Raw genomic sequence first — 288,358 nt, forward strand, 5'->3', positions numbered from 1 at the left:
ACAGGTGTTTAAAGCAGCAGTTTGAGCTAAATAAGCAAATGAAATTTTGTACCTTTGAGGTCTTATTCCTTATTTACAGCAAAGACTACAAAAGCTGCAGATATTAAAGTTCAAAGACTATGGGTTTCCCATTTCCCTTTGGAAAAGGTTGTTTATTCATTTCTATGTACTTGTATAATTTAGCCAGGCTGCATCAATGAAAATTGGGCATAAATAATGTATTACACTTATCTGTCAATTAATGATTAATTTCCATTCAAAATAAAGAAATAAGTTATGTTTCATCAGTCTCAAACTAATGTTTCAATTTAATTATAAATAATTCAATACTTATGTAAATCACACACTTTTTTTGGAAAGCTTCCAGCAAGAAAAGTCAGAAGGCAAAGCAACTGCATTTTCTGATTTCAAAAACCTAAATATGATACATGTGCTTCCAGTGGACACACCTGTAAACTCTATTCTGCTCCTTTGCTCCTCAGTTCATTGGCAGTGCAGAGCTTGGTCGGATTGAGACAAAGGCATAACCCACTGTGATATACAATTTATGTGTACATCAGCTGAGTGCTCCCCACAAAAGCCAAGAAAATGAACAAGCTACACAAGCAAAGCAGATAATGTGATCTTCCCTTACAGCTGGAGAACTGAATCAGTGAGCAAAATTAAAAGATTGTGCAAAAACCTATGACAGAATTAGAAACTGAATCCATATTTCTTGAATCCTACAACACTATTCATAATCCTCCAAAACTGACAACTTTCTGTGCAACTGGGGGCAAACATATACAGTATTTTTCTTTAAAATAGAAGTTTTAATAAATTATACACATACATACATATATACAAATGCAAACAGCAGCTTATTTATTCATGTTAGCATCCCTTTTTATTATTTACATAAGAAATCAGACAAAAAAGGTAAAAACAGAAAATGGATCTATGCCAAGTATACGTAATTATGATGCTCTACTTCTGGGCATGAAGGCATTTTGGCAAACATGAGCAAATGGTTCTAAAGGCTATGCTTATAGTGTTCAAATTAATTTTCAATAATAGAATAAAATCAATTAAAAAGGCATCTTGGGAGGTAGGATATGGCAGCCAAAACCACACAAGAACAACTCCAGCAACAGCTGAGTGGCTGCCAAGCCGTATGCCAGTGTGAAGTACAACAGAAATGTGTGAACAACAGATTTGGGAAAAAGGTAGAAAAAAAAAGACACCTGTGATTATCATTCTAGCAAAAAGGTAACAGCTTAAGATATATGAAAATACATTGTTTGGCCTATTTCACTAAGTATAGAACACAGTTTTAATGATAATCAGAGACTGTATAAAACTATGAAAGATTTCCTCTCTGTTCAGAAAAAAAAAATAGCAAGTTTTAGAACTGAGAAATAAACAGGTATACTTTTACTGTCTTGTATTGGCAGAAAATGCTCTCTCCTTCACAGTGAACCAGCATGGATCTCTTTATATCCCCATTGCAGCTGGGACTAATAAAACACCCAAACCACATGAGAAATAATCTTTATTTAGAAATCCAGGAGCAACTACCATGGAGGGGGTTTGCTTTTCTCAGATCCTGTGGGTTCAGCAGACTCCCAGCACATATCCCAATTTTAGAAGCTGTTGACTACAAGAGGCTTGAATCCCTCCAGAATCAACTTGGTTGGGAGATCTTACTCTTTTTCCTGCTCTTATCTGTGAAGATCATATACTTTGAATGCTTAACAAATAATTATTCCTCCCTTAGACCTGTTACTGGCTAGCACCAAGTGGGAAATGCATTTGAGTTATTGCTCATGGGAGCAGTCTTGCAGTGGGTGGCATTAAGCCACAGACTGGCCTCAGGAGAGCATCTAGTGGAGTTAAAATCGATACTGGTGTTTTAAGAGAATCCCTCTTGAGGATTCCACTGCCATCTGCCAAGGCATGGCAACACAGCAACAACCCCACTTGCTTTTGGGACTGCAGACCATTTTCTCAGCGCTGGTGATGGCTCAGGTACAAGCAGTAGTGTAGCTCAGCACTCACCTGACTCACTGGGTGGTATCTGAGCGAGCTGGGCTGAAGCAGAGCACTAGCCATAGATACAGAGAGCTGGCCTGAAACTTCTGATGACACCAAACTGAGGGGTGGAACTGACACACCTGAAGGACAGGATGCCATCCAGGAGGACCTGAAAAGCTCAAGAAATGGGCACATGGGGATCTCAGAGGCTTAACAAGGCCAAGTACAAGGTGCTGAACCTAGTGTGGAGCAGCCTTCAGTACCAGCATAGACTGGGGAATGAGCAGATCCAGAGCAGCCCTCCTGGGAAGGACTAAAGGGGTGCTGTGGGTGAGAGGCTGGACATGACCCAGCCATGTGCCCTTGCAGCCCAGAAAGCCAAGTGTGTCCTGGGCTGCATCCAAAGCACTGAGGGAAGGGATTCTGCTCATGTGCTCTGCTCTGATCTGGTGAGACCCCACCTGCAGTGCTGCACCCAGCCCTGGGGTTCCCAGAACAGGAAGGACATGGTCCTGTTGGAGCCAGGCCAGAGGAAGCCACCAAGATGATCAGAGGGATGGAGCATCTCTTCTGTGAGGAAAGGCAGGGAGAATTGCTCAGCCTGGAAAGAAGAAGGCTTAAGGGTGACCTAAATGTGGCCCTCCAGCACTTGAAGGATGCCTACAAGAAACATGAAGAGTGACTTAATGCAAGAACATGTAGTGACAGGATAAGAAGAAATGGCTTTAAACTGAAATAAGGCAAGTTTAGATTAGATATTAGGAAGAAATTTTTTACTCTGGAGGTGGTGAGACAGTTTACTCAGAGAAGGTGTGGTTGCTTCATCCCTGCAAGCGTTCAAGACCAGGTTGCATAAGGACTTGAGCAAGCAGATCTAATGAAAGGTGTTCCTCTCCATGGCAGGGAGCTGGAACAGGATGATCTTTAAAATCCCTTCCAGCCCAAGACATTATATGATTTTATTGCAAGTGATAACAACCACCACACAAGCATTTGTCCAGCTCAACCCCAGATGGTTGTTCATTTGTACTAATTATGGGTAACATGTAGAAGAGGTGTGGTTATGACCATGAAAGAGCTGGAATTCTTTCCTGTTACTTTGGTAGTACAGGCACAGAGCCTGCAACAAGCAAAAATGACAAATGTGTATTTATGGCTCTTTAACAATTGAAAGACACTATAAACCATATCTAGGAACTGAAAAGGGGGAAGGCACCAATACAATGTATGACAATTCTTCTGAAAAATTTTATTATTTTTTATAGAAGTGTGAGTTTAATTAAATACTTAAGTGACCTTTTTTTCATAATTTTACAACTTCTTACTGAGTGTCTCTTGGCTCAAACATGAGAATTATCTAAGATCCCCAAATGAGAATGTGAAATGAAAACAGGGAAGAACTGAAGCAGTTCCTGGGCTGCCTAAGGTTAAATAATGTCTCTGGAAAAGTTTCTTGCCATGTAAATTCCACCCATTTTTGTCTACTTACAATCTCCCATTCAAAGCTCTGCAAAAGCCATGGAATTCTTTTGCAAACTTCACATATTGCCTTTGTAGTTAATATCTCATATTTCAAGCAGATCTGTTCAGAAAACAAGTTTTGCCATTCTACTAAAAATTTTGCCCATATTGAATGAGTATGCTTTTATAGTCAGGAAATTGTTTTCCAGTATCTTGGTACTATTGATCTTCTTTCTGAATTAGTTGTTTAAATTACCCTTGATTTCTACTGAGTTTTGAGTACACACAGTCTTACTTCTCTTTGATCCTTTGTCCCCAAGCACTTCATCTTCCATCTAGATCACATTAGCAGGTCCCACTATCCTTCCATAACTAAAACTCTCTGCTCTTTTTTCCAAATGTCTGTGAACTCAGATAACTTCCCACTGTGCTCTCTGTGCATCCTCCCAGCCCTTCAGTGTAAAGGCCCAGATTCAACAGGACAAATAGTGAACATTCATATTTCAGCTTAGCTTATAGCCCTGCAGCTTGGACCATTTATGACACTGGTTTTGTTTTCCTGAATAAAAATACATGAGTTTGAGTCCTGTGAATCGAAGACCTAAAACTCAGTTTCTGTATTTTTTGGCTACTGCTTTATCCCCTATGAACTGCAAGAGAGAATGGCTTTCAGAAACACTTCTCCCCTTTTTTACGTACAATTTGTAGGCTAAATATCCTCGCTCTGCAGTTCCTCACTCAGGGAAGCTAGATAAGTTTAGTTTCCATGCATGGATTTTAGGCATTTAACATGAATGTTTGAATTTCCTGTTTTCTTTCTATAACATTTGTTTAATCATGATGCTCCACTTAGCTGAACCTTTTTCAAGAACTGCTCCTAACTGTAACTATGTTTTGTACTATATAATGTTGAGGACATATGACAAATATAATTTTCCTATGAAATTTCACAACAAGAATAATTGCTTTCCTTTTTGTTTTTCAGTACAGCAGATCAAGAGTTATTATAAGGAACAAATCTCATAGTAATTGTATATCTGGATACTAGCTGTGAATCTAAAATTCAGTATTGGAGAACATTGATCTTTTAGAGATTTTAATTTTTTACAAATTCCCCATTAAAAATATCTTCAGGGGCTATTTCATATACCTTTTATCCTGTCTTGAATGTTCTGGTTCAGATCACAGCTCCCAGTATCAGTAAATTATCCATCCATACAAATATTTATCTTTGCTTCAAAGACAAAGGATTGATGTCTAATGTGAATAAGTAAGGGTAATTAATAGCAACAGAAGTGCCACTAATTCACAGCAGGTCTATAAAAGAAAAAATAATCAGAAGCAGGTAAAAATCCCTGCTGGAATCTGCACCTTATTATAAAAGCTTCCTGCCAGTACAGGGTCAGAAGTATGTATTCACTGTGACCCTGGGGAGATGCAGGAACCCAGCAGCTGTAAGGACATCTCAGAAGAATGAAGATGCAGCTGATGCAGGGACTGTTTCTGCCCACCCTGAAGCTGCACTGTGGCTGCTGCTGCCACACCATGGATGTGTTTGGGGTGCTGGGGATACTGCAGGTGTGATCCATCTGCAGCTGTTGGTGAACTCCTCAAAAACTTGCAGAAAAGCAGGCATCTTGAGAGATATCCCATGGTTCAGAACCACTGGCATGTGGCTGAGAAAGAAGGCTACTGCACAGCACTGAACCCCCTAGCTGGAGGGCTTTTATGAAAGGATCTCTCTCTTTCCTTACTAGGTTGTATATCCTCAAAAACTTGCAGAAAAGCAGTCATGAGAGATATCCCATGGTTCAGAACCGCTGGCATGTGGCTGAGAAAGAAGGCTACTGCACAGCACTGAACCCCCAAGCTGGAGGACTTTTATGAAAGGATCTCTCTCTTTCCTTACTAGGTTGTATGATCTGTGCCCAGTATCACCCACTACTGCTAATTACACCAATTTTTAGCAAACAGAAAAAAATATAGGAGGAATACTATATTTGAACCTACATGTAAAGAAATGGGTTTAAATTTCCCTTTAGAGTGAGCAGAAATCTTTTCCACCCCTTTTTTACCAGCTTTAGGAAGATTCTGTGGTTGATTTTATAGACAATTTCTTCCCCAGTATTGTACAGCTCTGGTAACATTCACTGTCCTGTAAATATAAAGCCATTTAAGCAGATTGCCTGTTCTCAGCCCTTTTCCTCCAGCATCTTCATTTCCCCGCCTTTCTGCCCACAAGCTGCAGGCTACCAGACCCTGTTTATTTCCACATGTACTCAGTCCTGGCCCTTAGTTTCTTCCTTAAGTGTTTACATTTATACCAAATTTATCATGTTTGACATCTCAAATCTTTGTTTTCAACTGCTGCCATTGGCAGTGGGTCCTGGAAGAGAGAGCAAGAAAGAATATCAAGGGTTGATCAGCTCTTTAAAACAGTAGTAGGAAGCCTCTGGTTGCTATAGGGCTGAAGGACAATAAAAGACCCCATAGAGACTAAGCAAAGCATAGACACCTTTTCAGCAGGAGCAGCAGTGGTGTGAATTTCATTCTCCACATTCCAGGCCAAGGAACTCAGCTTACTCTACACCAGCCACAGAGTGCTCATTACTGGTGGTAATGGGGTGGCACACAAGAGTTTCTCAGAGAAGATCTGTGTTTTACTGAAACTACCTTAAATATTTCAGAGCTGGTTAAATCTTTGGGGCAAACAGTGCATACTAAAAAGCACTAATTCCTTAATATAATCTTAAATACATTGTAATTTTAAAACAGTCCAGTATTAGCATATTTAAATTATGTACTTTTATGAACTCTAGTGATAATATGAATTTTAATTAGGAAGGGGTTTTTTTCTGTAATGAAATACAAAAGGATGTAACTTTTTACTAATTTGTTTTCTTCATTCTGATTTCTCAGCTAAATAATGAGCTATATTAGAAAAATACTTTATTACACATTTGCCCAAGAGACCTGAATGGTTCAATAGGAACTGCTTGTTCTTTCAGAGAATAGCCAAGCCAAGCTAATTAAATTCCAGGTTAAACTAGCTCATTCAGTTCAACTCCATCTGAATCTCTTTTCAGAATTTCATTAATTCTACTGATTCATCAATAATTTCCCATAAATATAATTACTTAACACAATGACATGAGGCTGTTCCATAAAATGCTGTGAAGAACATGAGTGCAGGTCCATCTGACAGGTCCCACTACTAGACCTGGTCTAACCCAATTGTGAGATTGTGAGAAAAACCCTAGATGTGCTTGTGAGAAAAACCTAGATGGCACCTCATCAGTTGTCTCCATGATACAAGTGGGCAGAGCAGAGAGAAGCCTCTGGGAGTCTGACAGGAAACAAGCAGTGATTCAAAGTCTGCTCTCACCCTAGCTGAAAGAAACACCATTTAGCAAGGAATGCTCTTCCACTGCTTTTGATTCCCTCCTGGGAAATAATGATTATTTGAATTCCTCAATGCCCTGTTCCCAAAAGATAATGTTTCAGAATTAAGTTAAAAACACAGAATAAAATAGTTTAAGGAATTGTACACCAGAATGCAAACAACTCCAAAATAGCTATGCCTAAACTCTGAAATATTTCCAATCATGTCTGTGCTGGGTAAGTCCTGTTTTCCAGCTCCTGTAACATCCTTTCCTTTCTCCTCCTCACATCAAAAATATGTCCAGAATATAATTACTCTGATGTTTGTTCCTCATATAAACTCTTGATCTGTTGTACTGAAAAACAAAAAGGAAAGCAACTATCATTCTTGTTGTGAAATTTCATAGGAAAATTATATTTGTCATATGTCCTCAACATTATACAGTGCAAAACATAGCCACAGTTAGGAGCAGTTCTTGAAAAAGGTTCAGCTAAGTGGAGCATCATGATTAGGAGCACTGACAGCGTTAGCCAGAGGGAGTTCATCCAGGAGGGATCCAGTTGGCTGAGAGGAAGTCTGGGACTCCCAAGAATACCATAACACAACCTCTTAGCACAGTGTAGCCAATTCTGTTTAAGCCAATGTTTAAAGCTGCTCTGAACAAGGCTTCTTAAATTTATTAGGAAGTATTGCTAAAGGGCAAAATCCTTCTCTGCCTTCAAACTAACTTACTAAAAAGCAAATTCACAAAAGCACAACTGAGCTGAGGTAATGAAGCATCCATTCCTGCAAGCTCTCACTTCATACAGCAATACTCAAAATGGCGATGAACTTTAAAAATATAAAAATAGTAAACTTAATGATCAGGATGGCATCAGGGATGGCATCAGAGGTTTTGAGGAACGAGTATTATGAAAGGAACTTCAAGAACACTGTCCCTTGCTTTATGGCTTCTGATTTCTGAGCAATATAGTTGCATACTTCTGCATCATTAGTGTGATATAAATATCTCTTCAGCTGACCTGTGAAATTATCTGCTGTGAGGATATATGTCATTTTGTAAAGCAGCTGCAAGTGGGAATGTTTTGACCAGGCTTAAGCAGAAACCAAACAAGAAAACCTCAAAATGGCACTTTGGATTTTGCCTCTAATATTTAAATTAAGCATCTGGCACAATATTCTACATCAATGACAAAGCCCCATTTATCTTCTATCATGAAACATCAAAGTGCTAAACTGTAGAAATTATGTTAAGGATAGGGTAGAAGTATCTCAGTGTATTAAGGCATGGGTTATACAGGGCAAGACATTTCTCTAAGTCTGATGCTGAAGACCATTTATTTTTTTCAAAGTGTAAAATTCATGGTAACCAAGTTAAGCAATTTCTGGTTTAAAACATTAATTCTGTAGATGATTCATTGTGCTCTGAAAAGTCCTTCAGGAGACAAGTACACCCCTCTGAGCAGGACAACACTAAAGATCTGTGTATGAAGACCAAATTTTTAGACCATATTTTTCTGTCACCTGTCTAATGTGGCATCACTACATGAAGTAACGCGGATTCCTCATTAGCTAGTTTTTATAGATGTCACATTTTTATCACCACTGTTTTTTGTTTTGGCTTACGTCCTGTTTTTTGTTCTCTCAAAACAGAAAGTAAGCCAGACAGTTCTTGCAGCCCGATAAATATAGGTCATAATTACATCATTAGGGGAAGAGTGCTGACCATAATTACATTTTCTAGTCTGAGTATCTAAATATTTCTAGAGAAAATCTTTATTTATTCCTATAATGTTTAGAAACCAGTTAATAACCTTCTTTTTTTGTAACTGAAGTGAGATGAGATGTGAATGAATTAATCATTGATTGACAGGCAGAAGGGATAAATGAAACTGGATGAAGTTTCAGTTCAACATATAACATTACTTTTTAACTATTTTTTTTCCTAAAAGATTTGTCCTCAAACGTCTCCTAATGCATCCAGCTCTCAGAGAGTGAACAGATATTGACATATGTGGTGGGTTGACCCTGGTTGGATGGCACCAAAAACATTCTGTCACTGCCCACTCGTTTGGGCAGGGGAGAGAAAATAACAACAAAAGGCTCAGGGGTCAAGGTGAGGGCAGGGAGAGATCACTCCCCAGTGGCTGCCATGGCAAACTGGACTCAACATCACAAAATTAGTTTAATTTATAACCAATCAAATCAGACTTTGAATAAAGAGAAATAATAGACCAAATCTTAAAACAGCTTCCCCTCACCCCTCCCCTTTTCCCAGGTTCAGCTTCACTCCAGTTCCTCTTCCTCCTCTCCCCTTGTCCCCCCAGCAGCACAGGGGACAGCCAAAGGGGCTGTGGTCAGTTCATTGTATGTCTCTGCCACTCCCTCCTCAGGTGAGGACTCCTCACACTCTTCCACTGCATTGCCAAGGGCTGCAGTCCCTCAGGAACAGGCTGTTCCAGCATGAGTCCCCCATGGGGTCACAAGTGCTGCCAGCAAACCTCCTCCAGTGTGGGCTCCTCTCTCCATAGGCTGCAGGTCCTGCCAGGAGCCTGTTCCAGGGTGGGCTTCCCACAGGGTCACAGCCTCCTTCAGGCACCCCCAGCTCCACTGTGGGCTCCTCCATGGGCTGCAGGTGGATCTCTGCTCCCCCATGGTCCTTCATGGGCTCTAGGAGCACAGCTGCCTCTCCATGGGCTGCACCAGGGGCTTGCAGGACAATCTGCTCCAGCACCTGGAGCACCTCCTGCCTCTCCTTCTGCACTGACCCTGGGATCTGCAAGGTCTCTTATTTTGCAATTGCACAGGAGCTTTTTTCCTCCTTTTTTACTCTTTTATCCCAGAGCTGTTACCACCATCACTGATGGGCTTGGCCTTGGAAGGTCCATCTTGGAGCCATCTGGCATTGGCTTTATTGGACACGGGGAGCTTCTGACAGATTCTCACAGAAGTTGCTGCCCCCACTACCAAACACTTTCCATGCAAACCCAATATATTAAAATATAACATAAGAAATTTAATAAAGAGTCTAGACAAGTTGCATGGCCAGTTTGAACAATTCTTTTCCCTTAGCCATGCAGTCAAATTTGGATTGCAAACTGCTAGAAAACATCAGTGGTGATACCACTTTTAATTTAATAAATTACCAGATGCATTCTTAGCAAAACTTGCCATCCATCTTCTAATTCACTTGTATTGGTAAGCATTCATTTCATACATCCTCCTCCTGAGCACTGTTTTATTCTTGGCTTGTTCCAAGGTCCCGTGGATTTCTGGCTGAAATTCTCACAGCAAAATTCAGCAAGAAAGATTGCAGAGCCAGAATCCAGCCACAGAAAGAATAAGAGTAAAATTAGCAAAACTATGGATAAAAGCAACTCTTTAGAAATTAAAATATTAGAGCTGTGGTCTCAGTCTGTAACGTCTCTACAGATAGTTGTAAAAAATTCTTTCTACAACTTGGTAACGTGATATGTTATGGAAGAGGATGTGTGTTCACCATGTTCCTTGAAGGTACTTTTTTTAGAACCTGATGGCACATGTTGTACAAGGACCACCCTGAGCAGCAAGAAATAGCTGGCAGCAGGTGAGACTCGTGCTTGAAAAAGCCATCTGTTCCTGTAACCTGCCTCAGCACTCCCCAAGCAGCATCCTCCCAACTCTGCAGGCAAAGGCATGTGTGGTCTAATCCTTCACCACAACACCTCCCCATGGAGAAGCTGTAAATGCCCTACCCCCCACCTGCTTAATGATATCAGGTTGGTCTTCCCAGGTCACCAATGATTCGTTGTTCATTTAGTTCTCTGAAGGAAGAAAATAGACTAAAATTGTTTTAGTTCAGGAAGGGAGAATCTGTTGGTAAAACCCCATTTCAACTTTGCTGAAATATATTCAGATATTAATAATTATATAAATTCTTTAAAAGAAACTTTTACTGAGGGTTCTTTTCAAAAAGAAATGCATAGGTTATAAATGAGGTGGTGAGAAAGGATAATGAACACTTGTACCATCTCTGATATCAAAATGATGCAAGAGATCATGCCTAGATGTCATACTTTGGAAAATGCAATCTGCTGACTTGATTTCATCTATTATTCACCAGTAACAAAGATTGTATATGACAGTCACAAGCAACTTAATTGAAACTAATTACTGAAACTCAGGAATGTTTGAAGAATCCATGTTAGTCAATTATCAAGATTGCTAAAGATAAAGGGAAGCCTGTACATGATTAATTTTTTAAAAGGTATTTTAAATTAAATTTTATTCATGGACTAATTAGCAAACACACTTATATAATCTCTTAAATTCTATTCTGTTCAAACAATAAGAGTTGTAATTTGGAGGATGCTACTACACTCTTCTTATCTTGTGGATAGCAAAGACATTGAATGCTGTTCTTGCTTTAAAAAAATCAGAGCAACCCTGTGTACAGAAAAGGAAAAATCACCATAACAGTAAACATCACAGACATTGCATAACATTTGATCAGATGAATAGATGTGTGTTACAATCTGACAGCATTACAATTACTGGAACACAGCAAACTTGTCACTTCATATTGCTCGATCATTTTGAAGCCCTGGAGCTGGTGTTGTTTTATCTATTTTTTGTCCTTACCTTTTTTTTTTCCCTGAGAAAACCACATGAAATCCCTATGGTTGCATTGTATTCCTGTTTCTGTGCTGTATTACAAATGCCAAGAAGGAAATCTGAAGTTTATTAAGGACACCAGTCAAAACCAAGATGTAAAAACTGAGTTGTCATATAGACATGAACCACAGAAAGCCATGTCATGTAGCTTTAGGGAATGCAACATCCACAACTGAGGAAGAGAGATCTTAGAGCCACCAGTGTCAGGCCTCTGAGTCTGTGAGCAGCAATAGCTGAAGTGGGACAACAGAGCAGTGAGCAGTGTAAGGCAGGTTATTCAGATGGAAACAGATATTGAATAAAACTTTGGGACGCCCAAAGTTGGTTTTTTTAATTATGGTGTGAAGTTCTGATTCTTTCATTTTTTTTTCCCTCAGGAAAGACAAAGTGGAATTATAGAATCTACAGAGAAGGTCCTCTAAAATGTTCAAGCAACTGCCTTAGAAAGAGAGACAAAATATCTGGAAATTTCAGTTTGCCAAGGGGAAGACAGGAGCGTCATATGGTTGGGATTTACAAAAAACATGAAGAGTACAATAAGTTAAGATGGAAGATTAACTATATGGAGACCTCAGGAGATCATATTCTGAACTTAGAAAGTCATCTGGTCATACTTTCTGCTCAGAAAAGGGCAACTTCAAATATGAAAGTTTTGTAGATTTAGTATGGAACAGGCATTCACCAAGTCCAGCAATATTACTAATAAGGAGCACTGAAACTGATTGGCAATAAGTTAAAACAGATAAAAGAAAGTCCTTTTTTATGCAGAGAGTAATTAGAATTTCTGTTATGATGGGGTTTGCAGACTGATAATTAAAGCATGTTCAAAAAGCTGTTAGGCAAGTTCACAGACAACAGATGCACAGCCAGATTACAAGGGTGTATGCAGGGATGGACCTGTAACATCCTTAAACTAATTTTGGGAAACAGCAAGGGTGATGACCTGTAGAGAGTGGGGTTGTTCGTGCTCTCTTCCCAAAAAGCATCTTCAACAGTCATTCTTGGGAGCAGGATAGATGGAGCACTGAACATTATAGGTAATTCCTTATGGTCCTATTCTGTCCTGAACAGCTCTGTTGAAAAGCTTATGTGCAAAACAGAAACTGTTTTTTGGTTTTGTTGATTTAGCTTGTTTCTTTTTTTTCTGCCATGTCCTATATATGTCTGAATAAATACTTAGCCTGGAGCTTTAGAAACAGAACAGGCTTGCACGAGACTGTAGCATCACAGGTCTGTGTCCTTTCCCTGCATTGTTCAGGGCACCAAAAGCCATGAGGCTGGATGATGTAATGCTGTGTTCTCAGCTGCAGGATGTGCAATGTCTCCCTGCCTTATGTAAGGTAGAAAGGACAGCAGATTCATCCCAGCTTTGCTATTTCTGTAAAATGCTCAAGTACCTGATAGATTCTAATCCTAAATGAAAAGTGAATGGCTCTCCTGCAAAGATTGCCATTTCCTGTTATTTCAAATATAATATCTTCAAAATTACTTTCCTGGAGGATTCACTGAATATTTCTATAGTATGAGATTTGTTCATTCCAATTTATATACCTAAACCAGATCTGCTAATCCAGACTTGGACTGTCTTTCAGATATGCATTGACTTGCATCTTGATCAATAAGATTAAAGAGCCTGTTTCTTACCTTCTTGCAGAATAATACTTAAAAAGCTGTGATAAATGTTCTGTGTCTCAGACTAAAAATGATATCTCTCCTACATGCAGATAAACAATTTCCTAGGCAACTCACAAAAAAATTACATACAGAGATATTACTGAAGACTTTTAATCTCCTTAAGATTTTCATGCTTTCTTTTAAGTAGTCAAAACTAATCCTAATTACATATGGGGTAAGGAACCAATTAAAGGACAAACCTTGCAGAAATTCTCAATCCTGCCATACAATTTTAAATGTAGTTTTTTTCCCAAATTTCTATGATGATGAGTTAAAGTCCATAGTATTTTGTGGGAATCAGAGTACTGCTTAATATTATATTAATAGAATATTTAAAATAATTATCTAATTACTAACAACTAAGATAAGAAGCTAAGCTCAGTTATTGACTAATGAAACACACTTCTATGCTGGCCAGGGGAATTTTACAATGACTGTTTAGTGATCTCCTGATACATATCTTCAAAGGACACATATACTCAGAATACAGAATACTTGGGCATTCCCGTTATTGACTAATGAAACATGCTGGCCAGGGGAATTTACAATGACTGTTTAGTGATCTCCTGATACATATCTTCAAAGGACACATATACTCAGAATACAGAATACTTGGGCATTCCCTGAACATTGGGATCACTCCTTTCACTTTTCTCTCCTATCCTTGTTCCAGAGGAGAGGAGCCCTCCAGTGCTTACAGGAGTTTGCATTTGGGTTGCTGGTGACCTACTTCAAACAGATGGAGAGAGAACAGCCTATTCTTATCCTCATGGTTAGTGTGCTCCTCTCTGTAACAGGCACTTTGAATTCAAATCCTGCAAGCTCTCTGCCTCAGACAGACCTCAGAAGTGGTCTCACATTCCAGTAAGTGCTTTCAATAGCAGGCTGCACAACCTCCTCTTGGCTGTCACCACCTTACAGGTACCTGTGGGAGTTCAGGCTGTGAGTCCCACGTTCTCCCAAGCCCCCTCTGCCAGGCAGTGTCTGAGCCCAGCAGACAGCAGGGTGCCCAGCCACAGACCTCAGTCCCGCAATGCCTGTCAGCTCCTTCAGCTCCAGCAGTACAAATTCTGCTCCCAGAGCTCTTGGCTGTCAAGTCTGCAGACTTTGCTACAACAATGCCTACATCTCTGTTTGAATATAGCCCATGGGCTTTGTTGGCTTAAATTTCCCTCCGGAACATCAGGAGAACATCAGGTTCCTATCACTGAGGTCAACTTGAGGTCAACTACATTAAAGTCAGTCAGAAATACAGTGGTGCACATCCTCAAGACAGCTGGACTGCTGGTCCATTTGGGTTTTTGTGCAAAAGCTAACCTACCAAAAAAGCCCTCAGTCCAGCTAAGTGAGGCATCATCAGGCACCTCAGTGAAAGAATAAGAAGGCCATTTTCTGCAGGAAAGCTTGTCACAGATTCAGCAAGAGGATGTGCTTTCCTCAGTCCTAAGCCAGCCAGCTCCCATAGGTTTTTAACAAGCCCTGTGCTGCTGAAAGTGCCCTCTGGAGTTATGTCATGACTGAAATCATATCTCACATGTTGCTCAGTGCTCATTTTTTGGGTCAACATAATGCTGTGGGGTTGAGGATTTTTTTCACTCTGAGTTATCTGTATTTTGAGTTCTCCTTTTATTCTTTTTGGCTCAGCCTTACAAAGCCACACTGTGCACTTTTATAGCTCTGCAGATGTTACATGATCCAATCTCCTCTTCTGCCTCCTACACTGCAGTTTCTGCTCTGACCAACTGTTCTTGCTCAGTAATGTGTGTCCTACAGCCCTATGAACAAAATCAAAGCAGTGACTCCGAGGTGGTGTGGCTGTTCAGTGAGTGATGCATCTGTGGTGGTGGTCTCCTGACCCTCTTTTCCATCTACCTAGGACTGGGGGAAGAATGATAAAGCTTCTCGTAACTTGATAAATCAGTGATCTGGGAACTGGTTGTTACTTTGTATTTTTAATGTTCCATTGGGAAAAGGGGACATATAGTGGCCAGTTCTGCTTGTGTTCCCCTTTGATTTTTGTTCTCCTTGATCTCTGTTCCAAAACAAAAGGCCACACATAAAATGTCAGAACTAGTGAAGCTTTTTCTTCTCTCAAGATAAGAAGAAATATATATATACATATTTGGGAAGCCTGCAGCTTTTTATCCTATCACAGATGGCTTTTCGCCTAGAAGCTCTGCTTGGGCACCTGATATTTCTAATCAGTAACTACTTCTTTTGCAAAAATTTATTTGAATTAAAGAGGAAAAAATTCTGGAGCTTGGTACCATCTAATGCAAGGATAGAGAACACTGATCTCTGTTTTTAAGACAAGTTTTCAGGGAAGTCTTGAGATGGCTTCCTGGACTGCCTGAAAAGAGCCAAGGAAGCTGTGCAGCAGAACTATTACCTCTGGTAGTTTTTCAGTTCATGTAACCAAAGAAGCACCAACCCAGCCCACATAAACCCTGCTGTGCAGCCCGAGGTACCTGCTCCTCCCACTGACCAGAGAGGCAGAGAAGATGACAGACTAGAACCTGAAGGCCTTAGACTCAAGAGAAGGGGACCCATGCCTTAAATTTCAGAAATATATTTTAAAATATTTCTCAAATTAATTTGCGATTTCAGGCTCCATTCTTTTGCAAGTGCATGACTGAAATTTACTTGGCACTAATTCTACTTGAATAGCCAACATTTCATAACAGAGCCAAGGAAAAGAAAATGTTTCTTCTATTTCTCTAGAAAAAAAATATATTTTTAAGAGTTTTATAGAAAACTCTTGGAAATATTAGTATTTTGAAGAATGTTTGAATGTTTTTTGCAATAGCCACAAAAAAGTGGTACTAGAAATCACTCTCAAAAGTTAGCAACAGAACAGAAAATGAAAAGAAACATGAGAAAAGAGCTAAGCAAGCCCAGTTGCTACTTGTATATTGCTTCCTTAAGGCCTAGGCATTAATTAATTCAAGATATAAAATAGTCTGTGCAAATATATTTCTGCAGAATTTTAAAATTAACAATAGCTTCTCCATTGGGGCAGACTACAAATTCTGCCCATGGAAACTCCAGCTGATTTTAAGGTCTTCCTGATTAACCTCTCTCATGAGCAATACCATATGTTGAAGAGGTTGAAAACTGGCTTTACTGGTCTTTGCCACACTGAGCTCCTGCTGGTCTGGCCGGGTGGATTGTCCCAAGGATGTCAATGCCCTCCAGCAGCACTTAAAACACAACAGCAGCCTGAACTGAATGGCTGAACTGAATTTCTGCAGGGCTCAAAGGATGCATAGAAACACTACCACTCACAAAGATTCAATTTTCTGCAGGAGACAGAGACCCCTGCTTCTGCCTACTAAAAACTGAGGCAGGGGTAGGCAAGGAGAGGAAAGAAGACAGGAAGGTGTTCCCTCAAACTTTTGCTGCAAAAGATTGCAGGAAAATTCATTGCTGTACAGCAACTGGATAATCAGAGTCTTATTCTTTGTTCACTTGAGTGAAAATGAGGAGCCCAGAGGCAAATGAGAAAGATATAATCTGTCTTCTTCAAAAGCTTCAATTTCTGTAACCAGGGCAGAGCTCTCCACACCTCTCTAGCACAGGGAGCCAGGACATTCAAACCAGCCAGGGCTCTGAAGAGTTTTGTTGTTCTCTTCAACTGAACATGGAGAATACAAAGAGAGTTATGAATTGCTAGTTCACAACTTATGACTTTCTATAGAAAGAAAAAACAAAGTAGGAGAGAATAAAATTAAAAATAAAAAAGTTTAAAAATAAATCTCTTCATCTCTGCATCCTTGGAAGTTGTTTCTCCAGTATTATTTTAAGAACAGCAAATTTTGGAGGCTTCCTGACCTGCAAAGAATTTGACACAGCCCATTCAATATCCTTCAGAAAATCCCCGTGATCTACCTATAGTCACTCCCCAATCTTCTCAGAAATTCCCTGGTCTCTGTGTCTCAGTCTATTTTTTCCTGTGGCCATTCCCCCCCGCCCCTTCCACCACAGGCTGAACATCAAAAACGTATTTGTTCTCTCTGCAGAACAGAGATCCAAACCTTTGTTCAGCCTGACATTATAAAAGCTGGCAATCTGTTCCCAGTTTTATTCACGATATCTGTCTCCTCACCTCATGCTTTACAAGCTTTTCCATGCAGATGTCTAGGTATGTTTCACCTCATCAAAACACGCATGCTTCAAGGAGATTTCCAAAGCACCAGATCTTACATGGTGGGAAATGCCATCTTGAAGTGACTTTTCCTTTCCACTGACTATAGAGGGAGACACAGAAAACCACACTTCAGGCCCAAGTAGTACATTGCTTTGTCTAACATTCAAGGAGATTAACCTGTGCCATTTTATTTAAATATTTCATAAAGACACCTCAGCATGAAAATTAGTTGCATTTTCTGCCATATCAGCTACCCATCCCTTAACCAGTCATTTTCAAATCTGGAGAGATCCTTCCAGATACATTTATTGTCTCAGAGGTTTAAGTACAGGCCTGGCATAACATAGCTAGGAGGATTTTTTTGCAGCATATGGCTTTGATTTGCACATGTTGCACATATCCTGGAGAAATTCTGCCTAAGCTTGAACACTGCGGTGTGAGGAATGTGATAATTTGAGGGTACACATACAAGCATAACAAACTGTGGTGGCACCTGTCACTTCTCCTTTTGACCATGCTACAAGGATTGGTCCTCAGTGTCACCGTTGTATTTTCTAGAAAAATCCCTTTGCCAGGATTTCTGCTCCTGGGAAGCTGAGAAGCCTCAGAGAAAAAGGAAGACACTATTGTCTCATTTGCTTCTCCTGTGTTTTGCTGCTTTGGAATGTGGTTTGGAGACTGTTTATCCAGCAGATGATTGTTACATTGGTTTCATGTGAATTGTTTTTACTTATTGGCCAATCAGGGGCCAAGCTGTGTTGGACTCTGAAGAGAGAGTCATGAGTTTTTCCTTAGTATCTTTTAGCCTTCTGTCTGTATCCTTTCTGTATTCTTTAGTATAGTTCAGTATGGCATTCTTTAATATAATATAATATCATAAAATAATAAATTTGCCTTCTAAGAACTTGGAGTCAGATTCATCATTTCCTCACTTTTGTCAGGGAACCCAGAAAATACAAGACTTCAGAACATACAGAATGTGGACTGAAGGTTCACTACAGAGGTAACCCTATGGCACCATCAGCAGCACAGGTGCTTAATTTTGTCTGGGGGGCCCTCCCAGGGATAGAAATTGCACCTAATTCCTCACCAAGTAAATTCACATTTTCTCAGGAACAAGGTATCCTTTAAACTTGAGTCTGATGTCATCAGAAGTGGCAGATTATGCCCAATTCTGAATTCTTTACAAATCCATTTCCCATACAAAAAATTGTCAGGTAAGGCCAACTTTTTAAAGTCAGCAGAATACATCTATAGGATAACCAGGATTAGTCTTTAAAGATTAAGTTCAACAGGAGCTTTAGTTTCTGGTATGGAAAAGAATGTACTTCAAAATTTTCACCTCAGTGTAATCTTCCACTTGCAGCTTCCCCAAGTGTTGCTGCTGCCTATGTCTATGCTATAATCAGACATAATTAATCCTCATTCTATTCTGCTGAGAGACCATATCAATTGGATTAAACTCCAATTGAAGTCCTCAAATTAAACTTGTTGCAAAAAGTCATGATGATTGACCTTCCATGACCACAGCTGTGTCCATTTTACCCAGGTGCAAGATCCCACCTGACAGGTAGGTTTTCATCCCTTTTCTTCCTGGTGTTTCAAAAGAGGAATTTGGGCACACACATCAAAACAGATTTCTGATTCTCCAAATTCTTTCCTTTCTGTGAAAATTAGCCTGCATCTTCCATTTTTACATTATTTCAGTTAATTTCTTTACTTTCTAACAGACCCAGAGAGCAAAGTTGATTTTTAGGGCTCTTAGTCTAAGTACTGTAAGAACTGAGAAAAAAAAATAAAATTCAAGTTACTGTTCCAGGGTTTAATGAAATATCCAAAGTAGAGCAATTTCCATGGATTGAGTGAGTGCTGTGCATCTCTGCACTTACAGTACTTCCCTACATATCCTCTTTTAGCTCTTCAGAAAGTCTATCCTTAATGTGCAGAGATTTCTTCCCATCCCCCTTGAACTCCCTCACACTAGCTGTGTACAGATTCTGCTCGAGGGAAGATTGGTTTTGTGATTTTTATTGTTTTTGTTTTCCCTGCTTTAAACACTGAACTCCAGAAGAATCTTAAACAGCAGCACTAAGCAATTCTGAAAATTTTCACTCATTTTGCCGCTTTTATTTTGCCTAGAATTTTCTATGAGGTATCAGGCATCAGAAGCTCATCAAGGCTTGCAGAGAGCAGAACACTCAAGGGTTAAGCATTTCAGCACAGAGCTCTGTAGTGCAGACGATTTTGTAGATTTATCTTCAGGCAGAGTGAACTCGAGTTCCCTATAGCCTTTTCTAAAAGGCTGTAAAGGACATGCAGTTTGCGAGATTCTGATAAACAAGAAAAGCTATGTACTAAAACCTGAGCAATGAGGAAATATGAATGGAATGGGAATACATTTAAAAATAAATCTAAGACAAAAATCAAACAGTTCTACAATGCTAAGATATATGTTCTTTCAACACAAATAAAACACCATTTTCAAAACTCTGTATATGTTTTTTCTTGGTCGTGGTCTTCTGTAATAAACACCTGAGAAAGAAACACCAAAAAAATGAGGTACTCTCCAATGAGCTAAAATACAGAGATATTGGTCCCCAGTTCTAGACAGTCACGTTTTTAAATACACCTGCCCAAATAATTCCTTAGAAATACCAGTACAAACAATTTCCAGCAAGCTGTGTGATCAGCTAGAGCAGATGGGGCTGCACAGTGACTTTAGCTGATGTACACAAAAGCACTGCTCCTGCTTCTCCTGAGCACAGAGCCCAGGCTGCTGCACAGCTTTGCTGATTTGGCTTCCAGGTGGAAGCAAGGAAATGTTTCTTCCTCAGAAGAAACCCAGCCACTCTCATTTCAAAACAAAACGCTCATTAATAAGCAGATGCAGAAAATATCTTTGTACTGTGTTTTGGTGACTTTCCAAAAGAAATTCCCAAAACTTTGATCATTGCTATTTTTTGCCTACTCTGAACAAACAAACCATACATTTTATTTTCAGGCAGCACTGGACAGACAAACAATGCACAGGTCAAAGATAAAATAACTTTTGAAAGCCTTTAGCTTCTGTGGTGCTACAGCTTGACACAGAGAACCCTCTGACCCCACTCAATTTTATCAGCTCATAGGAACGCAAAGAGAAGAGGTAAAAAGAGGTGTCATGTCCTGGATGCTTCCCTCTACCCTGCCTGTGTACCTGATTCATCCCTCTGCAGAACTTTATTCTATCAATAATTTTTTCTATAAAAGAGGTGAATCCAACTAAAATCCTTCCAACTTGCCTCCTTCCTTCCCTTTTTGTATCCCAGACTTTTTATGTTTTTAAAGGACATCAAGAGCAATCTTTCATTCAAACTATACTTTAATTTTTAATGCTTAAAACCTATGCTTCAGTACTTGAAAGAAAATATTTTTAATTCAAATGGAGGACTCAAAGTGAGTATTCCAGTACTTGCTTCTCCTCCCATTTCTTTTGATGTGATCCAGGAATACCTCAAGGGGAATGGAGCTGCATTTTATTAAAGTTAGCATAAAAAAGGTCAGAGTCAGAAGGTCTGAAACAAATGTATTGGTGCCTAATCTATCTGGGAGAGACTGTCCAGTGGATTCAGGTTATTACAGCAGAAAGCCTTGTGATGACTGTAGATTGTTTGTAATAGAGAACTCTCAGAATTCTGTGCCATGGTTTCAAAGTGTCAGTCCCCTCTTTAGCCTCTACTTGTGTTCCAGCTGCCTCTCCAATCACACAAGTGTCCTCCTCATCACAACACACTTGGTAGTCAAATAGATACCATTATGTACTACAAATTCTGGGGCCAAACTCTGTGCTGGAAGTGGGATGTTTTTGTAATAACATAGAAAACACAGCACAGCCACAAGGCCAGAAGGACCCTTGAAGGTTTCAAATCCTTCAGAACAAAACAAACTATTTAATTTCCCTGAGCTGAACTTGTAAAACAACTCTTAATGGAGGACTTATTTCCACACGTCTCCAATTTGTAAGTTGACAATATATTTTCTATGACAAAAGCCTATTTTTTCAGGTTTTTACTGTCGTGCATATGTGAAATCAAAGGCAGAAGCTGACCTTTAGATGTTGATTGAGGTAACTATAGTAATAGGCTGTGAAGAGATATTAATGAGTATCTTCATTATTTCTTCTGCTACAAAGGGTAGGGCAGGCATGCTGAAATTTTTCTACAAAATGTTGATTACTGATGACACTGAACAAGCTAATACACATCCAAGATAATTCTCATATCCCAGGTGAAGTTTTTATTCACGGTTTTATTTAGGCCTTGAGGGTTTCTGGGTGGGGGGTTTTGTCCTTTGCCGGGTATCTGGTCTTGAGACAGAATAAATCTGAACTCAGAAGAGCCAGCTATCTATCCAGGATTGAATTCTTAGTTACTTTTCATCTTGATTGCAAGAAGTTTGAGATATCATATCTGCCTCAGATCCACTTAATACAGACAGGGATATTAAAGGCACCATAGAGTGAATATGAATCTAGTCTTTATTTTTTAATCAGTGCGTTGCTTCTTACAGAAAAGACATATTTAAAGTAACTCAGACACATTTTGCTATGCCTGCCTCTCCAAATGTTCTCCTTTTCCCTTTCCCCTCCAAAGTTCCTAAATGCACTATGAATACCTGCTATCTTTTTCTTTCTATTTCATCCCAGTGTGTCTCCAATCCATCTTATTCCAAGAACATTTAAATCAAATTATTGTTGTCAATAGAATCTACCTAAATATCTGTTTCTCAGGGGTGGTATGAGATAGGTGTCTAAGTTCCCATTACACACAATGAATTAAATTGGTACAGTCAGTGGAGCCTAGAGAGAGCCTAGAGAGAAATTCAGCTGACAGGAAGCTTAATTCAGTAGACTAAAACATAGGTACTGAGTGCTTTTTTAGGTGCCCTAAGGAACCTGAGACACATTGTCATTAGGCTGACAGATATGACAAAGTACCTACAAGATACCCCTTTTATCCTTGAGCAGGAGATGGGAAGCAGGTGAGACTCCCCAGAGCATCTCAGATAGCCCTACATTCCAACATATAGGCAGCTGTATCCTCCCCTCAGCGTCTGCTTCACAGAGAAATATGTTTTTAAGCCCTGTGTACAATTGCAGTTCAGCTTTTCTGTTTTCCTTCAGGAAAAAAAAAATAATTCAGGTATTGTAATTGAATTTGTATCATATAATTTTGTAAGGAGGAATGCCTTTACATTAGTGAAGAGCTGACTGAAGAAGGTGGGGGAAAAAATGTTTTGCCAGGATAAAAACTGCAGAAATCAGTCTCATCTCATTTAGTCAGAAGAAGGAGAAAAATTTAATATTGGATCTTAAATGCAAACTCTGGGCAGATTTATTCCAACACAGGACAGTGAGCACAGAACCATTTATACCTCTTCTGAAAAACAAAGCTGTGTCCTGGTCCTTTAGCTTACTGGTCCAGCATATCATCCCCATACAGCATCTTACCATTTATTGCAGGGTAACTGCTCTCTAAAATATGGAGAATAGTTACTGTGCTACTTTCCAAATGGTTCCTGAAACTGTGGGAAGTGCTCTCTGACTGTCAAAACCAATCAGACACTAAATGGCTTAAATGTGATCAAGTTCCTGTGTTTATTTGTCTAGTGCTGATGTCAAAGGGATAAAAGGAGCACTCAGAGATAACAAAAACATTTCAAAGGATCCCATACATTTTTGCCACTGAAGGAATTAGGTAGATCCCACCTGGGAAACCTTGTGGGGAATGGAAGGACTCAGCAGTGAATTTCTGTGAGATTGAAGGAACAGAGGAAGTGAATGTGGTATAAGTAGACCAAATGAACTAAAATAATTCATCAAAACCACAGAGAATTCATTAAAGTATTTTAAAAGATCTGAAGGATGGAACAGCTGAACTATTGAGATCTGTGTATAAACTCTCACCTAAAACTGAAAATGGAGGTGAGCAAAGAAGTGGCCAATCTTTAGAACTTTTGGAGTAGGCTGGGAAAACTATGGGCCTGTTAAATGAGAACTGAACAACACAGAGAAGGAGAAGCAGTAGTAGTAGCAGCAGTAATAGTAGTAATAACTAACTAATTAATTAATTAATTAGTACAGATGTGAAAAATCCCTTGCTGCTCTTTGAATGAGTCAGCTGAGCTGGAACATGGATAAAGATGAATTATCTGGATTTCTTCAATCTTATTGATAAAATCTCTCATTCAAAGCTCTTAGAGAAATTAAGTAGTCACAACAGAAATGAACAGTTGGCAGTGGAAGAAAAAATGTACCAGCTATTTGGAATGGTTATATATTTATCTGCTAAAACATAATAAACAACTAAGGTTTCTCAATAGTGAAGAGAGTCAACAGGAATAGAAGGATGTGCTGTCCACTAGTTTTATTTTGAAGAATGGAAAAACAAGTGAGCAGAGCCATGAACAAGTTTTGTGAAGTTGCATAGTTATTTATGCTTGGAAGAACAGGATCTAATTGTGAAGAGTTACATAGGCCTTAAAAAATTTTCAAATGAAATTCAGTGTACACATACATAAAACTCTGAACACAGAGAAATACAATCCTGGATTCCAAGAAAAAGATAACAGGCTTTGAGCTAAGCATTATTGCTGAGGAGTGAGACTTGGAATTATGACAGATAGTTCCATTAAAACATCATAATTTAATTCCATTAAAACATCATCTCAGGACTTAGTGGCAGTCAAAAAAAAAAACAACAACCCAGACAAAAAAAAAAAAAAATCCCTCCTCTGTCTAAAAACAACAACCCAGACCAAAAAAAAATCCCTCCTCTGTCTGTTGAGAATTATTACTAGAACAATGAATAGCAAGAGAACAAATACAACTTTGCCACTCTACAAATCCATTAATCATTCACTATGTGCATTTCTGCCTTGTTAGTCCAAGGAAGGACATATTTAAAATCAAAAATTTTCAGAAAAGCTTGAAAAGGATGACCAGCAGTGTGAGAGAGTATCCATGTGTGGAATAATGGAGTAGTCTGGGGATCTTCAAACCTGGAAAAGAGATTACCTAGAAGTATATGACACCGATATACAAACCATACTTGGCACAGAAATAGAGGAGCTGAAATGGCTGTTTAATATAGCTTCATATAATGTTTAATTACAAAAGAAACTCCGTCTTTTGGACTGCAAAATTATAAAGTTTAGATCAGACAAAAGGGTTAATCACTGTAAAAAGAGCTGCCTAATATTCTTGACTTATTTCATCTTTTTAGTTCTCAATTTTGCAATACAAGAGATGTCCATTTTATTTTTGTGGAGAGATAAAATTAAAATATAATCCTTTGCATATTTCTTTTATACAAAGTCAAATATTGGGCACTAGGGATCATAAAATATGCTACATCAAGCTTATATTGTGTGGTTTCCTTTTTTATGATGGAGTACCACTGATTTATACAGGGAAATGGGAATGATGAAGCATTATTGCTAAGAGATAATAATAATTCTTCAATACTTTTCATATTTCTGAAATAATTCTAAGTGTAGAGATAAACCACAAAGAAACTTTATATTTGAGAAAGAAAAATACTGAAAATATATGCAGTGTAAGAAATGAGGAAATGTTGTGAGTGTGCACATCTGCCTTTGTGGGTAGCTGTAGCTCTGGTGCAGCTGAGCTGTGCCACAGAGGGGCTCTTGACAAAGGCATGCAGTGACAGGACAAGGGGAAAAGGCTTTAAACAGAAAGAGGTGAGATTGAAATTAATTACTGGGGAGAGATTATTTGCTGTGAGGGTGGTGAGGCACTGGCATCAGTTGCCCAGAGAAGCTGTGGATGCCCCATTCCTGGAAGTGTTCAAGGCAAGGCTGGATGCGGCTTTGAGTAACCTGACCAGAGGAAGGTGTCCCTGCCCATGGCAGGGTGTGCAACCAGCTGATCTTTAAGATCCCTTCCAACCCAAACCATTCTCTGATTCTGCTGCTGTATCAGCAGGATCCAGAATAAAATAATTATAGACAGACCTAATAGTTTTTATTAGACCAACAAGTATGCTCAGGAAAAGGCAGAAAGGCTTTCAGGCACACAAGAACTATGGAGGCAAGAGAAGCAGACAGAAGTTGGCTTCCAATGCTTTAATAAAGCTTTGACTTCCTACAAGCTCTGCCTGCTAAAACCCAGACTGCAGCCAGACTTCTGGAACTCAACAGATGTACACAAATGCTCTAGGGGACGGATGCTCAGTGTGGTTATTTCCAAAGCCATGAGAAAATATGAAGGTAAAAAGAATGATGATTTTATGGAAGGAGAATCAGACAAAAACATTTCCTCAAGATTTTCCATCCTAAATTGATCCCTTCCATATTCTTTTTTTCTAGCAGAAGGTATCTTTCATTTTCCCATTAATCTCTGCAAGACTGTCCTCAAGACTAGGGACATTCACTCTCTGCTCTTTCAAATATGACTGTGCTGGAGAGGACATAAGAAAGCTGAATGCTCATTAAACAAATTGCAGGGTGCTGTGGTTTAACTCCAGCCAGCAACCAAGTACCATGCAGCCACTTCTCACTCCCTCAGAAACAGGACTGAGGAAAAATCAGAAGAGTAAGAGCTGGAAAACTTGTGGAATGAGATAAAAAAAAAAAAATTAATAGGGAAAGCAAAAGCCACATATGCAAGTAAAGCAAAACAAGGGGTTCTTTCATCAATTCTCATGGTCAGGCAGGCGTTCAGCCAGGACAGCAGGGACCCATCACACATTACAGGGACTTGGGAAGACAAACACCATCAATTCAGATGTCCCTTCCTTCCTTCTTTACCCCCTCTCCCCACCATTTTACATACTGAGCATGATCTGGAATGTCCCTTTGGTCAGTTTGGGTCACCTGTCCTGGCTGTGTCTCCTCCCAGCCTCCCATGTACCCCCAGCTTCCTCCCCAGCACAGCAGCATGAAAAGCAGAAAAGGTCTCAGCTCTGTGTAAGCCCTCAGCAATAACAAAAACATCTCTGTGTTATCAGCCCTGTGTTCAGTACAAATCCAAAACACAGCCCCATACCAGCCACTGTGAAGAAAATTAACTCTATTCCAGACAAAACCAACACACAAGGGGAAAAAAACCAAAATAGAGACAGGGGAAAAAAGGCAAAATAAAATGTATTTATACTCAAGATGAACTATACAACAGCTTGGGTTTTGTTACAAGGACACTTGTACATGAGGATTTAAAACTCCTCTTGAACAAATAGTTAATGAAATCTTTTCAGAAACAAGTATCATTTGGTGCTTTTGACGCTCAATTTTATATATTTCTGTCACAGAATTAACTTTTTTACTACTACAAGTAGTCATAATTTTCCCATTTCCAAAGCTAATCCTTTGATTGAACGTCAAATGTATGAATTGCATATTGCATAAGGCATGGAAGCTTATACAAAAAAAATGCTTGTCAAATACCCTGAGAAATAAACAAGAACATTGTCATTTTAATACTGATTTTTAGCACAATTCTTTCTCATAAGGTTATCAGGTGGGATGATGGTTATGTCACACTGATGGAAAGGGAAAAGCATCACCCCTGATCTGAGGAACTCACTGTAGGCACCACATTTTCACGGCAGATAACTTGTTTCACTTTTCACAGCATTAAACTGTTTAAATTAACCTTTGAAGTTTCTTTGCACATATTTGTTCATAAGCTCTTTCATCTGCTACAGCTCAATGCTACAATGAAAGGCAGAGCTGTAAACAACATATTTACTGTCAGCATTTCCACTTCATCTAATCCTGTAAGTTTTTGTTACCTTCCATCCATGTGAATAACAAAGATTTAGACCTTTCAGAGTGGCATTATTATGTATAATAAAAGCCATGTAATAACACCCAGACAGCAATACTTATTGATTTTTACGACTTTGATGCTTTCTTTCAAAGTACAAAATCTACATCATTCCAGATCAAGAAATTCTGGTGCCAAATTGCAAGCCTGAGCAAACTCATTCTCCATGTTGTGTGCCAGCTTTCCTGACTCTGGCTCTTCAGCCAGATGGTGGAACAGGCTCCCCAGGAAAGTGGTCACAGCACCAAGCCTGCCAGAGCTCAAAAATGCTTGGACAAGGCTCTCAGGCTCATTGTGTGACTCCTGGGGTGTCCTGTGCAGGGCTGGGAGTTGGACCTGGTGATCCTTGTGGGCTCCTTCCAACTCAGGATGTTCTGTGATCCTATGGCTCTGTGACTCATGCAGACAGGACCTTCCCATGAGCATCACATGTATGCTGCAAATGAAAATGGACTTCAAAAGGAAGTCTGGAAAAGTAAGACTCCACACACCACTTTTGATAAGATTAAGCTCAACAGCTTTAAATAACTTGTCTGAGGTCAGAATGAGCTGAATTTGGAAATAAGGCTAGTGAAATGTCAACCCTAATTAGGGGCTGTCATCAAAATAACAGCACCACAGATGAAAATTCATATTGAAAGAGTTCAGTGATAAATGTTAACCCAGCAAAACATATATGGATACCATGATATGTTGACGATACTATTTAGAGATAAATCTTGGAGCTCTTTTCAGAATAATTGTCTTGAATATTAAGATTGCTTTATGTAAGTATTACTAATGCCACAACAAAAGATAACACAGAAGATAAAGGGGCTTCTTGCTATGAACAATTTGCATACTAAGTGCTAAAATTAATTTCTAAGTTTCCATTTTCTGATTATGAGTAAAACAAATAGAGAAATAGTGAGCAAGGGCACTTCCATATTTGTTTAAATGCGTTTTATTTTAACTTGCTTTTCAGAGCAGGCCAAGTAATTAAATCAACAAAACATTTTAAAAAAAATTCAAGTAGCATTTTGTATTGTTCTGTAAATATATCCTTTCAGAGTTTATTTTATTTAATGGTTATTTCAAAGAAGAGTCATTGCTTAAATGATTGAATTACATGCTCTTGAATTCTATGACATATTCTTATCCTGGATTTGTAATTGTTGATTTCTGCATATAGCTCAGGAATACTTTTCTGAAAACTGAACCTGAGATATCTAATTTGGTGTCCTGGATTAGCTGATAATCAAACTGTTTCCTCAAGCATCACATCTTCCTGAAAGCTTGTCATGCACTGACAGGTTCTTCCATTCATTTCAACATTAATCTTCTTTCTCAAGCAGATGAGTAGAGAGATGAACTGAGATGGTCTTGGCAGTTCTTTGCGTGCTGACAGTCTTGCTCCTTTCTTACAAGTACAGGTAAGCCCTTGTTAACCAATGTCAGTAAGACAGACACATCAACCCAGAGGCTTCCCTGGTTAAAATTATAATTTATTTATTTATATGCATTATTGCAGGATAAAGGTGTTAAGTATAAATAAGTTTTGCCTCTGGAATGCATCAATATAATGTGTGAGATTAAAGTCAGAGCAGACATATGATGAGTCCAACTGAAATTTCGTAGGACAATTGCATGAGGGTTGAACCTTATACAAAAAAAATCAATTCATCTGGTATTTAAGGATTTTATATTCAAGACTATCACTTTTACCTCTAAATTAAATTAAAGGCATTCAAATCATATTTAGATGATTTTTAATTGAATTTTCTTATTTCCATTTGAAAGGTGGAAATATGCCTTTAGCTTTAGCTTATTTATTTATTTATTATTTACATATTGAGCGGCACTTATGACTATTAGTGTAAAAGCCAGTGCTTACTTTTCATATTGATTCCAAAATTGTTCCTCTAGAAATAGGAATTGCATCATTTCAGCAGCATAATCTATGATATATTTCTAAATTAGTAGTATTGAAAAGGAGAGGAGAAAGAGCAAGACAAGAACAGGTATAAAGTGAAATGTCTGAAGGAATTTCATATTATTTCCCTCACAACCCAACCAGAGCCAGGTGTGCACACCTTTCCAATTAGCTACAACAAACTAAATCTGGAAGAAATTGTCACCCAGGCATCCTCAACCACATATTTTGGGACACAGGTACAAACTGTGAGTGCAATTGGGTGTGAAAAGGCAGTCGCTTCTCGTTGGAGCCTGGGTCACTTTGGGATGTCACTCTCTAGCCCAGAGCTGGAGCATTGGATTAGTGAACACTGACAGTTGTTACTTAACAATGAGGATTTTATAATCTGGGGATGGACACGAACAAATCAGCCACATGTTGGTGTTAGATTATGAAAAGGAAACTCTTTAACCTCCAGGTGCTGTAACACATTCCACTTCCACTTAATGCAATGGCTTTGCTAAAATGGTTTTAATTGATAAAAGCATTATCATTAAAAAATAATAAAATGATTTAATAGTGCAGCCATGGGCTATCCTATGCTGTCCTCAATTGTTTAAATTCCTAATTAACTAATGACATAGCCACAAGATAGCTTTTCTCCCTCTCCTCTACACCTTGCTGGTTGGATGGTTATTTTGCTTGAAATTTAATTGCCTCCCTCTCATTCAAAATCTCTTCTGAAAGTTGTCAAAATGTATCTTACCAGGTTAAAACAGTCTTGAGACCTGAACTTATCACACTGTAATGAGTTTTAAGAAAGCAGCAAAATGAGTGTGAACCAGAATGCAAGGAAATGAGCTCAATTGCCACTATGATGAATGGTGTTATTTGAGGCACTGAGCAAATTAATCAGATTATGGTAAACCTTGTGTGGGACAAGATAAATCTGATAATAGGTTATATTCTTTGTATATTTCATTTGAATAAAATACACTATCACATCAATATGCATTGACATCATTAATAATACATGTGCTATTAATAAGAGATGAGATTTTCATTAACATATTAAGCAATCCCTAATACTTTTAATGATTTTTTTCTTATTCATTGTTTTATGGACTTAGAAAATACAGCATATGGATAAATCAGCTACAAAAAATATTTCAATATTCTGGAACCATTTACAAGGCTGTACTAGGGAGTTTCATGGAACAAATATTTCAATGATCTACGAAAGAGAAGAAGTGGGATTTCATCAATTTAAACTCTATTATGCTGTTAAATTATTTAGAAAAAGACTTACATTGCTGGTGAAAGATAATCTAATACTTAGCAGATGGTTCTAGCTGTGATTTACAGATAATCTCTCTTAAAATGCATTTACTTTTCCAAGTATGAATTTATCCACCTAAAATTTCAGTGACAAGAGTTTGTTTTGCTTATTTTGTGTATATTCCATGCAATAAATTTCAAATATTTAAATAATTAACACAAAACAGGCTTATGCCTGTTTTGGTGCCTGAGGTATAAATCCAGATACTAAAAATCCAGCCGTGTCAATTCCTCTTGACACTAAAAAAAGCTGCCCCTGCAACTGGGAGAGTTGAGCTGAACCTTTATGATAAGAGGAGCAACTGTATTCATATCTATATGAACTCACAGAATTATGGACTGGTTTGGGTTTGAGTTGGAAGAGACCTTAAAGATCACCTTGTTCCAACACCCCTGCCATGGGCAGGGACATATTCCCACTGATCAGGCTGCTCAGAGTCACATCCAACCCGGCCTTAACCATTTCCACAGATGGGGAATCCACAATTTCCCTGGGCAACCCATGCCAGTACCTCACCATTACCCAAACAAAGAATACCTAATCTAAATCTCTCCTCTTGAAGTCTAAAACCATTCCCCCTTGTCCTATCCCTGTCTACCCATGTAAAAATGCCCTGGCATGCAGCCTCCCTTCAATGGAGAAGCAGAGGTTTTCATTTTCTAGTGCCTGTCAAAATTCTACAGACATGGAAAATGCCTTTAAGGATAAAAACACTGAATTATTTAAATCTCAGAAACTGGTTACCAGTTATGCACATTAATAGCCCATCAGTAATAGTTTCACTTATTTACATTTTTTTTACAGTGGATATCTGGCAGCTGCCTCCCCCACTGCCAGCATCTCCATTAATTCTTGGTGAAGTTTGTTCTACAGTTACTGATTTTCCAGATGAGCTGGAAAGCAGCTACAAGCTCAACAGTTACTTTGCCATTTCTAATGCATTCTCTGCTGTTAATAATAGCAGAAAAAAAATCACAAGATTAAAAAGTTCTTACAGTCAACCGTGGGGTTTTGCACCATCTTTTACTACAAAATAAAAAACTGAATTTTAGGATGTAAAGACTGGAATTAGGGCATTGCTATTGATTGCATTATCTAAAATAATATATCATATATAGGAAAAATTTTTGATAGTCAGGTGTAGTAATTACATATTCTCTGAACAGAGAGACATGGTTCTCCCAGGAAAATCCTGGGAAGCTGCGTAGAAGCAATAGGAAATTTAGAGGAAAGAATTCAAACAATTATTATCTCTCTTTCTGTAACCATTGTTTATGGATTATGGTTCTCCAGAATGTGCTATTCGTAGTTCACCCATAGTTTGAGAGAAGATTCCTAAAGGCCAATCAGGTCTTAGGTCCACCATTATTTCTATAAGAAGAGTAGATTTCTAATAATAAAGTGTCTTTTCATGCCTTCTGATGATGGAGTCTCTGTATTACCTTTGGCTGTCCCAAATACTAATTTGGTAATAGCCAGGTACAAATTTTCTCTAGTTTTTTTTTCTCTAAAAGTTTGAAAATCTAAAAAGTACTAGGTAAATAGCTTTTCACTATGATCTATTTTAATTAAAATTTGCAAAAACTCATGGATGACTTATGACTTGACTTGGACTTTCAAGCACATATTTTCTTGAAAAAGGAAATCTGTAGTTTCTCTTGCATTTCTATGCCACTCTTGCTTGGTAATATTTTTTGCAATTTCCATGGAGAGAAAAAAAAAGAAAAAAAAGATCAGAAAAAGCTGAGAGCTTTATGTCATAGTAGCTTAGGGCAAACCAATTTCCATGAAAAAATTGGAACTTGTGATAAAGCTCATGGGTTAACCTAGTTCACATTTTCCTGTGCTACAGGGCAGGGGAAAGGAGAAGGGGCATGGGGGATGAGAGGGAATAGAAAGGAATGTTTCAAAAGCCAGGCAAAGCGTTGTACATGCTCAGCACCTGGATCTCAGACCTGTATGCAAATAGACAATGCTGTAGCCTCTTACAGCCTTCCTGAGAACTAGTTAACAAAATTTAAAAGAAAACCAAAAAGAGTTTTATCATTCCTAAGGATTCCCTGATGTTAAACTGGAAGAGTTCTTTGCAGTGCTGTATTTGAAGAGGCAGGACCAGAATTATCATCTTTTGGATTCACACCATGGATAAGGAATGAACATGTATCTTTGTTTTCTGCTTTTTAACATGCAATTATCAACACATCATTTCTGCTTTAATACAAGTGCAAATACATTATCAGAATAAACTGAGGTTTCAGAGCAGGAAACTGATACTTACAGCAAAGCTGAAGTGAGGGCATAAGGTAATTCAAAATCTTCAAATGATATCTCTACAGAAGTTAAGAGTGGGTATAAAACACAGCCTATATAAAATCTGTCTGGGTTCACATCTTTTCATGATGTTTAAGAAGCAGTAAATATTTACCCATATCTTCATCAAGCTGGATCCCAATAGATAATTAACCAGAAAATATCACCAGAATTTATTTATCTGAGTCAGTCTTTCCTCTCAAATCACTCTTACCAGATCTCAGATCCCTGAGGTGACAGGCTGTGGTTCCAGATCCTCATTTACTTCTGCAAGAATGTAAGATAAGATAGACCACACAGAAATTCTACTATATTTCCCTTCTATTTTGTCTTTTTAGAGGACCACCAAGGTTTTCTTTTCCACTTGTGCTGGCTGTGCATTACTCTTAGTTCCCTGGAATTTTCTGAGTTCTGGGTTGCAGTGGAGTTAGCCAAAAGCCAGGCTCATTAATTCCAATAAATTCTTCGAGGGAATAATTTCTCATATACTAAGACAGTTCCTTCCATTGTTTGAAGACATTTTAAATGTCTCATGTAACTTTTTATTTTGTGCAAAATAGGAAATTTCAGCAGATATACAGGATCTAATTAAAACTTGCTCTAATTTAACTTAATTCACAAAAAACTCACTAGAAGTTAATTCACTTTTGATCTTCAAGTGCTAGAACAGTTTCATTACATGAACTCACACCATAGAGAAAAATAGGTGTCAAATTATATAACTAAATTACATGCTTATTCTTTATTTAGCATACTTTGAATCAAAAATCAGTTTTTAAAAGTTTGGTCTTGTTTTCCAGAAATTCTAATTTATTGGAAATTAAACAGTTTTTTGTTAGGTTTTATTCCGCCCTTTCTTTGGAATAATTTTCACAAACAAAAAAAATGCATTACACAAATCATTACATAAAAATATATGCAACACTTAATTTTTTATTTATTTGAACACTTTTTGTAAACATTAGAAAATCCACCTCCATTTTCTTAAACCAACTGATGTTACAACTACATGAAAGAGGATTTTGGCATGATGTCTTTTTTTTCCTTTAACACAGAATGAAAATAACCTTGATTTAATCACAGGAACAGGTCTCTTTTTTGAAACACCAATATATTGCCAGAAGATTTTCCAATGAGACCAATAAACAGCATAAAACGTTTTAAAGAGTAAATTAATGGCACTACAAAACCACACATATCAATGTGTGTAATCTGTTTATTGGGGGAGGATAAGTTTCTCAGTCTCTTCACACACGTAATGTGTTTCTTGTCCATGGAAGATAGAAAGCTGATTGGGAACTCACCACTTTTACTGACTAGAGATTTTTCCCTTTTAGTGAAAGTTTAAAGTGTATCATGGGAACAAAAGCCTTAGAATTGGGAGTCTACATTTTACATGTATTCACAGTAAAATGGAGAGCACTGTATATTATAGCTGAGACAGGGAAATACTGATCAGGTTTTTCTTGTATCTTTGAGTCAGAAAACATTTCCACCTGTAAAACATGGAAGCTGCTTGCACTAGGAATGTAACTTCAGAATTTCAGTACCCATGACACTGGTATAAATGTTTGCAGGAATTCAACCAAAATATTTTATTTTCCATTTTCAGGTTCCTAAAATTCAAGTGATCATAGTACAGAAAACTGAATAATTATTTGACCAGCTTTTTGTGCACCTGTGCTGCTTCACTATAGAAGTTAAATGTACAGCTAAATCAAATGGGAAAATGCAAGTTTAGTTTAGGCTGTTTTCATCCTAACAAAATCAGTATATATATATGTATATATTCTGTACATTTTATTTACTGAACTGGGCAAAGAATTACCATGTAATGGTTGCTGGGCCACACAGCCCCATACACACAGACCCATACACACCCTCCCAACACCAGACCTGGGTCACTGCTTGATTTGTTTGCACAGATGTAACTTCTGTGTCCCAGTCATTCTCAGAATCTCTGTTAGTGGTGAAAATAAAACCCCAGTGGAAAATAAAACCCACAGTTCCATGCCAACGGGTGGTCTTTAACAATCAGCACTGCTTTTGTTTAGAAATATTCTACTCCAAAACTCTGTAGGGAAACAGGAGAGAAACCATTTTGAGCAGAAGCCAGGAGAGGGAATGGACTTCTGCCACCTACACACACATGAACCTTGTTTCAACTCTCTCCTGACTCACTGATAACTGGCATGTCTCATCTTATACTCCAGAATTCCTCTATTACATGGAAATGCATGTCAGAGAAGTTCTTGGAAACAGAGGTTCAGCAGAAGTGCTGCTTTTATGGGTCTGTCCCTCCAGGACCTCACTCAATGCCCCCCTGATTACATTACACAGCACATGGCAGGTACTTTCAGGTGAATTGGGATTTTTGCTGTCTACAAATAATTGCATAAAAGCAAGTTGTGCTTAATTTCAAAAGGAAAAGAAAATCCTCTATCTAGCTACAATATTTACTACTACTTTGAAGCCTTTTTAGAAATTACCTGATTAAAACCAAGGGTATGATAGATATGCCTTTCACCTTTTCATCAAAGTAATGTTCATTCATTCCTTCACAATCTTCCAGCAGTCCCAAGAGTAAAGTACTAGAAAATGAAGGATAGCAGCATAAATCACAGTGAATGTAATCTGAAAAAGACAGGGCAGTGTGCTTAGGAATTTTCCTTTTGTTGCAGCATTCAAACTTCATTTCTCCAAAACATAAGGTGGAGTTGCTGCTTTCTTTCAAGGTCTTTTCCAAAGACAAAGGCAAAAATAAGGGCTTCTGCCTTTAGAAAGGTGTTTGTAGTGATACCCCCACCTACTTCTGGTGACCTTTTCAGGAAATTTAATTTTTAATCCTGCCCAGCTGGGATCTGCTGTGCTGGACATTTGCTGCCTGGACTTTCTACTTCTTTTTTGCACTGGAGGTATCTAGGAAGAGTGAGTTACCACATTATCATTTCTTTGGTGATCATATGGATGCCTTTCCTTTTCAATATTAAATTACCCTTCCAGAATATTATTTTTAAAATAAAAGCAGGTTTGTGTGCCTGAAACGAGGGCAATCAGAACTTAGAACCTAATAATTTCTCAGAAGGAAAATTTATTATTTAAAAAAATGATCTAGTCAACATTCTGGGTCTGAAGTAATTCTTTTAATAGCCATGATATCTTTTTTGGTGCCAAATTCACAATAGAAGTGTATGTTTAGATATCAAGGGCATCATGCAAAATGAGAGGGCTTAATTGTTGCTGCTGTATGTGAAAGTGCATAATGTGAAAACACAAATTTCATTATTTGAGAGTGAATCACTTTCCATCTCAGACATTTCCCAACCCTATAAATAATCCTTTGACCTATTTGCTGTAATGCTCATCTCTAATAACTTCATTTAGCATCCAGTTCTCTCCATTGCCTTTCTCTAGAGAACCTCTATGTCTCTTTTCTATTGAAGCCATTTTGCTCTCTATCCAATGAGAAGATAAATAAATAGCAAATAAAAATGGTAGGTTTTATTTTCTTGTTGCCTCTTCTGCCCCTTACTTCCATGCTGTGCTCTGTTCTTGGGAGCCATGGTCAATGGTAGTGAGACAAGCTCTCCTTTCAAACCCTGGTAATAAGGTTTGGTTTATAACAAAGCTTGCCAAACCCTAATTCATATAAATACCACTTCATCAATTACAAAGTTTTCAACGAATCCCTATAACTCTTCTCCAAGAGCTTTTCTACTTCTTTATATAGGCAATGAATCTATATGTGTGCTCATGGCATTATGCAGCTCGCTGCCACTGCCTAAAAAATCCAAGTAATTGATAGCATGGATGAGTTAAACATTATTTCCATCTCAGCTAGCTGTAGGCACTTGCAGTGGTTTAGTCAGGAGTTTGGATGCCTTACATATCTCCTGAAGTCAGCTAGGAAATTTAGACATCACTGGAAGCAAATCAAATCAACTCCAGTTTGAACTGTCCTCTGGAAACGCATTTCTGGTTCAATGTGTAAATAAGTAGGATGAATCTGGTTTTGTGAGAATGTTTGTTATCTTAATTGGCAACTTTATTGGAAGAATAAATAAATTAAAGACTAGAGTCCCTCTATCTCAGTTCTTGAATCAAATAGCTTTTTCTGAACTGGATGAACAAACCCTCCATGTCAGTCCTTGAGACTCAACAGAAACCTTCCTGACTGACTAAGAGACACAATTTTTAAAAAAAGAAACAAAGACTAGTTAGCTGCTAATTCTTGTGACAACCTGCAAGGACATGAAAATCACTGAACTATTTACATGAATAATAGAGATTCATGCTTTCACTATTGGATTGATGATTTCAAATACTGAAATAGTTTTTATGCCTAGGAAATTCATTGGGGGAATAATATGTTGAACATATTTTGCATTCAAAATAAAATGCATTGAATTGAAATATTTCACCTGATTTTGTCAGCTCCAGCTTATCCCAAACTAGACACAAAATAGACTAGATATCCTCATTTTGTTATTTACACTTTTGCATGTAACCAGAACCACAGCAGTCTAAGCAAGTCCTGTTTCCCACCCAGGGTTGATTCAGAATTAGATTTTGTCGGGGTCGGCTGTTACTCGTCTCTGCCCCAGCACGGGAAAAGGTGGTTCTGTTTGGTTCTGCTCTGCTGCAGTGCATAGACATGACTATGTCTTGTTTAGAGCACATTTAACACATCTGCTCAATATTTAGGGTCTCAAAAATGGATGTCTGTCCACTTAGCAAACAAAATCCAAAGAAAAAGCTGGAGTCTGATGTTTTTTATAAGTACTTCTATTATTGTATTTGGAGCACACATGTAAGATAATCTCAGTTGCCATCTTATCCTAGGAATCTGAACCTTTCATGCAACTCAGGCTCTGCTCATTTCTCAGGAATCAAGAATGTGGCACTATGAAGATGACCCTGGACCAAAAAAAAAGTGCTAGTAAAAGCAGCAATATCCCAGCACTCAACACAGAGTGTCATTTGGCTCTGAGACCAAGTCAGGATACATTTCTCAAGTGAGCTCCTAATTTCACAGCTGGCAGAACTTTGTTTTTATTCCTACTCTGTTAAAGTGCAACTAGTTCTAGTTTAATTTAAAATCACAGTGGTTTCAGCAGACAAGCAACACCAGTACCTGTCATTCCCAACAGAGCTTGTTCTGAAAATATGTATTAGTTCTCGTAGTGGAAGTCAAATGTGTTTCAGCTATAGAAAAGTGAAAAAGGAGAAACCCAGCTAGCAGGTCTCTCCTGAGAGTCAGGAGCACTCATCTGTGCTGCCACTGCCAAGCCAAAAGTAATGTGGGGCAGCAGGAACACTTTTCTTCCTCAGCTGCCTTTCAAGTTAAACAGATTAATATAAACCAGCTATACAAACCATAATGACATAACACAACAATGAAATACAACACTGACTTCATCTCTACCCAGTTATGGCTTCAACACCCCAACTATAAAGGGACACCATTTTATAAGCTTAGAATGATATCTGTGAAAGGGTATGAAAAGTTGTATCATCCTACTTGGACCCAGGGTATGGTGTAAATGTCCCTGGGGTTGGTTGGCTGACTGAAAAGAGCTAGAAGATTGTGCTGTGTGCTCAAAAAATAGAAATATGGTTTATACATTCATCAAGAGAAAGACAAATCATCCTGATGCCACAAAACTCTGTGTTGATTCTATCCCAAGCACCACTGAGTGCTTATAAAATCCAGTGAGAGTGATGACTGAGTTGAATTCAGATTCAAGAGTTTAATGAATGAAGTTGTGGTTTGGAACTGAAGGTTCCCTTATGTCACTGAGCTGAGGACACCTGAGAGCAATTAACTCTTCTAAGCCAACTTCAATGTCAGAATGAACACATAGCTTGGTATTTACTATGCCAGCACCTAAGTGTGCCCCTGGTGATGAGACAGCATTTACAGGAATCATAAAATGAAATTCAATGATTCTCAACACTTTCAAGTTGACTGGATCAGCTGAAAAAGAAAAAAAAATCTATTCACAATACATATAACAATGAGATTTTTAAAATTGGCCTTGTGTTTTTATAAGTCACTTATAATAAAGTAGGGGAGAGTGGAGGAATTCACGGTCTTTCCTTGATCTCACAGCAAGGAACAGAATGACCAGTAGGTTCTTTGCTCTCCTCACAAACTCATTAATCCTCATTTTTAACTTCCTGTAGAGAAGGAAGATACGTTGTTTGGGTGATGGGAAGCTGCTGCCTTTACCACCTTCTTGAATATGAAGTATTGTGCTGCAGCCCAAAGAACAAGCTCAGTTTAAAGATTCTCTGTTGGAACTGGTCCAGAGGAAGCCACAAAGTTGATCCAGAGGTGATCCAGAGGCTGGAACACCTCTCCTGGGAAGACAGGCTGAGAGAGCTGGGTGGTTCAGCATGAAAAGATGGCTGCAGTGAGACTTTATTGCAGCCTCCCACTATTCAAAGGAGCTTATGAGAAAGACAGAGAGAGACTTTACTTTTTACCAGAGCCTGTAGTGACAGGAGAAGGGGCAACATTTTTAAACTGAAAGAAGTTAGGTTTAGGTTGCACACAAGGAATACATTTTTTTATTATGAGGTTGTTGTAGCACTAGAACAAGTTGCCCAGAGCTGTGGATGAGCCATCCACAGAGGTGTTCGAGTCCAGGTTGGATGGGGCCCTGAGCAATTGTATCTGATAAAAGATGTCCCATGGCAGGGATGTTGAACTGGATGATGTTTAAAGGTCTTTTTTTACCCAGCCCATTCTGTGACTCTGAGAAAGATCATTGATGCTTATGCAAGTTATACTTCTGGCTTCAGTAGTACTCTTGGAGCTAAGCCTGTATTTCCACTCTGCATGACCCGGAAAACTGCCCTCCTACAGGGCCAAGGATTTGCAACACCCCCTTACACACTGTCCTCTGTACCCCCTACAGGGAGAGCATCTCAGCTAACAGGGAAAAGATGCACTTTAGTGGATAGAGCTTGTTCTCTGCTCCTTGTGCTTAAACCACAGCTTGGAGAGGAAAGATACTGAAGAAAGATAACAAACACTTCCATCAGTTCCATGGACTTGCTGCTTCTCTTCTGTGCTGGAGAAACTTCTTCTAAGGCTATGAGCAGCATCCATTGAAATATTTTTGATATTTGCAAAGGGACAAAGCCACTGTGAAGTGCCAAACAAGACAGTGAGTTTGGGTCCTTTTGCTATGAGCATCTTCCTTCTTCTGTTCAATTTATTTCTCTAATGAATTCCTACCTGTAGTTGCTCAAACCTTTTTCTGATGACTTACGCCTGGTTGGAATTTGACCTGTGCTAACAGCTTCTTTTTGAACCAGCCAGCGAAATGTGAAACCCTCTTGGCAACTGGGTACAAAACCCTGCATGCACAGCCTGGCCCCTAACAGGGGTGCAATGAGCCCCTCCCAGACCCAGCATCCTGCCACTAAGTGAGAAGTGCAACAAGTGAGAGCAAGTGGGAAGGTTCAGAGGGCTTCTTTCACATTTGCCTGGATAAATACTCAAAGTACAGAAGCAGAAGTCACTATCTATACAATTGTTTTTCCATTCACAAAGGTATTTTGTTTACATTAACTACATTAAAAAGGTTTCCAGCAGTCAGCTGAGGAAAGTGAGGCACTCCTGCTCTGATTCACTTTTCAGACCAGTAAAAAAAAGGAGTAATGTAATTCCACTTATCTTTTTGGCACCAGAAGAGTGGTGATACAATGGCTGAGCCCAATGAAGCCAGTAGTGATCCTAGAAACCATTTGGTCTATTGATTTTAAATGGGCTTAAAATATCTTTTTTAAAAGGCCTTCTGGATCGTTTACTCAGCAGACCCAAATTGGAGTGGCCTGTCTCTGCTATTACTTGCAGCAATTTTGAAGTCTAGTGCCAGGCATTTCAAGTCTAACAGTTAAATAACATAATATGTGCCTGAAGAATGTCACTGAACTTTTATAGGATGCCAAACAATTTGTGATCTTAAGCATTGCCACATTACTACACTAGTAGTTACTGCACTACTCTTGCTTTGGTACATGGCTGTGCTTTCCATAAATGTAGCTGAAAGCCAGCTCTCCAAAGTATTTAGCTCAATAAGAATAAAAATGACAAATCAATCTCAAGTGTTGCTGGGTAGACTTCCTGAATCTCTGAATTTGTGGAAACAATTGCTTAGTAAAATAGGAATAGTTTCCTTTCTGAATTTCAACATTTAATTAACACATAGGCAGAGGGATTTTCGTATACTTGTGGATGCTCATTAAATAGATAGATCTTAATTGTCCTGTATTTCATAGAGGCTTTTGCATTTGTTCATGACTTGAATTTGAAGTCAGAATCAAGTTCCATCTAAATATCCTAACTCCTGGAAAGTTTAGAAATATTCAGTTGAACTTTTTGAACTAACAATTTTTTCTGCTGCACATTGGTCTTTTTTTCTTATTATCTTTGGGGATTATCACAATCTGTAAGAATGGCAATAATTTAAGAGAACAAAATCCAAATAATTCATGTGCAATCCTATAATCTAAATAAATAAGAGAGATTCCAGCAAATGTGCAGTGAAAACACACAGTGACCAGGAATCTGTGGCTTATGTGTTTTAACATATACAAAGATGTTGTTTGCCTGGACTGAAGAGTGAGGTTTCTGACTACTTTTGACGCAATGAAAAAAAACAACTATATACTTTAATCATTCCAGAAATAAGGTTAGATTTCTGAAGAATTTTTCTGAATCTAAGTATCTTCTAGCTTAATCTGTAGTTCTCCAGCTCATAAGTGCTCAACAGAAATCCCCAAAATAAGAACATAAAAGTTTCTCTCAGAAGAGGTAGGAGTGATCACTCACAGCTCACAACTGAGTCCACAGTGGTGTGGGCCAAAAAGTCAGACCAAGATATTTTATTTTTATTTATTTTTCTCAAAACTTGCCAGTAGTAGCATCATCTGAATGATGATGAATAAGATTGTTTTATCTGAGTTCTATCACCTGTGGGCAGCCCTGCCACTCCAGTGCAGCCTATGTCTGATTTTCTTACCATGGTGTAAACTGGAACATACCTTGGACCATGGCTCCAGTTCTGTGGCAGAGCTGGGAATTTAAAACTTGTGGATTTCTAGACATGAATTGGACACTTAATGAGAAGATTAATAAGTGTTATGTGAAAAGTACCTTAGTTCATCCCCTCTTCTTTCATGTCAGGAATAAAATGTTATAGCAAATCTGCAGATTCCATAAAGAAAGCATAACTTAAATTCCATATGTCATAAAATTCATTTATGTTGTCCAAATATGTTTAGGATGATTTAAGTAGTAACTACTTTGCAAACTTAAAATACTCAAAGGTTTCACTTTGAATTCTGAGATCAATGAAAATTAACATGTTTGGTGCCACTATAGCCCAGAAGCTTTTGAGACATAATGATCATTAAAAAAGGAAGTCAGAAGTTTACTGAAGGAAGTTTATTGAAACTGTCATATCTTACTAACACAATTTGCTTATCAGCTTCTCACCACACTTTTAATTTTCTAGAACAAACAAATATATCAATTGCACAATTAATTTCATTTTGGTTATTTTAAATAGCAAGATTAAAACCCAGGCACAAAGAGAAATCATTTACAACTTTAAATACAGAGAGTGAGTGTATCATTTGAGTGTATCATTAGAGTGTCCTTTAGGCAAAAGAGTCTGCCTTAAATCAACATGATGTATGATGCTAAATTATTGTATTTCAGTTAACAGAAGGTATTCCTCACTGCCATGATGGGCCCTAAGACAAACAGGAGTTTAGTACGTGTTTCGTTTTTAATTCTCCCTAATAAGAATGTGAAACAGATAAAATAAAACTCAATTATAACTGGTAGAGTGGGATCTTCCTTTTAAATTACCCTTTACACATTAACTGGAGGAAAAACAAGATAACATGATGACTTCATTTAGAAGTACTTGTTGCTATCCAAAGCTTGTCTAATAGCTGCTAATTCTTATGTCACTGCTGTTCCTGACACTTGGTCACTGCTATCTGCTACATGCTGAGAATGCCTAGGCTCTGAGGACAGCTTTGGCCTATGTGGGTTTTATGTTTGGGTTTTTTTTTCCTTTTGAAATCTGTATCCAGGCTTCAGTGTATAATTTTCTTTATCCCCAGCTGCTTTTAAATGCACATCCCTTGTATCCTCTGCATTGCAGATAATTGCTGTAGATCTTATTGATTTTAGCTGATGCTGGTGGATTGCAGAGGTTTTCCTTAGTTTCCAGTAAAAATTAGAGAAATGTCACCCATGCCCTACAAAATATTTGTCATAACATCTCTACACACATAAATACAAGAACAACTTTTATATCAGCAGTAATACCAGAAAACACATTATTCATCTTCTTTTTTGTATTTTTGTTGTTGCATCAGTTTTTGTTATCCTTATTAGCCAGTTTCACATGAAACAGTTTCTTAATATGATAAGCCATGCCTAGCATTGAAGAAGTCTGCATTTCAATTAGTCTGCTGTTTAAAATGTTAATGCTTTCAGTCTTTTGATCAGATTGGCTTTAGCAATTTTCTTGTGGGTCTACCGCAACTGCTCATATCTTCAATTAGGAAAACCACTGATAACAGCTCTAGCAAAGTATCTTTTAAAACTCAGCCAAATTATTCTCAAGGTAGAGGTACTATATATACTTGTACTGGACATCTGCCTTACCTTGAATTATACTCAAAAGAACAGTTTCATTTATTCACAGTCTTCATTTTAGATGCTGTTTATCCGTGAAAGAATGAGCAATGTGAGAAGTATGATATCTCTCAGCATGTGAGACCGAATCAGACTGATCAGCCTATTTCATTCCGTAAGAACAGACACATACATTTTAATTTTCTTTCCTAGCAGACCGTGCAAAATACTTTTTTTTCAGATACATCTAACTCCTAAGTGACCACAAAAATCTCTTCCACACTCAAAATAACTATTACCTGAGTCATGTCAAATATATGGGGCAGAATGGACTTTTCAAAATCCACTTTAACCAGCTGGCTAAATCTAATCATCTAATCTATTTTCTTTTTTTTTCCTTTATATTTTTTCTTTTTCATTTCTCTCTAAGAGCTACAAAAAGTAGCTCTGTGCATGCCAAGCCACCCTACTGTGATTAAGTATCAGCTTAGGCTGATAGGTATCAGCACATCTCTCTGAGGGGCCTCTGGGATTCTCAGACTGTATCAGATGCTGACAGAAGCAAACACCCTGCAGGACACACTTGTTGCAGTACTATCTACCTTTCACTCTGCCATTTCTGTTTGAAGTGGGATGAATTCTCTTTTCAGACTTAAGAGGTAAAATCTCCATCTCCCAACCAGCTATTCCTGAAGGTAGAATGAGGATGGAGGATGATATCCTAGTCTTCCTCACTGAACAAATCTCACTGTGAGAAACCCACTCAAATTTCTCTAGACCACATTGTTAATAACATTAAGTAAATTATCTTTAGGGGGATTCAGTTGAAAGAAGAGACTTTTGTCTTGGTTTACTATCTGGAAACTACGTGTGTATTTTTAATTAAATAGAAATAATTTCTAGGAATAAAAACTACGCCCAAAAGCAATGGGTCCCTTTGAGTTGAGTGTCTACTAGTCAAATTATTTTTAAAATAAGAGTAACCATTATAAACATTTTCTTTCTGGATGAGTGAGCTCTGAGAGGAGATGCCTCTCCTTTATGTGTAGGAAACTGTCTTCCTACATGTAAAAAGGAGCTCCTCAAGGCTGGAAACCCCTCACTGTTACAGTATTTTCAAGTGAGGTGAGAAAAGCTGGTTTAAATCTGAGGCAAAAAAACCAAATGGGAATGTTCTCAATATCTCAGTTCTGTATTTATGGAGGTGTATATTTGGCAAAGTTATGTGGCACCACATTCCAACATGCACTTTTTGAGCTGGGAGGAAGGTAAGAGTTGGTCTGTGAGATCCTGTCAGTACACCATGACAGTGGCCATGAGCTGCACCTTTCCTCCTTCAGCCCTGCTGCTTACTTTGTGTAGATAAAATATTTGCTGCATCCAGAAAAAAAATTGTGAACACTTCTTCCCAGGCATGGAACAAAATTACAAGGGTGGTCTGTAAACCCATGTGAGACATCTGAAACCAAAAAAGAGGACCAAGACCTAAGACGTGTCCTTGTTGTCAGCTTTCTCTCTCCAGCTCTAGGAGGTTTTGGTTGGCATCAAAATAGTTCTGGGTTTGTTCTGATGTAACATTTGACAAGAAACTGTATTTTCTCTGAAAAAAAGATTAGCTAATTCTCTTTTGGAAGGAGCTTTAACATTTGACCAGGGTGTTTGCAAGCCCAGATAAAATTGTTTTGAAAAAAGAATGTAATGATTCTGTATAGCTGCAAAGTTGCAAAACCTTTTATCTACCTGCCTTAAATTTCTTTAATTATGAGAGAGAACTGGTTCAGTGGCACCCTGTGTTCCTGTGGCACAGTGACCTTTCAGGAATCATTGCCACTTCAGCTGGAAGCTCCTGGCATTTGACTAGCTTGGTTAGAAATTCCACAGCACTTACAGAAAAAGGGTAAGTCTGAATAAGCTGATTTGTGAGCTTCAAGTCAGCCACCAAAGATAACAAGAAGCTCTGAATCTCAGACACTGTTTGAGTAGAATGAAAATTATCACAAAATCACTTTTTATATGCAGGACACAAGTCTGCTTGGTGAGAGTGATTAAAATAATAGCAAATTTTTCTCCCGTCTTTCCTATCTTTGTTTTCAGTGTATTTGGCATGAAAAAGCCCTGTGCAGTCTTAGGAAAGTGTCCCTGCCAGCATCTTGAAGCCTGATCATGTGCCTGCTCTGCTAAGGAACCTCCCATCTTCTCCTGTGCCCGAATTGCTCCCAGTGTGGTCTCTGCTCCTTCCTCCCTCACCTCCAGAAGTTTTTCCCATCCATGAGCTCACACTATCTTCCCAGGAAAGAGCAATCTCACCTGTCTACAGAGCTCCTCTTGAGGGTGAGAGCCGCACAAAGGGGAGCTGGGGTCTCCCATTGCTGACCAGACACTGCCATGATACCAGAGCAGATTATAAATTATGCCTAAGAAAAAACTTCAACAAAAAGTAAAATACTATCCATTGCTCTTGGGTTGAAATAGTAATGATACACAAGCTTGAGTTAGCAATCCATAATTGTCCCCTAGGGTTCAACTTGAACTTTTAAGATGAGCTTAAAAGCAGCTAGTTGTTTACAATAAATAACAATTTATTCTTAGTTTGAGCCCGAGTTGAAGCCATTCCTCATAATATAAATGCTTCTGTGCCCTTTATGTGCAGAGGTTTCACTTTTTGGCTGAAATGTGAAGTCTGCACAACTTTCTTCCCAATGCTCTTCAATTCCTTGGTTCATTCTTCAATTCCTTAATGCTCAAGTGCTACTCCTTTAAAAGTCAGGGGTTTGCTGCAGTCTCCTGGCCAAGCACCAGTCTGGCACTTGGAAAACTGTGCCCAGCTCCACTGGGGTTTCTCGGTGACACAGTGGGATTCCACTTGGAAAACTGTGCCCAGCTCCACTGGGGTTTCTTGGTGACACAGTGGGATTCCTTGCTGCTCCAGCTGCTGCGTGCTGCTCTCCACTGCAGGCTGCTCCCCAGGGGTGCTGGCAACTCCTCACAGCAATGTAAATTTACAACACTCTGGTGGGAATGAGTGTGTGTGTGCAGAAGATACAGCTCCTGAAAGGTTGTCTTGAAGTTAGAGAGATCTGAGAGAGACGGTAAAGTCTACTGCAAATTAGTTTTGCAGAAGCAGAGGGGAAAAAAATGGCTTTAATATGTACAGAAAGTTCCAAGGAAAGGTATTCAGTCCTGACACAATTACCTTTTGGCTGACCTTTGCTAGATTTTGGAGAATGAATATTAATGAATCTCCAGCACAAAAGTAATTTAATGAGAAGAACTTACTTAACATAGTACTTTAGCAGCTGGAAAGCTACTTCCTAGTTGCCTAATAAATCTATTTCCTACATTTTAGAGTAAGAGCACAAATGCAGATTTAATGTTAACATTATAGTGGGGTCTTTGTTTCAGATCATGATAAATTGGGAGCTTCAAATTGAAATAGACTTAAGAGAGATTAAAAATATTTCATTCAAACTGCAATATAGATTTGCATTAGGTTTATTTATAAATATTGTACCCTGTGATCTTTATACTTTCTAATATTAGTTTCATTTTCTCACTCAAAAAACCAAAATCATAGTATGCCCAAATAATTTTCCTCTCAAGGTATAATTAGGTGATTTTTTTTTAAGTAGGAATTATCATTCATCATTTATACCATGTTTTCATTGTATATTTTTTTATGTTTTAATTACAAGAAGGACTAAGAATTTATAGTTTAATTGCAGCTAATGCTGATTTCACTTTGTTAGTAAATCAGTGACAGTGAAGAGCAAGATGTCTAGAAAGAGGCATCAATTATTCTGATTAAACGTCAGGACTGATCCAAAGCACACAGATTAAATTAGTGGTGTCCTACTGACTTCAAGAGGCCTTGAGAAGCCAATCAATAACATGAAGCAGAATTGGGAAGGAATAGCCAAATCAGTTGCTGAATCAAGAAATAGCACTTAAAACATGCTTAAATAGCTACAGGAAAATTCAGAAAATGCCAAAAAATTTGCTAGATTAATATTTTTATGAGTTGTGTTCCTGTGCTAGCAAAACACCTTTGTGGTTGTTTTATTTTGCTGATTAAAAAAAAAAAAAAAAAAAAAAAAAAAAAAAAAAAAAAACTGGTTGTTTTATTTTGCTGATCAAAAGAAAAAAAAACAAAACAAAAAAAACCCAAACCCTAACAACTTTAAAATTGGAATAAATTTGCCTACACTACAGGGAAAAAGTGTAGGATTAAAAAAACATTTTACAAGAAACATGTTGGAACTGCTGTGGGTTTAAAAACAGTGGATACATTATAGCACTGCAGACAAAATTATGATTGATACTGACTGTACTGATAACATCCTTTTTCATGGCATTTGCTTGTGTATCCTCATATACTCTCAGAACAATTTCAGGTTCTCAGCCTCCATATTACTTTGCAGGATCAAAACCGAATTTATTCTTATCAAGTAGATTGCATTAGAGTATTATAGCTGAAAACAAAAACAACCTTTTTAATCCACTGTAAAATAACATGTAAGCCACTCATAAATCTATATGAAATTGGAAAAAAAAAAAGATATTTTCATCTTAAATTCAAGAACACTTTATGCAAGATTAGGTGAAAATTTTGGTAAAATAACCTGCTGGATCACACCAGCTACCTTCATCTGCTCCATACTATTATTTTCTTACTTTAAACATGTGGTTTCATGCGGCTGACATCTGCAGATTGCAGATCTGTGAAGGGATGAACAGATGAACAATTGCAGAATATTCCTCTGTTTTGCTGGGTTTCAGTGTTATGCAAAAAATATTCCTAGCAGTGTAAGCAGCTTCACATCTGCTCTCAGTCGGGAAGCACAGCCTGATGCTCAGGCAGCACAGCACACTGCTCTCTTTAGCCAAACAGTACACTCACAGAAAGCACATATTTTTTGGAAGTTTGTGCAAAGATGTTCAGTCTTACTCTTCAGGAAAGATTAATAATATCCTGTATTTTGAAATCTTATTTGCCTGATACTTATTTTGCCTTCTTTTTTCAGACTGCTTGCATGATTCCCAGATCTATATTGAATAATTGTATCATCTGGTTACTCATAATTTTCATACAATGTCATTATTGATGGCAGCAACCCTCTAACTGATACGAGGAAACAGACAATAAATAATACAGCACCCTAAGAAATACAAGTGTGCATTTTCTGAAAGTTTGCCTTGGTGTGGGTTCCCAAGATAATGTTATGTAGATGGTTCCCAAGATAATGTTATGTAGATGTTACCACTATCATACTGTGTTTATCCCCAAGGAAGGATGATTTTTATTCAGAACAGGGCCTTGGAGGGTGCCAGTAATGCTGGGGCAAAGTCCAGAATTATCCACCACAGCCTGCTTTAATGAGAGACTGAGGACTTCAGTACACATAACCTCTGTCTGTGACTGGGTGATGGTTAAATGGACATCATGAATTCTTGCCTTTACAGAACAGAATACTTTCTATCAGAGCGTCTTAGATTCTTAGATTCAGGAAAGTAGCACACACATATGCTCTACATGACAAATAAATGAGAGGGTGAATAAACTGCTCCACCTCTCTCAGTTTCCAAGGGTCCAGACTATGAAAGTGCTTATCAAGATGTTCCAGCACAGCTCAGAAGTGCTGCAGGAACTTCAATTGCTGCCCCTTTTACCTGAGTCATAGCCTGGCAGCTCTCTTAAAACTGTTTTACTAAACTGAGAAAATGACAGAGAAGTTTACAATGACAGTAGTGATCTTGAATATCAGATCACTTTAATCCCAGCCTTCATAACAAAAAGAATGGTCTGAGACATGACAATCGGATAATAAACAAATTATAATTTCAGCAGTTTCCAAAAGACTAGTTTAAATTCAGCACAGCTTTTAACTGTGGATACAAAAGCATTTGATACAGGTAAAAGAATAAAAAATAGTTTGAAAATGTTTCGGTAAAGTGAAATGAAAAGATAACATCCTTCTGGACAAAAGTAATAATGTGGAGTAAGAAATACGAAGAAAGAAGTTGAAGCAAATTTTCTAAATTAATTAAATATGAAGGCAGTGTGAAGGAGAAAGCTTCTAAAAGACTCAGTTATTATGATTTCATAGAGAGATATAATCTCAAATGCTGTGGTTTATCATCTGATATTGCTGAACTAAATATAAAAAAGTGGAGCTTTACTCCTTTAGACAGCTCAGTTCATGAGAGGAGCAGCTTAAAGGAAAGCTGCACTTCTGCTTTAAAATACTCATGACTAGAAGATTTACCTTTCAACATTAAATTTTTTTCCTGTCACTGAAAGGAAAAATGATGCTTCATAATGGGATTTGTTCAACTTCATCACCTTAGTCTCACCATTTGAATGAGTGAGGTGGTGCTGGAAGAAAACTGTGGTTTGAGCAGAGAAAAAGTGTTGCCTGTGAAAATGGGTCAGACCCAGATTTATCCCACAGCTTGGGTTTTCAAAAGAATAGTTTGAGAAAATAACCTTAAGCAACAAATATCAGGGCATCATGACAGTGAACAGAAATAGCACGGCTTGGAATAACATCCACAGTTTAGTTATAGCTAAGCATAAGAGTTTTTATTCATTTTTTGAATTATCAGACTGAAACAGGGAGAAAGTTTTGGAGACTCTCATTAGTTCAGAACATATTGCAAGCTTTTCTAAAGGTTCTATACCATTATGACACCCAAACCATAACTTTTCTAAGCAGATATACTTGTATTTGACTTCTCTGCAGAGTGCATTCCAGTGAAACTGAGACTGAATACTTAGTTTCACATACTTCAACTTACAGTTGTCTAAAAACTGAAGTGATCAAACAATGAGTAAGGAGTCATTTTTTTATTCAAGAGTCACAATTCATTACTAATATCATCGTCTCAGAAACTAATCCTCCTTCAAGAACTGATGATAACTGCTGAAATGAAGATGGAGAACAATTTCTCTTGGTACATGCACAGCTCCTGCTCCAGGGGTCACTGTGCTCTGCACAGTTTAGAACTCAGTGACACAGAAATAGAAAAACTTTTTTATTACGAACAAAACCACTTGGAATTATGTTCAATAAGGTCACAAGGAGATAACAGCAGTTTCACAGTGTGCACTTAAGAACAGGGATCTCAGAAACAGTATCTCAGAACACAGTATGGGACCACTGCAGCAGCTGTAGTGCTTTGTTGAATAAGTGGTGCCAGTTTCTTCTTCTGAAGCTCTTTCATCTTGTACAAATATTCAGGAGGGAGGAAAATTCATAAGTTGAGAATGATGTAACAGATTACACACACACTTCTTGAGAAGGTAGAACAAGCAGCTGTCAGTTCCTATTAAAATAATTACACAAAGTAGAAGGTCTGCAGTAGAAGGACTGAGTAAAGTTACACCCACACAGTGTGACATCTAGAACATGCATCAGGCAGAAGAAGGTGAAGAAGTGATGTTTCTTGAACATTTAAATGCAAGCCCCCCACATTTTGTGCAAATGTCCTGACTACTCACTGAGGGCAATATTCCTGGCCAGTTTTGCAATCGGTGCTTAACTTTTAGTGCTGTAATTATATTGTGTACTTTTAGCACAATTTCCACTGGAAACAAAATGTTATGTTTGATGTTGAATTAACTGTTTCCTTGATCCACAATGACTGTTTTCCAGTCCTCCATTGCTATGACAAAAATTCTAAAAATGAACACATCTACTACAAAAAGAAAATCTTAAAAATAACCAAACCAAACAAAACAACAACAACAACAACCAAACAAACAAACAAAAAAAACCACAACAACAAAACCCTCTCCAGTTCAGGCAATACTTCTCAAGTTTGGCTCAGCCACCAATCAAAGAAGAGTTTTAAGAGAGATCACTTTTCCTATAAGGGAACAGTATGACATAAACTGTCAGTAATTCACAGAACCACTGTGAGAGCAGTACAGAGAGGGACAAGTGCGGAAGCAACAGATCCAGCATCCTGCCATGGGTCCAAAGTCGGTGCCACAACAGAGAGCCTGGCAGAGGACACAGGCAATGGCAGGCTCAGCTTGACCAGCAGCAGCCCAGCAGCAGCAAGGAGCACAGCAAGGAGAGATGAGTGAGCAGGAAACAGAACAAAATAGTAGTTTAAACTTTTAAAAGCCCACTGTTTTTTCCAAAGTAAAGCCAGAAGACAGTCAGTTGCTTACTAACATGGCAACCAAGAGGAATCATCTCACTGAAATTCAGATGTCTTAGTGCCAGTGAAACAATATCAATTGTTTTTAAATTGGGAAGCCCAGTATCACCTTCTTTGATAGTCCAGAATAATTGATGATGATAGGAAACCTCTGATACCACAATTTCCCTAAAGAAGTTTTAATATTTATGACAGATTTTTACATCCATATTGTCCAAAAGTATGCATCTGCTGTTACAGAGACATTCCTGAGCTCTTTGGAAGAGACTGCCAAGGCTAAGCCACTACGGACTCTGTACAAATTCTAGTGCAAACACTGACAGACTTCTCCTACTCCTGTGTGTGATTGCCCCAGAAGCATCACATACCTCCCTGTTAACAAGTATCTCCACGAATCCATAAGGACCTAAGAATCTCTAAGAAGTCTCCTAAGGATCTTTAAGAATCAGGCGGATTTAGGTTTTCTCCCAATATTTTCTTTGCTAGAGAAAAGCAGCTTGATACAAAAAAAAAGTACAAAATTTGGCCCTAAAATCTCTCAATAGCCAAACAACCTCATATTTAACTTCACAATTAAAAAAATCGTATCAAAGAGGGACTATTTTCTCTCTCCTTACCCCTCCTCTCCTTCTCTTCTTTCCTTGGAAGCTTCAGAAAAATGGGAGCTTTAATAAAATAAGTTGGACTGCATGAAATATTGCTGCACTTGGGATTACTTTGTGCCCTTAATAACATAGTTCATGCAGGTAAAGATTCATCCTAGAGATAAAAGCAATTAAAATACAATTCCATGTTCAATATTATTAGTTCAACATTTTAGTAAATGTTAAGATTCCCATAATGAGTCCTAACATTGAACTATTTTTATTCCCTGCATAATCTAATTTCATTAACTTATCTGGAAAATGCAGGAAACACATTATGCTGTTGTTATTGAATGTGAAAATACATTCAGCAATGTGCAGATGGAAACTTGTTTGTATGTATTTCTGGGGCAAGATGAAGGGTAGGTGGAGAATGAATATAATGAAAGACCTGATACAAGCTTGGACTGCTGATTTCTTTAATGGAAATTTTTTTAATAGAAGAGCACAAACATGTATTTTTAAAAGCTGGATGAACAAATAGGAATAGCTCTGGGCAGATCTAATCTGCATGGCTTGCACTTACAGTATGCATTAAAGAATTCAAGCTGACATTGACCTTGGCAGCACTTAAAAAGGAAGAATTTTCACAAGGATGAACATGTCGTGCGCTGTATCTTCAGTTTTGGGAACAGTCTTGAAATTTTTTTCAAATGTTCATTTCTCATGGCTCCAATCATTGTACCCTATAATTATTTTCAAGCAATAGCATACTAAATCTATGGGATAAAAGAAGAGCAGTGTAGTGTGGCGTGCAAGCATAATTCAAGCTTTCCTTATCTTTAAAAAAAATCCTCTTCTGAAAAATATCAATAGTGATCCTCTTCTGAAAATATGTCAAAACATATTTTTCTACAACTTTCCCTTTTCACAAAAGTTTTTTTAATGTATATATTGATAATAACAGGCATTTTAAAAAACAAATAATAAAATATACATGTAAAACAGGAATATGCATGCCTAAAAGGAAATAACCACAGAAATAGCCACAAACACTTTATAGGAAGCAAAAGCAGAGTTACATTTTAATTCTCACAGCACTCTCCTTGGACTATGGCTCCCAAATCAATGTCTTGTTCAAGTTCTCTTGGCCATCACACTCCACAGGTCCCTGGGAAATGGAGATTTCTAATACCACTGTTTTTTAGAACAATTCCTGCTCACCATCTCAAAGTTGGGTGAGTCAGCACTCCCCATGATAGCACAGGCTTACAGAAATGCGGTGAGGGAAGAACAGTGAGATCATTCCCCACCCACCCAGGGCCAAAGAGCCTCTGTCACAATGAAAATACTGGACAACACAGTAGTTCGTGACAGCTGCTCAGTTCCAGTGCACGTCTGTGGCACAAGAAAGGTAAGTTCACAACTTTGGCAAGCACAGGCAGATAAGTTTTGCTGGAACTAGGCTGAGTGTGGGAAAGTCTCACGCTATTTGCTTTCTACCATAGTGGCAGAACTTCATAAAATTCCAGAATAAAAGTTAAGAAGAGGGAAGAAAGTGAGGCATGAAGAAGAAGAAGTTGATATGTAGGATAAGTCACACAAAAACTGGCCCAAATGGCACATAAACACTATTCATTTTCTCAAGGAAAGGTTTTCTCCAAAAAGTGTGAGAATGTTTGGAATGGATGAGAAGAATTAAACTCAAAATCCACCTCCAGACTATCTTTAGGACAGTGCCTTTGCCAGGGACAGTTCTCTGCCTGTTGCATACATGTAATCCATCCCTTCACTCACGATTCCATCAGCATCTTTCTCCAAATAAGTAGAGATATTTTAAAATGGAAAGATTTCTTTATCAACCATGTAGAAATAAACCAAAGATTGCTTTCTTTAAAAACTTTTTTTTTTCATTTGGCCACCTTTAAATATCATAGTAACAAGCAATAAGTAAATTTGCAGACTGAAAAAAATCACTTGCAAAACCTCTGGGACAGAAATCAAATTTTTGTTGCAGGATTGTGCAGTAAACAGTGAGTTGTGAGAGGAGATCCTGGATGCTGTTTGAATACAGACCTAAGAATAACAGAATTTCAATGCTAGACAGCACTTTTTAAAGCTAATTCTTCCACCCTTAGGTCCAAGTAACAGATAAAATAGATTTTTCAACTTTCTTTCTCTGTTGAGAACACTGACTGTGGCAAAGTTTCCCCTAAGTCTCCCCACTGATCAATGGAGGAAGACAGTTCTGTCCCAAAGGCAATTCAGGTCACCTTAGGGCTTAACTTACTTTATTGGCTAGGGTTTCCCAAGTCAATTCAATCTGCTTCTCATCTCTCCACACACAGCCATAACATCTGTTACAATTTCTGAAATCTATCATTGCCAGTGTGTTGAGTAACAGGCTTCAAAATGTCATTGGTAATAGGAATATATATTTTGATAATAATTTAAACATGGTAGGTTATACATGTGCACATATATATATACATGCTGATGCACTTATTTCTCACTTTTTTTGTGAAGTTTTGCATATTTCTGCATATTTCAGCTTTGACTGAAAGTGCTTTAACAGCAGATTATTCTATGCATCTTAGTGCATACACTGAATGTAATTTATATTGAATTTTCACTACAAGTCCCAGCTAAAAATATTTTCATAATTGAAGGGGCTCTGTAGTTGGAAAATTTCAAATAATGGAGGGCACATTTCTACGGTAGCATTGACTCAGACCAAATACCAAATGGTAGCATATATTTTATAAAATAATCATCTCTTAACTTTTATTATTTTTAGTAATCAGATTTATCAGATCATGATAAATTTTTTTCTCATGAAATTAAACATAACTTGTTAAATTGCTTCATAAAAACAACTATCAACCGTTCATCTACCACAAAGACTGTCAATGGACAAATGTTGAAATGAGTGCCCTTATTTACATTTTTACTTGAACCATTATTGACAGAAATAATTTTGAACAAAATTAACCTTTCATTTCCCCAGATATTTTTAAAATTTACTTCTAATTTACCTGACACTCTGTTTAGAAATTCTCTACCTCTGGCTCAGCAGGAACACAGCAGGTGAAGTGACCTCAATGTCTTGGCTAGGGGAAGACAGCAAGTACGTTCTGCAGTGGTGTGTGGGAATAACATGATGGGATGCCCATGCAGGGAGCAGAAAATTAAAATCCAAACTGAATGTGAATTGTAAGACCAAAAGTGGGACTCCTCCCTAACCACACAAAACTTGGTAAAGTGAATTCACAAAATGTCTTGACATTTATGCACAACCTTTTGATACAGTCATTTGAACTGTTTCTCCAAAGCCTTCCCTGAAATTGTCATCTGTTTTGGGTTGGCAACTGTCTTCCAACTGTAAAAGGAGTAACAGGACTTCGTTACCTGTTACTTCATTACCTTCATTACTTCATTCAATTGCCTGATAGAGAAAACAGTCATACTTCTATATACAGGTGTTGTTATTAATCTGGATTTTAATAATCTTCTTTATAATTCACTCATTAATCACACACATTTTTTCAAAATACACTGAGAAGAGCAGTTTTAGCTTTGCATCCAGTCATTCGAAAGGCAGACGAAAAAAATGCATTCAATTACTATTTATTCAAAAATCACATGTATTGGTAGATATAATGGAATTCAAGGTTTTCAGTGGGCTATAATTGAATCCTTTTGTGTTAAACAAGCCCAAGCTATATCTATTGTTCTAGCAGCTGATATAAAATGATTCAGAAATTATATTTAAGATTTCCTGCATAATTATTAAAGTACAATGACACTTAACAACTGCATTTCTGTTACAACCAGCATTAGCAAGCTTAGAGAACTCAAAAAAATCACCAGATATGGTGTCTGCGATGGAAAAATTCAATATCTTACATATTGCTTCAATCATATGCAAAGACATATGGTGGGATCTTGGCTTGGCATTTTCCCGTGCAACTCCCCAAGTCCCTGGAATGGTGCCAGCCTCCATCGCTGCTCTGCACAGCTGAGTGCTCTTGTGCTGCTCCCCAGCAGAACGCGGTACCTGAGCTGATGGTGGCTGGGGAAGCTGAAGCTGGCAGAAGGCCAGGCAGCATTCCCAGTGCCAACCCTTCCTCTGTTATTTAAGATGAGGGCATGTTGTTAGCAGCTCTCTCCAGCTGAATGAGCAGTCAGACATAAAGTTTACATAATATCTCAGCTGGACTATTCTACTTCTCTGCATGGTTCGATTTTTGTTGTTTTGTTTGACTTATTGTCTGGGTTTTTTTGTTTGGATATTTTCCAGACTGTTTTCCAGAATATCTGGGGACATTCTTGCACAAGCTGCGCCATTAAACACAAGGGAGTTTGCTACTGAGTATAAATTCCATGAATTAAGACTTTATCTCTTGTCCTGAAAAAGTAGCCTGTGTACCTCTGTCTTCTGCAGACAAGAGCATTGTAGTATTTCCTTATACAAGCATCAGATAAACTACGTATTTTAAAGACAGGTGAGTTGGTTGATTTAAAAATAGGCAAAAGTGGTCTTCAGTGGAAGGATGATTAGCTGTATAAATAATGGCGAAGTCATTTCATGGTATTGTCCCATTATACTAATTTCTGCAGTTTTTAGATTAATCTGAGTTTCCAGGCATCCCAAATTTTACTCTAAGGCAGAATAAAATTGCATAAGCTTTCAAGGAACAGTTTATCCTTCAGTTTCAGAGTTGTCTATGTGAATGTTCATTACAAGTATGCTTTGGTGGGGTCACATCATCTCCATACATGATTTTGTATTGAAGTGACTGATTTCAGAATGACAAAGGCCATTTTCTTGGGTCTGTTGGACACTATTAACTAGAAATCATAGCTATGAAGCCTCCATACTAGGTATTTAAGGTCTTGAGCCCTGGACATTACAAACTTGTACCAGTCTGTGGTTTGGAAGCTGCTGGTAGACACACATGGTCTGGTTGCCATCCTTGCTCTGATCTGTGAAGTTCTGTAGTTATTGGCTTTTTAAGGCAGCTGAAACCTGATATTGCCATGCTCTGAACAGTGGGAGCACAGATGTGCTAGGACAGAAATTATATACCTATTTCCAAGCCATGACCATCAGAGCTGCCCCACAATTATTAAAAATGCAATGTTTTAATTGTATTCCCTGTGCTGTTAATGATCACAGGCCAACGGCACAAGAGGGTGTAGGAAAATGACTCTATGGGATAAAGATATAGCTCTGTGGGAGATGACACACAGAAAGGCTTTCCCAAAGAATTCCTAGAATGGGTTGTAAATACTGAAGTATCTCTCCGAAATGTTAAGAAATCCTCCTACTTTAAACATCAGCCTTTAGAAATATGACCTAAGAAAGCTATGGATAAGACATCATGCCTTAAAGCCAGTTCATATGTGGCAGCATCGAAAACTGTTTGCCCAGCTGCGAGGACAAAACTCCAGGGGGACATTCCAATGCCTATAGACCAGCTTTGTGCCAGCACACAACAACACTCAGCTAAATGTTTGTGATCAGCTTCTTCTTCCTGGAATACAAAGAAATTTAAATTGATACTTCTTGCAAAGCACTGAGAAACCAGAATTCCTCTACTGAGCCTCAGCTGACATTTAGAGGTTGCTGCCATCCACAGGCCCTCAAGCTGCTCCACAGTGTCACCCTCTGATGCCAAGTTACCCTCTCTGAGACAGAGATGTCTGCTGCTGATGGTGAAGGTTCAAAAGCCAGCCATCCATCCATCCATCCATCCATCCATCCATCCATCCATCCATCCATCCATCCCTCCAGCCATCCACCCCTCCATCCATCTATCCATTCCTGTCCAGCTGCTGCCTTACAGCCAAGGGAGCTGTCTAATGGCCCTGCCCTTCCAGGACCTGCTTCTGAACATGTCCCAGTTGCTCATTGGTTTAGCCCTTTCAAACTTTTTCATAAATTAGTTATACTGATGTCTTGTCCAGAACTATGCTTTCAATTAGCATGTACAGTCTTATTACATTTGCATCACCAAATTTTTAGTGGGAAAGTTAGCAACTTTTGTTGTTTAAAATTACATTAAAATTTAAATTGAAATTGAAATTGAAACTAGGTGCACACCATTTACTGTACCTTTTCGACAATCTGTCAACAGATCAGTTTAGAAACTCTTATTTTAGAACCAGCTGTTCCTAGAAACAAATTTTCATCTGAGATTCTTACTATTTCATATAAAAGGAACTATGAACCAAATTATAACTAATTTTCTAGATTTTATTTTTAATTGATTTCTCTTAATAATGTGGACTGAATTTTTTTTTTCGTATTGAGATCTTTATAACATAAACATACTGATATGCTACTATTACATATTATATATTCTGAATGTCACTGTTAAAGAAATTAAACTTTGAAGTTACTTAGTCTTTGCACTGGTGTTAGAGATTCTATAAAATATTTTATCTGCAGATAAATTCCCTATCAAATCAGCTTGCTCAGTTTCCTTGTGTCAGCTGCAACCACATATTATTATTTTTACAGGGGTTTATCATCATTCCATCACTGTTCTGTAACACTTTTTATACTGGAATACTCTCTTATCCACTGTAGGGTGAAATATTCTCTGTCTAAAAAACTCTGTGCAATCACAGAGGAATTAAAGCTTTCTTCTGAATACCTGTTATTAGATTACTCTTGTTCTGACACTTCAGGAAATTTTTTCAGGCTTCACTCAGGTTTGTTTCTTGCTGTGCTTTTATTTAGTTGAAACTGTCTCTATTCTTTATAACAAAAATATCAGTATAGTAACAATTAGAAGATGTCCCTAACCGAGATCTGCATGCTTCAGAGCATTCCAAGTGTCCTCATTTTTCAAGATACATAACCTCTAGAATTTATGCACTGTTATTTTGCCTCCATGATGTATGCAATGGAATTAGTACCCTCAGAATGAGACAACCTGTCTGTAGCATTTATAGCTTTATTCCTTTCCAACTCTTTGTCTAATGGGACAAGTACATGGAACTGGAAGTACCTCAGAGGAAACTGCCACTGAAGCCTTAAACATAATCTTCCTTTCAGCAATCTAAACTTAACTTCCTGAAATTCTCTTCACTCTAAACATTTGTAACAAATCTCTTTAAAAATACGGAGTTTTTAAAACTGCATAAACACACAAAAGATTCTAAGAATGTGTGGATGTGACAGAAAATTTCAACTGTATATTTTAATAGATGAAAAATACATGACAGATTTTATTAATATTACATAAACTTTAAAAGGAATTCACCCTTCCATTAAAACTTCTACTAGTAAACATTCATTATAAATCCCTTTGCTATCTAGTATTCACAGGAGTATTCCTAAATAAATCACTAGCAAATACTGAAATATTAATATCTAGAACTCCCTTAAACCACAAAGATCAAAGTATCTAAAAAAATTAACGTTAAAACATTTCAACAGTTTTCAAGCAGAGTGATCCCAGATGTGAAGGCTGGTAAAATAACCCAGGAAGTCATTTCAGATAAGGATGAAGCTTCTTTGGCCGAGCCTTTCTTGACAGCCCAATCCTGATGGGGCCCTTGCATGTTTTAAGAGGTTGTACTCTTATGACGTCACGAGACAAAAAGTATCCTATATTTAAAAGAAATAATAAAAAATGAAAGCAGATCCAGAATTCTGTATGATATAGATAAGAATTACATCCTGATAAGATAGATAAATTAGACCAATATTAATTAAGCAATCCTTTGGTATATCCTATACCACCTCCACTCTGTTGCAGAGCACACAACAGATTCTTTTGGGCTGAGAAGGAAGTGCTTGTGTCTGGGTCATATGCAAATTCCTTCTGATTAGGATAATCCTCAACCCAACATTACATAACCTTCCTAACAGACTGCAAAGACACACAATTTGATACAAGTTAACATTTCAGGACAGAGAGCGCATGCTGAGGTGGGTGCACTTTAATACTCACAATTAGTCTGATGTCTTGCCCTGTGCCACTCATTTTACATCAAGCAGGGTAGGAGGATGTCTGTTTTCTGTTCCACAATCTATTAGGTAAGGTATGCACCATGTAGTGATCTCTAGCACTGATCAGTGTAGAATCAGTCATCCTTTAGAAGTTGTTCTGTTTTGCATGAAATAATACTCACTGGGGCAGAATAGAAGACCACGACATTGTTAACTAGAGATGAGGACAATGATTCCTCTGGAAGAAGAAGGGGTTAAATTTTTCAAGATCTTTTCCAGTTCTATTTTGCATTATTCTATAAAATGATGAAGCACTGAGCAGTTAGCCAGAACATAAAATCATGTGTGTATAAGAGCCTTAGGTATTCACCTGGTATCCCAGTAACAGGAGAGAGAAAAATTTCTCTAACCCTTGTACAAGAATTTTGAATGAAGGGATGAGAAAAAAAAATCCCAAAGTTCCATTTGTAAGTCAATGATGAGACAGCAGTGCTGCTATGTCTTTTCTAACACTTGTAAGAGCCAGCTGGAAGAGGAAAGGCATGCACTGAAAGTCAGTCAAGAGTTGTAGGTTTACAGGTAGCCAGGAAAGCATGGTTGTTAGTCACAGTAAACTGTAAAGCTACTGGAATATAAATCTTCTTGTCCCATCTAGGTATCTCCTTTCCAAAGCAGTCACAGGTTCTGTGACAAGATGTGATGGCTCAGAATTCTACTGAAAAATAGAGGGAGACAGTCACATGTGAGCATAGCTGCTGACATTAACTCCTATCAGTGCAGTAAGTGTAGTATTTCCCCTGACAAAACCTGGTTTCAGAATAACCTCCAAGGCAACTTGCAGTGTAAATGGAAGAGAACTGTCTCTGCCAATGTACCTCCTCATGGAAAGACAATACTCAACAGTTTCCTATTTGCCATCAACTGAGAAGGATGATAAGGCAAACATTCAATTGTTTCAGGTTCTTCTACTAGTACGTTCTACTACTAGAATACTAGGTTCCTGTTGATTCTGACAAAACACTGGGAAAAAAGGTATAAAATGCCCTAGAAATATGCCACTGCCCTAACCACCTGCACAAATCCTCAGCAATCATGGAGGAAAAAAGGAGACACTCATTGCTAAGGTCTCTTCCTGACACGAAAAGTCTCTTCTTTCTGGAGAAGCTCAGATGGAAATTTAGAGAACACCAGGAAGCAATGTAAAGGAAATAGACATAACAGCAATGCAGAAAACATCTAGTTTTCTTTTGCCCTTGGCCCTGCAGCCCAAAACAGCAGGGAAAGAAGAAAAGGAAAAACATCCAGGTTCAGTCATGGAAAGAACAACGTTTCACTTAGCAAGTTTCAACCTCATCTGAACAAGACTTCCAAGAAGATGTTAATATCAACCCCCTTGGAGTGTTATGTGCAATACAGCATTCTGGAATCTGAATTTGCCTAAGAAATAGCAATACTAATATAAAATCTTAGAGAGTAATGACAAAGAGCAAAGAAGTAAAGCAGAACTTTCTGTAACATTTTGCATTTCGTATATGAAATATTTTCACAAGATTACATGACTTCAATAAAATATAGGTGAAAAGAACACCAGAGGTTATCTGTAACTGTTTTTCAGTCTCTGTACTTCCCAGAATGTCCTGAGTGAAGGAAACAGTTTCTGAATTCTCAAACCAGAAAGTTGTGCAACAGTTTTAAGAGATGCAATGGGGAATAAAAGTCAAAATAGCAGCAGATGATTTCACTAAGTAAAACAGAAGTTTATCTATAGCCTTTCCTTGACAAAGTTTTAGAATTTCATTTCAGAATAAACCAAATGCCTTATTTTACTGTTTCCATATGTTGGATAAACTGCCAGAACATGCTTTTTGAAATCCTAAAAGACTACTTCACAATATCCTTCTGAATTTCCTTCCACGATGGGTACAAAACTGCAGATCTTAAAAAAAAGTATAAGGAATCATGTTCTCCCTGTAGTATATGTTGACTCTATCACAATGATTGAAAGCCCAAAGATGTTTGTTCCAAATGGCTCCAAAATAAGCAACAAAGGAAACCCCATGTTGTTAAAGTTCTTTTCTTCTCTCCAAAGAACAAAAATACTCATCAGCATGGCTTGCTCTGTGAACCAAGCTGAAGACAGGACACTTCTAGTAACCTACAATTAAACTAAATGTGATTTCTAACTAAATGTGATTTCTACAGAGATAGAAATAAAAAAGGAAGAAAAAAAATAAAAATATCTGAGAAGTAAATCTATTAGCACTGGGCTTTGTGGTATAAATTGCAGAATAATGTAACAATTACCTCCTTCTTTCTGTAAATTATGGCTTTGTTCCTTAAAAAGTGTGCCGGGTAAAAAAGCTGGATCCCACGTGTATGGATTTCTATAGGCTGCACCTAAGTAGCGTTAAAACAAAAAATAAATACATTTAAGTTTTTTATTTGATTACTAGAAACAAATAATTACATTTGTTTCATCTATTAATAAATTTGTGGTTCTTATTGATGTGATGGTTAAAACATGTACGTGCACACTATAGGTAATGTTAAAAACTACAAAGTCTCATCCTCAGAGGATTGCAAAAAGTTGCTTCTACACCTCATGAAGTTCTCCTTTGTACAAATGCAATAATGCAGTTTTTAATCCTCTGGTGACATATCAGTTGCTCCACGTGGATTTTCTTATTCCAGGCTTAGGCAGAAAAGTGATCACCTGCTGAGCCATTTCCCCAGTATCTGTCAGGTTTTCATGCTCTGCAAGGCATTCAGGTGTAACTTGCAGCACATTATATTGTTAAAGCTCTACTGAACAAAATTTCTTCTGGGATTTTTCTGTAACACTTTAACAATTTCTTTCCAGATAATACTTACTTTCATAACCTCTCTGAAATGTTCACTTTATACATTTAGAGCCAAATCACTGAGAAATTTAGCTCTGATGACAATTTTGAGATAGCTGCATTTTCATCAAGTAATTTACCAAATGTGACCAAACTTATACTATATTACCAAAGTATAAACCACACCAATTTTGTGTGCAGCTGGGAGAACTCATCACTTCTTCAAACTGAATTTCAGGTCCAAAATCTGAGAAATACACTGTTTGAAGAGGTTTTTTAAAAATAATTTACTTATCACTTTTGAGTTATTTATACAAGAAGGTAGAGCATTTACTGGGTTTTCTTCCCGGTGTCCTTCCTCTACTCATTAAATACCTCTTGATTATCTAGCAAAAGGTGTAAGCAGTCTTACGACTCTAAGAAATCTTATGAATCAGATTTCCCCATATCCTGTTTGTAAAGGGGATTGAGCTTCTTTAGGAAAAAAAAAATTTGAAAGTGTTTAGACCAGCAGCATCTAAATTTTGAAGAAACATAACTATATTTATATAAGTTGTATGAGTTATATAGTTATATTCAAGAACAGGTTGGACAGGGCTCTGAGCTATCTGATCTACTTGCAGATGACCCTGTTCATTGCAGGGGGTTGAGTTTGATGACCTATAAATATCTCTTCCAACCCAAATATTCCATGACTGAGTCCATGACACCAGTGAAATGAAACAATTGTCTCCTCTGTAAACATTGTATCATGTTTTAGTTGAGACTTTTTCTCTTTTTGAATGTGCATTTCAATGTGCTTTTGACCCTTTAAGGGAATTGGGGCTCATTGTGATGAAATCAGACAAAATGAATAAAAGGAAGCAGAATGTGCATTAACACAGGTTTGAGCAAGCCTGGAGCCGACCAGCTGAATTCTGAGCTACACCTGCTACAGCACAGTCTGCAGGTAGCTGCAGTAGCATGGGATTTTTTGGTTTTGGCTAATCATAGGCAAGTACATTTGCCCACCAAACTCTGAATTCCATGAAAACATGAAATTATTTGAGAAATATACCTTTAAAGCAAATCAAATATTTGCCTAAAATTTAAATTTTCTTAATTACATAAGACAGTAATTCCATGTGTTTACCTTCTGCAGGAGAGTGCAGCAATTCTTTGCTTGACATTCTTGAAATAGAATATTCCTCAGATACTTTCTGGTCTTCATTTTCAACTAATATATTTTCATGAAATGAACTTTCATGAGTATCAGTTATGTGTTTGTCTTTTGTGGTACCACAGATTGGAGAAGAAATACGTATTTTCCTTTGAGAATCCCTTGCTGTGTTTTCATCTATTCCCTCAGCATTATTTAATTGGCTGTAAGTGTTAGGCAAGTTTGTTTCCAAACCAGATAAATTGTTTACATTTTCTTTGCTAATTTCATGAAACATACGTAGCTCTTCTAGCACTAAATCAAATTTTCTCTTCAGTTCAAATTCATATGTGAATTTATTTTCTAAGGGTAAATACTTATCTTTTACATCTTCAAGATGTCCATTGTTCATTATGGATAAAGGCATTTTTAATTCCTCTTCTGCAGCAATGAATGTTTTAGGTTTATCCTCTGAATATGACATAATCAAGTAATTCATTACAGTCTCACATTGACTTTCATTAGTTATATGCATTTGTTCATAATTTCTCTCTTCCTGTTCTTTTACATATTCAAGATGTTGTTTCAAAGTTGCTGGCTCTGAACTGCCTGTCTTAATCGTGTGTTCCTGGCCTTGTAAAGAAAACTGTGCAGTTTCTTTGGCCTGTAATTGCAAGTATGTATCTGTCCTGGCAGGACTGCCCGGGGATAGATACTGTACCATGGCAGGAATTGTTTCACTTGCCTTTTGTTTGTCTGCACTTGAGGAATTCCTGCAGTGCCCATCTTCACTTATTTCTCTGTTGACAAAAGAGCTGCTATCCTGTGGCAAAGTGACAGGCTGATAAATATTTGAGGAACTAGGAAATAAATTTTCAGGAAATAAATAAGTATTTTGGTTGTCTACTTTTTCATTTGCTAGATTTGGGCTACAACTCTCTAAGTCTTTGCAATTCTCATGTTTGTTTATTTGTCTATGTAGCAACAGGAGAGAATTATATTCTTCTGTGGTTTCTTTTGGCTGCTCAGATAGAATTAAGACATCATTTGATTTAACAGGCAAACACTGAATTTCTTTTGAACCAGTGACTTCACTTTCTTCACACAACTTTTTTTGGACAGAATTGTCTTGCTTTACAAGTGGGATCTGGTCAAAGTCTTCAGAATCAGTGGCTAGGGGAATTTTTTCATATGTGTCAAAAATAGAAAGAGATTTTTTATAAAGACAATCATGACAATTCATTTGCAACTCTTTTGGATTAACACATTCTTTTTCATCAGCATTTCTATAACTAGAGTTACCCAAATATTTTTTCATCGTAGATGTTATTTCATTAGTGACTTCATTTGTAAAAGTTATGCCATTTCTATATCCAGTTGTTTTGTGTTTCTTATTTTCATATAAAACAAAAGGGATAGCTTTAAATAATTTTACATGAAAAGAACTGTTAAGCCTTATGCTTGGTTTGTTCTTCTCCTGCTTCAGAGTACTTACTGATATTTCCTGATTTGTACTTTTCTTATGTACCTTTTCAAATTTTGGTTGTGAATCAGCAGGAAAGTAACTCTGGTATCCAAGACTGGCTCCTATCAGATACTGTACTTTTGTGATATTGCAGCAATAGATCTTGTGTAGTGAAGAACTATCAGAAGAGCCTTGCAGCAAGATAACATATTTAGCAGGTAAAATTTGCTTTTTCATACTGTTTTTGTGACTGACTGACCTCAAATCAGTGCTAAACCCTTCACTCACTCTGGATAAGAGGTGGTGTTTCCTGACATGTCTTCCCTTACATAATCTGCTTTTTTGGTTACGAAAGGGAGCTCTTCTTTGAAGGAAAGTGTACTCTTCTTCACCTAAAGTTCTATAAAAGCATCTTCTCTGGTATGCATTATGCAACTGAAAATCAATGCTTTCCAGAAACTGAGAACTTACAGATCCTGGATAAGTTTCATTTTCTTTAAGAAATCCTGTGCTTTGCCTCAAAGAATCATCTGTGCATGAGTTTAACTGATTTTGCTTTCTGCCACACAAAGACTGTTTCTCTCCTCGCACAGACTTCCCCTCAGCTGTCAATAAAGTATTTGTGCTACTGAAAAAGGAAGCAAGCATTTTCTTTAGTACCTCCACCTTCAGATGCTTTGAAACAACAGCCAGCAAACACATGAATATTTTATCATTGTGGTTCCTATTTATAGTGCTCTTTACCAACTCTTGAGCATCACACTGCTCTTTTAATGTGCCACGGCAATGAGACCAAGGTGTAACACTGTCATCCTGACACGTGGGCATGTCTTCATGGAAAGACTCAGTCCACACCCTGACCCATCCACACAACATGCTTTGAAATGAAAACTTTAACTTGAGCATTTCCTTCCCCATAAATAGGTTGCAACTTGCTCTCTTATGTGGAAAATCCTGCACAATAATGCAAGGACAATTACTTTTAAATGTAATATTTTTTGTTACATAACTTTGGAAATCAAGTATTTTCTTTGTGGAGAGTTTTGATTCTGCTTCATACAAACAAATATCCCTGTTGGAATTATGCACACCACAGTGTACGTTTAACTTATTTTTCTCTAATGCTTCTGTTGTTACTGGAATACTCATCTGCATATGAAACATTCCCACATTCTCATTAGTGCTCTTCCTCCCCCTTGTTTGCAAAAGATCATTAGAGTTGACACATTTCTCATTCTGAACATTCTTAGCACTAATGTAAATGCGAATCTTTGACTTCTGGTCATCATCACTCTCTGAATTCTCCATTATTTTATCTTTGAAGTCATTTTCAGCAAATATATTATTACATTCAGTGTCAGTGCTGTTGCATCTGAAATAAGTTCCAGATACTTCTCCTTCTGCCAAAGTGCTGTGTTCCTGTTTGTTAACTGAGGGGGAATTTTTTCCTTTAAATTCAGAACCAACAATTGGAGCTCTTACACTGCTTTTATCATTTTGCATTCTTTGTTTCCCTATCTCAGATACTTTTTGCACACCATGTATCTGTTTAGATTGCATTAAAGATGGTTCACCTTCAAAATTCTTCCAGTCTGTTTCCCTAAAGTTAGCTGATGATTGTTGAATATTTATTTTATTTGAAATCCTAGGAAATTGAAAATTAGGGATTTCCAATGGTTGTATACTCTTAAGAGGTTTTAATGTTTGAATTATAGACATTGAATTATTTTTCTCTTTATTATCTTTTTCTGCAGTAGTTTCCTTAGTGCTAAGATAATTTTCATCTTCTGCAAAACATATATTTTTCAGAAATTTACTTTTTTTATTTTCTATGCATGAAAACACAGAACTTGTTCCACTCAAAAATGGAATTTGAAAAAGCTGGTAGCGCTGCCACTTTTTATTGGAGGCAGACTTCTGACTTAACAATTCTGCCTGCAACATGTGTCTGTTTAATGATGTAACTGAAGAATTTTGTTTGAGCTCATTATCCTCGTTTCTTTTATTATTTTGTTCTATGCTGTTGTTCTGCTGCACTTGGGATGGGTTTTGTACCAGTAGATTTTGACATGTGTCAGCAGTGCTCGACACATTGAGCAGCTCTGTTGCCAGGGGCTGTCCACCTACATTCAGGGATATGTCGTCTTCTGTAGGACTTTGGTCTTCATTTTCAGGACTCCGTTTTCTGGTGAATGCTTCATTTTCTGATACTCTACGTGCTAATCCTTCATTACTACAAGTTTTAGAACTGAAAAACTCCATCATACAAGTTTTTCTTGCTGTATCACAACTCTGTTCTTCTAATGCCCAGTTGTTTTGTCTTTCTGACAAACAGAGGAGTTCACGTGGTGATGTTTGGTCCTTGCTCCCAGAGTGTATGCTTTGTTCTAGCTTTTGCTGCTCCTCTTTCTCTCTGATTTTTGGATCACTTTCTACTTTATTTCTCTTTGCATAAAGGTAACATTCAGTTTCATCTGGTGATGCAGATAAAAATCTTTTGGAATATGCACTTTTCATGCTCACAAAAATAAGTACTATATTTGCAGAGACAGTCCTGAAAGCTAAAAATATTAAAGTTTTAGACACAAATTGTATCTTAATGATTTCCAAACTCTGTAAGAAAAAAAAAAATCAGTAATTCTATCATCTATAGAATCTATTGGCACATTTATATGTGCTATATTTATAAATACATTACAGATGTGAGATAAAGGCAGGATTATTGAAAAACATTTAAAGCCAAGGTCAAGAACTTAAGAAAAAAAGTTTTTACTAAAGTTACAGATTTTTGCAAAAATAAAATGGATATTTTTGATATGTTGACAAGTTAAGGAGATTAATTGCATTTTCTAGTGTATTTGTTACACAGTATTTTTGCCAAAAAAAACCAAACAAAAACAAACTGAATACTGAGAACAAATATCAAGAAAGCAATAACTGATGAAATCCTCTAAATCTGAGAGTGGATCCTTTCAAACTCTTAAAATTTTAATTGTTAAAAGAAATTTCCACTCTTGGGTTCACTGTGTGCCAAGTTGTAAAGTGCAACTGTAGGAAAGTTTATCAAAAGTTTCTCGGGTATGCCAAACACTGTATCAGGTTCTATCCTCACATGGAAAGAGGCAGTGCTGTTGCAGTTATAAATCTGGGTTGTAAAATGTCCTGGCGCTGGTGATGTTTACTGCATGTTTCTTCAAGGTAAATGTACTCATCAACTTAATTTAAAAAGTGATCTGCCTCGTGTGAAGAACATAATTTGAATTAAATTCTGTATAGTGATTGAGAGGATTTATCACACTTGTATCAGCCTGCCTCGTCGCTATCTCTGAGCAGCCCAGTCACAGCACAGAGCTGACACCTCAGAGACGACGGGAACATGTTCAAAACCTTTCATTAACTACATAATTAAGACAATTAGTTTTCTTAACAGTACGTGATTCAGTAATCACGTACTGTTCCTAACTTGACAAATTTACTTTTTTAATGGCATAGGAAAATCTATTTTGGCAAGGAACACAGTGACTGAGGGATATACCTGTAAAGAATCCTCACGTTCGGGGCTTTCCCGCCGCCCTTAAGGCTGTTCTGACCCTCCCTGAGGGGTTCCCCCTCGCTGCAGGTGACAGGACTCCCCTGTCCTGTCGCCGAGGTGATTTCCCTCTTGGAAGACACCCACTCTCTTCCCTGCTCTGGGAATTACGTGTGAAGGCAGCCGTGTCTCCCTCTCGGTTTGTATAACCTCTCGTAAGCTTTCCCTTTCAGCCTTCCGCAGTTTATTCGAGAGCCCCGGTCCCGCCCTGCGGCACTCGCCGGCCGAGCATCCCTCAGGGGCGAGGGGTTCCCCCGCAGCCAAGCTGCCTCTCCCCGCCCCCTCCGCCCTCTCCGGGCGTTGTCTCCTCCCGGGGCTCGGAGCGCCCAGCGTTCCGCTGCCCTCAGAGCTCGGGGCAAGGGACTGCCCAGCTGGAAACCGGGAGCCGCGGGCCAGATCCTCCCGCCACCCTCAGGGGGCTCCCGCCGCTGCCACTGCCCCGGGGCGGGAGCAGCCTCCGAGGCGGGAAAATCCCTCCCGCCGTGAGGGGGCCCTGCCCCGGTGTCCCGGCACCCGGGGACGAGGCCGGCGGCTTCTCCTCAGCCCCGGGCACCCAGCGCCCGGTTGGGATTCATGCGCCCGAGGCTGCGGGTCGAGGCCCCCGGGGCAGAGAGGCTGCGGCCGGGGTGGAAAATCCTTTATTTGTTGCCTAAGCACGGCGTGCCACGGAGCAGAGCGAAGCATCCCGACGCCGATTATCTCCGCAAGCGGGATGGGTTTTGCCAAATTCCCTGATTCCAGAAGTATGAGGTCCTACGTGAGCAAAAGGTTATGCCCGCGTTCCTTTCCAGAGTAGACATTGCATCCCTGATCTTTGTTTTCACCGTATAAAGCACCGATCCACCAAGGACTTTATTCCTAAAATAATCAGTATCCATATAGTTCCAGGCTTCTGAAACAGACATTTCCTCTCCAAACACTGGAATGCCCAAAGGGTTATTTTCCAAAATTGGCTCTAAACTAGCAGGTCACTGTAATACCATTACAGATGGGCAATAAAAACAGATATATTCAGAGGGCCTGTTGCTGCAAATATATGGGTTTTTTAAGGTTTATCATCCATACTACAGTGAACAAATCCACTGAAGCCCAACAGATCCATTGTTCCTGGTAGTGAATGTTAAACACAGGAATTGTATAGAACTGAGACTTAAAATAGCTTTCTCTATAACAGTTCTGCTTTTATAAGCAAAGCCGGTCGAACAGCTGCTTCTAATACTCAAAAATATAATTAATTAATCAATCCTTAGTTAACAAGATATAGATCCTATGAAATCAAGATTACATACGAATCTTAAAACACTTACAACACCATATGGAATGAAGGCCATCATGCAAACCACAAACAGGACTTTAAGGTGTGTAGGAGAGATTCACCATGCTGCTTATGTTTTCTACTCCTGTGTGTTGGAATAGCATCTACTTTCCTGAAGCAAAGTATTGTATTTCTCTGAACAGAAATGCTGGAGGTTTCACCACTCTATCTAACATATTCTGAACAGAATATTAATTACCCTCCACTCCCACCTGCCTACAGTCCCTTAGTGTGTTTGGTGAGTTGCAAGTAAATACTAGCCAGTTAAAAATTATTCAGATGTTTGGCCAGTTAAATCAACCAGAATTACATGAAAAATAAAGAAACCTGCTTTTTCTTGCATCTACTCAGCTATAAATAAAAATTGTTTATGAAACTCTATCCAGCTGTTCCACATCCATGGCTTACTTTGCTGCATTTAACTTAGATATCCAGCATAAACTGACAGACTTACAGTGGAGCATATCGTGCATGCTCTGCACTTTCCAATTTGCAACTCATGAAGAAGATTTATTTGTAACGCTTGTTTACTTCTAGTACAAATTGGATATAGCATATTTTTTGTAATGGAGTAGAAAAAAACCCACAATTGCTTTCCCCACTACTTGGTTCAATAGTATTTTAATAGGATGCAAACACCATGCTTTCATTGTAGAATTTTGCTATTTCCAATTGTTACTTCCTTTCAACTCTCATACTGTGCTTGCAAGCTGATGAAGTGGGTTGTAGAGCAGTCTCTTAACAAAGTCATCAAAGAAGTTTTGGGTACCGATGCAGCAGCCAATTCCTTCCCTTCAAACCATTATTTAAAACTCTTACAAAAGGTTTTGCAGCTCTCATAATCTTTTTTTTTTCCTTCTTTTTATTGAAAACTAGCAAAGAAAAGCATTGCAAAATATTTAAAAGAAAGGTCAGGAATAATTTTTTTTTTTTTAAATTAAGTTAAATATCCACAAAGACAGCACAAAAACCAATTATGCTATTCAATGTGATCTGTAAGACACTAAATTCTGACAATCTTGATTTGTCAAGTGAAACAGTGCAATTTGGCTCAAGTCCTTTGTCTCAATTTAGCTACGCTGGCTTAATGGCTGCAGCCTTGTGCTTAGAATTCATTGTGAGTAAACTGCCTTTTCAGAACCTGAAATTTCAAGGCTGAAGGACTGCTGTAATCCATCATGTTTGTATCATGCACTGTAATGCTAATGTTTCCACTCTGGAAGTAGCTCACCTTGTAACATTGATTCATCAAAGGTCATAATTAATATTCCAAAGGGATTTTCCTGTTTGACTAGGAAAAGGTTCAATTTGATACTAGTTTTATGAACAGGATATTGGTCATCCACTGTATGAAGCTGCATTTTATAAATTACCTTTTTAGTCATCTTACTGACACTTCACACAACCACCATTATTATTAAGTAATTATTTAAAATATTCATTAAAAATTGGGATGTGAAAATACTTTCAAACTTTTCTATCACAACTGCTCTATCTGCAGCCTTAATGCACATGATTCCTATGTATCCATGTAATTCTGAAATAGCTTAAACAAAAACTTTAGTCCTTACTTTCGTTCAAGAGTATTTCATATTGTCCCCAATAACTAATACTGACACACTTCTTTATTGGTAATAAACCTTTTATTTTCTATAATAGAGGTAGAATCTCATCTTTACCCAAGGTACATTAAATCATAAGGAAGCTAATTTTTTTTCTCTGTGCATTGCAGGTATTAATTCCATAGTCCCAACAGAGTATCCATATTGATTAAGAAAGAAAAAACATAATTTGGAAGATACTTGGTGGTATGATCAGCTTCCATGTATATGCAAGAAACACTCCTGCAGTGATTCAGTGATATGTTAGTCCTGCCAAGCTGGGTCTGGAATAAAACTGTGCTGAAAATCACAGACTCTCTGAAAAGTTACCTAATACAAGTTTACTAACAGATCAGTAACATTTCTTGAGATGCTATTATTTTAATATTTCCTCCCATTTTAATTTTTTCTGTCTTTATAAACCCTTTTATGACCAACATAAAAGTAGCTTTCATAAAAGAAGGAATCTGTTCCTTTTTTTTTCTTGTAGTTCCATACAAAGCTAAATTGAAAGAAAAATATGCTGTCAAGAAAAGGAGTCTTAAAATTATGTAAACTATGAGCTTAAAGGTGAAGATAGATTTCCCCCTATGCAGCATTTTACATTATTTCAATTAATTTTCAACTCCCAGTTTATTGTCCCATCTCACAAGGTCTTTCTACAATTCTTCACATGTAGTTCTCATTTTTACTCCTCTGAGTTCATATCATTAGGAAACTTTGTTACCTTGAAATGCATTCCCCTTTCCAAATAATTTGTGGCTGTGTTGAATTCCTTTCAGGACTAGAACTAGGATATATTGTGTAAAAGCACTGTTCCAGAAGCTTGGCACAACCCAAGTACAGCACTTTTGCTACACATATAACTGGATTATGGAGCAAAGGGTGTGAAGAGATTCAGAAGGCACGGAGTCTAAAGCCGAGAGTAACAGGGAAGTACAGGACAAAGCCCCCTCTTTTAACTTTTGGGAAAAGAGCCCACACCATCTTCTCCCTGCACTGGTCTTCACTGTTGCCTGACTAGCACAATGACCAGCTCTGATTTCCAGTGAGAACAGGCTCTAGCGTTGCTTTCAAAGGGAGTTCTTGTACATCTTGAGGGATATAAAATGAACACGCTTAAAAGGTGTTTAGGAACTTGAACCAGTTCTATTGAACTGGAGGGTGAATCATACCCCTCCATGACCCCTTCATTTTGTCCACTGCAATGAAGTTGCTGCTTGGCTGCCTCGTCCTACTCATTTGACAGCTGTCAAGTTGAATAAAAACTGCTGTTTATTGGACTTGATATTTTGGACACATTATCTTTCACCTGATACGCTGCTTGATCATACTGCTCCATTGCTGTCACCATATCATTCTCTGTTATATGAGTCCCTGTACATCTCAAAGATGTTTTCATTTTCCAGCTGAAACAGCTTGTTTGTAGTTTAATTTCAAAACAGAAGCAGTAAAAAAAAAGGCCCTTTGTATACAGAGCACTAAACATAGAGATACAAGTGTTCTGCATCAAATTTTATTTGTTACTATCCATCTTCTTCATAAAGGGCAGTGAAAATAGTGCTGCCTATCAGACAGTTCAAAACCTGTTTGTTGAAAGTCTGCAGTGCTGCTGAATTCAGGTCACACACATCTAGAGGCATTCAGATGTGGTGTTCTTTCTTTCATACTAGCAGGACAATTAACTCAGTCTATATGATCCCTAATCCTATTTTACTTCTGCTTTAGATACTGCATAGAGTTGTTCACAGAAAATTTCTTTTGGAAGGGGTCTCTGGAGATCATGTGGACCACTCTGCTCAGAGCTTAGCCAGCTTTCAAGTTGCATATAACTTCAATCCTTCATCATCAGGCTGCTTGGGGCTTTTCTAGTCAAGATCTGAATATCTCTAGGGTTAGAGATTCCCCAATGCCTCTGTGCAGTCCCGGTCCCAGCCCTGCAGTGATTTCAACTCTTTCAGCTCTTGAGCCACAAGCTTTATTTCACAGCCAGCTCTGTTCTTCCAGCTCCAGCTCTGCGCTTAGCTCTGCTTTTAGCTTGCTACTAAAAGTTGGTTACAGTGCTAAATTTTAAGTCATCCATATTTCCTTTTCTACTGTTGTTCTCTTCTTTTCCTCTATGATGATCACATAAGGATTAACTAAACCATGTGTAATACATAATACACGTAGCTCTTTTCTTAGTCTTAGAATTAAATAGCTCTGATCAAAAGTTTTTAAGCAACTATTTTTCTTTAAACGCATCATGAAGATGTAAAATATCTGGACTTCTTATTTTGTTCTTGAATACTCTTTACAGCTAATAAGAGATGTTTCGAAGTCAAATAGTAAAGCTTACTATTAGCCATATCTGCTTTTCAGTAGTTCTTTATCCCCTTGGAAATAAGCCTGCTTGCAAACATGGTGCCACTTCTGACTTTACTAGCCAGGTATATTGTAGAAGTTGCAGGGCTTAGCTGCTCAAGCAGCTTCTCAGACAAGTGGAGCCATTCAAAAGGCGATAAAGTAATGCAGAAACTCTTGGGAAGTACAGTTTATGTTGGGGGGTCTGCAGTGTAAAAGCTAAGTTTGTGCACCCACAAAATGCTCCTCCAAGGCATATAATCACAGTGCAAAATATTCATGGGACAGCGGAGGAGTTTCACAAGGTACTTTCCCTACATCCATTGCACCTCAGCTCCTGTATAAAAAATGGACAGCTAGCATAGATACTCTACTGCCTTAAGGCAACAAAAACATTACAGGTTAATTACTTGGGTCCCTGAACTTTCACACAAAGGTATTTGGCAAAAGTGTATTATGCATAATTTCGTGATAGTTTGGGGCTGTATCAGAAACAGGAAAATAATAAACTCTCCCAGTTCTCTTATCAGGGGAATTCTGAAGTCTTGTTCTGCCACTTGCCGTCTAGCTTCTTAAAATTATCCGGATTATAATACCTGCTTTGTTGGCAAGAACCGATGAAAATTAAGTGTGCAAGATAAAAGTGCCTTTTGAAGGAGAGTATGAAAAAGTGAAGTGCACTTTTGAGGAGTGCGTATTTAGTTTACCTTTGAGCATCAAACTTCATATGAAAACAAACTGATGGGCCTGACAAAGCCTTTATTTGTTCTCTTTTTATTTCTGAAAAACCTGTGCTGAGAACTATGCTGTTTGACATACTCATAAATTACTTACTATGTAAGAAAGATCACAGGTATTGGAGGTACTGAAAGATATAGCTGGTTGGAAAGAATCCCAGAATCATCTTCCAACACTAAACAACAGCAAAATAATAAAATAGATCAATTTCATTATTGATAAATGAGAGTTAATATATAAAAGAAATATAACCCTGTCTTTACAGGTAAATTTAGTATATATTTATTAGCTACTTACTAGTCCAAAAAAAATATGGAGCATTCTACAGAAAATTTCTGAAAACAGTAGTTCAACATTCACAAGCAGTCAAAAAAAAGTAAGAAGTTATTGGGAAAATTATATTTCTAAAATCCACAGTATGTTCAAATCTTTAACAGCGAGTTGCACTCCAGTCATCCCACCTTTAAAAAAACCCAAATGATTAGAATTAGAAAATGTAGAAAAAGCAACAGTGATGATTCGTGTAAAAGAAGTTTCCTATGGAAAAAAGAATATATGCTTTAAGTGAATGTATATATTTTAACTAGAGATATCATTAGTAGTGAAGAAGATATGGGTCCATAAAATCTTTGATAGTATACAATAAAGAACAAGAAAAGGAGTATTCCTAGAGATGAAGAGAAGCCAAATTGGTCAATAGTCAGGTCAGTCCAGCCCAGCATCCTGACAGCAACAAAAAACTCAGGCCCATGTAGAGAGGGTAAGACTGGGGTCAGCATGTATATCTTCTAGGATGCCTCAACCTGCAACCACTTCTAGTTTGGTTACTGCTTACATCATCAGGATTTCCATGGATTTCTTTTCTATATTGAATAGAGAGGTATCGAGACAGAGAGTTGTGATTATTCAGCCTGGAGGAAAGAAAGCCATTGGCTGACCATATTGTGGCATTTCAGTACCTGAAGGGAGCCTAGAAGAGAGCTGGAGAGGGACTGTTCACAAGGGCGTGTAGTGATAGGACAAGGGGCAATGGCTTTAAGCTAGAAGAAGGTAGGTTTAAGTTTGATATTAGGAAGAAAATTTTTCTGTGAGGATGGTGAGGCACAGGAGCAGGCTGTCCACACAAATTGTGGATGCCCCGTTCCTGAAAGTGTTGAAGGTCCAGGTTGGATGGGGCTTTGAGCAACCTGGTCTAGTGGAAGGTGTCCCTGTCTATGGCAGGTTGGGTGGATCTAGATGATCTTTAGTCCCTTCTTATCCAAACCATTCTATGATTCTATGATTTCTTTCCAATCACCCTTTAATTCCACATAAACTTTTAGCACCCACAGGATTTAGGGTCAAAGAACTGCACTTCCAGCTTCCACCCAACAATTTTACTAGAAGTTCCTTTTCTATTCATGTAGAACTAGTGCTCTGCTTTACCACCTTGCTGTCTTGCATTAGAAATACACAGTGAACACCCAATCCCTATAAAACCCTGACATACTATTCATGTTTCTTAGACCTCCATCACATCATGATGAGGAATCTATTTACAGGTTGAAGTACAGCCTTATTTGGTTGATGCCACTACAAGAAAAATTCCACACTTTTGATAATCCTTGGCACCCTTCTCTGAGCCCTTTTAAATTCTACCATATTGTCTGTAAGATGAGGGATCAGAAGTATATATAATGGTAAAATTGCAGGTGCTTCACATATTTAAATATGTGCATATTAATACTATTTTATTTTAAGGTTTATTCTTTTCCCAATAATTTTAACTTTTAGCTTGATTTCTTGACTGCTGATGATCACTGACATTTTAGCTGAACCATCCATCATAGCTTGAAGAGCTGGCTCCTCTGCAGTAAGGGTCATTTCAGATCCCATCATTTTAAATGTGAAACTAGGACTATTTTTATCTCTCTATTGCATTTTACATTACTTCAAACAAACTTTCAATTCCCAATTTATTGCCCCACCTCACAAGATTTTTCTTCAGTTCATCACTTGTGATTCTCTTTTTTGCAACTCTAAATTGTCAATATCATCAGCAAATTTAATCACCTTTCTATGCATTCCCCTTTCCAGAGCATTTCTGGATGAATCAAATAAGGTATTCCATATTCCTTACAGGACAAGGACTGGGACATATCACAAGAATTACTGCTTCAGAAGCTTGGTACAAACAAAATATAATACTTTTCATATATAATTAAATTTTGGAACTCATGGTTGCATGTAGTTATGAGGATCTAATATATGAAAGGTTTAACAAACAATTAAAACAAATTCGGGAAAGAGACCTCCATAATATATTAAGCACAATGACTTGACTGCAAAATGAGATTTAAAAAATTGCAAAATGTTGATCATCAGAAGCTACAAGGTACTAAGTGAAGGATTACTTTATATTTGGATCATTTATTTTAGATTTCCTCTAAACATCAGCTATTGTCAGTGTTGGAGACAATATAGTGTCCCATCTGTACCCAGGGCAAACACAAGCAACTGATCCATTATGGACATTTTTACTTTTTTTTTTTTTAATTAGGTACACATTTCAGATTGTTATCTATATTTCAAAATTGTGCTGTATTTTTACACATTCAGAAGATACCGTATGATTAAATGTCTTACTAATGAAAGGTAATAAAGCCTATTTATTTATGAAATAAGAAGTCACTAGCCTTTAAAACCCAATGCCCATTATACAGGTTGAATATCCATCCCTCTTTAAATCTGTTAAATATTTTTGAATGAGTTCTTCCTTGCTTTTTTGATCATTCCTGTTTGAAATTTCCTGAAAAAATGTACCTCTTTAGTGACAAAAGAAGATAGGTTGATCTTTCAGCAGACAGAACAGCGTAATGGTACATTTTGTTCTCATGACAGACAGTTTTGACTTTGAGAACAATTGACTGGAATTTGAAGAGCACGCTACTCCACGGCAAATGTTTCAGAGGGAGCTTTCATTACATATTAACATCTCATAAGTTCTTCAAAATTAAAATCTCTTATTTGGACTTCAGAAACTGTTTCCTATAATGGGATTACAATTGAATAAATCGTATTTCTCACCAAAATCTCTACTCCCAATTATTCACATATGCAATCCATGGCTAAAGCTCTCCTCCAAACACATGTTCCTCTGTTCCTATATATTAGCAATGATAAATATTTTCTGTATTCTTTAATTCATTGCTTACACTGTATGGGAACAGGCACATTTTAACCAGTAGATGCATTATTTTTCTTTTTATTCTCCCTCAACTTCCTAAGCTAACACAGAGTATTAGTTGTGGGTATAAAATGTGAGTATAAAACACATTCAGTAACATACACCTTTTCATTAATTTAATATGAAACCACTGGAAGGATATTGTGGCTTTCTGTGAATAAATTATCTTCTATATTTAAATTTTTGACTAAAAGAAGAATGATGTAAATGAGATTGGCAAAGTTGAAATTCCCCTAACTTCCTAAGCAGGAACATTGTTGATAGTACTTGAGAAAACTCTAGGATATAATGAAATACTCTAAATGGCTTATAATTAAAATCCAAATATTTTTCCCTGTAAAAGCACAATTCAAAACAATCTGTCAATAATAAGACTTTGACCTCTTGTGCAGTAAGGTGAAACCAAAGGAGTTTAAAATTTTTCATCCAGATCAATTTTAAACCATAAATATGATGATCCATATTTTAAACCATAAATATCAGGACTAAAACCATGATCATTCACAGATTTAATAGTGGATGTCTCTTACTGTCTTTTAAAGCTATCTTGATATGAATAAGATAGTTTAATTTTAAGAATACATATAAAACACTTCAGATCAAAGTGCATATTTTAATTTGTTAGTGTGCAAGACTGAAAAGACTGAAAGACTGAAAAGTCTAAAAAAACTAGTAACATGGTACATTAAGGAATGAGAATGATGATGAAAATTGCTGTGTCCATTCATATGAACAATCCTTCATCTGTTAAAAACAAATCCAAAAGAAATAAAAAGAAATAAAATCTATATTCATTTTTAGGATGTGAACAGTGTAAAATACCAGTTATACAACATTAAAAAATACATGATTCTGTGGTCGTATTTCTTTATTTCTATATTCAGACAATAGGTTATTATATAAAAAAACACTGCCTTTTTCTCATTATCTTAAAAAAATAGCAGCTCTTTGTTCATGTGTTTTCATGTAGAAGATGCTCCCTGATATATACCACGAAATCAGTGTAGTGTTAATTTATACACATTTATTTATTTACAAAAATCTTCTCCACAGACACAGAAAAACACTGGAAGACAGGAAAAAGTTGCTGAAGGAGACAAACACAGAGGTAAAATGTCCAATCATTTCCGTGCATCAGTTGAGTGGGCTGGCTGGGAGTGCAGTTTCCAATGGCAGTACATTTTCCTGTGATCCCAGGCATCCCTGGCACTGCTGTAAAGTGCCAGAACGCTGTGCCTGTGCTCAGCAAGCCCCAGGAATGGGGCAGAGCCCACAGGGAGGCTGGCTGCTCCTCTCCTCTCTTTCACAGCAGGCAGTGATTTGATACAGCTGAAGGTCGACACTAGAAATGAGACATCCTAGCAACTGGTAAATGGTTTCCACACTGCCTGCTAAAACAACTCGTAGACTACTTTGATTTAATAAGCAGTTCACTTTTAAATTCAGCAATTCTTCTTTCTAATCTATTTAAATCTATTCAGGTGCTGCTAGTTTGAAAGAGACACAGAATTTCATTAATACTCATGGTATGAATAGGGATCAGTTAATTATTTAAAACAGAATCTCCCTTTTAAATGTTTTTCACATTTAGGGCTTAGGAAAAAAAATATTGGTGGAGGAAATACAGGAAGAATTTGATGTCCATTCAATGTCCTTTTTTTGAGAATATGAATCAGAAATTTGTGTTGAATTAAAACCTTAGGGGGTAAAATTCCTTAAGAGGATGGAACTTTTTCTGAGCATTCATGATGAACAACTGCAAAATAAGATATTTTCTGGCTCCTGCTTGGCTGTCTTAAACATGGTCAACTACCAACACAAGAAAGTCTGCAGGCATTTATTCTAAAACATCTTGTAAAATGATAATCTTGTCTCACATAAAAGATTGACTAATTACATATATGCTGGCTTTATACCTGTATGAAATTATCATAGATATTTTTGTATATCACAGTTATGTACATTTATACAATTTTATATGAGGCATTCTTATGTGTAAACACATGTATAAATTAAAAATGACACTCCAGTAAGTCTTTACAAAACTCCTACATTCAACTCCCATTTCAACTGTGGATAGAAATTAATAGACCCAACTTGAAGAAAGAAAGTTGATTAAATATCTGTTAAACAGCTCAGATGTCCTGTAAAACATCTATGAAATATCTCAGATACTTTGTTAAACATCAACAAATTGGTAAAAGAGATCAATCCATAGGAAAGATAATTCCTATAGGAAGGCCTATTTCAAATCACTCAGCTGCCTAAAGAGCAACTAAGAGGGAGGTAAGTAGTTAATTAAAAAATTCTAAACAAATTTTGTAAAGAAGACAATAATCATTTAACACATGAAATTTGGCAGTAAATAATACAGCTTTAACAATATATGTGTGTGTGTTTGTGTGTACTTGCATACACACACCCAAATTATGTATATACACTAACCCACATTTAAACAGCCTGGCACATTTTGTGATTTGGTGATTCTCTGAACTTGTGTAGACCATGAGATAAATTTCTCAAGAAAAGCAACAGAACCCCAGTAACACTACTGCTCATATTTAATTAAATGGGACAAAACACTTATTAGGACTTTAGTAGTTTGAAATGGCATCACAGTTAAGAATCATGAATGCATCTGTTTTGTAAAGACATAATCTAGAACACCATATGACATTAAAACTTAACCACTGCTTTCTTATAACACTGCCTCTGAAAGGGATCATTCTGGTAATAATGATCTAGATTAAAATTAAAATTCATCCAACTCAATATTGCTTTCAATTCTTTGCTGTTCCTGCTGTGATAGTGTTGTGCTACAATGTACTGCCCAGTTAGTAGCAGCCTGCAGTCATATAATAAAAAACTAGGGGAAATTTTATTTTCACAGTGAGTTGATTTTAAACCAATGCAACTAACCACATGATTTTTGATTTTCCTCCTAAATTACAGACACTGATGGCTTTATTGTTGAACTAAACAACACCTGAGAATTACTTGAAATATGCTGACCAGAATGTTACACATCACACAGATAATAATTATGGGGACAAAAATCATGATCATAAAGAGTCTGAAAATTGGAGGAAAATTATTAATACAGTGCACAGTGATGTAAAACATGAAATAAACTACCAAATTTAAAAAAAGAATAAGTAAATAGCCAGTTGAAAATTTAAAAAATATATTCACAGAGCAAACATTTATTATTGCTATATTATTCCTAATTTGGATAAGCTAGCAAGTATGTGAATATTTTTCAATTCTCCAGAGACATTTGAGATATCTTAGGCAGCCACAGACCAATAAATATAACTAGGCAAGTTTAGAATGCTTATTTGAGACAACAGTTCTGCAAAGTATCTGCTGCATTTAAGTGTTCTGGCTTGCTACATATTTATTTGTTTATGACAGCCACACCTGACTGTTCTCCCTTCAGCTTTGATTTTCCATCAATGTTGAAAAAGTCACAAGAGCAAGTGAAAATATTAAAATTCTCCTTCTCTTCCATAACAAGATACATGCACAAGATAATAAGCTAAACCTTAAATTTAAAATGGAGTATGTACACAGTCACCCTTTCTCAATTTTGATAGGACTCCTCTGAGAGGAAGCAGCTTCTGGAAGAAGGAATGGAAAGGGGCTGCTCAGTGCAGCAGAGAGCACAAGAGGTTCCAGGGATGGAGTAAACAGTGATGCAGGACGGTCAGACAGGGACTTGAGACAAAAGTCCCAATTAATGGAAATTCAACAACAAGAGCTACCCACAGGGCTTCAAAAGGGAGTGGAAGGTATTCAGGGAGGCCCAGGGAAGAAGAAACACTTCAAAACAGAGTCTGAGGTTTGGCTAAATTACCTAGGATGGTTCTCACAGATAAATGATTTTCAAGTTCATAATGTTTTAGGAGGTGGGTTCAGAGAACACTAACCCTCCTCATCTTCCCCTCTTCACCATCCCACATCAAACAAATAAACCAGTACCCAGGAGCTTCTTGAGGTCTGACTGGGGAAAGGCCCATGAATTCTGCAGCAAGCATACATGGTGACAGGCTATGCTACAGAACACTTGTTTTGAAGCTTAACTTTTTTTAAAAATTGGAATCAGTACAGTTAGTTCAGTATTAATATATTATCTTTTTATATTATGTATTTGAATAAATATTTATGAATTAGCATTTTCAACATTACTTCAAATTAATGTGCTGATATTGCATAGCTGGTTTTCAATGTGGCAGTATATTTTTTACCACTGAATGTGAAAAATGGGTTCTAGATTAATGGTATGGGTAAATATCTTTGTCACACATCTAAAATTTAGTTAAATGTAAAACTCATTGCAACAGGAAGTTACAGAAATCACAGATAAATTCCTTAATAACGACAAACTCATTACTAAGCAGTTTGTAGTTACCTGTTAAGGCTCCTGATCCAAAGGTGTACTCCAGCTCTGCATGTCCCTAAAGTTGAAACTAGTACAGAGAGGAGTTCTTGTAAAAGAAACATTGTGTAACTGCTTGCTTTGGATAAGATTTTCTTAAGCTATCTCTCTGATACCAGATACAAGACCAGATACTGTGTGATGTATTCTGGGGAGAGAAGCAGTAGCAGGATTTTGACAAATAGAGATGTTGGCAACTAGAAAGATGTGGGCAGAAGACTGCACTTATGTTAGGGGTTAACAGATGCAGGGAAAGATGACCTAGCATTAGAAATTAAGAGATTTCATTGAAAATGGAATTATGAAATAAGTTTTTAATGTTTTCTTTAACATCTCTTTTCTCTGATAGTTCTTTTCTGTCTGTTGGTTCTGAACTGATTTTATGTCCAGTAGCCCACTTTCTGAGATGCATCTCTGCTCTTAGCAGTACATTCTGCTCTTGTGATTATGGTCCAAGAGTGCTGATTCACTGCTGTTCTCTCAAACCAAATCATATTAAAAAGTATTACCTCTGAAATAAAGACTATTATACGAAGTCATCATGTCTCACAGTGCAGTTTAATTACACAAAGGTAACTACCTATGTATCCACCAAGTTGTGAATACATTTTGTCCATAAGCAAGTAAACAGTCTGCTTATTCTTCATCTATCCTTCCCACCATTTTTTAGGAGAAAATACACTCATATCACAGTATTGAAGTGTATTATGACTCATACATATCTGTATGACAAACATTAATAACAAAAATAATGACACAAATGAAAAGCTGAGTAAGATAATTTGGTGTCAGAAAAGGTTAGGTAAACTCTTGTTTGCTTTGATGTGTGCTGGTTAAAGTAAGAATTCCATTAGTAATAAATCTGCTAATCTAGTTGCAATTTGTGGCCTTTTCCTCTATTTTTAATTTTATTATTTGCTATTGCTTCTACAGCTGTGTTCCAATTTTTCCATGTCATCATTATAATATTTTAGCTAAGAACAATCACTCACAGATCAAATAAGCAAACAAAGTCCAAACAAAGTTGGGACATCTCAAGGCCATGTGACCAGCGTGACTCCACAGGAATTATTCTGTGTATGTAAAAGTTCTGCCTTGAGCTAAATGGCAGAGGAAAGCTATGTTTAGGACATTTGTAGAAAATGAAATGCTTCTAAGTTTTGTCATTCCTATCTTTCTAAACACCCATTATTTACTTGAAGCTTATATTTCTCAGGTCCAGAATGTCAACCTTTTATTTCTGCTTGAGCAAATGCCTCACTTAAGAAGAACAACTGGAACAGCTTCTGTGGGAAGCAGCCTACTGGAGTGAAACCTGGGCTCGTGCCATTTAGCTTCAGACATTTCATTTAGGTGCCTGAAGTTAAATATTTATTTTCTTGACTCTTGCTAGCCAGGTTCCCAGCCTGAATCTCACCTTATTACAGTTTCTTTGTATTTTCATTGACATGAAAGAAAATACAAGCAAACAAACAACTATTTAGCTATCAAATGTAGGCTGTAAAGTCAGGCATTGCACACACTCCCCAGTTGTGACTGTATTATACAACATCAGAACGATGTTACATAAATGGTATTTTCTTTGCATTTCATTCCATAAGCCTAGGAAATTGAAGACTAATAAATGGTCTCATTAATAAAACGACTGAATTATAATTTATTTTGTTTGACACAAACAAAGGTGATCTGCATACAAGAAATCTACATTTCACAAAGAAGAAAAATTGCATTTATTAGTAAAATAAGTTCATTCTGCTTTATCTATATCCTTAGGGGCATTAGTTGAAAATGTATTTAAAAATGAGAGATGAAAATGAAAGACAATACATATATAAAAATGCCATTTTTCATGTAATTATATATAGCGCATTAAGTAGCAAGACAATCTAGTCACTTTGAAAGTGAAAAAATCAGCCATGCTCATTGTTTGCTGTTGAGCATCAAGAATCTCACCCTTTTCCAACTGCAGTGTGTTGCAGCAGCTTCGTTTAATCACAGAGCCTTGAAGCAGCTCCCTTCTGCCAATCCTTGCAGCCGCATTGCTGCTTTCAGCTCCCCATCTAACAGACAAATACATCTCGGTGTGCTAAAACTGCACCAAGGGAACACAGAAAGAAGAAAAAAATCATTCCTTCAAAAGGCCTGGCAGAACATAAAGCATATAGCTAGAGATGTAGATATAGATTCAAACTCCTTCTAATTATATTTTTCCTGCTGTTGATTCTCGTAAATATATATATGCAAATATATTCTTAGCAAGTATTGAGTATAAAAGAGAGAGGGGAAAATGCAAACCCCCAAATAATATTCTGCAATTAAACTGATGTCTGCAAAACAGGAGATCATGCTAAATTTAAAAAAAAATAAATCTCATTAACCAGTAAGCCACCTGCTGAGATAGCGAGTCCTCTCAGAGACTACTGTGTCTTTTAATATTGAATTGTCTACTCTGGAGTGCAAAGGAGGGAGAGAAAAAAGGAGAGGAGGATCCTCGATTTCATTAGATTTTGAATGTCCCTCTGGAGATGCCTATCTATCTCCCTTGACAAGATCAGAGTCTTGGGGCCTCACTTGGCTTCTTTCAAAGGTACAAGCAGCACGTCCAGGAGACTGAAAGGCTAAAGAAGACCCATGTAAGGCATGGAAGACTGTAAAAGAGCAGGCACCCATGTTGTTGTGCTATTCATTCATAAGCTAAGAATTCTTATATTTATATTGTTCATACTGAAGGTAAAAGAAAAAATACACACTTTCAATAGAAAACTTTGGGTCAGAACCTGACTTCTTTTAAATTGCTGTAGGCCCATTATGAGCATCATGTTATTTAGGTTAAAAAATCATCTGAAGTTGCAACAGTTATTTGGCAACAATAAATTGCATTTGCAACATCCAAAGAACTGTATAGCAAGAAAATGGAAAGTTCTACCATTATCTATCTGGAGAAGCAAGTGTAGCGAATGCAATTCTCCACAGTCTAAAATACAACATTATTTGCACAGGAAAAAAAAAAAAGAATGCTAAGTGGCTGAAAATGCCAACAATCTGAACTGGTAAACTTTTACAACCAACTTACAAAAGCCTCCAGGAGCTGCATGCAGTATAAGACATGCCATAATAGCTCACACTGGTAATGTCATTATTACCTTTCCAGTGATACACCGTGAATACAATAGAGGTAACTTATTAAATTGTTGATCTACTCCAAAATGAAGCTTTTTCATGGGAATTTTTGACTAAGCATTAGTAATTCAAGTGGAGAGGTTTTATATGTATATACACTTTTCAAATGGGATTTTGTATTGCATTGTTTCTATGATGTAGTACATATAAAAATAAGCCATTTCTCCCAGAATAATACTGTCAAGTACCTCCTTTTTTGGATGAGCATCTTGTTTTCAAATGCTTTTGAAAATGCAGTCTAAGTAAACTGATTTTATATGGAATTACCTAAATGTAGACTGGGGAAGTTTTACATGAAAAAGCCCTACATAGTATCTTCTGCTTAATCAACACCTTTTTTGTAGCTGATGGGAATTCTGCAATTGAATTAGATTTTTAAAAATACTATGATGTAGAAAAAGTCCTATTTAAATATGTTTTAGCCACTTTTTTTTTTAATTCAACCTATTTCTGCTTTTTGAGGGTAAGCAATGTTCAGGTTTTTGCAAAGGATGGCCCCAAATGATGGGGAAAGGGGCATCATCTCTAAGTCCCAGTCACACAGTAGACAATGAAGCCTAAGGTAGCTTTCTACCAGCTGCCTGAAATACTGCTGCCTTGGCAGTTGTGGAAGAACACACAAAACCCAGCTAAAACACCAAGTACCTGAATTTAGAGCCACCCCAGAGCTCTGCACTTCCATAGCTACGCTGCTGCCACTAGAAAAGTTATGAAGATGAGATGAAGTCATGCAGTAACTGCAATATGGACAAGATCAAAATAGGTCACACAGAATGAATGTTGCACTGTGGTGGTGAAAGACAGACTTATAAAGAACTGAGCAAGAGACAGAAAATATGAGGGAACAATGTGGTTAAAACTTAGAAGCAGATGTTACAGCGTTCTAACTTTCATTATGCTAGAGATGATTATTAATGATCTGCCAGGCCAAGAAAGCAATGAGGTAGCACAATATGAAGATGACAGAAAATAATTTAAATTAATCTGAACAAATAAACATGAATTTCAGAGATACCCAGTGAAGTGTATCAAATCTTGTTTCTTTCTGCTAAACCTGGAATAGAACTAAATTTTTAGCATTTTCAGGTGGTATTTTTACACGTCTAAAAAATCAAAACATGAACTGGAGCAAGGGATGCACTGGGAAATTAAAAAAAAAAAAAGGCATAAAATCATAAAATTGCTACCTTAAACAAAAAGAAAGTAATTCTGGGAGCAAAATTGGTGACTTTCGCCAATCACAAAACGATAACCTATGAAATCAATTGTCTACATTAGCATACTGAAAATACTGTCACTTCCTGTACATTTGTACACATCCGCTCATGTTATAATGTAATTCTTTGGGCATTTCAACAGTAAATGAAAAATTATTTCCATTTATCACTTACTACACAATCTTCATGCTTTTATCCTTCTGAAATAATGAGCAGATAGTTGAAAACAGGCATGGTGTAATTCACTCTTTTTTATATATGCCATTATTTCGCATCCCTTTCACCTCCTTGCTATATCCATCTGCTTTCTGCAGCGTTGTGCTTAGGACATGCTAAATATGCTTAATTTATGTAAACAGTCAGTGACAGAGCTTGTCATGCATGAAAGTAAACACTGATGTGTGTCTCTGCCTTAAAAAGGACCCACAGTTAGTGACACGCTGCGCAGGGTCTTGTGAAGGAGCCCGGATCTTTTATTGCTACCACAAAAGCGACTGCTACAGTGAGCAGTGACCAAAGCGAGGGCAGGGCAGCCTCAGGTGGGCTTTACACCGAAGGGCAAGACCAGCTCAATTTCACATTTCAGGGGCTGAATGATGTTTTAAAGCTAAACTACGCAACATCAACTTCCACGATAGCATAAGAATCTTGTGGACAAGAGCCAGGGTGTAAGTGTGGCTTGCCATGGGACGTGACGCCTGCCCACACAGACGTGTGGGACAGCTACAGGCGGCTCAGGAAAGGGGATCGGCCTCTTCTCCCAGGCAACATGTATGAGGACACAGTGTAGAGCTGTGCCAGGGCATGTTTAGGTTGGACATTGGAAGAAAATCTTCACAGAAAGGCGGATTGGATAACAGAGTGCACTGCCCAGGGAGGCGGTGGAGTCGCCATCCCTGAGGTGTTAAAGGACTGGACGTGCCACTCGGTGCCACGGTCTGGTTGACATGGCGATGTTTGGTCACAGGTTGGACTCGATGATCTCAGAGGTCATTTTCCGACCTCACTGATTCTGTGATTCTGTGATCACCCCGCGCCGCCGGCGCTGTCCCCGCACGCCGGGCGCATCGCGGTTCCACGCGTGGAGCGAAGGAGCCGCCGAGCGAAGCGCAGCCCTCGGGGCACGGCACGGACGACGCCGGGCACAGGGAGCCTGCGCTCGGCCGCGAACGGCTCCGAGGCCACGGGGCCGAGCCGGCGGCGCCAGGCCCGACCCGCCGGGCTGCGCCCCTCTGCCCGCGCCCCTGTCCCTCCGGCCCCAGCAGCGCGCGGGACCCCGGGCCCTGCGCCCTCCTCCGCACCGCGGACAGACCCCCGCCCGCAGTAAGTGCGGGGAGGGACCGCAGGGGGAAACGGGGGGGGGGATCCGGGCTCCGCACCCGCGAGGTGCGGGCGAGAGCCGGCTGCCGGGCTGCCCCGCGCGGGGCTTTTCCTCCCGGGATGGAGGCGCGGCGGGGCTGAGGCGGGGGCTGCGCGGCCTCAGCGGTCGGAGATCATCCTCACCGGGAAAGTTGGTGCGCGCGGTCGGTGTGCGGGAGTTGTTCCGCTGGCGAGGCGGAGGGAAACCGTGCCCGCGGCGGTTTGCCGTTAACTGTGGAGAGATGGGACCGCATCCCCCACCGATCCGGGTACGAGCACCGACAGCATCCAAAGGAAGAGCTGAGCTGTCGCCTAACAATTTGCGCTTGGAAACGCTTTGGTGGAACAGGGAGTCTGGCGTTCGTGTTCGTTTGAAAAGGGATAGCGAAAAGGGCGTGATTTTTTTTTCCAGTAGGGAAAAGGGGAAAAAAAAAAGGGGGGGAAAAACACCGTGCGAAACCAAGCGCCAGAGCAGCCCTCACAAGGTCATCCCACCACGAGGGAGGCAAAAGTGCTCCCGATCCATGCGATCGCTCTATCGCTTGTCATACTGCCTGTAAGGGATGGTTTTATTTTATCATTTAATTTATTCAACTGGCGAGGTGTTTGCAGGTGGTGGCGGGGTAGGTGCGGGGCGGAGGTGCCGCGCTCCTGCTATTTACTAGGGCATCAATCGGAGTGAAGATGGAGGTGGGAGGAGATAACAAAAGCTGGTGTGCGATCCTGGGCATCTCCCACACGAAGGCGTGAGAAGGAGGAGGGAAAGGAGACGGCAGGAGGGAGAATTTCATTTCCAAAGATCAAAACAAAAGGTGGAGCAGGTTGAGGCAGATCGTGAGCGGCCGGGGCGGAACGCGAGGGAGGCGATTTCCGCGCCGCCCCGAGCGGAGCGGAGCGCGGGGGCTCTGCGGGGGCCGGGATGTGCGCGGCTGCGGAGGGAGGGAGGGGGCGCGGGCAGGGGCTGCCCGACCGCCGCAACTTTGCGCGCCAGCATCGCTTGGAAATAAGCTGCTCTCCCCCGGAGAGAAGCGCTGCGTGTGTGGGGCGAGGGGAGGACCGCCTGCCGCTACCCCGAGGGCTTCTTCGCCCTGCTCTTCCATCTCCCGCCGGGAAGGAGCGGGTCCTGGCCGCGGGAAGCGGGGGCAGCGCGGTGCTCAGCGCTGCGGCGGGGACGCCTCCCCGGCGCCCGTGGTGCCGCGCCGGGACGCGGGGGCTCAGCGCTGCCAGAAGGGACCCCAGCCCTGCCGGGCACCGCGGGCTGCTCGGTGCCCGCCGCTCGGTGCCCTCTGCGGCGCTGCCCGTGCCGCCGGCCCCCCCGGTGCCAGGCTTTTCCCGCCGCCCAGAGGTGTCCCCACCCCCCGGAGTCCCCCGCTCTCCCCACTGCCCCCACAAGGGAACGCCTCCCTCCTCCCGCCCCAGCCAGGCGGTCCCCTGCCTGCATGAAGCCACTCGCAAGGTTCCCCCACCCCAGCTTCGCATCCCGTCCGCAATGCCAAGAGCCTTTCCTCTGCTGGGTGTTCCCCCCGGCCCCTCCCGGGCTTGCCCCATCCCGGGCTGGCTGCTCCGGCCTCTGGCGTGCGGAGGAACCGTCGGGGATTGGGAGAGAAAGGCGAAGGCGAAGGGGGGGTTGATGTTATGCAACTGCAGACCCTCCGTTTCCCCGGCCCTGGAGGAGCCTGTTCAGGAGCTTTTCGGAGGTGGGACGGGGCTCTCCGCCTTGGCGGCTGGAGCCGGAGCGGGCGGAGCTCCCGCTGCCGCGCAGGTACCGCGCTCCCGAATCCCGCACGACCCGGAGCAGGGCGGCGAGGCGGGGAGGGGGCTTACCTGCACCGCCAGGCTTTTCGGCTGACAAGCAAACGTGCGGATAACACGGTGATGAAAACACCTGCCCTTTTCATTAAAATTGAAGGGTGATTGCTTGGGCATTTAACCCATGGCCAATTATCAAAAGGCCAAATATATGAATAAATTCCGTGTTCTTGTACAGAAGATGTTAATGTAACAGATGGGTTTAAGCAATACAGGTACTTCTCCCAACAATTCTGCTGGCGATATATTTTTAGCAATGTTTTGTTATTGGTGTGCCTTTGGATAGGCATTCTCATCCTTCATATATTGGAAAGTTTAGATCTCAGAGGTATCATTATCTCTTTAAGAAGAATAAAAAGATGGACATATTTTATAACCAGAATAAGATATGCAACAGATGAAGCACACAGAAAAATAAGTGTATGTGGAAGCTGTCTCTGTAGAATACATACTCACTGTCCCTTTCAGAACACGTACTTCCTTGTAGTTGTTTCTGTCACGCATTTTCAGAGTCATTAGTTTTCACTACTACCCTATTACTTGACAGAATGCCTTTCCTTTTTAAAGAATATAGTTCATTTAAGAACATCAGTTTGCTTGAAAGATCTTCTAGTACAGTGTTCATACAGCACAATCCATTTCAGGTTTGTGGACTGCGATCAATTCTAATTAAAACTTTAATTATGTTTTTCTCCATTCAAGCAAAGCTTGAAGTAGTCTGGGCTGATGTTGCTGTCAAGGAAAAGTAAGGAAACATGTTCTTCATATTGGTTGTGTGTTATCCCTACCTTTTAATTAAGGACTGAATCCTTAATCTTGTTATTTATCCACAAAGTTTTATGACATAGGGCTGCAATATTTAACCAGTTTTCTAGGTTGCCCTGTCTTCTTGACTGATACAAAGGTATACCTGCACACCAGTGATTTTTCAACGTGCTTCTTGTTCTGGAACGTCCAGCTGTTGCCAGCAGATCAGTTGTGTCATCAAGCGGCATCTACTCCGGAGTATCACAGCGTTATGTAACTCACAACACAGAGCAAACGCCAGAGATGTCTCTGCCGCCGCCGCTCCCGTTGCGCGGTTCCCTGCGTGCCTTCCCCTGCTGTATTGTACCAGAAGAGTCAGAGCTGATACCACCCCACAGCAGCAGCTGAAGGGAAGCTCTGCTCTGGCCAGAATGATGAGGCCAAGTGTAATTAGCTGGGATGTGATGGGGCAGAGCAGAGGAGATGAGGCTGGCTGTGCAGGATGGCAGCGGTGCAATGCCGCTGGCTTTGGTGCTGTTTGGAAAAGGCGCCACGTGTCCCAGGCTGCGACATCCTGCTGACTGCAGCATGTCTGGGGTCTGGAGGGATCCCGACGTTCCTTCCAGCAGGGTCTTCCTAGAGAGCTGCAGCACCATTGGGCTGCTACAGGCCTCTTGACTTTTTCTGTCCATACACTCAGTATAGCTGCAGGAAGGATCTAAATCTAAGGATACAGGTTCCCGTAACAAACACATGAACGTGGTGAACTTTGTTGTGGGTGATTCCGTAATTGTTTACATTTCAGGCTGTTGTCCTGGTTCTGTTTTTCAGTTTTGGAATTGTAATGTTATGTCTGTCTGCGCAATGGATTCCTAAGCTTTTTTGTATTGTATCTGTGCCTCACGCTCCCATTTTAGGTATTCAGTTCTGTCAACCTTTGCAGTTTCCCAAAGATTTCCAGAATTTTATGTCCCTTGGCCAAAAAGTGCTGGCTCATGCTCTAATTGTGAAACAAACAGCAATGTAAACTAATTGAAGATTGAGTTAGAAAATTTAAAGTATGGTAGACAGATTTGGTTTTAAAGTCCTAGGAATTGAAACACGCAGCACTTACCCTGAGCAACTGTGCTCCTCGTCTGTGATGTTAAACATTGTCAGCACGGGTCTTCGTCCTTCTGTTTTTAATAGGTATTGTTTTAGCAGCGTGCACTGGGGCTAAATACCCTTTGACTTTTGAGTGGTCTGTAAAGAAGCTTGTTTCCAGGTGGGTTTGATTGCCCATGGATTCTTTGCTTTCTTAAATTTTGTTTTACATGAACAGAGACAAGCACTGTGTGATCTTCCTTCATTATTTCTCATGCCTAATTTTGATTCAGACTACTCTATAATGAGCCTAGACCATTTAATCTGTCCCCATTTTCTTTTGGGTTACTATTACCTGCATTTGCACACCTTTTGCCATTCTGCATGCTTGGGCTTTTTCTTCCTTCAGAGTGTAATTTTGTTCCTTCTTTTTGTGCATGTTCATTGCATCTTTGGATCACTTTCCACCTTACCAGTTATTTTCTTTTCTGTTTATTTCTTTCTTGGGAAAGACCATGGTTTACCCCATAGCTTGTCTCCATGGCAGTGCTGAAAGCTCTGTGTGGTACAGGAATACAGCACCAACAGGGAAGGCTGAGAGCGTTTGCTGTGCTGGAAGATGTAAGGATCCAGATGGGCTCCCATCACAGGGCGGCGCTTTCTTACCTCAGCTCCAACTACTTGTCTTTATTCATAGATAGACAGTCTTATATTTTTACTTCTATGCTATTGGTCTGAGGGTAATAGCTATAAACCCTTTTAAGGAAAATTAAACAGATGATAAAAAGGATATTTGTTCACAGAATGCATAATCTTGGAGTAGTGCAGTAATAGCTATAAACCCTTTCAAGGAAAATTAAACATGATAAAAAGGATATTTGTTCACAGAATGCATAATCTTGGAGTAGTGCTACAAATTGTTACTACTTTTTAAGTTATAAAGTGCTAAAATATGTATGTGTTTTTTATTTTTTTAACTATGTCAGTGTTATCCACAGGGTCTGTGCTTTCAAGAGCTTTTCCACATTTGGATGTGAATGTGACTGAAAGGACAATAATATACTTGTAGGAAATTAAGGCAGATTATCAGAGATGGTCTCATAGATGAAAGTTGAAAAAAGCAAGCAGTTTCAAGGAGACAGTTGAAGGAGAAAAAGATAAAAGCCACTTGATAGTCAAATTCACTGATTTGTTTATAAAATATCAAGCTGTTTTTCTTTGTGATTATTCCCCTGAGGAAAGTAAGGAATAGAATATGTTTAGTAAAATAACTTGTAAAACCACAGCTAATTGAAATAAATTGTGCTCCTTGGAAGGAAAGGACAGCTGCATCTTTTTTTGAACTAAGCATGATGTGTTCTGAAATTATGATATGAAGGACAAAGGAATACACATTACAGATATTTTTGAAGATTTTCTCCCTGAAATAAACCCTATGAAGTCATATATATAATCCCAGACTGTAAAAATTAGTGGAATGTATTACAACTTTCTCAGTTTCACTGTTTTGAAAAATCAGGAGTTTGCTGCATTCTTGAGTTTGTCACGAACCTACAAGCTTTGTCAAGAACCTACAAGCTTTAAAATAATGAGAAGTGATAACTTGAGATTACCAAGTGGGTCTTTTAAGATAATTATAATGAAATAATTTCTTAATAGGAAGATAAAGAATTTTAAAATCACTTTACCATCACAAAGCCTTTTGACGAAGATTATCTACACAATCTGTATTAAAAAAGTCTGAGTTGATGTGCAGGAAAAAAGATGTAATGGTGATTCCTTTAGCTTTTACACTAATATAAATATGAGATACTAAACTTTTTGGTTAAAATGACCTTTTATCACTTTTGGCTTAAAGCAGATTTAATCTTAAATAATTGATGATTTCAGAGAAGCATCATGCAGCGCTATTAAATAACAGAAAAAAACCATTTTAGTTACTTCTTGTTCACTAACTTAGACTTTTTCAAAGTTTATTTATGAAAAGATCTAAAAACAGAGATCCCATAATAATAAGACTTAAAAGTGTTGTTAAAAATAAAAATTTTGGTCCTGTCAAGGTATTTTCATACAATAGTTAGGCATAAAAATTAGAATATTTTGTTTTAACTTCTAATGAGTTGAATCAACCAATATAATATCAACCAATGGGATTGCTTTGGTTGCTTAAACTTCGTACAAGTCAAACTGTATACTCAAAACCAAAACACATTGTGACAGTAATTTACAGAGGTTTTAGACTAATAAACATAAGGCTCTAAAACTTTTGATGAAAATTACTTTTATTAGTTTTAACTTCTACCTAAGTAGAAAGTTGCATGTTAGAGAAGAAAGCTCTTAGGTTCATAAATGTTTAAATCTACAAGGGAAATTAATGACCATTTTAACCAGGTCTGGCAGAGGCCATAGCATTTGACTCAGTGATGCCTTTACTCTCCTTTTGGGGGAGGGGGGAAAAGAAATCAGTCTTGATTTAAAGACCATGGAGAATGGAAAATGTATCTCTGTTCTTGCTAAGCTTTTTTAGTAATTAATTATCCTTAGTGTTAAAATGTGATGGTTCCAGATTTAATTATGATTTCTTGAACAATCAATCCCCAAAACAGTTTAAAAAAAATTAAATAGATCAGCTGTTAACCTGATGTGTGTAGAGTACCTATGACTTGATTTTAAAAACTGAAAATAATTTCACAAAGGTAATATGTTACTGAAATTTTATTTTTTTAATTAAAGTTTAGTGTTCCACTCTATAGAAAACATTTTTACTCAAAAGTAGATATTAAGTCGTTCACTGTAAGATGGAATCAAATATAGTGAGGAGACATGAATATTATCCTTCTTGTGAACTGCATTTGAGAATATATGTGGTTTAATTAGACTTTATTCAGAATGGAGTAGTCTAAAATTAGAAACTGTTGTTTAGAAAAGCTCTTACAATACAGCATATTTCTCTGTACTCTTATCTGCTATATTTAGAAATACAAAGTAACTGAAGACTCTTAGAGAATGAAATATGAGATATTAGTTAGTAGTTAGAATTAAAATGCTTTTGTTTTTTAGTAGAAGCTGGTATATGTGGAGGAAAAAGTTAAGATTTTCTAAAGTTGATGAAAGTGAACATTTTAAGAAGTTTTTAACTGAAAATAAAATCAGTTTATATAATGGATAATCCTGCAAAAAGTTACTTGTGTGGTTATGGTTAACATCCAGCACATATCCAGTCAATTTCATTACAGTCAATGATCTTTCATTACAGCATAATATATGCTATTTCTTAAGCAGCAATTTTTCCTTTTAAATATACATTTTTAAAACCATACAAATGGGTAACATAATTTGTGAATGTTCTTAAAGTTCATGTTTTTAACGTCATGAAAGTCTTTCAGTTTGGAAGATTGATAGCCTGAAAAGTGATTTTAATTTGATGCATGAAACCTCTGATGATACTGATGATTTTTGCAAACCAGACTGGCTTGTACAAAAGGACTGCATCTTCAAATGTCTAACAAAGTTTGCTCTGGGTTTTTGGGGCTTTTTTGTTTTTGTTTTTGTTTTTTTTAGGCGAGGATGGGAATTTGTTGTTGTTGGGGGATTACTTGGGTCTTTTTTTTTTTTTTAATTTGACTTGGATATGTCACATCAACCACATTGTAAGGTTGAACAATGCTCAACAAAGAACTCCAGGTGGTTTGGAATCTGGTCCCTGCCATCCATGCAGAATAACATTTAGAAGAATAGTATGAAATCAGTGTTACATGTTTAACCTTGTTAAAACTTTACATCATGCATCCTTAAATAAAGAGAGTCAGATAATCACAAACTGGTTTTTCCATATGTGTAAATATTCTTGCCTCCTGTCGGTGAAATCCTAACAATACACCACTATTATTAAAATGCCAAAGTGCTTAACAGAAGTAGCTTCCAAGACTCCTTTTCCTCCTCAAGTATGGTAAGAAGACTACAAAGTAGCCTTGATCATTCTTCATAAATAGATTTTGTTTGCAAGAGTTGTCCCCACACTGGGTGAGTTCTTAGCTACTTAGTTCAATGGCTATTGTTTAATAATTTTAATTTCTGTTTGGGAAAATAGGACGGTTGGAAGGGACTGTGATGTTTTTACATTTTTCTCACGTGTCTGCCACAAAGAGGTGCTACTGGAACACAGATCAGTAAGTAACACTTGCTTCCACATGGTTTAAGAGGTGAACATTACTCAATCAGGCTTCCCACTCTGTTGTATGAGAATGTAATCCTGAAGTGTCAACAGGTACTAACTGCCTCATGTCTTATCTCATCCTTAGCTTTTACTGATGCCTTTTTTCCTCCCTGTCTGGCTCTGCTCCCTGTCTTTGATTCTGCTCCAAAGTCTCCTGTTGCCTAAGAGCCTCCCTCTCCCTGGCGATACTGGCTTTGTGTGTTTAACCGTGGTGGATGCCTCCTTCATCTTGCATTTTAGCTGTGGTTTTGTGTTTTTTAAACTGTGAGCTTTGTAAAACAAGGATCTGGCCTTTGCATGTGTTCTAGAAAGTGCAGCTGTATGTACAGTGTTATAAGGGTAAATTTATTAAAATTCTAACAACATACAAGACATGTACTGTGCAGAAATACAACCTGTGCAGAAATACAGCCTGTGCAGAAAGATAGGGTGCATGTACAGGGATGGAATGGAGTGACTTTGGGCCAATCCATGCCTGGTAGCAGGGACTGGGTTTACCTCCTGCAGACCTAATTAGGATGCATTCATACATGTTCTGCTTCCCCCCATGGGACTGTTCACAGTGGAAAAGCCAGAGAGTGGAGAGCTGGCTGAGGCACACGTTGTTCTGCAGCCCTTGGGCTGTAGTGTAGTTATACTCTAGAATTAATGTCATAAACAGCTGGGTTTGTATATAGATAGTTCTAGATATGTACAAGGTATCTGGTACTTTCAAAGAGAAGTCTGTAAGAAGTCACAGTACCATGTAAACAGATGTTGAGTACAGCTGTGTTCTTTCTGTGTGTCTGTCTGCTTTTTCTGTTGAATCACTCTCTTCAGTGCCTTAACTCTTAATCACAGTGCAAGACCCAAGATGTTCTTGGAAATCTGCAGAGTAGAAATGCAGCCTATGTAGTTCTTTTCCTTTTTTATTTTTTTCCCTGGGATGTGGAATTTAGGGTAAGACGATTCAGTAGAGACTGAAAATGTTACAGTAATTTATCATAACATTCTCTGGTTTTTATTCCTGCATAGTGCTATAAATAGTTCTGTTGTATGTACCTATCTTAACGCCATTGTCAATTTGCTTAACAAAACCTATCACTGCAAGTCCTTCAGTTACAAAGCAGTTTGCTTTCTTTAGATGAGAATGAGCTAGAGAACTGTTGGCTAGTTACTTCTGTTGTTTTAGATTATTACTTTCTTCAAATATTTGTAACCAAACTGTAGATTTTTTCATAATATGCAACTATAAATAAATGAAAACAGTGTGACAAAGATCTGTATTGTTGCTTGAGAAATCCATGGTATATATAAAATACAAGAGTAATTTTTATTTCAGTATCAAATGGTCCTGTCATTATTTTGTATTGCTTTTTTAATGTTGGTGAATTAAAGCTGGTCAATTTAAAACAAACAAAAAAAAAAACCACTAAAATTTCATGTGCTTCAAATACATGGAAAACAACTGTCTGACTATGACTTGAGTTTTGGTGGGTGTCTTGCATTGCACAGCTGAGGAGGAGACAGATATTTTTTAAATTGTACTTTCTTTCCATATAAATTGCAAGGTCTTGCAGTATGTGACTCATTTCAGCTGCTAGCATCTCCCTGTTGCCAACAGGAGTATATTAGTGAAGACCAATAACAATATATCAATGTCAGCTCATCTCCAGATAAAAGAAAGTTCATGAAATGTTCAAGGTTGTTCTGGTGTTGTATGTAACAGAGATATCTGGAGATTGTAGTTCTTGTATTGCCCAGTAAATCCATCCATTTACTGTTGACAGTATTGATATATTCAGAAGGTCTTCCACATCTGAAGCTGTGTGAGAAAACTAACACATTCCCTTATTTTTCCAACTCTGCATTTTGTCACTCTAACTTACGAGATTCTCCAGTCTACGAAGACCTACAAGCAGCTTACAGCCATTTCAGTCTTTACTTCTGTTTTCCTTTGAAAGTACCTTCAAGAAGTTTGCAGAAATTAGCATTTTTTGTTTGTTCTGAATGGGCAAAGTTAGTGGTATCACTCTGGGCACTTGACTAATGAGGTACTCTGGCATAAACGTTGAGTCTGGGAGAAACAAACAAACTAAAAAGGTACCAAATTCATACAAGTTACAAAAGCAAAGTCACCCTCTGACAACTGTGCTATGCTACTTTGCCATGCTTTAAAAATTCAAATTCTAGTAGAAGTGAATTATATGTGGTTCTTCAATGAAAAAAAACGTGCCATCAGTGGGCAGTGGCGTTAGCAGCACTATTGACAAGTACTGAGATCAGGAAATCTTTAGAAACACATTAAAAGATGGCTTGATGGTCATTATAAAAAATTACCATAGAGTTAAATGTGAAATGGAGATTTCTGGGTTAATCCCTTCCTGAAGTATATGCTTTAAAAATTCAAGTAGTAGTTATAGTAGAAGTGAGTTATATATGGTTCTACAGTGAAAAGAAACATGTGCCATCAGTGGGCAGTGGCATTAGCAGCACTATTGACAAATATTGACATCAGGAAATATTTAGAAACACATTAAAAGATAGCTTGCTGATCATTATAAAAAATTACCATAGAGTTAAATGTGAAATGGAGATTTCTGGGTTAATCCCTTCCTGAAGTAACTGGACCAAAGTCCAAGGCCATACAAATGTAAGGACTCATTCTCTGAGCTGATCTGTCTGATCCCTACTGGAAAAAAATTATCAAGGAATGAATTTGAATACCGCAGAGTAAATGCTAAACATGTCTGTGAGTGACTGGATTTAAATACATGGGGAAGTCTGTTGCTTTGAACACACAGAGTTGACTGGAAATGTAGGTGTAAGTGTTCAGCAAGCTCTTAGCCTAAAGGAGATGAGACTCGCGGAAAAGGAGAAGGTGTGATCATGAATCATGTCAGAGAGGTAGGCAGGATCAGATCTGTCAGGATTTCAGTGCTAGGGAGATTCATTTTAAATGAATCAAAAGGAAGGGGGGAGCAAGGAAAAGGAGTAGCATAACATTTGAAGATAGCAGAAGGCAAAGGTGTCAACATCAAGGAAACACTGAGTGGAGTCTCTCACCAAAAGGGTGATTAATATGAAAAGTACTAACAGATGCACTACTTTGTGTGATTTTTTTTTTAGGTGTTGTGAGAAAACTCCTCTGGGAAAATTTGAATTTGCAGGAAACATTGAATTTAATGATAAATCCATCTGATTCTTGCCACTTTTCTCTGAACTGCTCCTTCTGATGCCATAACAGAAAAGCTGTATCAGAGCTGTGCTAGGGCAGAAGCAGCTGAGTTAGGTGCTCAGAGAAAGCTCCTACTGAACTGCCAATGACTGCCTGAGCTGTGATAACTTCTCTTATACTATGTGTCAGATGAGTGATAGATGTAGCTCTTGGAGAAAAGCAAGGAGAATTGAGATGGTTTTAAGTCACATACAAGTCCTAAAAATGACCACAGAAACACCCCCAGTGCAAGCTCTCTCTGGCAGTGAGCTCTGTGTGGGTGCAGGGGAATTTGCTCATCCAAAGGCATTTGGGACATGAAACTAAGTGGGGAGAAGGATTGGAAAACAAAATGTGAAGTATTTGCATAATACTTTATATGTTCTCTCATCATATGATTCATTGATCTTATGACTGAACAGCTGTTCTTAAAAATTCTTCTTTTCTGAAGTAAAAACCTGTTTGGAGAGCTGATTTTGAAGAATTTATGTGACAAGTTGCTCATTGTTTTGCATTTGTATTTATGTGCCATGTATTTTTTCACTGCTGATGTCAGTTTTGAATGGGATATGGCAACTACAATATTGGCATATTTATAGAATTTAACATGATTTCATTCACTTAGTATTACATGATGATGATGCAGAAGGCAGAAACGTACCTTGTCCAACAGCTTTTAGAGAATTGATGGCAAAGCAGAGGATGGAATTGCAAACCCTTATTCTTAGAGAAGTGCAGAACCTGTTTTATACATCTGCTTGACCACAGTGCTAAAACTGAAGTTCCTGTCATGGGAGGAGTTCAGTTAGCACTGATAAATGTAAAGAGGCTGTACAAAACCTCAAACATTTTCTAGTTGTTATGAGTCAAGATGGAAAAACATTTGGCAACTTGTGTAAATTTTTCAATTCTAAGTATTTCAGTGCCATACATCAGTAAAGGGCAATCTCTGCCTCCAAAGAGTTTTCACACTGTTCTGATATCATTCCCATATCGATGATTGTTGTCCATCAGAGACAGGTAGCACAAGATTTGCTGGTGGTGTGGCCACATCAGGGGTTTTAAAAGAATGAGATGCAGGACTAGAAATTTGGATAAAAGCAGTGTCCCATTGGACTTCTGGTGTGACACTGGTGTGCCCCAGTCTGTCTGGGCTATGTCTGGTTGCCCCAACACCAGGTGATCTCTGCTGCTGGAAGCAGGGAGGGGAACATGGTACCAGCTCGAGCTGAGCTCACCCTCCAGCCCAACCCAGCCTTTCCTGGCAGGGCTTTATAGCCTATTTTTTGTGGTTTATCTCACCCAAATGACCCTTTTTTCCTTTGCTGAGTAAAAAAGCATGACCAGTTTTTTCTTATCTACCCTGCACATGACCACCCCTCCAGCCCAGCCCAGCCTTTCCTGGCAGGGCTTTATGGCCTGTTTTTTTGTGGTTTATCTCACCCATATGACCCTTTTTTCCTTTGCTGAGTAAAAAAGCATGACCAGTTTTTTCTTATCTACCCTGCACATGACCACACAAATCCTGGGATATACACAAGACATTAGGTAAGGAGTTTTTTCAGAAGTGAATATGGCTCTTTGCAGAGTAGAACCCTTTTTGGCAGGAGAACTGGATTATGTGAGAGTAGAATCAGTGTGCAATGATCCCATGGTGCCATGGGAGCAATATAGAGCTGTGATCAGCCTGTGACCAGTTCCTGAGGCTTGTCTTTCCTCTTGGCTCTCTGAGGTATTTGTTAGGAAGTTAAACATTGCAGTTCAGTAATATTGGCAAACCTTATGAATTGTAATGGGAGCAAGTGCTTGTGTGTACTTGATGAACTGAAGATTTAATAAAATTATTGAATAATAATAGTAAGTAACAAGTAATAAAAATAATAAATATTGTATAGCTTACATTTAAACCATTAGTACTAGCAGCAGTCTAATTTTGGAATGTTTATGGAATGGAAACAAGCAGATATTTACACATCTCCCAGTTTCTTGTGCCTTTGCTGGTGAGATCTGTTGGATAGTGTTGTGATAATGATGATTCACTTGGACTAAATCTGATGAGGGGTGAAATGCAGAGCATGGACTGGGCTCTTTAAGTAGATAGGGAGGAGGTGCACCTCTCTGTTATCTCTGGGTTTTAATTACATTGGATTAATTTCATCATTATATTGCATTTGCATACAATTCTTATGTCAGTTTCAATTATTAGTTAAGCCATAGTCCTTGACATATTTTTCCTTTTTAGGCTTTTGCATAAAAAAATACAGGTGTCAACATGCTCATTGCATATGCATGCAATGTTGTCAAAAGTACTACGAAAAAATAAGTTCAGACCAGCTTCTCATTTGCATTTGAAGTTGTCCTTCAGAAAGAAGCATGAGATTGACTCCTGTGCTTTGTACCATACAGCTTAATGGTAAAGCTCTATAAAGTACAGACAAATTCCATTTTAGACAGGCTTTGTAGCTTTTCCCCTTGGACATTAGCATTACCTGGAACTCAGTTTGACTGTGAATGAAGAGAAATGTGAGGATTTCTCAGTACAGTGCAGAGAACAGGCATAACCAGTGGCATTCTGCTAATCCATGGGTTGTACCTGAGATTTGTCACTGCAGTAAGCCTTGGCAGGAGTGGCTGTTATCCACTCTTCCTTGTTTCAGAGGGGCATGGGTGTGACAATGTAAAGCCCAATACCTGGTAAAAATTGTGTTTTTTAAAGTACTGCAGCAGAAGCAAATGAAAGGTATGTCTTTTATGTGGAATGGTCCATAAGTTGCGTGCTTCCTGTTTTTCCTTTGAAAAATCCCTTAAATCTTTGGCCAGCTTTGGGTGATCATTACTTCCCATTTATTATTATGGCAAATTATTTTAAAAATTGAGTCATTTGAGCACCAGTCATGCTGGATAGAAGCCAATTCAACTCCATCAGGCTCCATCAAGTGCTGTCCAAGTCCACATTATGGAAGACAAAAGAAGATTTGCCATACGTAAGAGTTGGTTATACAATTTTTTTCAGCACAGCAAGACACAGGAACTCATACAGAAAACTTTCCAGCTTTGGTGTGTATTCTGAAAGTAGAAATGCAAAGTCTGGTTGTTTCTTAACAAACAAACTTGCCAGTTTTATTCTGCTCCTGTAGCAGACTATTCAGTGGGACTTTTTATCATTCTAAATGAAAAATTTAAATGTGTGCTTCAGCTGTAGTGGGACCTTGCTTTGGCTGGAGCAGCCCTGCATCCCATGGCTAGCTGGAAGGACTCAGTCACTTGATACTTCACTTATTTTTTCTGCCAGAAGTATTTTGACAGCACATGCCCTAATGTGTCACTGCAGTATAACTTGTTCCCAGGGGAATAAATGAACAAGCAGGGAGGAAATGATCAGCCTGCCTCTCTTCCTGGGCAGCTTGCATCCATTAGTAGGCAAGGTTGCTCCCTGCACTCTGGCATTCCTGCAAGGATTTTCCATATCTATCTTCCACTCAGCCAAAATCAAAACAAGCTGCAAGTAGTGGAAAAGCAGAATGTAGCTGGTGGGAAGTGGCAAGCAGCTCTTCCTGTGGTGAGCAGATGAAGTAGCTTTTAAAAGATTATGATAGGAATATAGTCAGCAGCTTACTCAAACTGTCTCAATTTTTTCTCCTGAGTTTATCAGATGATTTCTTTGAGTTTTGTGTCAGGTATAATCTCCTGTGCATCTGTGTGGCATATATTACCTTATGTCTAGACTGCTTTTGACTGGAATACATATTTTCTTGGCTGGGAAGTAGGTGGTGTGCAGTGAAGCACAGAGGATGCTGCTGAGGTCCTGTTTCTGCATCTGGTGTGGGCACAGCCAGCCAGCATCAGGTGTCTGCCTTGGGCAGGCTGGGCAAGCCCAGGAGCTGGGGCAGTTCTGAAATCCAGTGCAACTCACCTCAGCACGCAGCCCTTAGTGACAGCTGGCACCTGCCATGAAGATCCTCCAAGAGAATGCAAACCTGAAGACTGCACAGACAGCTGGAATGATGTCTCATTTTTCCCTAAGACATAAACATCCCACATCAGTTATGCCCAGGTCACAAGTTTAACCTTGCATTTTCCTGAGGTCTGTGTGAATCTTCTAGAAAAATTTTCATGCTTGTCTGGGTCACACACAGACTCAGGATATTTTGCCATTACTTTTCTGTAAGTTTTCTCTGAGACACCTTAAATTACATTTACCTACACTATGCATGAAGGAATTTGCAGATCTACCTCCAACATTTGTGCAGAAACTCCATATGATATAGTATGTAGTATATAAATTTATAAAATATTCAGCACCACTGTGCATAGCTTGTGTGGGGATTTAGGGATCTGTGGGGATTCTTCTAAAGTAGATTTAATTTAATTTAATTTAAATATTAAAAAATAATTCTATAGCTCACTGCAGCATCTTTAAATCTTTTGGTTATTTTTATGTGATAATTCTCCTTCCAGTGTGGAATGGTTTGGAGTGGAACAGACCTTTCCACTAGACCGGGTTGCTTGAAGCCCCATGCAGCCTGGTCTTGAACTCTTCTAGGGATTGGACATCCACACCTTCTCCGAGCAGCCTGTTTCAATGCTGCACCACCTCACAGTAAAGAATCCTACTACTGATAATCCATTTTAACAATTAATGAATAATATGAAATTTATTACTGTTGGAATCTAGGTGTGTGTATCTTAAACCTTCTGTAAGGGAGATTTTGTAGCAGCCTTCCAGTACCAAAAGGGGTAAAGCTGCAGATGGAGTTTTTACAAGGGCAGGGGGTCATAGGACAAGGGGTACTGGCTTTAAACTGAAAGAGGATAGGTTTAGATTAGATGTTAGCTGGAAATTTTTCACTAATTTTTCACATCTCATGCTGGCTGTCTGTGTCCACACCAGATTTTTCACTATGAGCATGGTGAGACAATGTAATAAGTTGCCCAGAGAAGTTGTAGGTGCCACAGCCCAGGAAATGTTCAGGGGGACTGGATGGGGCTTGAGCAACCTGATCTAGTGAAGGGTGTCCCTGGTCATTGCAGGGGTGTTGGAATTGGATGATCTTTAAGGTCTCTTCCAAGCCAAATTACATGATTCTATGAAAAATGAGAGCCCACATTTTTGTAGTAAAGTGAATAGCAAAGAGAAGTTCTCCTGTTCCTGATATTCTTTGGGATATGCTATTCCATGTGTAAGTACTTTGAGTCTAGTGAATTATTATTCATTGGAAACATAACTGTATTAACAAGATACTTTTCTGAAGATAAGGAAGGAATGAGAATATTGTCATGTTGAATTTCTCAGAAATGCCTTGTGTATTTCATATCCACTACCGATTTTAATTTGAACTATTGCTCAAGTATAGGCATGTTCATAGTCATTAAATCATTAGAAGCATTTGAAGGAATTACAGAAACTTGAAAAATACCAGTTACCAAGGAAGTAAAATTATTTCTCTATATGTAAGAATAGAAAGCTTAGCCTGAGAGTGAAGCCACAGCTCCATAAATGGTCTTGCTTCACATCTTGTTCCTACCCACAAAATCCAGGATGCAATTACCTGGCTTTATTAGGCACAAAAGAAGGGCTGTCCCAGGAAGAAATTACCTCATCTTGAGGTTGGAACTAGGACAAAACTCCCTGATCCTGAGAAAGGTGTATTTACCTTTCTCAGGCTTTCCTTGCTGCTCCTGAGGCAATTGGTGGTGAATGGGTGGTTAACATCTTCCATTTTGTCTCAGTGGCACAGTCAGCTCCTGTTCTTTTCCCAAAAGCTCAGCTTTGTCTAAAATGCCACCATGTGACCCGTGGAGCTTGCTGCTGGTAAGCAAAGCTTGACAGACAGCCTACGCTGTTTCCAGGGTGTAGGAAACATTAGGAAATACTGACAAGATCAGTGTGATGAAATAAATAGTATTCTCCAGCTGCTCTTTGTCTTCCTTTGAAAACATTACTTTTTATGGCCACAGATTTTCCAATGGGAAACACTGAATACAGTTCAGGATCAGCTTATCTAGGCTTCCACTGGTCCTAACTCCAAGAAACTATTGGCTGTTGTGCTGTAACAGTGTTAGAATTAATTCTGGTTTCTGACGGAAGATCACCCTGGAGTTAGTGCCTAAGGCTGCTAATGTTAGTGCTGCATTAGAGATCTGCATCAACATTTTTGATGCATAAATAACTGTTGCATTACGTCTCTATCTAATATCCTATCTCAAGTATTGCATTTGGGGCACATTTAATGGTATTTGGTTATCTAAAAAGTGCTCTGTCAGAGCATACCGCAGGTATCTAGGTGGTGGATGTAGTGTTGCTATTTATATCATAGTGCTCTACAAATATTAATAACACTCTGCTTCAGAGTGAGCTATAGCCGTAAACCTGTAAAATAACTCCCCACGGTTCATCTTGATAGTCTGTTGAAATTGGACTGCTCTGACTATACCCCCTTCAGGCTCACTGCCAATCTCATATTTTATCCTGAAATTCCGCAAGGAGACACTCAAAATAAACACTACACTAGCAATTGCTTGAATGATACTTAAGGCAGTAGCAAGCATTGGTTTCACTTTAGCCTCTCTGTGGCTTTCTTGAAAATCCATGAAGTTTGACCTTCTGAATACATTTTGCTTCCCTGTTGACTGCAGTAGGAGCTGAGTGAGCGTAGCTGAGGAGGGAATGGGTATATCATAGATGCTAACCTGTTATGACTAAATTATCCCTGTTAGTCCCACGTTGTCCATCCCCAGGAACTTTATACAGTGCATATCTCCTCACTAGCTTGCTTTCAGCAAAAATACACCTATTAGATTTGCTTTTGAGTTTTCATAGGAAGAAAAAAAAAAAGCGAGCTAGAAATTGCAGTATTATTCCAGGCACCATTTCAGAGATGTTCAGCTTTTTGTTCTGCAAGTGCTTTTTCTTTGCTTCTTTTGAAAACAGCTGATCTTTTAATTCACTATTAAAGGCCTAAAGGTGATCAAAATAGCCCATCATCAAGGTCAGTATACCCTTGAATCAGACAGGTTTGCTAATTTTAAACTTCAGTGTTTTACAGAAAGTAGTGTGTTTAGCAAGAATAAAGAGGTAGAATGTGGGATTGGGACAATATGAATGTTCACACATCGCTGCCAATGAAAGCAAAGCTTGCAGGTCTAATTTTAGGCTTTTCAGCCTTGGTATTGTTCCTTACAGCACAGTTATTTTCCATATGATACAAAGCACTCCTTTTCTTTTCAAGTTTTATAAACTGCTTTAGAGAACAAAAGCAAGGACAAAGTGAGTATATGTCATGGTTGAAAGCAAATCAAAGAAGCTTAAGTAAGGCTGAAGTTAGCAATGGTTGCCTCTATATTCAGAGGACAATTCTTTAAGAAAAACAGGAATCTTGAGACACATGTCACAAGACCTGGAAGTAGAGTTACATGGAACTGGAATCTGAACTGGAATCCTTGGCTGTGACTGGATGTGCTTCAACACATTTAGTTAATTTACACTGTACTCAGATGCCTAGTAAGTTAGTCCTCTTTAAAAATGTCAAAATGACCTGTGCTGTTTGGAGAAGTTGGATTTTTTACCTATCTCTTGATGCTCCAAACTAAACACTGTAGATGCAGTGAGGATGTCACAACTAATTCTTTATGTAACACCAGACAGACGGGGTTTTCTAAAGTTAACTTTTACTGATACATTAATTTAAAAAATATTTTATAGAATTATAGAAACATAATATTGTAGAAATGGTTATATTCTTCCCTGTAGGTTAATTACCAAGGACTGGAACCAGTTGATATTAAGTCATTACCCATGGAAGTGTCAGCAATGGTATTAACCTGCCAAAAACATCTTTAAAAATCATTAAGTTAACATAGTCCCCATTTGTCATCTAAGAGAAGCTTATTATCTGCATGAATATATGACATGGTTCAGAGAAATTAATCTGGGTGATTTTTAGTACATCTGCTCTTTGAAGCTGGTTGGTCACTGGCTGTATTGGCAGAAAGAGTTTCTTGGGAAGAGTGTGTGCAGGGGCTGCTGTAATGTTCAGCTGGTATTTTGTCCCACAAACTCAGCAAAGGACCACTGCCTTCGCTGGGCTTCACCAAGCAGGCAGTGCCAAGGTTTGGGTCACAAGGTGTGAAGCACACTTTGGCTGAAGGCTCTGCAGTTGTCCCCAAACTGGGAAAGTCATCTCAGTCTGAGCTCAGGGGGTAGGATATTTTTTCATGCCTTTCTGGCTGTCTAGGAGTTAAATGTTTAGTCTAAACTAATTGTGTAGACTTTTTTTGTTAGTCAGACAAGAGTAAGTATTTCCAGAGAGCAATTAATGCCAGTCACCTTTTATATATACTTTTAGCATGGAATGAATTGCTTCTTGCTGAAATGGATGCCTGTTTCTCTCCATTGCACATTGGAGCCTTGATGACTAGTTTAGATTAGATATCCAACTTCTAATGGCTACCACCCAGGTAGAAATAACCTGGATTAATCAAGTTCTCTGCTACTGACTATAATGACTTCCCTGTTATTATTCTGTATATGATTTATGGATGCTGTGTTAGAGGAGTAGAGTCTTGTCTTGTTTTTCTTTGCAGTAATTTCAAATGGTTTGTCCTTAATAGTACAGTTGCTCAGTTTTCTGTTGTTTCTGATCATACAAAAGTTTTAAAAACTGTGTCATTTTTGTTATTGACTGTTATCATTAAGAATATTGTAAAAAGCACTAAATCATTTTCATGATGGAACAGATTAAGTTAAAGGCTGGTTGGCTGCTTTTCTGCATTCTGACCAGCTTCTTGGAGTCATAAATCAATGTGACTCTTTTCAAGTTAAAGGAAAAATGTTTATAATAAAGTTTTGAGTACAGATAGTGAAATAGGGTGGGAGCATGACATTACATTAGTGAAGAATAAGCCAACTGTCAAATGGCTTTATTTGGAGGCTGTCACTAATTTCATGGAAACTTCCATATAGTAATTTTTTGGAATTCTGGAGATTGCAGCTCCTCAGGGCTTTCCCATGCATGTCAGATCTAAGATTTTTAAAAATTTTTTTAAACAGATCTATAATGCAAGCAGAGCAGGGGAGTAAATAGAATGCAGCTCTTAATCCTAAAAAAGGTCTTTCCTAGATGTTCTGAAAAGTTTGGTTTTTTTTGTTTTTTTTTGAGAAGTATAGTTTTTTAAGTTTTTAAGTTGGTTTTTAAAACGAGAAGAACAAATGCTAATGACATGACATCTCTGGTCTCATTGCCATTTCCATTTTCATTGTATCCTTTGATCAGGACACGACTGGCATCAGCAACTGCAAGTCAGGTTCATTTCTGCATTTGTTCTGGGGAAAACAAACACGGCCACTTCCAGCCTCTACTGAGAAACCTCAGCTCTCTTCTTCAGTCCGTGTTTTCTCCTCTGACCAGTCTGTGGTGGTTTAGGGTTCTTGGAGATTGCCCAGGTGTGAGGGAAGCATTTGCTGTCAGTGTCATCCTCCTTCATGTGCACCCACCCCCAGCTGTAAACCATGGTGTTTCTTTCATGGCTGGCTTGGGTTTCTTAGCCTTTCCACAAAATAAATCACTAAGCTATCTATTTTTTGACATAAAATTCTCTCCAATATGTTAGAGTTTTCAGCATCCTTTAAACATTCTGCACCCTGCTGCTGTGCCTTCCATTCAGCCTCTGCCTCTCTGAGTGATGCTGACAGCCCTGCTGGCAGCCTGGGCATGCATCCCTCTCTGCTCTTTGGGAGCGGTTGTGTTATCTTTGTGCCTGAAGATGCCAAGACTATTTAAATGTCAACAAGATGTTGCCCAGATGAATTCCAGTGTAGCTTAAACAAGCATACCTGGGTTGTTGTCCTTGTGCATCCATCTTGCATACTATGAACATCACTGCTCTCACTGCTTTTATGATGGAAAGTTAGAGAAGGAGAAGACTGAAGTACAGATAAAACACCGTGGGTGATGGGAATTGGCCTTGGGTAGGGAGTAAGAACCAGATAGGGAGGAAGGAGGGAAGGAAAGCAGGAGAAAGAGTCAGGATGAGCTGGTACAGATTTAGTGGGACTGGCTTGAAAGTACAGGGTAAAGATTGGACAAGGAAGAAGAGGAACAACCTGGGCCTGGGATTTACCGTCAATTTGCTGTTACCGATGTGTCTGTCTCACAGCAGAGCCATGTTAATGCTGTGCAGGCATCCTTAAGCTGAGCACATCTCTATAATAAAACCAGCTTAGCCTATATTTATTGTGTGTGTACATCTCTATATGTGGTGTTGTTTCTCAGCAGCACTTATAGCCCATCCTTTCACCAGGCTGCTCAGGCATGTGCTGTACCACACTCTGTTACTGTGCACTCACAGCTTAGCACTCACAGTTACCCAGGACTAACACTGATATAATACAGGATTATTCACAGGCCTGGCTATTTTCATGAAGAATAAAATGCCAACCTGAATTTTCACTGGTTTGCAGTGGCAGTGTGTGAGAAACTGGGACCTTCAGAATGTTGAGAAGTGGTAGCACGTGAGGTACCAAGGCACGGATTCACAGCCTGATAAAGTTCAGTGTCTGGCCTGCTTTGTATGCTGGTGTTGTATTCTTAGAAAGTAAAGGTGACAGAGTTTAAGTTGCATTTGGAGCAGGGAATGCAGCAACTAAATACTTGAGATGAGATTTGCATAGCTATTTAGGTACCTAGTGAGATTTCTGAAGAGCACTCAAGCTGCCAGAGGGATGCTTGATACATTTTTACTGAACATCACCTTGATTTACTTGAATAGAAATGAACAATGCAATTAGACAACAGTACCTACATTAGCCAGTAGTCCAGACCCACAGGAGCACTTACATGTTTTTTGTAAAGCTGGCCTTATATCACTTGTCTTGAAGTCTACATTTTTCCTTTCCAGATATGCACATTTCCCACCAAAAAATAATGATACAGATTTTTATAAGCAAGAAAAGAGATTTTTTGATCCCTTTTCTTGAATCTATTTCTTGACATGCACCAGCTCCCCTCCCTTCTTGCTTGGTCATAGTAACAGGGCTATTCTGATCAGGAGAGATAAAGGGATTGTTTTTCACTATGGAAAAGCAGGTTTCCTGACTATCTTTTGTTCTGTACTCCCTTTTTTCTTGGAGATTGAAAAATATTGCTACCAGAAGCCCATCATTTGGAACCTTGTTCCCTTCCAGAGGCCATTCTGTAACAGGTTCTCTTTATACTGAATCTTTTGGGAATAGTTGAGGGAAATAAAAAACAAAAAGGGAAAAAACCAAACCCTGCTACAAGTATAACTAGTTCAAACAGTTCTGCCTTCTGGCAGGGATATCTTCTTATATTATGTCCTCTGATTTGATTTAGTGTGTGTTCCAAACTCCTGGAAAGTGCCACTATAGTTTTTAACATTACTGTGTTTTGTGATGCTGGACTCTGGGGATTTGGGGATTTTTTTGTTATTATTATATTTTATTCCACTGTTTGTCTTATTCCTAAACTACAGCCTTAATTTATTTCAACTTTTCTTCTGTGTTGTCACACCAGAGAGAATTAACAGCTCTACCAGCGCAGCATTTAACGTAAGCAGGGCCTGATCCAGCTGCAGACCTGAAGATTATCTGTTGCTTTCAAACTTTGAATCAAGACCAGGTGCTTATCCAAAAACTGTATTCTTGTTCAATGACAAATATTGGAGATAAACCAGGAATTTGGGTGTGAAATCATACTTTTTCTGCCCTAAATGATTGCCACACTTCTTCCTAGGTTGTTAAAATACAGGACTCTATGAAGTATTTTATCAAGTTTTTAGCCTTTAATGATAACAATATGTTTAAGGCATTTTCTGTCTAGTTTTATATTTTCCAAGTTATGTGTAGTGCTTATATACACATAATATGGTAAAAGGTAGCAGACATAAAAACAGTTACCACATATTTTTGCAATTTATGAAGAATGGGAGAAAAAATGAAAAGTATTCATAAATTACTTGTGGAGTTGTCTAGTGAAGTGAGATGGTTTGTGTATGACTTGAGATTACTCATAACAATTGGATTTAAATCTGACTATAAATTGCTGCAACATAATTATAAAATACTGAATATGGGGAATATAAAATGTCAGGTATATTTATTGGTAATAAGAGGAAGGCAGTGCCTGTGGGACAAAATACATTGATAGCTATACCAAGCAGAAATTGGGAGAGGAAATGGAAATCAGTGAGGATAGATCTTAAATTACCAATTCATATCAAATAGCAGCTAAAATATCTAGGAACTAGTATGACAGTAGAAATGTATTCTATTTTATAAGCATGTGGAGCATTCCATCTGTAATTATAGTCACTTTTATGATAAAGAATTAGTAAATTTGTAAAAATCCTAGAAAAAGGGAATAAAGTTGTTTAGAAATGTGGCGCATAGGCTGGACAGAGCCTGGCTATTTCATGTCTGATGAGGAGCAGGTGAATAAGAAATAGTCACTCTTTCTCCCAGTGCCAGAAAGAGGGTCACCAATGAAATTATTGTATAACGTTTAATTAAATTCCAAAACTGATTTCCACAGGATGTTGTGGAGACCAAGATATAAATGTGGCCAAAAAGGGATCAGACAAACTCAGGAAAGCTAATTTAATCAGTGATGATTAGACATGATAGTCTGGAGAATCAATGGAGAGAGGACAGCACCTCCAACGTATGACTCATCCCAACCTAGGAGAAGTGTCTTAGATCAACTTGCTGAGTCTCTACGTGAAGATGACTGTATCTCTATTGGTCTAAACTGCTAACGTAGTACAGACACCAAAATTTGAGAGCATTAAAGCAAGCTGATTTAAATCCCACCGTAGATGTTATTTTCCTATACTGAAGATGTGGGGTATTTTTGCAATTAAAAAAGCTGTGGGTGCAATTCAGTGGTGAAGAGGGTGTTTGATTATAAAGAAAGGATATTTTCCTATTTGTCATTCAAGATATTTTTTTTTGTTTCCTGCAATCAGTTTAATTTGTATGCTTTATAGCAGAAGTATAATAAATATGAAAGAGATTATATCACCCCCGAAGAGGTTATATCATTCTCAGCCTCTGGAATCATTAGAGAGAGCAACAACCATTTTTATATTAAACCTTTTTGCCTCCACATTCTCCAGTGATGAGTGAAGTAATCATGAGGTAATGCCAAGGGAGGCAGTGTTTGATATTTCTAGCTTTCCAGATTCTACAGACTTAAATAGTCCAGGGTAGCTGCCAGTGCAGTTCCTGCTTAGTATCATGGTTGGGAATAAAAATATTTCACCTGCTGCTGTCACCTGGGAGTAGCAGTTGCTGTGAAAGGCACAGCCATGCAAAGGCTGTCCAGGCTCTTTGTCCTTGCCTGTTACCTCCTACAATTCCCCCTCAATTTGGAGAGATCCTCCTTGATCAGCTTTGGCAAAAGCCTTGAGGTTGTCTCTGCAAATGCAGGTCTGCTAGAAAATAAAAATGCCTTTTTATGGTTACTTTTCCTTTTTTTATCCAGCATCTTTGTAGTTAGGTTCCACAGACCTCAGCTATTCCCATGGACAGGTCAGTGACAGACAGCCCTAAATTAGGAAAAAACATCCTGCCCCTTAAGAATTAGAGTTGTATGTCATGCTTTTCAGGATTCATAGCCTACAATAATGTCTTGCTTGTTTTTCTAAAATAGTTTCCTCAGTGGGTCCTTATCTACCAAAGGTGGACAGTGAATCAGAACAAAATTATATTTTCCTAGACAATTTAATGGAACTGTAGGCTGCTGTTTCAGATTTGCAATTTTGAGACCTTTGGAAAGATTTCTGAGTCAGCTTGTCTGTGCTTAGCAACCTCCATCAATTGCTTTATCCTGGTGGTTGTTAAACTGAAGGAATTCAGACAACAGTTTTTGTGAATTTTATAATAATTTAGGTGTTTATATAGCTTTCATTTGTTTTTTACTTCATATTTTTATCTGCCATTTTTTATCTGCCTCACCATTGCTTTTTTTCCATTTTCTTGAATGTATTTCCATGTCCTGTCCTAGAACTGTTCCTTTGTAGCAACTTTCCATGTATTTTTCTGAAGGAGTTCTGCATGCACTGATAACAACCCAAGTCAAAAATGTTGCTTACCTTTTTATGTCATCACCAAAAATATAACTCCTGAACTCTGTGTCCTAGAAAAACAAGCATTTTAGAAAGTCATCTGAAAAGTAGGCATCTCTTTAAAGTAAAAAAGCCCAAAACACAACAAACCTGTTGTCCTTTGCAGGATGAGGCACAGAAGTTGGATGAAGATGGATGATGTGGTACTACAAATGTGTGGTGTGTTGTATGGGTTTTTTCTGTATTCTCCTCTTTCTTCAGTATAGATTTTATTATTCTTGGCCATGGTAAATGCTACTGGAATTTAGTCTGTATCTCTCTGTGTTTTTTCTTTTTGTATACCTTTTCTTATTTCACAAAAAAAAAGCATGTTTGCATTCACGTGGATTCATCTGAACAATTTATCAGTTTTATTAGCACAGCAATAGTAGCCAGTTTTTATAAAAATTTATTCCAGTAGAGCTCTCATTGAAAAACAGTTGGAAGAAATTGTTCCAATTACTTTTAATGTATGAAATGATGAAATTGTGCTGTCCTTTAGCACGAAAGACTTTCTCCCTGTCTCCCTCTGGCATCTTTTAACCGAAAGACCATATGCTGTGCTTTGTATTTGGGACCCATGGAATGTTGTATGTTTTACCATGCTGTCTTGCAGAACTGTTGTACTGTATAAATGAAGTCAAAACTAGAAGAAATAGCTAACAGCTTTCAAATGCTTCATGGCTGAGATTTACTGGGTTGTATTTGTAATTAGTCTTTAGTTATGAAGGATATACACGAGGCTCAGGGGCTTGCCATTAAGGTCATTAAATAATAATGAGGTTCCTGTACTGGGGACATAGAGTCTCCTCTGAGACAGCCAGCATTCCTTTTGCTTTGTCCTTTTTGCTCATTTTGCATTTTCTATCAATATTAATTTCAGAGTGCATTCTTTTTTCCCTCTCAATATATAACCTTGCTAGTAGCTCTGTCATCTGTAAAAATACTTACATTTTTCCAGGAAGAAGCTCATCTATGTTATCTATGAGTGATTTCATGTGAGGCTCATCTATATTATCTATAAGTGATTTCAAAGTGTTAATTAATGAGGAAACACATTATTTCTTTTTGATGCTGGGTTTGCTGTTGTAATAGAGTCAGTCTGCACTAAAGAACTCATGTTCTCAGTCTGCATTAAAGCCATATTAAAATTTGAATCAATTTTTTGCTTTATGACAAATTGGATTAGCAGCTCTGGAAAGGGAATGTCCTAAAGGAGGAAGCACAGTTGTCAGTGAATACTTCTAAATTCAATCCTGGTGGGACTAGTTCAGTTTCACACATTCCCAGCTTTGACCTTTTTGCTCCAATATCCATTAAGGATAGTAGTCAAGGTTGAAAAATGAGATCAATAGTGATTTGGACTTCTTGTGCATTATTCTGTGAAGTAGAAGAGGGGACTTGGTGGTGCTGGGTTAATGGTTGGACTCAATGTTCCTGAAGATCTTTCCCAACCTGAACGATTCCGTGGTTCTGTGTTTGGATGTGGCAGGCACAAAGAGCAGGTGAGTTGGCAGCTCTGCTTTGGGCACTGCTGACACAGCAGCTGGCTGCACGTGCCCTCTTTGGTGGTTGGGTCTGTGCTTGCTGGAGTGGGCAGGAAGGCTCACAGCTTGATGTCTAATACAGCATTGCACAGCAGCACCAGTGTGTTAAGTGACATCAGAAACACTTTATTTCCCTCCCAGCTTTCAGATGCTGCCTGCTTAGCATAAATAGGGATTAAGGGAAGGCAAACATTTTTCATAAACTCCAGAGGGAGAGCCTTTAGATATAATCTTGATAAATCAATTTCAGTGAGCAAGGTTTCTCTGCAATGACTTTGCTATAGAAACAGGGCACTGTAGCATTTAACTGCTAGGTTCAGGCTGGTGGTGGGGGTCGGTCTCTTTGCCCAGGTAACAAGTGACAGGGTGAGAGGAAATGGCCTCAAGTTGCATTAGGAGAAGTTTAGATAGGCTATGAAGAAAAATTTCTTCACTCAAAGGGTGATCAGACATTGGAATAGGCTGCCCAGGGAGGTAGTGGTGTCACCATTCCTGTAAGTTCTAAAGGCACACGTATGTGTCCCTTGGGGATATGGTTTAGTGGTGAACAGAGAGGTGCTGGGGCAAAGGTTGGAATTGATCTTACACACTTCTTCCAAGCTAAAGATTTTATTATTCTAAGTTAGGTGTCTAAGTCTGGAGGGCAAGATCTCATTTGGCTGGTCCATCTGCTTAAGTGGAGGCATCTAGTGCCACCTAAAAGGACCTAAGGTGTCTGAGATATCCACATGGGACACTCTGTGTCTCTGCAGCTGGAGTGGCTTAAGTGGGTACTTGTTAGGGCATCTCATGCTTGTTAACAGCCTGTCAGCTTAGAGCTAGATTGAAGGAACTAAAATGTTATTTCAAATGAGCCATCCCACCACTCTAAGTAAAATTTTTACATTTATTCCTAACCACAATATCAAAAATTATGAAAAAACCATGCATTTCATAGCAGTGCAAAGAAAGAATTTTTATTTGAAAGTTCTACCTTAGGGAAAATATTTTCAATTTTTCTTCTAGCTCTCTGTCATAGTCAAGGCTACTTCTGATTGGATTTTAGATACCTTTTTCCTGTCCAAGCTGTGTACGTGATTCATCTCTTCACTCATTTGTATGAGTAACATTTTTGATCAACCCTGTGTCCAACTCAAAGGTGTAAAGCCATTGATTTCATTCTGCAAAATTATGATTCATCTTCTCAGTAATATATTTCCTCTGCATTTAATCAGGCTCCATCTGAAACAGTCACAAGGGATAGTTCTGGCGATTCATTTGTAATGAGTTTGGGGGGAGCATTGCGTCAATGGATCACCAGCCACAATGATACAAACACTTTATTTTGAATTTGAAAGGTTTTTAGTAAAATAAAAAGCTGTAATCTGCTTTCCTGCTAACCACTCCTGTTATCATTGGCTGTAACACAGCCATGTGGTTTTTAGAAGTGTAGTGTTTAGCCCATAGGTCAAAATGATCCGTTGAAATCAGCTCATGCACAGCAGTCACGGGTGTGCAAAAGCCAGCTAACACCAGGGTCTGGAGTGCTCCTTTTCATGCAGAAAAGGAATGGAAATGAAGATTTGAAGTGTGTCTGTATGTGTTAGCTTATTTATATATTTATTTCAGTTATCACAACACTATTTATAGACCATGTGCTGATATCACCGCTCAGTTTTACTCCACCCTTTGCGAATCACAGTTGTCATCACAGGACACAGGAGCATGAACTAGATGAAAAAGAGACCCTGTCACTACTGTGTGAGTTGGGAACAGAGAGAAACAGTCTGAGCACTGATCTTGGCTGCTGTTATTCCCAGCAGACTGGAGGAGGGCCACACAGTGCTCACCATACCTGCTGCTCCCTGAGAATCCAGAGCAGTGAGACGGCCTTACACCACTGGATGTGGCTGTTAAAGAGACTGTTGGGTAAAGAGGGAGGTGATTAGACATGAGTTGGAGAAATTAATATAGCATTTAGATGGTCAGAGTGAAATTTGTTGCAAAAGAATATTGTATTTAATAATAATTAAAAATATTTTTCTTAGAGGCCAGGACTTTACTTGGTTAATAATTATATTGAGGAAGAAGCAGGAAATGACAAGGGCATAATGAAACAATCCTGAACAATTTGATCTCTGCAGTTCAGCTATTTAAAACTATTTTGGTTTGTGGGGGCCTGGAAAAAAGCGGAAGAGAGTTTTTCCACTGCTATGATGGACATAAATAGCATTGTGGGAAGGATTGCATTTGGTACACCAGCATGTTGCACTTGTAATGACATTAATCACACCTGAATAAGTGTTGTGATGCATAGGAATAACAATCTACTTTGGCAAATGTATGTTTTTCCTAGTGAGATCAGGAACAGCATTTGGTTATCCACTGCCAATGAGCAAGGTGGGATTTTTCTTGCGTCACTTGAAGCATTTAGAAATCCAGTTTCAGATCCAAGAAGGTTTAGAGGGCTGCCTCTACAAGTGGCAGAAAGAAGGAGGCACTTGCTGATTCATTCTGTCTTAAAATACACATGCATGTATTCATCCTGCCTCTTTCAGACGTCTCTCCCTGCACGGGGTGAATCACTGAAATTTCTGTCCCTCTCCATTGACTACAGAGAGACCAAAGACAACTGACTTTTTAAACAGCAAAGATTTGATTAATCCACCTTTGCAGAAGGTGGGGCAGTTATTGTGATGAGGAATATGGACATAAGTGAAGACTGAAGTGTGTACTATTAAGACAATGACTTATGAGTCAGAGGTGCAGTCCTAAAAAGGCACCCGATGGAATCAAATTCAAATTAAAATGAGGCTGGAAGGTGAACGGTAAAAGTTACTTCTTGGTAAGCATATCAGCTTAGGATATGTGGCTTTGCATATATCAAACAGAAAAGTAAAACGACATTTCAAACTAACAATAAAACAAACTGAGAGCAAATAAAACGTCCTGTAATTTAAGGATTGAAGGCACAATCAATTAACAAACAATTTTTTAAGAGAGAAAGCGTATGTTAACTTTTTTATAACATTATTTTACTTTTTTAATGGCATTGTGACAGAGAATATTTATTTACAAACAAATGAAAACTAAGAAAAAAAATTTGTGCATATATGGAAATGAAGTCAAGGCAGTGGCTAAAGTCTTAAAAAACCTTATCCCCAAGCGTGAACCTTCAATCATCTTTATCTCAAAGAAAAGCGGCATTTTAATTGATGCTAGAATTGACACTAGTCTCTACAAATTAACAAAAAAATCTGTGTCTCAGGCAGAGGAAATGTTGATACACTTGGGCATAACAAAACTTTGTTTACAGTCTACACAAATGTAGACTGGTTCCAGAAAACTGGAACATGCTCAGGGAAGCTATAATGTTCAGGCATGCCCTGTCAGTCTTCCCCCAAAAAAGAGATGTTTACAGCAACTATCCCAAAAAGGGTTCAGTACTGAATATTGGACAGATCTCTGACATATCTAAAATTGTATAAAACACTCTTGAAGTGCAAGGCTCAGAAAGTGACCTTCATGTAATGCTGCTGTAATTTTCTCCTGTGGCCACTTTGAAGTAGTAATGTCCAGGAGGTTACAGATTTCTCATCTCTTGAGGGAAAGACTATTGGAAACTGTATTCTAGAATAAAACCTCAGAGAAAGCAATCAAAAACTCTTATATTTCATATAAGGAACAAAACAAATTTGTCACAGCAAAGGTCTGATGTTGGAGCATTGTGGATAATTAGGTGATTGCAATGCTGTTCATCATATGAATTATTAGAGAAAGGTAAATGTTCTGCAGGTATTTTAAGATAATTATTTGCAAGGACAGAATTTACTGGACAACAGTCCAGTGAAGAAAATACTCATTCCATTGCTGAAAAATCAGTCTTCTTCCTTAAAACACACCTATTTGTTAATTACTATCACCGCTGTCTACAGACACTGGACCAATAGCAAAATGAAACTATGGCAACAGATTTACTCACGTATGTGTCTGACACTCAGCATTGACTAGCTGATTGTTCTTGTCAGAAATTAATCACCAAATTCTGTAGAACATATAAATCGCTAAATTTTATTGAAATGCTGGGAAAAGGGGGACTTGGAAGAAATAAACCAGAAACAAACAAGTTTGAGTTATGATGTATCAAAGCCAAATAATGGAGGTAAGGGGGAAGCAAAAATTTTCCTAAAGACAACTGAGCATTCAGAGCCTAAGGTTTCTCCAGAAAGGTGGACAATCCTCCATATGGTCTAAAAGAGCCTGAGAGAAAGAACAAGCCAAAGAAGGATTTTGTCCCTGTGTTTCCAAGGTTAAAACTAACTGACAGAGCCTGGAAACTCTTCACTCTGAGCACTTTTGTCTCGTTGGACAACCCAAGTAAATTACACTTTGTCCTGTCATCTCTGTCCCCTTGTAAAGGAGGAAAGCCAACTATGGCTTTTTGCAAGCAATTTCCCAATCCAAGTGAGAAAAGGGGGCAGAAATGAGACACTGCCATGTCGTTCAGACCATGTGTCTGCAGGTTTGTTTCTACCCAAGCTGCTGCCTTCAGCATCAGGCTTTGAACAGAGCCCTGCTGTGACAGGGCTGCATCAACTGTGGAGCTGCTTATGGGTCTGGAATGGCCCTTGATTCTCATGTTGAAAACGTAGAGAACACCCTTTTGCTTTATTCCAGAATTAACAGAAAACAAATACATACTTTTAATGAAATAAGTTCAGTGTTAGCTTTCTAGTCACCTAGGGAAAACAGTCCTACATATCAGTCATTATTATGTCAGAGCAGCCCCCTGTACAGGTTTTACCCTTTCAAATACTTTCTTTATTGCTTGAATCTAATTGAATATCCATCTCATTTCAAATAAAATTAAAAAATATATCTCTCTTCTTTTGCTTAGACCTCTTTTCTGCATTTATTATTCAATTTGGTTAGATAATTGCATTCCTTAATGCCATTACTCTCTATTTTCCCCCATTTCTTTTACAGAGAGAGCTTACAGGCCTGAATCTGATATTTGGTAAAGCCAGTAAAGTAATCTGAAATCACTGGATTTATTCCAGTTTTGCTGTAGTGCCATATAAATTGGAACCTAGCCTGTTTTTTCATCCATAGTTTGAGGTTTATGTTATCAGCAGTAAATCATGACTGCTTCTAATTTCAGTATGGTGTTACACAAACACAGAATCACAGAATGGGTCAGGTTGGAAGGGACTGCAGTGGATCATCTGGTACTGCTCAAGCTGGGTCATCCCAGAGCTCATGGCACAGGATTGTGTCCAGATGGCTCTTGAATATCTCCAATGAGGGAGTCTCCACACCCTCTGGGCAATCTGTTCCAGTGCTTGGTCACCTGCACAACAAAGAAGTTATTCCTCATACACACATACATGTCAATTCTTATATTTTGGTCATGGCAGGTTAAAAACTTAAAATAGAGCCCTAAGTTTTGTATGAAGGAGGGAGCTGTTAGTTCAGGGTCAGTTTTGTTTCTGGGTAAAGGGAAAAACCTTTGAGGTCTTGAGGTCGCTATGGCCAATATAACAATATGAAAATATATTTATCTACCTATACCTGATAATGAGTTTTCTCCCACTGCTATTGAAAGGATGTCTGCAGTTCTTGAATCTTAGAGCTGTGGTGGAGGTTGGGAGGGACTTCTGAAGAGTGTGTAGTGCTCAGCCCCACTTAGCAACTATTGAAAGGATGTCTGCAGTTCTTGACTCTTAGAACTGTGGAGGTTGGGAGGGACTTCTGAAGAGTGTGTAGTGCTCAGCCCCACTTAGCAGGGTCAGCTGGAGCAGGGCCACTGTGCCCGGCACTGCCCAGCCCCGTTTGGCTGTGGCTGTGTTGGGCACCTTCTGCCCTGGTACCTCTGCCAGTGTCTGGCATGCTGCTCCTTCCTTGCCTGCCTTTTCTGTCCTGACAGCAAACACCTGGAGCTGGATTGCCTTCATCTTCCACTCCTGCAGGCTGTTGCAGCTTTTCTTTCTCGTGGGCAAAGTGCAGGTGTGGAGCTGCTCTGTCTTTGGATCCACGGGTTCTGAGAAGAGAGTAGGAAGATGGGACTGAGCTGAGTGAGGCAGTTCTTGTCCTCTGGGAATTTGGAGAGCTGCAGATGCCATGACATCATGAAGTAAAGGCCACTTCCAGGAGAAACAGTGAAAGGAGAAAGTCCCTTCTAAGCTGACTGACCACTTTTTCAGAAGGTTTAATCATAGTGTAGGACTTATGTCAGAATCTTCAGAGCTGGTATCATGCCACAGTGCCAGAACCTCCTTTAAAATACCTTCATCTTTTGTATGTATTGGGAGAAAAAAGGGCTTTTCTGGGTGGTTCAACTGTGCACGGTATAGGACAGAGCTCAGCATCATCCCTGTTACATGCAAGCTGACTTAGAAATTGTGTCAACAACTGCTGTGAAGAGGTGCTTCACTAATGGCTTAGGGAAAATATAATTGTATAACAATTTGGGATGGAAAGGAACTTAAAGACCATCTAGTTCCAGCCCCCTGCCATGTGCGAGGAACCTTCCCTAGAACCGGTTGCTTATAGCCCAGTCCAGCCTGGCTTTGAACACTTTCAGGGATGAGACATCCACAACTTCTCTGAACAAGTTACTGTTCAGAGAAGTTGTGGATGTCCCATCCCTGAAAGTGGAAGACCACTTTTTGTAAAATATGTCTTCCTTATATCCAGGGTAAATCTACCTTCTTTCAGCTGAAAACCAATGTCCTTTGTCATGTCATTACAGCTCCTAGTAAAGAATCTCTCTCCATGGGGATGGCAAAATTCCTCTTATTTTCCAAACATATAGTTTATTGGATACTTATTTCCATGGGGCTTTGGGTATGAGGCTGTTGTTTGTTTTGTGTGTGAAAGACAGATTTTAGCTCCAAATTTCTTCTGTGAAATAACAAATGCATTTGAAGGAATGAGGCATCTGTGTGGCTTGATAGTCATTGTATCTATCCTTCATGCTGGCATTAGTAGAGAAAAGGCAGTATCTGACACAACCTGAACAGGAAGGAGCAATGCTGGGAGTTGTTAGGAATTATCAGCACAAGGGTGGAAATTTGATAAACAGTCTGCTTAAAAATCATGTGAAAATTATTCTGATACTGTAGATTGTAGATTATAGGTCTCTGCTTTTCCCAGCATTGTTTGGGGGTTTGTTACCCCTATATATGTATGTACACTGGAGTCTATACACTGATGTGCTGTTTATAGATTTCCACTGGGTGAAAGTCTGCAAAGACACCCAGCACTCTTGCTTGCTCAGTGCCTGGATCTCACATGTCGTGCCCAGGAGTCAGCACGTTCCTGTGGGAGCTTGTGGGCTGGGAGTGGGCAGAGGGGTGGGGATGAACCACAGTTTTCCTTCCAGCCTAATGAGTGCCTGCCAGCACAGCTGAGCTGGCAAAGTGAGTGTTGTCATTTGCCTCTGGCATAGTCCACACGACTCATTCCCACTTCCCAAAGCCAGGGAAGAGCAAGAAAAACATGCACCATACAAGGGAATTTATTTAATGCACAGACCTCACGAGGCTGCAGAGGTATTGGTTGACTACCAGCTAGCTAACTCCTGCAAATTACTGGGAAGGTGAGTGTGTGAGCATGGGCACGTGTCAAAGCAGCCAGAGTACAGGGGAATAAGTTGGGGTAGCCTCAATCACTTCGGTGCTTTTACCCAGGGTTATGAGGTGAATCTTTCTGCACTCCTGGAATCAGTGAGGGGAGGAAGGTGGCTTGAGTCACCAGTACCTCTTCCCCAAAGGTTGCCTTGGAAGAGCACTTTTTCTCTTGGCTACCCATGTGAGAATTTAGTGAAATTAGGCAGCTACTGTGGATATCAAAAATAGGTGGTGTGACTGACCATTTATGTGTGAAACACATTCCCTGTGTTTCACAGAATGACAGAATCACCATGATTGGAGGGCGCTCAAAGATGCTCAAGTCTAAGCCCCTGCTCAAGCATAGTCAACCACAGATGATTGCTCAAAGTTGTGTCCAGTTTAAATGTCTTCAAGGATGGAGACTCCACAAGCTTTCTGGGTAATCTGTTTCAGTGCTGAATCAACTGTTCAGTAAAGAAATGTTCTCTTACATCAAGAGAGAATTTCCTGAATTTTAATTTGTGCCCATTGCCTCTTGTCTCACTGGGCATCTCTGAGAGGAGGTTGGCTCTGCTGTCTTTGTTCCCCTCATTGGGTATTTAGACCCCACTGAGCCTTCTCTCCTGCAGGCTGAACAGCCCCAGCCCTCTCAGACTCCCTTTCTATAACCAGCGCTCATCACTTTTGTGTCCCTTTGCTTTACTCCAGTAAATCCATGTCAGCCCAATATAGGGACCCCAGCACTGCACACAGCAGCTTGGGGAATGGTGAGAGCTGTCACACCAGTGCTGGGCAGAGGGGAAAAATCACCTCCCTCAAACTGCTGGCAACACTTTTCCTAGAGCAGCTTGGAAAGAGAATGGGTTTGTGTAACTATGTCTAAGGAAAGCAAGCAAAACAGCACAGGGCTGGGTTGTAGGGACATTGTTGGACATTGTTGGTGCTGTTTTCTCAGAGGAATTTGGATCCTTTTTCAGCCCAAATAGGAGATCTTTGGCAGCACTCAGTTTACTCTTCCTTAGGAACAGACAGAGTTCAATTTGTTTGCTCTTGGTCCCTTTGAACACTGAGCACATGCCAAGGAGGCTGACAGTGAATGAGAGAAGGGGAAAGAAGACTGGGAATGGAGCTGTGTAAGCAACAGTTGGGGGAGGTCTTTTGAGATCATTAAAAAGCAAACAAGATTCTGTAAGTCATGTTTTGCTATTCAAATTAAATTTTTTATTTCTTAGTCGTGTAGTTTAAATTTTGTTTTGTGAAACTGTGCCCGCATTGACATTTTACTGCTGGCAAAGCAAGTGGGAGAGGCAGACTTGATAAACCTGTGCAGGACCTGCTGTGGAATATTCTAGGGAAAAAGCCTTGCCATTGGCCAGAAGGTCTGGATGGTGATTGAGTGGAGAGCTTTTGAAACAACACAAGCATGTGTGGGACATGATAGCATTGCAGGAAATACATCAAACAAACAATAGCAGGCCTCAAAGCTGCAGGAGCTGTCTGGTGTGGGTCTCCTGAGGTCCAGCAAGGCAAAGAGCAGGCAGATCCATCCTCATACTGCCCCACCTGCTGCTGGCACAGCCTGCACTGCCTCAGCTTGGGGATTGGCTGTTTAATAAAATTCCATCTTCAAAATCTGACTTTTCTATGGGCCTGTAAAAGCAGCAATTAAGGTGTTACTTAATGAAATACTGGAGTAGCCTACCAAGTATTTCTGAAAAGCTATTTTCTCTGGATGGCTGACTGCCTTTTCAAGTGTTTCAGAAAAGTGATATGTTTTTAAACTCCACCTTCGTTTCTCTTGCTACTTGTAGCACAACAGTAGAGTTTTAGTGTTTTTCTTGATCTCTAATTTGGATTGTGTTGCCCTTTCTAGTGTTAATAAGCATGCTCCTGCCAGAGCAATCTCATTGGGAACAGACTTGATGTGGTATCTATAATGTGGCACCCAGATACCTGGTTCCTTGGTTATCAGGAATCTCTCCCCCACATGAAGCCTTTGTTTTTTTCCTTTCGTGATTTTTTGCCAGAAAACACAACCAAGTATGAATAGCAGGGCTTGGATTGTCACATAGCATGGTTGGAAATATGGCACTTAGGAACAAATTTATAGTTGAAAACTATAAAATTTACTAAACAAAAAAATGCTTGCAGAGTTGATCTTTCCTCTTCTTGAAATCTTAGTGAATGTGCAGCTGTTCTCTCCTGTCTTTTTCTAAGGCATATTTGTAGATTTTCACAAGGAAAAAGCTTGTTTGGGAAACTGTGATTGTAAGTTAATTAAAAATAGTTTTAATTTTAGAAAACTTAATGTGTTGGCAGTAGCATACTCATTGCTAATGGTTGATTGTACTTTTTCAATAATAATAAGAGATTCAATGAAGCTCTAGAAGATGTTAGGATATGATTAACTAGATAATCTATGTATTTGAGTTTTATTCCCAAATAAGATGGATCTCCCAGAGCCAGAAGTCTGAGTTTATATTTGATAATTATATGAGACTCTTGAGCTTTCTTGCAGATTGTAATTCAATTTCTCTAAAAAAAAGAGCTTTAAAATATAAAGAAAGAATGAGTGCTTCTAATTCCAGGAAAGCATTGTGACCAGCTTGGTCAGTTTGCTTACTCTGTCCCAAACAGATCCCAGCAGATTATTCACAGTGCTGTGCTGGAGCAGAAAATAAGAGTACAGAACCCATAAATCACCAATTATACCTTTCTCAAATACTGGTTTGGTTCTGAGAGTGTTTATTAAAATGTCAGCTGTGGTTTCCTTTACTATGAGATATTCTGTGGTGAGGTACATCAGAAATGGCTGAAAGGTGTTTGGCACTTACTGGACAACCTGTGACAGACAGGCAGCTGCCCAAAATTAGGGACCTGGGTCACAGAGCCACAAAGCTGCTGGCTTGTTTCTCTGCTGATAGGTTATGTGTGGATATGTGTGTCTTTATTCACATATTCTTACACACTTGCAGGCCCACTCCATGCTCTGTGGTGTTGTGCAGTGGGTTATGTTCCCATCACTGAAAACAGCACAGGTAACTTTGGCAGATGTGGCTCAGATTCACCACATCTGTTCTGTTCCAGCTCTCACTGGCGCCAGGTCCAAGGGCTGTGAAGCTAACATGGATGAAGATAAAAAAGCTGCTATAACAGAAAAGTGGTCAGTCAAAAGCACCTGATTTTTGCCCATTGAGGATGCTTTTTTCATCCATAAATATTGCTGAGTTAAATACTTATGGGGATATGAATCCAGGTGAAGAGTCAAGCAAAAGCACAACTGGTTAAATTAAGAGAGAAAAAAAGTGCTTTTTGAATCTATCTAGCATAGTTACTATAACTGCTGAGTATGTTTAGGGGTTTTCTGAAACCTAAGCAAAGCACCTTATGACTTCAAAAGGTAGCAGAGTGTAAATAAAAAAAGAGGAAGTAAACATGCCCCATAAAGAATAAAACAAATATTAAAAAGTCACTGTTTCTTGTAAAACCTATCTGAGTGGGAGCTAGAGAAATAATTGCATTAGTATGCTTTAAATCTCCATGGGAATTAAATTCAGAATGTGCCAAACTGGGTCATGGTCACTTCTCATGGTCATGAGAAGATGGGAACTTCAGAGATAAGGCTGGGGCAGTTGCTTTAAAGACCATAAATTCCAAACCCATCATTTAGTCAAAATAGCTGATTTCTGAACATCTGTATGTATAGTTTCACCTGTGGCAATTAACTGGAAGATTGAACTCACATATTTGTGCTAAGTTTACCAAAATGTGTGAAGAGGAGCTTGGCAGAGCCTCAAAGTTTAGAGCATGGAGTGAGTTTGGACCAGGGAGGACCATGGCCAGCAGGGAGAGGGGCCATGAGGTCTTTCAGGAGCAGACAAAGTGCTGCTGGTACTGTGGCACCAGGGGATATGTTCACCACACACAGAGGAATTATTAACTTTGCACCTGCTCAAGGAATGTTCCCATAAAGGAAATTATATAAATATATTGATTTGTTGGAACAGAACAATGTATGTCCTTCTGAGGAGAAAGAAACTTCTGCTTTGAAATAGGGGAAGATGCCAAAAGCAATAGATTAAAATTGGGAATGGGTGGTGATATGGACTAGAAATCAATGCATTCAGTGTGGTGCAGTCATTAGACACAGATGCTAAACTGGAGATAAAAATGGAAATGCAAATCTGGGCTCTGGAAAGAAATTATTCATTGCTTTGCAGTTCTCTACAGGACAAGTTAAGTGCTGTCTGTCATCTGATTAAAAAGTAGCTGAAAGATATCTGTCATGAAAAAAACTGTAGCAAAATGGGAAAATGTTAAAGATGAGGTTTTCTCTAAAGTTCTCTCAAAGAACACCTTTGGTCAAATGTCAAAGCACCTGAAAGTATCTCAAAGGGCCAATATGAGTAGTACTGAAATTACTGTATTTATCTATACACACATGCAACTTTTGTATTTCTGTTTAATATTTTAAATATATACAAAATGTATATAATAAATGCAGTGAATATCTTCCGAGTTAATGACAATGAAATGTAAACAGTGATGAAATGTAAACCATCTAATGTTTATCAATTATGCATTAAATATATAAATACACATCTATTTATACATGTGTATTATGCATGTATATGTACAAATGCATAAGAATTAAATTTGTTTTTCCAGTTTGGTTTCATCATTTCTTGAGACCAAGTTTGTGGACTCTTGCATTGCTTCCTCCCAGTGGAATACCTAATGCTGTATGTTACAAGCCTGTCTGTCCACAGCCTTGGACCTGTGAGGAGTAGCTGCTAATGTGGCTGTCATGTCAGAAGATATTTTCAAGACAAAAATAAAGAGCAATTCTCTGGACATCCCTGAATCTGTGATTTTTTTTTGTTACATTCAAAAAAAAATAAGCAATCTTTTCAATCTTACTGTAAAGAAAAGCTGTAAATTGTCTAATTTTAAGGAAAATTAGTGTAGTCTGTCTCCAGATTCCTAAATGAAAGAAGAATGTTGCCTTTTTCACTATTTTCAGCCTCCAATAATGAAACATAACTTGGGTTCATGTTCACTAGCAAATCTGTGAGTTGCGTTTGATTGAAGGCAGGAGTGAATACAAAAACAGTTGTTCAAGTTATGTGGCTATTTCCAGTTTAAAATGTTCACATTTGGCTAATTGTATTCATTTATTTCTTCCTAAGGCAAAATGGGGAAACAAAACAGTAAGCTGGCCCCTGAGGTGATGGAGGATCTGGTGAAGAGCACGGAGTTCAATGAACACGAGCTAAAACAGTGGTACAAAGGGTTTCTAAAGGACTGTCCAAGTGGTAGACTGAACCTTGAGGAGTTTCAGCAGCTCTACGTAAAAGTAAGTTATTTACTGAGTTATTTGTCAACTTAAGAGTAAGTTATTTGACTGTAGAAAAAGTTATGAAGTAATGTAAAGCAAATAGTCCAGAGCTGCTGGTCATTTAGACTGAGGAATAACTTTACTTGGAGAAGCAATGATGAAGGTGAGGCAATGAGTGGGAAGAGTTACCCTCTTCACACCAGTGATTTGTATAACTGTAGTGACAAGAACCAAAAGTTTAGGAAAAAAGCTGTGATTTATTCACAAGAAATATAATGCATTCCCTGTGCTCTGAAATTCATGACATGAATTTCCAGTTTTAAAGGTGACGTTGTTCACCTTTAAAGGATGGCCATGGTCCTGTTCAATATATACCATGTGATTTCTGGACATAGTTTTATGAAAGTGGTGAAGTTTCATGACAGTATGACCTGCAGATAAATTATGCACAGTTCACAAAGGATTTCTCCCATAGATTTTAGGTATTGCCTTTATTTTTTTCCCTGCTGTCACTTTTTTTCTCGTTTTATTGGAAAGGGAAAGCAGGCTGATCTGTTTATTTTCTTCTTATTTTTCATTACTTTGTCATGTTCAATGCAGTCCTTCCCTTACATTTATTATGTATTTATTCTGTAACAAGAAGAACATGGGGGAAGCATAAAAAGTGTATTCATGTTACAAAGATAATTATATTTTAATTCAGAATTGAGTGTCGACCTAAAGGTCAGACACTTCAAAGTAATGTTAATTAGGACAAATATTGAATGGCAGTGATGAACTGTAGGATCAGAACAGCTCATAAATACAATGTGAGGCTGAATAAAAATAAAGCAACCTTTCAAATGTAAGTAGTTACTATTGAGCACACTGGCAATTTTTGCAGACAAGTGGGACAAGTTGTTTTCCTCAAATGCACATTGCAGTTCTTTCCTAAATTTCTTCAGCGTTGAACCAGATCACTCTGCAAAGTATTACCTAGATCCTTTTCCTTTCTAATGAATGGTTCTTGCATAAACTTCTAATTCAGCTTACACAAATAAGCTTCTGTCTTCATATTTTAATATTCATGGCTGAAGAAGATGTTGCCTCACGATCCTATTCTTAAGAAACAAATGAGTTTTTAATTAATTATATTTTCAGATGAAAGAATCTGTACAGCCTCAGGTGTTGTACTTGTTATTAACTGATAATTTATAAGCTCCATTTTAAGCAGTATTCACTGCACATCCAACAAGAGCAGACATCCAGTAGTTTCTCATACTTGTTTCTGGGCAAAATAAGCAGTCCTTAAAAAATTCTTAATAAAGTCTATCAGCTCTTCAGAAAGAATTTTTTCTTTTTGGAAAATCGAAGTAAAGGTACTTTCTGGGGATTTGTTTTGTTTTGTATTTCTTTTCTTGTTGTTGTTTGTTTGTTTCTTCAGGGGCTTTTTTTGCTTTGTTGTTGTTGTGGGTTGGGGGTTTTTTTGGGGTTTTTTTGGTTGTTGTTGTTTTGGTGGGGTGGTGGTTTGGTTTTTTTTATGATTTTGTATGCTGTGAGGAAAAACATCTGGAAATAACTCAGAATTCCCAGGACTTCCTTCCTTCACGCAGGTGTTTGAAGCATTCATAGATATTTTGCAAGATACTTTACTTGTGAAGATGCATCAGGGAGTAAATTCAGTCTCATGTTTGCAGAAATGGTAGTGCAAAAAAATAACATGAAGAGCACAAGCAGTATTTTGCTCCTGAAATTTGAAGACAGCTTTGTAATCTTACTAAGCTGCAATATCCAGCTTTTAGTTTTATGACCTCATGTATCTTTAGACATGGACATGAAATGTGATTCTCTGCCTTGCTTTGGTAGTTGTGGGGTTTGATTTTTGCTATGTAATGGCACTGCCATATATTTATTCCAGTTTATTGTCATCCTACATTTAATGTCTATTCAGGGCAAAATACTAATCTTGCAAGGAGAAATATGATTAGCTGTAGTAAATCCAGAGCTTTACTTCTCTCTGTGTCACAGAAATACTTGTAAAATAATGTCTCTGAGGAGCTCATAGTCTGAGTATTGGCCATGGTGGCAATTTCTTCTGTGTAGGACATTCTGTCTACCCCAGCTTCTGGTTGCAGATTAAACCCCAGATGTGAAATTTAATCTTTCCAGGAGGAGCTACTAGCAGGAGACCCGAATTATTATCATTACATTTATAGCATCACACTTCACTTGAAATATATTCAGGGTGAAAATACATGAAGCATGTATTGATTTGTAATTCTTCTGCATAAACTTCTAGTTGGAAGGGATGACATTTATCTGTTTGTCTGAACTAGATTTTATTGAGGAAGGTTTCCACAGATCAATATATTTTGAAAAGAAATACAAGACTTTCCTCCATTTCCAATTCATGTTGACTTAAGGTGACATTGTTTCTTTGTTTGTGAGAGCTGTGGGGTGCATTTTCATGTGTGTTGATAAAAAGGTGTTGGCCATCTAACTTAGGTGCAAAGGAAACTCCTTTATTTTTTACTAATACAGAATAGAAAATATCCTCAGCTTAAACAGACAAAACATTTTATATTAGCAATACTTTGAAGTGAATTTCCTGGTAATCTGCTCTTCTCTTTCATCAGAATTACAGAGTGGGATGCACAATCTCAGGGCATAGAAACTGTTTGGGTTTTGGTTTTCTTATGAAACATAACTAGGTGTGTCCTGGGATCACACCTAATGTGCTACTTTATCTAATTGCTGCTAATAAGCTTGAGCTGGTCTGAAAGGGAACCTCCAGAACAGGTGTGATGTGGATGTCAGGTCCTCAACATGAACCCTTCCAACTCTACACATTTGCATCAATTGTACTGTACTGTTTACTGATGTAGATGAAGACTGTATTGACTAAAGGGGGAATTACTCTAGTTTGGCTTGGGAACATTTGCTATTGAAGTTTCCATTATGAATGCAAATCATCCAGTGCTTAAAATAAATAGCAGTTTCACCAATGGACTCTACAGAAAAATTATTTGCAGCACTTTTAATGCAAGTGTCTGTAAAAATATTTAGTCAAGAATACCTCTTTTAAACAAGCAGCTAATAGGCAGAAATATACTTCATATTGTTGCATATTTAACATTTTCTGCAGTATAGTAGGTTCATTGAAAATACTCATTCATTTTTGGGTAGATAGATTCTTCTTGGGATACAAAATCTGTGGCAAACTGTTAGGGCTCATGTTTCCCTCCATGGTGCTGAATGAAGTGAATGCTTCTGCAGTTTTTTTAATCGTTTATTGAAGAGTTGGTTATATACTGCAAGCCCAGAGCCACAGAGTCCTGAGTTGGCTGTCCTGACAGTCTGCACAGAGCATGTGAGGGGGAGAAGTCTGTGGATAGCATTCTAAAGAAGCTAAAACTTAAGCCAATGTTTTGTAAAGAAACATGCAAAACCACAAGGCATTGCTCGGGCAGGAGCTGGTGCTAAATTCTAAATTTCTCCAGGGTATGGAAGTTACATTTTCCTACTGCAGAGAACTATCTAGAACAGTAGAAAAAGCAAAATCAACTGACTGGAGTCCTTTTGCTTTCTCTCTTAAGTGACAAAAATAATGTAATTGCCTTGCCTTTATCACAGTGTTTTATGTACTCCTTAAGCTGTAGAAAACGAAATAAATTAGAGGAAGAGCATTGCCAGCAGGTTGAGGGAGGTCATCCTGCCCCTCTGCAGAAGCCTGGTGAGATGCATCTGGAGAGCTGTGTCCATTTCTGGGCTTCTCATGGCAAGAGAGAGATGGAGCTCCTCAAGCAGCTCCAGCAGAGGGTGACAAAGATGATGAAGGGACTGGAGCATCTCTGCCATGAAAAAATGGCTGAGGGAGCTGGGCCTGTTCAAGAAGAAATAACTGAGAGGGGATCTCATCAATGTTTATCAGTATCTGAGGGGAACATGCCAAGAGGAAGGACCAGGCTCTGCTCCGTGGTACCCAGCAGTAGGTCAAGAGGCAGAAAGTGATGCAAAGGAAGTTTCTCCCAAATATGAGGAAGAAATTCCTTACTGTGCAGTGACGGCACACTGGAACTGGTTGCCCAAAGAGGCTGGGGAGTCTCCCTCACTGGAGATATTCCAGAACCCTCTGGAATATCCACTAGAGATATTCCAGAACCCTCTGGGTGCATTTATGTGCCGTGTGCTCTGGGATAACCCTGCTTGAGCAAAGAGGTTGGACCAGGTGATCTGCTGTGATGTCTTCTAACTTTATCCATTCTGTGAATTATTGTGTCTCTGTTTGAATCTGCACTGGTTGCCCTCTCATTTATCTACCTGTGATGAGATGCAACCTTCTGAGCTGCTGGCAATATCCCAATTAACCTCTTTTTCTGTAGGAAATAGCATCAGACAAGCTGAAACCTAAAATTTTCTTCTTCAAAGAGAATACTCTAACTGTTAAGCTTAATCCTTACTAGCTGTCTTAATTTTTCTTTTTCTGTCCTAAAAAGTCCTTAATTCTTTTATCTTGCATAAAACTTCATTATCATTGCAGGCAGAAAGCTAAGAAATTAATATACAAAACTGTCATTAAAATAAAAGATACCAATAAAAATCTCTTGAGTGTTCCTATCGTTCTTTAGGGTTTCTTGCAGTCTAGAGGGCCAAATACATTTTCCTTCAGATCTTTTGAATTCACTGGGTTTAGATGAATATGCCCTAGAGTGTGTAAGTGTGCATAATCACTGCTAATATTCACAGGAATTATGCATGTTTATTAAGTGGAAAATAGGCTTCTATATTGTGATACTCCTTGGAACTGGGTCACTGAACATGAGAAGCATAACTCTGCTCTAATAGAAGCAAGCACCAATGGTCATCTAGCTGGAAGAGTAGAGTTAGGAATGATCATAATATAATGCTAACATTAATAAAGTAACTTACTTTGTCAATTTATTGCCCCTATATTATTTAGATATGTTTTGGAGTTTCATAGATAACTTTTAAATGAAAGGGAAAAAAAAAGAAAAAATAATGCTATTTCATTAATTGGAATCAAATGGTTTGTCATATTTTTGGCTTCTATCTCACATTTCCGGCCTTGAAGGGAATTGATTTTTAGTCCTTCATTTTAATATGTGTAGAACAAAAGAATCTCAAAAATCTATTGAAATTTAAGTGGGTGTATTTGCAGCCTCTTTCAAGACAGACTAGCATCTTTCTAAAGATGGCACAGAGCTCCTCAAAATATCAGGTTAGAGCTGGATTTCAGGCTCTTAGTGGCTGTAAAAACGTAGGATTCCAGAATGGCACAGCTGTGTTTACAGATGTCCCAAACATAGATGCAATTGTACTGGCAGAAATTGATGTTTCCTGGGATCATCTCTTAACTGGTAGAGCTGTGCTGGTTTTATGAGTGTGCTTTGGCCACTTAAGCTCTCCCTATAACAGGAATACTTTTAAGGTATATTATACCAATATTAAGTATATTACGCCAACTATCATTGATATATTTAGCATATTAAACCAATCCTGTGTTGCTGTAGAACTGCAGCATGTCTTGAAATAATGTAGATTATAAAAAATATTGATTTATCTACCCAACTCACACAATCATTTTAGCCTTGTTGCTACCTTCCAGAAGATCACATCTGGTGTGCCAGCAGTATTCCTGGACAGTATGACAGGATATTGGCTTGCATGAATTACCTAAATTTAACTGCAACACAGAAAACATCATATGTACTTATTTATAAAGACTAACTCAAAAAACCTGCTTAAACTTATTAATATTACTGCTTTGTTATTGAATTTTTCAAACTGATATGGAATAAAAAACTAATGCTGTTATTTTAGAAATTTTTGATGCAAACAAATAGAGCAACAAATAGCACTGGTTTGGGGATGTCACAATATGGAGGAGTGCATATCTAGATGGGCAGATAAAGTCTGGAAAGGAAGGACAGTAACATTATTTGCCTCAGCTTTGCATGTGGGGGGTTGTAAAACAGTTGATGAGGTAGAGATTCTTAATGCATTCCTTAAGCACTTAATACAAATCTGCACATCTGAGACAATTACTATAAATCATTAGAAAAAATTCTCTTTTTCACCAGAGGTTCAATGAGGTTGCTATGAAAACAAAATTAATACAGCAGAATCTAAATGGCAGTGTGCTGAAAAGCAGCTGGGCTTGTGGCCCAGCACTATCACTGGGGAGAGCTTTTCAGGATGAGCAATCTTCTCCGTGCTCCAAAACTGTGCTAAAACTGGGCTCTGATAACTTTAAAACCAAAAGTGATTGCAACTGCTTTTCAAACAGGACTTGGCTAGAAAAAAAGGGGATGGTCTTGCTGCCTGGATGTTTTCCATACAAAACTGCTTTTGCCATTATTCTTTTTCTTCTCCTTACAGACATGAATAGGCAGGTCCTGTGCCAAAATGCAGGTCTACTTCTAAACCACATAAAAGGCTTATTATATATTTCAAAGAGAAACTGAGATTGTGCTCCATGAATTTTAAAACAAAGGGCCAGAATGCTTTTTACTTATAAAACCAAAATCAAACAAGCCCTGAAGACAGTGTTAACTTTGAAGCTGACTTTGAGCAGTTCAGGGAAGGGGAAGATACTGGTAACGTACCTTTCTGCTGCATTTCTGTCTCTGTGCTTATCCCAGGAAAAATAATGTCTGGGCTTAATATCATTTTGTGGAACAGATTTCAAAATCTGTCTTTAGTAAACAGATCTTTAAAGATCACCAACCATATTGGAAAAAAAAAACCACCAAAAACAATCCACAGTAAAAAACCACGGATTCTCATTTAAGCTGCAAAGCAAATTGGGAACAGTAATTTCCAGAAGAGGACCAGCATGTTGGGTAGCAAACAGTTCTGAAAATATGGTTGTAAATCACAACACTGAATACTAAGAGCCTTTAACAATGTGGAATGGAGTCAGTTTAGATTGAAACACTAATCTCAGTGAAGCTAATGGGAATTTTCATTCCTGATCCTTACTTAAGCGCTTAGGACTGTACTGAGCTCCCAAAATTGTTTTTCTTTGTGAGACCCGAGTGCTGTGAAGTCTGCTGCAGGCTCCATTAACCATTAGTGTCCAGTCCTACAAGCTGGATCCACAGTGTGCAGAGCTCCTCTCACCACATGTGAAGATGTGCACACTGGCAGCTGTCATTTAAAGGCAGCAATGGTTTAAAACCTAAATCTGGGAGGGAAGGGGTGAAAGTAAGGGTCCTATAGCTGGTAAAAAAGTTTCATAGGCAAAGAAGGAAAGTCCTTTTCTCCTTGCAGTATTATGGCTAGTGGCTAATTTTGAAGGCTAAAATTCTTTTTTTTTCCTTTTTTTTTTTTTTTTTTTTTTTTTTTTGCTTCTGTTGCAAAGCATATAATGGCTCATATCCTCTAGACAATCTCCTCTGGAGTCTCTAAATCTGGGAAATGAGGAAGTCAGACAATTTTAAGAGATGAAATCTAAACAGCTACATCTTAATTGCTCTGAACAGTAGCTTGTGGAGTATCCAGGCCAGTGGAATGAATCTTCCTAATGCTTGAACAAATCAGTAACATATGCTGACACTCTGTCTGGAAGAGGCAGGAATCATGGTCACATGAATCCAGAAAGCAGTCCAACTGTCCAAAGGCATCTTCGGGGCTTACAGAGTCAGCAGATGTGTGGGAATGCAAATATTTAGTCCAAACTTCTGATTATTACCAAGTATTGAATATATCTGTAATTCTGTGGCTATATGTGGTTCTTGGAAGCATTTTAAACTGACTCCCAATGCATTGAAGAGAGTACATCTAGACAGGACAAGATGATCCAGCCTGGAATGCTTAAAAATATCACCATTTACATGCATGCCCCAGTTTCCAGCATAGTCTGATAAAAGAATGCAGGCTGGGTAAATTTTCCAACAATAATATGCAAATTACTTTCACTTCATCTTTTATTTTGAAGGAAGTTCACCAGTTCCCAAAACTGTCATGCATTTTTATAAGAGACCTTCTTCCTTTGCAGCTCACCTTTTGATCTATGCTTTATTCCTCTGAGAAATCAAAACAATGAATTTGTATTTCTGTGATTATTTCTGAAGCAAAACACTGAATTAATTAATAAGGTTATCTGAAGGTTAATAAAGGAGCACTGCAGCTTGGATGGATAAAGCCACTGCTAACACTAAGAACTAAAGAGCTCAAAGAAAACAAAAACAGTGAACTGTCAGCATCACATCTCACAGTTGTTATCATGTTTAGATCTACTGGTTGCTGTAGCAATGCTTATTTTACCATTGTTACACAGTCCTCACAACAGCTATCAAGACTGATCAGTGGTTCACAACCTCTACACAATCTGTTGCAAAAGTCAAGTGTTTCAGACTTTTGTCATCCTGAAACTTCTGCTTCCTACTTTCCTTCATCCCACCTCAGTGCTTTCGTTCTCATCACAAGGAAGAGTATTCACAAAACCAGTGAAAATCCTTGAGTATGTGCAGGAGAGAGAAAGACAGGTAATATTGACTGTACTTCTTCAGAGATCTTCCCTTCTCTTGCAACCAAATAAAATTGTCATGAATGAAGCACACAAAGTCTCTAATTATGTATGAACAGTTGAAACCATGTGCTTCATGTCTTTAGCAAAGTCAGGGTTGCAATTACTTCATGGGTCAACATATAAATGTCCTTTACTTAATTTCTTTGGAGTGAGGGTTTGTTCTTTTTCCCTACAGGATGGTTTAGCAATGCCTTCCTGGAGTTATTCATGCACATAACAGTATGGCACTCCTGGCCAGATGTTAATCAAATATCTAGTTGAGATCTACATGGCTTTCTGGGCCTTGTTGTGAAAGTGTGGCCATGTCTTAGTGGAAACCTGTATTTTAGGTCTTCAGTGACCAGGATTTTGAAATGTCCATCATCCTTTTTGGATGATACTAGCCTTATTCTGAAGGCTAGTAAGCATGTGTTTTTGTTACTTGAGACAAAGTGAACTAGGGTCTTTCGGGGACCTCTTCTTGTCACATTTCTCAAACTATAAACATTGCTGTTTGTTTAAGATATATATAAAACAGCTGTTTAGTTTTACAGGGCTCCTGAAGGAAGCATTAAAGCAGGGCACTTCATTTCAACACTGGAGTGAATTACTGTGATTTAATTTTTTTTAACTTTTAAACATGAAAGTGCTTTCCTCTAGTATCAAAGCGTGCATTCAATATCTCACTTGTGTACAAAGCCTGGAGCTGAAAACAGCATTCTTGTTTCAAAAGGTGTGGACAGGAACTTGGTGCTGTGAACCACAGCCCTTCACCTCGCTGTGCTGCCTCTGACTCCCTGCCTCACCTTCTCCTCCCTCTCTCCTCCCAGGAAACTCCTCAGTCCTGCAGAAAGTTAATTTACCATACTAATATGTACTTGATGGAGTGAGTCACTGTAGCTGGGTGTGAAAATCTCAAAAATGAAAGGGGACTGGTTGGAGTGAGCCATGGCACTCACGGGCAGGCACTGCCTGTGTCAGCCTGCTCCATCTGCTCGTGCTGTGCTGAGATGGCAAATCAGTTACCACTGCACTCTAGCTACAGCTATGCAGCTAATGAAACTAAAAGTGCTTTTTCAGAGTACTGTGGAATGGGAAAGCATTTGGGAGTCTGGTTAGTTATCAAGTCAAACACAGTTTTTATTATTGTATAGACATTAGTTGACATTCCAGTCAGATTTCTACTACTTGTAGTCTGAACACTTTCAGTACCTTGGGATATCAACCTCCTTTTTCTTCAATGAGAGTAAATTTCCATCTTTTCATGTTTAATTAAGGCTCATAGGAATAGACTATTTGCACTGACAAACCTAATGATTGCCAAATTGAGATGACTTACTGCTACCTGGCATGAGAATTAGGTAACTATCTTAATTTTATATTCAATCACAAACAAAGCAAAATGAGAAAAACATAAGGTTTGGAAGATAAAGTAATCAACAGAAGGAAAATTAGACAGAAGGAGATTTTGCTATTTTACTAAAATATGTATGAAACATTCTCAGAAAAACATGGTGTGAAATCCACCAGGTTAAAAAGATGTGAAGGCTGGCTCTCTGATTGCATGAATAGCCCAGAACTGAACATGCAGCTTTAAATAAAATCCCCCTGTAGTCCAGAGAAAGAACAGTATATACAAAAGTGTAAATCAATACTGCAGTTCACCTCAAAGTGAATATCAGTTGGGGATTATTTCCATGTTAACAATAAAAGGAATTAAAAATTCCTATGTCATTAATTGAAACAAAATTGTGTGTGGTCCTTGTCAGCAGCTTTCAGAAGAAGTATATTCAATTATGGAGTTATTTCTGGATGCCTCTAGAGGTCCCCTTTCATTTGGTAGGGTATGCCCTAGGATTGCTGTTATCCCTTATTAGGATATTACAGACCTCTAAGCATACTTATGACTCTACAGCTTTCTTTGTCAGATATCCTCAAGTTTGCTACTCCCTGTCAAACCATCAGGGTAGGAGATGCATGAAGCCCTATTCCAAGATACATAAATTTTGACAATGTGGTTCCTGTCCCTGGTGCTAACACCAGATACACAGGGATTGATCAAAGGGAACAGTCCTTGAATTTGCTTTTGTGTTTGCAGGCTCCAGCTTGTACTGCTAATATCCATGTTGGCTGTACCTGTGTCCCTCTTCTAAATTCCTTTTGGTTCTGAAAACCTTTAATTGTGTTGGTGTTTAATAATGTAGCAATTATTGTGCCCTAATTTTATGTGTTGGTGAGAAAATTATGGCTTAAAACATTTAACTGAAATGATGGAGTTGTTTAAGAATGGATCAGCTAAAACAAGAAATTGTGTTGTGACAGCCTCACAGGACATCAGTGGCATGACGATGAATTTAGAGGATGTACTTCCTGCTAGCATGGATCTGCTTTCATCAGAATAAACTCCATGCAGCTGCTTTTCATCCAGCTGTGAATGCTGGTCTCTGGAAGATGAGGCTCTTTGGATGTGGTCCTGGTGAAATGCAGATGTCCTTAGCTTCCTTCTGAGCCTTTCTATCCTCACACACACACCTTAGCCCTGGCAGGAAAGGCTGGAGTTGTGAAATCACTGCTTGCCATCCACCTTCTGCTTCTCACTTACCCTCTCACCCACACCTTGGCCGGCCAGGAGCCCTGTGCTCAATTAACAATGCTAATTTCATTCAGGAGAAAACACATCTCCTGTCCTCAGGGTCCAATTTCTACGTTTCTGTACAAAGCATCTTCAGCGCATTGAGCCTTACATTACGTGTGCGTTGGTACACTCAGTGCAAACATTATAGACACACATTAAGCTTCTTGATTAGGACAAGTGATTTAGGTGGCAATCACTTCTGAGCTCACAGTTGCTTAGTGATGACCAAATCCCACAGTTTTCTTGGAGGGAGACAGTCAGTACATCCAGAGCTATAGAAGGATACAGCTGAGCATCATTAGATTTTATCTCATGCACAATTGTTTTTCGTCTCATCTCTTCTGTTGCACGTTTGTACAGAACAAGGGATATCTTAACACTATTTATTTCTCTTAGAAGTCAAACTTCCCAATATTTTATATTTAAATATTTTAGATATTTATTTATTTTAGAATATGATTTCCATACATGATGTTTGTTTGTTTGTTTGTTGTTTTTTTAAACAATGTAATATTTCAGATAACACCTGAACTGAGAAAGGTTCACATTCTGAGTTCTATGTTGCGATTCTTAAAATCTCAGCAAGAAAACTGTGGTTAAAGTCTAGAACATGATGCTGAAAATAGTAGTTTATAATAATAGTCATCATATTTAATAGTAAAAGTGCTATATGAGTCCTGGCTGGAAGATGCAGTTATTTATCTGTTGATTAATTCTTGCCACAATTGTGGCAAGTATATGACAAGGGAAATGCAAAAAATTGGTGACCTTGTGTTAGAATTGCTTGCTCAGTGCTGCGAATTAGCCCCTGTGGTGTGTTAGTCTATCCACTCATTTATTTTTAAGATTCTTTTCCCCAGGAGCTTTTCTGTGTAGCACAAAAATGGTGTTTAATGGACCTGAGGTTATTTTCACAGAGACATAAATTCTGGGGTTATTCTAATGTACAGCCAAGAATTGTAGGGATAAGGATATTTCTGCTTCCTGTATCTACTACCCTGGGGTGTCTTGGAAACATGAAAAAGCATGAGAAAGAGCACATGCTCTGAAAAAACCTGAAAGGAAACCATATTTTTATTCCCAGAAAATTTAGTTTCTCATACAGAAAGTCACCAGCAGGTCCACAGCAATAAAACTGAGTAAAAAAATACTGCTAACAAAAGGTAAATGCTGGTCTTTGTGAACAGCAGTTTCTTTTAAAGTGATGTATCTCTTTGTTACTTCTCTGTAAGAATGATGACATTTTGCCAAAGAAATGAAATCTGTTTCCAAAGAATGAATTGAACACATTCAGTATAAAAATTACATTAACTTGTAGCCAAATATATTAAAAATACAAGATTCAAAATTATTAGTTTGGCACACAAGCTTCTAATAATTCTATAGAAGAGGACTATCTGTGGGAAATTAGCTCTTGAGCTCTATCCAGAAGGCAGTTGTCAGTGGGAGAGAAAAAAACCCTGAATTCTGGCTGTCCAAGGCTGGAAATTCTTTCTGCACAGGCACAAGAAATATTTTTTGCTAGAAATAAAGAGACTGCCAAATCAACCTATCTGAATAAAAAGTACATTGTGCTTTACACATGGGAAAAGTGCTCCAGAACAGTTAATCCCTACGAAAACATTATCCCTGGATTATCACCAGTAGTACATGCCTTCAGGCAGTTTTCAGTTATTTGTTTCCATTTTCTATACATGTTCCCAGTGTTTTTATTTCCACGTGACTGTTCATCTCAATCATTTTCTTTGCTCTCATCTATTCTGGGCTCGTGCGTGTGCATCTTACATGTTGCCAGAGTACTTTGGGCTATATTTACATTTCCAGATTCATAGAAATATTGTTCTACATATAATGCTGTGAGAGTCCTAAAAGGACCACTGCTTTCTGTGGTGTGGCCCATGTCAGTGCAGAGTACATCAGTGGGCCAGAATTCCCTGTGCCTTCTCTCCTTCCCTTCTGTGTAGACAGGGTGTAAAAGCCGCGTGGCAGCGCTGTGTGTGGGTGCTGTGAGTGAGCTCACGTAGCTCCCTGGCTGAAGAAGCCTCACAGGTTTTATTGCCAGCACATTGGTGCCATAGCTGGGTCAAGGGACAGCTGAAGTTGTGTTGCTATGCAGACAGGCAGTCTTGGAGCCAAAAGAAAAACAGAGGGAGAAGTCTTTACATGAAATGCAGTCCCTAGTTACCGTGTAGATCATCCTGTATAACCCAAGGGAGTGGTAACAGTGCACGTCACATCTGCAGTGGAGTGGAAGCATTATGGTGGAGGGCAAGAGTTTGCCCAAAGTGAGAATAGTTCCATTAATATAATCCACGATGGATTAAAAATGTGCTTTTTTCAATTGCCAGAACTCATTTATTGCATTAAAGCCTCAATTCTTGCTATCTTCCTATCTTAAATTGACAAAATGCAATATTATAAAAAAATAAACATTTTGCTCCTAAAGGAACAAAGTACCTTCCTTCTTCTTGGAGTGCACCAGAAGATGCAGCCTTGGCATCTCCAAATTCCTGTACAATCCTGGCTGTCAGGCATGTGGAATCTTTAGATACATCCCCACCTTCTTCTTAACTGTAATGTGCTCTTTTCTTCCCAGCTAGCTCATATCTTTCTTCCCTAGGGCACTAGCTAGATGAGAGGTGAAGCCTGATGGGATGTCTGTACCTCTGTCCTTTTCTTCTCCAGCTTTTGAATTTCTGCAAACTTGGCTTTGTGACTTCAGCATAATGAGCAGCTTGCTGTTAGTCATGCTCTTTCAGCCTAAGACTGGGGCTTGGTCATTTTATTTTCATTTGTCTCTCTCCTTACTTCAAGACAAGGGCAGTCCAATATCAGAAAGCCAGCCCAATCCTTTATCAAAAAAGAACCCAATATCTGGAAACTTCTCTAAAATATAAGTCTAAAATCTCTGGCAAAATGCTGCATAGCAAAGCAAAATGAATGGGCATAATTAAGTGTTTGTTATTCATTGTTAATGGTGCTGAGAAACACTTGAGAAAATAAACTATCCAGACTCTATTACCTGAACTAAAATGAAATTTGTCCAGAAAGATTTTTGAAATGCCTTCCTTTTAATCTTTAAATAAATGCATTTCTAATTTATAAAACCACAGGTTGGGTGACGGTCATTCTTTGTAATTTTTAAATTTTTTGAACTTACTTGGCAGTAATGCAAGTTATATATATGGTGGTATCAAACAGTACAGGCTTGAGACATGAAAGTAAATTTAAAAGAGAAGAAATTGAGGTTGGGTAAGTGTAAACTTCCTGTAGACTTTGGAAGGTTTAAAATTACTTTTATGTGTATGAACCTAAGGGGTTTAAAAATTAAGACAGATGATGAAGATTATGTTGTCAGGGGGACATTATCTAGACAAGCCATTCCATATTTAAGGTTGTACATCTATAATAAAACACATGGTTGTGAGAAGACCTGCAGTTGCAGCCTTTAGATAAGGTTGTAAATAAACAGATGAAAAAGCCAATGGTGCTGTTTAAATCCATGGGAGATTTGACACCTTCTGAAGGACCAAGGTTTGGCTTGCATTTTTCCAGTTTCTTGTTTCATAACATATGAAACACTGCAAAAGAATAACAGATGGCCATATGGCTAATTTTATTTGTGATGAAAATATGGTCACTTTTTGTCTCTTGTATGGAAATTCCTGCTTTCTTGGTAACTCCCACAAGCAAATAAGCCATTACCAAGCTGTTTCTGAAGTGATAAACATAATATCTGGAAGCATAGGGAAGATGCTGGATTGGGCACTCCTGGGAACTCCCATTCAAGCCATTGTGGGTTTTTTCAGTTCATTGGCCAAACAAATCAGATTACCACATCTGTTTAGCCAGATGGTCTTTCTAGTGTCATGAGGAAAGTGCAGTCAATCTATAACTAGCACAAGGATTGTATTGACTGGTTGATACAGAAAAGGAGTTCCATTCCAGAAAACTCCTGTTGATGGTATTTGATGGCAGTTTCCTTTTCTAACAGGCCAATGAACTGAGCACCATCTCCAGCCATGGTTTGGGTAGGTGGAAGCTATCATGCTGAGTAGAGCTACGGTTGGTTTCTAGATTGCAAGGTGGAACACTAATCTATTAATAACAGAATCATAGAATCATAGCGTTGGTTGTGTTGGAAGGAATCTTAAAGGTCATGCAGTTCCACCCTGCCTGCCATGGGCAGGGATGCCATTCACTAGCTCAGCTTGCTCAAAGCCTCATCCAGCCTGGCCTTGAACACTTCCAGGGATGAGACATCCACAGCTTCTCTGGGCAACCTGTGCCAGTGCCTCACCACCCTCTTGGTAAAGAATTTCTTCCTAACATCTTATCTAAATCTGTCCTTTTTCACTTAAAAACCATTGCCCCTGTCCTGTTTCAATCTGCCCATATAAAAGTCCTTCTCCCTCTTTTTTATAAGCCTTTTTAAAGGTACTGAAAGGCTGCTATCAGGTCTCCCCAGCTCCCTGTCTTCTGCAGGCTGAATAACTCCAGTTCTCTCTGCCTGTCACCACAGGAGTGGTGGTGTTCCAGCATTCTGAGCACCTTTGAGGCTTCGTCTGGGCTTGCTGGTGACAGCTCCACATCCTTCCTGTGCTGGGGACCCAGGGCTGGATGCTGCACTGCAGGTGGGAGCAGAATCCCCCCCTGCCCTGCTGCCCCTGGGGCTCTGGATGCAGCCCAGGACACATTTGGCTTTCTGTGCTGTGAGCTCATGTCCAGCTTCTCCTGCACAGGAACTCCTGAGTTCTTCTCTGCAGGGCTGCTCTCAGTGAGTTCTGCTCCCAGTCTGCGTTCATGTCTAGGATTGCCTCAGCCCATTTCACTTGACCTTAACGAACTTATGAGGTTCTTTTGGGCCCCTTTCTCAAGTTTGTCAGGTTCCTCCTAATGGTGTCCCATCCTTCTGTTGTGTCTTCTAGTGTCTAGGATTGCCTCAGCCCATGTGCAACACCTTGCACTTGACCTTAATGAACTTATGAGGTTCTTTTGGGCCCCTTTCTCAAGTTTGTCAGGTTCCTCCTAATGGTGTCCCATCCTTCTGTTGTGTCTTCTATTAATCTCAACCTGACCTGCTTGACAAATTATCAGATCTTTATTTGTTTTTTTAAATTTTTTCCAGCACTTGCCAACAGAAGAGAATTGTGTATATTTTGGGTTAATTAGACTTCTCTTTCTTCTCTTCTGCTTAATCCATTCTACAAACATTATTATTATTATTAGGCCTTTCCCACATAATTAAAAAAGAAGACGGAAACGATCTTTCCAACTAAACAGAAATTACTTGAGATCCTTTTCCAAATTATCATTTGGAATATTCTCCCAGAGGATAATCAAGCTGTGGTTGACTTCTAAGAATTTGCAGACTAGCTATTTGTGATGGAGCCAATTGAACATTCAAATGTTGTATCACAATTCTATATAGCTAAGAAAGTGAATTTTGTCCCTATAGGCCTTGAAAATTCCAGTATTATAGGAAAAATGCATGGACTTGGCTACTAGTGGAAAGCAAAGGCATTTTCAGTGGGAAATCATCTCATTACAGGATAGATGTATGAGAGACATGGCAGAAATCATTCTTGGAAAGAGCCTATCTACCTGTATCTAAGGGGTGCCAGTGAGCTGTGAGATGTCTAGAACTGGGAAGAGGAACCCAGACCTTTGTAAGAGGTCTCTGGTGAGAAAAAAGCAATTGTTATTATTTTGCATAATAACAATTAAAAATTATCTCAATTGCAAACTGTCATATAGATTTTGTAATGTTGTTTGGAACATATAAGCATGTTTTATATCAAGGTCTCATAATACTTTTTTAGCAAATGGTAAAAATCTCAGAGATAATCCTACTTCACACATTCTTTATATATTTGTTGTTAAATTCAAGTATCCACTGTAGTCATTGAAAAGAGTTTCTTCCCCTTTGGTGGAAACAAGATCAAATTCTGTGGACTGAGATGGACAAAGGGAAAGCAAAAGCTGAGATACATGGGAAAAAGTGTGCTTTTAGGTATTTGTAAACTATTTATTTGCTTAGTTTAGAACATACTCATGCTGGGAAAAAAAGATTGTTTCTGACTTTTTATTAGTTTTGTGATAATTACAATAATTACTTTAAAAGTCAAAACCCAGGAAATTCTAAATGAGACAGTATAATTATAATATATAACCATAATAATGCTTCCTTCCATTCCTCACTTGGGTATTGTGAGGCTTAATTAGTTAATGTTTGTACAGCAGTAAAATGCAAAACACCGTAAAAGTATTAAGCATTTTTCCTGTTTCAGTTCTTCAGTATAAACAATTATCTTTCATAAGGTTTTTTAAGGGGATAATTTAAAAAGATCTATGTAAACCAAACTGTATTTTATATCCGTCTTGCTGGGAGATGGAGTGGCAAATCAGTGTTTAATTGCATCAGTATTTCACATGAGCCTGCTGACACTGTGACAATGGATTTGGCCTAGAAATATTTGTTGATTATCATATTTCTGGGCCATGCAACAAAATTAAAGTGTTCTCATGGGAGCCAGAGACACAGCTGATGAAAATAAATAGAAAATGAGTGTCACAAGCTGACAAACCATCATACTTAGAAGGGGGAAAAATCATAGATAAATAGCATTCTGTGGAAATAAATAAAAACCTTTGTCAAATATTTAGAGTAGGAAAATCTGTTATTTCATCCTTTTCCTGTACAGAGTTCAGTGAAGAAAAACAATCTAGTGCCATATATAAATATGCAATGTATAAACAACAAATGGAGCTAGAACTCAGGAAATGTGGTGCTGAAGAGCAAAATATGAGGTTTCAAATTATCTTTAGGTCTAAAAAGTCCTGAACAAGATCTGTGTATCAAAATAACTGTTTTACACCCTGTAAGAATCAGTGTGGGTTGGAGGTGGAATAGACATAAATTAATTTTCAGGAGATTACTTGCACCTCTGGGAATGCAGAGTCTGTCATTTAAAACCCAGGGTGTTCTCCAATAGATCATTGGTTATTTAGTCACCCACTCTGAGCTCTGCCATTGAGCTTCAGCACAGAATCAAGGGCTGGGATTATTTTTGTCATCTGAAGGCTGGTTTGTTTTTTAGGTTGCACTAGAGTCAATGGAAAGACAGAGGTAGTTCCATGGGATTATTCATTTTTGTCTGCCTTATGCAGAACCACCTTTGTTTCTTTAATACCTGCTGGACCAAAGGAGAGTTCTCAACAGAATTAATCTGACCATAAATGTTTATTTTTGAAATAAATTAATGATGCTATGGAAACAGCATTCTCCTTTTACTACAGAGGGATTTTCATGTTTTGTATCTGTCTTTTAGACTTAGACAACTGGGATGCAAATTAGATAAATTGCATGAGGAGTGTGGGCTCACCCCTCAACATGTTACATGCCAGCAATGCAGAAAATACTGAAGCACGTGTAGAAAGGGACCATTCTGATCATTGACAGGGCTTATTCTCAAGTTAATTTGTTTCAGTTTGGAGACCATTTTAGGTTCCCTTCTGCTGCTGGTACTGTCAAATTAAGAAGCTTAGGTTGTAATCTACATGTTTCTGTGAGCACACAGATCTGTCAAATGCAGATTAAAATGGGTATTTTTTAAGCAAAGATGGCATGCTAATGGATCCACATTGACACTTGGATCAATGCATTTCAGAATAAGAGTTAATGAAAACAGATTTAGAAAATAATAAATTCCAGTTCTATAAAGGTGGTGAAAGTCTTGTGGTTGACTTTTGTGAATCTGTTATTTCACCCATTAAATGAAATTAAGAGTGGCCTGTTTTACTGGTAATCATAGCATAGTTAAAATGCTGGAAGAATCAATATGTAAAAGTAATCATAATTAAATATTGACTCTTACTTTTTTAGCCTCAGTCTCTATTACTTGTGTCAGGCCACTTGGATGTGTATTCCAAAGTGTACTTTGCTGGAAAGAAATGGTGCCACTTACTCCACTCCCAGATGATTTATAAACATCCGCTTTTAGCAGGCAGGCAAAGGCTTTCCACTTTTGAAAGCATGAGAATTTCCATTATTGCATTTACATGTGCCTCAGCTGCTGCTAAGCAACAGGGCTGTTACCTGCCAAAGCCTGGAGTTAAATCCCAGATCTGTAAAGAGGATGGATAGAAACACAGATGTATAATGCACTTAAAATAACAAGTGAGGAATGTGGTTTTGGAAATATGTAGAAATGGAGGTATAAGAAGAATACAATTCCATTCTAGAAATATGTGAATAAGGGTTATATAATGTGTTAGAGAAAGTTAAGAAAATCAATCAATTTATTGTATTTTGGTGATTTGTTCTTGAAAACAGAGTGTGGTCAGTTTGGTTTTGCTTTGCCAAACCTCACCAAGAAGTGTTAGGTGTATATGCAATGTTGGATAATGGGGAGTAAGAAATAGGGAGAATATCACCAAGAAAACTCAATTTAATTTAATGCATGTAGTATTTCTAAATCATAGAATCATAGAGTGGCCTGGGTTGGAAGGGATCTTAAAGATCATCTAGCTCCAGCCAAGTTTGATTCATAGTATTTTGCATAGTGATTTTGCTTCTCCTTTTAGAGACAAATGTATTTCTATTTGGATAAGAAATGACTCAGTCTCAAGTGCTTTTCAAAGGCTTGATTGGCTTTCTTTTCCATCGGTGTTTTTGGTGTCAGCTTTGGCTCACTTGGGTGGGACTGTTTCTGAGAAATGGTTTGGATGTTAGAAATGCTGTTGCAGTTAATGGCATTAGCATCTCAGTCTAAGGGTGTATGATCAGCAGTGTTGTACCAGCACAAGGCACAAAGATGGTCTTTGCCCTGCAAAATAGCCTGCACTGGAGGAGGCAGTGCACAGGGGGAAAGGGACCATGAAAATAAATGTGAAGAGTGAAACAACACCAAGAGCCCCAGAAGTCACACCCAAAAGCCAGCTGCCTAATTCTCAAGCCTTGGGGAACAACAGATAGACTCCAAGGAGACATTGGAAAAGGAGGAACCATCCTGCAGTGGGAAATGCTGCTTGCCACGAAACTGTAATTGGTAACAGGCAACATCCACTGCTTGAAGTGAATACCCAGTCTGCATTTGTGCCTTGGCAGAGTGAAGAAAGAGGTACCATGAAGGCTGCAGTTCAACTGGCAGGAGAGATAAATTAATTCTGCAGCAGTGTTGGCCTGGTGTTAACAGCGGGAAGACAAATTTTGTAGGACAGAGAAAATTTTCAGTGAGCAAGTTCAAACTATTTGGACAGTGAAAATGACAGAATGTTCAACAGAAGCAGAAGTTCTTTATTCTCCTTTAAAATCTTTTCATATGTTTCCCTAGTTTTGAAGGCATTTTATAATTCCTTAAGGCATTCCCTCCTCTAGAATAACACTATATGCCATTTAACTTTTAAAATTTTATTAATCTTTATTAAAGCATTTGAGGGAAGTTTCCTAAAAAATGGTGGCACTTCAAGACAGAGTTTAATGACAATATAACATCATGAAATGTCATTTTAGCCAGGCAGTTTATGCAATAAATTCCTTATTCTTTAATTTCCTCAGTTGTCTAGAAACCAACTTACATACATGCTATCCCTTAGGAATACTGTTGTAAGAGACAAAGCATTTTCACATGTATTGCTGGTATTTAGGTACATACTGCTTTACTAACAAAACTGTTGAAATGAAATGAGGCAACAAAATTGTTGTGACATTTGGGGCAAAATGTTTAGACTGTGAAAAACATTAAAACTAAATTTTATGCAGAAATAAAAAAGATACAAAATTATAGCTGTGCGCAATGAGAACAACTGGATTTTTAATATAATTTAAAAAAATTAGGATTAGTTTACCTTTTTATAATAAAACCATATTGTATTTTTAGGAAAAAAAATTGCAGATGACATGGAAAATTGACATACAAAAGTTCAAATTATATCAATGGTTCAGTCTGACTGAAGAAAATTTTTTTCTTTAGCACTCAGGTAACTCTGTCCAGCTATACTTCCCCTGTCTAGTATCACTAATATGAAGTCTGAAATGTACCTATTGCTATTTATGTATTTACAGTGTGCTGGGGAAGAGTCAACACTGTATATTCTTTCCTTACCTCTTAGAGGTGTCTGATGGGGTAGGTGAACATCTGTGTAAAGATAACATGGTTAATACCATTTCCTTGACTTTCCAAAGAATCTAGCAAAGACCTTCACCAAACTGAAATTAGTGTCTCCTAGATTTTTTATAGAAAAGTTATTGAAAAGAGACGAAAATTCTCCCTAGAATCACCAAGAACAAGGATATTTCTACTGAGTGCAGAGGAACTTTGAGAAAAAAGCTACACATTTTTTTTTTTTTACTATATTATGTTAATGCTGTTTTGAAAGGTAATGTATTCTTAGCCTTAACTTTTTTTTTTTCCCTAAGGATACGTTTAAAGCTTTAGGAGAGGCAGTGGCTATCTCATTTGAAAATCTTACTGCTGTTCTCAGACCAGTAATTGCGGTCTCATAGAGCATGGCTACCTTTTCTTTTCTCATATGTGTTATGATTCATAGAGGAGGATCATATTACTTCTTGAATGGCAGCACCTGAAGGTGCCAACCTGAAGTGTTTGGAATAAAGAGATTGTGTCATCAGCACCAGTAGAGAAAAACCGTGAGAAAAAAATAAATCTCTTAATATTTTGATTATTCCTCATGCTAGCACTTCCAAAGAATGTTCTTACCTGCACCCACATGTTTTAACTTAACTGAAGAAGTTTGAGCTAATGTGCCCAGGGAGAAGTTGAAATACAAGTTGAAATAAGATCATGGGTCAGAAATAAAATACTTGTAAGCAAAAAGAAAAGGGAAAAAAAAAAAAAGAAAAAAGAAAAAGAAAAAAAAAAGAGCCAAAAAAGGTCATGTAGACATGGTGATTAGAGAAGTGATTTAGTCATGGTCTTGCAGAGTCAAGTTAATTGTTGGACTTAATGGTCTTAAGTTTTTCTCCCAACCTAAATGATTCTATGATTCTATAAAAAACACATGTGGATGACATTAATCAAAGCAACTCATCATTCTTTCCAGTAGTACTGTTGGAATGGAGGAACTGTGTCTTTGGGTTAACTATCCAAGAGAATTAATCCATTAATATCCCTGATTCTGGATGAGAGCAGAGCCTCTGTTGCACCTGCTCTGACAGTGGGAAGTTGTGTTTGCCAGTGGTTGTGCTGGCAGAATTTGTGCTCACCATGACCCCATCTGGGACTCCTCAGGGCACAGGGGTAATGTTGTCACTCCTGAACCAGCAGTTTTTGAAGCTGGGACCACAGGGCAGATCAAGAAAGAGCAGGTAGCCTTTATTCCCGTCCTCTTCCAGCTGCCACCCAAAAGTATCCTTGCAAATTGCTCCTCTGTGTTGAAGGAATCAGGAACAGTGCTGTGAAGCTGGCAATGCTATTTCACCTACAGAGGAAGTAGAAGCAACCTCCTGCTGAAATAGTCCACTGGTGAAATGGGAGTCATTACAACTACAAGGAGAAGTCAGAGTCAGATGGACAGTTCTGGTGACAAACAGGTTGGAGGAAAAAGTCCAAAAGCTGAGGTGGTCTCACCTGCCAAAACAGTCTTGAATTCCTCTGGAGAACCAACCATCACTAAATTAAGAAGAAATAAATGATTGTCTGGTCTGGTGAGACAGTTTTTTTAACTCTTAAAGGATGGCCTCCTCTCATTGGCTTAGTCCTTAAAATATATCTTCCTTTTGTATATAAGAGAATCTTTCTGGCAAGAAGGCTTACTGATATCAGTGAGCTATCCCTCCACTGTGTGCAACCAGCATGTAGTTGTTATTTTCCCTTCCACTGCTAGTGGTGATTACACTGCGTATAATCAATAAATTGTGTAAGCAGTGGCTATTCTGCATGGTAAGCCTTACTTTTTACAAATCAGAGTCTAATTTAGTACAGCATCTGTGCTTGGGCTTGATCTTTTTCTCTGTACCAGCTCATTCTTTGTCTGCCTTTGCCAAGATAAAGGGACCCAGGATGGATGATAAGATAAGAAGGTCTATGAGTTAAGCATCCCTCTGTTATACTCAGAATTCAGAAGTGAAATCCAGGTGCTGACAGTCTGTCTCAAAGTAATGAAGCACTTCCACAGCAAGAAGCTGTGAATTGCTCTAGTGGGCTAATTTGGGAAAAGGAGCATGAACAGACTGTATAGATGAAGAGCACTTTTGGGAAAAATTTGTGCAAACAGCGTGTCCACAGGAGATCCTGGGTGTACCATAATGGAGATGTTAAAGAAACAAAAATTGTACAATTAACCTAACTGGATAGATTCAAGGAGAAATATATTTTCATTTTTTCTTCACACAAGGTGTTTTTGTAGGTGCCTGCTCAATGTGTGGGTCAGCTTAGTCACCTGAGCCAATCTTTTCAGGGAAATGCTGATTTTCCAAAGAAAAATGTGCAGAGAGGAGGTTTACATCTAGCAGTGCTCCCAGGAATCATGGGATTCATGACAGCTGTGTCTGTCAGTTTTGATTCCTGGGGTGGACAGCCCTTCCTGGAGCAGGGCACCACAGCAAAATCAAACCTTTCCACAAGAGCTGTGTTTGTGTCTCCTCTAGAGGACATAAAGTAGTGCCTTGAAGTATCCTGGGGGCTGAGATGCAATCTTACCACCACTGGAAAGTATTACTTGGTTTTCTAAGCTCCCATTAAGGTCCCCTTGACCCTTGGTGTTGGTGTGGTTTTGTCAGTCTCCCTCAGCCTCTGCTCTGTAGTGCTGACCAGGGCAGCAGTGCTGGGCTGTGCTGGGCCACAGCTGCTGGCCAAGGCCACTGCCTGGGCCTGGGGCTGGTCTGTCATATCAGTCTGGGCAGTATTTGCTGTCTCCTTTCTTAACAAAATGCAGATGATGTGATTGAGCTGTGCATGCTGGCAACCTTCTGGTGTGTCAGATAATTCCCATGGGTACTCACTTGTGAGACACAGTGATGAGTTTCTCTGAGCCTGGTGCTCAAGAGGTTATCTTTCCCCTGTTAGCAAGCTTAATAACTTGTTCAATATCATACTTAATAATGAAACTAAATTATTAACAATTTCAATAAAGTATTTGATATTAACCAATTAAGATTATGAAGCCTACGGAAGCAATCAAGTACTTGTTTCTCTCCCATTCTATTAATAATTTAAAACAAGATAAAATGTATTACATTATTTTTGTCTTATCATGATTTTAAATTTATTGCTTAAACCATAGTAGGTTATGATTAGTAGCTTTACATACAGATCTTGATAAACCTTCATGTCTATTATAAGTTTGTAATTCCAGGCTTCAGGTATGCCCTGCAGACTATTTTCATGGTTTTTTAGTTGTGACATATTCTGTAACTCCCCAGTGATGTGATACAGTGTTTATGTGTGGAAGAGGTCTTCATTAATAAAGGCAGTAGGTCTTTTAATATAACTGGTTTTGCTCAAATGTCTGCATGTTTTAGAAGCATTGTTAGATTGACATTTATTTGGGATTCATGTCTGATTTCTGAGGAATGACCAGCTCAGTGCCTCAGACAGCATCCTGCATGTGCACTGCTTCCAGTCATGAAACAAGAGATGAAGTCCAGTGACTTCTCTCCCCAAATTCTCCATTGGTGATATCTTGAGCAGCATCACTCAGTTCACTACTTGATGAACTGTACAGCTTGTATTAGAAAATAACTGCTTATAAAAGCAGTACAATTAGGGCATAAATAGAGATATTATTGGCCAGTAATATCAATAATCACTAGAAACTGTGAGCTTGCTAAATGACTTCTGTTGCATGACAGCTGAGTTTAATAGATGCTTCCCTACAATACCTGAGTTTATATTAGCAGAGAATAATCTTTACTCTTTGCACTGACAGGCCAAATCTGTTAGTGTCATGTAAATTCAAGTGGCTGAAAGATTGTGATGAAGGAGACTGGACTGTTTACTGCACCACTTGTCCACTACTGTCACATCACAAATGTACTTCCCTCTTTGTCAAACTACCCAAATGATCTTTTCTCAGGTTAGATCACTGAAATAATCTTCTTTGTTTCTAATCTGGGATGATAAGCTTTGAATGAGGTTTGGGGTGGGGGGTGGGTAGGGCTTTCCATTTGCCTTCTGTTACCAGCTACTGGTGATTGTATTGGAATTAAAAGTCTCTAGAGTTAAGCTGTTAATGCCATGAATTATTGATTTATCATCACTCTTTGGAAATGAGTTTATCATGGGAGGGAGCTGAAATCTCTCTGTTATGAAGCGAAGGGGACAAGTTCTCCGTTTAAAGAAAAAAACCAAATAAAACCCAAAACAAAACAAAAAGAAAACAAAACAACAACAACAACAAAAACCAAACAAAAAACAGACCAAACCAAAAAACCCAACCTAAAATAAAGCCTGCAGATGAAGGAGGAATAATACCAAGTCTTGGTGCAGGCAGCAGAACAGCTCTCAGTGGGGAATGACAGCTGCTGATCCAAGTGGTGGCACAGGAGCAGAGGTCCCAGTGCTCCCTGTGGGAGGGTTCTCCTCCCTCCCTGTTCCCTCAGTATTCCTCTGGTTGGCTGTGCAGGACTGATTTTAATATTCCCATTAACATCTAAAATGCCATGTTGCTGTTTCAGATCAGGTTGGAGAGAGGATTTTGGAGGAAGATAAGTTGTTTTCAGAAAAAAAACCCTCTTCAACGTGGAGGAGCTCTTGACTGCACAGCCTCCCTCTGCTCAGGGACTGGATGCTCTGGGGACATGGTTTGCAGAATGAGCTGTGTAATCTAGGCCCATATCAAGTCAGAACTGGGCTGCCAACTGTAGCACCTTTTAAAATTAAGAGCTTTTAAAATGCAAAATGCAGGAAATTTATGTACAGGAGACTCTAGATTAAAGTATACTTGAAGTAGTTCTACTTAATGCTGAAAAAGCCTTTGGGATACAATCCCATTTCATCCAACCTGTTTGCAAATTAATTATGCTAAGCAGGCTTTTTAATTACATTGCTTGAAGGAAGAGCAGCAGAACATGTAAATTCCATAAGAGAGGAAGCAAAAAGGTTTCCACTGCCAATTATGGAGCTAAATTCGACAAAGGCAACTGAACCATGACAGAGCAGAGTGTGATTATTTTAAATGAAATCCAGTGAAACTCCCAAATTCCTCATTGTTGTTTTTGTCAATGTCCTGCAGTGCTCAGTTGTCTCACACTGGGCATGACATTTTCCCAAAGTTTTAAGGCTTTCCATTATGCAGCTTTTGACAGTGATACAACAGCCTGTAGCAAGTTACAGCAGTTGGTTCTTGCTTGGAGTGGGGTCCAGGATAATGTTTGGCTTAGAGCACAGTGGAGTTTCCACGGTGTGCCCAACTATTCCTTGTGAGAAAGCCAACCAAGATGTGCCAGGTGCCCTGTGTGTGGCATCCACCACCACCATCTAGTGGTGGTTACCCTCCAGCCTGATGGGTAGCAGTTTGGAGAGCACTATGCAGAATTATCCTGGAAACTGGGAAAATTCTCACCTGGGGCTATTGTAACTCACTGCATTTCTGCATCATTTATTTGTTTACTTAGTGAAAACATTCAAAGAAAAAAAATCTGTTGGGAAGTCTGTCCCTGTATAAAGCTGGAGAATGTGAATGATCAGTATAGAATGAAAAATGCAATATGAAAGATCACTGGTATTTATGAGATATTGCTGAATGCAAAATACTTGCAAATGGGACTCTTGAATGTCATGTACACAGTTCCAAAAGCAAGTGGAGGAGTTTTAAAAAGAAAATACTTTTTAAAAATCCAAACAAAACCCATGACTCCCTTTTTGGCATGTTTCTTATTCTGAGTGGTTTAAACAACATTAGTAGTTGTGAAGAAGAAGTATTTAAACCCATCATTTTAAACTCTATATTATCCTTTTTAGACACATTTTATTTTTCGTTTTCACAAACAAATAACTTTCAGACAATCTATGTATGACAACATAAAAGTACTGTGCTTTATATAGTAGCATCAAGTGCACACTGGTCATGACAGAATCTAAAATACCCATGCAAAATGTCCATAAAATGCTTCAAGAGTCACTCCAGGTTACAAAAGATCGTGTTCAACTTATTTGTCATGTTGGAGTCCAAACCAGGTATACATTGGGCACCTGGGACCACCACCTGAGAGGAGAATTCATCCTACCTATTCCAAATATGCTCCTAGTTTAAGAAGAACAATCTCCTGTTGGAGGTGACTGCTTCTCTTCGTTTACTATTGAGGGAAGCTTGATAAGTAACCAAGATGGAAAACCTGGGTTTGGAACAGATAAAATGAGATACATTTTGTCCAAAAACAAAGACTCAGTTATTAGAGAAAAAAGAAAAAATCACCATTGCTCTTATGAATCAAAACTGAATTTTTAAACCTGGCCTTTATTAAAAAATTAAGAAAAAACAAACCAAAAAACCCACCTAATTTTTTTTTTTTTTTTTTTTTTGTTAAGCATAGAAATCAGAGCTTTCTGCTCTGATATGCAATTGGGAAGATTTGTCTTGCAAGCTGTAAAATAATCTCTTCTGTCATTTCCTGAGGTGAATGTCAGGTATTTCACATGGGCTTTGGAAGTCCAGACCTTTCTCTTATTGTAAAGAAAAGGCTTCGAAAAGGCAGCAGTAAGGAATTCTGTTTACTCATCTTTTATGTGTGGACCCTTTATTCCAATCACGTGAATTCCAGCTTTAACCTCTCCCCACACTGTCCTTCTCAATGGACAAGTTGCTGAGACTCTGGAGAGGGACCCTGGGCTGAGGGTGGTCAGTGATCTGTGGCCAGGCTGTTTCTGCAGCCCTGGAGCCCCCTGTGACCCCCTTGTGAGACAGAGTGGGACCAACAGTGCACATCTCAAATTCTTACTGCACTGGGATGGGAAAACCAGCTCCATATGGGGAAAGACCCATGCTAAGGTCATCTTCTGCACTGTCATCCTCTAGTCTTGTTCAGATCACCTTTTTCCTTCTCAGTCTCTTTTTTGAGGCCATGATCTGCTCTCTGCCTTCCTTCCCTGGCTCCATGTGTCTGCCCTTGCATCTGCTGGTCCTGGCTTTGTGGTGCCCTTGGTGGAAGGAGCAGGGAGCAGCCCCAGGCCAGTGTGGACTGGTGTTGTGCTGGCACTTCAGAGCAACCTCCAGCTGGGGAGCTGGCCCTTGGTCCGAGTTCAAGGCAGCAGAATTACCACAGCTCTCTTTGAACTGTTTTTTGCTCTCTTTATCCTCTGTTCACCCATAAAGATTTATTACCCTTGAGATATATCAGGTTGACACTAATAGGAAATGAAGCTTTTTGGTGAGGGGGTAGAGATCCTCTGTCAAAGCCCAGTCAGTCCTTGACCTTCCTGCTTAGACTTTTTTCAGCATTGCAGTTCTGTTGAAATGTTATGTTTTGCATGTACCACTAGCAATTAAACAAAGACCACCATCTCATTCTACGTGGCTGCCAGGCAGCTGTCAGATATTAATGACTGGACTTTGCTATGAGCAGAGCTGGATTAAAGGGGTGACCTACATGTGAAAGACTTTGTATCTCATTTCCTCAAGCTATTCACCCCTAGACTTCTTTGAAATGCAATGCTGTTTCCTGGCTTGCTCTTATTAATCAAGTTTACTGGTGTCTGCCTGCTTTAGTCAGTAAAATGTCTGGGATTGATATTTCATGGTCCTCTTTCTTGGATAACACACAATTTCTCCCCATCTTAATTTTTATTCACTCTGGTTGACCTTAAGAGATCTAGAAACTGGATAATAAACCAGGACTAAGAAGATCAAAGCTTTCTACATCTAGGTCACTTCTAATAATCCAGTGGTGGTCATTAGAGCATATGCTTAGCAGCCGATGTAAATTCTTTCAATCCCTCTCCTTGTGGTCACAAAATAAAATGTGTCTTTGGTTGATTGGCACTTTTGTTGACTTCAGAGGGAGTTTGGCTAATTAAGAACAAATCTATGAGCAAGGCATCTATTCAGGATTTGACCCTGGTTTAGTGAGCTGCTTGACTGCCGTTGTTTCTGTAAGATGGGAACCAAATGAAGAATCCAGTGTTGAAAAATTAAGGTGCTCCAGGCTGTCAGTACAGTTTAGACCTGCTTTGCCACGTGCTTCCTTTCAGGGGGAAGATTGCTGGAGTGGGGGTCCTACAGAAAGCCTGCAGCTGCTGCATGTTTCCAGAGAACACTGAAGAAATAAAGGTTCTAGGCAGAGTTCCAAAGCAGGGATGTTGCCAGGGTTCAGCCTGCATTTCAATCCTCTAGCATACAAATTTTCCAGACGGACTGGTTCAGCAATTGAGGTGGTTCCACCCCAGCTCCTGGACAAAGCATGTGACACATGACACATACACGTGTGAGAGGCAGCCCTCTGTGCTGCATAGCTGCTGCCAGACACCAGATGCCGTGAAGGAACAGAGAAATGCTTTGAATTTTGTCATGCATGCTTTTGGAAGGAGAGTGATGTTATTAGCAGCAAGATTGTCTCCTGAAATGGAAATACATAATTCAGTTTGTGGTTCAGTTAGTTCTATTAAAACTTTGTCTTTATTTCTGCTGTCAAAATATATTTAGAACAAAACCTTCAAGTTGAAAGCAGGAAAGATTAAATTGCTTTTATCTTTTCAAGTTAAACTGAAAAGAGATGATGGTGGCAGGGGCTTTTGAAGGTACAGCAGTGCTGTTGCCTCCTTGCATCCGCTCTCCAGGCAGGGAAGGACATGCCCACAGGATTTTGATGTAAGCTAAGGAACATGGGGCGACCTACCTTCCAGTGTCATAAATGCTTCCAGTGAAAAGGGTTGCTATTTGCAGGGCCCCAGAGCTCTGCCAGTTCCCTGAAGCTTCTTGGGATGCTGCCTAGCTTTTAGCAGCCCAGAAGTGTTGAGCAGCATCAGATGCTGAGACAGTATGAAACTGGCCCCCCACTGTGGGAGCTCCTGGAAGATGCTTCACACTTCATACTCTCCCTCACCTTTGGACAATCTTTAAGTAAAGCTGAAAACCTGGCATTAAACAGTGCAATGGAAAGCAATGAATGGCACAGTATTCAAATGAAAATGACTAAGGGACTTGTTCAGAAACATAACACAGACATAAAAGCCTCATCTTAGCTCATCAGTTGGCTTTGGCATTTGTTGCTAATGCCTAAAACCAAAAACCAACCTTTCCATGGAGAAATTGGAAGAAGATCAGATTCATGATCCAAAGTATTTGGAAACCAAGATCTCACCTGCTTTACATGGAAACTGTAATTCCTGAGCTTTTCAGAGCAGCCAGAAATTTGCCTTCCCTCTCAGTAGAGTGCTATTTGCTTTCATGGCTTGAGAGCTGTAGATGATTCAGATGTGATAATTGTTTCCAGTATCCAAACTCAAAAAATGCTGTTTCTCGTAGTTGTGTTTGGACTTCTCAGTAATCTTCCTGGGGAGAGTTACGTGCTTCCACACCACACAGTGTGAATAACAGGTGGCTCCTCCCAATGTCTGAATGTTGTGTAACTGATGTCTGTGTGTTGTATAACTGATTTGCACTGAAACCACAAGCTTTGCACCTTCTGGCATCAGTCCTGGGCATGTTGTTCATGTGCTCTTTGACTGCAGTGCATGGGCAGCCACCCAGGTGCTCCTGGTACGTATTATACAGGCTGTGCCTCACTGGGGACTCAGAATGGAAATGCAGGATGATCCTTTATCTGGGAATTTGAGTTTTCATAATGTCTACTTAAATTCCCTGCTGTTTTCCTCTGATAGTCCCAAGCAGATAGATCCAAAAAAATAAAGTGATAAGTCAGGTATAAAAGCTGGTAGATGGCTTATTTATGTGTGATCCCATGAGATCATTTGTTTTGTTGCTTGGCTTTGCAGGTTCTCTGGTGTCCACCCTTGTGCGTAGGTTGTGGGATTAGATTGATGCCAGCAAAGCACTTTGGGATCACTCAGAGTTCTGTAGGTGTGAAAACAGCTCTTTTTTAAATTGAAAACCTGTTATTAAGTACACATCTTACAAATTGGCATAGCTGGCTGCATCTACAGATTGTTGTCTCTCCTGAGACAATGGGAATGTTGATATCTGTCAGGGGAAAAGCACAAACTGGTTTGCTGTGACTAGAAAATGTACATTGCCCTCTTGTGAAAACACAGCTCTGCTGCAAGAGAAACAGCCAAGATACATTTCAGTTGAAAAGTCAACATATTCTGCCACTCTATAATTATACCTCAGGATAGTTGTTGCTGTAGACTGACATCTCAATGTGCTCACAGGACAACCAGAGCTTTCCTATTTAGGTACACAGGGTAGGGAAAAAAAACAGTCTTTTTTTCCCCTTGGCTCTGCAGTCGTCCTGGATTTTAATCTCTTCATGAGCATGCTGAACTGTGCTGTCATTGTATTGCTGTGACAGCTTCACTTGTATTTCAGCTTCATGACAGGTCTCAAACATGTGATGCTGTGGCCTCAAATTTACATCGCACTCAAGCTTCAGCACCACACCATGCCTTTCTCTCCCTGTAATTTCAGATCAGCACATGAAAGAGGTAGTTGCAGATTGCAGATATTTATGCATGTTACTGGACAAGCAACAGGACTGTTGTTCATTGGTAAATCTGGAAGAACTAGAGGTACATCATCAGTTTAGTACAAATGAGGAAATAGCACTTTATATTTCAGCTGAGAATTAAAATCCTACTCTTCACGGAGATATTAATGTATTCAGCCTGTAGTCATGCAAATCTTCATAACCCCAAGAAATCCCAAAGTTCTCACCTGGGACGGGATTTGGGTCATGCCTACGTTGGGCTTTATAACCCACCTTGGGATTTATCACCCCACTGAGGCAGCATGTCTCTCCATTGAGCAAGGAGCATTGAACTGGTGTTTGTTGGGCTAAATGGGCCAAACCATTTAAACACAACAAGTCACAGAAATATTTTTTTTGGTGAACAGTGCTAGCAGAAGAAAAGAGGGTACATTCCCAGATGAGATGTGAAGGTCCTGTGCCACCAGTTGGATACCAGGACTTTTCCACAGCTGAGAGAGTGTCCAAAATGGGCTGAATGGAAGAAGCTGGATTTAAACATTTTTTAGAGGAAGGCTGGGAAAAGTATTGATGCTGACTCCAGTAGAAGTGCTTAAATTTGAGACCTTCTCTCTCTGCCAGCAGGGCTTTATTTAGATTGAATTTAGACAATTTTCTTCATGAATAATCTGGGCAGCTGTGAAAAATCTACCTTTTTCAGTGCTTGCTTTGAGTATACGCTCACTGTTTCCCAAATGATGAGAGCCAAAACCTTGACACAAGAAGTCTCCAGCTGGCAGACTTCTGTGAAAATGTCATTCAGCTCTGGGAGCTTCCAAAGAGCTGGCAGTGTGCTGACATTCTAACAGGAGAGGCTGGGCCATTGGAGGTGCAGGCTCTTGCCAACGCTGGTGTAAGAAAGGAAGAGCTGAGCTACCTCAGAAAGCAGTCTCTGACTGACATTCATAGATTTCAGAGAATTAAAGTACTGTTCCTAGCCACTAATGGTGTCTTCTTGGGTGAGTGCTTAAAATGTTGAAATTGAGAGCTCTGGAGCTGTGGTTTTAGGATTTTTCCTTCTTTCTCATGCAGTGTCTGTTCCCAGGGTCATAGCAGATGATGTTGCTAAATCTGCCTGGGCAGCTGGACTGGGTATCCTCTGGGCTCCATCCCAGGTACAGCAGGAAATGCTGGTGTTGTGATTTTTAGTTGGACCCTAGACCCCAGCCTGGCACATAAGCTTGTGACAGCACTGCAGAGTATTGTTACCCATTAGCTTGGTAGGCTATAGATTTTCTTCAGACAAGTCCTGTCCATATTTCAAGTTTCTTCTCTCCTGTTTTTTAGCAGGGACTAGACACAATTCTCCTGTGTTTCTTGTTTGAACAGTATTTGTTACTTCCTCAGAGACTGGCTGCTTTGTAGAAGGTCATTTCCTGGCCATATTTCACCCTTAGGTGTTGGGATGCCACTGAGGAAAGATGCAAAGAATTTTGAGATTTCTTTATGAGGAAATCTGATTGTAACTTTAGCTATGAAGATGTTGTCGCCTCTTCATAAAGATCTCATGCTATAAGACGGAGGAGGTTGCCCTTTTTTTGTAAGAACATGAACTCTAAAGCAGCTGAAATGCCAGCCCTGTCATATATTTTTAAATAAGATGTCACACGGTGTGTCTGTGAAACTCATTGCAATCTAGAGACAGCTGCCATAAGAGAGTGGTTGTTCATTGAACGCCTCTTACACATGGGTTATTAAATGTTTAGGGTCTTTGACCTCTAAAATCCTTTGATTATCAAGAAGACTCTAAGATAGAGGAGTGTGTTGGGAAAATGCAATAGAGGAGGAAATTCATAAAAGCCCCCATGCTGGAGAAAAAACCTCTTACCTCTGTGAAATAGCAAACAATTGCGAGAATGCTTTCTCATTTAATTCTCATCTTCTTGTGACTTTGGTTTTGATGTTTTTCATTTGTTTGAGAATTTAACACCTTTCTAGAATAAACTCATTCTATTTTACCCTTAGTTACATCTGGTATGAAATGTGTGTCCATCAAGTAAGTGTAAAATATGCATTGTTACTGTGCCTCTAGGAACAATTTGTCTCTAGAGTGCGTTCTGTGCAGTCAGCTCTCAGAGGAGATATGAAAGAACTTGTGGATGTCAGGAGCCAGGCTGTATCCCCCAGCTGTAAACTTTAAAAGGATGCTTTGGGAACTGGCTTCACCAAGAACAGTGATCCTGGGAGGCTCCCTCTTGGCAAGCATAAACCAGAATCCTTTTGGAAAGTAGCTGGTAGCATAATAGGTTGGCTGTGATTACACTGTTTATTGTTCAACCATTAATGTCTATACAGCTTTTTAATCATCTTCATTGACTCTGGGGTACGAGAATATTAAGGAGGATACAGTGTGCTGCTCTCACAAGACAGGAGAGTGAAATTCTCTGAAGGCACATATGACTAAGCAAACCTCCTTTGAGTTCTCACCCCCATACTGAACTCTTTTTTTGCCATTATTGTTGTTATTGTGTTCTTGTGTGCTTGCTAAGGACTGAGTAGCTATTGTTGTGTATTCATGAAACCCTAAAATCTGATTTATTTAACATGTTTACCAGAATACTTGGAGGGGGTGGAGGAACAAAAATCTATTACTCATAATCATTAATCAGCATGGAAAAGTAAAAGTTGCTCCCCAGTGTGAGATGGTTGCTATAATTATAGTGCTGGGCAGTTTAAATTGCATCATTCTACATTTTTGAACGTGTTTTTGAGGTAATGTTTGTTAATGGGAAACATTGATTATGAAACGTCCCTCTAGGTATGCTTTGCCATGTTTATAAATAGATCTTGCATTTTGCTACTTGCAATTTTATTTAGTTGGACTTCCAGGTTTTTAGAGGGTTTTTGTTTTTGTAAAAATGATGGGGAAAATTCAAATAGATCTTATTTTGAAAAGAAATTTCATTCACCACTCCAGTGAAGATGTCAGTTTTACATTTGTCAGGCTCAGGATTTTATGCACAACTGAAGTGATGCAGGGATCTTCAGCTGGTCTGGTGCACAGAGGGAAACTTAATCCAAAGGAAAACATGTAGCTACACTAAGCTTCTGTGATAAATAAAGCAGCAAAGAATCAACATCAGAGAAGTGTATTGCTCAAGTTCTTTTTGTTGTGTCTTCCTCACAGATGACTCCCAGTTATGTTTTTGAAACTTGGGGCACTGTAATGATGTCAAATAGTGCATGCAATGAGATATCCTCGTGTTGGAAGAATGCACATAGATAGTAGTTTTCTTTTGAGCAGGCACATTGATGCTTTTTTTGTGAGTATAGTCCTTCTCACTTTTTAGAAAAAGATAATTTTTACTTAAAAGTAACTCATTGTCTGCAGATTTTAGAATTTGTCCTATACTATCCCCTTTTATGGTCTTTCTGCATTCTAGTGTTAAGTTTTTCATAGACTAAGTATATAAATAACTATAAAATCTTGAAGGAGCCAAGTGGCAGGTAAGCCCATAGCTGGCTGACTTTTCTGTAACAGAAGAGGTTACTCTATTCATAGATTTTTGCATCGGTGGTAGTTTAATCAGTAGAAAAGGAAGCTGAAATTCAAAGTTGCCATGCACTGAAGGATTTAGGTTATATCAGCAGGCAAATGCCAGAGAGGAGGCAATCTTGCCTCTCGTTTTCAGTGCTCTAAGTCAACAAACATCATGTTCCAGTTCATAGTTTAGGTTTATGGATTTCCCTAAAATGAGCCATTGTGATCGTGTGTGCTACCTGGAAGAGTGGATAAACCCATAGTGACCCACTGGAAGCTGATAATACAAAGTTACCCTGATAAAAAGTTACCGAGAAAACAGAATCTGTGGGTAATTTTCCCTCTCTGAAGATCCACTTCATGGAATATCACAAAAATCTGCATTCCCCAAGAGTTGATTGGAGTTGATTGGGATGAAATCTGGGAGGAACTCTACCCTGTGGCATGACACTGTCTTCTTTAGCTGGCCTGTTCCCTAAAAAGGGGACACCTTTGGGAACCATCTAGTACTGAGTATCACTAGTATCAATATCCACATTTTGTCTGCATTGGCTGAGCACAGCCAGTGCCAGCACAGCAACAGCATGTTCAGGGAGATGGCATCTCTGTGTGAAAGCAGCTATCCACATGGCCCACAGGGAGGTTTTCTACTTCTCTTTCTACAGAAAGAAAAGAACACATATGATAGAAAAAATAAATTGTGCATTATGAGCATTTTCCCTTCTTGCACCATTTTACACAAGGCACGGGAGTGTTGATGCTCCTTTTTATGATTCCAGATATCCTTTGAAAGTCTTTGTTCAAGATATCTTCCCCTGAGGGGAGCTGGTCTGTGAGGCTAAAGCCAAGTGCACCTGAGAGCTCTCACTGCTGAAATACCTGTGGTTTATTCCAGGCCTGCCCTTGCAGCTTCTTAATTACCAGGAGGTGACACAATGGGTTGCACCATTCCTGTCTTCTTTCCCACTCTTGTGAAAATCCTTTCAAGTCACAAATAAATGTCTTCAGCCTCCTTGCACTGTATTTTCCTCTTTCTTAGGTGTTTAGGTGTTATCCAAATGCTTTAGGTGTTATCCAAATGCTGCTCAACTAAGATTCCTAGATACTGTGACTGTCAATAACAGCAATAATAACATGTGGAACTGAAAATGTGCACTTCATGTAAATAAAAGTGGATTTTCTTAAACATCAGTGAGTTCAACAGTATTGTCCCATTTCTAAACAAGAACTGATTTAGTCCATCCCCTTGATGTATGTCTCTACAGATATACACATATAGATTCTCTAGGTGTATAGGTAGGTATAAATGCATGATCCCTTGCACCAGAATGCTGGTAGTTCAAGGTTTTTATATCCTGTTGGGTTTGTAAGTCTTGGCCTTGACCTTTGAAAGGGTTTATGTTATTTGAGAAGGATAGATATGGACAAAAATACATCTTTTCTTATCTTGGAAAGCTGTCTTCTTAAAACTGCACTGTGGGAAAAGAGTCTCTTTTTATTGATTTTAGTCTTCATAAGAACAGAATTGGAAGGGTTACAGAGGGATGAATCTCATAGGTCAGGCTGTACAGAATTTTTGCAAGGCTACCTGAAAACGTGTCTGCTCTCAGCTTCATTGCAGAACAAAAGCTTTAAGATACACCTTGCAGCAGTTAAAAATGCAGGCCTGATTTTAAATTATTCAAGACTTCATTTCAGTACAGTTCCTCTGTGAATTGCTGGATTGCTTTCAAACTCAATACTGAAAATAAAAGTCAATAGGATATGCTTAGGGACAACAGGGGAAAAAAATGACCACACCAAGTTGTTGCCCACCTGTCTCTTCTGTATTATGCCAACTATTGCTGCTTTTGCTGCCATCCAACTCTCCCCTTTTGGGGTCCATTCCATTCTCTTATCTCTTCTCCCTTTTGGGAAGTATCAGTTCTCTGATAGGTCCAGCTACAGCCATTTTCCTTCTCTCTCTGCAGTTTCCTTCCTGCAGTACCAGGCTATAACAACTCCATATGTAGAGGAATTTTAGGAGGACACATTACATAAGTATATGAGACAGTCAGATATTTCAGGCACAAGTATTTTTTTCTGTAGTTCCATCTGTATATTCATGAGATGGCTGTCTCAGACTTTAGTGACTCGTGCTTCAAATCCCTTTTTGGCTGGAAATGGCACTTACTGATGCTTCTATAGCCCTGTTCTTTTGGGAAATTTGCACTAAGGACTTCACAACACAGCAGGCATAGCATTCAAGTTAATACTCTGAACCTTGGGAACTAAAATTCGCTGGGGAAAAAAGTCTTTTCCAGAAATGAAGTCAGATGATCTTTACTGCGGGAGGGAGAAAAAAAAAAGAAGGGGAAAAAAAATATATATCCCAGTGTATTCTCCATTTGGTGAGTTCCCAGATTCCTGGAGAGATAACATGGTGTCAAGAAAACTGAAGCTGTAATTAGGCCAGGACAGAGCCATAATACAGCAGGATCCTGATAGCCCCGTGCTGTCACTGACCTTGGGGTAGTGGAAGACTGTGCCAAACTTAAAATAAATAAAGTGTTCCAGTACTGCTGCTCAGTTAAGGAAGATCAAAGAGAAATAACATTTAATCAGTGGTAGTTGTGGTGTTAAGCACTAGCAATACTAATTGTTTTGATGAGAATTCTCCCTGAAGATTTTTTTTTTATTAGCACTGAGTAATAGCTGAGCTGCTAGTGTATTGACCTATAGCACTACCACAGCTCAATTAAGTTTCTTATTGTCCAAATCTAATCAGAGAAAAGCTGGGATTGAAAATCGATTCATTTCCTGCTAGTTAATGACTAATTCCCCACAAATGTGAATATAAAGATTAACTTTTCACATTGAATGTTTTTTTAGAGGTAGACCCTGCCAGATGAGTGTTTATGGAGAAGAAGCATGGCTTCTCTTTTCCCATCCATCTTCCTCCAATCTCTTGATGTATTCTAGCCATCTAGAGTCTTCTCTTAGCCTGTGGTCTGTGCTTATTCTCTGGTCTCTTAACTCATGTCTTACACAACTGAAAGGAGCTGCTATTGATAATTCATGGTCAGCTCCTAAATTCTCAAATATTTCTTCTCCATATTCTTCAAATGAGCATTTCTGTAGTGGTTAAAAGACCTGGAAGACAGAGCAGCTTGGTCCTTAACCATAGTGTAAGGTCTAGGCACAGTCTTTGAGGTCTAGGTGCGACACAAATTGCTGATCCCACTTCGGCCGGTACATGTTAGGAATTTTCCAGGTGAACCAACAGAAGAAGTTACATTTCTTGGCTCATCTAAATACTTCTTCTTTATGTAAAGAAATAACAGCTGTTCATAAACCTCCCCATGTGTCTCTGCATGCATGTGTGTTCACAGCACTAAAGCTACTGAGCAGAGACATGAGCAAACATCCATGAGGTTTGGCAGCTCTCCCCAGTTCTTGCCAGCTCTGTGACTTCCACTGCTGCAGCATCTGAAATCATCACAAATCTTTTTTGGTATTTTTCCTCCCAGTGCACCTCTGAGGTGGGGACAGCTCACAGATTTACACATGGAGAACTGAGTCCTGGATCTAAAGAGACATTTAGATTTAGATTTAGTTTAGATTTAGATTTAGATTTAGATTTCGATTTCGATTTCGATTTAGATTCTTCAGTTGTCCACGAGATTATCTTCTCCAGAGGCTCAGCCCTGTGGTTTAGCCACTGCTAGAACTACAGACCCACAGCTGTGCATGGTCCCTTCTCCTTGGGACCCTCTGGCAGGCCAAAGTCAGGTGTCTGGGAAATTTCTGCCTTAGGTGGGATATTTCTACCTTACACTACAGATGTGCTGGAGAGTGCAGCAGTCAGTCTCTTCCAGAACAAGGACAGATGTGTGGCTGTGTCTTTTTGTGCTGGCCTAGTTCTGCCCTTGTTACATGAGTTTTCATTTTTACAAAGAGGTGGTGGCAGGGACCGGCTGCAGCCCTGCAGGTCACCCTGGTACCAGAGTGGCACAGCCTTCCCAGCAGGTCCTGGCAGTCACAGCCTGGATTCCTCTTCCCCTTCTGGTGTCTTAACAGAACTCCAAGGTACAGTGCATTGCAGTAAATTTCAATTATTTTTTCCTAAAGGAGACAGCTAAAGAATAATCTTTTTTCTTATCTCATCAAATCCTCTGTTGTGCTGCTGGCAGGAATCCAGAAGTTCATCTTCTTGGAAAATTAGTGAGGAGAAATGTTCTCCCTATCATCATAGGCATCATCCCCAGTGAGCTTAGTTCTGAGGAGCTATAAGACCAGGCTAGACCAACAGGTAACCTCATCTGGGTTCAACTTTAAGAGGGTTGCTATTAAAATACCTGTCTGAGCTTCCAAAAGCAGCCAAACTTTCTGATTCTTGAAGTCCTCATGTTCTTCACTTACAAAGTTAGCTTGGATGCCTAGCAGACTTACAAAATAAAACACTAATAAAGTAGATAAGAAGGGGAGGTAACTCCTTCCTAAACCATAACAGCATCAAATGTTTAAAGTTTTTCCCATGAGAACCAACTGCTTGACTTGTTTTTATGTGCTGACCCTTGACAATGGTTGTACTTGCACCCCCTCATTCCCCTTCTCTGCTTCAGCTCTCAGCAGAGCTGGTGGTGCTGAGCCCCAGATGGGCTCTGGTAGGGGAATCAGAGCTGCTTCTTCATCCTTTCCAAGCCTGGGGTACAGAAGCCCTGTGCCATCTCCTGCTTTCCCACCTCCAGCTCCCACACCAGCTCTGGAAGCTGTGACCTTACATCAGTGACAGAGTTGTCACCTGGGCATGTGTAGGCAGAGTGCCCTGCTTTCTGTACACTAGTGAAATTCTAGTTTTCTCTATTTTATAGCAGAATTTCCCTGTTAATAGAAATTCATCCCAATATCCCCTGATAAAACATCATGTGGAAAACAAAGCACTACTCAGGCCAGTCTATAGATTCACTCTACCCCATCCTATTAAAGATGGAGAGACCTTTTCTTTCCTAACCCCTCCCTATCATGGGGGAATTTGGGGAAGTCAATTTGGGGTTGTTTTTTTTTCTTTAGCCGTGCTAAAATTTTGTTTTAGCCACATGCTAAAATTTTAGCCATATGCTTTAGCATATGCTTCCTGCTTTTGCAATAATTCCCTCCCAAAGATGATCTGAATGAATTGATAACTGGGTTGCCTGTGAACAGCATCACTTCAAAGAGGCTAAAGCAGCTGCAGCCAAGCAGATAAATATTTCCAGGTATTTGATCAGTTTCCCCAAGAGTTCTGTACAAATTGTAGGTGTTATTCACTAGATATTCTGATTCCAGGCCTGACTGAATGTCCTCGTACACCAGGAATGTGTCCAGAAACACAGTGGGAGCTAAGAATTGGGAAGAAAATCCTCATACAAAATTTAGAAGCAGATTAAATGAATTTTCTTAAATCTTCCTATTACTTTTCTTAATTGGCAGTTGACTGTAGTGAACACTTTGTTCACACCCCAGCATGTTGATCTAACTGGTTAGAAGATATACAGACCAAGCAAGAGATGAATCCTAGAATGGATTGGGTTGAAAAGGGCCTTATAGATCATCTAGTTCCAGCCTCCTGGGATGGGCAGGGACACCTTTCTCTAGACCAGGGAGGCCTTTCCCTAGAAGTCAGAGAAGCAGAAACAAAGGAATGAGCAGTGTTGGGTCATCCATGGAACTGGCTGGTATAGTTTGTCTTGATTTTTGGAGGAAAAAGGTAAATCAGGACACAATGCTGGTGCATGGAGTGCCCTTTTCAGTGGCAGGTTGCAGTAGAAGGGAACTCATTGCTTTCATATGTGGATTGATCACCTGGTCAAGGCTTTGCACGGAACTCTGAAAGCTGAAGCTGTATCTGAAAATCCCAGTTGTGTTTCTTTACTTTTGTTCTGAACTATTCACTGAGCTCATGCAAGAGGCAAACTAAACCACCCTCCTCATATTCCCTCTGACAAAAACTTGGTGTTTGTCTTTCAGAGATCCCTGTCTCCCATTGCCACTTGGCTTGAGCTATGAAAGTAATTGAAGCCTGAGCCTTTATACTTTGCTAAGGCCTCACTGTGTTTTAATAGTCAAACAATGTTTTACCAGAGCTGGCATCTTTTGCTCTGTAATTGTTTTAGTTTTCTTTATTTCATGTCTTATTTATGAATAGTTTCAAAACAGGCCAATGGAAATCTTCAAGTAGGTTTTTAAACAAGTTTTGACAATGTTTTTGGGTTGTTCTGAGCTAAAAATACTACAAATCAGCAGGTACAGACTGGAAAACTAAGCCTTCAGTCCCTAAAGGACATTTTACTGCATTTACTCCCTACAGGAAGACAAGTAGGAAAAAAAAATTAAAACCAGGTAACAGTTCCATATGATACTGTAAAGGCCAAGACTTAGCTGAGCAGTGCCACTGTCTTCTTCACCTCAAAAAAGAAAAAAAGCATGGTCTTGTCTGTGATAAAAAAATTAGAAGGATGTTTTTCCAACTGCTACATGAGGCTAATGGTTTGACCAGCAAAGAGGTAGGCACAGCTTGCAGATGCTCCTTCAGTGGAAGACTGAAAAATATGTTTCAGAACAACTTAAAAATGGTTTTCAGGATCCCCAGCCACTGACCCAACCTAATTCCCCACTTTGTTCTTCGACTCCTACATGTTTTTGGGTGTCTGACATTCTTCACCTTTTGTGTAGGCTTGCTTTTCCATTGTGCTTTCATTCTTTGATCTCACCAGTATGTTTGCACCATTTCTGTATTTTGGTTTTCTGGACAATGAAAAGAACAGTCTCAGTTCCCTCCAGTTATTTACCTTTCCTTTATAGAGACTGTACAGTGACAGTCACAGGAACAGAGAGATCAGGCAGCATCCTCAGCAGCAGTCAGCTCTGAGAAAAAATACTTGGAAAGACTGTAAAACTTTGAAGTGTTTTGTTCTGTTACACAAGCATCACATGACAGTGTCATCAGCACAGATTTAAAAAGCAAAAGATTTGTCCTTTCAGCTTTGAACAGCCAGCAAACTCTCAAGAATAAAAGGTGGGGGACATGGAATTCATGGTGGAATACAGGCCATGAGAGCCAATTCTTAACCTCTCAGCAGGGGACTGGAGAAGGGCACATTCTACATATACACATAAAATGAAATATCACCTATGTTACCATTCGGACCTGGAACAGGAATTGGAGGGGGAGCTGGGACATGGGCAAGAGGAAGCAATGAGGAACCTGAAAACAACATTCAGGTTTTGGATAACATTTGCAAACTTTGTTCTGACCCTGAATGCCAGGCTGTGAGCCCAAGGAGCTTTCCCATGGAGGGAGCTCTCCTTGCTTTGAGAAAAAGTTGAGGTTGTCACTAGAAGAACAATTGAGCAAGGTCTGGTAACTGCAGCCACTGAAATCCTGAGTTGTATCAGAGAACCCAAATATCTTTGTATCTGTTGATGAGCCCAACCATGATCATTTTGAATGGCCAGAAAGAGAAAGTACAGAAGGATCTGCAGCAGCACCTCGACCTCTCCATCAGTTATGATTATCAGAACAGAAATGAGGTTGGGTTCAGTACAGGCACAGAAGTTACATTTTCAGGAGGAGACAATACCAAATGTTCTTTCAGAGAAAACAAAGTTGAAAAGAAACTTTCAGGTTGAGATCCCTGTGACAACGCAGCAGTGGCTCCTAACAAGTTCCACATGGCCACATAGTGCAAGCAGCTGGCTGAGCTCTAAGTTTTGCATTTTTAAGGCAAGACACAGCTCTGGATGGGGAAATGGAAAATTGTAAAATGCAGTTCCATTTAGCTGCCACCGAAGACTTTCCTTCAATCTTACATTATAAATGCAGTACTTTATAAGAATTGGAATTTTAAAAAGAACAAAATAAGATGGCTCTCATATGGAGAGTAATGCATGTTTATATTTTAGGAGCAGGAAAACCTCCATGAAATTGTGCTGGGAATATAATAACAAAAATTGTTTGTGTATGGTCCCTGCACTGCAATAGGACTTTAGCACTGGTTTAAGACTCCCTTTCTTTAGGGGTGTGTTTTCTTGAGTCTGGCCCACAGAAACAACAACTACCTGCTCATAAACCATACACTTCCTGAGGGGAAAATATATCAGCTGAAAACCTACATGTTGTAGTCATTTAAAATACTCTGTTAAGCTACAGTCAATTGCAGTGTTCACTGAAGGATATTAGGATATTAAACATGAAAAGCATTGCACTATACTGTTTAACTGAATCTGTTTTCATCTTGTGTACTTGAATGCTGGTTTGAGAATGGAACATATGTTCATGTGGGTTTTTTATGCTACATGTGGATTACTTTTTTTAAAATAAATGAAGTTATATAACAACAATCCTACACATACACTTGTTTGCAACATGTCAGGGGCTGGTTAAAATTCTCTTAGAATGCATCCTAGCTTCTTCATTTCCTAGTCAGAGAATATTACACACAATCTACCATTTACACTCAAATTTATTTTAAGATTCATCTAGTTAATTTAACTTTAAAGTAGCTTATATATATTTGCATTATAGCTTGTGGAAACTTGAGCAACTTTTATAGAAATAAGTTTTTAATAATCATTCCAGTTAGGGAACCTTACATTGCAGATCCTCAGTTTCCCACAAAGCTCACCAGCCACTCTTTATAAATGCCTCACTTTGGTCTTCTGCAGTCACATATACAGCTCTCTTCTTTGCATTAACACAGTTCTATATATTATTTTATTTTGCAGTTCTTTCCATATGGAGATGCTTCTAAGTTTGCCCAGCACGCCTTCCGAACCTTTGATAAAAACGGAGATGGGACCATCGACTTCAGAGAGTTCATTTGTGCCCTGTCCATCACCTCACGAGGCAGTTTTGAGCAAAAGCTGAACTGGGCCTTCAACATGTACGACTTGGATGGTGATGGTAAAATTACAAGAGTGGAAATGCTGGAAATTATAGAGGTGAGATCAATATGACACTCAAAAACATCACAATGTTAATAAAATTTGATTCCTTGTTCACACAGACTTTAGATTTCAGGCTCACCAGAGGCTGTACAGTACATTAAATGCACACTACACACATTAATCCTGCACTGACTGGTGCCCAAGTGGTACAAGCACACTAACATGTTTGTTAATAGATGTAATCTTGGAGAATTGCAGAGTACATATGTGCATATAAGCTTTTAAATATCCTGAGATTTTTTTTCCTCTGATGAATGGATTAATCACAAGAACAGCACAGGATTTACAAAGCCCATCTCAGTCGCTTGACACCCATGAAATTATTGAACTGTAGCTCAAGTAGCTGAAGCCTTGCTGGAGATTAACTTCAGATGATTACAGAAATTTACAGGGATAACAACACTCTATTTTAAGTGAGCTCTCACAGATGGGCTTTAAGATGACCACAACTTGTAAGAGGAAGGATGAAGTTTATCACCTTCATCATCTGCTGGCACCTTGCCACAGCAGTTAATACCAGATTGTGCCCACATGTACACACAGAAACCTGTTGAAGGGTGGTGACTTCTAAAACCAATTATTCCGAATTTATGTGAAATATTTTAACTGAACAATTGATCCAGAGAGTAAGTTACAAGTTTTACATTGTGAAACAGGAAGCTAAAGAAATTAATTCTGGGATGCAAAATGTAACCATCAAAATAAACCTACATCTAAAGAAAGTAAAATATATTCTTCCTTGTTTTAAGTATCTGGACTTTGGATCGTAAGAAAGAAAAAAAAAAAAAAAAAACCCAAACCAATCTTTAGAGAAACTTGCAATCATTTTATGGTTAGAACATATTTCCAGAATTTGATCACATGAAAAAATTAGATTGAATCTCATGTTGAATTTTCCATTTGGTTTCTTTCCAAAGGCCATCTACAAAATGGTGGGCACTGTGATAATGATGAAAATGAATGAGGATGGTCTGACGCCTGAGCAACGGGTAGACAAGATCTTCAGTAAGATGGATAAGAACAAAGACGATCAGATCACACTGGATGAGTTCAAAGAAGCTGCAAAGAGTGATCCGTCCATTGTATTACTCCTGCAGTGTGACATTCAAAAATGAGCTTGTGTACGATGCGTCATAGACTGCACAGAAGTTTAATGTTCCATTCAGTTTGCAGCTATTTCCACACACACAAAAATTTGCTTGGACTACCTATAAATGGACTTGCTTCTTGTGTTTGAAACACTTGTGTGCATGAGAATGTCATTTGCTAAAGAATTTTAAAAGTATATATTATAAAAATAAACTGCCACAACGTGACGTGTGCAATGTCATTTCATAACAACCCTCTTCCTCTGAATCCTGTGCAGCAGGCCTGTGCTGCAGTGAATTATATTATTTATTGTTCATGTTTTACTGATGCTAGCTCTGTGTCTCCTAGACTGAGTAATGTTAGTGACACTGAATTCCCATGGTAATGTTAACTGTTTATTATAAATCATGTCACCATTCTGCTGTAAAGTAGTACTGGACAGACAGAAGGGAAGAGCTTCTCGGCTCCCAAGTCTGATCCACACGTGCTTGTATTGTCAGTGGATATAAATGTACTTCATTTGCATGCCTTTTAGGTTTGCCTTAATTCTTACCTCATTTGCATCCCTTCAATCTGGAAAGAGCTATGTCAGAGGAATGCAGTATATTAAAAAAAAAAGAAAATCCTGCTAAAATTAACCCTTTAATTAAGAATATATATAAATATATATATATATAATGTTTAAAATATTGTTTTATTGCAAGTTTAAAGGTTTTATTGGAAGTGTATTGATCTTTGCCAGAATTTTCAAAAGCTTCCACAGAGGTTGCAATATATATGTCCCAAAATAAATTTATAACATTTGACCTTTTCCCCTAATTCTTATTTCATGTCTTCAGCATGGTAATAAAAAAAGAAAAAGTTCAATCTCTTTAATTATCTGTCACTACACACTGGGAAATATGTATTTCATTACTGAAGCATGAAGAAAACTACTTTACACTCACTCACTAGAAGAGTCATATTATACAAAACCAGAAGTTGTAGTTCTTGTATTTAAGGCTGGAGCAGCTGTTGATGCTGTAAGATGCTACTGCTAAGATTTACCAGCACAGCTACTAAACCTGTCCTGATTTTTAAGCTGTGTAAGTGAAATACAGTTTATTTGCTCAGCTTAAACCTGGTTTTTAATGTTTTTTCCCTCCTGCAGTAAGATACTTCCCTCTTGCCATGTGACACTAAACTACTCTGTGTTTAATATAAATAGACATGATGTTAAAAATCACTACTGATAAATTAACCATGAAGTATGATGATAAAGGAGGGATAGTGAGGAGAACCAACTTCCTCTTCAATTCTAAGTGCACAAATCAAGTTTCTCTCTATCCTGTGACAAATTCTGCACAGTCCTGGGAGAGAATGAAGAACTATCATACTGCAGAAATTGCAGATTAAAAACCTTCCTATGCCCCATTTCTCTGATGCTTTAAACAGTTGGTTTCTTGCTGGATTAAAAGGAAAAAAAAAAGCAATCTGAACACCTTACAATTGCATGTTTGATATTTCTTCCTTACCTTATGAAGAAACAAGACCCTACATTTAATAGCTAAAAATCAACCAATAAAATATGGCACAAACCAAGTAATTCTCTGTATTTTCAAATTTAAAAAGTAAAGCTCATCTTAAAATTAAAGGGAAAAGAAAACAAGCAACAAAAAGTTTTACACAGCTTGTTAAGATTTGTTGTGGGGGGGATCACAGAATCAATGGCTGCCAAAACCACAGCCATACTGTGATTTTTGGGTTGCTTTGTATTCCAAACAGCAAAACCAGAAATGTCAAGTACATTTTCTACACCAGAATTTTACTTAGGCTACACATATAATAGTCTGAGCAAATTAAGGAGGAGTGTACTTCATGTGTTTGGCCATGACTTAAATACACATTCTAGAAATTCCATACTTCTGAGAATGATATGCCCACATTGAATACTTCTCAGATTTTATGCCTCTGGTTTACATACATGAGAAGCAATTTCTCATTCTGTGTTTCCCTGCACATTGAATTTATGTGTCTAGACAGGCTCCATTTACTTTAGTGCAGCATTAAGCAATGCACTGCCATCCAAAATGACCAACAACTCAAAAACACAGTCAAACTCAAAAATGTAGCATCAGCACTGCAGTCTTCTCTCCAGGTAGCCACTACATTAAACTCTGTCTTTAAAGAACCAAGAATATGTTAGTTTTGAGACCTTAGTAGGATCACTGCAAAAATAAGTGCATCCATGCAAGGGCTTCAGTAATTGTTTATTCAGAATTAATTCTCCACCATGAAAATATGCTTATAATAATTATATAGTTAGGAACACATCTTCATCAAGTACAGGGGTCGATTAGAATAAATACAAAGTACTGATTTGAACAAAAGACCAGAATTGTTGCCATGTCCTCCAATATTTCAAGTAGGTCTATAAAAGCTTGGGAGAAAGCTGAAGTGTTAGCTCAGTAGGAATGCATTCATTTTCCTTAATCTCTTTTCTCCACACAACTCATTATAGAAGACTAATGAAGATAAATGCTTTACTCTTTCCTGCCTCTGCACTCTTGCCATTTTTGGTTGTTTTGGATACTGAAGAGAATCAGTAGGAAATAATGCAATGCCATTTTATCTCATACTATAAAAAGGTCTAAAACCTAGTCCAATTTCATTATAAAATCGAGTCAAGCTCAACATGTGGCTCATGGTCATGTCCTAGAATCAAGGAATGGTTTGGGCTGAAAGGGACCGTAGGGATGATTCTGTTCCAACCCCCTGCAGGCACATCTTGCATTAAAACAGGTTGCCCAGGGCTCCATCCAGCCTGATCTTGAGCACTTCCAGAGATGGGCTGTCCAAAACTTCTTTGGGCAACCTATTCCAATGCTTTATCACCCTCACAATAAAGAATTTATTCCTAATATCTAATCTAAATCTAATATCTGTCAGTTTGAAGCCACTCTCCCTTGTCCTGTCACTGCAGTAAAAAATCCCTCTCCAGTTCTCTTGTAGCCCCTTTAAGTACTGGAAGGTGCCATGAGGTCTTTCTGCAGCCTTCTCTGAACTCAACAGACACAACTCTCAGTTTGTCTCCACAGCAGAGGTTCTCCAGCCCTCTGAGCATCTTTGTGGCCTCTAATTCTGCTCCAACAGGTCCATGCTCTTCCAATGCAGAGGATCCCAGAGCTGGGGGCAGTACTCCAGGCAGGACTCACAACAGCAGAGCAGAGCTGTAGAACCACCTCCCTCGACCTGCTGCTTCCAGACAAGTTTTGCCAAGCATGCACTTTGTAAGGTGCCCCCCAGTATCTTCACATAATCCTAAAGGTGTAAGTACCTTGAATTATGGAATTATAGAATTGTTTAGATGGGCAAGAACCTTCACAGGTCTCTTGTCCAGCTCCCTTCTTGAAGGAGATGCAGGAGTCTCTTCAACAGACTCCAAAAACTTCCAAGGACAGAGATTTTACAGCCTGTTTGTGTTCAAATACCTCTTACCTTCATCATGAACAATCCCTCCTGGTTTGCTGAGCCAGACCCTTCCCAGTTCAGTCAATGACCTCTGTCTGTCTCTTGCAGCATGCACATTGACAAAAAGCCTGGTTCTCTCTGTCAGTAACCTCCTCACAGCTGCCTGGAGTCTGCCCATTACCCTGGGCTGTCCGAGGTCTGCCAGGAGAGGGAAACAGACTCAGTGCCTGGTGAAGAAGAGCACAAAAAGATCCCTTCAGCCCCTGCTGTATCTGTGTAGCAGTGGAAGCTTCCCCAGTTGAGGATGACATGTAGAGCTCACTCCCCTGCAGCTGCTGGATCACGGAACCAGCTGTGTCAGAGGCTTCTGGACAGCCAGGGGTGCTGAGGGCAGAGGCAGTTCTGCAGGTCCCAGGAGTGCCTGATGCCTCTCTGAGAGGCTGGGGCCGACAAAAAGTTCTTTTGCAGAAGGTGTGCTGTGGTTGAGGAGCTGTCACCAGGTGAAGGGGCTTCAGGAGGAAGTGTACAGGCTATATGGTATTTGAGTGAACAAGTGGGATAGGTTATTTACAGAGATGCCACAGTATCGAGGCTCCCAGGAGTCTCAAACCTCCATTGTAGTGGAGAAGCAGGTGGACTCAGAACCCTGCAGGGTAATTAGTCAAGGGCCTTTTAGTCAAGGGTCTGCTCAAGATGAAGGCTGGAAGCAGGTCACTCCACATGCTGGGAGGGAGGTTCCTCCTCCTCCTGGAAACATGTAGAACTGGAACCTTCTGCAACAAGTATGAGGCTCTGGAACAAGGCCAGATGATGAGGTGGGAAAAGGACCTACTGGGACAGAGGGGCCTCCTAAAGCAACACCTCCAGTACCCTGCATCAAGACCTCCTCTGATAACAGGAAAAGAAGGGTAGCAGTAATAGGAAACTCCCTCTAAAGTGAGGGAGGTGAGGGACAGCCTGATATGCAGACCAGACCCAACTCATGGGGAATTCTGCTGGCTCCCAGGGACATGGGTAAGAGAAATTACTGGAAAACTCTCCAGTCCAGCAGTGCCCTCTGATTACTATCCACTATTGGTTGTTCAAGCCAGCAGAGATGAAAAAGCAAAGAGAATTCCAAGGACAATCAAAAGAGACTTCAGGGTTTTGAGTTGAAGGTTGAAGCATCAGAAGCACACGTAGCAATTTCCATAATCCTTTTGGTAACAAGGAATATTGACAGGAATAGGCAGATCCACCAGGTCAACACATGGCTTCAAGGCTGGTGTAAGCAAAAACAAAAAATCTTTTTTTTTTATCATGGATGTTCTACCGAACCTGCTCTTCTGACACCTGATGAGACGCGCTGAGGGGAGCGTGGGGAAGAGCTCTAGCACAGGAACCAGCAGGGCTCATTGACAGAAATTGGAAGGAGAAAAGGAACAAAACCAGGCTTGCCTCTGGGGAACAATGGCATGGTATGCAAGAACTTGAGAAAACTAATGGGATCCCTCCATCTCCTTCAGGTTTGTTGGCTGCAAAGCACCACAGCTGAAATGTTTCTACACTAATGTGCACAGCATGAGGAACAAGACCACTTCAAGCCTTTGGTCCAGTCCCAGAGATTAAATATCACTGGTGTAGTGAAACTGTGGGCTTAGTCCTGTGGTTGGAGTGCCCTGTTGGATGGTCACAGGCCCTTCAGGAGGGATGGGAAGGACAGCAGTGGCCGGGGTGGCATTGTAAGCCATGGCAGGGATGGAATGTACAGAGCCTACAGTTGGCAATGGCACAGTTGCAAGCCTCTAAGTAAGAATCAAGAGACATACAAATAATGCAATGTCACCTTGGGAGTCTACTACAGACCAGGATGATGACACTGAGGAATGGCTCTCTGAGGAACCAAAGGACACTTCCAGCTCAGCTGCCCTTCTCCTTATGCTATCCTTCAACTTGCCCCAAGTCAGCTGGGAACATAACACAGCTGATGGGTCCCTTACAACTCAGAATTTTTTATGGATCCATGATTCTGTAAGGTGTATTTCTTTCAAGTCTTATCCAGCTTCCGTATTTTAAAGAAACCTACAAGTTTAATACTGTGCCGTGACTGAAAACAAATTACGCTACAAAGTCAAGTTAAAGCTTACACTGTGATAAGGTTTTATTGAGGAACTGCTATTCAGTAAAAAAGTGCAAAAACTGTTGAATGTCGTTCTCTGAGTAGTCTCAATGGCTCTTGCAGCCAGGTAACATCAAACAACAACAAAAAAATCCCCCAAAACAACAAAAAAGAAATGCAGCTGAACTCTAAAAAGTGGGGTTTTTTTGAAGTTGCCAAAAATTTCAAGTTCCTGGAGAAAAAAAAGAACAGGAGAAGAAAAAAAGGTTAATTTGAATGAGTTTGAAAAATCTGGTTCTTCTTTCTCCCTCTTATCCCCAATAAATGCTTGCAGTATCTAAACAAATCAAGTTTAAGTACTCTGGTCCCAGGGAAACGTGGAAGGGGAAAGAGGGCAGGCAGACCCAACGAAACACAGCTCTACAATGCTGTAGGAAACTTAATGTATTATTTCCCAAAATTCTTATTCTACTTCATTCCTATATATTGGAAAGACTTGTGTCTCTTTAGTTTAGTATAATAAAATTAATATTTAGAGATTTATTCTCTACCTGGAAACTCAAGAGTGTATAAGAACCAGTGTTCTTCACTGGAATGAAGAATCTAGGTTTATAAAGACACAGCTTGCTAGATTCTGTAAGCTCATGTCCAAAGACACTCAAACTCATTAAGAAAGGAATGAAAGAACTATTTTCCCGCCAAGATAATATACTACAAATAAAATTTTCCCTTTTCTATTTATGCAAGTATAAGTTCTAATAGTTGCTCATATTCACCTACTACGGTTTCACTGGAAAAGAAATGAAACACATTTTACTTCATGTATTAATTACCACACATTTAAGAAATAAAGCATAGCTAGGAAGAAAACAATATTTGTAATTTAATGCTAATTTTAAGTGTGCAGAGACACTAAAACATTACCACAAGTATCAGTTCAAACAGTTTATTAAAATATTACTTTATAGTTATACAAAATATATTTCAAAATTTTCAGAAGAAAAGTCAGAACAACAGATAAAAAATTCTACAGTTGGTAGCTAAAAATATCAACAGAACATTCAAAATTTTCTCCCCATCCAAACTGTGCTTATTCTTCTTCTGTGCACACACAGTAATCCGTTAAAAATAATTAATAACAATACAGAAATATCTTCCTGAGAGTATCTAACAATTTATCATCTATTTCAGAATCAGGAAGCAATAATTTTACATATATTATTACACATTTGTCCTCAATATAATACCATATTCATACAGAGATAGTTATTGATCTTCATCTCCGTCATTCCTATTTTGGAAATTCAGTGTTCTTTGGTCTCTTGGAGGGTCTGGCATGCGGAGGATTCGAATATGGGGACTCGTAGGCAGAGAACTAAAAATAAAGGATGCATCATTTAAACAGTGTTTCTTCTCCAAGAATTTTAGTACTTCCATTTGATTCTTTATACTACATATTTTCCTTTAAATAACTCCACCTTTTTTCTTTGACAGTTTTAAAAAACAGTAACATGAGGTGAAGTTTGGGCTTCACTGAACTGATCCTGGGCTCAAGTTGAATAAAATCTTGAGGTAATGACAAGCACTCATTTCAGTCATGTGATTTCTAACAATTAGACTGCCTTAACTAGAGAAAAGGTTATTTTACCAAAATCTCCAAATGAACAAATGATGGAATACAAGTAAGGATTTGCCTTACAGATACTGAAGTAGCACACACTATACACACACGTAATCAATCCCAACAAACTGAGATAATTTGCTAAACATAAATTCACATGGCTTCTTCACTGATTATTCTAAATGGATTTTTCCTGAAGTTGCCCCCATATTTTTCTTAAATGTAATGTTTGCTGAACATGAAACATGGAACAATATAACAAATTCAAACTGAACTTGAATTACTAATTTTTTCAACAGTAACCATACAAAAAAATCTGTTTACTAGTTTCAGAAAATCTCTTCAAAAGCACTGAAATAACAACAGATACCACTACTCTACTTTTTATATACTTTAGTTAGGGAAGACAATTAGGAATAAATCAACTTCTTTTTGAAGACTGCTTTAATTACCCTTTTAAGCTTCACTAGTTACACGGGGTTAATAGAGAGGGGCTGCCTGCACAAGGTTAGACATGACTGTCCCCTTAAACTGGGAATGGCTCTACCAGGGTTTTATATAGAGGTTTTGAAAGAATGTTGAACCACTAGATGACAAATTTAAAACAGGAAAACATGGTATAAGCTATGACTCTCTAGATCAGCAACATTAAAACCTAGAAAATAAAATCAACTCAAATGACAAACCCCTTTAAAGTAGTATAGTATTAACAGAAAACAAATCCGATCTTTTGTTATTTTTGGGAGAGGAGAGGGACATACAAAGCTAAGCTAAGAAGAGCCTGTTTGACAACATCAAACATTTCTAAAAGTTGTTATTTCAGATAAACTGATTCAAGTCCCACTGAATTACCATTATGTTAAAAAAACTCTTTAAATTCACAAAACTGCTGCCTTTTTTATCTTCTACTGCGACAAACAGCAAAATTTCTTTCTCCTCACATTCAACTTTTTCAAATACACTCCTTGCAAGAGAACTCCCTTTATTTCAGGATACAATTCTTGTATCCTGAAATAAGCCACAAGAGTATTACCTCATGCTCAGGGGGGTGAACAAAATGAACTGTCGATGCCGCTGAAAATCAGCCCTCTCCAGAATCATGTCAATGGCAATTCTTCTGTTAACCATATCCTAAAGAAAAAGATTTGTCAGGTAGTGGTACTGACAGTAATAAATACATTAGAAAGCATGATTCTAGAAAACCTACCAGAATTAACTGCTATACAGTCAAGGCTGACTAAAGAAAATATCTAAATAAGACTAATAAAAACTAAGAAAACCTGGAGAAACATTAGGGTAAAAATTTAAAAGCTACAAATTATAGCCTGGGAACTTCTTAGTCTGTACTTTTTAGCAAACATGGCAATGGAAAGCTTCTATCAGAAAAGTCACACATTCATCTACTTATAGTGTTTTTCTATCATCTTTGATGTACATACAGTACTTCTTACTTTATTGGTATGCTGAGATGAACTGTACTTTCGCAGAATAATATTTCCTGTAAAATCCTGCCTGAAAAATCACCTGAAAGGATTTTAGGGCTCCATGAAACCTATGATATTATGGAACTTGTTTTTATTAGGTTTATTATTGTTATTATCATTATTACTATTTTAAATGGAACCTTATGCATTAGGCTTCCTGAAAAGGATGTGCAAGAGGAAGCTGTTACTAGGAGGGACCAACAAAGCTCTACTGCTGCTGTGCCCTACTGTTCATGAAAGCAGAGATCTCCCACAAAAACACACCGTGGAGTCCTCATGTGGTGGGGCTCTGTGACTACACCAGGAGTAACTACAGAACGTGTGGACAATAAGACTGCAGTACTGGCAGTGCAGTGGAAAGATAAATTGTGTGGAATAATTTATGGAATAGATGACATACAAGCTCTTTGCAAGGCCTACACTTCTGAGTATCCATCCTTCTCAGGAAAGATGGATAAACTTCTGCACAACTAACTTTTACAAGAGGATCTAAGATCTGAAAGTTGGCTGAAAAACAACCGCTTCACTACCTTAGATGAATACTGTCCTTTTTGAACTTCTTTAATAGAAACCATATTATCTTTGTTCCCTCTAAGTGATTCCTAGTAAATAAATGATTGATGAGGAAGGGACACTGAGACAAAATTAAATAAGGCAGTATGAAAATTTTGTCTCACAGAAGTAAATATCTGCTCAAATTCATACCACCCTGCATATTTAATAAGTAGGAAATAAATCTTCAAAAAAAAAAAAATTCAAAATGGGTTAGTGGCCTGTCCAGGGAAGCTGTACACAAAAACATGATGCACTAGTTTTAGCTAACATTAGTATTTATTGGTCATTATTCTGCATTCCAACATCTTGGAAACATTCTCCTAGCTGAAGTATGAGTTTCTATAAAATGAGCAGCAACAGTGAACCCAATTGCTACATTTGCTCTGCAAAAACCCACACTGATCTCAAATTTGGCAGCAATCAAAGCACATGCCAAGCCCAGAATGTCCCAGCAATATACAAAGTCAACCTCTGACAAACACAGCACCAGCTGATTTCTTGGTTTTGTGCTGAACAATGGTTTGAGCACATAAACTAACAGAAAGACTCATATTTCTGGATACCAACTTCAGAAACAAAATAAGCTTTTATTTAAGTGAATAAGATCACTAACAAATTTTGTTTTGTGGGATTTTGATTTTGGTTTGGAGGCTTTTTATAATTTACAGTTAACTACAGTGGTTTTAAATCTAACCTAATTTAAATTTAAATCTAACCAAATACAAGTAAAAACACAACTATTTTGCTAATTTATACAAAACAGAATGGAAGATACAGTTTAAGTTTAAACTATACCATGTAGACATCAAATTCATCCATGCATCTGAAAGGAGATTCAGAAATGTTCCACAGAGAAAGAATGAAACAAACTGTGGAGAAGGAACGTTCACCTCCTGATAAGGATCTCAGATCACTACGGGCAGATTTTTCTTCCTCTCGAGGCTGAACCTTGAAATAAAAATATTGGAGCAATTTTTAAATCTGAGATGAAGACATACGAACAGAATCATAATTTTAACAGCAACACATTATACATGAACAGAGATCACTTGAAAACACTTTTCTGCATTTCACAGAATGGGATGGCTCCTAACCATTCAGTAACACATTTCTAGGATCACTGCAACTTCTTCTATCCCAATCATACACACTGAACAGATTGAACAACTGTGCCAGAGTTTTGTTATTCAAATATCTATTTCTAATATCTGCTACACAGTGTTTAATAAATGTCAACATAAATGTTTACATAACAGTAAAATCCCATGGTTGCCAGGTACAATAGAAAATCAGGTAATTGATTTACAGAAGAATTTTAAATGAGGAAGGGATTCCTTACATGGAATACATTAAACATTGGGAACAGCCATTTGGTTACATTGATTATGATGACATCTTGTGGTACTCCTTCTGTAAGATGAAACTTGGGCATTTTCTTGCCCTGTTAACTGCATTGCCTTTAACAAGTTAAGGCAAATATGGATTATTTTGAAGCGGAATATTTTTTTTACAGGGAAATGTTTTCTTTTGGCAACTTACATTCCTTGACTAAATACAGATCTCTTTTGTAAGATATGTGAGACACCAGCTATTAAAAAAATATATTCTGATGAAGTCAAGTAATGACTTGATATTTTATGGACTGAGTTTAGTTCTTCAGATGCATGTGCTTCACCTGTCTAATTAAGACTGTGACATGTATTTATGTTGCCACTGCACATTTTTCCCCTTAATCCCTAAAACTGAAGTCTCTCACAGAAACAAAAGTAAATAAATCCATGATAAAACTTTCTGGGATGTATGTTAAAAGTTACACAGAAAAAAAACCTATTGAAGCTTTCCTGCATTAAATTGTTTAAATAACAACTAGTGCCATTTTAGAATCGCACAAATACTGCTGAACTTCCTATCAATGAACCAGGAGTTATTTTGAAAGACTGGATGACCAATCCACATTTATTCCTTGTAATCTAGCAACCATTTAAAATGGTAATGTTTTCTGTCCTTGCTTGTTTTCAACAACATCCTACTGTCACCAAATGGGATGAAAGAAACTTATCAAATACTCTGGGTAAGTGTTGGATAAGTTTGATGTGATTAAGCAGACACTTCTTCAGCGAGGCTTTTGGAAACTCCTCCAATGTGTCCTGCTTAACAGACAAAATCCAGCCATTTTTACATACTTTTTCTGCTGAATCATTGTTACATAAGTTCTTTTACATACTATGCATACATAATATGCCCACTCTTAAATTTAACCTTTGCAATGACTGGTTTTGCTAGCTATGTAACTTTATCAGTATTCTTATCCTGAAACAGTCATTGGTCATCTCTGCTGAGGTCTACTGGTGGAAATCACTGATATTCAAACCAAGATGGGAAGGGTAAGGGGCTTCCAAGCAGCATAATTGGTGTGCATGACAGTCTCCATAGTTTCTTAACCAAAACAAAGAAGTCCAGCAATTTCTTGGTGAGGTTCCTATGGCTGCATATTTCAAGCACAACACACGTAACATTTCTACACCTTATACTTCACAATTTTCTACTTGTAATCATAACTCATATTATTAAATTGATTACTTGATTAATTGATCAGGATATTTATAATACTACAACTTAGTGTATCACATTTTGCAGAGGGAAAACCAATTTTTTTTCTATAATTTTCAATGCATTTCTAGTATCTGAGACTAAAACAGATAATAATTCATTATGTATTATAGTAACTGAAGTAGCATAAAATAACTTACTGTTATGGAAAGTGTCTCATTCTTGTGATCAAAAATTATATGTCCAGAGCAACCTCGAACACGTAGTAAGTGCTCGAAGTGGAGTTTGCATTGCATAGAAAGGTTCCTTAAATCAAACAAACAAGCATTAGGGGAGCAAGTTTTTAAGTACATAAAAAAGTGACAAAAGATTTTCATCAACAGTTCCACATCATTAAGTATTAAGCCCTTCTCCAACAACAACTTTCCCCCAAAATCAACTGCACTCTCAAGTGGGCAATATTAGACATACTGGAGACAATCCTTTTGAAGGATGAACAACAAAATATTCATGGATAGGTATAAGATATTAAGGGACTGAAGCAAGAAAGAAGGGGTGTACACAGTAATGCAGTAATGCACAGTAATGTCAAATTATAGAATCTGAATCAAGATCTTCAAAATTTTTCAGCACAGAGCAGAGGAGAATCGTTTGACCTAAAATGAGATTATAAGAGCTCAGCACCACTGCTTGTAATCAATAAAAATTAGTGATAGCCCAGATTATTTCAAGTCCTCATATGTTGCTGACATTTTACTGACCAAAACCAGCATTAAGACAGAACTGCCTTGGATTAAGTAAACACAGTTGAGGTCTTTGGGATGAAGCAAAATACAGGCTCCACTATCTCACTGCTTTTCCAGCTGTCAGTCCAGGCTGCCTCTAAACTCTCAGGCATGATAAGATTGAAAGGGGGAGCAAGCTTAGGTTAAAAAGATTGTTGTGAACACTGTCTTAAACTCACCTTAGGAACTGCCGATATACTTTGAGCCTCTCTGTCATCACTTCGTCCAGCACCGCAATAAATCTCCTCAAGTTCTTCACTTTATTGCTTGCATCCTCGTATCTTTCCTTTGCATAATAAAATTGCCTGTTTTAATTAACAGAAAGGTTAGGAGTAATATGCATTACATTAAAACTGAGCTATTGTTGTAAATGCTGAAAATCATTTTGATAACCAAAATATTAAAATGAAAACTTTCTTGTGAGAATTTATGTGAAAGCTAAAAGCATTTGATAAGTAAGACACTGTTTACAATGAAATGTCGACCAAAATGAAATCTTAATTTTATTTTTAATTATTTTGAAAATAAACTCTTTCACCAAGGAGAATGAATGACTGGTTCCTCCATGCTCAAGAATATCTGAGGGGAGTGCTTCCTTAAAACACACTCATGGAGCTTCGCAGCTTGTGCATTAGTTACTCAAACTAGAATTATGCTTAATCCTTAATGCATCACAAAACAATGGCGAGTTAAATTCATATCATCATAACTGGGATATTTCAAAACACTAAGAGGGTATCTGATTATTGGTGACATCTTATATACAGCACAGATGCTGCTTAAAATCACTGTAAGGTGTTTCAGGACTCTTAAGCCTGTTCAGTACTGGGAGAACCAGTACAAAACATTTCTACAGCTTCATAGACAGCTTAAGTAGTAAAAACACACATAAACACATAGTGAGTCAGTAAGAAAACTCTTCTTTCCCCTCTCTTTTCCATCCTATCTGAACTGTTTTAGAGAGTAAAGATGACTTACTGGATTATTTCTTCTCTGTTTCCACGGTGACTGCTTTCTAAATTTATCTTCTCTCTCAAGCGATTCATTTCTGCATCAAGACTTTTAACAGTTCTGCTGACCTTGATGGGCTCTGAGAAGATCTGCCTTGCTTTTGCCATTTTTTCCTAAAGGAATGTTTGAAACTCAAATAATTGTCACATTTTTCAAAAATCTGTTTAGTCTTCACAACAAGTATTTTATGCTACAAACTCCAAGCAACAACAATATTCTTGTGTTCTTTCTGTTTCCATTACAGCAAACCCAGTTAACAATTTTATCAACAACATTTATACATGGGTAGTTATTTCAGTGCCAAGAACTGTATCCAAGATTTTTAATACAATCACAGTTATTTAGCTAATGCAGATAAATAAGGAACAAAAATCACCATATTTAAATAGGGCAGTCTTCCAAAAGTCTTTATGGATGTGATTTCAGAGTTAGTTAATAAAGATTGATTAGGTAAGTCTTCAGAAGATCAGATATGGGGTCTGTACAAGGAAAACCCTACCATCCAAGAAACCAAAACAATATTATTTAATTTAAGCCGCAAATGTTAAGTAATTTTAATTTTCTCATTGAAAAAGACAGAAGAAATGATCCTAGATAGATGAACCCTAATTTATCTGTCAAGAGAGAACTGGTGTCCTATCAGAAAAAAAAGAGGCCTCAGTTTTCACTTACACAAAATTACTTTACTTGCTTTACATAGTCAGTGTAGGACATAGCTGAGAGACTACTCAGTGCAGCTGAGTATAATAATATGGTCTGTATGTTATACAAGTGGAATGATTTATTATTAAATATTAGAAGAATCATGACCATCTGACTTCAATAGCTAAAAAAACCCCCACCACACATACCTCTAATTCCTTTTCTTTGGAAACTAGTAAATCTTTGTGCTTATTTATGCAAGCCACGTGTTCTCTCTGTTTATCTTCATAGTGCTGCAAATGGCGTTTACTGTTTTCCACTTCTGACTCAGCCTGGCTTAATTCAGCCTGTTTGGAACAAATCACGATGTGAGCTGTTTGGGGTAGATTCCTGAGAATCTCTCCAGTGTTTACTGACTTCTCACAGGTTGTTCTTACTTCTTTTGCTTTCAGTAACACTACTTCTAGAGTCTGGGAGCTTTAAAAGCAGCTCATGAGAAAGTCTATGCTCAATTCCAACAAGGAACAAATACATGTAATGATTTTAGGAATTATATCTTGAGGTGATGTTTTAATCTTTAAAAAAAAACTATGCTTTCTCCTAAAGCTCAAAAAGCTGCATGTATTTTTTACACTATATTCTATCTGGAACTTCTGCTGCCTGTGTGATATCAGCCAGAACTGCATTTCCATGTGAAAATTCAATGTCCTGCTATACCTGTAATATAAAATCATAGAATCATAGCATAGTTAAGGTTGGACTAAACCTTTGAAAACATTAAGTAAAACCATCAACCCAAAACCACCACCATACACACCCCTAAAGCACATCCTCCAAAGTACAACAGTCATACATTTTTTGAATGCTTCCAGAGGTAGTGATTCCACCCCTTGCCTGGACAGTTTGTTCCAATGGTTTACAAACCTTTCCATGAAAATTTTGCTCCTCATATCTAAACTAAACCTCCGCAGGTGCAATTTGAAGCCATTTCCTCTCCTTCTGTCACTTGTTACCCAGGACCAGAGACTGAGCCCCACCCCACTACTATCTCCTTTCAGGTGGTTGTAGAGACTGGTAAGGTCCCCCTTGAGCCTCCTTTTCTCCAGGCTAAACAGCCACAGCTTCCTCAGCTGCTCCTCACAGGAACTGTGCTCCAGACCCTTCACCAGCAACCTCTATTCTGATATTGTTCAAGTCATTATCTTTCCAGAGAAGCAAAGATGTATAAAGAATGACATAAATTAGGACATACTTTTTTCTTCATCCTTGTCAACTAGATGGCTTGCCTTAACAAAAATAAAAAACACCAAACCAAAGAGAAAAAAAACCAAGAAACAACTCAACCCACAACAACAAACAAGAAAACCAACCATCACCAACAATAATATATGCTCTTACTTTTTTCCAATTCTATCTTAAAAGCAGAACTTGCTATATGTCAACAGTTAATTAAACAAATGTAGAACACTTAACAACACATCTGATTTAAAACCTCTTCAGGAATTTCAGTGCTTCCCTCAGTTGTGTTCAGTACTCTAAACAACAAGCAACAATGTTTTCATATTGTGAATAAATCTGTAATCTTTCCATACAGAGTGGTTCTTTTAAAATAGATAATATCTCTAGAATTTCCAGATTAGATACATTAGAACTAACACATTTATCTCTTGCTTTGCTACCCTGTTTCTGTACTCTTTTGGTTTACTCTTTTAATTTAGGCTGACTACACAGCAATTTACAGTTTAAATGAGATATGTAAGAGATTCCTATAGCAATCTTTTAAGTTTCCTTCATTTCATCCTTCTACAAGTTTACAGCACTATAAATGTCCTGAACTCTTATTTCTGTTTTCTATTTTCAAATTGTAAGTTCTTGCCAAAGTGAGATTGCCTTCCACTTGCCAGTATCAAATTTTGCATGTCACCATTCTGCTATTTATCTTAAGTCTTGCTATTTCTCTGCCGTTTCCAGGTGCCTTGTGTAGTCTTGAATAATTAAAGCTATACACTGGTACCTTCTGTGATTATATAACTTCATAAAATAACAACCAATTCATAGAGAACATCAAATGATATTTTGAGAAATGAATAGTTATGCACATTCTTAGCCAAGGTTTCTTAGAAACAAAACAAAAAATGTGATGCACGAGAAAGCAAAGTCAAGGAAACTGTTTTTTCTGCCTTTTCACTCCATGACTAAAGATACCAGGAAATGGACTCTCTTTAAATAAAAAACACTACAGTGACTACACATAACAATCAACATCAGCTTCAAAATATTGCCAAGCTTATTTCCCAACATGTTCTAGATGGAATGCTCCATTTTCTAGGCAGACCTTAAGTATATCAGGCAACAAGTTCTGTTCTCCTGCCTCACCTCTTCTTAACCTCATTCACTTTGACACACAAATGGAACAATAAAAAATACAATATAAAATTACTGTTACCTTAATTGGGCCAGCAATTTCTTCCACTTGATGAATTTTTTCTTTCACCTCTTCTAATTTTTTTTCAGCAGCTTGGAGACTGTTTTTCAGTTCTTCCATTTTTCTGCTTTGTAGCTGCATGTCTTGTTTCACAGATTCCATCCTACCCTTATTTTCTTCAGCTTCGTCTTGCTGTCAAAAGATATTAAAGTTAAGAATAATAAAAGGAGACATATTTGTAAAACTACTGTACCAGATTTTTTTACTATCAGTATTAGGGTACATTATTACATGAAGTACTCTTTTAACTCTAGTAAGAATAGGAGCAGCTCAATGTAATTGTCACTAAAGCCCAAAGGAAGAGACTGACAGATCTTGTAGGAGACCACTAAATCAAACTGCAAAATAAAAGTGGAAATTCATATTTATGTGACTGAAAATTAAAAGGATTTTATTTCACAGTTGTGATGAAAAGACTGAAAAGAACAAGGTAACTTCCCTCTGGATCTGTGGCCAACATACACCCAATATACAATGCAATGCAGGAAGAGTAAGTGGATTGTTGTTGTCTCCTAGAAAATAACATCATTCCTAATGATTTATCATCATAAATACTTTCTGATTCAAAAAGACAGATATTGGAAAACCTGGGAAAAAATTAAATCACCAAAAATAAATAAAATCACTCAATTTACAGAAATATTTCAAATTATGGCAAGTGTTCCATTCCTCACTATCCAACTTTGCTTATTTCAAAGCACTGCCAACATTAAAAGACATTATCCATATACTGATTAGACATAATTGCATAATATGTTCTTACTAATATATGGATGTCTGCTGACTGGTGCTCTTCCACGTTTTCAAGATCTGCTATCTCTGCATTTGCTGTTCTTATTTTCACCTGGGAAGAAAAAGAAAATACATGTTCTGAAGCTTAACTAAAGAGAAAAGTTCACATTTGTTTATTTAAGTCATCACAGGAAAGAAGATACTTGTATTTTTTAGCTTTGTTAGTGACTAACAAGAGACAACTCTTCACATCCACCTGTGGAATTCATTTTCATAAGATAAAACTTGTTCTGAAAGTTGTGTGCTTTAATTCATTCAGTTATCATATTTCCAATCAATATGACAATTTAATAAAAAACACTTTATTTTTTCCTCCTAGTATTTATCTTCAGCGTTTCAGACTACATGCTAGGGTTGGTTTTTTTTGCTGCTTCTTACTTATTATTTACTGAATATAACCTTATATAATATGTATCAGCTTACACTGCCTACCTGGAGCACCAAAAATATATATCCTACCTAGAAGTAGCAGAGACCACAGAAAGAAGGCTAACAGCTGTAAAATGGTTTATAAAGTAATTAAAATTAAGATTACCTAAAGATTACTTAAAAAATTAAGATTACTTAAAATTAAAATTAAGAGAACTTAAAGAAGAAATATTCAGTATATCAAGATCAGTTAAGAATATACCAGAAGAGCATGAAGATAAACAAGATTCTGGAAATGAAGAGGCAAGGCTCAACAGAAATAAAGCAGGGAGAAGCACTATATGATGCAAGTGTCTTTTCTGTGCTTACTAGTAATGTCAAAAATAGCAATAGAAATTTGTAAGGTTTAGCACAAGGTGGGGAAAGATACCAAACAGAAACAATAAGATATGTAAGGATTGATGTGGCCTCCATCATTCTGTCCTCAATGTACTAGAGCATACTAGGAAAAAAAACCCCCATGAAAGCAAACAAGAAAAGCAAGGATAAAAATTAAAAATTATCAGGCACTCCAGATAGACCGCAGAAGTCAAAATGAAATAGGGAAAGACTGAGGAATTTCTAAAAACTAAGACTGCACCTATTTTTACCTGCAGTTGTTTTTGGTGTCGCCGATGACCACAGAGGTGATCTTCATTCTGCCTGATCTCGTTTTCAATGGAATGTAAGCGGTGCTGAGAGGCTGTCAACTGTGCCCTCTTGTTTTCAATTTCCTTATTCAAGTGACTTTATAAACAAAGTGATATTGAGATGTTATATACTACACATATATTATTTGTGAGACACACATACAAAAATACCCCCCAAAAAAATTACATGCATGAAAAGACAAAGGGTAAAAATGCACTCCTTTTAAACTAGCCTACATCATTCCCCCATAGCAAAACTGGTAATGGAATGCCTGTAACACTTTGAAAGTTAAAATAATTTTTGAGAGAAATTCATTATATACTGACATGAACAAACTACAATTAACTGGCACATTTAAAACTTTTGAGTTTATAGAAATAAATTTTAACATTCAATTCAGTTTATACTATCAGCTATTAATACTAAAATTGCCTAATATGTCTCTAATATAATCTGAGCCTCAAAATGAAAGTATTCAATTATCACAAATTTTCTTGGTGACAGCTCAAGTTTGTAAACTTTGAAGTATGTTTTGCTTTTTCAACTACCATTTTAAAAGCAATGAGAGAAAAAACCCATCAAAAAATAAGAGGTGAGGGAATTCTCAGAGATACCTACCATGAATGAAGTCAAAAGCCTGAGGAAACAGATACAAAGTTTAAAACCAACAGGAGGATGTGTGCTAACAACTTTGGTTTGAGTAGTCAGGCCTGCTTTGCAGTAAACTATGACATCACTGTTCAAGTATTTTATTTTTAAAGAAAAGCCTTGACTCCATACTCTTATTGACCAAGCATAAAAAAGAAGGTAGCTAGATTTCCTGGAGTATTGAGCACAGAAAATCCCTGCTTGGTCAGTAAGATCTACATGCCACAAGCTGAAAGCTAACTAAATACAATGCAAGTTTGTTCCTATCACAAAAAGGCAGTGAAATGAAGAGATTTTCTAGAATTCTCAGAAAGGAAGAGTAAATCTCAGGAAGAAAATGGAGAGACGAGAGAGTAGCATAGATGCAAACAGACAAATATGCAATTCCACTGCTCGTGCCAACAAGTGCACTTTTTACAAACATTACAAGATGCTAACCTGATTTCTGCTTCAACATCTTGACTTAGGAACTTGGGTCTGACAAAATTGGAAGAGTAATAGCGTCGTTCAAATACTTGATCACCTTCAGCAGTGAAAGCTTCTCTACAGTTTCTCGGGGGCTGACTGCACTGCATTACCTCACGAGCCCTACGGCTATTCTGAAAAACAAAATGGCCTTATAATACCAGCAGAAGTGCAACCATAATTATAGATAAGAATTCAAAAGTTGTCTAGATGTTTTCACTCAGAAATAATTTCAATTCTTAATGAAAAGAAATACATTAATGAAGGAATGTGAAAATTATCTATAATGTCAAGAATCTATTTTTCTTAGTTGAGTAAGACATTCTCAAGAACCCACTAAGTTTAATTGGTCATTTATTTGCGAATTCTGTAATCTAATCAGTCCCTTATAATTTGCCTTGGGGGAAAAAAATCACTAACCAGTAGGTCACTATGCACAGGTATATTCAACTGACAAAAGTAAATAAATATAGAAGAAAGAAGCTTGCAAAGCAAGGTATGAAGGACATCAGACAAGATTCAATTAAAGTTCAGGGAAATATGTTGGTAAAAAACCCCAACACTGACAGTGCCAGATTAAGTGGTCACAAGTGCCATTGTCCAAGGCAACCATTTTATCCATTCCAATGTATAAATTTTTCCACAGAATACTTCTTTCAGATTCAGTTGAAATTGTTCAGATATGACTCAATGATAATAATGTTATGAAAATCACTGATTAGTTTAGGCAGAGGGGGAAGAATGATCCCAACATTCCTGCCATGAGAAAAGCCTACAAAATTCAGCTTTTACATAACCCACTCAGTGATAGCCATGCTTGATAAACAGTCATCTCTGCTTTAGACAAAACATGAACTGCCTCTTTCCAATAGGAATCTCAGAGGATAAACTGGGACAAGAGATTTTAAAGAAAAATAAAATTCACAAAAAGTAAGGATCATTAGTTCTGCTTACTGAGAGAATACCCTGCTTTCTCTAAATAAAAACATATACACCTTATTTTTATCTTTGAACATTTTATCTGTAATCTTATCTGCAGGAGCTAATATCTTCAGTACTAACAGAAAATAAAAAATCAATTAAGATCAGAACTCAGCACCAAAAACTTAGCTACCAGCTTCTAGGTACAACTAGTAGGGGCAGCTTGGAAATGTTGGTAACTCCTGGACTACCCAAAAAGCAGCACATCTGAACCCACCAAGTAACAGAGAGACATGAGACAGAGCCAGCAGTCAGGAGGCTGATTACACATGGACTATTTAGACTGGGAAACTACACCACTTAGAGGTCCAGAAAGGTAGTGGCAAACAACCCAGAAACAAACAGGGAAGGTCCTGAAACACACAGGGCAGAGACGGGAGCAAAACTTCCTCTACCTCTTTTATCCATCACAGACACTACCAGTGAAGACATCATAAATGCTCCACACGTTTCTTTGAAGATCAACAGGGAGCATAAAGCCTTACTTTAATCAGCAGGACTGTTTCTATACTCCTCATATCGATCAAACAATTGGCAACCACCGGATTGTCTATTTCTAGTGCTGTCAGAACTGATGGGAATTCTGGATGATGAACAGCTCTGAAGAAAAGAAAAAAAAAAAAACCACCATTCATAAACTCACATTAGATCCTTTAAAAAAATTATAAACAGCTCTTTTCAACCACCAAGGGTAAGCAATAAAATCCAAAACATACTTACCTCTGACTAGTATCATAAATTCTATTCTGAAATTTATTTACAATTATTTGAGGTCTATTTCCAGGTGCATAATATTTTGACATCAGGAACTGAAGAGTTCTTTCATCACTATGATTATCACAGCAAAATGCCTGAAGAAGGCCTTTTAAACAGCACTCGATAGCCAAGATCAGTTCAGGATCTTTTGGATGAATCAAAGCACCTAAATAAACATAAGAAGCAAGGCTTTAGGTGCTGTGTTCCATGACAAAACATTCAGCAGAGCATTTTTACCACTCAAGGTTCTTGTTTTGTTGTATTGCAGGGTTTCTTAAGAGTCTTTTCTTAATAAACTTTTCTTATAGGTAGAAAAAAAATTAAGAGGTTGACTTGAGTCCAAAGTTGAGTTGAAAGACTCTACAACAGACCTGAGAACACACACATATAATTTCTCTGCCTAGAGACACCTACACATAGTTGGAGGCCTGTATTTTCTTCCATTAGGGTACCAATTTTATGGCAGCTTAGCAGAAATGTATCAAGGCAAAGACAGCTTATCAACAATTTAATGCTTTAAGGATGAAGGCAGTGGAACAACTATACTGCAAATTAAACAAACATCAAGATTTCCAGTATATCACCCGTCTTCAGTAGCACACATTCTTACCCTGCAGTAAATGCCATGTACTTTACATCCAGATTATGCTGAAACTTGTCCTCCCTTTCACAAACTGAAAATAACAGGCACTGTCAGAGCTGGACAGAAGACAAATAAAAGCCAGCTTCCCAAGAAAATCTCATTTGGGTCTGTCTGACCTGTTCCATGCAAAACAGCTCAAGTTTGAGAAACCCACAAGTCAGCCACTGGACATTTTGAACAAAATCTGTCCAAGATCTGGACAGTGCTATCCACTGAGGAACAAGCAGTCAAAGCACAGTTCTCTGATGCCTTGAGGGTGTGGGGGAGTTGAAGGGATGCACTGAAAGTTTACCACTGTAAAATACCTCAACAAAAATTGCTGGAAAATGAGGAAAGCCAGGAGATGTTAGTGAGTGCATAACAGAAGCAAAAGATAACCCACCAGGGTAAAACCTTTAGTCCATGAAGTACAGAAGAAAAAGATATATATCTGAAGTTCCTTAAAGAACAAAGTTTTCTAAAAGACCACTACTTACATTAGCAGCCATACAAAAATATCCCATGAGAACACATGTTTCAGAAATTATTCTTACCTAAAGGTCCAAGAGGTTTCTTTCTAAAGCGTCCTTGACTATAGGCTACTTCAACTGCTTCAAGAAATGCTGGTACATGTGGTCCAAATCTTTTCAAAGTGTTTGTTTTACTATCTTTCAGGTCTCTCAGCTGTTTCTGCTGGGCGTCCAGTGCTTGTTGCACTTCACTGCGTTCTCTCCTAAGATAACATATTTTTTTCAGTAGTTATAGAGCCTAAAGTGCAATAAATTAATTATAAAGCCTTGTTTTTCAATTACGAAGAGACTTGTGTATCAAGGTATCAGCAGTTCAATGTAAAGCTAGGTACACACATGCATTAAGATTTTTATAGTTTCAAGAAACATGAGAAAAAAGCAAGAGAGAAAATTACCATTTTGCAACAGTTCTACAAGACTTTTTTATTTCTAACAAATTATAATGAATTTATTTTATTTCTAATTATCTGTTTCAATTTCGTTGTCTTCAAAGATCTTCAACAAAACACACAGTAAGCATTGGTTATAATAACTGATAAGAGGCATTTAAATTAATACACCAGGGGCAATAAGGAACAACCCTCAAATCCTTTAAGACAATAACTGACATTGCCATAATCCCCTTCAGTAACCACTGTTCAGGTTTCCAAATCAAAGCCAGAGTGCTTTGTTTTTTTCTATCTTGGGTATGAACTAAAGTCATGTTTGAACCACTTTGCCTCAAATCCTCTGTGAATCTGCCTTAACTATAGAAGCAGTAATTACTCCTAAATTTACCTATTCTCTTATAATGTGAAAAATAAACTGGAGCCTTAACACCTCAGGGATCACAGGTACATTAGAAGGGATACATAAAGAAGGGATTCTCTCTAACTTGAAACAGAGGTAAACAGTAACATTCAAAAAGCATAACTTACCTGAGTCTAGAATGTTCTTCCCTACACTTAGATATAGCCTGCTGAAACTGATCCAACTGCTGACCAATCATTATTTCTTCATCATGGAATGCTTTTAACTGTTCCCTTAAGTATGCAATTCTCCCTTGTCTTTCCAATTTCTCAGGTTCTGAATTCTGATTAGCACTAGAAAAGAACATAATGCCCATATTTTAAAACCATACTGATGATTTACAAGTGACATGAATTTCATTACTTGTACCGTAGAGAAGATTTACTCATCAGTTACATTTAAGATTCTATTAAGTTACAAGATATACATAGCAATAATGGCAATTTAATTTTTTTACAATTTCTAATCACATGTAATTCCCCCCAGGTACATTCCTACTGCATTTAGTTTAAGACATATTTGTTTTGCACTATCATGGAAGATAAAAAATATCTATTATCACCAAAAACAAAAAGAAACAAAACAACCTCAAAACAAACAAACAAAAAAAAAAACCAAACAAACAGAGAAAAGCCACTTTTGCCACCAAACTGCCTCTTCTTTTGACATTCTAGTCAAAGTTTGGTATGTAAAGAATCAGGATGAGAAATATTCAGGTATTTAACTGGACTCTGCTAAAGACTAAATAAATATTTTCTATTACTGCAGGTTTTCTCAGTAATCAGAAAAGTTCACTTCTTTTCCACAATATCTTAATAAACATACACCAAAATCACTGTATCTGTATTTACCAGCTTTTCAGTTCCTCAATTCGTTTATGCAGCTGTTCACGGTCTTTTTCCAGACGTTTTAACTCCGTTTTGGAACGATTATAAACGATCTATCGAGGAAACAGGATATAGTGGTTTAATAAATAGAATAAATAATTTCCAAAAGAACTACCGTTTTGAGTAAATACTGAACTGCACCAAACCAGACAAACATAACTTGATTTTCAAAAATTACGTCTATTTATTTATTTTGACCTAAGTTTAACACTGTTTAGTAACTATGTTACGGCATCAATGCCAGGGCTCCTGAACAGACGCTATTTGCCAGTCAGGCAAGAAATTGCATCTGTTCTGAACTCACCATGGACTCAAGAACCCAAGACAACAGGTGTAGAACTACAGATGGGTAGGGCATGGACAAGTTTATAGCTTTAAATTGGTATGGCTTTTGAAAGGACTTTTTTTGCCTACCTCAGTTTCATTGACTGTTTTTCTTTTTGCCTGCACTTCTGCCTTCAAAGAAATACATTGAGGATGAAGGGCTTGTGCTTCTTCACTTACTGTTATCAATTTGTCTTGTATTGCTTTGTACTTTTTTTCTGCTTCATTCACTTTTACCTTTGGTAAAAAAACAAAACAAGTAGTAATGAAACAAGATTTTCTTCAAAATCTCTTAATGTTACAAGACAAATATCTCTTAAAAGAATCCATCAGACACATTTAAATTGTTTGAGCTCTGTTGGGTTTAAAAAAAAAGAGCAAGACATTGCCACCATGGATATGATAAGATGAAAACTCATAAATGTTCATTCTTGGGAAATCAACAGACTACCTAATCTGTGACACAGACAGCAACCTTTGTTTCTGTCTCAAGGTTTACCCAAACACAGGACTTTTATTACAGGACTTTTAATAAGGTCCATTACTATGACAGCAAAAGAAATGAAACCAGCGTCTAGACAATGTTCCTTCATTGCCACATAGACATGCTGACCATAATGCAAAAATGTGTAATTGTGAAACATGTACTTTTTAAAAGAAAGGAACACACAAAAACATTTTTTAAAAAAGGAAAATAAGTTCTAAAAAGAAAGTTTGGAGGAGTTTTAATAGACTGAAAAGTTTTGGGGCTGTTCAGCCTGGAGAAGGAGAGGTTGCATGAAGACCTCATAGCAGCTTTTTGGTATCTGAAGGGAAGTGAAGGAAGTTGGAAAGGGACTCTTCATTATCTGTATGGATATGACAAGGAATAATGGGTTTAAACTGAAAGAGGGGAAATTTAGGTTAGATATATGGAATTAATTCTTTACTGTGGGGGTGGTGAGGCAATGTCACAGGCTGCCCAGAGAAGCTGTGGATGCCCCATACTTGGAAGTGTTCAGTACCAGGTAGGATGGGGCTTTGAGCAGCCAGATCCATTGGAAGGTGTCCCTGCCCAGGGCAGGGGGGTTGGAATGGGATGATCTTTAAGGTCTCTTCCCACCCAAACTATTCTATGATTTTAGATTTAAAATAATCATGCCCGTTTCTCCACACAAAATGTGTTTCATATGCAAATCAGAATGTATGACAAAATTATTCTTTCTTGCTAGGTACAGAAGTCTTAAGAACCATCCCAAAACTTCCAGATGTCTCCTGAAATCATTGCTCTTTTCTAAAGGCAATGATACCCACAAAAACCTTCACAACAGATCTCTGACTTGGGGGGTGACTACAGCTAGAGTGATATATGGTTTCGACCATCTACCTACCTGGCATTCTTCTATTTTCTGAAGGAGCTCTGTATTTCCTTCTTCAGCTCTGACGCCTTCTTTGAGCAGCTCTACTTCTTTTTCCATCTCACTCACCTAAAGAAGCCTATATTAGCATATGCACAAGAGACTAGGAATGAAGCACATTTCACATGAACAAACATATTTTAGCAAGACATTTACCACTGCCCACGCCATTTGATGTTTCAAATCTTTGAGACGATTTTGCATGTCATTCACAAATGCGATGCTTTTGAAAATTTCCTTCTTTTCCAAATACAGCTGCTTAAGTTCTTCAAGACGCTTAAAAAAGAAAATAGGGGTTCAATGATGACTGCAAAAAGCTGTGATATAATATGAAATTTTGGAAATATTTGAGTTTTTGAAATGTAATGCCACTGAGACCTAATAAAACCAAACTATGCAGTTTGTTATCCTGTACTTCCTTCAATGCTCAGATGTGTCCTAATAATTACTTTAACTTTTACATACCTCTTCCCCTTGTTCTATCTGAACTCGGGTATTTTTTTTTGTTTTCCCAATAAATGAATAATCTTCTTTCATTTGTTCCAGCTGAGTTGCCTTCATAAAAAACTAAAAAGGAATAAAAAGACGCAGATATGAGATCAGCACCTTATCTAAGTGGACCTCCAATAATTACGACAGAATGACCATTCATCCCAACATCCCTGCATGCTGAATGATATCCAAAGTGAAAAACCTGGTCAGGTTGTGGTGGTACAACTACCACCACCTCCTCGGGCTGCAGTGTGGTATTTGAAATGTTTGTTAGCCCCAGCCTTGATGAACAGAAGCTGGGCTCAGCTCCTCTTGAGGTTATCAGAAACACTCTCTACTCCCAGGAACTTACATTTTCTGACAAGCTCTTCTTTCTAAATGAAGAGCCTTTGAAACTTCTTTTTCTTGCCTGACTAACACCCAAACAGAACAATATTTTTGTTACTGAATTTTCAAAGAAAGTTACTGACTTCAATTGTGATCAGGGTGAAAATTTACTATGACTAAAGCCTACCCTCTTGTGACCCTATAAACAGTGGTCCCAAGTGAGATCCACTGAACTGGCCCAGACCACAGTGGGCTGTGGCAGCATCTCCCTCTGAGTGACACCACTGTGAGCCAGAGAGCTCTCAAGTTTACTTGGAGGACTGCTGCCAGAAGCTGACAGAGCCTGGGCTGATAGCCCCACTCCTCAGGGATCAACCCTTCACCTGCTGAGAAGATCCAAAGGCATTTGACATGAGTACTTCTCTGAGGTGCAGGGGAATTTTTCACAGGTATACAACTTCTACATAATCTTTAGGTCTGTTTACATACAAATGTGCATCTGATATAGCAACTGTATTATGAATGTTTCTTAAGATTCTTAAGTACTGAGATTAGTAAGAAAATTAGGCTTATGAGTGAGTTACAATTGTGCTATTGTAAACTCCCTAAGAATCATCTGTCAAATTGTTTAAAGCAGGCTACTAATTAAGTACTGTTAAATTAATGCACTGTCAAAACCTTCAGGCCTAAACTGTGGTCAAGTCCAGAGCCAGGTTTGGAAAGAGGATAAATGGGAAGGTCTCCCTTACTCCTTTTTATCCATACCTTTTTCCCACTCCAACCTCTATATTGATCATTTTAAGTTGATTTTGGTTTTAGATTGATTGGTTTCAGGTTTTAGCCCAATTTTTCTCTTGTGCATCTACGTAAGTGGGAGTGTGAACCTTGCCAACGAACCTAGCCACACTTTCACTTTAATATTAAACCTGCTTTTGCTGATACCTGTGCCATTGGATCTTTGGGCGACTCAAAACACTCATTTCCGACAGGGGTACTTCTGAATACTGAACTAACTCAGCAGACCCTTAAAATTTAAGTTTATCTATCTGTGTAGAGAGAAGAATCTTCAAAAATATTGGTTTTGTAAAGTGCATGATTGGTGCAATAAGATAGTGTACTGACTTTGGTTGGGATGGAGTTAAATAAAATGGTGTTTTATTTTAGATGTGTGATCAAAAAAATACTGACTACACACTCAGTCATATTTGCACTGAAGCCTCCTTTTTCTCCCTCTGCCCTCTCAGTGAATAGATCAGCCAGGTGTGCAAGAAGCTGGGAGGTATACAACCAGGCAAATGATCCCAAGCAGCCAACGAGATATGCCACCTCAGAAAATGCCATTGTCATGGTTTAGCCCCAGCCACTTACTCACTTTCCCCTGGAGCGTGATAAGGAAGAGAATCAGAAAAGTAAAAGCAAGAACACATGGGCTGAGATAAAAATAGTTTAATACAGCAAAAGCTGCACAAGCAAGCCAAGCCAAACAAGGAATTCATTCATCATTTCCTAGGGCAGGCAGGTGTTCAGCCATCCCCAGGAAAGCAGGACTCCACCATGCCTAATGGTGACTTGGGAAGACAAATGCATAATTCAAAACATCCCCCAATTCCCTCTTCTTCCCCCAGCTCTATATGCTGAGCATGATATGGCCATATGGTCTGGGATATCCCTTTTGTCAGCTGGAGTCATCTGTCCTGGATGTGATCCCTCCCAAAGCCTCGTGCACCCCCAGCCTCCTTGCTGGTGGGGTGGAAAAAGAAGAAGAAAAAGCCTTGACTCTGTGTAAGGCCTGCTCAGCAGTTACAAAAACAGCAATAAGGAAAACACCTCCCGATTATCAACACTGTTTTCAGCACAAGATCCACAAAGTAGCCCCATACAAGCTTCCATGAAGAAAATTAACTCTAATCCAGCCCAAACCAACACAGTCATGCTCAGCAATAAAAACAGTAAGAGAGGGTTTAGGGGGATTAGCCATCTTCTGCTTGGGCACTGGTTGGGCCTCAGTCTACTAATAGGAATTCCCTTTGCATCTCTTATTTTGTTTCACCTTCTTTCTCTGTCCTTGCAGCTTTCCCTTCAGTTATTACACAAATTTTATCTCATCCCTCTAATTTTATTTTACTTTTACTATTCATTTCCCATTCCCCCAGCCCAAGCTTGGGGGCAGCACAGAGGGAAGTGAGTGAGTGGTTGTGTGGTATTTAGCTACTTACCTGAGTTAGCCCAAAACAGGTTATTAAAATTAAGGAATTTTTTTCCAAATGCTCTAAAGATTTGCAATTGGTATTTTAGTGTTTTATGACTATGCTAAACTTTTTTTCTTACCTTGTACTTGTCCCCTTCATTTTTAGTCTGTAAAAACTGTTTACTCATCTCTTGGGTTAAAACAGACACAGGATTATCTACCTGCAAAAATAAATAATTTTTATTTTAATTACAAGATACCATGTAACTGAAAATCTATGAAAGTGAGAACCCTGTTTCAGTCTTGCAACTTATTACTAAGCTAATGCTGTGAAATCAAGCTTGCTAATCCTCTCACATCTTCAAAAAAACTAAAACATAACAAACTAAACCAATAACAAATAGAAAATTAGAAAGTCCAACTATATCAAATACAAAATAGAACCACAGCAAGGACAACTAAGGAACTGCTTCCAAGAAGATACATGACTGCTATAAAAACAGTAACTGTAAGTTCCATTTATTTAACTAAATCAGCGTTAGAAATTCTTGTTGTGTCAAAGTATTGCAATAAATGCAATGAACTGACTCATATATTCTTATAGACGTTGCCACAAAATAAAATCAATACATACTAACTGAAATCTCTATTATTTGAAATTCTAAGTAAGTTGAATATTTTAAACTTCAAATGCACTACCTGATCTTTTATTAATCAATTAGGCAGAAAAAAATCAATGCAAATTTCTGAAACAGCAAGAACTAAAATAATCGGCAGAAAAAACCTCTCCAGATACAAAAGAAACCTACATATGTCAAGACTTTCATCAACAGGACACATGACTCACAGCTCACAGATGACAGCAAACACTTATCTGTCTGGGACAGAATCCTATTCTGCATTGCATGAGGTATATATTTCAATTTTCCTTTTGCTGATGAATTTGATCTTTAAATGATATGAAAGAGGTGGAACTCTCTCCTTTAAGGAACGGTACATTTCTTTTTAATTGAAGAACTGTAGTATTGCATACCAATGTCTTCTTAAATTGCACAGAATTTAAACACTACAACAACTACCTGTATATTAAAGTGATCCAGTATTCCTATGAGTTCCTCTTTCTTTGAAGAAATTATGGTCCCTAGTAGTAAAAAAAGAAAGGAAAAATATCAATAGGTACAATGCCCCAGAGTATTTTCTTCATTGTAGAAAATGTAGAAAATGAAAGCCATCTTTTTGTAACAGAGACCTAGTTCTAAACTAGAAACATTGGTTAGGGTTGTTTTTATTATTATTATTTTTTTCAATATATTTTAATTTGCACAGAAAGACTTCTAATTGAAGTCCTTCTTTGCCTCATAAACCCTCTGTGACAGAATTTGGATAAATCAGCAAATTCAATAAAACCTCAAAAAAGACAAAAAAACTATGTTCAGCCTCATCCCAAAAGCAGATTTTTATAGAAACAAATACATAATGTAACACCTGACATACTAAGTAATACATATCAATAAATACATAATTGCTTTTGACATACTAAAATATTCTTAGTTTGGGCTAAAAACAAAAAAAAAAAAAGGACATTGTCATCATCCTTGAGTAATTTTATGAAAAGAGAAACATCATCCTTTACTAACATCAAGGCATTGAAAGCCATGAACAAGCTTAGAGAACTTCTAAGTCTGAGAACAAAGTAAACTACCACCAACCAGCTTTGCTTTTCAGTTTGCAAGTTCTGCTTCCATCCTGATTGATGCGCTGATTCACAATAATAGAGGTACCATACAATTCTGGTTTAAACGCATCTCTTCCTTGGTTTCGCAAAGTTATGGAAATATCTGCAGAACTAAAAAAATAACAAAAATAATTAAAATAACCCTGAAATTAATTTCAAATCTAAAAACAAAAAAAAAATCAGAACATTTTAATTTTCCATGCAAATTGTCATGTACCCTACAGGTCACAGGCAAGTCAGTCACAGTACCAATCAGAAAAACATGTATTTGTTTGGTTTGAGCCATAACAGCATAAGATACATTGCTGGTTTAAAACCCAGCAGTAAAGGGAAAAGCAGTACCCAGCAGTAAAGTAAAAGTAAAGTAAAGGGAAAAGCAGTACCCAGCAGTAAAGTAAAAGTAAAGTAAAGAGAAAAGTAAACCCATTCAAGCTGTCCCCTTTCCTCCACCCCCTTCCCACAGTGGAGGAAACAACACGAGAGTTTGTAAGATGGAATCGCAATTTACTTCAAAACCTCAAAACCACAACAATATTAGTAAGATTGTACAAAACAGAGTGTTTTACCCACAGAAGGGTATTCACCACTAAACACAAAAGCTTCCCCAAGATAGCACCTAGCACGGTTTCTCAGAAAAAGGCAAAATGGCAAGTGGCCTTGTGCTGGGCCATACAGTGCATGATAGAACAAAGGCACTATGTCAGTGATGCTCATGGTTTAACTTTCCCCTTCCCCAGCCTGAAAACAATTGGAAAACAGGGACAAGACAAAACCTAGTGGGATCTGACAGGGCTCTGAATCAGGTCAGGGGACCCTTTTCCTGTGCCTGACTGTGCACAAGCGGGACGGGAATGCTCGGCGGCTCTGGCTGTATTGCTGCTGTGGTAGCTGCTGCAGCCATGGTGGCTGTGGCTGGGGCTGCACACTGCTTGGCCGGGCTCTGCTCTGTGCAGCTGCTGTTCCCTCCCTTGGGCTTGCCAGCGCTGTCTTTCAGCACCAAACTAGAAAAGCCTGGGCTCAGAGGAAGGGGAAAGGGGCCGTGTCTTGGGGTGATTTTATGATGATGCTCTATCCCTGATTGTCTGCTTTATGTCCAGAGATGGCTGTTATGGCTTTAAGGTGGGTCCAGAAGAGGGGCACAAGCCTTTGGGGGCTCCTGTGTGGAGTTGCTGTTCAAGACTCACTCCCCAGCATGTTGGGTGCTGCAGTGTGGCAGCTGCTTTGTTGCTTAGCTAACTCGATTTCTTAGTAGCTAAGCAAGAAGTTTCCTTCCCCCCCCCCACCCCGCCTTTCCCCTGGATGACAGCAGCAATCCTTCTGCAGGTGTTTTTTTGGTTTTTCTTGAACTGTTTCAGCTTGGTTTTGGTCCAAGATCAGATAATCGCCAGATCAGCAGTGGGGGTCACTCCAGCCAGCCTGAAACCATGGGCAAAGATGAACCAACAAGAGAAAGGACACCAAAATCCATCAGCTTCATCTGCTGCGAGGAGGGGACCAATGCCAGCCAACAGGTTCCCATCTGTTTTGCCCAAGCCACTGTATGAACATTTTCCTCTTCCCTGAGATAAAAGCCACTCACCATTTTGTCCCCCCTTTGCCATGCAGCCAGCCTGTTTATTTCTTCCCCTGGCATTCTGAGGTTTTTTTGTTGTGGTGTGGGTGGGGAGGTAAGGTTCTGAAAGTTCAATATCTAGAATTTATTCAATTTTTTTTTCATGTGATGCAGGCACTTTGTTAGTTAATAAACAGGCTTTTTTTACTTTCACCCACTGGTATTCATTTTCTCATTGGCAAAAGGGATTACTGAAGCCATTCTCTTCGGAGGAAACACTCATTACAGAATGTTTTCTCCTAAATCTGTCTCTAAACCAAGACAGACAGCCAGTGGCAGAGACGGGCAAAGTCTGCTGGGCTAACCCTGACACCTACACACCCCCTCCCTTGAACCTGGGAAAAGCAAAAGCTGCTTTTGGCCCCAGCTTCCTTGTGCTGACACCACAGCCCTGGGTGGTATGGAATCAAACACTGCCACAAACTCCAGCCCTCTTCTCCATGACCATGACAGACACACTGCTGCCATACACTGTCTGCTTGCACCTCCTATGCTTCACCTATATAATGAGCCAAAAGCAAATATTTGTGAGAGAAGATTTCTTCCATCTTCCCTTCTCATCTGAGTGCCCTAATTTTCCATCACAGATTCATACTGCTTTTTGGTAGGTATTTTTTCAAATTGGCTTCTGTATAAAACAGTTGTCTGGCTTCTACAGCCTAACCAAAGTAACATACAGCAGAATGCTTAAGCCATTCTTCTAGAAAAGATGTCATGTGATTTCAATTCCAAATTCCTACTTCCTGTTTCTCAAGTGAGTGCTGAAACTTTAGTACATATAAGGCAAGTACTACCAACAATTTTACTCTTAAGCACCTCTAAAAGGAAAAGACTGGGATATCTGACTCCAAATAACAGCTTCATGTAAATGTAAACTCATAAACCTCCTATATTTTTACTGGTTTCCCTAAACACATTATCCCCACTCTCACAGTACACATGAATCCACTTCTTGCATGTTCAAATATCCAGTAAGTCAAGGTCTTTATCTTCATTCACATCACCAAAAAGATTGAAAAATAATTAACCTCACTGCTTGTAAAACAATGACAACTAGTCACCTATTTTTCTAGTGGACTCCATTTTTCTGTAGGATATTCAATTACAGAGTGGAAGTAATACACCAGAGCAGGAAGTATAGAGAACACATCACTACGTTAGCTAGTTCAGTGTCCCAGTTTCAAGGAGGACAGAGGTAATTTTCTTGCCATTACTGTGAGGGGCAGAGCCTGGAGCCATATGAGTGTGGTTATTCTATGCCCCACACATCATCCCTGGGGCCACAGCTTCAGCTGGAGGAGAAGGAGAACACAAAGTGGAACTGCCACCACTTTGTTCTTTTATTTCAGGAAAAGTGGAAGGCGAGTGAAGCAGTGGGGTGGCTCCAGTCCTACCACGGGGTTGGTGTGTCATTGTTCTTGTCTTGGGCTTGGGGAGGGAGTGTGGGTGATTTGTCCACCGTTGTTCCTTTTTTTCACAACACGGGCACAGACGCTTCCATTTGCTATTTTCTTCTTTTTCTCAGGAGATGTCTGACTCGGGCTGTGGTGCAGTAGCCTTGCGTCAGACTCAGTGAGCATTTTTGCTTGGAATCACCCTCTTTTACACACTGTTGTTATTAGTATTGTTGCTGTTAGTGTTTGTTTTCCTTATCTCGTTGATGGTTTTTTTCAGCACATTTTTATTTCAACACCTAATGTCCACCTTTATTTCTCTCTCACTGGAGGGGATAGAGACCAGCTGTTTGGAGTTTAATTTCCAACTGGTTTCAAAATACAACATTCAGGAATAATGATATACTAGAGGTAAAACTTCTGAAGTTTTTTGCTTTCAGGGTCTGGGGTTTTTTTGCAAGGGCAGCGTGTTGTTTAAATATGGTCTCTTCAGCATTATGCTTTTTATTTGAGTCTGTTGGATCCCACAAGAAGATGCAGAAAATTAGCATAAACAGAAAACCCATAAGCTAACCTTAATCACTGAACTACAAATGTAACTTGTAGATTAAAGTTTAACTTACGTCTCTCCTTTCTGAATAAACATTTTTAATGAGGAACCTCTGTTTGTTGCAGTGGCTTTTCCACCAAGTCCAACAATCAGTGCTGTTAATACAGAACTTTTTCCACCTGTAATCGAAGCATTGAACTTGTTTAAAAGAGAAGATAATTTGTACTCCACCCATATTACAGTTTTTTACTTTTTATATAGTCATACATTAGAAGTCCAACTTCTGTCCCAACTGAACATATAAAATAACAATAATGCTAGTCAAGTATCTGCCATTTTCAAGATTCTCCCTAAAAAAACCCAACATGCTGACCCAAACTTCTGTTACTCCTATTTAGCAATTTACATTCAACATGTCGTAAGTCAAAAGGAATCTCCTCTTTCTTAAAAGCATACTGAAAACACTATACAACAAAAGAAATCAAACACACATTACTATTTACCTAACTATTTGAAAGGTTTTAAGCTTTCTTTCAAAATTTATGTTTATTTTTTTAATTCTTTCTCCAGAAGAAACAAGATTGTATAAATAGGTATCAGTTCCTTTTCCTGTAATAGTTTCTATGTCCTGGGTTAGCTGGGATAGAGCTCCTTTTCTACCAAGTAGCTTGTAGAGTGCTGTGTTTTGGGTGCAGCCTGACAATAATGCTGATAACATGCCCATGTTTTGGTTGTTGCTAAGTAGCAAAGTTGAGAACTCTTCAGTGTCTCATACTCTGCCACTGAAGAGGTGCACAAGAAGGCAGGAGGGAGCCTGGCCAAGAGAACTGACCTGAACTGGCCAAAGGGATATTCCATACAATAGAATGTCATGCCATGCCCAGTGCATAAACTGGGGGATGCTGTTCAGGAGCCACTCACTGCTGCTCACAGATGGGCTGGTTGTGAGCAACTACATTATGCATAACTTGTTTCTCTTGGGTTTTATCCCTCTCTTTCTTTCTCTTTTTCATTACAGTAATTATTATATTTTATTTTATTTCAATTATTAAGCTATTCTTATCCCAAACCACAGGTTTTACCTTTTTCCAATTCACCTTCCTATGCCACTGGGGGACATGGGGAAGTTGAGTGGCTGCATGATATTTAGTTGCTAAAAGGGATTAAATGACAACACTCCTTTCTAACACCCAATGCAGGGCTCAAAGGGTTGATATAACTGACCAGAGTATGTTAAAACAAATTTGTTTTAAGCATTCATGATATTAGCCTAATATCTGTTGATCACAATGCCGATTTATTTGCTCTCAGAGCTGTTATGCTGGTTCTCAGAAGCACATTATGTATTATGCATTGTTACATATGCATTATGTAACACCTTCCTCATGCACTCCCTACTTTGGTGTTTACCACCTTTGGGGCCTGGGCTAAGGCTATAATTTTGAAGTCCTCTGCAATGTGGCTGATAAGGTATGATAAGATAGGATATGACAAATGACATGCTCTGACATGACGGATCCGCGGGCAGTGAGACTCGCCCTCACGCTGGGCTGCGGGAGCCACCCAGCGGCAAACGTTCACAACTACCGCTCTCACCCTTCCTCCGAGGGCCAGCCCACAGAGGACACACCTTCTCCTCCTTCTCCAGGCTAACTACAACTGCTTTTCAAAATTTTGGATGTCCTCAGGAAGCTCAAACCATCAGGAAGCAGGATGTTGCTGAATGTGCTTCAGATCTAGTTTAGCATTATGCACCTGTCACCAGTACTTCAACCCCCTACTACACTACCACTATGGTTCCCCTAAACTCAGTGATGGGCACAGCAGGCACTTGGACAAATATAGTGCATTTAATAATAAACATACAAGTACATTTAGTTCAAATAAAAATTTATGCATTATTTAGCTATTGAAATATGTATATCCACATTATCTTTTGCAAAAATCTCCAATTTTAAGACCTAATTCACCAGCCTTTAACTACTGGGATAGACTTGTGTGGTACCTCATTTCAAAAGTGAATCCTTATCCACACCTAAAAGGTGGCCACCAGTGCTTTTTCAAATAAAAAACTACATTCTCTACATTATTAACAGAAGCGTTCTTTGACAAAGACGCTATGGAATTAGTACTTACTTCCATTGGTTCCAACAACAAAATTGAGATTTGATCCAAACTGAAAAGGCCCCAGATTTGAATGGCACATAAAGTTCTTCAGCTGGATGCTTTCAATTATCCCAACCTCACCGTCAGGCTAAAGAATAACAATTAAAACTCAAGTTATATATGCATTTTAATGAGATTGAGTTTATATATTTTAAACACAATGAGAATTAAAATGACAGTATGATATAAAACATTGATTGTTACAAGCCACAAGGAAACAGAAGGGTTTCACAACACTGTGTAAAGTCGCTTGCTACAGAGCAGCTATTTACTAAAATAAAAAGTTACCAAAGCTGATCCCTCACACACAGTAACTTTCAGTTCTCCCTAATAGTAACACCATTACTCCCTATTACTAACCATCAATACAACATTAAATATTAAAACAATAGATCCACAGTAGTTGGCTGACCAAGTTAAAGCATGTTATTAAGGGCACTGTCTAAATGTCTTGTCAATGACAGGCTTGGGGCACCAGCCACCTCTCTAGGAAGCTGCACTGGCATTGAGTTGGGGCAGGAGGGGCAGGAAGCTACAGGGGTGGCTTCTGTGAGAACCTGCCAGAAGCTTTTCCATGTCTGACAGAGCCATTGCCACTCCCCAGCCACCCCCAAGACAAACCCACTGCTGGCCAAGGCTGAGCCCATCAGCAACAGCGGCAGTGCCTCCAGGCTAAGAGCCAGGAAAGGGAAATTGCAACTGCAGCAACTGTAGCCAGAGAAGAGAGGAGTGAGAATATGTGAGAGGAACAGGTCTGCAGACACCAAGGAGGGGCAGGAGGTCCTCCAGCACCAGAGCAGAGATCCACCTGTAGCCCATGGAGAGCCCTGCGCTGGAGAGGTGCATTCCCAAAGGAGGCTGTGACTCTATGGGAAGTCTGCACTGGAGGAGGTTTGCTGGTAGGACTTGTGAGCCCATGGGGGACCCACAGAGGAGGAGGCTGTTCCTGAGGGACTGCATCCTGCAGAAGGGATCCACACTGGAGCACAGAATGAGTGTGAGTCCTCCCTCTGAAGAGGAACAAGTGGTAGAGACAACATGTAATGAACTGACCAAAGCCCCCATTCCCTGTGCTGTTGGGTTGGGGGAGAAGAAAACTGGGAGTGAAAAGGAGCCAAGGATGGGTGGAGGGAAGCTGTTTTAAGTTCTGGGTTCATTTCTCATTATCTCTCAAATACTGATTTGATTGTAAATAAATTAATTTAATTTCCCCAGGCTGAGTCTGTTTTGCCCATGACAGTCACTGGGGAGTGATCTCTCCCTGCCCTTATCTCAATCACAAGCATTTTGTTTTATTTTCTCTCCCCTGTCCAGGAAAGGAGGGAGTGCTTTTGGTGCACACCTGGCACCCAGACAGGTTCAACCTCCCAGAGAAGCCTCCTTGTCCAGTGTCTTACCACTGGTAAAGAAATGTTTCCTAATGTCCAGTCTAAATACACAGGACAGTATTTGCAATCTCAAAAATAACCTTTTTAAGTCTTCTATCAAACTAAAATTCAACTACTAAAAGAAAAGCAGAAAAAAACCCCAATATTCTTGTTTTCAGGTTTCTTTCCCATCAAAACTTGCACTTCAAACACTAGATTTTTTTCAGGTATCTGAATGTGTGAGCAATGCAAAACAAGCAAGTATTTGGCATTGCTTTTAGTAAATAAATAGTTTTCCAAATATTTTGTCTGCCTTTACTACAACCATAAATGAAACATACCATAGTTCAATCAAAATCCATTTCCTTCATTTACTTCACAACTAGAGTAGTATTCCTTTTATTAAATCAGAATATTGTTATGTTATGACTGACTATTATAACTAGATGACCCAAAAGAAATAAGGTAAGAATAACCTCATGCAGACAGTATCCCTAGTTTATTTTATCTTTGTTCTACTGATGCCTACAAGACATTTATTTCAATAGGCACAGAACTTTTCTTACATCTTCATCTATGACTTTTTATACTTACCAGCTGTGAAGGGGCACTACTACTCGCTGAGAACTCTAAAGGTTCTTCTTCATTAGACTCATCACTATGTACATCTGTGTATTCTCTTCTCTGCCTTTTCTGGGAACCAGGAGTTAGAACACTTTCTTCCTTTCTCTTACCCATGAGTACTGAAAAATGAAAGTAATGAAATATTACAGGTTTCAGTTTTCTATGTGACAACATACCCACAGGTGATAGCACAGACGTACCAAATTATTTACTTTGGTAAAAAAAGTATTAAAATCACAGCAAACATTGCAACACATACTTTCCCAGAACTGAAACCTCAGCAATTTAAGGCTACACTTGCTATGAAGAAGTTGCATCAAAACAAAAGAACCACAGCTTCATTATTCTAATCAAGCTGAATAAATAAAATCAACCTTAATTCTGTTTTCCTCGGTACATTAGACTTTGGAATACTTGCTACAATTGTTTTTGGTTAGCAATGAAATTGAAGGTTAGTGGTAAGAAGTACATAACTAACATAGTATAATCAGCAGCATTGATACTGATTTGATTAAAGCCAGCTGCATGGCCAAAAGCAAAGTGTATTAATAATTTCTGTCAACAAAAGGCAAGAAAATTAATATGCAAAACACATAAAAGTAGAATAAAGGAAAATTTAGATTCATAGCACTTTTCCTGAGCTGTTTTTTACACTACAAGGCAGTATAACATGATCACAGTAAACAATATGCTCCTAATAAAGGATAATTATTCTCTCTATATAGAGGACACATGTATAAATTTCCTCTACAAATCAATAAATAATGCACAGACTTCCAGCACTAAGAGGACTGGTCTGAAACAAATCTTGCAAAAGTAACAAACTATAAAACATATAAAAACTCATATTTTCTGTAATCATAAGTTTATGGTATGGTTTTTATTCCCTCAAAAGTATATATTACATTCTTCATACCTACAGACCCAAAGACCTACATAAAATACAGAAGCTGACATACCTGCCCTAAGTAGAAGCAAGGTGCTATTTACACAAATGCAACACACAATCTTTTTATTTGTTAGCAATTAAGTTAGCTACTGCTAAGTATCTAAAACAGACTAGAACTACTATCAGTTGCACAGTTTTCTGACATCAAAACTTTTCTGAAATGCATTATGCTCTCCTACTCAGCTTCGTTTGCTGGAATTTCATCTAGAGCTCCCCTGTAAGAAAGATGACAACCAACTTTAATGCACAGCACCAGTTCAAGGAAAATTCCGAGGCAATACATGTACTAAACATTCACTCCTATAGAAAGATCACTGAATGACACATGGCCTAAGAATAGGCTGCTTATCTATAAAAATAAATAATTTTTAATTTTTTTTAATGTGTGGGGTGCAGGAAAGAATGCCTAGCATTAGAGAAATGTCTAAACACACTGGGGGCTTGGAGGCCAGAAGACTCCTCTTCATGGATACAGGTAATGACAACAAGCAAGCACTTCCTTGTCCCTCAGGACAGATGGGATAATCCAGGAGAGAATCCAACCATGATCTCCTGGAGGGAGGTGACACATCCTGTGAGAAAGCTGGGTGGGTCAGCATGGCAGGTCCAGCTGTGCAGTGCACAGCCTCAGGACCCCAGGGGCCCCCTTGTCAAACACCCCCCAGAGCTTCTCAGCAGGTCTTGCTCCACATTCTCTCTGTTTTAAGATTAGTTACTTGGAGAATCTACAGAGAACTCCATGAAATAAAGACTGCTGAAGTACAGCTTCAGTCACAAGAACTTGTATTGCAATGGAGGGGAGCAGTCTTTCTTCCCTCTTCTCATTCTGTCTCATCCCTCTGAGTGCAAGCAGCTCTTTACATGACAAAATAATAAATCACCTCAAGTCTTTGATTCTACCAAAAAGTAAAGCAGGAAAGAACCTCTTTCTTTTAAGGTTATTTAGGTGAGCTCCTAACCACCTCACCATGCAGATCTGTATGCATGGGCAACAAAATAATAAATCACCCCAAGTCTTTGATTCTACCAAAAAAGAACCTTTTCTGGGTTCTTTCTGGGAAAGAACCTCTTTCTTTTAAGGTTAGTTAGGTGAGCTCCTAACCACCTCACCATGCAGATCTGTATGCATGGGTCACTGTGGAGAACAAGAGGCTTCTCTGAGCATTTTCCTTGGGTCAGCCTAATGTTCTGGACAGACTATTGACTAGAGTTCAACTGATGAGAGGTCACACAGCTTATACTACCAAGTACCACAGAGAGCAGCATTTATTGTAAGGGTTACAGAGAACATCTAATTTCTAATCTACATATTTGTTGACTGCTTTATACAATACAGTGTTTTATGATTCCCTCATTAATCTTCTATCACACAGCATCTAAAAGATAAAGAAAAACAGTATTAATCCCTTTCCACTATGTGGAATGAACAAAATTCAAAGCAAATGCAGAAATGCAAAAAATTTGCCATCTGACACTCCTGCAATGATTTTTATGGTAGGGATTTCTTTATCAAATATTAGAGGAGCAAGAGAAGAAGGATGATGATGTTTATTACTGATGATTATTATTACTATTGTTATAATGATGATGCCCATGAAGTATTTACAGCAAAACTATCATATCCACTTTATGTTATGTAGTTTAATACAACACACAAGGAAATCAAGGAGCAAATACACTTCATGATTCAGCTTACACACCTTGTGCTATGCTACTCTGGCTTTACTACAAAGCCATGCCTTCATGCCAAATTACTCAGACCAGGAATCAGCCACTTGCAAGCTCTTGGCATCCATCACCCAAATATGAAGACATAAACATAAGCTTTAAATGTTGTAATTAATAACATCCAAACTAAAGATGAGGGCTATGAGTTCCACTGCTATACAATTTGAACATTTAAGGAAAAGAGAGTAAAAGAGCAGAAAACAGAACAAAATAATCTCATGTAGTAACTGTGAGGAAAGCAAAAGACAGAACCATCTGCACCTCAAAACTGTTAAAGAGCTAGTACTGAAAACAAAACTTAACTGGAACTACAAGCGAACTCAGCCTCAGAAATTATGACAAATATCAGTGGATGCAGACTCTTCCCTGAATACAAAAAACCCAAACAGAACAAGAAACTGACCACAACCACAAGGAACCCATTAATAAGGTTTTAAAAGGCACAGGAAGAAATAGCCAACATTTAAAAAAAAATACACAGAAAATGACACGTTTGAATTTTATCTTCATGTCATCTTGATATTTTTGACAAGAATTTTTTTACATTAATTGCTCCCAAAACTCTTGCACCAAGGCACCCCTAATTTCCTACATTAAGTTTTTAATTGAAAAAAATATTGCTTTCAGTCTCAGCACTACTTACCCTAACTTTAAACAACAGTTTGGGAATAACTATTCAAGGCAAAGGAAAAGCAGCTGATCCAAGCTATCTGAAGGTTATTAAAGTATGCAATACTATACTGGAAACAAACTGGCAAAAAAATACATCAATACATTTAAAAATATATAGTAGACTACTGAGAAGCCAACAAAGGACATGACTGACAAATGTTAACAAAAGGATTTTTTAATGGATCAGGCATCATACCTAAATCTGAAGTATAAAATATACATCAGTATATTACAATATTAAGTAAGACTATGTTAATGGAAGCTTGTGATCATAAAGTCAAGTTAATAATTCAAGCAAGAATCCAACAGTCATTCAGAAAGAGAAATCAAGAATCCTGATTTAATAAAAACAAACTTAACTATCTTGAATCGTAAGAGAAAACAGTTAGGTATAGAAACTGGATCTATAATTGGAAGCAAATAAAGGCAAGACAGCTTCAATCACAAAAACAATAAAAGGATCACTATAAATTACAACAAGCAATTGTTATGCATATAATGAGAGCATGAAAGAAAAATGCAAGCCCCAATTGTCCTGTATAAAATGATAAGAACTGCTACATGTTAGAAAAGTACTTACCCTGTACACATCAAAGGATAAGGAGGCAGAGGCTGCATCCACTGATATTCACCCATGTTTCAACTTAATCAATGTCCTATCTTTCCACAGTATTCACTGCTATGGAGTTCCACAACTGTTTCCCTTTTCCCTGCCTGGCTGGTCACAGCTTGGCTCATCCAGGGCTGACACAAGCAACCTGCTGTCACCAAACCCACGTGAGTGACTTTCTAGCAGCCCCAACTGGCCTGGTATCCACATAAGGTAGGAAGGTATCCCATCTGTCTTGTGGGACATCCCCTTTAAACACTGTGGACACATCCCAGCTATAGCCCTGCCTTTCACCCAGCTGGCAAAACACAGGTGAAGCAAAGACATCAGAGCAGACCTATGGCAGGATGAACACAAGATATGGAAAGGAGAGGAAGAAAATACTTGAGGACTTTAGCTGATGTATAGCACACTACATTGTACAGTCATGAAAATAGCAATTAAATTACAAATTAACATCTGGGTAGTGGTCATAGAACCAGTGAGACAGATGTGGAGGGGAGGAGGTTTCTAAGGGAATTTCAGTAACCTTAACTTCTGGGGGTAACAACGTGGTTTACAACGGACAAACAACTTAAAAGGAGGTATTTCAAAGGGCTGAAGTCAGAAGCCCAGTCTCAAGACATAGCAGTGGAGTGCTCTACATTTTAGGACTATCTGAGCCAGATGTTCCATGTCAGACTGTATGTCTGATGTTGACAGCTCCTCTCCTAACACATTTGCAGGCAGTGCATAAGAAGCCTATACCATCAAACAGTGGAGAAGCACTGCCTGACCCCAGAATCACAGAATGGGTAAGGCTGGCAGTGAACATAGCGGGTCAACTGGTCCAACCTCCCTGCTCAAGCAGGGTCATCCCAGAGCACATAGCGCAGGATTGTGTCCAGGCAGTTTCTGAATATCTCCAGTGAGGGAGACTCCACAGCCTCTCTGGGCAATCAGTTCCAGTTCGTGTTCACCTGCACAGCAAAGAAATTCCTCCTCATGTTCAGGTGGAACTTCCTGTACATCAGTTTCTGCCCAATGCCTCCAGTCTTACTGCTCGGCATCACCAAGGAGAGCCTGGTCCATCCTCTTGACCCCCTCCCTTTAAAGATTTACACAGATTGAGGTCCCCTCTCAGCAGTCTTTTCTCGAAGTTGAACAAGTCCAACTCCCTCAGCCTTCTCTTCACAAGAGAGATGTTTCAGTCCATTAATCATCTTTCACAGCCCTCCACTGGACCTCCATCTCTCTCTTGTCCTGAGGAGCCCAGAACTGCACTGCGGCACAGAGGGCAGCTCTGCCACCTCTACGGACAGCGAAAACGAAAGCGGGGCAGAAATCCCCTCAAGTCCACCATTACCTGTTGCTTTCCCCAACACCGCAGGACCCGGACGGCTCCCCCACCCCCTAGAAGAGACACGGGTCCCTGGGCGGCTGGAGCGGCCGCCGCTCCCGCTCCCCTCCGTCAGGGATGGGCACCCGAGGGAGCGCTCGCACCCGGCGGGGCGCACACGCTGGGCAGCGGGTGACAAATGCCAGTTCCGACCGCTAACCGGCCCCGCAGAGCCACCTGCGACAGCAGCGCGGCGCCAGGCCGGGGGCAGCGGGGGCAGCGGGAGGAGCGGTTGGCAGCCGTTGCCCCGCCTTGCGGCCGCCAGGCCGCCCTCCCTCACAGCCGTCCGGAGCGCGCGGCGCGCCCGACAGCGCCCGCCAGGATCTTCGCCCGGCATGGGTCACCCGTCCCTTGTCTCCCCTCCCTTCGCCCCTCGCCCCGTTACCTGGGACAGCTCCCGATCCCCGCACGGCGGGGCTCTCGCGGGGCGGGCCGGGCCGGAGCGGGCGGAAGAGCCGCCTCCGCCAGTGCGGCGCCTGCGCGCTCCGCGGCCCGCGGGGCGCGTTTCCGTGCGCGCGCCATTTTCGGTGTGTGGGGCGGAGCTCCCGCCGCTCCCGAGCCGGTGCGAGCGGGTGCGAGCGGGCCCGGCGGAGCCCTCACGGGGCCCTCACGGGGCCGGGCGTTCCCGCTGGGCCCCGCGGAGGCGGGCCCGCTCGCGGGTCGAGGCTCGGCAGCCCAGGGGCGCTCGGGCACGCCTGTTCCTGTGGGCGTAGCGGGGCGGGAGTTTCAAACGCTGCGTGAGGGGAGCCCGCGCGTCCGGGCGCTTCGCGGGCCGGCAGCGGCTCGGGGCTGTGCTCGTCCCGCCGGAATCTGCAAACGCTGCTGCTGTCCATCGGTGCGCAGGTTTATTGGCAAAGCTCTGCTGGGGTAACGCAGAGAGAAAGAGGGGGAGAGTTGTTAAAAACGTCAGGGCTTTCGTGTTTCCTCTGCCGTGTTTTTCTTCGTTTTTAAACGAGGGTGAAACTTAACTTTTTAAACCCCTGGGTGAAACTTAAAATACATGCGTAGTTGTCTTTGCAAGTTACCTTGGTCATGTGTGAAAGTATCTCTGTATTAATTGAATTTCAGCGTTAAATGCTTTCTGTGGTTGTTTTTAAGTAACTGGCATTTCTGGCAGTGTAAAAAAAAAACTTAGTAAATGAGAGTGTAGTGTTAAAGCATTCTATAGTGTTATAGTGTTAAAGCTCTATAGGTTTAGCATGTTCTGGCCTAAAGAGACATTGAGAAGGTTTTGCAGGGGGATGGTTATGTTTACTGTTAACGGTCTTCAGTGATTTCTAAGTATATGAAAATAAATCAAGGTCAGTCTTGCTTCTTTGGAAGTTGCCATCTCTCTGGGGCTGGAGGCTTGTGGTGAACGAAGCTGTTAAATCAAATCCGAGTAGACAGATCATTCATGTTAAGAGTAGTTGAACTATTTGTACACTGAATTCAAATTTAAATATTTTATGAAATACACTGAAAAAAAACCAAAGACTGCTATTAGTCTTGCAGGCTTCCATAACTCATCATTAGATAGATAATCAATGTGATGTGAAAAACTTAAGTCCTCAAATAGCTATACTTTATTACAGTGAAAAAGTTGGCCTTTTTTTTAGTGTTTAATTTTTATGCTTTTTTATTATTATTTATAATCTAACCAGATGTAGGGTGTTTGTAGTGTATTTGTCTTTCCCATTAAGTACTACGTGACACTCCATAACAATATTTAGAAACTGACTAACAGTTGTTTTTTTAAGAAATTTTATTGATGTAGACTAGTGGAAACCAAATTCTAACACCAAAAAGACATTTTCCTTCTTTGTTAGGTGTTCTCTCACTGAAGATGAATTGTTATGCTTGTCTTTTGAGAAGGTTTGGATACGTCCCCTGTGCATCAGAGAAACTGATTATCCTGGACTTCAAGAAACTGTACTATGTAGTTGTATGTTTGATTTGTCTTTTTAACTAATTTTTATGTGCTTGACGTACAATAACAAAAGCAATACTCTTCTGCATACAACTAAAGTGAGGTTGAGTCATTGTAGTAGTTAAAGAAATGGATTAGAGACCTAAATTCTGTGGAAAGTAAATCTTATTGAGAAGTTGGTTTAAAAACAACCTGGAATTGAATAGTTGCCTTGCTTTAAAACAGAATTAGAGTATAAAAGAATGCACCCTCCAAAGGCAGGCTTGTTGTTCTGATGTTAAATGTGAGAGACCACACAGTGGCTTAGCTTCTCATGTGTCTTAAGCAGCTCTCTGAGCACTGGTAGGTCATCTAGTCTGATTTATTCAAAGGAACATTTTAATTTATCTGAGTGTACAGTAATGTCAAAAGCAGAAAGAAATACAAAACATTCCAAGTTGTATTTGATTTTTATATTCTAATATTGGGAGAGGAGAGAGAAGATAAGTAAGCATGAGACAAACTCTGTACCATAAGACGGTGCAGGAATAAATTGGTATTATTGTGAGGGTGGAAAGCAGAGTATCTGCTAGAGGCCTCGTGTAAAACTGGCAAGGTGTGAAAACCAGAAGAATAATGAAAGCAGAAGAAAATGGGTGTGGTAATGGGGTACCATGGAGAGTGGAGCTGTGTAACTAAAGTTATATAAGACAGAGATATACCTCCTAGTGGGGTCTGTGTTTTCCACTGGTGTGCATTATGGGTAGTGCTGGTCACACAGTACCAGAATGGACACAGTGTTTCTGCAGTCAGTGTTAGAAATGCCGGGACATTTGTTTGGAAGGGAAATTCAGAAGTCATCATGTTGCACTGAGAGCTTTGTAACAAGTTGGCCCAATCCTGTTTAAGGGCTCTGTGATTACCTGAAGTGATAAGTTTGGACTCTGTGCCCTAAGTAAGAAGTTCAGAAAAGTAATAATTTTCTGATGAATATCCTGGGTATCCTGGCCAAGGAGGTGCACCATCCTGAGCCAGGTGTGCATGTTGCACGGAACTATTCCCCAGCCATCCAGGCCAGAATAATGCCTCCTTATTAATACTACATTGGAGTTCTCTTCCCAAATTTCAGTGCCAGTCACTGCTGATTTCCTGCTCAGAAGAGCTATTCCCCAGCCATCCAGGCCAGAATAGAGTAATGTCTCCTTATTAATACTACACTGGAGTTCTCTTCCCAAATTTCAGTGCCAGTCACTGCTGATTTCCTGCTCAGAGAGGCTTCCATCAGCACTGGATTAAAAGTAGGACAGTATGGCAGCTGGATGTTAAGAATGCCATCTGTGAGCAACCACAGCAGCAATAACATCTTTTTTCCCTGAACTCCAACTTGAATTTCCCAAGTCAGAATCTCTGGGTGTTGACTCCTCTTGTGTCATCTTGAAATGCAAGGAAAGTTTGAATTCTGTTGTCATTGTAAATATTCTTCAAATAGCTTTAAGCTACTTCTATTTTAACAGAAAATTTTAATGTGAATCCTACCTCAAATCAGGAAGTAATTTCCTTAAGAATTCTGTGGTTTGTTTTTTAATAAAACTTGGATTGTGTTTATGTAAGGGACACATGAGACTTGGAAATTAATACTTTTTTCATTGTTTATTTTTTCTTTTCCTTAACTGAGTTTTGTTTTATTTATGTTCAGCTTATTAGTAATGCAGCTGTTCTGTCCTAAGAAGGTATTTGGTAATAAACCATCTGTGAACCGGAGTCACTACACTTAGAAGTCTTGGAAGTGGACTTGGACTTGCAAGTGTTCTTGCCTCAAAAACTAGAACTTACAGTGGCATATATATTTATCTTCTGGACCTCACAGTCATAATGCTTCACTTCATGTCATATGCTGAAACTGTTTTGTTTTGTTTGGTCTCCACAGTTAAAATCTACCTTCTGACAACAAGGAAGCAAAAACAATGGGAGTGACTTACCTGTGGCAAATCCTTGAGCCTGTGAGACAACCTGTCAACATGAGCAGTCTCAGAGGGAAAACACTTGCTGTTGATTTAAGTTTGTGGGTTTGTGAAGCACAGACCGTTAAAAAGATGGTTGGAGTAGTTACCAAGCCACATCTCAGGTATCCATATCAATTATTCGAGCCAAATGTCTTGGAGCTGTATAATTTAAATATGTTACTTATTCAATAGACTTCTGAGAGTAGCTCTGAAATTCATATGACTGGTGTTTTGATTTAGTTATCACTTATGCTACATATGTAAAGGGTTTGAAGTTGGTTCTAAGTAGACCCCCATGTTGACTTAAATATATTTAAATCATTCTTCAGGCATTTGAACAAACTTGAGGAATATGTATATATTTTTAGTTTACATGACTTATCTAAGGAATGAGCATGTCTAAGAATCTATAATTTCAAAGCACTGTTCTCTGCAAACAGTGTTAACAATAATGAAACACAGATTTTCATCAATGTTTGTTAGTTACCAGTGTAGAATACTGACTTACTAGATGGCGTTATACACTCCTGTGGCTTCTGTTGAATTCAGCATGATATAAAATTCAGTATAATAAAAAATCTCAGCATTTTCTGAGAATATTGTCTTAAAATGTTTTATACTTACAAACTCAAATGGATAATTAACTGTAAAACTGGCAGCATTAGCAAAGTCATTACATTAGTCTGGTAGGATGTCCTGTGTGCAGTGGAATGGAAGCATCAGTCCAGACCTCCAAAGCAAGACAAAGGGTTGAACAGATTTCTACCAAAAAAATATTTTCAGACAGTTGAATTTTTTTTTTGAGAATTTGTATTTTTGAGTAACTTATTGTATGGATTGATGTTTCGTACATCATTTGTGAAAATAGAAGCAACCTCAAAAGACAAGCTTACTGTTTTTTGCTGGTAGTAACTGTACAAAATTAAATTAGTGCAATGATCTCTCCATGTCTGTCAAAGAGATACAAATGTTTGATCTACTCCTTTTGAAAGATTGATGCTGGAATTACTGGTAAAAGCATATGCTGTTTGATGTGACTACTGTTAATTTTACTGTTGTAGTCCAAATATTTATTACTGCAGCCTTGTAAAAACTCTACCCCTCAGTGGTGCTGGTTTGCATAAGAAATAAATTGACATGGTAATGGTATCTAGAAGTCTGTCCAATACTACAGTATTCAGTCACTTCAGTTGTACCTGTATTGATAGATTTGGGGTTAATAATTAATATTAAATGATCAATGTAAATATGTGTTTGGAAGCAGATTTTGGATATTGAATATATTTTTATTAAGCCTTTTAAGTTTGCTTACGTCTTTACACCTGAAAAAGATCCTTTCTGTCCTTATATGGTATTTTCTTGGGAATTTTGTAAAGCTGCTACAATTTCATAGTATGAAAATTTCAGCTAAAGACAGGAATATAGATCACGGGTTTGTTTAGCTTTGGGGTGAGAAAATCATTAGAGGTAAAGACAATTCTAGGATTTTTCCAGTGGTAGTGCCAGGAAAATATAAGGAAAATGTCTGAAGAAATGAGTCTTCACAAATAGTTCAGCTTCTGGAACACTTTGCTTTATTGCAGAAACCTATTTTTTCGGTTCTCTTTCTTTACATCAATGGGAATTAAACTAGTGTTTGTCATGGAGGGAGAGGCCCCCAGGCTGAAAGCAGACACCATGAGCAAGAGGAATGAGATGCGCTACGGGCCTTCGAAGAAAGCTGGAGCTGTAGGAACAGGGAGATCTTTATTTAAAGCCATGTTAAAAGAGGCAAGTAACTGAATGTTGAAGTATTTTTAATGTGATAGAAAAAAATCATAACCAAATTAAATACGGGAGCTTGAAATAATTGACAGTTTTTGCTACAACCCACCCCTGAAGGCCAGGTAACTGAGGTTCTTGTTAAGAGACTCCTTTGGGACAGATTAGGGTGGAATGACACTGAATGACTGGTGCCTACATCTTTTACACCTGAGCCACTTGTGTAAAGGAGGAAATTGGCAAGATTAAAAAAGCATTATCCCACCTCACAGGATTTGGTTATTGCTGGCCTCACCCAGCTCAAAAACCAGCTTGTTGCTAAACAAAGGCTGTTTTTTTGTTGGCATCCTTCCACGGTGGGTGTGCACCCCCTGTGTCATACTGGATCAGAGGTTTCACCAACACACACCCAAAAATTCTCCTGCTCTTCGGCTGGGGGTGCAAACGTGGCCTCAGCAAAGCACCTGTTGATTTTTCAAATGGCCAGTTGTTTAAGTCATTAATCCCTAATATTTTCAGTGTCTCACAGCTCTATACACAAAAAATGTAAACAATGTTTTGAGGTTTGAAGGAATGTGCACCTTTGAAGTCAGGCCTTACAGCATTTGTTAAGTGTTGTAGAAGACAAACAGTGTCAGAACAATTTTACTGTGCATGTTGTGCTGTTGTGATTGACAACCATAATTGCAAAATTTAACTTTGCTGTTCTTTATGGTGTTGGTATCCACACTTCTTCATATGCTGCCACCCCATTAACCATTTTTGTCTATTCAAAATTCTATGAAGTATAATTTATGGACACTCAGGGCTTCACTAGATTGTACACACCAATTCATGTTTTATTCTAAAATAAAATACTTTCTCTGAAATGTTTAAGTATACATCGGTGTGTCTTGCACAGTGGTCCAGTCTTGGTAGGATGACAGCATTAAACTTTTCTGCTTGATATTCTTGGGAAGTTTGGCACCTGTTGGAAGATGTCTGTTCTGGCTCAGCATTACTGCTTGAGTAAACAGCATTACTGCTCAAAGATAAATTCCCCTTTGTTACTACTCTGATTTAGGAAAACATCCTAAATATCTGTATAAAGTGTAAAGATTTTCATGAAGGAGCGGCCATTAATCACGCTGTGTTCAAGTCCTGTAATTAATACGTAGCTCTTTGTGGATATCTCCTTTTCACTGATACAGGAAATGATTTTATGCTGAAGTAGTGCTTTCATTGATGAGGTGTTACATTGGCAGAACACCAGTAGCGGTTTTTAAATGCACTTGTGTCTGAGAAAATGCATGCTAATAAGTGAATTTAATAACTCAACATTCAACCTCTTTCCTTTTGTATTCCTGCTTTTAGTGTCTTGAACTGCTGGAGTGTTTAGGTGTCCCTTGGGTTCAAGCAGCTGGAGAAGCAGAGGCAATGTGTGCCTACCTAAATGCAAAAGGACTTGTTGATGGCTGCATTACCAATGATGGAGATGTTTTCTTGTATGGAGCTCAAACAGTTTATAGGAACTTTGCCATGAATGCTAAGGTGATGTACCTCACCCTCTTCCCACCCTTTCTATAGACTCTTTACAGAAGTGTAAATAGAAAGAAGGGACTTGAAAAAATACGTATATGTTATTAAACTTACCTTGTAGTAGTTGAGTTTGTTTAAAATAGTATGTTTAAGACACAAGCATTTTATTTGATTCACTGGTAATTCTTGTATTGGCTGTGAGAGGAAAACTACTGAGAACAGGGTAATATTGCCTGTGCTTGTAGTAAGTACCCTGTGGTGTCTCATATAAAGCTAAATAGCAATTTTTTTTTCCTGTTTCCTCCTTTATTGTGGAGAAGATGAGTGAAGTAATTGCTTTCTATATATTTTACCCTTAGGTCATATGAGAGTGATCAGCCTCCTGGGTCTAATAAGTGTTCTCATACTTGCATCTTACAGGTTCATTTTATTATCAATATCCTTGCAATTAATGCTGTCTGTCCCAACTGACTATGAATAGTGTAGAGATTGTACATCTGTATCACAATCAATTTTTGTGATCACTCAAAACACCAAATAATTTATGGCCTTAAACTGAAGTGTTCATTTGTTAAGAATACAATTTTCCAGAAATTATGAAAGGCTACCCCAAATTTCTGTAATTTATAATGTTCATCTGAAAGACTTGTTGAAAAAATACATCAGAGATATGAGAAAATCAATAGAACAAAAGAAGTGCACTACAAGTAATTAACTCAAAAAAATTAGGGTTGATGAAAGGTTATTTACTTTGGTGACACCATGTTTGAGTTCTTCCTTGACCTGGTGGTTTCATTCAGCTTCTTTGTCATTTATCACCAACAGTGAAGGCAAGCTCAACCTTACAGCTGTACTTAGTTACATATATAGGTCAGCATAAAAAATAATTTGTGAGTGTGCAGGGGGCACGCTGTCAGGGGCAGCTGTTCTGGCAAAATGGATCACTTTGGTTTGTTGGCTTGTGGGGGGATTTTTTTGTTGTGATTGAGGAAGAAGACAGTGACCTATGTTTTAATTCATGTTAGTCTTGATTCCATTTTGTATTTGAGTCCCTTTAGCTTATGCCTAATATGTTAGATAACATTTTTGTTCTTTTGTGTTACTTAAGTAGTACATTGAAATGTTTACATGCATTTTAAAAACTTCACTTCCTGAAATTACTTGGCACAGCCACGAGGATTTGATAATGTCAGTTTTGCCACATTTTTTTCTACAGGTAATAAACAATAAAAACACCTAGAATCATAGAATATACTGAGTTGGAAGGGACCCATCAGGATCATTGAGTCCAACTCCTGGCCCTGCACAGGACAGCCCAAGAGTCACCACGTGCCTGCGAGCCTTGTCCAAACACTTTTTGAACAAGGTGTATCTTGGTGCTGTGACCACTTCCCTGGGGAGGCTGTTCCAGTGCCCAACCACCCTTTGGGTGAAACACATTTTCCTGATGCTCAACCCAAACCTCCCCTGACACAGCTTCATGCGGCTTCCTCGAGCCCTGTCACTGGTCACCAGAGTGAAAAGATCAGAGATCAGTGTCTGCCCCTCTTCTTGCCCTTGTGAGGGTGTTGAAGGCTGCAGTAAGGTCTCTCTTCAGTCTCCTCCAGGCTGAACAGACCAAATTACTTCAACCACTCCTCATATAGCTTCCCCTCAAGTCCCTTCACCATCTTTGTTGCCTCTTTTGGATGCTCTCTAATGACTGAAGGAATTTTTAATATTATGGCATGCCAAAACTTCCCCCAGCGCTGGAGGTGAGGCTGCCCCAGTGCAGAGCAGAGCAGGACAATCCCCTCAATCCCCTCCCTTGCCCAGCTGGCCATGCTGTCCCTGATGCCCCCAGGACAGGGATGGCCCTCCTGGCTGCCAGGGCACTGCTGCCTCGTGTTCAGCTTGCCATCAGCCAGGATCCCCAGTCCCTTTCTGCAGTGCTGCTCTCCAGCCTCTCATTGCCCAGTCTGTGCACACAGCCAGGGCTGCCCCTGCCAGGTGCAGGACCCAGCACTTCCCCTTGTGAAATTTCATATGGTTGGTGAGCACTCATCTCTCCAGTTTGTCTCTCTGCCCTTCAGGGAGTCAACAACTCCTCTCAGTTTAGTGTTGTTGGTAAACTTACGTAGTGTTCCTTCCAATCCTGAAATTTAATTAACCCTTTGGTATCACCGTCAGGATGATAATGAAGGTTGAAGTAGAAGTAGGCTGAGCATAGGAGCCCTGTGGAATTCCTCTTGTGAGAAGTAGGCTGAGCATAGGAGCCCTGTGGAATTCCTCTTGTGAGAAGTAGGCTGAGCACAGGAGCCCTGTGGAATTCCTCTTGTGAGAAGTTGCCAGCTTGATTTAACCCTATCCACTGTGACTCTTAGTGTCTGACCTGTGAGACAGTTCCTCACCCATCATGTGAAATGGTTATCCAGCTGTGTGATGGACCTCTTGGTTTATTTTAGTTTCTTTCAACAGTTGATGCCTGTACTTGAAGTTGCAGAACTGTAGTTGTTCATGTGGTGTCCATGCATTGGACTATAAATTTTAATGGCAATTATTTTTTTTTCTATTAGACCCCTCTTATGGGGTAGAACCCTTTCCTGTGGGTGGGTGAATAGGGGTGTAAGCAATGCCAATTGAATGACTCAGGGCAGTTTCTTCCCTGTAACAGATGTAACAGAAATAATATGTAATAAATTTCTCTTGCAGGATCCACATCTTGACTGTTACACAATGTCCTCTATTAAAGAGAAACTCAGTTGTGACAGAGAGTCTTTGATTGGGCTAGCAGTTCTTCTGGGCTGTGATTATCTTCCAAAAGTAAGCAATATAATTATTTTTTATTTGGTGCTTACACTGTCTTGGAAAACAACAAAGTGTATCAAGGGAGATGTGCATGCTGGGAAAGCTTATGCAATGCATGATTACTGAGATCCAGTAGAAGATGTGTTGGAAGTCACTGTAAATTCTATTTGTAAAAGGCTAAAGATATTTAAAATGGTTCATGAACATCTGTCTCTCTAAGACTGTTTTGTCTTGTTCCAAACCTTTTCTATAATGGAGGTGAAGGCAAAAGTTTAGATGCTGATTATGTTGGGCCAAGGCGTGAGAGCTCCATTGTTTATGAGGATGCTGTGTAACAAGTCACATACAAGTGCATCCCTGGCAGAGGAGCTGTGGAAAATGAGAAAAAACTGCTTTGTCTGTGCTCTTTAGAGCTGTAGTTGTTAGTGGTTTTGAGCTGTAGTTATTAGTAAAGGAATTTCTGGATGCAGTTTGGATGTATTCCTGTTCCATTGTTCATAAATATATAATTTACAAATAATTAGAAGTGATCTATTTGGAAGTTTGCCTAATTAATTGAGAGGAATCTCACTCATTACTACTTCACTTCTTTCTTTTTGTTCTTTATTGTAAACTCTTGAATTCTTTTTTGAGACTTTGAACAGAAGCTGTTGTAATGGCTATTTGAAAGGGAGAAGAAGTGAGATGAAACTTGATTTCCATACAGTTCATCATGTAGTGACTTCAGCCAATGATTGCTCCCATTCAGGCTTGCAGCAGATATCTAGTTATTCTTAAATAATTGTGTCCCAGCTTGACAAAACTATCTTTTAAACAATTGATACTGCTGGAAAAAATAAACCTTTCATTATTTTTGTGTGTTTTTTTTTTTTTTTTTTTTTTAATTTTGTTTCTGTTATAGGAATCTTTACACAGTAGTAACAAACTATTTAAAGATTCCTATAACAGAAAAGGAATCTTTAAATAGTTTGTTACTACTGTGTAAAGAGAGAGGGAGTAAAAAAACCAGCGGATAATCAGTGGTTATTGTACCAAAGCACTTCCTGGAATGCCAGGTTCTTACATAGCCTTAAAATGTCACAATTATGTGATGCCAGATAGATCCTTTGAATTATTGCAGCTCAGCAGAGTAGATGAAGACAGAAACTTGTAAAGAAAGCTGAATTATAGGAGTGCATTGGGAATGGAGATTGGCAGAACAGGTAAATGAGAATACCACGCTGTAATTGCACTTACTTTGTTGAAAATACATCAAAATAACCCTTTCCTTGCAGAAACTGAATATCTGACTTTACTTGAATGTTTGACTGTAGTCCAATGAGGACTTGGTTTGAAATATAGATTTATTTTATATGGTTGTATGTATTCAGTTTTGCCATTACAACTGAATAAAAATAGATTTATTTGTAATGATGCTGTAGAAAGTACACTCAATACAATCTTCATAATCAGGTGTATTGATTCTTGGAAAAATAGGGTGAAGATGGAAAGAACTGGAAAGCAATATGTGTGTGTTTTAAATCATAGACTGATACAGTAGTTTGGGTCAGAGGGGACCTCTGAAGTTCATTTAGTCCAAAGTCCAACCCCCCTTCAGTGAGGGACATGTTTAATTAAACCAGGTCACTCAGAGCCCCATTCCAACCTGACCCTGAATATTTCCAGAATGGAGCATCTACCACTTCCCTGGGCAACCCGTGTCAGTGTTTCTCTACTTCATTGTAACTTCTCTTTTCTGAATTCTGAATTCTTTTAGTTTATTATTGCTTTTTACTTCCTTCTTTGCCTTGTTTTATCTCAGGTGCTGTTGAGCATTAGAACAGCTTGTGTGTTACAATGGCAGTACAGCTGTAATCTGCCACCTTCTCTGCCCTTAAACTTAATAAAAAATATTTTCTCAATTTATTCTCAACATCTGTAATCACTTTTTGTCATTTCTCTACACTATATAATAAAGATGTTTTTGTGAGAATATGAATATTTTGTTTGTAATTAAATAATATTTCATATTTCACTATAGGGTGTTCCAGGAGTTGGGAAGGAGCAAGCTTTAAAGTTAATTGAGACTCTGCAAGGTCAAAACTTATTGCAAAGGTAAAATGGAAATTTACGTAAGTGTTTTTTATTCAAAGACTTAATAGTATGTACTTCAGCTCCAAGACAATGTTTGTAATACTTTAAGTTAGGGAGGATGTTACCACGTTCCTTACCTTGTGTTTGCTAAAGGAATTGTTTTGCTAGGCAAGTCTCATTTTTTTTTGAACATGAGCTGGCTCCTAACTCTTGAGCTAGCAGGTATAAGTTGATATATTGGAGTGAAAGTTGTAGGGACTGATGAGACCTGCTGATTTTTAGTTGGGTTGTGGATTAGGAGTTGAGATACCAAGTGCTTTCTGTGTTTGTTATCATAATGTGCGTGTCAATGCTAGAAATCTAACATGATGTATTGTAAAAGACCCTTGTTTCATAAGTTGAGAAACTGTTTCTTGGATAAATGCTTGACAAGTATAAAGAAATTCTTTTTCAGTGGTTTAAGTGTGAAAGCTAAAAATATTTCTTGATCCTTTTAACATCATCCTTTCAGGTTTGAGCAGTGGAAGCAAAAATGTCAGTATGATGATAATCCACCTTTGGTTAAAAGGGTAATTCACTGTTCACAGTGCCATCATCCAGGTCAGTGTGAAAAGTGCTGAGCTGTACTTTTAGCCTAATTGTTTACTTTTTATTATGGGGTGATGAGTTTTGTTTTATTGGATTTTGGTTTTTTTTCTCCTAGTGTTAAAAATGCTTTTGAGCTTCCATCTTCATGTTTTCAATACTGTGCATATGTACCCTTATATAAACACTTCTAAGGCTCGGGACTAATTTTCTTCAAATGTGAAACTAGTTGACAGCAGATAGAATGTTGTCATAATGCTGTGGTGGGATCCCAGATATTTGCCTTTTTAACATGATCAGTAAAGACAGCATGTAATACTCTATACTGCCTAGCAACTCTTTCTTTAGTTGCTGGAATTGATCCTGCATCAAGAGGACGAAATCTCGTCTCATTTGATGAGGTATTTGGCAGTGTTTCTTCAAGAAGAAATTAATCCCAAAGACCCTGATTTTGGTATTATCTTTGATCAGTGAACTCATTCAAGTCCATCATTTGGTGAAGGAAAAACCTGATTCAACTATATTACTTATATGTGTTTTCCAGGTTATCACACATTACTTCTGTAGTTTTTGATAATAAGTTTCCAGCTTAAGATCTGAAACTGTTGAGGGAAAAAGTCTTCAGAAGAATGAAAGCCTGCATGTCTTTTTCAGTTTTTACTATAAATTCATAAATGCAGCTAATGCACTCAGATCTGCTTACAGTTGCCATTCACATCACATTCTTACATGTTCTGAACTTTGTATTTGTAATATTGCCTTTATAGGTTTGGAGATTTTCAGAATCCCTTTTCTCCTCTCTTTGTGTCTGTTGCTATAGGCTCTCACAAGGAACACGAGCACAATGGATGTAAATTCTGTGAAAGTGTGGGATGCTGCAAGCCCAGTGACTCCAAACACTGCTGCCCCTGTGCATGGCATCGGTGGGAGCGAGTGAAACAAGCAAATGCAGTGGAGGACAGTATCAGAAAGTAGGAATGGCCTGAAAATTTAACTGCTTTTCCCTGCATTCACACGCGGGGTGAGCATTTAGATGCTGCATTTTTTCCCATTTGTCCTCAGTTCCTAACACATTTGTTTTTACCTCCAGAAAAGCCATGAGTTGTGAGGGCTTTCCATTTTCTGAGGTAACAAAAAAAACCTACTTAATATCAATTGGTTTAAATTTCAGCTTTTTGTCCTCTCTTAAACTGTTTCTTTTATGTTTTGTCTCAAGGTTATCCAAGAGTTTCTTGTAAACAAGAATAAATTGATCAACATAAAGGAATGTCAAAGGCCAAATTTATTGTCCTTTCAGGTATGTAACAAAATATTGAATATTCAACTTCGTGGTCTTTTATTTATTACTAAGGAAGGGATAATGGTGATCTTACTGGTAATTTTATTTGAAATAAGAACTAAAGAATCTTACTACAACATCTTAATACACCTCACTGTTTTGAAAGCCTAAAATTGAAGACTTTGGAAGAAATCAGTTGCTGTAAATAGGTAGATAGAAGAGTGGAAGAAAGAGAAAGCTCACTTGTCATTGTTTTGTTTTTCATTGTCCAATATTGCTAGATGGGGGATGAGGGTGTTAATATATGTACATTAGCATTGTTTTCTTGTTTTTACTTCTTTTTTATTGGCAAAATCAGATCTCTTACCACGTTTCATTTTTTGGGTTTGATGACAGTGTAAGAATTACAGATAGTAGAGTAGATCACAGTTGAACAATGTGCCTTTAATGAAGATCCATGTTCATTGTCTCATATGTGAAATCTGTAACTTTCACAGCTCCTGGCAGAGCTGATGTGAACCTGACTAGGTGTTTAACACCTGCCTTATCCCTGCTGCTGCCACCACACAACTGATCCATGGCTTGTCACTGACAGCTGATGAATGTGCCCTGATAGGGACACCTGTTCCCTCCCTTGGCAGTGAGGTGTTGTTGGGCATTACACCAATATATAAAAGTACTCCAGATATTTTAAGTATTTAGCCCAGTGTCCCAACTACATAACTATCTAAGCATGACATCTAATAGAATAAAGAATGTTTTTAAAGTTTGGGATTTTTTTTAATACAAACAGCTATTTGCTTCAGAGAAGATGGAGTGGACCAGACATTATGCTTGTAAGAAGCTGTTAGCACTTTTGACACGTTATGATATGATCCAGAGAAAATCTGGATACATTGACTCAAAACAACTGCAGGCAATACGGTAATGTAGCTTGATTTCTTCAACTTAATATGTTTACTTTTGCTCACAGATAAAAACCACAAGTTTTTTTCTGAAAAAAAAAAAAAAAGGAAATATGGTTTTCTTCCATCTTTGTTTCAAGCTTTGTGCTTGTTTTGAATAGAGGTAAAAATTCATATCAGTGCACCAATTCTACTAGTGCTGCACAAAGTAAAACATAGAGCAGTCTCATTCTAACTGGCAGTGCTTGTGTTCTCCTATGTTTGTATGTTTGCTTTTTGTTCCTTTTCCTTGGATCTGCCTCAGTCATCTGCTCAGGTTCTTAGCATACATTTAATTGAATTCTGTGTCTCAAAATAAGAGTTCAGGCTTAGAAATGAGCATCTGCAAATTTAGTCATAGTCTCTGATTGCTTATCAGACCTACCAGCTGTCATTGTATTATGTGTCAACACTACTTTTCATTCAGGACTGCTACATCTAGAAATGTAAGAATGGCCAAGTTTACTGTTACTAAAAATGGACAAGAAAAGAAAAAGCAAGATAAGCATGTAATTGCTTTCTCCCAGAATACTTTTCCACCATCCAGATTTCTATTACTTAGGAATTTACTGAGCCAGAATGAACATTTTCTTATTCTGTGAGCCCTCAATGTAATTTATTTTTTTTAATGATCTAATCTCTTCTTAAACTTAAGTCAACTTCTAGAATCTACAGTGGCTGTTGGCAAATCTGGACTTCACTTTGTGAAGGGAATTGTGACTTATTTTAACTTTATCTGATGGTTTTGTTTCCCAAATGAAACCCAAATTCTCCCTGCCTCCCCAATTCTTTTATTGGAAGAAGTTTAGTCATTTTTCTGTATTAGTCAAGGTTTTTAGACATTAATTTTGGGGCACAGGAGGACAGTCAATATCAGTGTGATAGTATCACTTCTAGGTTGATGTATCATGGTCTTGAATTAGTACTTATAGAGATGCTGATCTATTCAGTGTTATCTTTCAAAATATTGGGGAGACTGTTTGGAGAATGCTTTTTTATTAGGTTGGCAAGATAAATTACCAGCATTTACCTTTATGAATGAATTCATTGACATTCTCTGTTTATAACACTTTCTGGTGTTTCAGAAGTTTAAAAGAAAGATGGTGCGTGCTCTGGAAGATTTCTTTTGTTAGCAAGTGTTTAAAAATGCAGTAATGGTTCAGCAGGATCAGCATGATCCTACTCTTTATGCATAGGAAGCTACTAAACTGGGGTGTAGATAGGTTTTTAGAAAAATTTCAGTGACTGACTGTCCCTGCTCAGTTCAAGTTGTATCTCTCCTCATGCTCTCATGCAAAAGATATAAATTACCCTGTCTGGTTATTCAGAAAGTTACTGTCCAGGACAACAGCCTTCTCTGGCATTAGAATCTTAAAATCATAGAATCATTTGGTTTGGAGAAGTCCAACCATTAACCTGACACTGACAAGTCCACCACTAAACTGTGTCCTTGAGTTCCATATCTACACGTCTTTTAAATTAGGTATCTTCAGGCATGGTGGCTCAACAACTTCTCTGGGCAGTTTGTTCCAATGCTTGACAACCTTTCCATGAAGAAATTTCTTCTAATATCCAATGTAGTCCTCCCCTGGTACAGCTTGAGGCCATTTCCTTTCCTTTCCAGCTCCTTCATCAGCTCCACTGCCCTTCTCTGGACATGCTCCAGCAGATCCAGTACCACCCTTTGTGGTGAGGGGCCCAGAAATAGACACAGGATTTGAGGTGTGGCCTCACCAGTGCCAGGTGCAGGTGGATCATCACTGCCCTGGTCCTGCTGGCCACTCTGTTACTGATCCAGGCCAGGATGCCATTGGCCTTGACTACCTGGGCACACTCTGGTCACGTTGAACTGCTGTTGACCAACACCTCCAGGTCCTTTTGCTCTTGTTCTCTTTCCAGCCACTCTTCCCCAGCCTGTAGCACTGCAGGTGTTGTTGTGACCCAAGGGCAGGACCCAGCACTTGGCCTTGTTGAATCTCACACCATTGGCCTCAGCATCAGTCCAGCCTGTCCAGATCCCCTGCAGAGCCTTCCTGCCCTCCAGCAGGTCAGCACTCCAGCACTCCTGCCCAGCTTGGTGTTGTCTGTGACCTGACTGAGAGTGCTCTTGATCCCCTCATCCAGGTCACTGATCAAGACATTAAACAGGACTGGCCCCAGCAGTGAGCCCTGGGGACCTCCAGCGGTGACTGACCTCCAGCTGGATGTAACTCCACTCACCACCCCTCTCTGACCATCTAAACTATTTTTAACCCAGTGCACTTATCCCAGCCATGAGCAGGCAGTTTCCCTAGGAGAAAGCTGTGGGAAATGGCATCAAAGGTTTTACTGTAATCTAGGCAGACAACATGTACAACCTTGCCCTCATCCCCTAAGTGGGTCACCCTGTCGAAGAAGATCAGGTTAGTCACACAGGACATGCCTTTCAGGTAGGTCAGCTGAAGACACCAAACTGATATTTGTAGGACACTGCATTATGTTTGTATATTACAGAAAAGCTTTTTTATTTTGGTGAATGCTCTTCTGAGTGTCAAATAAAAATGTTTCAGTGGTCAAATCTATACTACAAATTTTACTATGTACAGAGGTAGTGTATTTTTTTAAAAGATGTAGTAATTTCAATTTTATGAGAAGATTTTTTTCCTCTGAATCATTCCAAATTAGAATATTGAAATATTTTTAGATTTAAGTCTAGATTTAAGTAATTTAATGGATTTCCTCTTCTTACAGGATTGTTAAGACACGTGTTAAAAATGGAATTCCTTGTTTTGAAATTGAATGGCAAAAACCAGGTGGGTCTGGTTTCTATGTACATTATGGAACAAAACAGTTCATAGAAAAAGATAAAATCAAGCTTTAAAGAGGACAAGAGTTTGGCAACACTCTAAGGCAATGGAATGTGGGCGAGATTGGAAACTGTTCTGTGGAAATAACAGGAAATGTGCATCAAAATTTCATGTACCCTGAAAAAAAAGCAATGCTTTAAAGTAAACAGATTTACCTAGAAAGCAAGTGACTCAGTCTTCAACTTTTTCTGGTACTTGTAAAGAAGACCTAAACTGTGTATTTCGTACCTTATTTCACTATGTACCTAAAGCTGTCACTATTTACTAGCTAGAAAATTTTCTGTGCTGCCAGACTCCCTGTAGTGTGTCCATTTCTGCCAGGAGACTAGAAGGAAGAAAAATACTTTACTTGTAGATAAATCTCAAATATCATACTATTGACTTTTTATGTACCTTCTTTGCTCTTTGGTTTTTTATTCCTTACTTTGACATGTCATTCATATCAAAAGTACATTCATTACTTTTTCAGAACATTATGTTGATCCAGAAGATGAGCCTGTGGAATTGTTTGTAGTCACAGTAGAAGAAGAGTCTTTGTTTCAGGCTGCTTATCCTGATGTTGTTGCCCTCTATCAAGTGGAAAAGTCAGACATTCTTCAGAAGAAACAGAAAAGTAAGTCCAGAAGCTTATTTCTTATGGATCTGTGTGTCTTGCCAGAATGCAAAGAAGCAAAAAACATTTCTTCCACTCTTGAACAATACACTGCCAAAGCAAGATGAGGGGACTGTGCTTTATTTTTACTATTCTGTACTTTTGCACTAAGAAATATGAACTGTGATTTATATGCCATTCAAAGTGCACTTTTTATTATTTTTCTTTTCAGAAAAGAAAAACAGATCAGAAGAAAAGGAATTACCAAATTCTTATGATGAAATTACCAATCTTCTGTCTCAAATGAATTTAAAGCCTACAAACAGAATTCTTCCTGTGCAACACTCCATGTCAGATACAAAAACTCCCCCGGAAGATCAGACGCAGCTGAGAAGTACTGGATCAAAAGATGTAGCATTGCCTTCAGCTTCCTGCACAACAGCAGTTCACGTGTCAGCACCAGCAGCTGCTCTTGCTGACTCATCTGTACCCTCACAATGCACTAAATATTCAGGGATATCATCCTCTTCCTTTGTACCAGCTGGTCTGCAACTGAGCAGTACTGATGGGAAAGGAGCCTCCTTCAGCACTGCACCAGCCCGTGGAGGTGATGACCATGACCCAGCAGCTGACTTAACCACATGCATAAAATACTCACATCCACTAAGTCATGAATCAGTAAGAAACAGCTCAGAATATTCTGATGTTACACAGTCTGATATGTATTCTGATAGTGAAGGTGATGTGTTCTCAAATGATGCTATGGGACAACTTCAGGAGTGGTCTTTAAACGAGCGAATACTTAAGAAGGCTCCCATTCCATCACAGCCTTTGTCTGAAGATGCAGTGCAACTGGAGTCTTTGAATTGTTTTGAACGAACAAAAAAAACATTGAATCTTGATAGAAATCATGTCTCTTCCTCATGTCAGTTAAATAACCTAGTGCAGGAAAAGAAAAATGTTCTATCAAAAAACTCTGCTAGTGAATCCAGCATACATATCTATCAAGATGCATGCAAAAAAGCTGACATCCTGGCTGAAATGGTGCAAAAAGACCCTTCTAGAAGTGGTTCAGCATCTCTAGCCTGCAGTGGGCAAACACCAGAGACATTTCATCCTGGGTATGAAATGCTTCCAGTGTCTCAAAAGCCAGCAGATGCAACTGGCTGTCACATTAAAGAAATTTGTATTAAAACTACTTGGAAAGCTTCTTTTAAGAAGAGTGTCTGTCAGAACAGATGCTCTTCTAGCGAAGACAGTGATGATGGGCATGTGGATAAAATCCTGGTTTATGAGCAGCAGAAAAGGCAACTGAACCCTGGCCAATTTAAAAAATGTTTGACAAAGAAAAAGAATAGCATTGTTCCTAGCAAAAGGACAAACAGTGACTCAGCCCTTACATTTAGGGAGAAGAAAATGACTGATTTAAAGAAAGCTGTTAACAGTTTCTCAGTGCAAGTAGCTCCAAAACCATCCTCTGTAGAAGTAGTTAATTGTTCCCAAAGTCCAGAGCGACCAATTGGAAGATTGGATTCTGATCCTACACAGCAAGACAAAAGTGCTGTTCTGACTTCTGTGTGGGCAGACAGTCCCCTTCCCCTGTCTGAAAGACTGAAAGCAAGAATCAAAATCAATTCGGTTCTCCATAAAATAGATAATGATAGCAATTAATTGTCAGTTCTTAAAGAGTTCTTTCTCAATGTTTCTGCAGTATGCACTATCAATCTTACGTGGACACAGTTTTAATGAATAGGGAGTGCTGGCACTGGAGCTGAAGTTTGAAACTAAAATGTTAACAAAAGTGCCAAACAGTTGACTGTAGGCAACTATCAGTCATTCTGTGTGTGTTTACATTCTGAACTTGATACCTCAGCATCAGGATACAGTATGCAAGGATGAGAGATATTTAAGAAAAAGTTTTTTTCCCCCAATCAGTTGTGCAGATTTTGTGTACAGCTATTAGTCTTGCTTACAAAAACACTTACTAGAAAACAGTGCCTGCAGTGCTGTTGGTTTTTCCTAATAAGAAAAAGTGATGGCAGCGTTTTTAAACTGAAATTCTCCATTCTCCTCCACTAATTTAATTTTGCAAGTTTTGAAATGGGCTTTGAAATCCTGTGTTTCTGGTTGTATTGACCATCTCCGAAGGACCAGACAGAGACACACAGCAGATGTACCTCACAGGTTAGCTAAATTTATGTCTGCTGTGCCCCATAATAAGCTGTTCTTTGTGGGTGCACCTCTTCCAAAGAGTGGAATAAGCCATGTAAGGATACTCTGGTGTTGTAGCTGTCATATCCAATATTTAAGAGATTTGATGACTAATTTAATTAAATTTATTTAGGGCATTTTTTTCTTAAAGAAGGTTGAAATCTCATTTGAAATTTCACTTCCATTCTTAATAGAGTGAAAGTTACGTAAACTCTAGTTATCATATTGCAAATTCTTTGAATAATATAATGTTTGAGTGTTTTTTAAAAGGGGAAACAATTAGTTTTGAAGGTGCTCTTCCTACCTCTTTATTACAGAAGCAATCTCTGTTCATACACCAAAAAAAGTTCTCAACAATTGCCTGTTGGAGGAATGCCTCCTTGTCTGCATTAGGTGTTTGTAACTTCTTCTGTGCACCAGCCAGAAGGAAGACAATTCTTGCCAAGACATATTGGTAACAAGAGAAATTCAGAATATCTGTGCCTTAGTGAAAATGTCAGTTCTTCATCATGGTCAAGGACCAAGTTTGGAAGCTGAATTCCAGATATGTTTAAGGAAGACAGGTAGCCTATAGCTAATACAGTCTATAATTAGACAAAATGGTAGTTTCTTAGTTTACTCTCTGGGAAGATGGAAAAGTTTTATTTATAATTGATTTTCCAAATGAGAGATGTATTCTGGAAATGAGAAAAAAAATCAAAAGTATTGGGAACTTCAGTTTTGAAGATGGTCTTTGTCTTCTGGGGCCTCATAAGTGCCCAGCTGATATGAGAAGGTAGCTGGAAGAACAGTGTTGTGAAGGAGAGTAAGAGTCACTTGGGAATTTTAAAGGAAGAGATTCATAGCATGACAGAATGGTTTGGGTTGGAGGGAACCTTTAAAACATCTGGTTCCAACCCCCGTGCCATGGGCAAGGAGCCATTCCTTATGCAGTGGTCAGTAATGGAGAGATCTGAATGGGAGGTTTTTTGTGTGGAAAAACAGTGGTTTTTGTTATGTATGATTTTTTTTTTCTTGCTGATGGTTTTGAATACTGAAAGTTGAAATGTTTTTTGTGTGGAAAAACACTGGTTTTGGTTATGTATGATTTTTTTTTTTCTTGCTGATGGTTTTGAATACTGAAAGTTGAAATCAAGTGTTTAGCTTTTGATTAATAAAAATGCCAACACCATGTGAATGCACTCACTTTCATTCCCTCCCAGGGTATGGGAATGTGCTCATTTGTTGGGGGATCATTCAGTTTCACCCACAATGTGTGAATTTCTGTGATTTAGAGTTCTCTTTAGAATCAGGGGTCCAAGAGTGGATTTTGGAATTTTCTTTGTTTTCCAAATCTACTTGAGATGACTGCTTTAGTGGATGAGTAGGTGAAAATACTGTTAGAATTTTGTGAGTTATAAAAGTCAGAAATTAGATATATTAAGAACTGCAGAGTTAATATTATGTTGCTGATTTTTCCTGCTAATTAATTGGGTTTCACAAGTACAGTTCAAGCATGAAAAACAGAAAATTCTCCATTTTTTCATATGTAATGCATCCAAATTTTGTGCCAATTTTCTGCCACTACTTATGAAGCAGCAATAGATGTGGGGGAAAAAAACTGCTGTGTAGTATGCGCCCTCTGTTTACGCTGTAACTGCTCCTTGCAGTAAATAAAGATATTTATCATTGGGGGTGATTGTTGCTTGAATTAAACTTGTGATTCATTATGGAAGGATAATTGCAGTTTTTAAATTGTTTTGGTTTCTCATCTTTATGTAATTTTCTCAATCTAAAGATTAGGGATGTTTTTTCTTTGGAGCTTTTTACTGTGCTGACTGCTTTGCAACCTCTCACGCTTGTGAGAATGATGTTTAAGTAAATTGAGGAGGTGTAACATAGCTTTCTTCTGCAGAGAATGTTTCTCCAGGATTATGTTAAACTGCCTGTAAGAATAAATCAGTTGATGCATCAACCTCATGAACCTGAATAGATTTTCATTTATCATCTCTCCTGATCTGTCTGAATAGTCTCTAACAGGGTGCTTCATATAAAGTAATGAAAATGTAGCTACTATGGAGGTGGAGCAGGTAAGGGGCTCACTGTTCTTAAAGTCATTTTCTGAAAGGTTTTCTGCACAACTGTTGTCCTAGCTCGAGTACTTTACCTGATCTGTCACTTGCTGGCTTCCCTCTAGGTTGAATGCTGCTCACAGAGATTCAGAGCAGAGCCACAGGTTCTGACTTAGCAGGGTAAATATTATTTCCACTTACAAACAGCATTAAACACTAAATGCAGATCATGTGTTCAGCATGGCTTGACAAAGGGAAACATTTACTTGGCATTCCTTAGGATTTTAAGTTACTATTTCAGGTCTACAATCAACAAGAAAGGAAAATAAATGTTGTTTACATGGAATGTATATGTAGAGAGCTAGAAAAAACATATAATTTAAAAGATCACCTCTCAATGTCTCTGTATCCCATTGTCATTTTTCCATTAGTAGAGATTACTGAAGTACTTACCCATGTGTGAACCTACCTAACAAACACAAAAATTTGATGAACATAATAAGTCTTTTGATAGTTAACCAAGAAATTTTCTAATTTGAGAAGGGATTTATTTAACTTTGCACAGCCTTGGCTCTGTGCTCTTGTGTCAAGTGAGATGCTTGGAAATGGAGTGGCAAAAGAGACTAATGGCAGCTGTTACTTGAGACAAGATAGTCTTTTCATGTCTAAAAAGGTGTCAGGCCCTGCCATATTATAACAGCAGATAAAAGGAAACTGCAGTTAGAATATTACTGGGAGTTGTTGTAAACCCAAGTGCTACTGACGAAACCGTAAACTCGGCGCTAGATTTGGCGCTTTTTCCTTCAGGAAACAAAACACTTTAACTGTTTCAAGAAAACAAAATTACGATCGGTGACAGAACCACTCTGCACAGTTCTGATCGTGTATCCTGCATTATAGCTACCATCAGTACTGAATTTAATTTAATCACATAGGAAACCTTAAAAGTTCTTTAAGTCCAAGCCTTGTCTCCACCCCTGCCCCAATTTCCCTTGACCAGTTGTAGAGGTTTTGCCACTTCAGACTGTTTTGCCACTTCAGAAACAGCTAGCCCTACTAAAATTCCTTATGCATATTTAATTTTCACTAGCTGCCTGGCTAAAAATCAATTAAAGAAAAGAAGTTGATCAGGAATGTTTTAAATGCCAATGTAGTGTAGAAGTAGCTCTACAATAGTATTTCTTATTTGAATATCTTATTTTAAAATGCAATTTGCTCTGCCAGAGCACCTCTGCAGCCAAGCTTGAAGCGCAGCTAGTTGTCTCATCAAATATTTTTCACAAATGTTGGATCTGTGGTAAGTTTTGGGTATTCGTTGGCACATGGTAGAAGGAATAGTGAGTGTGGTCTGTTTTGGATAATCTCAGGGCCAAACTACATGAGCCCTTGCATTTTGGCAGATGGTAGAAGGAATTGTGAGTATGGTCATTTTGGATAATCTCAGGGCCAAACTACATGAGCCCTTGCATGCTGTCTTAGTCTTCCATCCCAAGATCCCAGCGTTGCCCTGGCAGTGACACCACATAAGAGACAGATGAGATAGGCCCAACCCTAGGAACAGTCCAAGTTTTAACTGACTCAAAACCATGAAATTTGTGGCCTCCTTTGTGGCTGAATTCAGACTTTCAGTCCAACATGAATCCCGTGTCCCAGAGCAGATTTAGCCTTTAAGCCTCTCTGTCTCTCAGCCCACTGCAGCGTATTGTAGACATTTTCTTTGAACCTTTTGCACTGGGGAGTTAAATTTGCTGCTTGATCTGCAGCTGGGTGGGAAAGAGCCCTGAACTCAGATTCCCCAAAACCTGGATTTAATGGAACTAAGGGCTTCAAGAATGACAGCCACATGCATACCTAATGTACAGGGGCTTCATAGGACTTTATCCCCAGACTAATGTGTTGCTAGTTTTTCTAATTATTGAATGGCTTCTTTACCAAATCAGACCTGCCAGTTAGAAATATGGAATAGAGTCTGATTTTTGCTAATTGGGGCCATGCCTTCCTGATGGAAAGAAATCAGCCCTGGTTCTGCTGATAGTCTGCTGGGCAGCCAGCTCACATGTGCTGCCCTGAGCTGTGATGTGGGCTGTCTCTGCCTGTCAGTCACATCAAAGAGTATGGAGGGTTCAGGAGAGATATGTGAGGATGTAAAGGCTTTGCCTTGAGGAGTTATCAAAAAAAAACCTGAGAAAGGTGATGCTGGTATTACAGAGAAGTTTAGGAAATACAACAGAAGAGCAGGAAATAGTACAGTGGGGTGGCATAGGGAATATATGAATCCTGAATTCCCAAGCACTTGTGTTGACATATTTGGTATAACCTGGGAAAGCCCAAGGCATGCAGATCAGCAGCTCTGCCTTTGTACAAACCCAGCCAAACTGTTGTCTCCCTGTGTATGGCTCCTACAACGATTTTTAGTGAGTTATGCACAGCCCAACATTACCTCTGCTTTTCTATTACCTTTTAACCTGAAAAATACAAGCTTTACAGCATTCTTTCAGGTAGTAATTTGTGTTCTCTGTGTTTATTATTTATCATGAGATGTGTGGGATTTGTAAGTGTTCTTCCTATCTATTTGTAAAAATCCCTTTTCTTCTTGCAGATTGCTTAGAATTTGCAAGAAATATATTTGGGAAAAGTTGTAACCTCATGATTTTTGTTTGTGATTTCTAAAAGAATACTGTTTTCAGTTGATGGCATTTTGTTGTTTTTCCCCATTATTACAGTCAGTTGCTGCCTGCTATGGTTTTTTGCATGGTAATGGTAAAAACTCATAGAATATGAGATTCTGCTGTTTTGTTTTAAGAATATTCTTTTTAGAAATGCCAGAAGAAAACACTACAACAGTCATATAGATAAGGGGTTCTGAGATATAATAATGAAAGCAAGCAGGATGAACAAATGATATTTTCTATTTGGGGTTGGTGGTGGCTTTTTCAGCTTCAAAGGCCAAGTTTCTATTTACCAAACAAACCTTTATCCAGAACCTTCTAATCCAGCACCTTCCACATTGTAATCTCTGGTGTTAGTGGTTTGGAAACTGGGCTGAAAAATATCCTGCAAGAATCTATTGATTTCTGTATAACAACCTAGCATATTTAATAAAAAAAAATTAAAAGGCCAGTAATTCTCTGCTTGTTCGGTTCTCAGCAGCTCACCACTGAGGTCTTAAGGAGAGAACATTCCTCTCCCCACACTGATAATCTGAAGAATAACTGTGTAAAATGAATATGTGGCTCTGGCACTGAAAATGTTTGAATTTGTACAGAAAACTGAACAACTCCACCAAGATTATACTCCTTCCAATAATAGTGGTGTTATCTTGCAAAAACTTCTTTGTGATAGTATATTTACCTTGTAAAATACCAGTAATTTAAGTGTGGGATTTTTTTTCCTTTTCTACTACAAAACCAAACTGTTTGTGCTGGGAAGCCATAAATTACAGATTCAGGAAAAATTGCTATCAACTATCATTGGTGTCTTCCAATGGCCAGGCCACTCTCACCACAGAAGCCAAAGACTGGAGCTGTTCTGACATGACAGTGAACAGGGAGATTTCAAAACTGTAGGGTCCTCATCCATGTGGGTATCTGTATGATCTGGTATAGCTCTCTTGTATGGAAATCTTACAACCTTGTTACTCGTGCCTGGGGAAAAAACCCAAGTTTGGATGTTGTGATTAACTGGTGATATAATTTGGAAAACAACCCAAGCAAGTGACTCTGGCAGGATAAATGTTTCAGAGAGGGAATACATTAAAAATCTGACCAAGAGAAGAGCCAGTGAGGTACCAAGTGTCCAGGGTGCAGATAGAAGTTACCAGCACAGATGTTCTGGGAAGTCCCACCAGACCCACCCAAGGACACCTTGTGAAGAAGCTTGTGGAGCTCAGGGTCCCCAGCCAGCTCCTCCCAGACACTGCCTTGTCTAACCTAACTAAAAGCTTCCTGACAGCAGTCTATCCTCTTTCAAGTTCCAAATAAAATTCACCTAACAAAACCTCTCTGCAGTTCATTTAACAAAATACAGTGCTAGGATTTCCCCTTATAAATAAAGTACAGTGTGATTGTGGGGGGTTATAACTCTTGCTCTTCTAGTAATTTAAATTGATCAAATATTCTATTACATCACTAAAACTATTCATAACACACTCCAAGACATAGTACCTCTTAGAAAAGTAATTATGTTTGCAGAATGACAGCCAATAGTAAAGATGGGTACAGCATCTATCTGGAGAACACACAATTTAGGAAGTGCACATAAAAAATTCTCTAAATGTGATTCAAGCTAAGAAGCCAGTTGATAATTGCTATTATATCAATCACAGTAGCTCATAGTTTGGCAATGAAAAGGAGTGGCTTATTTTAAATGCTCTTTTATTAATTTATTGTCACAGATCTCACTTTAATAGCAACATTATGTGATCAGATATTTTATTTATGGATTATTTGAAGAATTGGTTATGCAGATATTCGGATTAGTGGGCTATCAAACCATTAGCCAAATAAATCTAAAGGTAATAAAACTCACAGGAAGATGGATGGCTTTCTTTTTCTTGTTCTTTTCAGCTAATTCAGGCTAATTTAAGCCTTTCACAGAATGGTGATAATGAAGGATTTGTTCTCAGCAGCGTTATGGCAGGTGATTTGCATTTGAAAGTTTGACACATTTATAGGCCTTTGATCTTTTCCCCGCAGTGCTTGTGCCCCTGGCCAGACACCTACGTGCACGTTTTACCAGGTGGAAGATCTAGGAGCAAAAGTAATTTTGAGTCACCCTGAAGACGTACACTAGAAAAAAAAATTAAATTGTGTCCAGAAAATATTTTATTGCAGAATTTGAGTGGCCTTTATATAACAATAGAAATAAAATACATGCAGACTTCTACTATTAGAGTTTATTTTAAATTAGAGAAAATCCTCATGGACAATTTTGAAGAATACAGTCTGATGGTCCAGTAGCTATAAAGATTAGCTTCTTCTATAGGTTTGGATTTATTATTGAAAAGAACTTGTTGCTGCAGAACACTTGAAGAATTTTGACACCAAGTGGGAAAAAAACTGTGGCAGCCATGGAGCCACTTATTAAATATTATTTATATGTTTGCTTTGCTAAAAAAAAAAAGTAAACAAAAAATTAACTCTCTGGGCAAGAGAACTATGTTTGGGCTAGAAAAGGAAGCCTTGAAAAAAAAACCAGGGTGCTCCTGGCACCATAAGCATGTGTGAGCATAATCAAACACACAACCCTAGGATATATAAAAGATGTTCTTAGTATTTACTATCTGACCCCAATACAAGTAGGAAGTCTAAGGATTCAGTAGGAACATAGCTTAGTATTTGAAACAGGAGTATTATTAAAATTTCACATAACTAGCCGATTCCTTTCCTGGATCGTAATGATGAATTCCAGGTGTGTGAGCCAGTGCCTCATTTCATTCTCATCTCAGATTTGATTCTTAAAGTAGTATTTTCACTAATTTAAAAATTCACTGGATCAAATTCCTTCCTGATCCATTAGCAAATGATATATCTACAAGTTGATCTTTTCCTCTGAAAGAATACAAGGCTTGGTAGGTTCCTTGGAGTGGGACAGTCTGATCTCAGGAAAGCTCCAAGGACGGAGGTGTGTGGCCAAATAGCCTCAGGCTCTAGGTTTTATTTGGGAGGATGCAGGTCACCACCCCAGAATACTCGGCCTTTTTAAAGCTGTGTAATGAGTACTGATTAGCCATTGTCTGGAGTACACTGAAGGTAGCAGGGACTATGTAAATGTTAGCTTACTTTGGTGTACATCAATAGGGAAACCCCAAGAGCCCTTCTGAGTTCCTGGTTGGTTTTTTTCCTGCCTCTCCTCCAAAAGACCCTCCTTCAATCTAAGAGTTAACTTCACGTTGAATGTACTCGAAAATTCAGTTCTCGGTACATTTTGTTCTTCAAAAGGGAACGCCATCCATCTGTGTTACTTTGCTTTCAACTGATCACAGAATGTCAGATACCAGATAAGAGCGAGACACTGATGAATGCGCATCCCAGCCTGACAGGGCAGGTCAATGTCAGGGAAATCAACGTTTTCCTTTTTTTTTTTTTTTTTTTTTTTTTCCGCTTTGTTTTTATTTTTGCTACAAACCATTTACCAATATTTACTGTAGAAAATCACTTCTCTGGAAGCTCACCTGGCTTAAGGCAGTATCACGAGGAGAATTTAGATTTAATTGCTTTCTATTTCCGTCTCCGTTTCATACAGCCTTTTAAGCTGACCGCTGTGGTGGGCACTGCAGAGATCTCTGCAGAGAGGCAATCCCTCCCCTGGCACAGCCTCTGTCCAAGGACGGAGAGATCTGGGGAGCAAGAGCAGAAGACAGGCCCGTTTTGTGATCATGCAGGTCAGTGGCAGGGCGGAGAACGGGACACTGGTGACCTGATTTCCCGTCCTGAGTGTGACCTGACTGTGCTGCCTCTACAGACAGGGCTTCATCTTTTCCCTGGACTGCAGCGAACTGGATGCTAAGGGAGTGCAGTGGTAGCCAGGACCAGCTGCCTCCCGCATTTGCATACCTGCTGTTGTGAGATCTACCTGCTTATTCATGCATGCACCACTTTTACACATCCAATTACCATTAACTAAGCAGGAACTCGGGCAGGGTGCAAACCAGATGTCTGTGTCTCTTCAGAGTGATGGGGACAGCAGCACACAGCTAAATGGGCTCCCAGAATGAAGGCAAGCTGAGGGTTTGATTGGTAATCCTTTTTTTCCCTCTAGGTCTACATTTTACCTTCTCTTTGTTTGACCTGATGATAGATTCCTAAGTTTGACTTACTGACCCATACTTAAGTATTCTTGGTTGGAGTTTAGGTTTTTTACTCTCTTTTGTGTTTAAAAACAGAAATAAAAATAGTTTTCTAAACAGCAGTGACCTATTTTTTTTCCCCAAATTTACAACCTTAACTGAGTCCCTATCTGTAACTATATTCTAAAACAATATAACTATTTGATAGGCTGGACTGCCTTAAAAACTTGTTTCAAGTAGATAATTATGTTTCCTGCTTCTAAGTTAACTTTATCCATGCAACTGAGTAGATAAAGAGAGATGTATGGTTATATGAGCAAGAGATGTCAAGAAAAGGCATAATTCTCTACTGTCAGTACCAAGAAGCACCAAAAAGAGTGAGTTACAGAAAATCACGTAGATGAAACCTGAAAGAAAAAGAAAGAGAAATTAAATTAATTAAATGACAGAGCAAAAGGAATAATACTTAGTGATAGATGGAACAAGCTAGAAGTAGAAAAACTGTGAAGGGGTAGAAAATAAAAGTTGATTATGAGGTAAAGAAAAGGAGCAGGGTCTTCAGTGGTAGAGAACACAGACCTCTGCACTATGGTCTTGTAATCCAAACACAACTGTTCAAAAATATAATCAGACAGGAAAAATATCTGTGTCTTCTATCACCAGCAGGAAACCTATAATGCATCACTGAGAGGTCAAGGGCTTTTAAGACTCAGAAATGGTGTTTGTTGCCCCTTTCCTGCAATGTGCAAAGAGCTTGGTTGCTCTTCTTTTCACCTCCCACCAGGCAGTTGCAATTGCAGGCAGAGTAAGGCTTGCCCCGAGCTGCCAGCCCTCTGTCCACACAGCACATTACCTGGTCTCCCAGACAGCTTGGTGAACTTTTTCTGGGCTTGCTCCAGTGTTTCAACACACCAGGCTTCCCAAGTCTTCCAAGAAGCTGCCTCCTGGCTTGTCTCCCTGAGCCTGTGCTGCTGCACAGGGATTTGCCTTTGCTTTCTCTGCACATCCCAAAGCTGCTCCCAGATAATTTTCTCCAGTCCCTCTGATGGAAGCTCTGCTCTCCAAGGCATAAACCACTATCTACACTCCAATATAATTTGGAAACCTCTGCATATGCAGCATAACCTACAAAAAGTGTGAACAATTTTACTCAAATGTATTCATGGGACTCTTCTAAGACTGAGTTTAATTCAGTAGGCAAAATTCATGGAAGCATTCTGAGCAAATGCAAAAAAAATAACTCCCAAATTAACATCCCATTTGGATTGATCAATAGCCTGAGGAGCCCTTGGGGTTTTTTTTTTGGTGGGATTGAATGTGACTAAAATTAAGATTTAGCAACTTGCCAAGAAATCTATTATTGCAGTTTGAAATCAATGGTCCTCACCCAGGGCTAACCATGTGCCCTGAAAGGTGCTCAAACAGACACACAGCATTTTATTGCAGAATGTGAAATATATAAGTGCTAAATAAAATCTGTAATTCAACACTTGTATGTTGTCTCTTATCCGAACTATTGATCCATTTTATAATTATTAAACTGAACTGAGACTTTGCCCAGAGCATAACTTCATTTAGCATGGAGATGAAACATGGTTTCTGTCAGCAGCACACAGCAAATCTGCCCATCAGTGCTAAAATGTGGGGGAGCTAAAGATGAGGAGATTCAGTGGACAAAAACGAACAGCCTGAGCTGAAATGTAATCAGAGAAATTGAAAAAGAGCTCCCTTCACAAACACACAGCTTCAGCGCTGCATCTCAACTACAGTCACAACTGAACTTTCAATGCAATTTTCCTGGCTATTGGAATTTCCTGTAATATTTACCTAGTTTTGGGAAATTCATCATGTTGCAAAATGAAAGCATGAAAATCTATTTTAATAGCAGGAAACCAGAAGTGCAAACCCTTAGGTGCCATCCCAGTTTTTCAATAAGGCCTGTGAAATCACAGTTACACATGGCAAACGGAATCATCCCACTATTCAAAGAAACACTTGGGGCTAAAATATATTGTACTTCACAATTTATTATATTTGAATGTATACTTTTGGGTAACAAAGGAGGTGTAGATGATCTTGAAATACTTGCAACAGGTATGATCTTGAAATACTTGCAACATCCATCCCTCCCATGAAAAATGGTGATATATCCCTCCCATTACAAGCACACAAACGTTTTTAAATGTGAAAGCTGACACAATTAGCTGCACTAAGTGCTAACAGAGTTTTCCTGCAGAAACAGCTTCTATTATTTTGGTAATAGCTGTTTCTTCTCATTTCTGAGCAAAATTAATCTTGTTAGGCTCTCCTTCCTCCCCCAGCCCTGCCCTTTCCTTCTGGCTGAAGTAGCCAGTGGACATTAAAGACCAACCACATAGCCGAACCTCCTTTCAACTTCTGTTAACAGGGGTATTAAAAAGACATTCATAAATATCAGCTGAAAACCACTAGGTAATAAACTCTCTACTTAAAAGGTGGGTAGGTGTAAATTCCACACGTAGGGCTTTTCATCTGGGAAGCCAGTTGCTTGGAGATCAGATGTTTTAAATGAATTGCGGAGCTGATGTCACTTGTCAGTCGATGGGGACTGACACTATTTGGAGGATCAAATACTTACATTTGAGGATGTAAAGCAAATAGATAAGTTCTGATCCTACCATCCCTACACCAGAGAGATGCTTGTTCACTATGCAAAGGCCTGGAGAAATCAGTGATATTTGCTTGACTGTTTCTTCTCCATGAGCAGGGTCCAGTCTGGATATTTTGGAGTTGCACCCTTGAGAACATTAAAAGTGTTACATGTTTATGGCAGGATTTTTTAACAGCATTAGAACTAGGCTATTTTTGATCTTACTACAAATTAATAACAACAGTTTCTTTTGTGCTAGCCACAGATTTGCTTGACCAAAGATGGTCTAGCTGTCTAGTAACAATTAAACATCTAATTTACATATTATTTTCATTGATTATAGTAAGGGTTTTGGCCTCCCTCTTATATGGCTGGACTTAGAATTGATCCTTGTTCTCTTACTGCCATTTTTCTCTCTGGGAACTGTAAGTGGTTATGCATCTTCATTCTTCAGCATACTGACCTCAAAATCCTCAAATATATGGATTTGTTGACCAGCCTGCTTATTCAGAAGTCTTATTTGTTTCAGTTGAGGTTGGACACAGATTAAACCTTCTTCCACAAGCAGGAAGGGAGCTTCAAGGTCTAAAAATTCTAAAAAAAATAAAATCATTCTATCTAAACTGAGGCAAAGCCTTAAAAAGGAAAATAGCATTGTCTGGTAGCTAATGAGAGTCTGGATAACAAATGTGGTGGATCCTTTCCTTCCTTTATTGCCAGCTTGGATGTAAACAGAGGTGTTCAACACTGTTTTTCAGAAGTGTTGAACACCTGCTGCGTCTGCTGAAGTTGGTGAGACCTGCAGCTGCTTGCCCCACGTTTTATATGTGGTGATTGATTCCTTGTTCAGGATGGCCACAGACACCTCCACAGCGAGCGGGCGGCGCTGCAGCCAATATTTGGGGAGCCTTTGTAAAAGAGGAGGTGAAGTGACTTTAAAAGCTTTTGGGAGATGTATTTTTTTTCACCCTACAATTTGCAAGATGAGACTGTATGATGTTAGTATGATCTGCGTCTTGTGAAAAATAAGCCTAGACTTCTGTCCTGATTGTAAAGGAGGCTGACTGTGATGAGATTAGTGTTATTTAAACACTCAGTTTCAGCCTGCTTTCTTCCCACCCACTATAATTTTTACTCACTTTATGTTTTTCCTCCAAAATCACAGTATGGTGGAAATACTTTCTAATATAGAAAAAAAAATTGTATCAGCTGTAAATTACTGTACACAAAAACGCCTTGTTTTTTAACATGTCATATTATCTGGACTTCTTATTTTAAATTTAAAACCTGAAGCTCTATAAATTTTCTGTGTCATGGGTGGTTTGGGTTTTTTTAAATGGAAAAATATTTGCTCCTTCCATGCATCATGCTCCTGTGATGAATTCAAAAATATGAGCAAGGAACATTTCATTTTAAAGGAGATGAAAATTGAGATGTTAGCCTTTGTACTGCAGAATAGATTATTGAAATGAAAATCCAGTCTATCAGTCAAGAAGAAAATGCCTTATTGTTTTTTGTCAGTTCATATTTCACTGGTGTATCTCACTTTCCTTCAATGTTTTGACATTATTAATGGATAGAAAGGAAATTCCTAAATTTTGGAGGAGGCAGAATAAAGATTGCAAAACTTTTTTTTTCCCTTTTTCTGTGTATTTAATGTCTAGGAAGAGGCCACCTGAAATACTAGACTTCCTTAGTACTTCAATGAGAGCATCCAGTTGTCATAGGGTTAGAAAAATAAACATGGTATCCAGCCTGTAAGCCTTACCTTCCTCTGCATGATACTTATTAAAGTGTTATAAATAACACTGAGAACTGTTCTGCCATTCCCATTGATTTTTGCATGTTCTAATTTTCCTATATTTTGTCAGATAATTTCCTAAGTGAGAATTCTCATTCTTGTGGGTGCAAATGTAGCATAGTCCAAAACTAATAAATCCAAGAGCAGCTACATGCCAGGAGACTCTGCTGACTGACGCAGGCTGTGGATCACACCAGGATCATGGAGAGGTGTAACACAGCTTCCCAGTTCAGCCAAAACTGAGGCACGCTGCATTTGAGTCTTTTTAGGGAATTTGGGGGCTGTGGCCAGAAATGGATAGCTAGTTTTCCAAACAGAACCTCTGTCTGCATCTCCACCAGCAGAGCAAACAGGGCACAGCCCCTTCTCTGGCTCTGAAGATGTGTTGTGGTCTTGCTTTAGTCTGGGCAAACCCTCTGCTCACCCCTGTGCCCTGGTGGCCTCTCCTGGACCACAGACAGGCAGCCTTTGGGATATAAATAGGTGTGCCCAAGCTGAAACAGTGCCAGGGAGCACAGTGGTCATAAAAAGGATGCACAACAACTGCAAGGCATTACCCCATAATATTTATTAATATATTTTCTTGCTTGTGTAACAGTTCACAAGACCATAAACTTACAAGATGCAGTGATTTTTCATGCAACCAGAATAATCACTGACATACTCTCATATCCTCCCTTGGTTGCTCTAAACATTTACTCATAAGATATAAGAAAAGACATAGCTATTGCTACAATTTGCATTCCTCTTCCCTGTCTAATCTCATCTGAATCCCAATATATAAGAACACAGAAATGAAATCAGAATATGTTAATCTATCATTCACAGCAAAAACTTGTATAAAATCTTGGATGTGCACAAAATCTTTTCACCCCTTCGTGTCTGAGCAACACTTTCTGTGATTTACCCATAAATTAACTGGTGAGGTACCTTATTTATAGTCAGCAAACAAGTGACTGGTTGAAGTTTTTGCTTCTAAATTTCAAAATTTCTGTGTGGTTCCAGAATGAAACTGCTGTACAGAACAGTCCATATAAGTGCTCACTATTTTTAATATATTTATATATTCCATACGTATATATTATGTACATGTAGACATGTATACAAACATATATACATACATATATTGGGAAGCCTCTTTTCCTTTTCACACCCTGACAAAAGTGCCTCCTTTTCCACCTCCCCCTTCTTATATTTCTGTATTTGTAGTCTTTTAGTTGCTCTGTTAAGAGGAAAAAAAAAGGATTAAATAAGAGCAGGGGCCCTATCAAATGCAAAAGACACTATAAACACAAATATAGGGAGGAAAAAGGAAAAAGAGTGGGACAGAACAAGCTCCGTATTTATGCAAAATTAGATCCTCTGTCTAACAATGTCTGTGACATTGTGACCATTGTGTACTCAATGAAACCATTCAGATCATTGAAGTCACAGAAAATACAGGTCTTAATTTTAGTTTTTAGAAGTTTTAGCATCTCTGTGCTTCTTAGGACTGTTTAATCTAATTTTCTTTAAAGGAGGACCAGAGAAGAGCTCAGAATATGATGAGGCAACCATAAAACACAAAGCAATCATGTCTGTGTGTAAGAGATGTGCCCTGAATTCTTGTGTGGGGCAGATGTCAGGATAGTTAAACTTTCTCAGCCCTGGCTGAAATGCAAAAATCCTTCACTTTTTGGTACTTTCTTATTCATCTCAGGACAAACCCAGTAAGTTTTAAACCATAAGATGCTTCCTAATGTTTTTATACCTAACTCAGAAAAACGCACAAAAGCCTTCCCAGTGACTATGCTGAGTAGTGGATTGGGTTTTTTCTGTGCAGTTGTAGTGAGGATTTCACAGAAAGAAGTGGCACGTTCCAGAAAACCTCAGCCTGCTTTGGCTGTGTGCCATTCTGAGGCATCCCCTGCCTTTGTCTGAAGTGGATTATGGAGCACACAGAGATCATTACACAGAAGGAAACTCTAAAATAAATCCTACTTTTATTTTTTCTCCAGGTTGACACCCTTTCTCCCATTCTTTTCATTATATATTACATTTTGCTTCCATTATGTGCCAACACAAAGTCATGGCTGGCAGCCAAGCTGCTCAACAGCTGCAGAGCTCAGGAGTTTTGGACAGTTTTCCTGGCTCTCCTAATGCTTTGCTGTGTGATTTGGGGAAAGTTCCTCCTTGCCTCCACTTATCCATTTCCCCAGAGTAATAGAGAACATTAATCATCACTGTAAGCTGTCCTGAAGCCTAGAGATGAAAAGTGCTTGTTATTAATGATATTAATTTATAAGTTATACATTTTCACTTGAACTGTGTAACGTATAACCACTGTTGCATTGAACTGGGGCTGGAAAAGGGCTTTTTTTGCCAGAAGAACAGATTCCTAGAGGTAGAAAATTTTACAGAAGTAGCTTCTATTCTTCTCTAACACATATATAATCTGTATATTACTTTGAATTAAATTTCCATGGAAAACATTTGTCTGGACTCAAAATATACACTGTATATTTTGCTTCCTAGACCTTTCTTTTTAATTACGTTTTCCTATTTTTAATGGGACTTTGACCTTGTTTACAATTACAGAATTCCTTTTTGATTTCCCAGTCATGTATTAAAACAGCACATAAAGCCACAAACTGCAGGGGAATGTATTGCAGTTCTTTCCTCCTTTCTCATTGAAAACCAAAGTGAGTGGTTTCTCATGAGTTGCAATCTCACGAGAGGAAAAATCCACAGAGAGCCATAACACACACAAATCCAAACAAGCCATCTTTGACTTTCACAATTAACCTGCAGGTAAGAGACAGCCCAGCAGAGTCAGCACGGGTCACATATTCACTGCTCTAGTGCCATCACCTTCAGTTACCCAGAAATCAGGGTTCAATGGCTTAAATTTAGCGTCTGTGTTAGCGACCAATACATTCTAGATCTGTAAATTGTTTTGTAAAATGGTTTTCTTTTTTCCTCTCTCAGCACTTTTCCCCCTAGCGCAACGCTCAGTGTAGATGCGCAGCCTTAATTGGTTTAGTTGCGAGAAGATAATCTTTTTTTCTCCCTTCCTTGCTGTTGCCTGTTAGCTTAAAGGCTTTTTAGCTGAAGGTTGATAATTATCACTGAGAAGAAACTAGCACATCAGGAGTTCATTTTCTATCTTAGCACTTCTGGCGCTCCTTTGAACTCCTCGCACCAAGCCCGTGTTCCCACTCTGTCACTTTCCTCCCTCCATCATAAAAAGGTCTCGGCAGCCGGCGGCTCCAGCCTTTGCTGGTGGGCAGAGGGCACTGCTTCCCCCGAGCGCTCCTCCAGCATGGACAAGCTCCACGAGACACTGATAAACATGGAAGATGCTCTGGGTTCGGAGCACCCCGCCTGCTTGTCAGCCTGGGACTGGAAAAGCTCCGCTGGGCCTTTTGAGCTGCACCCCGTCTCGCCCCCGCACAGCCTGTCCCCGACGCCCTCCTTCGAATCCTACTCCTCGTCCCCGTGCCCGGCGGCGGCCGAGACGCCCTACAGCAGCGGCGGCAGCGGCCTGGTGGGATACGGCCTGGTGGAGTTCCCCGCCGCCTACCTGCCCAGCCCCGGGCAGGCCCGGCTGCCCAAGGGCACCAAGGTGCGGATGTCGGCGCAGCGCCGGAGGAAGGCGAGCGAGCGGGAGAAGCTGCGCATGAGGACCTTGGCCGACGCGCTGCACACGCTGCGCAATTACCTGCCCCCCGTCTACAGCCAGCGGGGCCAGCCCCTCACCAAAATACAGACCCTGAAGTACACCATCAAGTACATCGGCGAACTCACCGAGCTCCTCAACAGCGTCAAGCGGGCCTAGAGCCCTGCCCCGGCACGCTCAGGGTCTTTACAAACAAAAACCATCAAAATCCCTTCCTGCTCCCAGGACGGTGGGGCCCGGTGTGAGAGCAGGACGGCGCGAGGGAAGGGGAGCCGCCTCCGTACCCGGACGCAGTGCTGGAAGGTGATGTAGGATTGCCTGAAAACCCGAGCTGCAGGTTGCTGAGACACGAAGTCTTGCTATTTACCTTTTTTTTTTTAAATTTTTTTTTTTGTTTTAATAAGCTTTTGAGAAATATTAAACCTTGTCTTGATACAAAAGTAAAAAAAAAAAAAAAGACAGCTGATCTTCCTAGGATTTACATATCACTGTTGTGACTGAGCGTGTTTTATAAGGACAAGAGTAAATCCATAGGTGTTAAACTGAATTTTAAAAAATGACAACAGCTTCATAAGAATACCAAGTGTATTGATTTGTAGGCACTTTAATCGTAGGATGAGGAAAAACATGTATTTGGTTCATCTATTGTCTATTTATCCACCTGGCCACTGTACCTAAAAATCAAGTAACTAAATAATAGTGAGAACATCTTGGCATGTAAACAAATAAATATGTCATAGTCTGTATCCTGTATTATAAATCTGATTGATAGATAAGTAAAATCTAGTGATGACTGTTAAATATTGAAAATTAAATATAAGCAAACTGACGTTTTGTATAGATAAACTGCTAAGTCCTCTCTTCTTTATTAATATATACGGAAGTATATAATTTTTCTGTATTTAATGTGTAAAAAAACCCTTATTCATTGCCAATAAATGATGGAAGACTTTTTACATCAAATTTCTTAAATAAGATTAGCTTGAGATATCTTACTCTCTGACATGAAATAAATTGATTCAGGTTTCACAAAGATGTGAAGTTCTATTCTCAAGTTGTCCTGAAAGCTAGGAGGGCTCTGGTAATCATGTAATTTTATTAAAAGCAATCAAAGATCAGCTGTTTTCTACAGCCAGTCACAGTCCTGCAACACATACACAAAAGAAACAACTGGGGATATAGTTTTAATTTTTAATTACTTTGACTTTCAGCTGATAGGCACCACACCACTGAAAATATGAGCAGCTCTGTAAACCTCATTGCCTGACTGAGTCATAAGACTTGGCCTATGAAACAAGGCAGAGAAGAGCAAACCCCAGTTATGGGGAGCTAATTAAGTCTTATTAACTTTTTCTGCCAAGGGAGATGTAGGGCACAGAGAGCACAGCAGCTGGAAGGTAACAGGTTTGTCTCTCCACAGATCAGCATGTCTCTCTCTGTGGGGCAGATGGCTTAGATTTGTGGATAAATCCTGTAGCAGAGAACCACAAAGCTAAAACTTCATTCCCTTTTTGTTTTTAATTTTTCCCTTTCTCCCTGTTTGGAAGGAATTACAATTATCTTTGTACATTTTTTCTTACAAGGATCAGCCTAGGCTGATTCAGTGCTCTTCTCACATAGTATGTGCATACTGGGGCAATCAGAATGAAATCCAGCACTATCACAAAAAAGCAACTACCCTCAAATTTATGCAGGTACTACTGTCACTCAGATGTCACCACATTTAAGCATATCCCATATGCTTCTGTTTGTAACTAACCCTTGTTAGATTTGTTACAGGCTTTAGTGTTTCAGCAAGAGTATAAGTAGAATAGTTCTCTAAAGCCCTATAAAATTGTCAAATTAGAAATATGAGGTAGCAACACTGATGTCAGCAGAACATACCTCAGTATAAATCTGTGCAGCTTATCCAGATTTCAGCAGATTTGCCTCATAGGGAAAGTCAATCTGAATATTTTGCAAAGGACTGAAACTGCATGATACCCATGGGACCTTGCACAGAACCATAACTGAAAGCCTGATCCCACATTCTTTCTCAAAGAATTGTCATTTAAAGGACATCTAACCTTGTCCTTTAAATGTTCTACACCTGAAACTACAGGTAGGGACTGTGCTCTCCAGCCTATAGGGTCACGGTTAAAGCAGAGAAACAAGGAGGTGAAAGGATCTGCTTTAATTGCTATTTTATTCATGACCTTGGCTGGTCATCCATCATTGCTGCCTCAGTTTACCCATCTGCAAACAAAGACTAATGGCCTCAGAAAGCTGCTGCTCACCAAGCTGGGTGATGCCATATGGAGGGGGTACACTGCACCTTGGAGAAGTGGCTCAGTCAGCATTCCCCAGCACCCCAGTGAAATGGGGAGGTGAATGCCCTGAAGCAGCTGAGCTGTAACCCAAGGAGTTCCTCTCCTTGCAAGTGCAAGGTGGAGAGCAGCTCTAGGTAACCCATGAGGCAAGGCTGAGTCTCAGAAGAACATGGTGCTGCCTTTGTGTCAGTGAGCCAGACCTTGGCTGTGTCTGCTCCCACTGCCCCAGGCTCCAGCAGGACAGGGCTGATCTCAGCTGGCCTTGGGGACAGAGCTGCACTAAATCTCTCCCTGTGCCACCGTGGGGCCAAAGCCCACAGCCACAATGCAGATGGTTTATTAGAATAGGTTCTGCTCATGCACAATTTACTTTGTTTGATCCCCTCTCAGGGGAATCTCTCCTTTCACCTGTGGGGATGGTAGGACCGACTTAGGTGTGGGAATAGGAAGAAGTAGGTTTAGTACCTGCCCATGGCTGAGGTTTCCCAGCATGTGTCAGATTTATTCCTTCCCTTCAGAAAGAAATGAGTTCTTCTCTGCCTAACATGAAACATCTCTATAAGCCACACCTTTTGTAATTCTTCCCCTTGATACACATATTTCACTGATCCAGAGAAAATAATCTCAATTATTGTGTTCACAGTACAAGATAGTACAAGGCCTGCTGCTATTAAGTTTTGGATTTTATTATTCCCAATAAAATGGAATACAGTTCAGGTTCCTCTTCATTTTTCCCAGGAGTTTAGGATATGCAAGTGATGTGAAAGAGATCAAGAGATTCCCCACTTATGGTTATGAGATCTAACTTTGAGGAGTGTAAGGTCCACAAAGCTGTATTTAATTCTAACAGCAATAATCTGTAGAAAAGGAGCAAAAATTTGAACCGCAATCTGAAAAAGTTGCACAAGTCACAGAAGTAGAGAACATCTCTCACATACAAGCACCCTCTCTCAACACAATATGTTAAAAATATACATGGAAATAAAGCTAAAATAGTTGAAAGGCCATGGCTGAATAATTAAATTATATATACTCTGTCTGGTAGAGTTGTTCAGCATGCTGAAATGATACAGGAGAGGCAACTGGGGTTAGTCCTACACAATTAAATTAACTCTTCTGTCCCCAAGAGCTCACCCTTTTGCATGTTAGCATTTCATTGAAATTCCTTCCTAGCTTGGAGAGCAGAATGTGGATCCTAAAGAAGAAATCATCACCACTAAAATACAGTTTTCTACTGTATTAAGTCTTCTCAGGTGAAGATTGAAATCATACTTCTTAAGTGATACTAGCCATAAAAAAAGAAAAGACAGCAGAACAGTTCTGAAATGCTAAAGAGAAGAACAATAAAGTGCATAATAAGATCTTCTACAAAAATTAATTAATTGAAATGGATTAGAATCTCAGGAGAAGCATTGAGATACAGAAGGCCTTGCAATTTGGTTGAACTGCCAGTCCTTTACTCTCAGTTTACTGATGAGGTGATTACTGTCAGTTGCTGCACATAAGTACATTTTTCTGCCTTTTAAACAAGTATTTCCAGACTTGAAAATATACACTTTTCATTGAGCTGGAAAGAAACAGCCCAGAAGTAGGCTGAGGGCAAGGGAAATGGGCAAGTAGCACCAAATCAGGTGAGATGACTGGACCCCAGCAGCTGTCCTGAGCTGTTCTTCAGGCTGCGAGTTGTGCCCCTGTCTCCTCTCTGGGTGAATTGCTGAGGGGGGACCAGGTGTAACCACACAGTGCTAGAAGTTTCAGAAACCCCATATCCATCCTAAACCTTTTATTAGGGAAGAAAAGGGCAGGGCAGAACAGGCAGTTACACATAATGGAATTTATACCAGTTAACTCCTGTGGTGCTGTGAGGCAGTTGGTGCTGCTGGAGCGAGCAGTTGCTGGTACCAATGATATGACAAGAGACTCAGGGCTCATTTTCTGTTTCAGGGACCACAGGTTGTTCTGGGCAGCTGGAAGGATAAGATACTGCTCTATTTAGCAGGAGGCACGGCAGTGCAAAGGAGGAGGCCTTGCAGGCAGGATTAGCCCAGGATTCAGGAAGCTTGCACAGGCAGGGCAGGCTTTCCACCTGAACCCAGGAGCACAGCAGCTTCTCTGCCCACTCTGTACAAAGCATGCAGCAGTGTTGGCTGCCAGCAGCAGCAATAGCTAGACACTGACGCTGAGGGGGGCAAGGAGGTCAAATCACCCCTTGAGCACAAGAGTAAGTACCTAGGAGAGAATATTCCCCAGTGGTTAAGGGCTCACAGTGGAAGAAGCTCCCTAGGCAAGCCCCAGCTCTGTGATCCACGGAACTCACCCCCCACCCCCCAAAGCAGAGGGGAGCCTGGGGCCGCCCGCACACACACAGGGCTTTGAAATTCTATGCTGAGGAGCACCATGTAGGTGCCAAGAGGTTTTATGGTGACACATTTGGGCTGCACATAGGTGTGCTTGGGATAAAGAAAACCTCCTGCAAATGGGCTTCAGCCAGTTCCTTGGGAGAGCTGCTTCTCTGGGAACTGCCATATCCCCTCTGACTAGGGAAGCCAGGAGCTGTGCTTCCAGCTCTGCCTAGCAGTAGCTAAAAAATACTCCACAAAAACATAAACACATCCCCAGCTTCTAAGGGCCTGGTGACCGAGTTTTGCTCCCCAGTTTATCTGCCATGCAACCACAAATCATCTTATTGCCTTTAACAGGCAGGAAAATGGAAAGATCCCAATAAATCTGTCTGTTTCTAATGAGCTATAGAAGCTGGATCCTTCTGAGCCCCCATCCCTGATCAAGCCCCTGACTTTTTGCTTCTTTATACACCAACATTAGCCTAGGCTTGCACTCTTACAGTACTTGATGTCATGATAAGGAGGAAGATTCACCTTATTTATGCTTTAAAGCAATTCTCCCCAAGCACATGCTCTTTCATCATTCTAGCTAATACTGTAGGTGTTTCTAGGCTCACAGGCACAAATAAAAGAAGAAATAATATGGAAGGGGCTGAAAACTCAGATTTGTGGCAGAGGGCAAGACTTGAACTTCCTTAAGCTTTCCAAATCATTAGAACATTGTCAGAACATGTTTTCCTCTGGAATGAGGTACATAGCATTTACTGAAGAGTTTGGCATGTAAAAGAAGAAGCAAAGGAATATGCCTGGGAGAGAAAATTAATAGGGACAAAAAAGTAGATGGCACTTTACTTAGTTTTTCAATATTAATAATAAGTTGTTGCTACTTTAAGTCACCAAAACAGTAAAGTTTTAAAATAGTGGCTGTCATTGAATACAGACTATAGAAAAGATTACATTTCTGCCTATCAGTGAGCAGATATGAGATCACTTATTAGCAGTGATTTATCAACATTTACTTGAAATGGAAATAACTATCTGTAGTTTCTGTTATAACATTTCTGTTATTGTTCCTATTTTCCTATAAAAACAAATCACACCAGACTTCTCTTTTCCCTTACACTTTTGTCATTCACCTGTTGAAATTGCAGAAGACGTTAAGCATAAACAAAGAAGATTGATCTGCTTTCAACTTGTGTTAACAGGGATATAAAAATAACATCCCAGATACCAGGGGAAAAGCATGTGGTCATAAAATATCCACTTAAAAGGCAAAGAGGTGTTGATAAAACACTTGAAGATTTTTTCTTTTTTATATATATAGCCAGGAAGGCAGCTCCTGAATTTTAGTATAAACAGACACCTCTGAGGTAGAGAGAGTAGTACTGTCATGTCTTTAAAAGATTTTACTGATATTCAAATGGATTTTGTGTATCTCACAGGCTGTTGGAACATCTGACAAGAAGCTTTATATAAATCTTTGTCCAGCCATGGAGGGAAATGTCCTTGAATTTTCCCACATAGCAGAAAGGTTAATAGGGAAGATGATTCTTTATGTAACTCATCCTTCAAAAAGACACTAAACAATGCTTTCAGAAGAGCTGGAGAGTAGAGCCACAGTGTACCTGGGCACCTTGCTTTTCTACAACTCTTAAAAGCCCATCAACAGATAAAGCATCTCAAGGTGTTGACTAAGCTTATGAAAATAAATGAAAATGTCTTAAAGATTGTAAATACCAAATTTCTATGCCTGATGATGTCCTTGAGTCTTGGTTTGAAGAAAAAAACTGAAAACCCTGGAAGCCATAAGCAAGACAGATTTAACTGAAATGGGCTGCCCAACTGCAGGCTTGGTTCTCACAACACTCTAAATGCTACACTTTTCCCCTGTGCAAATATAAGAAAGTGGCTCAGGCTCCTCAAGGCAGCCTGTGCAATGCTGGTGAAGGCAAATGAAGATTGTCACTCACTCAGCTGGAGAAAAGACTGCTTAACAGTCTAATTTCTTGAGGAGACATGAGGTTTCTCAAGTCACCATGCCACTTAATGCTTCCAGGGCTGTGTTCTCTTAGGTACAAAACCCTGGCAGCACAGGCAGAGGTGTCTCCCTTGATTTCTTAATGGGTTTTGCCTGCAGACTGAGCATTACCCAGTCCTCAGACCAGTGGGCTAACGCAGGGGAAAGCACTGGGCACCAAGTTATCGACTTATCAAATCTGCTGTCAGGCTTATGTGTTCTGCATTTTCCTGCTATTCCCATGCTGATATTCTCCAATATCACAGCTCCATGGTTTTAATCTGCACCTACAACAGGGGGAGCAAAATGAATCCTTCATCACAATAGCCTTCTCTACTGGAAAACAGTTTTGATATGCTTGATATGTTTCTCATCATGAAGCCCACACAGATTTTTCCAGAAATGACAGTAAGTGTTCTACTACAGATATGCTTAGCAGGCAACTAGAATACAAGCAAGGCTTAAATGAGCTGCAGTTGCAGCACAAACTGTTTAGTGGGATCTCTGTACAGGTAGCAACAGAGATACAATTTTTTCTACTCCATGCTGTCTCACAAAGTGCTAATATAGTCAGAAAACATGTTCTTGCTCAAGTTAGCTTCCACAGAAATTTCCTGTTGTATAATTCTCTTTAATCTAAAGTTAAAAAGCAGACAGCCATTATTGTGTATTTACCTCTAAGGGATCAAGATTGATGCTAAGCAGCTTTCATTAGAACAGGAAAATACAATATTGAATCCAAACTCTTTTCACACCACTTTTCAGATGCAAAGAAGAAACCACGAAAATTTTTGTCCATTAAAAAATCAAAACAAAAGACACAGAGGAAAATCTGACAGAGGAGCCCTTAAGCATCTCGTTCTCTAGTAAGTAAAAATCCTTAACACTTTGCAGATAGAGTCCATGTACTATCATTATTACTATCACAAGTCTTTGCTAATTTTTTTTTTCCTCAGCTAATCCTCAGTGTGGATGCTCAGCTAAGCAGTCACTGATGTTACCTGTGAGTGATTTGACCCACCTAGGGAAGGCAACTTGACATTGCAGAGCCACAACACTCCTGCAAGAATCACAGTTTACAGCCTTCCTGTCAACAGCCACTACAGGATCAAGGATGTTCATCCCATCTTACTCCAAAAAAACACACATTCTTTTATTGACATTAAGCTCTCCCAGTCCTTTGTTCATACAGAAGCTTATGAAAAAAGCTTGAAGTGATTTACAATTAGGTTCACACTTGTTGCCATCTTCCTCCCCTACTCCAAAACAGATGCTTCCAACTGCAAAGCAACACAAGGTTCAGACGTGTTAGCTGAGCAGACTAGGTCAGATGAACACACAAAAGACAGAGTTTAATGCTGTAGAGGAACAGAGAAGAATAATACAATAATTTAACTTAGAGTTAGACCCAGTATTTATTAACTGACCCTTTTCTCCATAGACTCTGATAATCTATTTTCCCAGCAGATACCACAGAAACAATTTTACTTGTGAATCTGGGCAGCAGGCTGTGCTTGCTTAGGCTACCTAACTGCAACTTCATAAAATTAAGTAGTTCTTGTTTAGTCTGTCAGAAGTTGGTGCATTCACCTGCAGGGAGAAGAGACATAGACACAAATTTGTTACCTTGCAGCAGCAGAACACTTGGTGTTCCAGTAGTGTAATTTAAGACTGACACCAACCTCTCCTTATTGCTTTTCTTCCTAACAAGCACTGGTCCAGATGACACTTGCCCATGTGGATGTGCACTGTGGGCTGTAAGATATTTCAGCTTTTAATTCCCTGTACAGCATAATCTAGGACTAGAAGTCTGCAACCTGGCACCATTAGTGAGAGCAGATGCCAAATTGCTGAGCAAAACCACAGGAGAGACTTGAGACACGCCTGTTTTCTTACCAAATCTGTGTTTTCCAGGATTGCATCTCCTTGGACAAAAGAGGTCTAAAGGCTGTTGCTTAGTGTTGCAGATCACCACACTGCAGTGGAAATACAACTACAAGACAAGAATATTTAGATTATTTAGGGAAGTCTTATTTGGAATCCAATGTGTACCAATCCCAAAGGATACGAAGGTTGTGTCAGGGTGGGAGGTGGCCTCTGCTCCCAGGCAACTAGTGACAGGACAAAGGGGAAATGGCCTCAAATTGCACTAGGAGCAGTTCAGGTTGGGTATTAGGTAAAAGTTTTTCACTGAAAAAGTGACAAAGCATTGGAACAGCCTCCCAAGAAAAGTGGTGGAGTCACTATACCTGGAAGTGCTCAAAAAATGTGGCACTTCACAATATTATTTAGTGGGCATGATGGTCAAAGATTGGACTTGAGAATCTTGGAGGTCTGTTCCAACCTGAATGAGTCTATAATCTTGCTTTGTGAACTGAACAGAAGTGGATGGCCTTTATTCACCCCTCCCAGGGTGTTACGCCTTCAAGGAGGTGTCCAGCAGCCCCAGGCAGTGCTGTCCAGCTGAGCCCTTACACAGCATTGGCTGCATGCATCACCCTGGGCTCACCTGTCAGGACTGCCAACAGCTCATGACAGAACAGAGACATCTGACCTGCTCTTGCAATAGCGACGTGCCCTGGACAAAGGTGAACATCCTCACTTCAAATCTCTTGAGGTGCTGGGGAAATTTTACTCTGAGGCTGTAATTAACTTTGTGGATGACAGTTCTGTAGGAGTCTTGGTTGTTTTCACACCTGTTTGGGAAGTAAATGAGAGGAAATGTATTTGATCTAAACCTTCAAGCAGATATTCAAACACAGCAAAGAGATGAAATACAGCAGAGCTTCCCTCTCCATTTTCCTTGGGCCATAGGGGAATGAATAGGATCTCCCCAGTTCATGATCCCTGCTTTTGGCCACATTCAGGGTTGCTTCTTGCCGTTTCTTTCCAGCCAGAACTGTTAGCTAGAAGCACTTTTGGCCACTCACACGACCTGCTGGCCCCAGAAGGCACAGCCACTGTGCTGACACCAACGCATGCCCCACAGATCAGCAGCAATTGCCTCCAGAGTGACCTCTGCCACTTCCACCTCTACCTCTTCCCCTTTCCTCCCACCTGAGGTAGAGCACCTTGTGCTGAGCAGTTACCAAACAGAGGAGGGAAGCCTTCCTCACCCTTTTATAACGATGTGCCACTGGGGGAGGCTGTCCTGGCTTTGGGAGTTGGTTGCCCAACAATCATCCAGGTTTAGGTCCAGTCTTGCATCTTTAGGCTGGAGCAGTTCAACTTCAAAATACAGAGCTTCCCTCAGGTATTTTACCACAGGATATTCTGATTCCTGGTAGGGCTCTGAATAGGATTTCTCTGTAAGAGAGTATTGATATTAGGAACTTCCTTTTTATGGAGGGAGTATTTGCAAACTTTCTGCTTCACTCTTTTTTCCTCTACCATTTACTCTGGCACAGTAATGCTAAAACCTGAGACAGCATACAAATGTCAAGAATTGGGTATAGAACGACAAGAAAGTGAGATCAGCAATGAAAGCAAAAATCTCAAACATATTCCCTGGCTCTGAGGATCCAGAAATGAAACACTCCTTCTGCAAAAAGCCATTAAGATTTTTATTCAAAATTGTCTCAAAGTTTGAGAGACAATGGAGAAGGGAAAATGAATTTAAAAAAAAAATCATAATAGCCATTCCAGTCATTGTATTAGGGTTAACTGAAGCCTGAACCATTCTTTTGGCATAGGTGCCACTTTAAAGCAGTATCTTTGACACAGGTTACATCCATTGCAGTGAGTTGCTGAACCTGCTTAGCAACACTTGAGGAGTTCATAGGACAGAGAAGCTGTCCTATTCACTACACAAAACTTGCATCATGCCCAGACGAGGCAGGAAAACCATACATGTGTCAGTGATGCTAAGTCTGTTCCACTACTGACATTTGACGATTTATGTTGCATTTTGGAAGAGAAAAGTCCTGTTAGAGGCCTTAAAAATTTTCCACTTCATCCTTTGGTATACTTAAAAGTCATCTAAAGATGGTGCTGGGGAATATTTTCTACACTGCCCCGCTTGAGCAGAGTGGATGAGTAAGATCAACCTCAGGTCCCTTCTGGCCTCAGCCATTCAGTGATTTTATAGAGTCTAATCAGAGATGTTACCTTTGAAAAGCTTCAATGAAAGAGAGAGACAGCCAGACCCTGGCTTAATACTGGGTGGTGGGTTCTTCTTAGACTCATATTGAACATCAGCAGTCTGCTCGACTGCATACAAGCAGAGAAATTTCAGTCTGAAAGAAAATATTTAGTATTAGATTTTTTACAGCCAAAATAACACGTACAACCTTCGGCTAGGGAATGACACTTACTGGTATATGGGAATATCACTGCCAGGTCTGAAATAGAGTACCTCGTTCTCATATGTCCTAGTTGTGCTGTTGAACTGAAGGATGTACATCATTACAAACAGGACAGTCACATTGGGGTCTGATTTGTGTTTGGCACAATATATACATCCCTCTGCTTGGCTGCCAGATTGCACTGAGCAGAGTGTGCTTAGAAATAGGCAGGAATTACCAACCAACAGCCCAAGGGCCACTGAACTAAAGTTGACCATAGGTGACAGCTATGCCATAGTCAAGAAGAAAGTTTATTAGCTTGAATATGACAGAACACCCTAGAAAGGGAGTGCATGGGTCCTGAGAAAAAGAACAGCTGAGCTTATTTACTGAATCAGTGAGTAGAATGAAATGCAACAATGCAGAAACAAGCTGCATTTATGATGATCTAGAGTCTGATTTGTGTTTGGCACAATATCTACGTTCCTCTGCTTGACTGCCAGATTGCACTGAGCAGAGTGTGCTTAGAAGTAGGCAGGAATTACCCAAGGGCCACTGAACTAAAGTTAACCACAGGTGACAGCTATGCCATAGTCAAGAAGAAAGTTTATTAGCTTGAATATGACAGAACACCCTAGAAAGGGAGTGCATGGGTCCTGAGAAAAAGAACAGCTGAGCTTATTTACTGAATCAGTGAGTAGAATGAAATGCAACAATGCAGAAACAAGCTGCATTTATGATGATCTGAATTTAGGCATGTTCTGATTATTTGTTATTTTGTTTGTTTTCTATTTGTACAGTATTTGGTGGTAGGAATAGCACCCACTTTAGTCTTTGGCCATGTAGTCATTAGCAATACCCAGAGTTTCTGCAAGGCATACAAGTATATCTGGCCAGCATAAACTCCCATTCAAGCCCACAAGGAAACAATTTAGAGCTGTCAAACTGAAGGCAAGTTTCAGAAAGCACCTCTGACCTGGAAAAAAACCCATTTTTACTCAATAAGAAATTCTGCTCAACTGAATTTAGTAAGCTCAGAAAGAGTATAGATGTACTACTGTGCTGGTTTCAGCTGTGACTTCCATGCAGCTTTAGCTCACCTCTGAACTCCTGCCAGGTCTAGCAATAACCCTACCCCAGTGCAGAGTAAACTTGATGTGACTAAGTCCTTACCTTTCTACTTGTTCCACAAGTGTTCACATCGAACTTGAAGGTTGCAGTCTTCTCTGTCACTAGGCTGGGTTTGCACTGCCTGTCCCTCAAGACAAGCAGAGCAGTGTCCAGGTCTTCACCACCTACCAGTTTGATTGCAGTAATGATCACAGTGCCATTGGGCAGGCACTCTGAAAGAGAAATACACATTTTCACACAAATCAGGATTCAACCTCCTTTTGTAGCCTAACAACAAAGATGTTCTGAATGGATTTGCTGGGAAGTTCTTTTGGCAGCTCACAAGGAGCTCTCACTCTCTTCAAAAGGATTTTTCTAGCCAAGATATTCAATACATTTAATACTAATGAATTGTTAAAACTCTTAGTATCTAGGGTTCTAACATCTTTAGAATGACTACTTTATATGCTGATTCTCCCCACATTCCACCAAAACCCCCCACCTCATTCAATTCTCAAAATAACCACAAAAACCCTTTAAAAAAGCTTCTTGATTTTGGAGGTGTGTGTGGAAGTAGACTTTCCCACTTCCTTCCCCCTTCCTGTACTAGGCAGGATAGCCACTCCAATGTTTAATTTGACTTGCCTTGTGGCATATTAACTGGTAGGAAAGCTGACAAGCAAACAGAGTGCCACACAACTCTAAAACCTAGAAACATTTTGGACTGCATGGTTTAGTTTTGCAACTGAAACAGCATTAACAGCTAATCCCCAACATTACGTATTAGCTCTGAAGGTGAAAATATGCAGGAAACTGAGAAGTCTCTCCTCTGAGCCAAGGTGATGTCATCCTTCAAGGTTAAGTAGAATGAAGCCTTTATTGCAGAGGTATGAAAGGCCTAGAGATGACAATCACAGGATAAACAAGAGAATGAAGATACTGTTCAACTAAAGCATTCAAAAACTAAGAGGGCAGGTTATCACAAGCCAAAGATAATGGAGCTTGAGCAAAGTCAAATCCATAGGATGTATTTAAACAGGATGTTTTTAATCCAGAAGCTCACACAGTAAGCTTTTTCAGTTGTTTTGCAGAAGAATGCAACACAAACTCCACTGCACGTATAGTTGTCCTTAAAGATGTTCAGCCATACAGTAATGCAGAATATGTTTCTTTTTTTCTTGGTCATTTCTGCCAACATTAACTAAGGGAAATTAAAGTTTTCTTACAAGGGCAGAAAATAATCCTCCATTATACGTTATGAAGACTGTCTCAAAGAAAAGTTTTATTTTGCTTTCAAGGATATACTGTGTCTTGTTGACATCTCACAGCTAGAACATGCCTTTCAATTGCTACATGTTGGCAGCCTTACCTCATAGCTCACATGTGGAGAAAGGAAAGGGACAGAGATTGCCAGGTGAGTGCCATTGTCCCTCAGAATGTAGTTGTACTTCTGTGCAGCCTCTTGGGTCAGGTGCCAGTCTGAGATGAAAGGCAGCCAGTTTTGGTCCACATTCCCACGAGTGATAATGAGATGAAGGTTCTTCCCATCACAAAACCCTGTTGCACTGGGCAGTACTGCAGAAGAACCAAGAGTGAGCCAGCTGCCATCAGTTTAGTGCAGCTCCCTGGGACTGGCAGCACCCTGGCTGAAACCAGCCCAGCTCACAGCCGGGTTGGTGCAGTTTCACCCAAGTTCCACAAAGTTTACCTGCATCTTTCACAGCTGACAGTACAATTACTGGGACAACAAAGGTCTCACTTGATGGATAGGTGATGAATGCGAGTGTGACATTCAGGGTGTATGCTCTCATGTCCTCTCCCGTGTACTAGGAAAATCATATTTACACATGAAAAATCACCAAGTGATATCATCATTTCTATACCGTGGGATGCTGCAGTGCCTTAGTACACACCTCTTTTTTAATACTTGGTGCATCAAGTGGGACTTGTAGTACATATGCTTTGCTTCCATTAGCATATCTGGTCCTGTGTATTAGGTAGCCATGCTGAACAGCTTCAGGTACAGCCACAACAACCCCTTCAATGGTTAAGTTCACAAGTTCAGCATCTGGGAGGAATGTTCCCACTGTAACATTCATTAGCCTTGCACTCAGATTTAAATCTGAAAAAGAACAAATAGCATTAAGCTCTTAACAGTACCAAAACCTTTGGTAAAATTCAGTGTTCAGCTACTTACTACTGGTTATAGCAACTTCCACTTGTTCAAATGGCGTTTCTATTTCCTTGATGATAGTATGTTTGTTTAGTCCCCATTTGTCGTCTTCCCACTGGTGTTCCAAGAACAAGTTGATGGTGTATTTTACCCCAAGCTGTCCATTGCTCACAGAAGTCTAGAATTCAAATCAGTACCCTTTAGTATGGCTTGATTTTGCATTAAAGTTATGTTGAAGCATCTCAAGATCAGCTAAATCTACAGCCCCAACCAATTTTGCCCTTTTTGTTCCGGAATCCCGATCTCTTGTATCCCTGTTTAGATTAACTCAGAATACTCAGAAGACTACCTTTGGAAAATTATCTCTCACTCCCCAAGATTCAAAGCAGCAGGGGACTACTTCACAGTGAACAGGGTTGCTCATGCAACTTCACCAGAAGTTCAGTTGCTATGTTTGCCCAGGACTCAGTTCACCCCAAACAGCCAGATTTAGATGTGCAGTCCCAACCCATCCCAAGAGCACGTGGTCTGCTGGACTATTCCCATTCTCTCAAGTGGTCTGTGTAAAATACAACAGAACCCATGCATGCTTTACAATCCAGTTAGAACCATCTCTGAGGAGTATGACATCAGGACTAATAGGTGAAAGCTTTGTGTTAACCTGAGTAAATAATGAATCAGTAGTTCTGTGTAAGATTCTGTCTACCTGTGCTTGCAAGAAAAGAAATTCTTCATAAAGTGGTGATTACAAATACTATCTTTGGTCAGGGCTTCTGGAGTTTTTAACAAACCCTTTGTTCTCCCTCACTCCCATCTTTCATTTGAAAGCCAAAAGATGAATTATTCCTCATCAGAAAAAAAACATATATCCCAGAATATTGCTTGCATGGCACCTAATATAGATCACCAACCTTGTAATAACCACCTTCTGCACCTATTGGAATCTTCATTGTAATTGCTGTTAACTCATTCAATAACACATATTTCCTGGAAGCCATTTCCTTGGCAGAGAGTTTGTGTAGATCCACACCAGCTTCCACAAGCACATCCTTAAAGCTTGTCATTCCAGCAGAGAGTGGTGGAATATACTTTGGAACAGTCCAGGTGATTGTTTGGTTCGTGTAGTCCACTCCATCTTAGGGACAAGACATGAAAGCTGTCAGCTCACTAGTTGTGAGTCTGTCCCTGTGCATTTTGGCATTGGAGCATGTTACACACTCCTTACCTACAGGACATGCCACAGCAGTATCCACCATCAGGATCACCCACTGGTATTTGTAAAATGTACTTGATCTCAGCAGAGAAAAGGTAACTCCCTGATCCTGTAGGGAAGGAATCTGGTCAGAGCTGCACAGCCTGGCATCTTGGTGGGCCAGAAGGAGCACACCAACCTCGACCAGCTGAACTTGGGCAGCAGTGTATGGCACTCGCAGCAGAACCCTGGAGTCCGTGGCAGTGAGTCCATAACCTGCACTCCAAGCATTGCTCACAAGCAGAGCCCATTTTTCTTCTGGTTGATGAAATGCTATTTGCCATATTGAGGTATCTTCTGCCTTTGCCTACCCAGAGAAATGCATTAATAGTTTAAACATGATGTTCAAAGTAACAGGTTTATCACATTGAATGATTGACGGTGTTGAACTGCCCAGAAGTTTTGTTGCCTTACTTTGAATTTTACTAGTGGGATATCCCTCCAGCTTTCCCCACCTCATGCACACAGAAAACTTTCCATATTAAGGGCAACAGAGAGTAACTAATGGCACTAACTGCACTGCTGCAGACTCTGCACATACAGAGTCCAAGAAGAAAAAAACCTCTTCAGTTTCTTTCTGGGCCATGGGGTTTTAAAGAGGTTTTTGTTTTTTGTTTGCTTGTTTTTTTCACAGTCTCTTGCCTGGGGAAGACTTGATTTCTTCCTTGGAGACACAGCCTACAACTAATCTATAAAAACACACTAAAACCACTTGATACACAAGTTCTGTTATTGCTACTTAAGTACTTTTTGAAAGTACTGCGTGGTTAATGAAAAGAAAGATGGTTGTGCCAGAGGTAGCACTAGCTTTTGCTAAAGAAAACCTGTAGTTTTACTTCTGGAAATACAAGAGTCCAGTCCTCAGGTTCATCTCGAACAAAGTCTTTTATAGTCTGTGGAACGTCCCTCCTGACAGAAACCTGAGGGGAAAAAACATCTGTAAGAGGTTTGCTGATAGCAATTACATACTTGTCTTCAACACCCTACAAGCCTTTTGCAAGGGAAACCAGAATTTCCTAGATAGAAATGCCACCATGCCTGGCGATTCACCTATAGTCTGCTTGATTTCAATGTCTTTTAATTTTCCACCTATCTTCTACTTTCTATTTCCACTTAAGACCAGAGTTTGTTCTTGACTTCAACATCCTCTTCCAACAGGAGTCCATTTCCCCCTCTGCATTCCTCCCCAGCAGGGAAATTTCCTTCAGAAGGTATACAGTCTCAGTTGTCTCAAATAAGATTTATTGGGGCAACATTCAGTGAGTTCAATCTACAAGCTTGACCTTTTTATGATTTTTCTTAACCTTTAATATGAATTTACAGCTTTATTAGCTATTACTGCTAATGTAAGTTACACAACCAAAATATAAATGTATCACTTAAGATGCATACTGTGCACCCACTAACAAGCTGCTCATGATGGGGCAGTCTGAAGCTGACAAAATTCTAGGAATACAGATTGGAAACATCTAAGAGAGCATCTTGCAGTACCTACCTCTTTGCTTCTAGCACTTTCCATAAGTACTTACCTCCATGTAGTTATTTTCACATATTATCTCTCTGGGGCTCCATGGACCATAATGGCAACTTGCACTTTTCAGATGAGTTGTAGCATTGCTCATGTCAGGACTGTGAGATGCTTTGATTTGTATAGTTACTGTGAACACATCTTTCTGTGTGGGCAAATAGAACATTTGCCTGTTAGACTGCTTTTCCCTAGCTGGGCACCATCTATCCTTGTGACCTTAAATTAAATACAAAATACACCCGCCAGCTTCTGCACAGAAGAGCAACTCCATATTGAAGCATTATCACTTTCAGCTTCATTAACTGCACAAAATGTATGCACATAGGTATATAGCTACACAGCAACATAAATATTTTGGGCAGCAGGTTTGTTCCTTTTGCACAGCCCCAGAACTGAACAATAAGAAAACAAACAAACAAACCAAAGAGATAACTGATTTTGTGTTTTATGACATAGTAGCAGTGAGCCAGTAATCAAAGTTTTACTTTTTACTGTGATGTGTCTCAGGACACTTAATATTGTTAGGTCAGAGTGCAACGTGGCTGCCAGATGCAATTCCCTATTTAATCCACAAGAAAATAGTTGCCCTTTAAGGGCACATGTGATATACTTCACGTGTTCATCTGAGGCCCTCCAAATGGCAGTATCATGGAACATTCTTAGACCTCTGGATACATTTGAAGAAAATAATATTATTCTCTGCTAACAGATAACTCAAGACATTATGACACCTCAGTTAATGTCCATCAAAAATTCAGTAATTTCTCACATAAAGTTAGTGTACAAGAGCACTGTAGTCAAAGTGCCTGTAACAGACTTACCTCTAAGTGAGAATGGCAGCTCAGTGCAGAAGCACGGAGCTGAATGCTCCTCCAGCTGGTGTAGGTTACTGTAAAGCCACACTGTGCTGCCACGGCCTCATTGAGCTCCCAGGCTGTGCCAGACTGATCTACAGGCAAAGAACAGCATTAACAGGTATAACTCCTACTCTGCTAACTCCTTGAGAAACCTGCCCTGGCATAAGGATTCAGCTGAACCTGCTGTGATACAACCCAGCTGTATTCCCTGGGCTCAGAGAATTGCAAAGTGGGAACAGTTAGCTGTGACTAAATGTAAAGAAAAAAAGAGTGGTAAAATTACAGGCACACTGGGACACTAAACACTTGCAGCTGAAGGACTGGAGATGGAAAAAAACCCCAAACCACCAATATGGTGACAGATGACAGCAGCAACATCAGGACCCTGACCTGTGGCTGGCACAGGCTCATATTTCTGATGCCTGCCCTGCAGAGTCTCTTCAGGAGACAATTCACCAGGATGATAAAGACTACTAGACACACTAAAGATTCACTTGGATATTTTTAGTATACAAACCATTTTAATTGTTTGGAGCTTTTTAGTGTTTTGTATTTTAGTTGTTTTGGATTTTTCCTTTAAAAAATCACTTTATAGTTTAAGATATATGTAACCCAACTACAGAGTGGTTTTGTGTATGAGTGAAGATGTCTGAACAAAGAACACATTTTAAGTGGGTTTTGACACAAAAACCACTTCCAGAAAAATGGGTGGCATGGAGAGCTTTTTCAAGGCCAAATTTACATTTATATATATAATCTTAAAGCAGGTGTTTATATCCCAAAAGTATTATCACTGTGCCCTTCCAGGCATTCTGTGATGCTTTTCACAGAAATGTACCACTTGCTGACTACTAAGTCCAGTGACTACTAAGCTAGAATACCTAGCTAATTCTTAAACTTCATTAAGTATACCCCTCCACCAAGCTGAAGCCACTAGTACAAAAATAAATAATATTGTGCCAGCTTCAGCTGGTGAATTTTCAGAACAGTATGTGCTGTTACTAAAAAACATTCTTATCACAAAGAAAACTCATGAGATTTTCCATGAGATCCAGCTTTAACATGCCTAGAAACTACCATGTGCATTTCAATTTGAGCCCAAAATCAAGTCTGATCATGACTAAGTTATCAAAAAACAAGTCAACAGTATAGGTTACTCAGAAATCAAGGCAGCAGCTGGGTTTACTTACAATGAGATCAGCTAACTAAGCTGATCTATAATAGTAGACTAATCTAGTATTAGATCTAGGGAATTCTAGTATAGAAGCACCTCAGAGAATTTTTAACATTTCACCATATGTAATTCTCTCACCAAGTTCTTCTACATCTACTTACCAACAACAAAAAGAGATAAGTATTTGTCTTCAAAGTATTCTGCATTCAGTGTTATCCTCAGAAGATCCCCCAAGCACTCTGAACTCATGGGTCCTGTGTCAGATGTATTTAAAAGCTGGTAAGATGGGGATTCAAAAGAAGATACAAACAAATCTGCTGTTTCCCAGATTGCTTTATAAAGTCAGTGTTGTGACAGTCATACATCTCTGGTCAGGAGATGTGAGAGGTTGTGTTTATGCCGGCAGTAATTCCAGGAGAAAAGCTAGCTCCAAAATGAGTATCCTATTAGTAATGGTGTTTGATGATTTGGCAATGCTACCTGCAACAGCCGGTCATGGAAATAGGATTTTGGAACACGGTCAAAAAGGCAGCCTCATCTGAACACCTTAGCCAACTACATTGGCTGCCTCAGTCTGAACACCTTAGATGAAATAAAATAGAACATCAAAGTCCCACACAGTCCTGAAAAAAAGAAAAAACCCAACCTCTAAACAAAAAAAATCCCAACCAACAAAACCCTACAAACCAACCACAAAATAACCAGAAACTTCCACCCCTCTATTCACAAGAGCCAAAAGCCAGTTTGGGTGGAGAGCAGCCACATAAGCTGTGCCCTTCCATCAGCCTACCCTGGTCACTTACCCAAGTACCAGTACCAGAAGCCAGCTGGCTCATACTGGGAAAGAACCACACAGGAACAGAGAAAATAGCTTGAGAAGCTCCAGTCCCAAGCTGTCACCACAGCACAAACCAGGCCATGGCTCCCAAACCTCTCAGGCAGGAGAAGCAGGTATACACTGCAGGATTAGGGAAGGCTTCTCATTTGACGGCAGGTATACACTGTCTTAAGTGCAGGATTAGGGAAGGCTTCTCATTTGACATGCACATCTAATAAATGGGGATTTGTTGCTTCAAACGGGAGTTTCTATGGCATCATGAGCTAACACCAGCTAGACCTTTTACAATAATGGTGCATTTTAAGAGCTGATAGGATTCCTTTTCCTACAAGGTTCAGCACCATAGGCTGAAGTTTACTAGTGATGCAATTCCCACATCAGAGATGGTCACACTAAGGAGCAGCAGACAGATGCTGGTGACCATGACCCTATTCCACCCACACTCCAAGCTACCAACTGGATTCAGTGCAGAAGCTAGATAATTACTCCAATCTGGATAAAACCTTTTCCAGTATCTATTTACTTTGCTCTTTGGGCATGGCCAATGCATATTTGTACAGGACCCACCGTGAGTAGGGCAGACAGTCCTAGAAACCATTCTCTGCATCTGCTGCTCCAGGACCAGCTCTGTTTTGTAAGGAAATATTTTGGCTAAGAAAACTGTTTCCTCTGAGATGAATCACTGCTATCTTTATAAAATTTTGTCCTGATTTTGGCTGAGATAGAGTTAATTTTCTTCCTAGTAGCTGGTAGAGAGCTGTATTTTGGATTCAGTGCAAGAATTATGCTGATAACACACTGAAGTTTTGGTTGCTGCTGAGCAGTGCTTAGCACCAAGCCAAAGACCTTTTAAGTGGGTCATGCTGTGTCAGGGAGGAGGTACACAATAAGCCAGGATGTAGCACTGTCAGGACAACTGATCTGAGCTGGCCAAATGTATATTCTATACAATAGACTGTAATGACCTATATATAAACAGGGGGAATTGGCTGGAGGCACCAATCTCTGCTCGGGGACAGACTGGGCATCAGTTGTCATGAGCAACTATTGTGCATCACAATTTTTTTCTTAGGTTTTATAATGTTAAAAATTAAAATGATGATTATAATTAGCATTGTCATATTTTATTTGATTCCAATTATTAAAATATTGTTCTCAATCCATGAGGCTTTTCCTGAGTCTCCTCCCCATTCTGCTGGGGTGGGAGGGGATGAGGAATGAGTAAACAGCTGCCTAGTACTTAGCTAGGTTAAACTATGATAAAAGACCTTACATATTGTATGGAGACTAACAACAACTACACTCAAGAGAATAAGAATGAATTCCTTATTAATTCATCAGTATTTATTACCAGAGTGAGGAAAGGTAGAAACATTTGCTTAATATAGTGATACATGAAACTAAAGAATACAGTTTCCAGCAAATCCTTGTATGTTTAAAGTTTCACAGAAAAACATGCAAATAAGGCTGCAACAAGAGCTTCAGACTCTTTTGAAACACACACAAAAGCCTAGATAACACCAGTGGAGAAGCCTGCAAACTGATGTGAAATCAGTTTGTAGCAGAATTACCTGGTGTCTCTTGAGTCCATACCCCAGAGAAAAATATCACCATTAGTAACAACCTGTAAGAGAAGATAGGGATTAGCAGTAGCTGCAGCTGTGACAAGTTGATAACAAATTTTTTGCTCAGAAAGTTCTCCTCAGAATATTAAATTAGCCTTAAATTTAGACCAACAGTTCTAGACTGGAAATTGGAAAAATAATTTTTCTTAGTAATCTCTAGAAAATTAGGGAAAATAAACCAGAAAAGTTAATACATTTATTGCCTTAAGTAAGATAATTTATGTTTAGTAGCCATAGAGCTCTCACCTCTGCACTAAGCTCAGCCTCATTGTTCATTTATTCAGCCTCTATGTGTGGTGCTTTTTCCTTTATAGCACTACACCAAAAAAAAAAACAACAAAACCAAACAAACCTCCTTTCTCAATTTTGCATAGAAATCAAAGCCTTTCTGGGCTTTCAGTCTTGGGTTAAATAGAAAGGCTGTCACATTTATATTGATGAGACCCTTTTCCAGCTGTTTATCCTCCTCATTATGAGCCTGTAATTCACATCACCTGATTATTTGCTTTACTGATTAAATCTGCTCCTACTTGCTTCCCAGGTCTCTCTATTTTTATGTCTGTCATCTCCTAAGTATCAGGCTCTCAAGACTCATTTGGTTAGAGCAGGTTGCTAATAATACCAAAATTGTGGGTTTGATTCCTCCTATGGGCCAGTCACCTAAGAGCTGGACTTGATGGTCCTTGTGGTGCCCTTCCTGCTCAGACTTATTCTGTGAAATTGGTGCTGTTCTGATAAAGCATGAGGTGATCCATTGTTTTGCAACTACTGTGCTCTTGTGTGGTGGGTTGACCCTGGCTGGATGCCAAGTGTCTTCCTCAGCTAGACAGGGGAGAGAAAATATAAGGAAAGGCTTGTGGAATGATATAAGGACAGGAAGAGATCAGTCACCAGTGACTGTCTTGGGGGGAAAAAAAATTGACTTGGGAAAATTAGTCTAATTTACTGCCAATCAAATCAATGTAGAATAATGAAAAATAAAAACTAGATCTTAAAAGTACTTTCCCTTACCCATGCCTTCTTTCTGCACTCCACTTCCAATTTTTCTCCCTCTTCCCCAGCAGCAGCACAGGACAACAGAGAATGGTGGCTGTGGCCACTCCCTTCTCCTCAGGGGAGGACTCAGAATCCCAGAATCACTAGGTTGGAAGAGACCTTCAAGATCATCAAGCCCAACCCAGCCCTTACAACTCAAATAACCATGGCACTGAGTGCCACATCCAATCTCTTTTTAAACACATCCAGACACGGTGACTCCACCACCTCCCTGGGCAAACCATTCCAATACTTTATCACCTTTTCTGTAAAAACTTTTTCCTAATATCCAACCTATATTTCTCTTGGCACAGCTTGAGACTGTGTCCTCTGGTTCTGTCAGTTGCTGCCTGGAGAAAAAGAGCAACCCCACCTGAGTATAACCACCTCTCAGGAAGTTGTAGAGAGTGATAAGGTCACCTCTGAGTCTCCTTTTCTAAAGGGGCTGAACACCCACAGCTCCCTCAGTCATTCCTCACAGGACTCATGTTCCAAGCCCCTCATCAGCCTCATTGCCCTTTTCTGGATGTGCTCAAGTGTCTCAATGTCCTTTCTACACTGGACTCCTCACAATCTTCCCCTGCTCCAGTGTCCCTCCCATGGAAAACTGTCCTATGTGAGCTTTTCCGATGTGAGTCCTTCCCATAGGCTGCAGTTCTTTGCACACAGCTCCAGTGTGATCCCTCCCGTGGGACGCAGTCCTTAAGGGGCTGAACACCCACAGCTCCCTCAGTCATTCCTCACAGGACTCATGTTCCAAGCCCCTCATCAGCCTCATTGCCCTTTTCTGGATGTGCTCAAGTGTCTCAATGTCCTTTCTACACTGGACTCCTCACAATCTTCCCCTGCTCCAGTGTCCCTCCCATGGAAAACTGTCCTATGTGAGCTTTTCCGATGTGAGTCCTTCCCATAGGCTGCAGTTCTTTGCACACAGCTCCAGTGTGATCCCTCCCGTGGGACGCAGTCCTTCAGGAAGAGACTGTCTCCCACAGTGACAAAAGTCCTGCCAGCAAACCTGCTCCAGCATGGGCTCCTCTCTCCATAGGCCACAGGTCCTGCCAGGAGCCTGTTCCAGCAGAGGCTTCCCCCAGGGTCACAGCCTCCCTCAGGCACCCACAGCTCTGGTGGGATCCGCCTGCAGATGGATCTCTGTGATCCCAAGGACCTCTGGGGGCACAGCTGCTTCACCATGGGCTGCACCAGGGGCTGCAGAGGCATCTCTGCTCTGGCACCTGGAGCACCTCCTGCCCCTGCAGCACTGACCCTGGGTCTGCAGGGCTGTTGCTCTCACATGTTCTCTCTCTAGGCTGCAGTTTTCTTTCTCCATCTTAACTTTGTTATCCTAGAGATGCTCTCATCATCTCTGATGGGCTCAGCCCCGGCCAGCAGCACGTCTGTCCTGGAGCTGGCCAGAATTGGATGTTGGACATGAGGGGAGCTTCTGGAAACTTCTCACAGAAGCCACCCTGTAATCCCCCTGCTGTGAAAATGTTGCTACCCAAAGCCAATTCATCCTGTCTCCTCTGTGGAGGATTTTGCATAGCCTTCCCTGGACAGCTGAAGTCTGCCAGAAGCAAGTGTATAAAATGCAGATTTAAGGCAATTGGGTTAACAAAATAGGAAGAAACTGTTGACTTTTAAAATAAGACATCAAAACCAAGAGTAAAAGGGAAAATATCTAGAGACTGATGGGTGTCACAAACTATATGAAGAAACTATCTTATTGGGGGATGTGTAGAACACCTAGAGCAGAAATGATCCTCAGATTTGGAGAAGGTTAACCCAATAGAGAAGTGAATCTGAGCAGAAACAGATATGAGAAAAGGACCCTGCCTTTGCTGCATGCTGAAGGCAGAGAAGTTATACCTTGGGCCCCGAGTCTGGGTGAGTGACAGTATCCCACCTTGTGAACAGGAGTGCACTCTGGTGACCTGATGTGACCAGGGGAGTGATGTGTGTGAGCAGGATGCTCCTGGCTCTGCTGAGCTCAGCTGCTGATGCTCAGAGCATGGCCAGGTCACATAGTGAGCAAAGGGGTTATTGTGGTGTCTGTTCACATTGTCTGTAAGTGCTGAGCACTGCTGGTGCTCGGCAGTGTTTCCTAAGGAGTGCTCAGAATTTCCTGCATCCCTCGCTCACTGCGCTCCGTATCGAAATGAGCCATGATTATGCTGGGGATACTCCTGTCCCAGGCTTATGCCTGTGGCATTCGAGGTTTGCTCCTCCCTTTGCCCATGAGGAGGCTGCAGGAGCCGCGGAGCTGGAGGGTTTGTTTGTAATGAAGCCCGATGTCCTGGAGAGGGAGCCGGAGGATCGCCCGGCTGCTCCCTCCGCTCCCGGCGCCTTCCCGGGAGCGCAGCCCGGCGGGCGCTGCCCAGGGATCGCTCTTGGTCCCAGCAAAGATTGCACAGGATCCTTTTAAACCGGCGTGTATTTGTGCTGCCGTCACGGTAACCTCACTGAACCTCTCCCACATCTTCAAGAGTATAAAAAAAAATTTAAAGTGTTATTCCCAGCTGGTTTGTGTCGGAGTTGTTTCCTTCTGAAATTCCCTATGTGATAGATTTTTAACGTTAGAAGGCATTTTCCTCAGAAGCACTGTCCACCAAGTATATAATATAAATAATGAGTTCTAATAATAAATGAGCCCATGATCAGGCAGTCAGGGCACTGCACAGTATGACCCTGTTTATTATTGTTAGAGCTGAGACCATTTGAGTTATGGATTCATTTCACTGCACAGTGTGCTTTTACAATATTACAAAAGGTTTATTCTATTTTTCCTGAACTTGATCTCAGGTACCACCAAGGAACTGCCTGAGATTTCATCTAGTTTGCATGAACTCCACTGGACATTTGAAGATCTGCACTGCTGACAAGCACATCACAAGTCATGGTGACCTTGGCTCAGGGCAGTGTCAAGGTTGCTTATGCTTTTCCATCCCAAACAGATTCCAGCCAGGTTTCCCTTAATTCTTCAACCTGCCTTCAATTCTTGAATTTTCACATGTAGGCTGAGGTTTTAGAGTAAAATGGCATTCTAGTAGTGTCTTATTCACTCCTTGCAGTTTAAAAAGTATCACAATATTTAACAACCATTTACCAGAATGGAAGAAGAATTGCAGTAGGTCATAGGGCAAAATGGCATTCTAGAGGTGTCTTATTCACTTGCAGTTTAAAAAGTATCACAATAGTTAACAACCATTTACCAGAATGGAAGAAGAATTGCAGTAGGTCTGCTAGAGCACAGCCTTATCATAGTGTTACTGAAAACACACACCTAGTTTACCCACATAGTCACTCTCAGTCACTCTGTTTCCTTTTTCTTTTTTTACCCATCAACTGTAGATTAATTGTGGAAGAAAGCAAAAAGTCTTGTCTGTCATGGTTTTAATTGCTAAAGATCAAGTGAAATCTAAAAGTCTTTACTCAAATGTGTGGTCAAAATGCCCAGTATAACAGAAAAGGAATTCCTTTTGGCCTTTCCATCTCTATCAGGACAAGAAAAGGGAGAAAGGATGTGGTGTCATGCACACTCTCAGTTCGGCCTTATCACAGTGTTACTGAAAACACAAAGCTAGTTTACCCACACAGTCACTCTCAGTCACTCTTTGTTTCCTTATTTTTCTTTTTTTTACCCATCAACTGTAGATTAATTTCTGTATACTTTTATGTTCCTGAGTTGTGGAAGAAAGCAAGAAGTCTTGTCTGTCATGGTTTTAATTGCTAAAGATCAAGTGAAATCTAAAAGTCTTTACTCAAACTGTGTGGTCAAAATGCCCAGTATAACAGAAAAGGAATTCCTTTTGGCCTTTCCATCTCTATCAGGACAAGAAGAGGGAGAAACAATGTGGTGTTATGCACACTCTCAGTGCTAACAACATTGTACAGGGTATCTTAAAATTACCAGCCTTTCAGCTGATAACTGGCAGCTCTCCCACAGCAAGCAGGTGAGCAAGAAGGAAAAAAGGCAGTCCATACACTCTAATATGGCTATTAAATAGACCTTGAAAGTTATTCTGACTGCATGCAAAAATGCATGCTAAATTAACATCAAAGATAATTCCGTGTTAATAGGAAGAGTAAAAGTGAGAGAGATTTTGCAATCTCACCCTTATAAAGTTCCCCTTGTAAAATGTCCACCAGGAAATGCATCACTCATTTTCTTCATAGGGTTGCAATGCAAAATAATATATTCAAACTACTTCTCCATCTGTCTCTCTCTGTTAACTCCTCCTCCCACAATTCTGTTCCTAGACAGTGTGTTTATGTGCTAGCCTAATTCAAATGTTTTCCATGTAAAAAGACGGGGAGACAGAAAACACACAGTTCATCTGTAAGTGAAATCTCTAAGAGCAGACACATTAGATAGACTCAGGCCATTAACTAAAACTCAGCAACTTATGCTGGGCTGTCTCTGCTGCAAGATATGCCTCCTCTGGGGATACAAATTATTTCCTAAATCATCACTGACTTGATTTGCAGTGAAGCACAGTCCTGCTGTGGGAGTGCAGTAGTTCTAAGACCTCAGAGAGTCAGGAAAGTGCCTGTCTCAGAGTTATGAGTGTTTTTCTTAGAGCTCTCCTGTAGCCCAGGGCAGTAGGTATGATGATTGACAGAGTTGAAAAAGACAGAGGTTTTGAGTTAAAGCTTTAGAAGGCAGACTGCTATGGCAGTCCTTTCTTTTCTGAACACGGAACAGCAAGACCTCTGAAGCAAGCCTCCCCTCAAGAGTGTTGGTCAGGACCATAGAGTTCACACAAGGCATGCAGGAAGCCATGGCATCACCCCTCCTCCTTCCTGCTCATGCTTTCATCCCCTCCAACACGGAGCCGTGGATGCCCTCCCCAGAGCCAGCACCATAACCTAACAGGTTATGTACATAACCTAAGTTATGTACAAGATCTCCTCTGAGAACACCAGTCTCCACGTTTGTCTGCATCAATAAAACCGAGGCAAATTAAGCCAAAGAGTTACACCAGCAAGTAATTTGGCCCTTGAAGCCTAGATGGGGTTTGAAAATAGGAATTTATGTGTGGTGGAGAGCAGTGTGTGGAAATGCCAGGAACCAAATGCAAAGCAATTTAGATTACTGTGATCGCACAAAAGCGCTTTGTGTAGACGATTTAAGACATCTGCCCATGGTCCAGACATCTGTGTGCAGTGAATACCAGTTCTGAGCTAGCTCTTTATTTATCATTCAGTAATGTCCATTAATAATTGCTGCCCCTACACAACCCCCTCTTTGTCTATATGTAGTTATATATGGTTACTTGATGAGTGTAATAAACAAGGAAAGAATGATTCGTTCTTAAATTGAAAATACAATCTATGATCTAGTTCCATTTCAAATATAGACAAACACATTTTACTCTTCCCCCCCCCATTCTCTCTCTTTGTCTATATTTAAAGGTGCTATAGCACATTTATATCCCTCAAAGTAATGGACACATAAAGTAGCTCCTGTCATACAGATGGGTCACACAGAGAGAATCTTTTAGTATTTTTAGCTCATCTTCAATCCTCCTCCTCTTCAGACAGATTTCCTTGGTGACTATCAATACTTCTCTGGATTTATACTCATATTTTACTGATTTGGAAACTTGTCTTTATTTATGTAGAGTCTTGGAGACCTTGTAATATCTTTTAGTTCTCTAGTAAGTCTTTGGTGCTGTAAGAAGGTAAGAAATTTTCTCCGGTGTGCGATCATGCACCAGTACTAATTAGACTTTGTAGCAACAGAGATAGCCAGTGAAAATAGTGTGTAATCACCTGCAAATAAACAGATTTGATCCATCTGTTCCAGTAATTCTATTTCTTCTTAGCAGTTCAAATGAAAGCATACATAAACAAGTGAAGAGTAATCCTTCCAGAGTGTTTTCATAAAATGTAACTTGTAAGTCTAACTGCAATTTATTTAAATACACTTTTATGCTTATTTATTGAAGTCTTATGTTTGTTGCTACAGTATTGAATGAAAAGCAATCTGATCCTCTTTAACTTTGGTGGCTTTTGGATTAGGCTCCCAAAATATGGAGGATATGTCCCTAGCACACTGTAATCAGTGAAAAACTTGGGTTTAATGGTTGATTTAGTTTGAAAATTTGAATAATTTGAATAACTGTCTTCAATGACATCAGTGTTTATCTGTATTGCATTGCTTATAAAGCTCCATATTGCTTGTGGGGAGAACAGAAGTCTAAATTCAGATGATGCATCTCCTGTCCCTGGAACTGGTAGCTGTTCAGGGTTAAGTTAAAGGTTTCACTGCTTTTTCTCATGGTAATTAGGAAACAATTCTGTCTTTTTGCCAGATTCCTTCTTCTATGGAAAGAGACTTTAATAATAAAAGCCAAATGATGAATGACCTGTATGCAGGACCATGAAATACATGGATAAGGTGTGGGAATATTCCCATCTTGTCAATGGAAAATGTAAGGAACCAGTCTCATATGTGGAGACTACCCTATGAATAAGGCCAGAATGGTAAAATGGTTTAACCTCCAACTGAACACCACAGAATGTGGGAAATAATGTGGTAACCAAAAGCTTGTTGGGTCTTCCAACTCTTCTTCCATTTTTTTCCTCTCTTCATCTTGAGTAGTAAGACAAACCAGGAATCATTGCACTGAACTAGAACATTATATTGAGATTTGGGCATTCTGTTTCAGATTTTCTAAGTCATCTTGGAAGTCTCATTAGACACCAGTATCTACATTCCCTATTTATAAGGGAGGGATAATAATGGTTCACAGTACTGTTAAGCAAGATATAAAAAGATTTGTGAATTGCTCTTACACTACATGCACCAAAATCACCAGGAAAGAATGAAAGATCATTTGTGATCTACAGCAACATTATTATTTTAAATTAAATCAATCTAGATTTAATATGTAAGTGGGTGAATACGGGGGAAATTTGCTCTATATTATGTATTTTACAGGAAAAAGTTTGTGGCCTAATGAGATACTGGTCACATCTGCTCTGTGTTTCATATACTCTATGGATTCCACAATAAATGTCATTGAATGTTCATCAGTTTCAGTCAAAAAATGGCATTATGTCCTGGTAATAAGTTTGACATTTGTTTTACTCCAAAACAGAGACAGAGAGTAGAAATAATGAAATACATAGTAGAAGAGAAAGTTCAAGAGAACTGAACTTCAGTCTGGAGAGAAAAAGAATTCAGAAGAAATTCAATGTAGAAGAATCTCGGGGTTTTTCTTCAGGTTGCTTAGATGTTGGGCCAAAATCTCTTGAGTTTCTGGATATCATTTGGAGATTATAGACTTATATTATAGTCTTTAGGATTGGACTTGCTGATCATAAAGGTCGTTTCCAATCTAAATTATTCTGTGATTCTGTGATCTCACATCTCTCCATAGTAGGCAAATTCCCTTGCCAGACTTCTCCAGATGCAATGGGCTCTGATGTCTTGATGAGTAGCAGTCTGTCCTGCATCCTGGAAGTTGTTGCATGGCATAAGATTCCTCTCCATGGAGAGAAACTGAAAATATTCAGCAACTGAACCACAGCTCCCACAGGGTACCATGGTAGGTGATGACAGATGCCAATACCAATCATTTCAGAATTCCATGGACACTTAGTAGTTTCTCAGTGTTCTGGTTCTGGCCAGGACAGAGCTAACTTTTGCAGTAGCCAGGAGGAAGCATGGCCAGGACTTGGAGGTTATTCTACCATCTCACATCTTTGCTGGGAGCAGGGAAAGGGAGTCTCTTCCTGAGAGAAGGAGTTCCTTCTGGTAGAGCAAATGTGGTGGGGGAAGCTGTGGGGTAGCGCTGGTTCCGAGGTGGAGGGAGCAGCTGGGATGGCATGGCTGCAGTTGAGTCAGACTGCAGGGAAAGGGGGAGGTCCAGAACACTTGCAGTGAATTGACCACACCATTGTATGGGGCAGCACTACAAAATAACTGTTTGAGAAAGGGGAGAAGATAATCCAGAGTCTCCCGAAGACTGGTATTGCCATAGAGCAAAGTAAGGTCAAGGGAACTCCCCAGGAGATTCAGTTTTTAGGACTAAAATGGCAAAATGGATGTCATCAAATTCCAAAGGACGTGGTTAATGAAATAGCAGCTATGTCCTCACCAACCAGAAAACAGGAAACACAAGCTCTCCTAGGCACTGAGGGTCTTTGGAGGGTGCATATTCCAGAGTCAGACTGTAAACTCACTCTATCATGTGGAATGGGAGAAAAGCTTTAAGTGGGGTCCTGAACAACAACAAACTTTTGAACAAATTAAACAGGAGGTTGTTCATGTAGTAGCCCTGCTGGGGGTTTCACCCCAGCCAGCAAACAAGCCCCTTGCATCTGCTTGTTCCCTTCCCCATCAGTGAGATTGGGGAATTAGAAGGGTAAAAACTGGAAAACTTGTGGATTGAGATAAAACCAGCTGGATAGGGAAAACAAAAGCCACATCCACAAACAGAGCAACACAAGGAATTAATTCACCACTTACCGTGGCTGGGCAAGTATTTGGCCATCTCCAGGGAGCAAGGCCCATCAAAGTAACAGAGACTTGAGAAGACAAACTCCATCACTTCAAACATCCCTCCCTTTCCTCCTTCTTCCCCCACTTGATATACTGAACATGATGCCATATGGTCTGGAATATCCCATTGGTCATTTTGGGTCACCTGTCCTGGCTGTGTCTCCTCCCACCCTCCCACATACCACTCACCCCCTTGACAGCATGGCAGTACAAGAAGCAGGAAAGGCCCTGGGTCTGTGTAAGCCCTGCTCAGCAATAAGAAAAATACATTTATGTTATCAACCCTGTGTTCAGCATGAATCCAAAACACAGCCCCATACCAGACACTGAAGAAAATTGACTTTACTCCAGCCCAAACCAGCACCTTCCACCCCTTATTCCAAACCATTTGCATCATGCCCAGGTCCCAAACTGTTCAATAAAACTTCATTACATACCCCCATCTCATCCTTTGAGTGTCACAGTCTCCTTCAGGCATCCACCTGCTCTGGTGGGGGACTCTCCAAGGACTGCAGGTGGATCTCTGCTCCATCATGGACTCATTCATGTCACAGTCCCTTCAAATCAACTGGTGGGGCACTCTCCACAGACTGCAGGTGAATCTCTGCTCTGTCATGGACTCATTCATGTCACAGTCCCTTCAAATCAAATTCCCACTGGAGTTCCAGCCTGCCCAGTACAGCAGAGCTAAAGAGCAGCAATGCCCTGGCCAGGGAGGACTCCTGCTTGGGAGCACTGGCTTGATGTTTTTATGGTAGCATTGCCATGCCCTAAACAACATACAAATATGCCATTCTAGATTTTATACGTATTAGAGACAAGACTACTGCAATAGAACAAAATCATGTTACAGTTAGTGATATAACTTAATTTTACATAAGGTGAAATCCCCATCCAGTTCCATGGTTAAATTAAAGAGCAGCACTCTGACATCTGTATCAGAGTAAGGATGGAGCTTTCAAAACTATCCATCAGCCTGATAATATTGCATGTTAATCCAGATATGATGTCCCAGATTTTAGAGCTTCTGTGTGTAGCAACTGAATCCGGTGTTTGCAAAGCAGTTTGCTTTAAACTCCTCTGGCATCTCTTTATTTCTCAGCATTGGGAAGCAGCACTGATGTTTACTTTCTTTCAATGTGCTTTGAATATCTTCATCCCCTTAAGGTGATAAGTGGTTTGGTTTTTTTTTTAATCTCATGCAGTCAGCGAGCAGTGGCTGGTGTTCAAGTAAGTATTAATAAAATAACAGATTCTGCTGCAACTACTTTGACTCACCTGGAAAAATCCAAATGTTAGAGGCAAAATATTTTTTATACACTTGTAGGGTATGAAAGCTCATGTTTTGGTACTGTGTTAGAACCTTCATAATTTATTCAGATAAATATTTTACTGAGTTCTGTACTATTTATTGCATTTGTACAGGAGGGTGCTACAGTGCCATTAAACCTAAGCTCACTGTGGGATTCATCTATCTTTCCATTAAGGAATCAGATTGCTTTGTAGCTGATTTATTGTTTTGACTTTGGTAAGACCAGTCTCATCAATGTTTGCTTGCATCTATGTTTATCTAGTGCTTTCACACTCAAACTGGGCATATAAATAGATGCTTGTTGCTGAAGGAAGCAGTTCTTAAAGTACCTGATTTTAACCAGGACAAGAAATTTGATATAGCATTAAAAGCACTTTTGATCATGTTGACAAATCACAGCTTCCTTTGTGCAAATGTTAAATGGTGCTACTTTAAATTGGAGGTTTTTCACATTTGCTTGCAGTGGTATCCTTAAAAATCTCAGAAGTTTAAGAGTCCATAAATCCCTCTACTTAGTACTCCAATATTATAGGCAATCCTCTAGACAATAATTTTCACCAGGTTCAAAAAACCCACTCAAAAAACCATTACAGTTTTTTCCTTCCTCAAACACTCTAATGAAAGAATGCTCCAGACCTTTATTTCATTGGCATTTTGACATGTTGTAATTTTTATCTAGACTGGGTTCTTGAGCAGTTTTATTGATTCATTCTTGTACCAATACAGCTCATGAGTTCAATTTACTCTCCTCCTGATTTCTGCTTCATTTTCAAAAGGAGAATTCATACTGCTACTCTTCATTTTGTGGACTGAAGCACCCTAATTTTTCACTTTTTTTACACTTGATTCTCCATTCATCTGAACATCCAAGTAGCATGTTTCTCTGTAATAGAGTTGATTAGAACACAGATGAGGTTTTTTACCAGAATAATGCATAATGATAGGAAAGTTTATCTCTGCTGAAGACCTTGGGATTTTTATGGTCATGTTCTGTTCGTAGCTCATAGCCATGGGGTGACCAGTTACCTTAATGACCCCTTTCTCTACTCTTTCAAGTCTAAACTCTGAGCAGATGGGCTCCTTAAATGCCTTTCCACTCATTGCATTTGAACTGCTGCATGTAAAATAGTTCCCACCTTGAAGCAGCACAAAACTGTAACAAACATTTTATATGCTGTGCTAAACATAAAGCTATATGAAATGTAGCTTGTTTACACAAAAAGGGACAGAGAGGCTCCACAAAAACATCCCGTGCACTATGAAAAGTAAGCCAATCATAAGTACTTCTGACCACCAGTGTGTCCTGCTTAGTCATTCTCTGCTGGGAAATCAACCCGACATGAGTTTAAAGCTGGGGTTTCAGAGATGTTCATGTCCTGGGTTCAGGGAG

At 39.1% G+C, this 288,358-nt stretch overlaps 5 protein-coding genes across 11 annotated transcripts; 3 read left to right on the forward strand and 2 right to left on the reverse strand.

Moving 5' to 3' along the window:
- Nucleotides 1-88,365: 88,365 nt before the first annotated feature.
- Nucleotides 88,366-175,049, forward strand: VSNL1 (visinin like 1). The gene is made up of 4 exons (XM_039721621.1): nucleotides 88,366-88,497; nucleotides 128,034-128,200; nucleotides 172,158-172,373; nucleotides 173,297-175,049. Exons 2-4 carry the CDS (start codon nucleotides 128,039-128,041, stop codon nucleotides 173,492-173,494), a joined length of 576 nt encoding a protein of 191 aa, XP_039577555.1. The 5' UTR covers nucleotides 88,366-88,497; nucleotides 128,034-128,038; the 3' UTR covers nucleotides 173,495-175,049.
- A 3,928-nt stretch (nucleotides 175,050-178,977) lies between these two features.
- Nucleotides 178,978-217,709, reverse strand: SMC6 (structural maintenance of chromosomes 6). Of its 4 annotated transcripts, none has more exons than XM_039721612.1 (28): nucleotides 217,159-217,498; nucleotides 211,825-211,973; nucleotides 209,834-209,951; nucleotides 207,771-207,876; nucleotides 204,116-204,252; nucleotides 203,486-203,547; nucleotides 202,547-202,627; nucleotides 199,865-199,966; nucleotides 199,556-199,675; nucleotides 199,373-199,468; nucleotides 198,093-198,239; nucleotides 197,643-197,731; nucleotides 196,920-197,084; nucleotides 196,027-196,205; nucleotides 194,815-195,016; nucleotides 194,580-194,694; nucleotides 193,087-193,247; nucleotides 191,961-192,096; nucleotides 190,913-190,993; nucleotides 190,111-190,281; nucleotides 187,874-188,011; nucleotides 186,990-187,135; nucleotides 186,191-186,316; nucleotides 185,427-185,532; nucleotides 183,472-183,624; nucleotides 181,671-181,768; nucleotides 180,264-180,391; nucleotides 178,978-179,248 (listed from the first exon to the last, which is right to left on the reverse strand). In XM_039721612.1, the coding sequence occupies exons 2-27, from the start codon at nucleotides 211,966-211,968 to the stop codon at nucleotides 180,283-180,285; spliced, it is 3,288 nt and encodes a 1,095-aa protein (XP_039577546.1). In that variant the 5' UTR covers nucleotides 211,969-211,973; nucleotides 217,159-217,498; the 3' UTR covers nucleotides 178,978-179,248; nucleotides 180,264-180,282. The 4 variants fall into 4 exon arrangements, with proteins under 4 accessions (XP_039577546.1, XP_039577547.1, XP_039577548.1 ...); XM_039721613.1 differs by having other exon boundaries at nucleotides 178,979-179,248; nucleotides 180,275-180,391; XM_039721614.1 differs by lacking the exons at nucleotides 178,978-179,248; nucleotides 217,159-217,498 and adding an exon at nucleotides 217,577-217,709 and having other exon boundaries at nucleotides 179,949-180,391.
- Nucleotides 217,710-217,801: 92 nt separating this feature from the next.
- GEN1 (GEN1 Holliday junction 5' flap endonuclease) lies at nucleotides 217,802-238,702 on the forward strand. Of its 2 annotated transcripts, none has more exons than XM_039721616.1 (14): nucleotides 217,802-218,034; nucleotides 221,007-221,204; nucleotides 222,666-222,852; nucleotides 224,197-224,373; nucleotides 227,053-227,163; nucleotides 229,169-229,242; nucleotides 229,733-229,821; nucleotides 230,627-230,777; nucleotides 230,897-230,933; nucleotides 231,023-231,103; nucleotides 231,879-232,009; nucleotides 234,760-234,821; nucleotides 235,345-235,488; nucleotides 235,700-238,702. In XM_039721616.1, the coding sequence occupies exons 2-14, from the start codon at nucleotides 221,044-221,046 to the stop codon at nucleotides 237,136-237,138; spliced, it is 2,844 nt and encodes a 947-aa protein (XP_039577550.1). In that variant the 5' UTR covers nucleotides 217,802-218,034; nucleotides 221,007-221,043; the 3' UTR covers nucleotides 237,139-238,702. The 2 variants fall into 2 exon arrangements, with proteins under 2 accessions (XP_039577550.1, XP_039577549.1); XM_039721615.1 differs by having other exon boundaries at nucleotides 217,802-218,026.
- Nucleotides 238,703-254,247: 15,545 nt separating this feature from the next.
- Nucleotides 254,248-254,763, forward strand: MSGN1 (mesogenin 1). The gene has a single exon (XM_039721634.1). It carries the CDS (start codon nucleotides 254,248-254,250, stop codon nucleotides 254,761-254,763), a length of 516 nt encoding a protein of 171 aa, XP_039577568.1.
- A 7,183-nt stretch (nucleotides 254,764-261,946) lies between these two features.
- On the reverse strand, nucleotides 261,947-276,505 carry LOC120508215. 3 transcript variants are annotated; one of them, XM_039721589.1, is made up of 22 exons: nucleotides 276,465-276,505; nucleotides 276,059-276,111; nucleotides 273,811-273,903; nucleotides 272,440-272,567; nucleotides 271,620-271,763; nucleotides 270,915-271,010; nucleotides 270,230-270,397; nucleotides 270,064-270,160; nucleotides 269,750-269,973; nucleotides 268,863-269,016; nucleotides 268,579-268,787; nucleotides 268,374-268,491; nucleotides 268,035-268,240; nucleotides 267,446-267,563; nucleotides 266,729-266,898; nucleotides 265,586-265,659; nucleotides 265,380-265,507; nucleotides 264,389-264,578; nucleotides 263,827-263,968; nucleotides 263,169-263,265; nucleotides 262,955-263,027; nucleotides 261,947-262,862 (listed from the first exon to the last, which is right to left on the reverse strand). In XM_039721589.1, exons 2-22 carry the CDS (start codon nucleotides 276,099-276,101, stop codon nucleotides 262,859-262,861), a joined length of 2,676 nt encoding a protein of 891 aa, XP_039577523.1. In that variant the 5' UTR covers nucleotides 276,102-276,111; nucleotides 276,465-276,505; the 3' UTR covers nucleotides 261,947-262,858. The 3 variants fall into 3 exon arrangements, with proteins under 3 accessions (XP_039577523.1, XP_039577522.1, XP_039577521.1); XM_039721588.1 differs by lacking the exon at nucleotides 276,465-276,505 and adding an exon at nucleotides 276,359-276,443 and having other exon boundaries at nucleotides 270,927-271,010; XM_039721587.1 differs by lacking the exon at nucleotides 276,465-276,505 and adding an exon at nucleotides 276,359-276,443.
- Nucleotides 276,506-288,358: the final 11,853 nt, after the last annotated feature.

This window comes from Passer montanus, unplaced genomic scaffold, assembly GCF_014805655.1.
Source record: "Passer montanus isolate IOZ18808 unplaced genomic scaffold, ASM1480565v1 scaffold46, whole genome shotgun sequence".
Taxonomy (NCBI): domain Eukaryota; kingdom Metazoa; phylum Chordata; class Aves; order Passeriformes; family Passeridae; genus Passer; species Passer montanus.

Excerpts from the sequence above, each read along its gene's own strand:
- VSNL1 (XM_039721621.1), top strand. The coding sequence starts at position 128,039 with ATGGGGAAACAAAACAGTAAGCTGGCCCCTGAGGTGATGGAGGATCTG. Across the intron at positions 128,201-172,157 it reads TTCAGCAGCTCTACGTAAAA|TTCTTTCCATATGGAGATGC; the intron begins GTAAGTTATTTA and ends TTTATTTTGCAG. Across the intron at positions 172,374-173,296 it reads AAATGCTGGAAATTATAGAG|GCCATCTACAAAATGGTGGG; the intron begins GTGAGATCAATA and ends TTCTTTCCAAAG.
- SMC6 (XM_039721612.1), bottom strand. The coding sequence starts at position 211,968 with ATGGGTAAGAGAAAGGAAGAAAGTGTTCTAACTCCTGGTTCCCAGAAA. Across the intron at positions 202,628-203,485 it reads TGGATCACTTTAATATACAG|GTAGATAATCCTGTGTCTGT; the intron begins GTAGTTGTTGTA and ends TTATTTTTGCAG. Across the intron at positions 197,732-198,092 it reads AAACAGTCAATGAAACTGAG|ATCGTTTATAATCGTTCCAA; the intron begins GTAGGCAAAAAA and ends TTTCCTCGATAG.
- GEN1 (XM_039721616.1), top strand. The coding sequence starts at position 221,044 with ATGGGAGTGACTTACCTGTGGCAAATCCTTGAGCCTGTGAGACAACCT. Across the intron at positions 222,853-224,196 it reads TTAAAGCCATGTTAAAAGAG|TGTCTTGAACTGCTGGAGTG; the intron begins GCAAGTAACTGA and ends TCCTGCTTTTAG. Across the intron at positions 229,243-229,732 it reads GGTCAAAACTTATTGCAAAG|GTTTGAGCAGTGGAAGCAAA; the intron begins GTAAAATGGAAA and ends TCATCCTTTCAG.
- MSGN1 (XM_039721634.1), top strand. The coding sequence starts at position 254,248 with ATGGACAAGCTCCACGAGACACTGATAAACATGGAAGATGCTCTGGGT.
- LOC120508215 (XM_039721587.1), bottom strand. The coding sequence starts at position 276,381 with ATGAGGCTGAGCTTAGTGCAGAG. Across the intron at positions 268,492-268,578 it reads CACCAAGTATTAAAAAAGAG|TACACGGGAGAGGACATGAG; the intron begins GTGTGTACTAAG and ends TGATTTTCCTAG. Across the intron at positions 265,508-265,585 it reads AGTGATATTCCCATATACCA|ACTGAAATTTCTCTGCTTGT; the intron begins GTAAGTGTCATT and ends ATTTTCTTTCAG.